This window comes from Oenanthe melanoleuca, chromosome 2 (assembly GCF_029582105.1).
Source record: "Oenanthe melanoleuca isolate GR-GAL-2019-014 chromosome 2, OMel1.0, whole genome shotgun sequence".
In the NCBI taxonomy this organism is placed as follows: Eukaryota; Metazoa; Chordata; class Aves; order Passeriformes; family Muscicapidae; genus Oenanthe; species Oenanthe melanoleuca.
The window spans coordinates 18,126,837-18,370,629 of NC_079335.1; the positions used below are offsets into that span (position 1 = coordinate 18,126,837).

At 36.5% G+C, this 243,793-nt stretch overlaps 1 protein-coding gene across 1 annotated transcript; it reads left to right on the top strand.

Annotated features, from left to right (window-relative positions):
- Positions 1-79,497: 79,497 nt before the first annotated feature.
- ANGPT1 (angiopoietin 1) lies at positions 79,498-227,884 on the top strand. The gene is made up of 9 exons (XM_056485645.1): positions 79,498-80,238; positions 145,561-145,716; positions 146,595-146,716; positions 155,423-155,655; positions 171,656-171,783; positions 177,029-177,130; positions 190,899-191,065; positions 216,832-216,962; positions 225,551-227,884. The coding sequence occupies exons 1-9, from the start codon at positions 79,945-79,947 to the stop codon at positions 225,709-225,711; spliced, it is 1,494 nt and encodes a 497-aa protein (XP_056341620.1). The 5' UTR covers positions 79,498-79,944; the 3' UTR covers positions 225,712-227,884.
- Positions 227,885-243,793: the final 15,909 nt, after the last annotated feature.

Genomic DNA, 243,793 nt, shown 5'->3' on the forward strand with positions numbered 1-243,793 from the left:
TATGCTTCTTGGACCTGGGATTCCTAAAGACTGGTCTTACTAGCAAAGACTGAAGTGAAGAAAGTGTTCAGTACCTTGACCTTTTTTTTCAGCAACACCCACATTTTTCCTAGTCTTCCTTTTGTCACCTACATACTTTTAGAAGCCCTTTTGGCTGCCTTTGACAATCCTAGACAAATTCAATTCTGTTTGGGCTTTGGCTCATCTCATTCCTACATGCCCAGACAGAGTGTCTGCATTCCTCCCAAGTCTTCATTCCTCACAAAACCTGTATTTATGTTGCTAAATAGAAAACAGTGAGACACACAAATAAACTGTCAGCTATCCATATTCCTTGTTGTCATGCTTCTACACACTGTCTAGTCACTAATGGTGACTAATTTTCTTTGAGACACAGTCTTGGCATGATTTGTGGATAAAACATGAGCCCAGGACCATCCCCAACAGGCAGCATTTTCAAGACTGCAGCAGATATTGAACTTTTACCATATTTCCTTGTTTATTCCAAAAGCTTTTTGATCTCAAATGCACTCATATACCATCCCAGCTTACCCCTTGCAATGTAACACACACTTGTGTGTGTATTGTGCTGTGAAAAATACCCCACTGCAGTAGGCTTCAACACTGCATTTTGAATTAAAAAAACACCCAACAAATAAAATACAACATCATTTGCTACTCGGAAATAGCACAGGATTAAGAACAGACATAGGGCCAAGTGCAAGGAGATGTGAATGTGGGAGGTCTGTGCTACTTGGCCTCAAATCTGAAAACAAACCCATAGACTGGAGGTATTTTACTTTGTAAGTGTAGCCTAACACATAAGGTCTCTTCATGACAAAATTTGGTCAGGAAATGTGACAGAATTGTGAGATTCCTTCTATAAAAATGCATAGACTGCCTGACAGATCATTTTCCATTTGGTCTTCACAGCATCTTGCCTCCAGGGTCTGTACAATCTTCAGCTTTTCTTCTGTCAGAATATTTTACAAGATTATCTCTTCTATTTAGCTGATCAGAAAATAATTTTTGCTTTTATTGGGCAGGGTGCAGCATTACTCTGATGAAGACCATATGGAAAGGTAGGTTATTTTTAATTATATTTACTTTGATGTAATCTGGAATTGTGGCAGATATATATATACTATTAATGTTACATAAAAGGTCTCTGTTCTGTTTAACCAACCATTCAAGAGATGACTAATAGAGTTGACATCTTCCAAAAACTGAAATGGAATTATTTTATATATTTGGAGATAATTTGGCATATTTTCCTAAAAAAGAGAGGCTGCCAATATGAGAATTTTATCAGGTAGAGTTTTCATTATATTGATTTGATTTTTTACCATGGCTATCTTATTTGAAGGTTGGAGTTGTAAAATATTGTTGTGACTTTCTCCTTTCCTTTTCTTTCCATGTTTCATGTAAAAGATATTTCTTCTTGCCTAAAGAAAACGTCCCAGCCCTGAAGTGAGAGCACTAGACCAGAGAGTGGATCTCAATTCTACCTATCTCATCTTCCTATTTTAACAGCTGGTAGGTTCAAATCTCCAGTCAATAGAGGGAAGGAAATTATGAGGTTTGGCCAGCTGATGGACTCTGATTTCCTTGCTTTTGGACTGTCAGAATTTCATTTCCCACTGGTCAAGCTGAACCTAGGAAACAGTGAAATGATACTGACCAGAAAAGGAAAAATCTCTGAATACCTGGTCAAAAAATTTGCTTCCACCTTTTATTGAAGAAATACAGCTGACATTCATAAAAATGGTGCAAACTTCTGAGCTCTGTTTGACTCCTCACTGACACTGGATGAGCAATTTCCAAAAATGTATTTTTTGTGTCTCCAGCTGGCTGGTAAAATTAAGTCCCTAATTGACTTCTCTAATGAGAATTTTACAGAAGTAGTCTGCAGTTCTTCCTGACTCCCTTAATGACTAATATAACTGTGTGGTTAGAAACTGAATGTGACTGTCATAAGCAAGTTCCAGCAGACATGAAATACTTTCTACCTTCCTTCTGGCTTCAGTGACTAAAGAAAAAAATAGAACTTTGTACAGAAGTCCATCATGGTAAGTGACTTCTTCTTTGAGTTTAAGGTCTTCTTTCTGATCTTGAAGATCTTTAAGATAATTGCCAAACAGAACAGGATTTAACTTGGCAAATTCTATAACCACACAGAAAATCAAGCTAAAGCTGGGGACAAGAGTTATTTGTCAGAGAAGACAGTGCCAATGAGGGTCTGAAGACTTGATGTCAAGTCTGTCTGTTTTGGTCAACAGCTTTCCTTTTCTAGATACATTCTCCAATATTTGTAACCTCACAAATTAATTTTTTTCCCAGGCTTCTTATAATGGTTTTCTCTTTTCTACTAATTCCCAAGTGAAATCTTATTTTAAGAGGCTTTTTCTTTCTGAAGAAGAAAGCACTGAAGTCTTTTAGAAGTTCACTAATTTCTGCATTACTGTCATTTGTTTTATGGGGAAGGTCAAGAGATGCTGAGATAGAGTAGAAAATATTTGGTAGAAAGACATGCAACTATAGATGACAAGGATTTTGTCAAGTCAGGCAGAAGCTGTAAAAAAAATTCAGAGATTGATAAAGTACTGAAGTAAATGAAGTCAGTGCTATTGTAGTTGGATTTCAATGCTGATAAATATATAACAATACTATAGGGAAAAACTGGAGCACTTTAGAAGAGTCTAAAATGAACAGCACCAGGAATGTTTAGAGAATCTGATGTCACTGCAAATATGTTAGTGAGGACCTTTGTTCAAGACAGACAGGAATCAGATGAAGGATAGATAACCTAAGCCATTAGAGATTGTGAGAACTGGGAAATTTTATAAAAAAGTTATTACCATTATACAATTCATTGCTATGCTTATTATAGCCATTATATAATTCATTTATAGGTTTGTCTGGGATATTTTACGTGAAATTGGCCACCACATCTTAAAAACAAAAAAGATAATAATGCAGAACAAAAAGAGAACCAGAACTGCATGATGAAATTATCAAACATATGGTTATAAAAGCAGTTTATATCAAGAGAAAGTCAAAGAGTTTTTTGCTTATCATAGTAGACAGCCTGTTACAGCAGTAGATAAAAGAATATAAAGAATTAAGCAGAAACTAAGTGTTTGCAGCTTCTGTTCTCCTAGCTCTTAAAAGTGTGAAACATGCAGAGAAAATGAAGTCTAAGGAATCTAAAATTCATGAAAGGTAATACTTTCCTACATAGTGCATTGCACACCTTTTTTGTCATAGAATGTCCTTAGAATCCTCACAGGAAAAGATGAAAGAAGAAAATAGGATATTTGAATATGAAGGATTAATTTGATTTAAAAAATCAGCTTCAGAATAAGTAATATATATTGTGCCTCAGTGGTTATGGTGGTTTCTACTACTAGACTCCTGTTAACTCATATGTTTTCTTTTAATATTAATGTGAAGTATCAGACATAGTCTTGGAAATACATCTGTTATAATTTGGAAATGCCTATCTTGTCTATCATTGATACCAGCACATAATTATTGGTACAGATGGCAAAAAAAATCAGAACTTGCTTTGGCACTGATGATGGATCAAATCTTCTTTAATATAAATCCATCTGTTACATGCATCTTAATGATTGAGATGCAGTTGATAGCTAAAAGAAAGAAGAAAAATTTGACACAATAGTTCAATTTGATTATTTCGTACAATATTCTGAATGTTATCACTTATTTTGTATTTTACACATTAATGACATCTTGCCCTAAATTAGATGGTAGATGCAGTGGGATGTCTTCATACAACACCTAGAACAATAATTGGTCTTGATTGTGAAAATATAAGCATGTATAGTGAATTACTTTAGTTCTACTAAAGTAGAGCTGAGCATATCTGAATAACAATATTGACTTTGTCTCATGTTATTGTGTGTTAAAAGCAAACCTGAACTTTATGTATTACGAATACTAGGATCAGATAAGGAATTTCCCCAGGTCCCTTAGGCATATCAGCAGATCCCATTGAGAGGGCAAGAAGAAAATACCTCTAAACTATTTTCACTGTTTAATAAAACTGTGATCCAAATCTCATGTAGGTTTCCAGGGGATACGAGGCTGCCAAATCTTTTTACTTAAGTAAATGATCTTGAAATGCTGGGTCTGTAAATAATCAAAGAGATGCTATATTCTTGTCAGTCACTCAGTGAAACAAATGGAGCATTTTAATTACTATGCATAACATTTTTGTAACAGCAAATTCCCTCACCTCTGCCTACTCTGAGATTTTTCCAACGAGTTCAAATGAAAAATGAGATTTCCTATGTACTTTATTTTAAAGAAGTAGGGGACATCAATCCAATAAACCGTTTATGCTCCATTCCAGATGTGTAGCATTTAAGGCACAATGGGATTGTGTAATGCAATTAGGGGAATTTGATCAGGAGGCCAAACAAAACATTCAGTGGTAATAACTTGATAATGCTCTTCTCCCCCCAACCCCGTAAGATTATCTCCCTTAAAGAAGCCAGCTAAATAGGATGGTATCCCAGGATAGCTATCCTAGAAATGCAGTGTTGAGAAGCTCCTGACTTTTCTTGGTCAAGGAAAAGAATAAAATCTCATCTAGAATTTTTTGGGAGTAGGTGGTGTTTGCTCCTGTATCAGAAAAAAAAAAAAAAAGGAGAAAAAAAAAAAAAAAAAAAAAGGTAACTAAAAACCACCTATAGTCATGAAATATTCTTCTGAAGATACCTAAGAGGCATGACTTGGTGTTCACATGTAAGAAGTTGTTTCAATATTCTTCCTGTTACTGCAGGAAAAGAGCCTGGATACTAGAATACACCAGATGATTGTAGTATACACAACAGAGTTTCCTGAGATTCTGCTGTAATTTGGTTGTAAGTGAACTGGCAAAATTTAATATTTACACAAAACCATATTTCTACCTAATGGTTATAAAAATGACCAGTGTGCCATCGGGGCCAAATTCCATTTGAATTGCTCTGGCCATTAAGTTTTTTGAAGTCATTTGAACTAGCAATGTAGGTAAGGTAGCTGGGATTTGTTGTCTTTATAACCTCAACAACGTCATCAATTATTACTTTGAAGAAGAAAGAGACCATAGCTGTTTTAAACTCCCATGGGCAGAAATAAAAGGCATTATTTATTGTAGGAGACACTAATGGCTTTTCATAGGACAATCAATCTTTTTTATGGAAGGATAACACTAAAGTCAAACTACTGGCAAGACCTAAACATAATGTAATTACTGAAAGCCATTCAAAATGGTTCTTAAGAGCTGAAGAGACAGTAAACAAAGTAAAACACACTAAAATGTGTTAAGTGTTTGTAAAGCAAAAGCACAATACATAACAAGTTATTCTTATGGCAGAAAATGGCCTATTGAAATGGACGACAAACTAAACAGAAAATAAGATTAGGAGGCTACAAAGAGAACTGAATCAATCTCATTCCAGATGAGGGCTATATCTTTAACCAGAGAGTAAATAGCAAGTTGTTTTTATTCAGGAAATGTACAGGTTCATCTGGATGGCTGTGCCCAGCTGCTTGCCACACTACAAGGAAAATACAGATCAACATGGAGGAATTGAGAGGGAAAAAACAGGCATGAAAAGAAGTTTTGAAACAATTAACTGATAGAAAAGGTCAAAAGAGTTGATTGATTTTTTTTTTTTTTAATTCAGGAAACTAAGCATCTAGGGAGGAACATAAGCAACTTCCAGTAGACAAAAGTCTATAAAAGTTCAGTGATCAATTTATTCTCCTTGATCACAGGAACTGGACAAATAGAAATAGATATTTGATTCTAGTAAAGGAAATTTCAAATGAAATACTGTGGAATATTGTATTGGAGGTTTTTCAGGATCAGCTCATGCAAACATCTACTGAGAATGTTATTTTGAGAATTTTTCCAAGCAACAGGATGAACAGATATTTTTTAACATCTTCTCTTTCTACTTTTTAGTTTACAGTGGTACTATGCAATAAAAAGTCCTACTGACACTGTTATATGTAAGAACATGCTTAGAAGCATGAAATCAAAATTTTAAAAACTCAAGCACCTGTACATTTCTGCAGATAAGAATCTCTTTGATTCAGGAAAATGTCTGGGGTCTTGTTAATGTCCATCTTAATTACAATTTCAGTGGAAAAAATTAACTGCTTTCTTACTGATTTGTGTTATTCCAATGAAACTGAATTTTTCTTTCAACTGGTGTTTCAAATAGGTATGGTCTTTTTGAGCTCATATTTTTCATAATTTCTTCAACTGTATCTTTGATTATTTGGTTCTCAACCTTATTTAGAGGAATTAACACTATATTATGTGCTAAATTTGTCCAAAACTCTTTAAAAGACTAATTTTCACAGTTCTATATTAAGGGCAAGCCTACAATATTTTCAGTCTTCTCGAGGAGATATACAACTGTATCTAACACAGAAATCATTTGGAAGTTTTGAAAAAAGCTGTTTGATTGAGTGTATGGTCATAGAATAGTTTGAGTTAGAAGGGATCTTAAAGATCATCTAGTAATCTCCTGACCTCATATTTGTTGAATTCGCTTACTATAAACATTTTATAAATATTTTTCATCATCCATAATTCTTATAGGCTGTTATGTCCCAAACATCCTAAAGATATGTCCAGTTATATGAAGGCAATGACATATTCGACATTAATCTTCTCCTTTTAGAATCTTCTGCATGACATAGTCAATCTTTTTTGTATTTATATTTCTGAATGGAAGTTAAAAGGAGATGTAAGGTTCTGCTGAAAACAAATGTTTACTGCTATATAGGAAGACTTGAAATACTGAGAACTGCCAGCTGTTCTATTACCTTTGGCTGAAATCTCAGTGTTTTTGTGTAAAATTTCTTGTGTAAAATACTAAATTTAGTGTTACAATGTTGTGTTTTAATTAATAATTTTAAAAAGAGATTTTTCATTTCACAGTAACAAATTTATTTTTTTTTTTTACAATTCATTTTTGTTGAGAATATGCATTTGTTTAGTGGGACTAATTTTGATTTGCGATAAAATTCTGAACATATAGGCATTTGTGTTCCAGGATATTTAAGAGATACTAATGAAAGATAATTTTGATTTTGACCCACACTTAAGTTTTCTATACTGTGATAAAACTGATTCTTCATACTTTTAAATCATCAGTCTGTTTATTATTGTGTAGCTGATAGGTGACCTTAGAAAATTTTGCATTTGCTAAAAGCTCATGCATCTTTGCTGTAGGAGAAATGAATTGCTGTCAGAGGAATAATACAGCATTGTCAGAGGAAATTGAGCTTTGCAGCTGAAAGTTCCTCCTATGACTGGGGTGGGAATGTGGAAGAAAACAAGGTCTCATAAATCCCTGTGCTCAGGTGGGGAGCACAGGCACAGTGCAGACATGAGTATGCAGGAGATGGTGTCTCTTCACAGCACAATCTCTGACTCACACCCAGCACTGCAATGAGATTTTAGTGGCTTTATTTTTTCTAAACTAATACTCTTTTTGAAACAAGGATTGAAAATTCACAATTCAGGAAGATGTTTGTAGTCTCCTTGTATAATTCAACCGTAAAGCGTGAGGCGCTATATGAAAGCTGCAGAATATTTGGGCAAGGGAGCAAGGCTGTGTAATGAGCTCCCAAAGGAAAACCACACTCATTCATGCAGCAAGGGCTCAATTAAAGAATATTTGCATTAGGGAAATGTTTTCATACCTATCAGTGACCAGGAAGAGGGGGGAAAATGCTAAAAAATATGAAGCTAAATCTCAGCTCCCAGAACTGATGCTCTTCTACCATGCACAACATCACATTTAATACCAATGAATTTCTTCCTCCATAGCATGAAAAATCTCTTTTAGTTTCTACATTTCATTGTAGTTCTGCACCATAGAAAGCAGAGTACCAATGAAGTTCTGTGTACAGGACCAGAAAGGAGGATCTGTTTTCATTGGTCAGTGCCAGTTTACAGAGTTTTAATTACTTTGTCTTTATTTGTTAATTAATTTTTACTTCATCTTCACCTGCTAATTTTAAGTTAACACAACTGCTCTGAGTCAATTTCAGTATTAAAATCAAGGTTTTTAGGGGAAATTATCTGCTCAACTATGGGCATTTCAGTAGAACTGGAACAGTATTCATATCAGCTCGGGCAATTTGTAATAAAGACAGCAGGGATCTCTGGATAGACCAACACTGAGAAAAACAATAATATATTCTTTAGTTAATACTTCTACTCCATTTGCAGTATGAATTTAAAATTCCATCATGGATTTGAGATGGGGGGAACTTTAAATTGTTAGGGAAAATAATTTAGATTATGTGCCAAATTTTTTCATGTGTGTTGGAAGCTTGTTTGGCCTGCTTCACTTTGAGAAATCACAATGGTAATCTTGCAACTGCAGGTATTCTCCTAGGACTCTTGATTAAATCAGTCTGTTTCTCTGGCTCTTCAGCTTCTTATCCCAAAGAGAAATGAAGGGAGGAGACAGATTGAAAAGCTACACAAGTCTTTTTCAGTTCAGCTGTGTGAAGACACTAGAGTCAGGTCTGTCCTTACTTTGTCTTCATTTGCTGCACATCTGTTTTGACCTTTCTGAGACAAAAAGGATTTATTTTGTGGTAAGATCATGGCCACTGAAGTGGGTAAAAGAAAACTCTTTACAAGGCAATGGACTGTTGCTATTTGAGACAGGTCCCAATCAGATCCCTTTCTCTCTTCCTTCTGACAGTGCTTGCATTGTCTGTCATATCAATAAAGGCTGCCTGAATCAATCTTAGCTGCTGCCAGGGAAGGCTGTTACAAAACAACGTGAAGTCTAAATGAGGACAAACCTAAACAGGCTCTTTCCCAAAGTGGACTAAGCTGAACTGCACAAAGGAGCTCTTGTGGGGAATAAGTTTTTCTGTATTCTTTAATTCCCAGCTATTGCCCTGCAGTCTGCCTGCACGGCTTGTCCCTGCTGTTTTCACTACCAAAGGTCTGAATCATCTCTATCTGGCTGCCCTGCAAAATCTTTGTGGATTTATGAAAAGATATGTTTTGATTCCAGCCAAATACACAAACATTAATGACTTCTGCCCACCATTATTAAGCTGCCCTGAGAGTTTTTAGGTGAATTGCTAAAATAACTCCTTGAGATATCATTCAAATGTACTTGTACATTGAGAAATAGTTAATTAGGTATTGCCTTCCAATGACTATCATTTGTCCATTTGTTCCAAATTATTGTGGTGTAAAGCTGGATTCTCATACACTTGTTCCTTTTAGATTTTCTAAAAGGAAAGACTATATTTTTTTTATGTGACAACAACAAATTTTTTGGCAATTCTGAATTCTTCAGGTGTGAGAGAAAAACAATTTTTAGTAAGTACATTTTTGAGGGCCAGCTGGCTGTAAATCTCTTTGGCAGAAAGGGACCTGAGGGACCTGTGGATGACACACTGAACACTACAGTGAAGGTTAAGGGTATCCTGAGCTGCATGGGGAGAAATGTTTCTAACAGGTTGAGCAAGGTTAACCTTTCCAGTACAGGAGAGAAATGGAGCTGCTGGAGAGAGCCCAGTGAAGTGCCACAAAGATGATAAGGGCCTGAAACTTCTCTGAAGAGAGGCAGAGAAGGCTGGGACTGTAATGTCTGGAGAAGAGAAAGTTCAGGAAAGATCCCATGAATGTGTGCAGACCTGAGGGGAGGGTGTAAAGTGGATGGGACCAGACTCTATTCAGAGGTGCACAGTGACAGGACCAGGGGCACAAACTGAGGCAGAAGAAGTTCCCTATGAAAATCAGAAAACACTTTCCACTGTGAGGGTGACTGAGCTCTGACAAAGATTGCCCAAAGACCAGTAGAATCTCCCTCCTTGGAGATATTAAAAACTGTCTGGAAAGGATCCCAGGCAAGTATATCTAGGTGCACAGGCTTGGCACCAAGGGGTGTTCCACCAGATGACCTCCAGCTTCCTTCCCATCCCCACCACTTTGTTGATCTGCTATATACATTAAAAATGTCACTTGCAAAGGAGTTATGAAGGTTTGCATAGGTCATGGTGAAAAGCTTCATGTAGAGAAGGAGGAGTTATTGTTTTGAGTATCCTGATTATTGCCAATTCAGTTTATATAAATATATATATGAGGCTAGATATCTTGTGAAATTTTACTTGAACCAATAATGTGATGAAAACTTTTTCCTTACTCTGTTACAATTCCTATCTGAGAAGGATGAGCTAGATACCTGAAAAGAGAAAAAAAATATTTTGATAGTAATCCACTTAGCCTTTAAGGATTGATGTGATTCGGGCTCAGCTTAGATTTAGAAGGTTCTGTTTTACTCTGAAGCTCACTCTATGGCCTGTCTATGCTTCACAGCATATGAAAACAATAACTTGCCAGATGGTAGGACTTTATTTTATGACTATTGTTGACCTTTCCTTCAACTCCCAGTGTTTGCTGCAGGACAATCCCACCACTCCTCACCAAGAGAGCAAGTACTGCGAGTTGGACCTGCCTAGTGCAGTGTGGATGTTTCACCTTAGTGTGCATAAACTATTTACAGTGTGTTTATACAGAGATTATGGAAGCTCTGTGATACAGACCATTCACACATTATGAGCAGATTCTGATGCATTTCAACCCCAGCAGTTCCTCTGTAGAAACTCTCACTGAAATTGATGAGGTTCCTCTCGATGTGATTAAGTGTGACTTGACATGAGGAAAGGCATTTGGGGCTGACATTGTGGCTTTTTATGCTGAAGCTAATTATTATCTCTACAGAATTTATTATTTATTTTATTTTATTTTATTTTATTTTATTTTATTTTATTTTATTTTATTTTATTTTATTTTATTTTATTTTATTTTATTTTATTTTTTGGAAATGGTAGTGATCTCAGTGCAACCACAACTGCAGTATATTCAACAAGTATTAAAAATGCCACAAGTACAGCAAAGGTAATTTTCTTTCTGATGCTGCCCTTCTACTACCCCCAGCACAGAGCTGCTTCTCTTTATTCCAGTGGAAAACATTCCACTGCTTTAACAGACACAAAACTCTGTGGGATGAAAATCTTAAGCACATTCACAGACATGTATGTTAAACTTTGATGAAAGTTTTTACAATTAAAAAAATCAATCAACCAAGCAATCACATAATTTCAATTCCCCTCTACATCAGAATCTTATAAAATTATTTTCCTTCCTTTCAAATTAAATTCTGAACAAAGCAGTAAATGCTCTAACTACACCAGAACTATGTAATATCATGTCTTTCCTTCTGAATATTTATTTTTTAATATGATGTCATTTATTTTTTTGCTGGAATGTAATTACTATTGGTACCTACCACCACAGAATGTCTAAGATGTGCTCCCAGGCTTCAGGGGGATTTGAGGAGGCACATGACCTGGAGGGCTTCCCACTTTAAAGTGTGCTCATTTATCATTCTGCTGTCTCACACAGATGGAGATTTTGCAGGTTATCCAATTTAAACATCCATTTAGAAGCAATCTAATTTTTATTCCTTGCTAACATCAGCACAGAGACTGTGATGAACTCCAGTAAGATGGCTGAATCTAACAAGGGGTATTCAACAGGAGAGAGACAAAAATGTAACTGGATATCACTGCAGAAATTATTGTAGCAAATTTGAACAAAAATTTACTGCTTTTTATTGCCATGACACAAAGTTTTATTCTAATGAGTTAAAGATGTCAATATTGCCTTTTAATGCAGTTTTGGCAATTAAAAAAAAAAAAAAAAGAAAAAATAAAAGCAAGGCTATGTACTAGTTTGTAATTTTAATCTGCCAATGGGAACAAAATTTGGCAAAAAAATGCACTATAAAATGAAAAGTAGTCATATTAGAACAAAACTCCACATTGCAATTCTAACCAATGCTGTTTTTCCATAAAATTAAAAAAAATTCTGCCCTTCAATGTCAAACCAACATTTAGTCACTTGGTGTAACCAAGCTTTGATGTCAAAGTAATACATCATTCTCATAGAGGAAAAATGAAATATTGTCATGGTCATACTTAGATTATTGTAAGAATAGAGCTAGAATGACAAATATGTTGTATTTTTCAAACATCTAACACTCCCTTGAAAGGATGAGCTTTATTCTGAAGTCACTTTATGGTAACTACTCTGGAGACATTAAATATAAAAGTGGCTTTTGTATCAGTTTAGGACTTCATGTTCCTCTCAGGATTTTTAGGGGAATGATGGGGTTTGGACTTCAGTGGTTAATTTCTTGCCATTTAATATGCTGAATAAGTTCAGGAAAGTAATTTCAAAAAAGATGAAAGACATTTTTAGGAGTCATTCAGGAATCTTGGCATCCTTCAATAGGTCTAGACAACTAAATTTTAGATTTAATTTCATAAATTGAATTCTCCATGTATCCAAAAGTCAGACTTCATAGAAGTTCTTATAATTATTTTTTTTTAATGCAAAGCTATTTGTAAGAGCTTTTCAATTAATCCTGTTCTTTTTATTAAATTCTATATTTTAAAATTAACACTCCCCATTCCTGCAGTTACTGGAAAAGTGCTTCAGATTTATTTTATTTCCTCACTTTAGTCTGTTTTCAGTTTCTGAAGTTCTCCCTAGAGAAACCTGAAACTTTCAGAAGGTTTCTGTTTCATTGAGACAAGCCTGCAATAACTTACATTCATGTTCAGACACACACAGAGTGAGGCACTGCATTTATTAATCACATGGATTTTGAAGGCACTAATCCTAACACACAAAGCCCAGAACAAGTGCAAGTCTCTGCAGGACTGTGGCCACATAGTGATTTTCTATTCATCAGAGCTCAGTATTTTCCTTTTGACAAATACTCTTGATAACATTTCTGGAGCTGAAGAAGCTGAGCCTTCTAAGAGACACATCTAAAAGAGACTTTTATTTGTTTATGAGAAATTTATACCATGTTGATTATTGAGAAAATGTCAAATGTTATGTGCCATCCCATCTTACACAAGTATTTCTGGTCAAGGGCAAAGAAATGGAAGAGAGAAATAAATGTGTCCACACTACATGGAATGGTGTGATGAATGGGAATTCAAGATATTCATGGAGCAGCTCTGAATTCCTCTTGCTCCTTTCTAAAATAACTGTGGAGGAAACCTGCAGAGTGATCATCTCAGCTCTCAGCTGGAAAGACAGACACAGTGTTTAAATATCAAACAACACACTGCATTGTGAACATTTTTTTTTTTCTTGGTGATTATTGTTGAACAACATGATAGAAATTTGGTACTGAAAATGAAGCAAGTTAGGCCCTTTATGAGGATTTTATGTTCCTAATTTCAGGCAGTCAGATGCAAAAATATCTCAAATGGTTGTCTCCTCTTCTCAGTCTGTGAGTATGCATTGACACAAATGGCTTTACATGAATAATAATCAAAAATTTGTTTCAAACATGAAAATTACTGCTAAGTATGACATAATTGGTAAATCCATTTAGACATTAAAGACATTAAAACAATAAAAATAAATAATAAAAAACATAAAAATATATGTAAGCATATACGGTTTTCTTTTAAAATTTATGTTTTTAAATAACACAATAAGTTAACAAAAATGGAAGAACTTGGCAAATTTTCGTATTTTACAGAACCTGCACTTTATAAAGTTTAGGAGTTTTAACACACTAAAGGTTGGTTTTGTGGGGGGTTTCTGGTTTGTTTGGATTTTTTTAAAATATGCAATCAGGAATGGGAGGAAAAATTGACATACATACAGAGAGCAAGATTAGAGCAGCTTCACCTTAAGGGGATACTAGAGTTTCCACTGTTGTGTGAATTGTATGTGCTAATGACATTTTTTAGACAGGGTTACAGATTAAGTAATAGTGAACTCTAACTTTTTAGAGTTAAGTGGAATTTAATCACACAACCTTTGGATTTTGTGGGAGTTGGACACTTAAATTCTACGAAGCTCTGAAAATTTCGGGTTAAAAGGGTCTGGCAAACATAAAAATAAGGAAATTCATAATGAAGGGTGACCCCAAAAGACTTGGAATTTGGGTAAGCCATGGGCAAGTGTCTAAAAGTTCAGATGTTTATCTGATCCTCTGGAGCTTACAGAGCTGGGCTGCAAAGGCTTGCAGGAGGATGATTTCTTTTAAGATTTCTAGCACCTCTGCTTCTGGTCATAGCTGAGTACAGACCCTAAATAGGCTTTGTTTCTATGGACATTCTTTTTATTTGCTTTGGGAAAAGTAATTTGAAGGGAAATTATTCTGCAGTAGTGGTCATTTTTTCTAATTTAATTAGAATTACTTAGGTGAAACTGTAGAAAAATAGATCTTAAGATATAATTTAAAGTCATTAATAAATCCAAGGAAAGTGAGAAATAATATAGTATTAATAACTTGCATTCTGTCTTGCCAAAAAGCAGATTTCAGGGTATTGTGCTGAACAGGGACTTTAGTTGAGCTCTTGAAGGACTAACTTGAGATTAATAATTTTAAATATTTCATTTATTGACCTGAACACAGTGGGTAGAAGTTTTGTAGTGAAAATTATTCATGTCATAGAACTGGTATTACTGGTAGGATGAAGAATGAAAATAGAAAATTTCACTGTGATGTAAAATGATAGATTGAGAAGGAAGATATATCTACAAATCTAGTGTGTTATTTAACTAAAGGACAAAGCAGGAACAAGTGAAAAGTAAGCATATGGATAAATACAAGAAGGAAATCAGAAAAAGGTCCTTAAACATTAGAACAATAAGATTGTGTAAAACTCTTCAGGAACACTGGAGGCAAGAAAGAAAACTGCTTTCATGATGGGGCCAGAATAAATATTACAGGGAACTATCCACTGTGATTATTTGTGATTGCAAAAGGGAATCAATGATCCAGAAAATGGAGTTACTTGCAATCTTTTAAAAAAAAATTTCCTGTTAATTCATATAACAGGAGCACATGTTTTAATATTTGAAAACTGTTGCTAGTGTTGTAGAGATATAGTGGAGCATTAAAAGTAGACAATTAGACAAATATGTATACACTCTGACCCTGTTTCCCTGATATTTGCCTTAACAAAGAAAGAAAATGTAACTGACATTAGCTATAATATCTCACTGTACTGTAAATTCATTAATAATTAAATAATATAAAAATATAAACTGCCTCAGCTTACATGCCCTCTGCTTTTCTCATTTGATAATTGCTAAAATTCTTCAGATGTCCTGTGGGACTTGTTTTGCCTCCTCAGAGCTCCAGCCCTAGCAAATGCAGAACATTACATAGACATAATCTAGGAGAGCATTTAAATACAATTTTCAAAATATGGATTATTCCCCAGAAACCACACTGAGTCTGGAACAAAGCTTGTGCATTAGGACTGTACATTACCTGTGCTTGTACACTTCCTTGGCATGGGGAAATTCAGGTTGTTATCTTGTTTTGTTTGACTTTTTTTTTCCTCCAGATAGATACATTTTCCAGCACTTATTTCCCAACATGGGATCTGAGGATTGGCATGAAAGGCAGTTCAAAGCATTGTCAGTTTCAGGTAGGATAAATATTCTTTGAATATTTATATTTATTTATTATATATATATATATATATATATATATATATATATATATATATATTTATTATTATTATATTTATTTATTTTATATTTATTTGAATATTTGTTACTTGATGCTAAATTTTCTCACTTTGCTATCTGAATAAGCTCTTTTTAAAGGCATGCTATCAAACATTATGTTATTTGTAGTATTGTTACCTGCTTGAAGAAAAGCATAAGGAGCCAACAGTTACAAAAAGTACCAAAATTCTTCCTGTATTAATTAGCACTATCACCTAAAAAGAAGATGCACAAGATACACTTAAGAAAACACAATTTTTTTCAATTTTTAGTGCTTTGAATCAGCAACATCAACAGAGAAAACAATATGTGATTAAAGGTGGAACAGTATCTTTTTTCCTACATATCTTACTTTTCCCCTTGGATAAAATGCTCTGTCAGCTTCACAACACTCTCTGAATTTGATGTGCTAGGGTTCTTTCAAAGGCAAATATGATTTATATTATCTGTAGATGTTATAACCTTGTGATATCAAATATCACTTTAATTCTTAAGGCAGATCCAGATAATTATACCTATCTTTATTTGTTTATGGTGCAATTTTAAGAAATTCATCACTCCTTATGTTCCTAGATGGGAAGCAGAATGTGGCAGGAGTAAATCATACCTGTCAAGAGATGTCAAGTTCTTGAAGATAACACTTCTTTAAAAGTAGCATCTCTCTCTCATTTATTTTGGACTTTGTATATTGCCTCTAAAATGTATTAAGTAGTCTCAAATGGCAGGGTCTTTTAGATTTTGCCCTTAAGTTCCTGCATTACAGGCAGGCATTACATTACATTACATTACATTACTAGAGACAATTTTGGCTGAGTGAATGGTAGTGTCTTTTAGAGAAGATGAGCAAAAGCCTGAGGTAAGAAAAATTAATCTAGTTGAATGTTACTTATTTATATTTATCATACTGTGCTTCATGCAATTATCTTTCAGTGAACTGCAGAATGGAAAACAAGATGGAAAAAGTGCTGTTGAAGTAGAAATTTTATATTTAAAAAGACAAATTGGAATATTTTGCTGCTTATTTGCAGAATATAAGTTTTTGGACATAGTTCAAACATCTGAACTTTTATGTTAAAGTATAACTGAGAATTATGTGACAGTTACATTCATGACACACATAACATTACTTAGATTTTGACTGCATCCCTCTCCACAACAAGAAGTGGTTAAAGTTCAAAGCTTTAAAAAATTTTATTTTGATGAGAATTATAGGGTAATATTTATTTAACATTTTAATTTATTCATAAAAGTTGTCATTAATGTACAGATGAACACTTAAAATAGTAAATATTCATTAGAGACAAAACAATATGTAACTTCTAATGTGCAATTTCTGATAGAAATCAAATGTCATTTTATCACAAATTATATAATAAATATATAATTTTTTTAAGGTAATGCAACTTAGTTTAGAGCCATTAAGACCAAGAACTGGTATCTTAACTAAGAATTTCATTTATAGGCTAAATGTCTAGAAAAATATTCTGTTTGATTAAATTATTTTTTTTAGATGATCATTTATTATTGCTATTAGTCTAACTGCTGTTAGTCTTTTTATCAGTTTTTAACTCATGTGGAAGAAATACAATTATTTTCCATCTGAGTTGGAATGGGTGAACCACCATGCATATTTCAAGATTTGTTTAAAATTTTAGCTGTTTTTATTTTTTAGCAACAAATAGTACAATCTTAATAAAATATATGTGGGTCTCCTTTTACTCCTTTTCTCTCTGTATATGGCCTTGTCTATATGACTTACATTTGGCAGGAAGATTGAATAGTGTGAGGTTATCTGAAAAGTCTAATACTTGTTAATTCTGATCTTTCCTTCATCAGTGTTTCAAGGGTCACCTTAGGGGTCAGATGAGCCTTACAAATACAAACTCTTTACCTCTGGGACACTTTTTGCATTTCACTTGTGAATAACCTGTACAAGAGACTGTGGAATGTAGTCTTTGGTAGTTGACAGAACCCAAGTGAATAGAGTTCATTTCTGAGGCTGTCAGAAAAATGTCTTCTCCATATGGGCTTTACATTCTGGAGGATGAGAACATAGAATCTCTTGGCAATCTTTTGCTGCATTTGTGCCAAACATACAATATTTACATTAAATTGATGTTTATATGTTTTTGTACAGAAAGATTCCTTCCTTAGTATCCCAGCACTCTCTCTCAGACAACAACCAGGAGAGGTTTAAATACCTGATTAAATTAATCCATTTTTGCCGACTCAGAATGAATTAATGGCATAACTTGCTGGGTTATTGCCTCTTAACCTGGAGTCTTTACAACTTTGTGGCCTTAAGTATTTTATACAGCTTCAGTGGTTCTATTAAAATATTTCAGTTTTACAGGAAAAAAAGGCAACAAACCCAAAATTGAACTTGGAAAACCGAAGAAAAAAGATTTTTTTTGTGTGCTAATGACTAACTTATATATCAGAAAGTTGTATAAAATTAATCTCAAGATGATATAATGTGATATTTTATTCAGGCTATTGCCTTGCAAGCTGAAACAATGGATTGGAAGACAAACATTTTCTGCCCCATGAATGTTTGTATTTTTAATTTTTTCTGCATTAACACCTTAATTAAGAAAATTATTTCAATATTTAGTGAAAAAATATTAATTTACTGAGAATATACGCTCTTTCATCAAATGCACAATTTTTGTTATCTCTTTAATTCTGTTTGAAAAAACAATGTACTCTGGACTTCAGACAAGATTCTATCAAATACTATCCAAAGTGATGCAATTTAACAAAATATTTCAGCTTTGGCAAAACAACATATTTTAGGAGAACACATTTTGTCAAGTTCGCCCACCAACTTTACTGGTGAAAAACATCTGTTTAAAAATTATTTCTGGAAATATCATATCCTTTCAAAGGGCTTGGGATTCTTTTCAGTTTTGTGTGCACTGCCCCTCCATTTGCAGCTAAAAGGATGCAGAAATAAATGGGCTGTGTTACAAAGAAGGCCCTTGTTGTGGTATATCAGTCTTGGGCCAGGAAGTGCTGGAATTATTGTGAGATAGACAATTATCAAGATTTCCAGCTTAATTTGAAAGCCCAAGGGGGAATCTCATTGTTTAGATATGCCATTTAAGGTTTGTCCAAAGCCAGCCTTGGGTCACTTAAGAGTTCAGGAGAAACTTTTGTTACATGAGCAATTATTGTTGTACTGCTGCAATCTTATCTTCCACACAGAGACTTAGCTAGAGTGTGCAGAGATTAAAAATTTAAAAAATCAAATGATAACATTTTTACCATGGCTGTACACAGTCTCTAACCTAAAGTATCCATTCAAAAACCCCTGTGAGCCTACAGGACAGAAAGGGGCTGAGACTTGCTGCCATATGATAGATAAACAAAATCAGTCATTGCAAAAGCCTAGCTGTTAATTGGCTTTCAGAAGTATCTGTGCAACGCCTGATATATCCTCCTCTTTAAGCAGATACTTATTTTTTAATGTTGCATACTTTAGGGCAGTGTGGCTGACCCTTTAAGGCAGAAAGTAGGCATCAGTGAAATACACTATCTTTATCTTTTGGGAAATGTGGAGGGCTGATTAGGAAATACCTCTGGAATGGCTTATATTTTGATCAGGTGCATTTGCAGACACATCTCTTATCCCTCCCCAAAATTACAGAAGGATTTACAAGTCTTACTGTGAAAGTGGTGTCAAAGACATCTCTAAGTCAAGAAAGACATTCTTCAGAGCTTCAATCCATATGTTGAGAGCTTTCTTGGCAGGCAGCTCTCATCACAACAAGGTGCTCAAAGAGAGGGATTTGCTCTGAGCTGGCAAGCTGCAATGACGTTCCACAGGCATCCCATGAATTAAAGTGTGCTGGGATTTAAAGGAATCTGCATTGCCTTTTGAAATACAGCAATATAAATGTCCACAGAGGAGACTTTTGTACACTACAATGAATAAGTTTTTGAATCAACTCAAGCTTACTAAAGAAGAGATTATTTTAACCTATCTGTTTGCTTTATTATTTTATCGTGATGTCATGGTGTTCATAGATAGAACATATATATAACAGATTTTTTTGCTGCTCTTACTGCTACTGGTATGTCATGGAGAAATGTGAGAACAAGAACTGGATTATTCAGAATATATGTTCAACTCTTTCTTGTGGTGTTGGGCATAGGAGGGAAATGTCTGTGAGATTTATACTGGGAATTGTCACAGTGATCCACATCAGCATAGAATGATGCAAAATGCAGGAATCCTGCTGTTGTCTGATCCTGATCAGCTTTGAAAGAGATGGAAAAAACCCAGTTTTATCTAGGTAAAACAGGAGTATTGGGTAAAACATTATAGTTTCAGCAGTTCATTTAATCCTAAACCCTCACAGTCCTCCATCCTACAAGAATATTGAGATGAAAAAGTAAAAGATACTCATGCTAGTCATGCTAGGCAGGAGTCAGGATGAATAATGTTTGACCTCAAGGAGTCAGAATTATCCAGGTTTAATATTACCCCTGGGTTATTGCAACCCAGGACAAATGAGGAGCACATGGCACTGCCATTCCCAGCACAGTGGTTGAGGATATTTGGCAAGGAAATGGGGTTGGCCTGCCAGCAGGAAACAGATACAAATTTGGATGAGGGCTACAAAAACATGTCATTAATTGGAGGTGAAGAGCAGTAACAGATGCCTTGAATTATTGCACTACTCCCCAGACTTTTCAAGACAAATTTGCATAATTCAGGACCACTGTATTTCACCACCCACAGCTATTGCATATGTTCAAAAGATTTTGCTTCAGCTTTTAAGATTAGTCCCTGATGCATCAATTTTTTGTGATACATACATGGAAAATTTTACTGACATATTTCATCCCACTGAATTTGGAGCTGTTTCTCAGTAGTATGCAGGAATAATTTTGTCTTAATTTTGGTAATCTATAGGTATAAGGAAAAAAATGATGTTGGGAGAGTGCCAGCTAACAACAGTTTAATTTTTACATCCATTTTAATCTTGATTTCTTAAGTGAGACATATACACTGAAGTACTGCAGAGATGGGATAGGATTCATAGAAATTTTTTAAATCTTAAAAATTATATCATTTGGAAGATTTTTTAAATTCTTCAGAATTCTGAGGGAATTATTTTCTGGTAGTTTTAGAAATGCTCTTGATATTTTTAACACCTAAAGCTTATTGATTAACTGTAGATTAAAGAAATAGTGTTTCGATAGAAATATTGAAAAGGTTTTATGCAATTATTTTTAATTGTCAGTACAAATCACTTTTTAATAGAGCTTTTCAGTTACACTTACATGTTACATGTTACCATTGAATTTACTTAGACTAACATTTTCTAGGTGGAACAGACCAGAATTTATTCTTTACAGATTAAAATCATGGAGGTAGTCCAATTATTCAAAGGTGCATTTTCATATAATTTACACAGTAAGATTTCTTATCTTACCCTTCTCAAAACAGCCCTTTCCCCTCTGTTGGCATGCCATGACAAAATGTTCATCAAAGCAAAAATGTTTTACAGTAAAATACCATGTCTTGTTCCAATGAATGAAAAAAACAAATCCCTCTACAGAGGTGAAGCAGTGTCTCTCCATTTTAGCTTGACTGTTGATGGAAAAGTCTTGGAAAGGATGAGTTTATCAGGAGATAGTTAGAAAAAGTTTTTTGTTATTTATAAAAGCTCTGCTGTTGAATCCAAAATACATTGAATAATGTATCAGTTTAAAAGAGTTTCAACATGGGTAGTTCTTTAAGTCCAACTTTCTTTTCTGGAAAGATAAAAGTTTAAAAATGCAAATTTATATACTAAGGCACTGTTTGCAAATGTGGCTTACAGGCTTTGTTTTCATACAAATGCAAAGCAAAACCATATTTCACAGCCTTGAAGTTTATCATGACAGGCTTAATATTTTGTCCATCTCTGAAGGAAAACTGACTAAATGGATATCTGAGAATAGATAGAGAACAGTCTCCAAATTCCTTACTTCTTCCTGGAACATACTGGAATTCCTTACCTTTTTAGTAAATATTTTATTAGCAATGTAGAAACAAATCAAAGACTTGTATCTCTCTGTAAAGAATAATTTATCAGATGGGCAAAAATTGACATGAAGAAGAAGAGTGTTATTCAAAACCCACAGCTGCTCTGTTGCTAAAGAGCACTGACACATTTTTTTCTACTTTTCCTCTAAAAAGTGCATGGCCAACATGTATTGATACAGTTCTACAATACATGCTGTAATTATGGGGTGCTAAGATATGCACTGTAATTATAGTGTTATGGTAAATCCCTCTCATATGTATAACATGCAGGGAGGGTTTTCTATAGCTTTTTCAATTTCTGTGCTGATTAACTAATTATGAAATTGTTTTTCTTTTTTTTTTTTTTTTTTGTAAAATGCAGTATATAATTTTTTTTTAAGACTACATGTATTCTGCAGTGACTGGTAAATTCCAGTTAGCAGTTTTTCACATCACTGAGAAAAACTTATGCTGCTTTGCTATTCTGCTACTTTTCCTGTAAAATTCCTTGATGTGTTCCCTTGTAGGTCATTGCCCTTTTCCATAGCTCCCTGCCTTCATTCAACATTCTTTTTTAATAGTTTTAATCTTAGTTTAGGGGTTTTACATTTATTTTCATTCCAAGTAGTCTGTTTATTTAAAGCAAGGGGAGAATTAGAATCCTGTTTTCAGCTTTAAAAACGAACAGAAACCTACAGGTCCAGTGGAGGTCTAAAGTCACACAAACTATTGTACAAAGGACTTTCTCCCAGCTGGGAAATCTGTTTTCTGCATTCTTAGTTTTCACCACACCTGTAAGCTGACTTTTTGGTACTATTACCAGATACAGAATCTGTCTATCAATCACTGCTTGCTTTTGTTAATTAAAAGCAGATGGCAAGTGCTTAAAAAAAAAAAAAAAAAAAAAAAGAAAAAAAAAAGATTATGTGGCTTTTGATGAAGTGGAAAGGAAAAAAAATCCATCTTGAACAAGTTACATCAAATACACACAAATTCATGGACTAGAACTTTTTGGAAAATACTCATTTCTATTTACTAAGAATTAATGAAATTGCTGGGTCCACAGAACATTCAGCTTTGTATAAAAAAGGCCAAAATCATGTTACTTGTGATTGAAAATAGAAAGACTTCATTAAGTCAACTGAAATTTTTTTTTTTTTTTTTTTGCTTTGGGTTAACCCTGAACTGATCTCTGTAAGACAAATCACCCAGGCTGATTTAACAGAGTCTACCTGTACCAGGTCAGGCCCCTTGTCCAAACAAGATCTACCACGTTCTCTGTTTGCTCTGCTGCCTCCAGAGTGCAAGTCTGGGCTTGTGGTGCATTTGGCTGATAATCTCTGATCTTTCAGATATTGGGCAATTTTGTGTAACAAGTTTCAGATGATGCTGGACACAATCACAATAAAATACTCAGATTGCAACCTTCGTCACTGGTGTCCAAACTCTGGATCAGGAGACACAATTCCTTTAAGTGCAGTGGCAGTGCTTCCCCAAGCAAGCATGCAGGTTCCTGATTGCATTGTGAAATGCACATTTTCATGTAAAAAGAACACTCTTCCAGCAGCCAGACCAGGAATCAAATTAGTGTCATCCCTGCTCAAAAATGGACTCAGTATCAACATCCAAATGCAAAATTACTTTGCTCAAACCAGGTTCTTAACCATGCAGCTCAAACATTTTCTGAACTTCCAGATCACATCTCCTTCTTTTCTGCTGGACTTTGAGCTTGAAATGCCTTTGGAAACAACTGGAAATTCTAGTTTTCAGCTGGCATAAGAGCTGTATCATCCACATTTTTAAGTCTAGTCTCAAGAGTTTCTTCAAGCTTTAAAATTAAAAGTATTTCAGGCTGTTTGTATAAAGTTGATAATTACCTAAAACATTTGATTGCTTCTCTTACTTCAGTGCAAGCTCTAAAAACATGGTAATATGCAAATTTTACTGCATTAGCAACATCAGCTTAGTTTTTTAAATTTTTTTTCAAAAGAGGATTTTCAGATTTTTTTGGTACTGTACTTTTTTGTTATCCTGGTTTAAAAATAAAGAAAAAACTAAAAATTCTGTAGGAAGCCAGAAAACTTCTAGGAATGTCATTGTCAAATTACACCTTTTTAAAGTGTAAGTATGTTAATATAAGCTGGAAAAGAAAAGATTGTGAAGATTAAGGAAAAGGATAGAATTTCAGGAATGAGAGGAAGGTAGGAAAAACAGTCTCTTTGCCTCATCTCATTTCATATTATTCCTGAGTGAAATTTGAAAATGTTCTGGTTTCACTTAAACAGCCTTAAAGGGATGAGAAAAAGTCTTAAATTAACATGGTCATGCAGTAGATGAGCTTTATGTTGGGGTCACAAATTACATATGACTGGTGAGCCTGAGACACTGCAACTTTTTTTTTAACTTCTGCCCAATGCAGAAAATAAAAATGAAGATAAACTGAAAAAAAAAATAAAGAAGATGCTCTCCTTTGAAAATAGTATCTCCTACTGGAAGTGTCAGCCTCCTAGAAAAATTCAGGTATTTTATTATTATAAATTGCTGTCCCTAGAGTAGTTCTTGCAGGTCAAAAAAATAAAACAAGAGGGAAAAAAGATCCATCAGTTTATCTTTCTCTATGCAGTTACTTTGAGCACTTAAGAAATGCAAATGATCCTACCTGCTGCTTGATTTACTAATACCAGCTCAAAAGAAGTATCCATTTTGTTTTTCTTGTGCACATTCACACAGGCATAGCACAGATACACACACATGCACTTTATTTGCCTGCTAGTTGTACTTTTTAGTGAAATAAGTTATCCAGATTAAAAAATTTCTCTTCTTCTCTCAGTGTGGGAAAACTCAAACCACCCTTGCAAAACACTTTTGAAATGCTGGCAGCCATGGATATAAGCCAGAATAGTCAGCTGGGCTGTATTTTTCTTTGAAGGGTGCAAAGATGTGTACAAACTGCTGCACTGCCTCTTCTCATGCAGGCACTGAGTCCCACAGAGGGCTCAGCACTGTCTGAATTGTCTTGCTGACCCTTACCCTCAATAGTTCTGTGACTACAGCACTTAGTATTGATTACTTTCCAAAGAGGGAGTGGGAGTACAGCTGGATTGTGAAGCAAACTCTTTTCCTCCAAGATTTTTGTGTAGAGATACCAGTGAACTTTCTGGCATTGGCTCTGACAGCAAGTGCTCAAGACGAGGTTGGAGTTTTCCCCTGTGCAGATTGACCCTGCACCAAACTATCCCAGTTTGGACCCTGTGTCTGAAGCCACCACCCATTCACAGGGAAATGACAAGAACACTGGGATCAGTGGTTTTTGTCTTTCTGCCTGATGCTATTGCAAGATTCTTGGGTTATTCTCAGTGGAAAGCATTTATGAAACCTCAGTGTTCTCTGGGATGAGAAATGTATTTCCTCCCTTATTGCTGGCTGAAAGTCTTCATGTTACATCCTAAAGTACATCTTAAGGAACCCTCTACTTTGAGGCTTGGGTTTGAAGCTATGCTTATGTTGCTTCAGGCAACTGGTACCTCAGGTTTCTTTTCAGTTATTTGGTAATTGTGGGGTGTATGACAATGTAACAAAATGTTAAATGGTAGTTTGAAAAACATTTAGGTATAAACAATAAGTAGAAGGTACTTAAATACAACTCTTTTGATTTATTTCCCATGTAATATATATTTTCTGAGTGAAGATATGATATGAGACAAATGTTCTGTTAGATGTACAAAATTCCAAGCTTGTCTCTGAGTAAAAAAGAAAAAAAGTGTTCTTTAAGCTGTCTTCTATATACAAGGGGAAAAAAAAAAATCTACTTCTCTTCCAAGATGAATCTCATGCTTCAGTGCATGCCCTACAGGAATACTCACTCAACATTTCATATTCAAGTCTTCCAGTTCCAAATTGTGCAGGAGTTCAAAGGTGTCTATAATCACAAAGCTGACTAGATTTTCTATATGTGAAAGGCAATCAGTTAAAAAGCTTCTCTTTTCCAGTTTCTCAAAACCCATGTGTTGAGGTGCTTGTGAATAACACTTTTTCTCCTTATAAAAATCTTGTAAACTTAAGTCACTCAGGGCCATCATGGAAAAACATTTCTGCATATAATGTGATTTCACACCACATTAATCCATGTAGAGCAGATTTTTCCTTAGGAATTGCTCTTCTGTATATACTTGGCTGGTACCAAGGATTGACCAGGAAGAGTCAAGTCTTCTGCAGAGGCACAAAAGGTCAGGAACTTTTGTAATATTAATCTGAGGCTGCCATAAGGCATTATTGCAGGCCTACTGGAAATAAAATCTAAGGTTTAAAAAAAAAAGAAAGTGGTATGGTCTCTTATCTCCAAGTTAAGTTTAAATGCTTTAAGGCTGGGCTTGAAGACTCTGAAACTTATCTCTTATAAGGAAGAAAAACAGAAAGTATTTATATCACTTTTGTGGAAACATGAAAGAGTGGAACTATTCTATTAATAATTCTATTATTTTATTCTAATTATTTTAATTCTATTATTTTATAGGTGACATTCAGTTCTTTTCTACTTTCAGGGAAAAATGACGTGGCTTTTATTGATGGTTTTTCTAGAATTTCACTGTTCAAATATATTGTTTTCAGCAAAACAAGCTTATAAAAACAAATATATATTTCTGGAAGGTTAAGGTGTTATTTTCTTACTGTACTCAACCCAAGCATCCTCTTGTACAGGAAAATTCTGTCTTTTCAGTCATTTTGGGGAAAGGAGAATTTGTGTAACACAGCTTCCTTGCAAAGCAGCACACAACTCTGTAAGACTGACTGAAAAAGATGAACCAAGGTGCCAGCTCCTGATTTCTGGCTAAGGATGAAAGTGGATGTTTTCAGGAATGAATTGTTCATAGCAGAGTTGTGGGAGAATAGCCAGACCCATGCCAGTTACCGAGGGTGGCTCACAGAGCGTGGATCTGTTGTACCTGGGCTCTGAGTGGGTGAGCAAAGCCCCAGGTGTGCAGAGCTGGCTGGGCTGGGCTCAAAGGCCCTCCAGGGTTTCACTGCCCAGTGGGAGCTGCTGTGGGAGGCAGTGGCTGTGGTCCTTGTCAGCAGCACAGAGGTACCTGCCAAATTCACAGCACTGTTCACTTCACTGGGAACCGTGTGGTTTTATCGGGCTAACACACACACCCTGCTGGTGGTGACACAATGTCTTCAGCACTTTGGAAGTTTTGTGTAGTTTGCAATGCACATGGCTTTTCATGAGAGGAGATCTTTGATTATTTTCCATTGCCCATGAACTGAGGCATACCCACACTTCTGACTATAATTATGCCTCTGCTAAGGGCTGTTCACCCCTGGCAAGATCTCCCTCGGCAGGAATAAGCACATTTTGCTGACTGTAGCCTGTGCAGGATTTAATAGCAAAGATGAGTCCACAATATTCCATAACTCACATTATTTTAGCACTTGTCAAATACTTCTAGGTTTACTTTGAAGCCTGTTGTAAGGTATTTCCCATACTTATGGCATTTCAGAGTGATTTATCCATATTGGGGAGAACAGGAGGCTTGGAACTGGACATGGTCAATCTGTAGCATCTGTATTAGCATTGTGCAGGAAAAGCAAATTTCTAACACTAGCCACACACATTTTATCAGAATTTAGGGAAGCCATCTTCAAGGGGCTGATACTGCTGCTTAGGGGTCTGTGGTACCAAAATAACTGCTCTTCATTTAATGTGAACTTCAAGCAGCAGATGAGCTTTTTTTTTTTTCTTTTTTTTTTTTCAGGAAAATGTTATTGAAATAAGCAATTACCACTCAGAGCACTCAGAGGACACAAATAAATATTCAAGGTGGATTAAATCTTGTCAGTGAGTAGGGAAGAGGACCTCCAGAATGTGCAACAGAAAAGCAGAGGCTGCTCAGTCAGGACACAGAACATCTTCTGAAGCCAGGCTGTGCCTCTTCAAGCTCAGCAGGAAGGAGAATAAAATAAGCAGCAGATGAAGTGTGGCTGCAGGACATTTATTTCTCTCCCTTCTTCCCTAAATGTGGTCTTTGACAAGAAATCAAAGAATGCAGCATTATTTTTTATAGGCTGCACATAACTAATTTTTTTTTTCCTTTTAGGTTCTTTGATGCATTGTCTCTGTCATTGATGAGACAAACACAGCTAAATCTGTTTAAAGTCTTTCTCCACTAATCTATCAGTCATTTTAATTGCTTTTTGATCTCATCTTAATTCTGACTCTGACTCTGTGTGTATATGCATGTGCATGCTTGAGCACAGGTGGGAACCCAGAAAACCAGTCCTGACATCCCCTTTACCTGGGGTTAGAGCAAGGGCTGAGAGCATGGCCTGAAAACAGGACTGCTCTAGCCCAGCACAGGCTTTGCAGACTGTACAAGATGTGTGTACAGAGGAGAAACCTGAAGCATCACATTACTGCAGCTCTCAGCACTTAATTCCTCTGCATTATTTTCACTCATCTGTTCCAGTCACCTTTGCCTGAAATTCAACTCTTTCTACTATATATATATATCCCAGGCACTTTATTTCTAACACTTGAAATATGTGTTGTTCAGGATATTAAAAATAAATATTATTTTAGAAAATGGAAAGATTTCCAATATCTTGTTGCAAACCTCAGTCATTTTTGGCAATGCACAGTGTGGATGATTGATTATATTTGCCTACAATAAGTCAGAAATCAACAAATTTTAAGTAAGACTACCTGAAATAGATTCTTTAAAATTATTTTTTAAATCCAAATTAATAACTCAAATATTTAAAAACAAATATTCAGTGCTTTTACATAAGATGCTGAAAGGTAATTTTGGAAGTTGTTGTAAGCATGAACTTTTTCTGAAAAATAGTGGCTGATGTTTGTTGCATAAGGCAGAAATAATGTCATCAGTGATTGATATGAAATTATATGGTAAATGGGATACCAACATCAAGTGATACAAATAAAACCCACCAAACTTTCTTCAGCTTCTAAAACCCTCTTCTAATTTCAGTCCAATAAGGGACATTGGAGAACCTTTGCTGAAATTATGGACTTGCTTATTATTCAGTTGACTTTATTATATGAAAAACATGCAGATGAGTAAACTGATATATTTTACTTATAACTCATAAAAGTAAATCTGACATAAAAGTGGTGAAAAGTGCAACATTAAAATCAATCTAGGGAATGGGAGAATGATGGAGTCTGTGGCTGTGTGTGTTTGGGTCAAGGCAGACTTGGCTACGTGGCACAAACACCAGGAAGGATTTTGTCAGACCCACATTGTGCTGTGGAAGCCACAGCTGTTCAAAGGGTGAGACCACAGGGCAATAACCATATCTTCTGGTGCAGAAATACTGATGTCCTTTCCTTAAGGACAGAGGTGCAGGGAGAGGGGAAGGAAGAAGAAGCTCTAAGTGGGAGGCTGCAGTGAAGTTTCCAGGGCTGGACTGAAGCCCAAGCAGCCTTTAACAGACACAAAAATGTGTAAATGTTGATTTTCAGCTAAATATGCATGTGGAGGCCTGAGTTAAGCATATGGAGGCCTGAGTTAAAGGATGAAGTTGTAGTCTTAGTTGTTTACCCAGTCATGTTTAAAGCCTTCAATTTGGTGTCTTTGACTCCTTTGCAGAATAACATGCCTCCCTGTGAGAAGGTTTTGAGCTGCTTAGAGTAAATCATCCATTTTTCATTTCAACTTTTGACTCCTTAATCAGTTTCTTTTCCACTGTCCATGCCCTTACTTGTCAATTCTATGTGGACTGCTATGAGGCCTCATCCCTATTAGTTCCCTTTCCAAGATAAATACATTTAGACCTAGTATTTTAACTCATGTGTGAGTCAGGTTTATTTTTCTTTTCAGCACCTTTAGTTGCCATAAAGTTCCACATGATTTGCTGCATCTCAGCTGTTTACAGAAGTCCTGTTCCATCTTTGGTACCTCTTTACAGCTACCATACAAAAACTGCTTTTTTTAGCCATTCATTCAGCTTCAGAAACACTGTATAACATTTTGTAGGATCATGTCTTTGTTGCTGTCAAAATACTAATATGCTGCTATAATTTTCCTGGATTTCTTACTTCTCCTATTCAGCATGAAATTAATCATCTTTCCCCTGGGATTTACAGTTCTTCAAAGAAAAAAATTTCTGTTCCTATTCCATCACTTTCCAGCTAGTGCTGATGCCTTTTCCAATTCAGTGCTGTCTCAGAATTTCATCCACTCTTCCTATACTACAACTTCCAGATGGAGACATCCCATAAGGCCAGTTGTCAATCATCTTGTATGCTGTCTCTTCCAATGTGACATCACTTCTATATTATAATCCTTTATTTGCTTCTTTAGCCAGTTATAAATCTACATTTATATCTCTACTAATTCATATTGTTTTGGATAAATATGTCAAGCTAGATTTTTCAACATAGAATATCAAATGTTTTATTAAAATTTAATTCTAAAACACTACATATCATTCTGTGGGTTTTTAATATCTCATAATCAGTTTATGGGGGAAGGGTCCTTTTTCTTCATAGCTGATTATTTCTTATCCATTCTCCTTTATATTTTTTCTTTCTGAAGCATATATTATTTTATTCCTTTTTAATTTATTAGTTGATAAGAACTACTATTCTTTCCTGCTGTAAATCAGTATACTTACCTTCCTCAGTATTTTTGAAACCTACATAAATTGCATCATCTTGAAAATGAAGCTGAAAATGAAGCATTTGAGAATGAAGTTGACAGGTCAGATTGTTTTTTTATTATTTCCCTTTAAAAATAACACAGACAATAAATCAGCAATAAATGATATTAGAAAATTACATGAGAGTTGTATATATATTCATACTCAGCAATGATTTATTAAAAGAGGTCTCTTGCAGATGGAAGGGACAAGGGAAGGATACAGTGGCTCTGCCTGGTGATGCAAAGGAGACAAAATCCATGAGCTTGTATTATCCCATTTTCTCAATTCAGACCGTGCTGGGATTATCTTCAAAACACCATAGCCAAAGTTAATGATGTCTGAGAAATGATGTAGTGACAGATTGAGGTATCTAAATATTTTTTGTCTTTGCAACATGAATGATTAAATGGTGTCAACATGTCCAAAATATGATGGTTTCATTACATTTCTCTGCAAAGATTTAGAATGATTTAAAAAGGCCTGAAGACAAGAAAGCAAGGAAAGAAAAGAACATGTGAAAAGTATAGAATTATTCAGGAGTGTATTTGTTCATCTAATTTAGTTAAATAATTTTATCAATTTCTGGTTTCTACTAGAAAAAAAAATTAAAAATAGCCCTTTAAGTTTTAACAGATTGAGACACACTTGGCAGAACTGCCCATTTTGAAAACACAAGATTTCATGATATTCAGTCATGAAAGTGTTTAATACTTCAATACAAAAAAAAAAAAAATCCTAAAACAACCAATCCTGAAGGATAGGAAGGAAAAGAGAATGGAACATATTGGAAAATCTTCTGCTCTAAGTTTTTTTAAATCAGACCTGGACTAGGAACTGGCTGTGACAGAGCCAGCTGCTGCTGACTGAAGGACAGTGAATGAATCCCTGTGAGCAAACACTGCCAGTGCAGCCATCCCAAATCAGTTCAGCATTTCAGAGACAGCCTGTGTGAAGAGAGAAGATAATGATGGGAAACAAAGGCCATTTAAGGGGCTGCAGCTCCATGTGTACCTTGAAACGTGTGGAGTCCTGCCTGCCATATCTTTGTAGGAGTTAGCTGAAAGTTGCAATGATAGCTGTTTCACATCTTCTTCCAGACTGGAATCAAACTTGGATAATAAAACAATAATAGTTTATACTGGATTAAGGAAGTGGGACATGAATAATAAAAAACAGTAGAGATATATTACATGCAAAGATATCTGGAGGACAAAGACAGTTTTTCAGTGAATTTAAAGGTTTAAAAGTTTGATTCCATTTTGGAAAAAATACTCCAAACCTTTAGAAAATTTTTCAAAATAAAATTATGGAGAAATATGAATTTTTGAGTCAAAACCAGAATTGATTTTATATGAGAGGGTTCTTTTGACTGTATGTATGTGATTCTCTCTCTTGTGATCTGGGATAGATATTTTACTGTCTGAGTTGGAGTAAGAATTTGAAGCTCTTTCTTCGACATCCCAACACCTGAACTAATGCAATGTGAGGATTAATCCTAATATTTCTCCTGTTTGCTGCCTGGAATGGACAAAAGGACTTGGATATTCAAAAGTGTTGAAACAGATACATTTCTGGAAGGCATTTGCTTTAACAAAATTTCACTTCTTGAAAAACATTTGTTCAGCTTTAATCATTGTGCCTTTTTCTCTTCTACTACTGTGGCTGCCATTTACTAGGATATGTAAGGACTTAATTGTTTAAATGCCATTACAATGCTGTAGGAGCTAATTATCTAACTCTTTCAGAGTTTTGAAAATGTCAGATATCCTTTCTTTATCTATGAATGGAGTTTCTAGAGTATCCTCTAACTGACAGTTAATTCATAAAGAATTAATTCATAAAGTATTAATTCATAAAGAATTAACTGATAGAACCTAATTTCTGTGGGCAAAGCTCTTCCAGAGAAAGAAAGGCTTGACTTCAGGCTGCCATGTAATTTCACCAACTCCTGGTGGGTATTGCCATTTAAAAGTGCCTTTTAAACACTGACAGGCTTGGAGCATCAACCACCCCTCTAGGAAGCCTTATGCAGTATTTTGCCACCTTCTTGGTAAAGAAATGCTTCCTAATGTCCAGTCTGAACCTCCTCTGATGCAGTTTTAAACCATTCCCATGCATCCTGTCTCTGAATCCCACGCAGAAGAGATCAGCACCTCCCTCCCTGCCTCCCTAAGTGGTTTATGTTGCATAGGAAGGTTATCTACATCACAGATATGACAGAAAGCTGTATTTTCTGAAACAAGAGAGCTATTGACATCACAGGAGGAAAAGGAGAGTGAAATATAAAAAAGAATAATCCAATGAGCATGCTTCTCCCAAGAGCAATGCATATATTTGGTGCTATTTACCTTGACCCAGGTACTTTCTGAATCAAGGAAAGACAAGAGGAAAGAAAAGTCACTTCTGTGATGTGGGAACATTTGCTGAAAGTCTTTAAAAGTCTGCACTTTATTAGGACAGTCCATAGAAGAGTGAAGAGTAACATTTGAAAACCAGTGGTAAAGAATTTAACTTGGGCTGTTAAATAGGAGGAGCACAGGATGAGACTCTTGTCCCAAGGGTGACAAGTCTAGACTGACTTTGGTCTCTGGTCTGTCTAGTGGCTTTCTTAAGAATAAGAAAGATCTGCATTCACCTCTTTTTGTCCAAAGAGAGGTTTGTCTTGGTTCAGGAATTTCATGAAATGAAATTTGGAAGAAAGCATGTGCTTTAGTCACTTGAAACAGAAATGTCTTAGGTCTTTGTAAAGCTGCTTTGTAGTGTGACACAATCTCTCAAACTGTACCTGTGCTTCTGAAAGCTCCCCAATATGCTGTGCATGATGTACAGTGTGACCTTTGCATAGAAACAGCTTAGAGAGAGCTACCAGAAACATAATGAGTCCTCATGTATGAGAGGTTGTGACCAGTATTTTTTGAAGTCCTAGTGGGAGTTATTTTTCAGCTGGGAGTTGCTGTATGGCTTTCTCCCCACAGAGTGACCAAAAAACCCCTCTTTTCTTCCCTTTATTGATATTAGTGATATCACTAGAGTTGTCAACATTAAGGTTAAAATTTTGTTTCCATTATAAATCTTGTTTGTAGACGTTTTCACATCTGGCTTATTTCAAATTATATCAAGCTTCAAGAAATTTGGTGTCTAAACTGTCAGCATGAGTGTAAAGCAAAAATGTTTAAATCCATTAAAATATTAGAGCTATGGAGTGGGAAAGTATAGCATGTGTTCCCAGGGGATCAATGAGAGTTTTGCCTGTGACTTCAATGGAAACAGGAAGTGGGCTATAATGCATAATCACTCTGAGAATTCCCCAGCCCCATCCCATGCCCCAAACCTTAGCTAATATTTAAAAGAGGATTCTGGTGTGCATAGGTGATGTGTCTTTTCCCTTTGCCAACCTTTTAAGGATATTTTTGTGGTGTTTTACCCTGAGTTCATATCTGGTCACAGAGTCAGTACACCTCTACTGAAAGTACACAGAACAATGACAAACAAGCCACACAGAAATCTCCAGTGCCCTCAATGTGAGAGACTGGTATTTTCTTTCAAGTCCCCTGAAATGTGAAGTCACAGAATGAGAGTAACTAGAGATGAAAAGCTGAGTATTAGGTTGCATGTTACTCTCCCTTGCCAGTCTAAAATTTTTTCCTGCAGCTTGCAATCTAGTTTTAAATGACCTAAGTATTAAGGGGCATCTCCATCTTTTCTCAGGAGTATTTACCAGTTTAACAGGCCTTGCTTCAGGAAACATATCCAGATAGCTACTAGATACTCCCTGAACTCAGTCTAAGGGTAACCTGTCTGACCACACAAAATAATCATTGTTGTCTTTGACTCCTGCCCCTTTCACTTCTTGCAGACAATGAGGTCCATTACTTCCCACCTCCTTCTTTCCTTTATCTAGTTATTCACATAAGGGTCTTTTCATATAGCCTTTTACTATTGCCTTTTTTTTTTTTTAACATGGAAGTATTTTATTTTCAGCTACCATAGATAGTATAGGTATTTCAAAATATGTGTGTGAGTGTGTGTGTGTATGTGTGCTGCAGGTTGCAGTACAGCAGAAGTATCCACAGCCCCTTTCTGAAATTGATAATATGTCACAGCCCACAAGTAGTTGTCTTCTGGTTTCTATTTGCTCTTGCACAAGCACTGGCTGTAAAACTTACTGTCCAAAAATATTCCTGGCAGCTGAAATAACATTCAGCTTTCCCCATATTTGGGAATGTTGCATTATATTTGGGCTGCATCATGCAGTATCTGATACATGCTACCTGAAATAATGCAGCTCAAGCAACAAGAGAACTTTGTGCTGACTTTGTTTTTTAGCATAAAATAGCTCAACTGATTATAAGATTATAAGATAAAATAATTTACCAGAAACATGTGGTCCTGAGTAAGCTTGTTGCTCATGATAGTGTGCTTCTACTCTTAATAATAAATCTTAAAAATAAATGTCCATGATGTACATCCCAGCTCATCCATTCCCAGATTGTGAAACATTCAGCTGTGTATCTGAGAGCCACTGAAGACTGGTAGCAAACAAAATGCAGTTAAGTGAACAATCCAAATTTACATAATCCACGTGGAGCTTGTTGGATATTTCCTGCATTACAGAACAGACTATTTCACTTGGAAGTCACTTACAGTGACTATCTAGTCCAACTGCCTGAACAATTCAGGGCTGTTAAATGTTAAAGCACCTTAGTAAGTACATTGTGCAAATACCTCTTAAATACTGAGAGGCTTGGGGCATCACCTCTCTGTGAAATCTACTCCAGTATTTAAGCACCCTCATGGTAAAGAAATGTGTCCTTGTGTCCAGTCTGAAACCCTCCTTGTGGAGTTTTCAACCATTTCCATGCTTCTTGTCACAGGATTTGAGGGAGAAGAGATCAGCAAGAGATCAGAGTGAGCTGGGTGAAGCCAGGACCCCACCATGATCAATGACATTTCTCCCCTGATGTCAATGAAATTAGGATTTCAATATTTCAGTACAAAATCTGTATTTAGCTGTTACTGTGAAAGATAAAAATGAACCCAAAGTGCCTAAGCTTATCTACAATAAAGTAAACTGCAGAACACAAAATGAGTATAAAGGAACAGTTCCAAAAAATTCCCTCAAGAGCAGTACAGAAAATAGACAATAATTTAGACTAGTTTGGTTAGCTATTCCCATTCATACTGGACTGATTGGCAGCTCAGCTATTACTCTGTGAACATCTTTATTTCCACAGCTCTGGTCCAAACTTATTTGTTCTTCCAGCCCTCAGCATTCCAGGCCTGTCACCAGTAAAGAGAGTAAAGAATATTAAATTCAACTGGGAGCTATGCATTTATCAGCTTTGCCTCTGTCATGAAGAGGCCTGATCTGGCACCTCTGTAAGGCTCCTCTTTTTATGTTGTGAAAGCTGAAGTGGCCCATATAACACACAGCCAAATTCTCAGTCTTTTAGCTACTTTTAAACTAAGTTTTAACAGGACTGTCAGGCACCACATGCAGTATGTCAGTTAACACTGTAGAGTAAAATTGACAAAGAGCACTTTATGTACCTTCAGAGCAAGTATATCTTTACCAACACTTTTGAGCTATTTTAGGTTTGTAAGCTGCAAGTATCTCCTGCCCTCAGATTTGATAACAGGAGAACCAAGACTAGAGATGAGTAGCACCTGGCAATTAATAATCTGGCTAGTCTGCAGTCTTTAATAAGCAGAATGATAAGAGTTTAAATTATCCTGACTGTGGCAATCCCTTCTCCAAATACTAAGAAGTATTTATTTCACAGTCACAGGCAAGCTTGCCCCTCTCCTTATTTATATGTAAAGATCTCTTAGAAGCATATGAAAAATCAGAGAAGAGTTAATCCTGAGATAAAATACATAAAAGTAACAAAATTCTTTGTGTCAGTTGCCAAAAATGAAAATTTTTCCCATAGTTTGGTGGAAGTAAATGACTTTCAAAATGCTTTAATTGTTAATTTCAACATGACTTTCTTTTCATCATGTCCCAGAACAGCTAAACTTCTGCATATGCTGTGGTTAGCTTTTAAGAACTGGTCACTGAAATGAAAGTGAAATGAGAAAAGGGCATTCTAAGAATTTTCTAGCTTGTCTTGTAGTGTTTCCATTTAATAACATCTGCTAGTCACAAATTGTGAAAGAAACCCTACCAGCCTGTAACAAAAATACATGTTCAAAAGCAAAAGTCTTTCCCCTCTTGCAGGTAGGTGAATACTTTCATCCTAAAGCAATAAAAGCAGAATATTTGTCTCTTCCTGCCCAGCTGGCAATGCAGTCTGCCCTCACTGTTCCTGTCCCCAGGGTCTGTCAGGTGGCCCACCCTGACTGTGGCCACCCTGACCAGCAAATCTGCACAAGTCCATGCTCAGCCTGCAGCATCTCCCATACCAAACCCCATCTCTGCTTGCCTTGCTCCAGCTGCAGACAGGCAGCTGCTGCCAGCTCTGTGCCATTGCACTGGGTGCTGGGCTGGGATTTCTCAATTGCTTTCCACAATATGTAAAAAAAAAAAAAAAAAGAAAAAAAAAGTGTTCTTTTTTGAGCAGCACATGGGGAAGTTCTGCCCATCACCTTTTGTCTGTGGCTGAGAAACTTGCCTTGGCACACAGATCTGTTTTTTTCACTCCCCAGCATGGTAATTCCAGCAGACATATAAATATAAATATAAATATAAATATAAATATAAATATAAATATAAATATAAATATAAATATAAATATAAATATAAATATAAATAAATATATATATAAGTGGATTATAGATATAGACAGATATATAGATATAGATATAGATATAGATGATATAGATATAGATATGGATGATATAGATAGTATAGATAGATATAGATATAGATATAGATATAGATATAGATAGATATAGATATAGATATAGATAGATATAGATATAGATATAGATATAGATATAGATATAGATATAGATTAGATATAGATATAGATATATATAGATATATTAAGAATGTGAGAGGTGTGAATTTTAGAGATTGTTATAACCTTACAGAGACTCTAATAATTTATTATATACTACATTCAGATGTAGAAAGGCAAGACTGCCAATCACCTCAAAAACAATCTCAGATTTTGAGGTATCATTAGAAATAAAAATGCATGACACATCATGAAACATGAAAGGGAAGTCATGTCCATGAAAATCAAGTTATGACAAAAAAAGATTAATAAATACAGACAAAGTAGTAACAATGACTTGGCTTTCCATGGTAGCCTCCTGGAAATTTTTCCTAAAATCTTTTTTTAACCAGTGCACTAAGTTTCTCATTAATTTGACTCAGTTTAGATACATAAATTTGGGACGAGCATAATTAGAAATTCAGTGACAAACATAGCAGAAGTAGAGAAACCAGTTGCAGTGTCCTGTACAGGCAGGTTACACAACAGCAGCTCAGGCAGGGCTGGTTTCCAGCTGCCCCTCCATGATTTGCACCCCTGGGCTGCCGTGGGGCTTTCCCCACCTTGGGTGCAGAGCAGCCAGGCTGCAGCATGGGCTGCAGGGCAGCTGGGACTGCAGGGATGGAGTCCTGCAGCCTGGGACTGTCCCACCCCAGCAGAAGCAGGGACTCCCAGGGACACGGGGCCAGCCTCAGCCCTGACAATCAGGCATCTCTCTGGGGTCAGGGGCAAGTGAAAGCTGGGACAGAGCACCAGCCCACATTTACAGCTCAGTATGAAAACCTTGCATTTGTCTGTCTTGAACTTCATGGATTCTCTGTTGGCCTAGTCCTCAAGTTCTCAACAGAGTCTGAGTTGAAGCTATATTGATTGTCATTTTGTTGTGTCACCTTATTTCAATAAAATCCACAACATTGCTGAGGATGTGCCCAAAGATGAAGAGACTGAAGAACATCAGCACAGGCACTTGTGGGACACAGCACTCCTGACCAGCCAGTGGATGTCAAATGCTGTCTTCTGAGCACAATAGCTTCAGCCAGTTCTCAACACCTCCAACAGTGCATCCATCCAGCCCTTAACTATTGAACTTCCATTTGAGAATGCTATGGGAGGTGGTGTCAAAGGCCATATGGAAGTAAGGTTATGATACATGCATGAACATAGCACAAATAGATGCTTTCCATCTCTTTTCACATAGGGTCACTTCATCACAGAAGGTTATCAAGCTGATCAAACATGATTTATCCCTGATGGATTGATACTAACTGGTCCTACACATTCATCTCAAATTCACTCTCTGGTCTATCCTAAGACAGGTGTAACACTACCTTTTTTCCAGTTATTAATAATTTTCCCATGCATCATGAATTTCATCAATGATTCAGAACAGAATAAATATCACACCAACTAACGAATTCAGCATCTGGGTGAATCCTACTAATTTTGGGCTGATTGGATCCAAACCATATGACATTATTATTAAAACCTTTGAGTCTCAGACATTGGTATCAGCCAGGCCAGAGGACTGAAGGTTTTCATTTTGAAGGGAGGTACCTGTCCTCACCATTTGGAGACACGTTTAGGTTTCACTGAGTTTTTTTTAAAGGTCACTGAGGCCACTAATCATTTTTTTTGTTCTTGAACTAAAATTCCATTCTGACAGTTGTTTTGTTTTAGTATTTTCTATAAGATTTTCCTTGTTTTTTATTATTTGTCTATATATTTTCCTTCCTCTGAAATTTCATTTGTTGAAGAAGTCTCTGGAACAGCTGAGATTTTTGTAATATAAAAGATGCCTTTTTAAAAACACCAGTAGCCTTGGAAGAAAAACCTAGATTGGTTTTCAGAAGAGTGTGAAGTTCCCATTGCTAGAATCCACAAATGCTAATTTATTCTAAGACATTAAAATTCCTAAACATGATGATCAAATTTCTGTTTTTATTAGAAATTTGATTGACCAGAGTACACTTTAAAAACTGTAACTTCCCATAAGAGAAATAGTTGTTTTATCAATTATGTACAAAGGGTTTAATTGAAGAGAAGCTGGCTGATATTATTGAGATTCTAGTTTTGGTAAAGTTTTAATCTTTCAAAAGTGTTCCTTAATATTATTCTCCTGGTATTTGAAAAGACATAACTGCTGCTTCTTTCCTTCAACAGTTGCATGAAGCACAAAGGAATGTTTAAAAAGAGTTTATTCAGGAAGAAAAACCAAAAAAATAAAAGGTTACGCTTATTTCTCATACCCCAAATAAATTTAAATCATCTCTTTCACAATCCTATAGCCGAATACTTGTGAAATATTTTGTTGATGGAAAAAAAAATGATTTTATATGTCTTATGCATATTTTTGTCTTGGAGACTGAACTCCATCTACCTACATTCTTGTAATACAATTTCCCTCATTAATCTGCAACTGTTAGGAAACAATACACTGAGATTCTCAATTTTGCAGGAATCCATATAATAATATCTGATATGCTGCCAAGGGACACTGTAATATTACTAATATTGGATGCAGAGATAGGTCCTGAAAAGGTTTTGGAGACAGACTGGATAGACTTGTTATCACTGACCATGGGGCCACAGGCTGCTGGGTACTAGTGACCTTGGAACTTCCTATCCCAGCAGCCAAGACTTTAATAATATAGAATTCCAGAAGTTTTAAAGTTCCTCTCTGTAGAGGCATTCTTTCTGTGTATGCTGCCTGAGAAACTTCTCCATTAGTAAAACAAAAGTGCCCAAAGTCTGGGCTCAGGCAGAGGTCTGGGGCTGCTTATGCTGTTTAGTTGTTGGCAAATAGTTCTGTCTGGACTGACCCTGAAATCGCTCTAAAAAACACCTTGACTTGGACCTCTAAGACCAAACAGAAACTCTCAAAAAACAATCTCTCAAAAAAAAAAAACCACCTTGACTTGGACCTCTAAGACCGGACAGAAACTCTTCTGGGGGAAGTTTGGTTGCAACCACTCTGTTTTTAGGGGTGAGAGAGTTTAGCTCTGACCATATACAATGCTATGCTAGCTGGCCTTGGGGTCTTAGCTGAGTCTTTTTACTAGCATATGATTTTTCACAATGATTTCATCTGAATAGGTTTATTAGGGAAATCTCCACCATGAAGATTCTTTCTAAAGCTGTCATTAATGTCTGTATTGAAGGCCACTGGTACAATGAAATGCCAGCCCCTGACACTGAGAACACACTTGGGTTCAAGGACACTCACTGAGAACCCTCTTGTATCACAAACCAGAGAAATATGACCAGTAAGGTCTTTTCTGCATTCCTTCTAGAGACTACTTGTCTGCAGCCCACTGCAACCAGCATGGCTGTCCAAACTGGGCAGCCCATCAATGAGTAGCAAAGGTTTGGTATTTTTCACATTCAAGAACAACAGATTGACTGAATCATTTTTAATTACTGCCAACTTGATGGAAGTCTGCAAATAGTCTGACATGTCTTATCACATATCACAGCCATTGTAGGATCAAATTGCTGTCCATATGAGGGCAGCTAACTTCCAGATGTGAAAGGAGCAACTCAAACTTTCAGGATCATATTGGGAATTTTTCCAAGTTAAAATGACCCTTTTTGTGTGTACAGATAGCAGTAAATGGTCAGTTGGAGTGAATGTGTGAAGCTCCCTTTAATTTGGTGGACCTGTGCCAAATTATACTAGCAAAGATCATGGCTGCAGGAGAGACAGAATAATTTTAAAGCAATCTCCACAGTTATAATTTGTTTGTTTTAAAAAGCAAAGCATTGCTTCGTATTTGGTAGGGATCATTTGACATTATTACATTTTAACAGCAATGTTTTTTCTCTGTGACAAGCAGAGATAATTGGAACTATCTTAAATATCCAGCTTGAAGTGTCTTCTTGTTTTCCTTTTATGGAAAAAAGGAATATTTTAGAAGAGAAATAGATAAACAGCTCTTCTTCTTTATAGGGGCATAGAATGAAATAACCCTGTAAGTAAACTAGTTAGATAATCTTTTAGAGCTTAATGAGACTATGGGATTGACTATTATTCTTACAAGCCAAGTAATGTAAAACATATGACTTCCCTAATTAAAAACATAGAGCAATAGAGCTATGAGTGAAAAAATTAAAGGTAGAAAACTCAGTAAGATTTTTTTGTGGAACTTTAGATGAAAAAACTCTTTTAAGTCATATAAAAATAGATCTATATATCCTAAAATGTTGTTTACGTAATACAAATGATATAATACTCTTAAAAATGCTTTGATTTATTATTGATGAATGCCATATTATAAAATATAAAATTGTGATTTTTACTTGATTTTATAAATAGAGTTTGCAGTTTCTTAAGCACTGCTGTTTTATCCCATTTCCATCTTCTTTTTGTTTTTGTACATCAAATCAGAAGTTGTGCTTCCGAAACCAGGCATGCCACCAATGTGGTCCTTAATCCTGCAGATAATCTCTTTATTTGAAAAATAGTACCAAAGATAATCTCTTATCTGCTGGTGGCAGAATTGGATATTCACTTCACTAGACCTAAAACCTGCCTAAGAATACAGAATGGCCATGCTGGGTCTCATTAAAGCTCCATGTAGGCCAGTATTCTGCCCAGAAGTGGACATCAGGGAAAAAGAAGATACATACAAGCCTCTTGTATAATATTTCCCTCAAAATTTTTCATCTTCTTCCTACTTCCACTTCAGGAAATTTTTTGGTTTGTCTATTTTGCTTATTTCTATATGGACATATTCACTTCATGGTGGAGCAGTCAGAGTTCCACAGAGCTAAACATATTTTAAAAATATCTCTATTTGATCTTCTGATTAGGAAGTTTTGCATGAGTTTGTCAAGACTGTATCTCTCCTGTTAAATTCCTGTCATGTTGCATCAGGTACAGCAAACCTGTCAAAATCCCTGACTAGTGTGGTCCATAAAAAAATCCACAACAGAAACTCATGTTGTTCTTTGAGCATGGAAGTGGATGATATAACTTGCAACACAGATAAAAGTTATATTATTTCCAATTTTTTTTTGCTTATATGCTTATGTCAATGCACAGTAACATAAACACAGTCTCAATTTTAGCATATCTTCCCTTAGCATATGTGCATTACAGTTGTGGTGAAAAAGGCAGGTTGTTCACAGTCATGATAAGAAACATCATCTCTGAGGGAGAAAAAAATTACAGAATCCCTTGCTGTGTTTTTTGTGATTGTTCTTTTCAGGGCATTTCACAGAATAAAGCTAAATAGGAACATTGATGATCTCAGGGAGGGGGAGAAAATTATGCTGATATTAGAGCAATTGACACATTTCAGAACTAGAAGAAAGTTAGATGATTTAATTTTTATCATCTTCAACTCTCTTAACCTGCTCCTCTAGTTCCTTTACACTTCATTTCCATGAACTGGAGTATTGCTGCACTCCAAGGCAGTGTTCAGGGGTGAAGGTGGAGCATGGATCGTGTGAGTTTGTAGAACTAACAACATGCCTTGAGGGATTAAACATTCACAACATCTGCTTAGGGCACTCAGCCTGCAAAGAACAGCTAGGCAACAGGAAACATGAAACAGTTCCTGCACTCTGTTAAAACCGACTTTCACTTGTGATCCAGAGTCTAGAACCCTGAGCACAAATCCTTGACAGAAGAAGAAGAGAGGAGCTTTTGGGAGGACCTTGGGGAGGGTGGTGACCTGAAGCCAGGCTGTGGCTTGTCCTCACTCACCCTCCTTTGGCCTGGCTGTGCAGATCCAAGCTGTTTGCCTGGGAGCTGGCTTGCCAGGCTCCCCCCTGGCAGAGTCACTACTGCAGAACAGCACCAGGGTGGAGGAGTGCCACTGCTTTAACCCCTGCAGGCTGGATTTGCCCTGTAAGCCACAACTATGGCTGGGGCTGTACCCTACAGGTACAGCTCTAGTTCCTAAATGAAATTAAAAGTGGCAAGGAGTAACAAAATGATGGAATCCATAGACAAAAATTTATTTCAAATTGATTGGACAGCAGTTTGAACTACAGATTTTTTTTATTTACATTAAAGCTGGCTTTAACATTTGCAAACTCTTTTGCTCAGACACTGCACTGTCATTTTCACAAGGGCTTTGTAAGATGATAAATTAGAATTCAGTTCTGCAATAGGGCCATTTGATGAATCCTGGGATATATCAGGCTTAAAAAGCAAATTTCAAAAACTGTTTCTCATCCAACTGCATCTGTCATGAAGCAGACCTCATCTGGGTGTCAACTATTAGGAAATACGAGAGTGAAATACATTACAGATTTATTTTCATCTGCACTAGCTCACTAATGTAAAGGGGAGCTATATGGATATAATAAGATAGGACTAAAAAAAGTTGGTCAAAAAAAGAAGGGATGTTAGATGAGAAAATCAAGACAGCAAAATTTTTCTCTGAATTTTGGGAAAACTGTTACTTATATGAGTTTATTCTTGATTAACAAATATTTTGGCCTAGCCCCTCTGAATTTTCCTGCACAGTCCCTGTATTTCTATGTTTTTGCTGTCAAAACTATTTAGGATGCTAAAAGGAAGAGGAGGCAGGCATTTACCTTCTTTCATTCAATTTCAGACAGAAATATTATTAAGATGGTAAAACTGTGCCTAACAATGAGCTCCAAAACTGCATAGTTTTCTGAAGATAGCAATAATGAAAAATAAGAGAGGCATTCATAACATTGACCAGATATTTTCTCCTTTTTCTTCTTCCTCTCCCATCTTCCACACAGGGTGGTTCCCTGTTTTCCACTGAGATGTTTCCTTATCACATATTAACTGCTCTAAAAGGGAGAGTAAGTCTGATATGACCTGGTTTTCTCAGTAATATGCAGTAAATGCATTTTTAAAAAGATTTTAACTTTCAGTTGATACTAAAAATTTCACCTGGATTCTTGGCACATTTCTGTACAAAAATTATATACAGATCCTTCTTCAACTTGTGTAGGAATATTCCAGATTTACACTCAGCAGATGTGAGATGAGAATCTGGCCGAGTATGTCAACACATCGGGGAAAAGAAACATCTGGACTCAAAGCAGATCTATAAGATCTTTTTCACAATGCCCAAGAAATCAAGGAAACTAGTAGCAGACACTCCCAGCCTGCCAAGATTCTGCAAAAAATGATTGAGTATTTGTTTCTTGGTGAAAAAGATTATGCAGTGGCTGTAGTGCAAAGTACATATTTCATTATCTAAATATGCATTTTCACATCTAAGGGGAAAAAAAAAAGGAGCATGTGAAAACTGGCGTGCTTAATCTTGCAGAGGAACAGATTGCTGTTTTGGCTGACTGCAAATTTAGCATGACAAATCACATTAAAGGCAAATTCATTATCAGTTGATTTGTTTACATAAAAACAAGGGCACCCAAACTTTGCTGCAGGCATTTTTTACAACTTTTAAACTAGAAGCAACCATGGATATGGATGCATACCCTCATTTTCTATGTTGAAATTTAGAAATTGCAACCTTTTTCCTCCTTTAAAACAAAACAGGAGACCTCTTGCAGCTCTCTTTTTCACAAAAGACAGAACAAACAGCAATTTGTCTGAATAAAACATTTAGTAATATGTAAAATCAGAGTTGATTGAATTTTTCCACTCAATAATAGCTAAAAGAACATTGAGTTCTTGAAGATGTTCTTTTTGCATCAAGAGAACTGAATTAGCTGCAATTCAAAGGAGTCAGACTAAAAAAGGAGGCATCTTTGCAGACAAAATGCTGGCAGCAGAATTTTTCCTGAGTCCTGGTGAAATGCTTCATGAAATTACCAACCTTGCTTAACTGGGAGTTTTGTATAATATCAGGATCACATCCTATCTGGACTTTATGTAATGGAATCAGGGATGATCAAATATGTTCTATCAAATTTGGGTTTAGCAGAAAATTGAATTTTACAAGAAGAATTTTCATAATGCAATTGTGTGTTTTCAGTGGAAAACCTGATCTTTTGCCAAAGCTCCCACACCAAAACCTTTGTTAACAACTTGCAATTCTTCTTTTTCTCAGCTGATAGCTGTCTGAATTTTAAGTCTTGACAAAAAGTTGACATTTTCCAGAGATGTATTTTGGTTTTTTTTTTATGAGACTGACTATATTAAAATAACTCCGTTTCATGTTTTTATCATGTCTCCTTTTATCTACCTCTTTTCTAAACACCTCCAAACTATTCAGTCTCCCTTCACAAAAATTTTTCATGGCCCCATTTCTCAGAATAGTGCACTTCTGCAATATATTGATGGTGAGGGTATGAGCAGTACAGCACACCTCATTGGCAAGGTAAACCAGCCAACTTCTGGTCTCTTTAAGATTTTATCATCTCAGCTGTCCACAGAGAGATATCTCCTGAATACCTACATTCATCTCCTGAATTGACATTAATTCAGTAACACGTGCTGCAAGTGATTTTCCTTCAGTGTGCATTGTTGCACCTGTCAGCACTGAATTGTTCTGCATGTCAACATGCCCATTCACAAAACATGATTAAAACCCAAGGGCAGTCAAGATTTTTGCTTGGTCTCAGGTTAATTAACTCCCCCCACAACATTTTAATATGTGGCTGTAAAACTACTTTAGTTTAGATGTTCTTCTCTAAGCTAGGATTTCTTGCCTGTCTTTCCAGACTGTAGTCTCTTTATCTAGGACTATGCCTGTGTAACACTCTCAGTGTAAAAGAAGCAATCATACCAAAAGCCTATTTTAAGAAGTGTGGAAAGAAAAAAGAAGAAAAGGGAAAAAAAGAAAAAAAGAGAAAAAAAAATATTATTTTAACAGTAAGTAATAATTTTTGACAGATTGTGTAGGGAAGGTTTTTCAGGAGTCCTAAATAATCAATAGCCATTACTGGATATGTAATACTTGAGTCATTAATAATTTAATTGCTCTTTATTTATTAATTATTTCTACAACTAAAACCTTCTTCAAGCTACGAATTGTATAGAAAGAAATAAGTGTGATATAGTTTCTGTATTAAAGAATAAATTATAAAAAGAAGATTTTGAGGTTTTTGTGGCAAGAAAAGAGTGTAAAGCTACTGTTAATTCCTCTAATGGACCCAAGAATGTTTGCAGTAGTGTTCCATATCAATCAAATACTTAAAATTACAGAGAATAATTTACAGATAATTTGTAGCATTTTAATTAATACAATAATAAAAAGAAATCTTGTCTTAGTTCCAGAAATCAAAATATAAGGTATTTTGTGATATCTTTGGTGTTTTTTGGATCTTGTTTCATTTATAAGAGTCTTTTTAATAAAATTTGAATTGACATCTATAAGAAAGATATTTATAAGTTCTCCAAACATATGCTATTGAGCCTACCAGACTACTGATCTTCTCTATACCACATCTTTTGGCATTAATTTCTGTTATCAACAGCCATTATTCTTTTTTTAATACTGGGATGCAAAGTTTTACCATTCAGTTGCAGATGTCTGTAAAAAAAACAAAAAACATGCTGAAATGTTGTAATATGAAATTGAAATAAAAATCTTTGTTTCTGTTCTTCCTGTTTCATGGATAATATTTCATCCAACACCCTTCTGATGTTCATGGCACAGAAACTGTGCCAAAGTCTGCTTTTCCCCTTTTGACTTCAGAAAGGGCTCTTTTGGTTCAATTGTTTTAAAGAGGTTTGACCATGGCTGTGACTGTGTCCCAACTGATGGCTGGTATCAGTTAAAACAAGAAAGGGATAAAGCAGAAGGAGATATCAAAAAGCTTGGATTCCAAAAGGTTCTGGATTATTCGATTTAGAGTTAACAACAGTAAGTTTACTGGATTAATTCTAAGATAATACATGTATATTTTCATATTTAAAGGTATAAAATGCAACTTGACTATCAAAGATATTGCCAACATATATTTAAATTCAATGGAAACTCCAGGCTTTTGGGCTAAATTCACAGAACTCTGCTACCTTGTGATCAGGATACAGCTGTAGTGCACATTGCAGTGTGGCTGCCACAAGCAATCCAGCTGCTGAAGAGCTGGGCAAATTAACCTGTATGGGACACCCCACTAATGCAGCTGTCATGTGTCTGACAATCTGTAACACACAGCAGCGTGAGGTGCAATGTTTATGTTCCCTGCTACTGCAGTGTGCAGGTTTTAAGCTCCTGCCACCTCTTGGGACATCTCAAGATGAATTAGATATAGATTGTCAATGGAGCATATGGAAAGAAAGGAGTGCCAGCACTCTGCACAGATAATAAATAACCCAGGCCAGCCAACAGGAAACATTACACAAAATCCTCTGCTAAGATTTAGACATTTTGGCTTTGCAAGGGTGAGAGATTTCACTTCATATATGATTCATGGACATTCCTGCAGTTGAGACCCTTTGCTTAAGGAATGAGTGGAGGATCAAGGTCAGAGGAAGAGTGCAATTGTAGCTGTTTCCATGTAGCCTGTATCATAACATTCACTTACCATCAGGAGACTTAGCTACAGGTTCATATTCTCCCTAAATTGATTTAAACCCACATCATCTGCTTCATGGGAGAGAGTGTTTATCCTACAGCTTGAAGGACCATGGGACAGGTGGGGACTGTTCATGCCTTGCCAGGACTTACAAACACCAGTGATGACACTTGGACCATGTGGTTCAGTAGCTGATAGAAGTTGAAAGCAAATATCTAGATATGAATTATAAAAGTTTTCACCAAAAAGCTCCCAGTTTTCAAAGTTTTTACTACTCAGGACATTTGTGAGCAGCCAAGATATCTACTGAAGCTATTTCTCTTTCTGGGAGTAATTAAGTCCTCATCAGGATGGGGCAGAAAAAATGCACATATCTTCAGGGCTTTCTTAACCCACATTTCCTCTTTCTCAGCAAAGTCAGATTGCAGAGTGTATGAAAGACTAAGCTTCTTGTGTGACTGCTAGTGTGTAAATAAGTCCTTGTTCCCTGGGGGTAAATTAATTTGTTTGCTTATCTGTTGAGTAATGGTTTGTTTGATTGCAGTTTGTCAGATTTGTGGTTTGGCTGCAGTGTTGGGTTTGCAGAGTCTGTTTGGGGCTGTCTGTTGAGGGAAGGAAAAACATCTTGAAGCTTGAGGGGTGAAAAAGCCCTTCTGCTTTTAATCACTGCCAACAGTGTTAATATTTTGTTAGCTGCCAAAGCTCTGTGATAGGGTAAGGTTGACTAAGGTAGATGTTCCAGAAGCCAGAACTAGCAGCAATGAAGGATGACTTGCACTGGAAGAGCATTGTCCTATCTGTATCACAGATGGGGGGAAAGCAAAGAAGACAAGGCTAAAAAGCCAGCACAGAAACAAAAAGTGTAAATAAAGTCTATATTCTTGTAGACAGATTTTGAAAATCAAAAGTGTGTAACTATGTTTTCCTTGTTTAAAAAATTGTCATGGCATGTCAGTTATGTGGGGGTCACATAAGAGAATTTCCTTCCAACAGACTATTGTATTTTCTGAAAGCATGTGGTTTGCATGTACCACAGCATGTTTTGGAACACAGATGTGATCCAGTTGAAGGCACACAATGCACATATCATTTAGGGAGCTCACATGACAGTGATTTTGTATCAAAAAGAGATCAGTGTTTTATGTCTGGGGATCACAACGTGGTGCATCCACTTGCCCATTTTATGAGCTGTGGAAAGTGAATCTCAGTACAATGCAGTACAAAGTACATAGGCAGTTCTCTGAGGTAACTCAGCTTTTCTTTTCAAAATCAGTCACTATTTTTGGGGATGATCTTAGCTGAGAATCTTGCTGAACCAGGCTGCATGTACACTTCTCCTTGCATGATTAAGGAAACATCTGAGTCACCTTCCTAGGCAACTGGTAAAGCAGTTGAAATTTTGGGTGCTGAACACATGCCTCTGTCCTGGTCTTGCAGGCTTAGATCCTTTCAGTGCACTTTCCATGTGATGATCATCCATCCTGTGTACACTGTGCATTCTGGGTGGACTTTTGAGATGAACTGGCTAGGCCCTCTGTGGTTTGAGGAAAAATCCCTTCAGAAACTCATCCCAACAGGCAGTATGTAAGATTGTATATCAGTTTTGCTTCTTTACACACCCCTTCAGCCTTATTGTTGCAAGATATATGTTTTTTTTTTAACGTATCTACATGCTCTTGTGTAGCAGCTCAGTTTCATGACATGGAAACAGCCCCACAGCTGTCTGTCAATAATGAGACAATGATACAACTTAATTTCCACTTTTTTTTCTCTTTTTTGTTTGTCCCTATGGTCCCCTTTTTCCTGCAGATTCTCACTACCTATATTTCTATATAGTTCTCATACTATACATCTCTATAGTTCTCACTACCACCTTTTTAATCACAGATGAATGGGTTTCTCCATCCCAGCCCTGAGAAGGTTCTGGGATGCTGACTATAGAAATAACAGTGCAGTTTGTCAAAGGAAACAGCAGAAAAATTTTAAAACAAATGATTTTGGAAAACGGATGCTAGAAACAACATGTAACAGGAACCGTGCAAAATTTAGAGTATATTTAACTCCAAGGATCACAGAATCAGACCTGATCCCAGTAGGCATTGCTTGCAACCTGCTTTTTTCCTACTAGGTTTTGGTTTCTGGAAGCTATTAGAAGTGGGCTGTTTGCTCAGGTAAGTGTATTAGGCGAGGAGGAACTGTGTTCATGAAGTAGGTGACTGAGTATTCAGTGTGTGACGTGTTTCAGTAAGAGCCAGGTACCAGTCAAGATGTCCCACACAGTGTGCTAGGTCTCATAGATTACCTCTGCTGTCTTCTGTCTTTTGCCCTGTTCAGAGCTAGTATGAAAGTAGATTTGAGTACAGCAGCAGCTGTTACTTGGCTCTGGCCCAGGACAATAACAGAGCAGTACACCTCCTCTGAGCCAAACCATGTTTGCTTGAGTACTCTCTTTACAGCTGCCATACTTTTAATTTCATAGATTACCCATCCACTTGGCCAAAGAACAGGCTCATGTGCCCAGGCAGCTGATTTTGGCTGCAGATACCCAAACTGTTCAAACAGAAAATAGAAATGGTTGTTGTAGATACCCCAGCTAAATGAGCCACCTTTGCCCTAGGCTGTCATGGATCCCAGCTGACATATTCTCTGTCTGCATCAGGCCTGGTAATGATAGGTTCTGTCAGTGTGATCCTGTGTCTGGCTGGTGTCCCAGTGAGAACAGAGAAAAGAAGAGCTAGTAACTGCTGCATGCTCTCTCCAGACTCTTCCATGACTGGGTCCTGTACATGGAGGACAAAAGCTTCACCAGACCCATGGTGAATCGTGGGGACCATCACATGCAGATGTTACCTCTGGCAGGCAATCCTCCCTGCTTCATTATGGTAATCACCCATGTGACTGCAGGGGATGCAAATATTTTTTCAACAGCATGCAACCTTCCTACATAGCACAAAATGCTCCAAAATATGGAAAGCATTGGGCAGAAAAAAACATGGTCCATGAAGTCTATTATCTCAGGAAACATCTGGCTATACTTACTGCCTATCTCAGGCTGAAGTACAGCTCTATAACTGCTGACACATAAGCTGGAAGGAGAATAGTAAGTGATGATGATGATGATGATGTGGATGATGATGATGGGCAGGTGACATCCATCCAATTTCTTTTCCCTTCTCCAGGTACTGTTGATAAGCAGGAAAAATCACCATTCTTGCTTTTCATGTATTATGTATGTATCTACACTTTGAATGCAATATATGTTCCTATGCAAATCCAGTAAAATAAGCCAGTGAGGGATTTTTGTGGAAAGAAACAGGTATGGGGCTGTAATTCATGTTTCCCCAGGGTGAAACTAATATAGACAGTAGTCAAAGCCTGCAAATGTGGCAGACACTAGGTCCTGGAGTAGAAAAGCTTTTTCTGAGATTGGAAGGGTTTAGGTAGCATATGGCCAGTTCCCTGTCACTGACAGAAGAGCAGGGACAGAATTGCCAGCAACACATACTATTGGCAAAATGCCTAGGTGCTGGCTGTATGCTTAGAAAATGATAGGAAAATAGTAAGAGGTCTCAAAGGCCTTCAGAAATGATCCAGAGTTTGTCCTCAGATGCTCCCTTGTTTCCTCAAAGAGGGCAACACACAAGAGGCTTGAAATCTCAAACCTCTTCATCTGAGTACGTTGCAGTTGCCAAGTTTTGATAGTTGCAGAATGTCTTCCTATCATCCATGCAGCCACTATTATCCTCAGTCCATATTAGTCCTTCGTCAGAACCTAGGGCTTAATCAAACACTGCTCATTGTTTAGTGCTATATCAATAAACAAAACAAAACCAGGGCCTCTCTCAGGGCCCAGAACACAGAAGGTTTGGATGGCTAAAGTTTTCTCCTCTCTACAGGAAAAAAAATGGCCTCAGTTGTGGTTCTGGACCAGTCCCTGGCCAGCAGTTTTTCACCAGTGGAAGAAAATCAGCTGGCTCAAGCCAAATCCATATCAAGGAAGTGTGAACTGTTGAACAGCAGAGCAGGACTCAGTGGAACACTATGGTCCTGCAGGAGGCCAAGTAAAGAATACACAACCATAGCACAACACAGTCCCTTTGCATGAGCTGGCAACAGCAGACATGAGAAGAGCCTCTGTCTAGAGCTCTAGCAGCTGTTTTAGATCTACCCACCTTCATTATGGATTGGGATCAACATAATGGTGGGATTTGGGTTAGTGCAAACGAGGCACACATGGCCTTGATCTGGCTTCAATCCTGTCCCTGTCTCTGTGCTGATAACCATGGTGTAGCTAACATGCAGTGATGTGGCAGTGGCAAAGTCTGAGGCAGTGTGCCAGCAGAGGTCTGCAATGCATGGCAGATCCACAGCTAGAGCCATGACCACAGATGGAAACCAAAGACAAAGAGAAACAAAGGGCCCTGTGCCTGCATGTAAAAGATGCAAGGCTGCTTCCAAGGACAATGACTGGGGGCAAGCAGGCAGAAACAAAGCAAGAAGGGGCTGTGAGAAGGCTCACAGCTTATCTGTAGGAGGTTCACTAGCTGTGGGAGATCTGGCATGGTCACACAGTCCTGACTTAGCATAAAGTTTGCTGGCACAAAGTCATCTCATCAACATTTTTGAAGTACTATAAACTTGCTTTGCTGGCTCAAGTGTAAGTTTATCAGCACTCTGCATCATGTAGGGGGAGTGTTCTTATTCCAGGGGAGTCTGGATTTAATCTACAGCCAAACCATAGAAACAGCCAGTGAGAGCTGTAACAGAACAAGAAATGGATATGTATAGAAATGGTAAAAATTGAGGGAAAAAAGTCATTACAACATGGGGGAGCAAACTGGCAAATATAAGTGCTGAGAAGAGAAATGAAAAGTATCCAAAATACCAAGTGATTATAGAAGCATGATGCTATACACAGCATATACAATTCCTATGGATATCAAGTGCAGAGCATGCTGTGACAAATGTTTTGCAAATGGCCCTGAGGAAGTTGAAATATACAACCTTCACAGTAGGAAAGACAAGTGAAAAACACAGTGAACGAGCCTGTGATATGCTCCCTGTGATCCTTAACGTTCATGTATCCCACCAACAATTTCCTGCAGGCCAGAGAAATTTCAGTGTTTCTAATTTTACTGGAATTCTCTCCTGCTTTCTTTCACTGTTGCTTCTTTATTACTACTGGGCCATGCAGCTAAGCAGGGGACCTACTATGGTGCCATCTGAATCTTCTCAAAGGTATTCTGGAGACTAAAGTGCATGAAAAATTGCCCCATTCCCCAGTTTATAGGTTCAGTTCTTCCTGTAGGTAAGAAACATTTTATTGTTATTCAGATGTCATTGACCATGCTGAAATCAAAAAAGGCAAAGCCAAGTAGAGATTGCCAATATTCACAGCATCCCAGACAGACAATGCAGTTGCTAGTGTTTATAAAATTTTATGTGAAAGAAAAGGAAAAAAAACCCTATTACGTTTATTCTTACTATGTTTATGATAGAAATGTGTCTGCCTTATGCAGGTAACTCCTTTCTGAAAAAAATTCTAGCCCTAGATACCTGTTACACATCACTTGGAGAGGCAATTTCAGGAGGTTCCCTACGAAAACATCCATCACTTCACATGATCTTCAGATAAATCACTGACTGCACCATGATTTTTTATATGTGGAGAATGCTAATTCTAGAAGACAAACTCCCTTTAAATTCCCAGAGGGACTGAGACAAGAATTTCAATTTAGTATTTGTTCTGTTCCTTTCTTAATTGTGAGATATTTTGATTGCACCTATTAAATAGGGCATTGATTCATATTTTTGGATGATTAGACTATTGGTAATCTGGAAAATAAAGTGGTTTACACTTTCATCCTGGTACAATTTGTCCTTGCTTGGTGACTCCCTGACAGGTTTCAATGTGAAATGGGCCTTATACTGGATCTTCTATATGAATTTCTGTGTTTAGAAAGAATACATACCATAAACATCCAATTAATGTAAACACATGTTGGAAGGTATTGGCTTGAATGGGAAATTGTACTTATGCAAAAACAGAAGAAAACAAAGTAGTTACAAAGCCTATCATACTACACTTTCTCAGTAAAGAAAGAATTAGAAATTCACAATCTCTACAATCCTTTCATACTGACTGACCTTTTTTCATATCTTAGACAATTCCCCTACAAGCAGCCCAGCTGTCATAAAAATTTCAGATTTGAGAAAAAATTAACATAATAAATTTCTTCAGAAAACATTCTGGACTCAGATTTGTCCTAAGCTATTGTGTCAAACTTGGTCATGCTGCAGATGACACAGTTGTCTGAAGAAGGTTTTTCACCTCCCAAGGATTGAAAGTGCTGACAGCACAAAGTCAATGAGCATTGAGAAGAGTACAATTGAATTGTACAGGAAGAGTAAGGTGATCTCAAGGAGAAAGGTATTGCAATTGTATAAAAAACTATAACACAGTGTTCCAAAATCAATGACAATTTAGCAAAGGAGATGACTAATTTTAATTTTATCCTGAAAAAATCACTTAAGACTCCTCTTAAAAAGGAAGATATGGTTGTACAGAAAATTATGCAGTACTAAATTCAGCTGTGCAGTTGTTAGATTATAACTAATTTTAGTTTTTAGATTGTTTAAATATTTTTTTTGTGCTTTTTAAATTTTTTTTTTTTCACTAGAATATAATGTTATCTGAAATATTACCATTTTGGATATTCTAATGAAGACAGATATTAGTTTTATAGCTGTCATGATTTAAAAAGATAAGTAATGCAAAGTTTGGAGAGAAATGTAATACCAGCTGTCAGATCAACTAGCAGAACTGGAGAAAAAAGTAAATCTTTGGATAGACTGCTTTTCTTCAGCCATAAGAGATGTTTGTTTTTTTTGAAAACCTGTGAATTTTCTATGCTCTTTAAGTTTGTTTAAGGGCATATAGTTGAATGACTGATAAATAAGCCAAAATAGAAAACTAAGCATAGGGTACCAGAGAGATTGCTGAATATATGAGAAGAAAAACAACTGAGAAAAAAATAAGGAATTCTTGTAGAAACACGTATTTTATGGTGCTTTATTTAAGAAGGGGGTTTATAAGTGAAATATAAATCTGTCAACAAGAATTTTAATGTTTTTTTTCATGATATTCCATGCAAATATATCCATACTAAGTCACGTTGTTCCATAATGTGACTTATACAAAATGTTTTAAACAATTATTGAAGAAAAAAGTGTTTCAATTAGGAAAGGGAGTAAGAGTTATTAAGTTCATTAGAGAAATTTGATTCAAAATTCATTATATGAAAGTAAAACACTAAAGGGGTGAAACTAAGCACTGGAAAAACAATATTTACTTTTTCCTGTCATGGAAACAGCTATGAAAATCACCTGCTGTAGCAGGACTCAATGAGGTAATAGATGAACCTTTTCACAATTATTTTCAGTTGTGATGTCAATCCTCAAGAGTACATTGATGTTTTTCCTGATGAAATTGCCTCACAAACAATACTAAATTTAATTGAGTTATTGGCATGTTTATTTACACAAGCATCAGATGACTTTGTCTACATGAATTACTGGCTGGTCCAAGATTCCCAACATGTCTGTTTCCCTGAGTGCAAATCAAACACAATTTATCTCGTGTCTGACCTCCACAGGGCTGGATAAAAGTGACAGGAGCCACAATGATTACAATATGCAGATGGAAACTGTATGACAGCAGAGGTTTGGTTTGCTCCCAGCTCCTCACTAGGAAGGCCATGGACATGGAGGCCAGGACTGCAGCAGGCAGGGCAAGCTTGCTGTACTGCACTGACTTGCAGATGACCAGAGTTAAAACCTGGGAGACAAGCAGTGCCAAATAATTTAAAATCTCGAGTGGGTATACTGGGAGGAAGGGAGGGAAGAGCTGATCACCACTCATGACTGTTGGAGAGGCTGAAATGTCCTACATACACCTGTCCAACATCCCAACTGCTTCCAGACTGATAAACACATATAAAAAACCTTGCCATAATGTAAATAATTAACATTTGTGGCTTGAGCTGCCTGTAGATGTACAGTGAAGTTAAAACTGGATGAAACAGACTTGTGCTGTGTGATGCCTCCAGAAAAAAAATCAACATTCAGGTAAGAGAAAGACTGGGAAAAAACTCCAGCAATGTCCAGGGCTGAATGAGAGCCACCACCTTTTGTGTAACCTACTAAATGCCCTCATCTCTGAATGCCTTATCCTTGTTGCTCAAGTTACACGGGAAAGATCTTGGGAAACATTCCTTAGGACAAAAGCTGGAGGTAGACTTTGCATTCTCTCTGTACTGAGCTGTACAGAACTACGTAGGTGAGCTCCAAATCTACCTATGATGATGCTATTTAAACCCAGTATCATTTACTGATTTGTGAGGAATCTATCTTCTAATGACCCTGTGATTATTATTTGATCCCCAACTTGCTTGGTGTTTATTAATGTGAAAACAACACCCATTAATACACTCTTGAAAGAAAAAGAAAAGTTATTACTAAAACAGAGCATGTTATGAGAGAAAAATTAGGGATGTTATTATTGTTATTGTTATTGTAATTGTTATTGTTATTGTTCATGTTATTATTTTGCATCCTGACTAGCCAATACATTAATTTTAGGCATACACTGACCTCAGTTGAGTTATATCTCTAAACTGAGGTCATACAGGAAAGTAGAAGCCCTTTGTCTTCAGAATTCAGGTAGTATGTACCTGCTAATATTATGGCAGATATATGTATGCACAGTTGTACATTTGTACATTCATAATTCAAATTTGTACACAAACCCACGGTTCATTGCATATAATTTCCCTCTGTAGCTGAATTTACCTGGAATCATAAATATCTTCTCTAGCACAATCCAAACTTGATGTATCCCTTCAGGAGAGATGGGTTGGTGTTATTTTATATATCTATATAGATGTTTATATTATTTTTATTAGATAGATATTATTTTAAAATTTAAAAATATATTTTTTACAGAAATATGGCTAGCTAATGTATTTTCCTGATTTTGCAAAATAATGGAAAAATATGTTCATTCTAAAGACTGCATAATAGCTGCTTTTCCACCAGGAAATTAATTCTTTGTTCCCTTGACTTTCCTATAAGAAATGAAGGCACAAGGCCATAGATAATACACAAATTTCTAAACAGTTTCAATTTCTAAGCTTTAAATTACCATAAAGCCATTTGATCCATCTGTATTTCAAACACTTATAATTATAGAGATTTATATTTACATTTGGCACTATGACAGAGTTGTAACTAGCCTCTTTTGGATCCTATTGCCTAGACCCCTTCACATCTGACTGCACTGGTAATGTAGAGGACTGGAGAATGCCATTAGTGACCCCTACTCCAGAGACAGACAGCTATAAATGGTACTTAGTATCAGAGTTTAGAAAATACTTGTGCTATGTACTTAACAGATTTCCCAGGACTGTGTGGAAACAAAAGCCAACATCTGTTGAAGAAAAAGGTTTTTCATTAGGAAAGGTTTACTCTGTGTATGTAGTTCCTACACTGTGTGTCAGGACAGAGTTTGAACAGGACTGAAATATTTTTGCATTATCACAATGCAAAATATATAAAGTAATAATTATAAATATCCCCACATGGTTTTCTGATTCTATTTGATTTCTAAACTTATAAAATAACACTTTTATTATTATACATAATAGCTGTAGTCTAGAAAGTTAGGAAACAGACCTTCTCAAAACTTGAGGTGCAGCTGTGTGTTTCCTGAACAGGGTTTTGGCAGGGGAAAAGAGGCTGAGGTCAGCCTGTGGCCTTGGTCAGCCTTATCAGGTTCTGAGAGCCCACCCTGCATTAGAAGTGATTTCTCATTCTCCCTTTACTACAGGCAAATAGAAACGGAAAAATTGTTACAGTGACTTTGAGTTCCTGTCTAGAGTTGCCTGTAGGGAACAGCTGTACAGCACTCAAAATTGTACACAGTCATCCTCACATCCTCATAGCTTACAGATGATGGAGAATTATCCATGTGCAGCTGTAAGCATCTGGCTCCTGTTGAATTCAGGTGTAATTAAAAAAAAATTTTTTTTCTTTTTTTTTTCAATAGTTGGCATTTGTTCAGAGGAGCAACCCTTGAAGATTGGCACCTTTTGTGATAGAACACAAGAATGCTGCTGGAAAAACTCCCCAGGATTTCTGGAATAATCTGAAGTCAGACTGCAGTGATTTTTCTGTTTTCTTGAAGTTCTTTTGAAAGACAGCAGGAAGGTCCAAGGGACTGACTCAACCAGTAAAAGAACTGAACTTGAAGAAAGCCTGGGGGGGCGAAGGAAACAACAAAGACTGGTTAATATGACACAAGGTGTTTTATTTTATACTTGAAATCTGTGTGGTAATGGTAATTTAAAATTCTGACATTGACTGGAGTAAGTATTTTTAAGTACTTACTGAACAATAACTGATGCTTATAAAATTATCTAAGAAAAATTAGGTCTTCAGCTTGTACTGAAGATTCTTCCAAATGAAGGGTCCAGAAGTTGTACAAATGCATGACTGGAGAAAACACTGCTTTGTTCTGTGGAGAGCAACATTGCAGGCATGTTAGACACAAAAGGGTTTTCTTTAAAAAATGCTTTGTTCTCATGCACTTGATTGTTTTCAGCTGCTGTAGTCGGAGAAGTGTGGCTATAAAATTGCATTAAAAAATGCTGAAGATGTTGCACCCCACATTAATATTATTATGAAAAAGCAGAAATTTTTAAGGATAAGATGAATGGGCTGTCAGTCTGAAAGCACAGAGAAAGCTAAATTTAAAGTTTGATATAGCTGTGCAAGACAGTATTATGCCAGAAACTGTAATATTAGCACTGAAAGGAGAGCCACAGGCAGCAGAGGGTAAGGTGGTAAACTTCAGCCTTGTGATAGGGAACTTATCCCCTCTAAGGGAGTTTGTGAACTAAATTCATAGGGAAAAAACCAACTGGAAAGGATTCAATTTGTAATTGGACCAGAGGAGATTGTATCCATTATAGGATTAGACAGAGGTCATGCTATGGCATTGCTGTGCTGGTTCTCTCACTCCTCTGCTCCAGGTCTCTCCTATGATAAACTCAGAAGTTGGGGAAGCTGCAGGACAGGGATGGGCAATTGTGCTCTTCTCTCATATAGGATAGTTGTTCTCCTGTTCTTAGGGCTAAATGAAGAAGTAGATAGGATTTGTGTGTGGGTGTGGGTGTGAGGGGGAATGGCAGTTTCCCAAATGTCTTTGGCTGTGTACTCTTGAGAACTAATTCAGGATGATTTATCTCTCAGCATGAGCAACCTCCTGAGAGTGATTGGGAATGAGAACATGAAAGCATGCAGATAAAGAGGTGTAATGTGCACTTTGATACTCATCACAGTTTTTTGTCCTTTTGTGCTACTTATTTAGCAGAAGTAAATATGTAAACAGCAGATACTGTTTATAATTATCTTTCCTGATTTACCAGCAAGAGCACGCTCCTCATCCTAGTAAATCCACACTTGATTTTAGATTGTTTGTGATATCCAGAATGTGAGAAGTCTTGTCTTTATTTGTGCTGATACAGTACTTCTTGAAACATCATTTCTGTCTGCAACTGCTGCACAGAAAATTTTCTCTATTCAGTACAGCCCCCCAAATCCTCCTTTCTGGAGTCCTGGAGCAGCACCTGGTTTGAGAAGGACAGACATTAAAACTCTGTGTTCCTATGCACAAGTTAGAAAATAAACTTCAAAATTTTAATGTCTTTCTTTCAAGACCAAAAGCCTTTAAGCACTTAATGGTGTGGAAAGAGAAACTGCATGTAGCTATTGTGTTCTGCTCAAGTTCTTGCTAAGATTGTGTCTCCCATTAGCTACACAGAAATAGCAAAGTTCATTTCTGAAAGTATATATATTATCTATTCTAAATAGTTCTCCTTGGTTTATTAGAGAGTTTATTTTGTTTTCTTCTAATAAGTAAAACTGAAGAAACATGAAGGAAAAGCCTCCTGATAATTTACTTTCTTGAGGCCCTGGCAGAAAAGGCACAGGGTCCTTATTGCTGCTATAATCATAGAATGGCCAGAAGATCATAATAATGTGTCACAAGTAAATGTTTTCAGTGAGACATTAGACTGAGGTCTGGTATATTTCTAAAGTATATGTCAGGCCTTGAAAGTTTTCAATTAATCGACTTCAGGTTTAGTAAAGCGAAAATCTCCATGGTAAGGGGTTATCACAAATGTACCCAGGCTCTGTAACCCAGAAGAGCAATACTCACACTGAGCACTTACATGTAGACCTCAAAGAGCTTTTAATCACTGAATGCTTAACCAATTTGCAGCAGATATCTTAGCTAACAATTATAGCCTCCCTTAAACTCCAAAGTATTTGAGGGCAGACTGTAACTCTCTAAAACAGTTCAGCCACTCAAAATTTTACAGAAGTATCCCCTAAATGAAGACTTTCAAACTGCTACACATCAGTCTTTAAAAATAATTCACATCAATTTATGCATTTATTTTAAGATATATATAATCTAATATAGCAAGCATTTAGCACTTACTGTGTTATTTAAAATTGTAATGCACATACATGACACTATAAAATTACTGGAAAATCTATTTACTATACATTGTTGTGTTCACTAAAATAATGCATTGTTAGTTGCATAGAAAATTTAATTTTAATGTAATTATTTGAGTTAATGCTATAGGTCTTTGATACTATGTATTAAGATGCCATTGTAACTGCTCCTGTTAACAATGGAAAGCCAGATATGTCTTCATTGACTTTGCATACAATATACCTATAACAATTTAAACAAATTGTTCTTTATGTGAAAAAAATCTTTCTGCCCTCAGTGTATTAAATATTAGTTCTGGAATTCTAACACTAGGAATATCCTTCTTTTACCCAGAGCCTCAATAAAGATAGAAAACAAGAGAAAGCTGAACTGTTGGCTTCTAATGGAACTGCAAACAGGAAAAACAGCATTTGCAGATTGTTCCAAAATGAAGCAATTGCATGCTCTAACCTGGGTGCTAGCTCATTCAGGATGCACAGCCTACAGGTGTTACCGGGCAAACTGAGGGGCTGGGGGGGCACAGGGGTTCTGTAGCTCCACTTGAGATTTGGTCTTTACTGAAAGCTGCTTTTGAAATGCATGTGCAACTGTTCCTGCCTCCCAGAGCTCAGTAAGGAGCTGCAGAAATCACAAGCAAAAGGCTGTGCAAAGCCACAGAGATGCCAACAGAGGTGAAAAGCCAAAGCTATAGATATTTCTATCTATACCTCCATTGTACATAGGTATGTAACTATATATATAAAACACCATTATATATCATACCCTACTTTATTTAGATACATTTGCATATGTATCTATATGTTTTTTAATATATTTATGTTTGCATAAATGACAGATACAGACACACACACACACACATATATATATCTGTAACCAGACTGTGTACTAGTTATTTCTCAGACCAAATGTGTTTGAAAACATGTAATTAGAAAAGACAGCTTGGATATTTGGTTTTGGATCTTTTAAAAAATACATATGGTACTTACCTCTGTTCCCTCAAATAAAGAAATTTCTGTGATGATCCAGATGATCAGTTCTACCTCCCTAATAGAGAAAGCAAGAAATAAAGTAACTATAACATGCAAATAATCAAAGCTTTTTCTTTAGTAATTCAATAATTCATTTTACAAAATATCCCTGACTTTAACACAAGGGTGAAAATGAAAGCAGAATTCTCACTGACTTTTTTTGTTTTGTTCAAGTAGTTTCTTGGGGCTACTTTCTATATCAAGAGTTATTTCACATAACTTTATTTGTCTGTGGTCCTCTGTCAGTGTGCAGGCAGATACTGCAAGTGTTAGAAAAACATGAAAATTGGAAGTTAAAAATTGAAATATTTAAACACTTTATATAATTTTTCCTTCACTTTTTAGAAAACCCAGTTTTATAGAAAACTTAGGTACTCAAAATTCTGGTTTCCTATAAATATTCTTCAGATAGCACTACTAAGGAATCAACTTTTTAAGTTTGCTAGTATGTCAAATGAGTTGTATGCTAGTATGTTAAACAATATATAATGTAGTCTGGCCTTCAGAAAAAGATAAATAGTAAGATTTAATGTGCAGTGAAAGTAGTAAATATTTATATTTGTGATTTTCAAGGCTTGCATTTAATGAGAAGAAGATAATTTTTTAAAACCACTATATAATTTCTTTTGGTTTGACAGCTTTGTCCTACACACACTATGACCATGATGGAATCCATTTTTGCAGTGTCATATACAATAGATCTATTTGACATAACTTAAACATGGTAATGTTGAGGATTCAAGACACCTTATAAAAATTAGGTGGAATTGAATAAAAATCTATAAATAATTCCTTTGCACTTTTTCTTTCTCTATTTCATACTTATGGTTTAGGGCTTCTTAGTAACTTCCATTATTTATTGAACTTCTAAAAAGTAGATTTGTTCATGTTTGTCACATATGGGGGACTGTGCTATTTTAGACTGCAAGAAATAAACACACATTTAAATTATGATTATCTTCTAGTTCTGCTATTTAAGCTGTCTACATGCTGACTGCATTACTAAAGTTGAGTAAATGCCCTGGGGTTGCCTTACCTTGCATCCTGTGTGCAGTTTTGGACCCCACAATATAAGGTAGACATTAAATTATTAGGGAGCATCCAAAAGAAGGCAACAAAGATGACAAAGGGCTGTAAGGGAAAGCTCTGTGAGGAGGAGCTGAGGCCACTTGGTCTGTTCAGCCTAGAAAAGAGGAGACTTGAGGGGAGACCTTATTGCAGATCCAGCTTCCTCATGAGGGGAAGAGGAGGGGCAGGTACCAATCTCTCTACTCTTGAGACCAGTGACAGGACTCGAGGAAATGGCAGGAGGCTCAATATATTCTATAATTCTATGATAAAATCACAGAACCAGGTCAGAAGAGCTGTAGCCTACACTGTAGTAAAGCTTCATTCTTCCTTATGAGCCCTTCATACAAGCAAATTGTTTATCTCCTTTTCTAAATTACTATGAAAGATTTGAAATCACTTATCTTGCAAGTGGACCTTGCATGTTGTTCCCCACACTATTAAGAAACTATTTGGTATTTAGTATTTTGATATTTAGTATGCTTTGCATAGAAAATCATACTGGCATTGACGCCTGGAAAGGCTGTCCTGGAACAGAGACTAGGCAGAGCAAAAGGAATAAAATGGGTATTTATTGAAAGGATACACTTTGGGCAGTGCTAGAGCCTGGCTGGGGATACACCCAAATCTAATCCAAGATGGATCCTGGTCACAAGTTTTTACACTTTTATAAGTTTTAGTTCATCCACACACCGGAGTCAATTATCCAACCACAGTCCCAGATTATGAAGTCTCAGCCCTCTTGGGCTTGTCCCCTTTCCCTCGCTGTTATTTGTACTTTTGGGTACCAGGGAAGGGATTGCTTTGTCTAACTGCCCTGTGAAGAGAACTTGGTAACACCTAATATGAAGCTTCAGAGTCACACACCAAGCAGCAGAGACTCTGAAAAATATAAAAGCTAAAACGCAAGGCATCAGCATAGACTGATTCATACCCACACTCTTCAGACACACACTTCCTCTCTCACTCATATTTATGAAACTTTTGGTGGTGCAAATTTACATTTGCACCCTGCACCATTGCTTTGTCAAGCACTTCAGTATTAAAGCTACCAGGTCATAAATATCTAAATATAATTTATCCTGTTTATGTTTTTGCTCTCCATGACTAATTTTGTTTCATTTTGCACCTGATAGAAAATATAAACGATTGTAGTAAAAAGATTTTTGGATCTTTATGCAAGTTACAAGAATAAAGAAGCCATAGCAGAATCCTGTACAAACGTGCATGAATGCTGCCATTGTACAACTGTAAGGGCATTTAGAGCTCTCTGCTGTTGCTCAACTACTTTCAGCCAGTCTGACTCCGTTCCTGTTCGCAAAGATCCCGCACCCCCTGTGCCTGCACTGGTGACCTGTGTAGGCGTGTGCTGCCCCAGAACTGGAGCTTGAGAGCTTCCTTCTTTAGGAGGGAGGGGACAGCACGTTCCTGTCACACACCACACACAGCAGTATGGGCTCTGACTTTTGAGAGCTCTGAAATGCTAATGTCGCTGCACGGCGTTTAAGATTACGTATAGGTCAGCGCTGTGTGTAAAGGGGAGAGTGACATTTCTCCAAGGACAGATAATATTATTTATAACAGATTTCTTGCACTTTTTCAGTGATGGTATCAATTGTTTACAGATGACTGAAACAAGTAGAATTAGTCTGATAAGGGACTGAGGCTTGGTTCCAAGCCCGGATCCTTTTACCAAGGCTGCAGTAGAGTGTGTTGTAAGATTGTACAGTCAGAGAGTTGCCGAAAAAGTAGCATAAATATTTTTAGGCAAAATCCTAGTTCCATGGAAAAACTTTCATTAACTTTAATAACTTCAAGATTTCCCCCCTGCTGTGAAGACAATTTATCATTTGTACAGGGCATTTTTAACACAAAAGTCTTTGCTAATGCCAGAAATATGACATTGCCTTGACTGAGTGAGAGGCTTGTTGGTTTTTGGTTTTTTTTTTTTCCTCCTTCATTTATGAAGAATATGCCTGTCAAGACAGTCTCTAATAATGAAATCACATTCTGGTATAATGATTAATTTGAACTTTCGAAAATTTTTTGCTTTTAATATTGGAGGGAACAATAGTTGAAATACTTTTGATAATGAAGTATGTAGTAGTGTGAAAATAATTGAAGTGGGAAATTTTACTTTTACAGAATTTCACAAAATCACAGAATGTGTTAAGAAGAAGGGACCTTAAAGATGTTCTGGCTCCAAACTCTCTTCCATGGCAAATAACACCTTCCACTAGACCAGGCTGCTCAAAGCCCCATCCAGCCTGATCTTGAACAATTTCAGGGTTGGAGAATCTACAACTTCTCTGGACATCTTGTTCCAGTGTAACAACTTTAATTAGTAGCATCTCTTAGTTGGCAATTACATGTAGAAAACTTCAATGAGCTGCAAGCCAACATACAGGTTTCAGTGGAAACCTGAATATAAATCTCTATTCCTTTTTTAAACTTTGCTTCAAAAATGAGAGAAAATTAGGGAAAAGAAAGGAGTAATTTTCTATGGACTCTGCAGGTAATTAAAAAGATATATTTTTACTAGTGATCTGCTAGTCATACTTGCAGTTAGTCAGAAATTGGCCTCGTGGACCCTGGGTACACTTGTGTCATTAACTAAAGGAAGGATTAAGCACAGGACAGGAGCTTTGCCTCCATGCCCCGTGCCCGGGTTCTGCCCTGCCCCGGCCGGGAGGGTTTTGCTCTGCCCCAGGCCGGGAGGGTTTTTTCCTGCCCCAGGCCAGGAGGGTTTTGCCCTGCCCCAGGCCGGGAGGGTTTTTTCCTGCCCCAAGCCAGGAGGGTTTTTCCCTGCACCAGGCCGGGAGGGTTTTTTCCTGCCCCAGGCCGGGAGGGTTTTTCCCTGCCCCAGGCCGGGAGGGTTCTGCCCTGCCCCAGGCCAGGAGGGTTTTTCCCTGCCCCAGTCCGGGAGGGTTTTTCCCTGCCCCAGGCCCGGAGGGTTTTTTCCTGCCCCAGGCCGGGAGGGTTTCCCTGCCCCAGGCCAGGAGGGTTTTTCCCGGTTGCCGCTGCCGGGCCCGGCCCGCTGCTCGGGCCGCTCCCCCGCGGTGCAGTTCGGGGCGCGGCCGGCAGGGGGGGCCCGCGCTCCGCTCCGCGCCGGCCGGGACTGCGGGGCCGCGCCCGGGGAGAGCAGCACAGGCGGGGAGAGCATCGCACGGGGGACAGCCCTGGAACAGGTAACCAGCTTTAGAACAGGTAACCAGCTTTAGAACAGGTAACCAGCATCGCACGGGGGACAGCCCTGGAACAGGTAACCAGCTTTAGAACAGGTAACCAGCTTTAGAACAGGTAACCAGCATCGCACGGGTGACAGCCCTGGAACAGGTAACCAGCTTTAGAACAGGTAACCAGCACCGCACGGGTGACTGCCCTGGAACAGGTAACCAGCTTTAGAACAGGTAACCGGCTTTAGAACAGGTAACCAGCATCGCACGGGTGACAGCCCTCGAACAGGTAACCAGCTTTAGAACAGGTAACCGGCTTTAGAACAGGTAACCAGCTTTAGAACAGGTAACCGGCATCAGCACGGGTAACAGCCTTAGTACGGGTAACCAATCTTAGTGCAAGTAACCAACATCAGCACAGGTAACAGCCTCAGCACAGGCAACAGCCTTAGTGCAGGTAACCAACCTTAGTGCAGATAACCAGCTTTTTTAAGGGTAACCAGCTTTAGTACATGTAATCAACCTTAGGACAGGTAACCAGCCTCAGCACAGGTAATCAACCTCAGCACAGTAACCAGCCTTAGCTCAGGTAACCAGCCTAAACAGCAGCTAACCAGCTTCAGCACAGCTAACCAGCCTTAGCACAGCTGACCAGCCTTAGCACAGCTAACTAGCCCCAACAGCAGGTAACCAGTCTCAACCACAGCTAACTAGCCTCAGCACAGCTAACAGCCTCAGCAGCAGCTAACCAGCCTCAGGAACTGCTCACACTGTGGGAGGGAATTGCTTTGCCACTGTCCATCTAACATCTCTAAACAAACCAACCAATACCCACAGCTTCTTGCATCAGGGTATAACAGGAATTTCAAACATCTAGTTCAGGACTCATGGCGAGTGGCTGAGGGAGCTGGAGGTGTTTAGTCTGGAGAAAAGCAGATTCGAAGGGGATCTTATTGCTCTCTACAGCTACCTGAACAGAGGGTGTAGAGAGGTGGGGCTCACTTTCTTCTCCCAGGTAACAAAAAGTAGGATGTGAAGAAATGGTTTCATGCTGCACCAGTGGAAGTTTAGATTGGATGTTAGGTAAACTTTCTTCACTGAAATACTGTCAAGCATTGGGAGAGGCTGCCCCAGAAGTGGCTGAGCCACCATCCCTGGATATGTGCAAAGATGTGTGGACAGGGCACTTCAATGATGTGGTTTAGTGGTGGACATGACAGTGCGGGGATAATTTTATGTTCCTAGAGGGTTTTTTCCAACCTAAACGATTCTATTATTCAAATATACAGCAAAAGCACACCAGTGACAGTGCTGTAGAGACCAAACTAACTTCTGACAATCTAGACTTGCTGCAGTGACTGGTATTTCCTTTGGTTTGAAACATGTTCCAAAAGCCTGTATAGATAAGTGCATGGGAAATGAAATTAATGTTTTTTGAAGTAGCATCTCCTACAAGGATGGATATTTTAGAGGGGATTTAATTTCAAGTTTGTTTTTTTTTTTTCAAGAGTAAAATTATATATATGCCTCCACTGCATCATTTAAATCTTATATGAGCATGAAAGATATTGTATGAGTATCTTGTTCAATTTTGTATCTGCTTAAATGCAGCTTACCTACCTTTCTCTTTTTTCAACTGCTTAATTAATTTTTTTCACTGGTAGTAGAATCTGTGTAAGAGGTCCCATCATGGGTGATCTTTGTCCTTTTCTTTGGTCAGTAGCACAGCAAAATCACTCTTATTAAATCAGAGCAGTGCCTAAATATAGAGCAGTAGCATAAAGCTGAACAGATAAACAATGGACTGCAGCTTTCTGTTATTGGATTTCTCTTTTGTTTGGATTCTATTAAGGATTTTCCCATCATAATCAATTTAGCTCAAAACTTCTATGTTTATTGCTTAGAGAAGAGTTAAGGTAGACTCTTGTATGACAAAGCACATTGGTTTTTTCCTAGGCCTAACTACCCATACATACCATATTCTCACTTCAGTTTTCTTTTGTAATTTTGAAAAAAAAGGGTGGCAGTGATTTAACATCAATGAGAACTACTTTTCTGTAAGATTTATCTGCATATAGAGATGCTGAAATGCACAGGCAACATACTTCCAGAACCCCTCTTCTGTTATAAACTCCCACAGGTAGAAGTCTCCCACTAATGGGAGATTAGACATGAATGTCACCTATCTAGTAGCTTACTGATCTCCAATTTCATCTAACACTTCTACATTTCCTCATCTGAGGAAATATTTATGTATATGAAAATACAATAGTTGATTATAACAGAGCCTATCACAAAGTCACAGCCTAGTTATATTTCCTTTCTCTCAGTTGCTTCTTTCTCCTTTCTTAAGGCACGTTCCACATCATTAGAGTGTTGTTTAGACTGGGGAATAATAATACTTGTCTCCTGCCTTTGTGACATATAAGTAGCTTTAAAGCACAAAACCAAAAAAATGCACCAAACCAACAACAAAAAAATCCACAACCCACTGAAAATAAAACAAAAAACAAACAAAAAAATTTTAAAGGCCATGCATGTGTTTATGTTGTTTAAATGCTTTGTAGAGAAATGTGCCTCCCATCTGGAATTAGAAACTTGTAAGGTACTTTCCATCTAAACACAAGCAACCAGTTCCTTTCCCTGAAAAGATAGTCTCTTTCTTTTGAGCTCACTTACACTTGAAGATGTTTATCACCCATTATCTTCAGTAGATCAATTAGATATTTTGGGCAGTATCTATATTAGATATCTTATTCATAAAACAATTCAGTCAAATGGACCAAGATCTTGAACTTTTTATAAAATTTTGTCAGTGTGAAGAGGAAGATCCAATTATTTGCAGCAGGCTGTTTTGCCAAAGCATTCTAAACCATTTAGTTTAACAGGCAGCTCCAAACTTGCTGCTCAAGCACTTTGCATCACTTTGGTGTGACTGAAAAGTGGCAGAGCAGATCGAAAGCTGTCTGATACCATATGGTTGTCTTTCTGTAAATTATGTGGATCACAGTCTGAACTGAGTCTTTTACATCTTGTTAATAAAGAAGACTGCACTTTGCAGCTGAAATCTTCCCATCAGCACTGATCTGCCTACTGAGTTCAAATATTCTTAGTTTTGTCTAATCTGAGATACAAGAGTGAAGTTACTTCTCATCTTTGAGTGATATTCTCAGCAAAATGTTTCAGTCATATATGAATTGAAAAAAAAAAAAAACATGATAAAAAGTTTTAGAGGAAGAGGTTGTTTTTCTGCTAAGGGTCTATAAGATAATATTCCTGTGCTTCTTCAGGTTTTAGAGTCCCCCTTTCTTCTGAGGTCCTGCACTTTTAGGAATTATATACTTCAGAAGATCTAATTCTGGTAAATGCTGTGGCAGAAAGATACACTGAGAAAGGCTGAAGAAAGGAAATTTAAACTTTGAAAGTGTTGCAGAAAACAGAGAATGGGATAATCTTGTTTCCTTCATGTTTCATTAATTGAAGGATTGCCTTGCTTTAAAGTATTTAATATCAGTTCTGCTCTGAGTTATATTTGTTTGTGTTCCCATTCAAGTCTTCAGGACCTTTCTTATACTGTTCAAAATAGAAAATCTCTCCTGTCACAGGTAAGATGGAAATGGACAGTGCAAAACAACTTTCAAAATATAAATTGTTGATAGTGCCTGCTACAGAAATTTTGGAAGACTGTTAGGGGTTTTCTTTCTCTCATGAACAGTACAGAGTAGAAAAATGGTACCTCTTAATGCTTATGCCTCACACATTGACAGGCCCTAGCAGAACATAAATGGTATGTGTAATTTATTTAAAAAAAACCAAAAAGCAAGAAAAACAGTATGATGGCAACATAATAATGACATTACAACTTCCCCAGCATTCCTCAGTTCCTAAAGATCTTTCTGGACAAAGCCTGACAGCCTCCCAGCCTCCAGAGGGGTGCACAGAGAGTGCCTTAGATGCACAGCCTTGTTTTGCATGTCCAACTGCTTTAAAGTATATTTTAGGGATGGTGAGTTTATGCTTGCTTATTGCCAATGGCAGCATTCAGAGTGATTGCTCCATATCTATAAAAATAAATTATTTAAAAATACCAAATGAGCAATAGAGAACTCACAGAAGCAGATAAATAAGGGTGGAGTAAGCAGATGTCACTGCACTCTGCACTTCGTTCCTTATTAATGGTCCCAGACACTTAATAGTATCAAGTAGGGTAAGGAATGAAGGGAACCTGAGTTCATGGCACTTCAGACTTGGATGTAAATTTGTCCTCATTTAGCCACTTGTTTTAAAATACAGATTTTCTATATAAAAAATATTATTGGCCAGATGGTGCTTTTTATAAAGTACAATAACAGTGTTGTACAAATTACTGAAATGACTGAATACATGACATTGTATAAACACCTGATATTTTTACCTTTTATACAAGGGATGTAAGGTACTTTACCAGCAGTTATACTTGGATACAGACCTCTCTACTCTCCTGCTTACTGTGTTTCTTCTCTGCCTCCTGCTCTCTTGTGCCAGCATTACAGCTCAAATTAATTCAGTGCCACAAACCTGCCTCTTGCTCTGGGACCTACATGGTCATGCATGGCTGATAAATATTCAGTGAGCATCTGCTGAGCACAGACTCCAAGCAGGAGAGGGATGATCATCCTTTTAGAAGGAAAAATGTGAATTTCCTCAAGTTATGTCCCACCCAGTCTTCATAATTTCAGCAAATTATTTTTTTACCTGATCCAAAGGATGGGGTTTAATTATTTCACAAGAATTATGCAGAGAAAGTTTCAGTTAGAAAACTCCACATTCAGAGTAAGAAGATTACATCAAGGATGCTAAAACTAGAATAGTGGTTTTCACACTTTTTTTCCTCTAAGAATTATACAGCGTCTCAATGGCAAACCAGGGGAGAAAACCCAAAACTACCAAGAGTGATCCCCTTCCAGGTCATAAGCCCAACACTCCCTAAGAGCCAAGGTTAATATTTATCTATGCCCTGTGGCAGTAATTTCTAAGGTGTTGATCTTGGGGATTAATTACTGCTTTAAACAGGCAGTTAACAGTTTAAACAACATTTTTATTGGCATACAGTAGTTAAATGTCTAGTAGTGTGCTGATGGGTTTATGATGACCAAAGTGAATTAAGAGCTCATCTTTGAGTTACATCCTATTGGAGGCACTGGGTCATTTGAGTACCCTGGGTTAATGTATATGAGATGTACAGTAAGTGCTCTACACAGAGAAAAAACGTTAATTTTTAAATATTGTGCTTCAAACCATTTCATATTCCATTCATACAATATAAGCTGCATTAAAGTTTTCAGGCTACTGGTGCTCCAGTAACCTGTGCCTAGTACACTGTGTCCAGAGGACACAGTCCAGGCTCTAGTGCTCATTTTTCAGAGCTGGTTTTCCAAGGGATACAGCAGAAGTATTGCTGGAGTGTCACAGATGTGACACTGTGTTCACAGAAGTGGCTGAAGAACTGGCTGCAAATCTCATTATACTTATAAACATGTTTGGATTTAATACAATTGCTACAACATTTATATGACAATTGTCATTAGAGGAAACCAAATATATTTATAATTCCATTAGCTCCATTTTTTTGGTTTTAGTGATTGGGCATTTTGAGATCTTCCATGTCAGGTAGAAGCATGGGACCTATATTCCTGTAGCCAGCTGCTCCAGGTGCCAATCTCAAACAGTGTGGCTCTGCCTGCTTTCTGCAGGGAACCACACTCCTACAGCATCCTGTGGAGTTAGTTTTACACCTAGCTTTGGGCACTTTGCCAGAGCAGGCTGTACAAAAGGGCTAGAGAGAATCTCTGAGGGGAAGGCAGCACTCCTTCCCTGTGACTGCAGTGTGACATGAGGACATCTGCACCACAGGGCTGGTTAGAGATATGCAGTGCAATGCCTGTGCCTCGATACTAGGAATACCCTAGTCCCCAGGACAGGGATTCATGTCTCTGTTTTCCAACTCTGCTCAAAAATACTGTCTCTGACTTCTATTAATGACTTGAGTCTAGCAGGCCAATTAATCAGAGCCAAATTTTGATAAATGTTTCTCCCACATAAAATTATGACAGCTTGCTGTCTAAGTATAGGATGGGTGCACCCTATATTTCATCCAAGACGTGTGACACGTGGATGCAGTGATGCTATTTAGTGCCGTGCAGCTGGCGTGTCCTGCTGCTGCAATTCCTGCTCCCAAACCATAGCCAGCCTCTTGCCTCACTGCTATTTATTTGGGATCTCTGGCCTCTTGTTTCCTAATTAAAAATGACATGTACAGTTGGGAAGAAGCTGATTGGCTTCTTAAAATAATTTTGACCAGTTGAGTGCAGTTTCTAATTAGTTAATGATGGATTTTGGTGTTATGGGGATGCTGCCAGGATGTTGCACAGAAAGCCAAGTCTCTGCCTCATATACACACATGGAATGTGAAACCAGAAGCTGTTTGCAAAAATAAATAATAGGTGTGGGGAGAAAAGTACACTATAAAATATGAGATATATTTTATTTATAAATCACCTTCTTAAATAAGAAATGCTTGCAATTCTTAATTCCAGACTGTCTCTTGGTGCCTCTCCCTTTCCATGGCTGCACTGCTGTTTATTTACCTCTTATACCTCAGATTCCTGGTGGTTTATTCCTGCCTTGTTCTCTGCTATATCTGTCATCCAGTACCTAACTGTTAGCTGCTAGGAATGAGTGAATAAATAGACTGTAAGGAAGCTGCCATGGTTTTAGGGACCTAGATAGATGGAAATCTAACATATCAGCCTTGTTATCAAAGTATTCCATCAAAATTTTACTTACTTCCTGATAATTCATGTAGTAATACACATAGATAATCTACTGGTCCTGTAGGAAAAAGAACTCATCATTCTGGCTCTCAGAGAAAACAGTAAGATTTTTAGAATTTTTTTTTTTTTTTTTCCCCCAAAATCTGAGCTCGTCAGACCCATGGTAGGTTGACATAGTTATGGGGAGCTTATATTTCCTATAGTTTCAACTGAAATGCAACTTTATGTTGTCTTTCACCAGGTTTTAGAAGAATATTGTCAGTGTGTTTGGGTTTTTTCCATTTAGTGCATTTAAAGTGTTTTCTCTCAGCTGGGAATTCTGTAGCTTCCAAGCTAGGTTGCCTATGTTATAAATCTTGCTGTTGTTTGTGTCAAAAGCATCTATATTATTCATGTTCTTCTCTCTGATTCCTTTCATACTATTTATCCTCTCCAGAACAAATACCAGCAAGGTGATCCTGAATTCTGGAAAACTCAGCTGCTTGCACTGGATAATTACTATTGGCCTCTCCTTCTCCTGTTGGAGTCAAACTCTGGCCAAAAAGTGAAGCTAAGTTGGATGACTGCTGAAAGAACACAAGGAGTTGAATTTTGCCATTCATGAAAAATAAAACACGGGTGAGAATCCAAAAAGCTGCAAAATTGAGATTGCTCATTCTTGGGACTCAATTTCTCATTTAAAATGAAATATGTTTTGGAAGCATCATTGCATGTGTCACATTCTTATTTTAAATAGACATCTGAAACAACTGTTTTAAAGTTGAACTCAAACAAGAATAGCAATCCAAGCTCTTAAATCTGTTTTCCCAGTTTACAGCTAAATCAAAAGATAGGTATTTCACCAACATAATTAACTATTAGCTTGTTGAAGGATGAGACTCATCCTTCTTTTGACTGAATGCAGAAGATGTGCTATGATTGTTCTAGGAAAGTGATAATGCCAGACTTTTCACAGAAACTTGTAAAATGAAGACTTGGTGCATTCTCTGCAGCTTTTTTGCCTTTGCCTCTTGGTGTACAGACTACATTTCTTCCAGGCTTTTTTTTCCTAGTCCCTTTGATTTGCAGGCCTTTTTCAAAAGTATGTAGAAGTTAATCAGAGCTTCACAAAATATCAAGAGAAAAAGCTGACGTTCATAACTTCTACCACAGCATTATATCCAATAAAATTCATTTCCTGTGGATTATTTTATCTAAGTCTATTGCAGCAAAAATTTTTAGGAAAATCAGTCTTAATTAGAAAAACCTCTCTATCTTTCAAGTAGTAGGTCTATATTCCTTCTGCATGTATTTTGGCCAAATAGTTAAATTCTTATAGAACATAAATACTGAGAACTGACCTGGATTTATGTTTTTTTTCTCTGTGAAGGAAAATGTTTTAGATTTTAATTTTAAATATGCCATAGAACAGCAGAGACTGACTTTTGCAGTTGGTGGCTCAGGGTCTCATTAAAGTTGATAGGGAGTCTGGCTGATGTGTCTCAACTAGCAGAAGAAATCAGAATATGAACTCATGTTCTGCTATGAATATACAAGCCCAAAAGGACCAGAGTCTGATTCCCACCTCTCTCCATAGCAGGCAGTAGAAGGATTTATATCTGGGGCTCACCTCCACATGCTCAACCATCCTTGTCAGTGGCATCACTTCCCTTTTTGCTGCAGTTGCTGAGTTGAAAGATCTGAGCTATAGAGAGACCTGTGAGGAAAAGGCTTTGTGATAAGACAGAAAGATTGAGCTCACAGGAGCATCCTGCCCAGGAAGGGTGGGTAGATCTCCTATTTCTTCTATGGAAAATGTAAGAGATTTTGCCACCAATATTTTGTCAGACGTCTCTAACAATGATATATCTAGTTCTCCTCTGAAACGAAGCTTCTTAAGCACCTGAATCAGAATATTGATTTCCATTAGGGAAGAAGGCTGTGATCTTAAGAATTTGAGTTAAGACTCCAAAGAAAAGCTGTTAATTTGCTAGTCTAATAATAGAGTCTGAAGAAACCCTAGAATTTTTTTTTGTTGTTGTTGTTATTAAGTGTTCACCTTTTACCAGTATTTGGAACAATCTTTTTCAATTACACTTGACTAGGACACTGCAATTATTCCTTTCATAGGCAAATCACACGATTGTGGTTCCTGCTCTGTGACCTCAAGAACAGATGCACATGTAGCACTGCACTTGAGGCTACATGTTAAATTAATTCAGGAACTGAAGGTAACGCACCAATGGATTGCTGTTTGTCCCCTGTATTCTCCCTGGTGAGCATTAAGACATAGAGATAATTCACAGAATAAGTAAATCATTCAACCAAACAACACTGCTGATAAATAATTTCCACCAAACTGCACTTTCAATTAACTTGCAAAGCAAGGCACATTCACATGATAGGGCTGAAATGCCTGTAGGCATACAAAATATCTGTCTTTTCAAACCAGGCAGTTTTTTGGTTTTGTCCAGCCTTTACAGGGGAAGATAAATGCTGTTTTTTTCATGAGGCATTTTGATTAGGGCATATATTTTTATCCTTTTGAAACAGAAACACCATACCCACTGTGTATCCTCCTCTTTGATAGTGTTGGGGGTTGATCTTAAAACAACTCAGGTATCCAGAAACTTTGAAAATAAAATCCCTACACAGATAACAAGAGGATGATTGTAACATTGCCTCCTTCCCCAAGGAATGAGACTAAATTCTGCAGAAGTAATCTATGTGCTTTGTCTCTACATGCATAAACTCAGATTGCTTATGAATATAAGAACAATTTGATTTTCCCACATCATGATTAAAAGTGTTTATAAGTGAATATAAGTGTAAGAAACATCTACCTCTCTCATGTGCCATCATATTGGAAAGAATCCAATACAGTTTCTGTGTGAAACAAAATTCAGACTGGTTGTACAGCATAAACCATAGCTCAGGTGTTTCTGCAAACCACCGTCTTCTGAAATCTGCTTTTTGCCACTCTGTTAATGCTCACAGCTGTTTGCTTGTTCTCAAGTGTGAAATCAAGTGCTGGGAGAGCTGGGCTGGGCTGCAGTGTGACTGAGCACCCATCACCGTGTTACTTTGAAGGAAGAGTCTGGCAAGCAGCATTATGTGGGATCATGCCTTAAATATGCACATGTCAGTATGCAGACTTGAGTCCTGAGGAGAAATTTATCTGTGATTGCTTCCTTGTTCCCTGGAGAGCAAGGAAAGCAAGCATGCAGGCATTGTATTCTATGAGTAAGTGGGGCCATCTCCACTGAAGTAACTGGAGAAGCACTAGCACAAAACCAGTCAGGGTTGTGAGAATTTAGACCCCATTTTATTTGCTAGAATTTATATATGTAGAATGAGGTTCTTTGGAATGTGCTACCCTGAGAATAAGTATTTTGTGCTCTATGGTGGTTTTCTGAGAGAGGAAATCTTGCTCATTATACCTATACTCAGAAGCTGCTCTGCACTGATTTTCCATATGCACCAAGGAAGCTAAGTTGGAGTAATTCCAGGTACTGTGTGTGACATGATGCAACCTTATTGCAACTCATCTGCAGCAATAACACATACTGCAGCAGAAATGTAAAGAAAGAGAAATAGATTTTGGTTTCTCAGAATTTATAATTGAACTCTGAGTATGCATATGTACTGGTAAAAGCCACTAAATTGCACTAATTCTAGATATGTAGAAATATGTATATGTAACCTTTATCTGGATGTTGAATTCCCATTTATTTTGCCTTGTAGGATTGATTACATTGTGTGCTACAGTGCTTTGCATAGCTGTTAAATAAACGATGGATTTGAGACTTTGCATGCACTGGGAAGGAAGCCTCTGGATCCATCCTTCCCTGTTACACAGAAGGAAAAGTTCAAGGAATATGAAACTAATCATTGTGTTGGAGGAAGTGGTCTTAGGAAAATAAAGAACCTTTTAAACACATCCTTACTTAGTTTCTGGTTGAGCAACTGTGCAATCCTGGGCAAATCATTTAGATTTTATCTGTGGGATATAATATAAGATTCTGCAGAAGTACCCACAGTGACTTTGACTGAACTGTGAGAACTACTTTTTCCTCATCTCACTGAAATTTTCAGTTCTTGCAAAGCTGGGACATGTCACATAGATCACATGGTTCTGGAATAATAAACTGTACATTTATCAAATCAGGTATAAGACATCAAACCACTGAAACTCTTGAGCAAGATATTTTGTTTGGCCGGTTGGTTGGTTTGCATTTGAAAGGAGGAAGAAAACACTTTAATAGGAATAGGGAACTTTAGAAAATAAAAGCTCTTATTTCTGCATTTGCTGTCCTTAGATAAAGTGGAATTCATTGTAAAATTGCAGTGTAGAATTAAATTAAATAATCTGTAGATCTGGAAAAAAAGATTTTTTCAATATTGGTTATTGCACTTCTGCCTGTGTATGCAGGAAACCACGAGTGTGTCAGGGAGGAGTGTAAACTGAACCTGGCCTGGTTGGTTCAGTGTGTTTATCAACATGACTTTGCTGTGTGTTTGGGGAAACAGCAAGCTGACCTTGCTGGTCCCTGTTACAGGACTGGGAATGTCTGTGATTCTAGTTAGGGACCCTGGTGATTAGCTCCAACTCTGGGGTCTGCCAGGGTAGCCCTAAAGCTTGCTGAGTTTCTGTGTAGACAGCAGAGCTGCTGCCATTTCAAGGAGCCCTTGCAAATATTTAAGTGCACCCCCTCACAATTCATGAGTCCCTTTCTGTGCCTCCCAGCAGGATAGAAAGGCTGCAAACTAGGAGAATGGATCCTGGGCTTCCACCAGACTCCTGCCATCCCTCCTTGCCTCTGTGTGAGACCCCAGGTGTCTGGACACACAAGGTGTCTCAGAGGCACTACTACAGCTCAGATGGGGACAGTGCAGGAGTGGGGAGAGCTGATTCTCTTTAGTAAGGGAGCAGTGAGCTGGTAGGACATGCTCTGATGCTCTGGCTGCTGCATGGCTCAGCCACATCTCCCTGCTGTGACACCTGATAGTGGCACATTGCCCCTGACCCATCCATTTGGGGCCAGGGCTGTGGGGTCTGAGAGCCAGGTGTTGTTGGGAACTGAGCTGGAGACAAACAATGTCAAAGATGCCTGGTAACTCTGCATGGTTCTTGAAGGTCTTGATGGCTGTTATCCCTCAGGAACAAGGGGACAGAAGGGGAAGGAGAAGCCACCTCAAGCCAGCAGGAAGGGGCCATGCAACAGCAACAAAGTGAGCCAGCTCTTCTGTGAAATCCTCATCTGAAAAACATCAATTGTAAATCTTCAAATCTCACTTTTCATATTTGCATGTGAATAAATCTGATGCTTAAATGCTCTGCAGAAAATGAAAGAGGCATTTGTGTAAATATGTGTTCATATTTGAAATTGTCAACTAAAAATCTAGGAAGCTTTTATACACCCACCTTTGCTATCCCTCTTTCAGCTGCTCTGAGGCCCTTTCATAAAGTACTCTTTTTTACTAAGAAGAAAAGCGTGTATTGTTGCCATGTTTGTGCTCTGGTATTTTTGCTTTGCCTCAGAGGGAATAGCTGCTTTTTGTCTAACCCTTCAGCTCAGTGTCTGATCCTACACTTTTCTTCCCTTTTCATCTCCGATCTTAGATGAGCAAATATCTTAGAAATACATTTCACAATAATTGCAAAGACTGTAATAAACCACAGCAGCATTAGTTCAGGTGGTGGTGGTGGAGACTTATGGGAAGTCCTGTATGTGAGGAAGAAAATAAACTAAGAAGTTGGTTTTCAGAGGCAGAAAAACAAGTGCTAAGTTGGACTGAACAGTTCAGACGTGGAATGATATTCTGATTTTGCTCAAAACATTGATAGTTTGCTTTTTGCTTTGCATTATTCCCTTTCTCTCTCTCTCTGTATTGGATATATTAAAAATTTAGAGCAACATATGAATTTCTCTTTTTTTTCTATTTTATTGTAGGCAGTATTACTTATTGGTTCAAATGCAGTGGTTTCTTTCCAGATGCAAGATGTTTTGCAGTTTGAGTAGGAATAACTTCCACAGGAACAGAACAGATGCCCAGCTAAATATTGCAGGCAGTTCCTTTAGAATGACATTGTAGTTGTGATACAGGTCACAATTACATAAGCACAGAAGTGATTTGCACTCAATATTTGTGCAAGTAGGTCTCCTTGATTTTTTTTTTGTTTGTTTGTTTGGTTTTTTTTAAGTGGTGCACTATTGCTATTTAGAAGACTACTTACTTTCATGGGAAATTTTGTGCAAAGTGCTCCACATTCATTTTGGCTGATAACAAGCAATAGTGCAGGAACTCAGATCCTAATTCTTCTGAATTTCACTAATATGTTTATAATCATTATAAATGATTTTTATTTGTCTCTAGCAAATACCAAAGGCATTAGTCAAAATAGTAATGTCCTGGGCTGACTTTAGGATGCATGTAACCCCAATAGTCTGTTATGGTGTGCCAGGCCAGTGGATCCACACAGTCCAAAACCCACAGGTTATGGGCAGTTTAAGCAGCCACCACAGTTTTATTCTGAGGAAGTTGCCCCAGAGGAAGTTTCCACATGTAACAAGCAGTGCCTGTACAGCCCATGCAGACTTGCAAATTGGTGTTATGTATGTGATAACTATGCAGTGATACAGAAGATAATGTGGAATAGTTCAGTCACTGTCTTTCACTGGTTTTTAATTAGTTTTAATTAGTTACCTTACCAAACACAGAAAATTATTGTCCTTCTGAACTACCTTTCGTGATTACTATTTGGCTACTCTAATTTCAATATATGATGTGGAACAGCTCTCTGAAAACTGTTAAAGAAACACAACTGTCTTAGAAAATTAGATAAGCCTAGTTAGGGTTAAACAGAACTTTTTTTTTCCCTGTAACTGTCATTTGCCCGACCCAGAATTCTTTAATACATACAGAGCGGAGCAGAACTGAAAGTATTTTTAATTTCAGTGCTTTGTATATTTACAGAGGGATTACAACAAACTTCTACACTTTATCTACACTTTAATAGGTCAGTGCGAGCATATGAAGTGTATTAAGGTGGACTGAGTTCCTCGTGGAAGGTACGTGAGTCCTGCGAAGCCCCAGCGGCTGCGTGCGGCGGGGCCGGGCGGGCGGCGGGGCTGAGGTCATGCACGCAGCCGGTTTGTAAGATGATCCCTCTGCGCTGAGCCATCGCCAGCCCGGCACAGGGGCGCACTCACACACGCATTCCTGTCAAGTCGTCTTGTGAAAGGCTGCTCGCTTCCAGCTTGGCTTGAAAGTGCAACCTTAATAAAACTCACTGAAGCCTGAGAGAAAATAGCAGTTCTGCAGCAGATAGTGTAGGGGAAAGAGACTGGGATATGCACATGCAGCTGACTAAAGCAGGCTACATGCTGGACTGTAACAGAGAGGAAACAATAAATCTTAGCTACTATGCAATAAATATTCCCAATTTTAACTAAGGAAGCTATCCTCACAGTGAAATTAAAAAAAACACAAAACAGTTTATCCAGGCTTGATTGTTAAAGTGTGCTGCTCCGCTCCTTTTTCCAAAGACTTTAAGGGAAATTAAGAACTAATTTAAAGAAAGAGGAGGAAGAAAAACTTTTTTCTTAAAGCAGGAAAGGAAAGCAATAATACCATGTCAGTTTTCTTTTCCTGTGCTTTCCTGGCAGTGGTTCTTGCTCTCGTAGGCTGTAGCCAGCGGCGGGGTGCGGAAGGCAGCGGGAGAAGGTTTAACCGGGTTCAGCACGGGCAGTGCACCTACACCTTCATCCTGCCGGAGCAGGACGGCAGCTGTCGGGAGAGCACGACAGACCAGTACAGCACAAACGCTCTTCAGAGAGATGCTCCTCACGTGGAACAGGATTTCTCTTCCCAGAAGCTGCAACATCTGGAGCATGTGATGGAAAATTACACTCAGTGGCTGCAAAAAGTAAGTGTTTCTTTTTTTTGTTTCTGGCTAAATGATTTTTTGGGGGGATGTTTATGTGGTTCAAAGCTTTCATTAGTTTCTATGAGAACAGAGGTAATAAGGATTGATATAGTTCTTGGCTGTGTAGGAGAGAAATGTTTTAGCCAGAGTGCACCCTTCCTAGTGACATTGCTTTTGGGAGCTGAACTTTCTTCACTTTACTGAAAGATGTGACTACTTAAGGCTTTTTTTCAAGAAACTATGTATGCATGTGAGTCAGAAAACACAAAAATCCTCCAGAGACTCTACTGACAGAACTTACTAAGTTCTTACAAGCTCTACTTATAGTTCACAGATTCAGCTCAGATGTCATGCAGGATACCTGCTACTGTGACAGCTAAAGGGAGCATTAAAAAAATCAGCATTTAAGGGCACTGGGTTAAGAATATCATTGTTCCTCCATAAAGAGATCCTGTAATACCATTCTACCTAGCTGATTGCTGGAAAGAAACAGAAAAATATATAGGCATTCATACTTCTAAAACTTCACAGTAAACATTTTTAACCATGTTGAATACACTGATCTTGAAACAGCCTGTTTCAATTTGTGTTTATATATGTGCATTCTTTCCTAGAAAGGGGAAAATAGGTTTCAAGGTGTTGCAGTAACTTAATAGAAGTAATTACTTTTATGAAGTTTGGGTCTGAAAGGCTTAAATTTGTAAAAAATTTCACTCATATGAGCACTCCCAGCCACCTTATCATGATTACTCATGTGTGTAAAATTACATGCCTTGCACAGATGTTGTCCAAACTTTAATAAAGAAAATACTTTGGGGTAGCTGACCAGTTAAAACAAATAAACAGTCTGTGTATAGCTATTTGTGATATTCCCATTCACATTCTGCCATTTTGATCTGGCAAAACTTAGAAAATTGCACGATTGAGTGATGCAACTGGTCATGTAATCTGGTACAAGAAAACTGCTGTATATACCCATTTGAGAGATACACAATTTAACTCCAACACAAGTTCATACTAAGAATGAACATCTGTGAAACTCTAATGAAGACTCTACTAGCAGGAACTTCATATTAGCATAGTTGCTGCTAACTCATTTATAAGTTTTGTTTCATCCAGACAGTATATAAGACATAAATATGTTAAAAAGCATATACAGCCCTCCCACCCCCCTAACTCTAGCAGAATTTTTAGAGAGGATTTCCTGATTTTTTGTAAATTATTTGTTCTCTTGCATATTTGGTCATAGCAAGAGAGAAAAAAATTCTGTGTGGAAAATATAACCAAGCATTTAATTTTTAGACTACTCCCCTTGTTTTTTAATGTCTTGTTCTGCCTTGGGGAATATAGGGCTGGAAATAAGAGGATGTTTTATATAGAGGAAAATAAATTATTTTACTGTGCCTTGGCAGGCTGAGACAAGCACTAAAAAGAGAAAAGTTTTCTGTTTTTATACACATATGATTTTACTTGAGGAAATTGCCTGCTGAATCATGCTTCTAAGACTCAACTTATTCTGTGTTTGTCCACTAGAGACTGAACTAAGATCACTGTTTCACTGAGCATGAGGAAATATGAGTCTCTGGAGTGTGAATGTCTGAGGGTTAGCCCTCTCACACTTCAGAGGGAAGTGATTAAACTGGTAGGAAGCCCAGTAAAAGGGGTTTATACTAGGACTGCTTTCCTCTGCAATGATTGTAAAACTGGCTGAGGGCAGAACTATTCCCCTCCTCCTTTCCCTCCCAGCCCCCAACACCCTGCTCCCAGGGGCTAGCATAAAACTGGGATTATGCATGTATGCCCATGTGTCAGTTTTCCTTGGAATGAAAGGACCTGTTTCACTGTGTGAAGGACCATGTCTCACTCTGAACAAATGAGGCTGATGCAGCTCCTTTATAGCATCTCTGAATACTGAATTTGCTTTGTTGCTGTTGCCACTACAAAGCAGCCATAACTCATTTCCTTTCAAAACATGCATAATGCTCAAGTATCATGAATATATTACATAAGTATCTCACATCTCACTTTTATACTCTGCATTTATTTTTCCCCTTAAACTTCCTACACTAGACAGCATTTTACAATGCACCTGCTGTGAATGAACTAAAGAATAATTGACAGTTGCAGGTCTTTTACTGGAAGAGAATACTTTTAATCAGAAATAATATTTAAGGATTTTTGAAATAGTCTGTCTTACATAAAGGAGTTATGTTTATTACCTCAGGTAATATATATAACTTTCAATAAAAATTTACATAGCAAATGTTTGGCAAAGTGCACAAATGCTCCCCTCTGATATTTAAAAAATACTGTGAAATTTTGTAAGAATCATGGCTTGCTTAAATTTTAATTTAAAATTGTTATTTAATATCCAAGCTATCAGATTTTTAGAAGCAAAGCAAATACACTTTTCTGTAAAAAAGTAATTTTTTTTCTTAACGCAAAATTGCTTTTTTGATGATCTACAAGCTTGATTGCAGATAAAAATGCCCTTGCTTGGGGAGCCAATTAAAGGCAATTAAGGCCCAGCTTTGTCCATTATAATTTGCATATCTATAATCAGTGTAACTGGCGCTGGTTGACAAACCAGGGACATGGCAAAATGCTCTGCACAGAAACTATGCGGAAGAAGATGACTCGGTAAACATTTTTAGAGATTTTCCTAGAACTGTTTATTTTAATACCGGATAACTTTCCCCATTGTTTAAGCTTGGTTTTCATTTCTGCAATATGTTTATACTGATAGTTCAAAACAAACAGTTCATCACATTTTCTTTCTTGCAGTAACTGACTGGCTCACGTGACACTGTTTGGTATTTAGCTGCAATGTCTAAGTATTGCCAAAGAGGAGTTAGATGAAATGTTATCATCATGTCTTGCTCAGGAAGATGCTGCTGGCTTGCTGAATCACAGTATTGATGGACACAGTGTGCATTCAGGATAACTCTATAGATGAGTGTTTCATATACTTTTCCTCACATCTAAATGGTAGTAATAATCATTATAATGGCAAAAAGTGAATTTTTCATGATCCACTCTTTTTTTTTCTTGTTCATTGTTTAAGCAGAGTACTATAAAAGTTTAAAATTATTCCTTAATGATAATAAACTATTAGAAGCTAACACATACAAGTATTACAAGAAAGTAGATATACTTAAACCCACACAAAAAAAGCAGCTTCATCTCATTTCCTCTTCTTTCAAAATGTCTGTGCTGTTATTTACCAGCTACAGCTGAGGAAGTATGAAATGATGGTCTTTATTCAGTCATTAAAGAAAGAAACTATGAGCAGTTTTTCTGGGATATCTGTAACCATTTGGTAGTCTCAAGTTTATTCTTTGAATAATTGTACTCAATTATTTTTTGTGGTCTTTGTTGACTTCCTTATTTTGTAACAGTAACAACACAAGTGCTCACCCAGGTTTTAAACAGGTAAGGGATCTAGGTTGTGAGGGGGCCAGTCATTATGTAGAAACAAATGACTTTTGGAAAGAGCAGCGTCTGTCACTGTGTGCTGTGGCTCCACTGAAGGTCTGCCCATTTGTGCTGTCTTTACCATCAAGGTTTAACTACTGTTTTCTGCAATGAAATATACTGTGATTATGTGTGTGGAGTTTTGCCTTGGATATTATATGGTTGGCTGAAGATGGGGAAATCCCTTACATGTCACTCTTGCTGTGAAACTGAGTGGAAATATGACACAGCAAGCTGAGTGAAAATGTGACAGAGCCTGCCCTGAGCAGGACAGATCTAAAGAGTTGTAATAATGTCCTATCAGGCAAATTTATATTAATACAAAGATGGAGATGGTCATTGTGTGTGTGAATTTTTTTTTTTCGTATTAAGAAACCAATTTTCACTAATTGAACTACCACAAAACATAGCAAAAATTCCATTTTTTTTCTAATTATGTTTCATTTGGCATTTTGCAATGTAACATGTGACCTAAAAGTTCACATGCTATTTGGATGTTCATTGCAACCAGGAGATTCATGATTAACTCCTGCTAACTCTCACAAACAAAAGGTGGTCAATGGATTTGGAATCTGCTATTCTGCATGTATGAGCATTACTAACAGATCTGTGTAAAGAATGGCTTTCCAGTAAATCTTTCCTTTCTCAAGGTAGACCAGAGCTAAAACAAAACAGTGAGAATGTTTCATCCAATAGCTTCCTATTTGGCATCCAGCTCAAACCTGCATTTATTTTTTAGACACAAAGGCTGCTTAGCAGTCTGCATGCTACTTTCTGCTTTGGAGTCAATGAATTCTCATATCCAAAGCAAAGCCTCATCCTAGTGATGGTTGAAGTGGAGCTCCCATAAACATGTTGTGAAACAAAAGGTGAAATACAAATTAGTGGGATTTCCTACTGTACTATTCAATGAGCAAGTATATATATTTATATATATAAAGTTTATATGTGTATATATATAAGTTTATATATATATAAAAGCAAGTAAATCTATATGTATGCATATATAGCAAATATATACAAAATCCAAATTTAAGGAGTAAAAAATAACTTAATGGGAATAAACTGATTCCAAGAAAATTCATGTTTTAATGTAAATCCAAAATTGCTTATATACCCCCAAAAATGTATTGGCCAAAAACATGCATGCTTTTCAAAGCTTTACTAGTCAAATTGCTCAAATTCTTGGAGTATTCTGGTGTACCCATAAGAAAGAGGCAAGACATTAAATGTGGAAATGGCTAAAAGCTTTAGATTATTGAGGAATAATTTTGTTGGCATTTTTTTTTAAGAAGCAGAAGAATCAGGGAATTAGACTGAGAGATAGTTTCTCACGTTGCCACATTTGATAGCAAATTACTTAAAAAAAATTTCCCATGCTTGGAGGAAAGGCTTTATCATAATGTTCAGTAGGACCTGAATGTGTTTATTTACAGTGATGACAGTCATAATTAGGCAATTTCTGGTAACAATAAAATATTACATTTATTAGTCATCAGAATTGTCCAACTGAGATGCCCAGTGGGAGATCTCATTTGGAGCACTGAGAGCTTTTCTAAAGGAAACTGAAATACAGTAAATGATATGTCATTTTGAGGGTGCTGAGAACTTATTTTTCCCATTCATGTAACTTACTCCACAGTGCTGTGTGCCCTGGAAAAATAAAAAAAAGACTGCCACTAGGGGAAAAGCAATAAGGTTGGTGTGTTAGGCCTGCATCATCCCACCCAAACTTAGAATTACAGGATAACTAAGGCTGGAAAAGACTTCCAAGATCAAGTCCAACTTTCACCCAAACATCACCACATCAACTAAATCATTGCACTAAGTGCTACATCCAGTCATGTCTTGAACACCTTCCTGGACAGTGACTCCACTACCTCCATGGGCAGCCTGTTCCCATGCTTGACCACCCTTCCAGGGAAGAATTTTTTCCTGACATCCAACCTGAACCTCCCCTGGCACAGCTTGAGACCATTTCCTCATGTTCTATCACTTGTTGCTAGGGGGAAGATGCCAACCCCCACCTCACTACAGCCTCCTTTCATGCAGTTGTAGGGAATGATAATGATTTAGTCTCCTTTTCTCCAGGCTAAACAAGCTCAGTTCCTTCAGCTGCTCCTCATACAACTTACCTTTAAACTCTTCACCAGCTTTGTGCCCTTCTCTGGACCTGCTCCAGCCACTGACTTGAACTGAGTGTCCTGAAAAAGGACACAGCACCTGAGGTGTGCCTTCACCAGTGTCACCAGTGCCCAGTACAGGGCAATCACTTTCCTGGTCCTGCTGGCCACACTGTCCCTGATACAGCCCAGGATGCCATTGTCTCTCTTGGCCACCTGGGCATGCACTGGCTCACATTCAGCTGCTGCCAACCAGCACCCCAGGTCCTGTGCTACTTTCCAGCCACTGTTCCCACTGCAGGGAGCTGTTGTGACCCAAGGGCAGGACCCAGCACCTGGCCTCATTTAACCTCATACAGCTGGCCTTGGTTCATAGACCCAGCCTGTCCAGATCCCTCTGCAGAGACTTCCTACCCTCCAGCAGATCAACATTCTCACTCAGCTTAGTGCATTCTGTGAACTTACTGAGGATGTACTAGACCTCCTCATCCAAAAGTTCATTGAAAAGGTCATTAAATAGGGCTGGCCTCAGTATTGAACCTTGGGGACCACATGAGTGACTGGCCACAGCTGGAAGCAGCAGCATTCACCATTCACTATTGCACTCTGGGCCCAGTCTTAGACCAGTTTTTAACCCAGCAAAGAGTGCACCTGTCCAAGCCATTGGCTGCCAGCTTCTCCAGGAGAATGCCAGTTACCCAAATAGTTTTTTCTTTGCTGTGGGGAATCTCTTAGTGCTGTGTCATGGGACAGTAGCAAGCCCAGAGGAAGACTCAGCTGTCTGAACTGTTCTGTGGAAGTCCCTGTTTCTCTTCACTGACCCCAGGAAAATCCTGAGCAGCTCACTTCCTGATTTAAATGCCTCAGTTAAGTGTGATGGATTTAAGGTTTACTTCAGTCCATGCCTGGAGTATGGACTTGTGACTGATAGGAAATTGTAAACTTTAAGTATTCTGGTTTCCCTTTCTAATACAGATATATCACTACTACTCAATTTCATGAGGCTGTTAGGAGGCTTATTATGTTATTCCTTGTGTTGCTTTTGGAGTCTTTCTTGTGGAAGGGATTTTGTGCTCTTAACAGTGTATGTATTATGATAATGTTTCTAAAATTTACAGAAAATTAAAAATCTTAAAATTGTGAGATTAAAAATAATTCCAAAAATCTTTTGGAATGAAATAGCTTTTAATATAAGTAACTAAAATAGTTTATAAAAAATAAGCAGATAAATACAATGAATATACATCTATGAAGCCAAGAATATCTTGAGGGTTGCAGTTGGCTAAGTGGGTTATTTGTGTCCTACTCACAGTCAGAATAATCCTCATTCTTGCAGAGTTTTCAAAACCCATCAAGCAGCTGCTCCAACCTGTATCCATCTGCAAGGGACTGAGTTTCACACAGATTCTCATGAAGACGAGTGAGGAATTCCTTGGCTACCATTAATAAAAATTTTGGAAAAACTTATTGTTATCAAAACTGGGGTCATTTGCATGACTTATTGCAAGCAAACTCTGAAGGGTGAGGATACTGAACCATGTACTTGTATTCATCTCAATTTACAGTTCAGCTTAGTTCAGTCTTACTGTCTGTATTTGCAACAATTGCAGAAGGATGAGGTAGTAAATGAGGACCTTCTAGAACCAGTATCATATAAGTTTGCTGTGAACTCATCTTTAACACCAGCAGCTCAAGTGTCTTGAATAAACAGCCCTGGTGTAAAAGTCCTCCCAGTAGCATAAGAATTTCCTCTCTTATTAAGTGGTTGAAGTTTGATCAGGAAAAGGAAATTGAAATAGTTTCATATTTCATAGAAAAAAACCCCTTTTCTTATGAAACAAGCTGTACTTTAACACAAGGTTATTTTTATGCAACCACACGTGCATATTTTAGACAGTGTTATGAAACACCCCAGTGGTGAATATTCACTTGGAAGGGTAACTTAGAATGCCATAAATTGTTGCACATTTGCACTGAATTCTCATTAATATTTCTGCACAAAGATCAAGATTCACTTTTCATTGCCTTAGTTAGGAATCAGGTTAATCTAAGTGTAAGTCACTACTCAGCTGGGATAAGAATTCTAATCTGCCCTTGCACCAGTTTAATTATTCCTGTTTAAAACTGATGCAAATCAAACTAGGATAACTTTCTTGTCTAAACAAGACCTAACAGTGAGTTACACACAACACTGAACAAGTGTATGGTGCAGACAGTCAAAGCAAGACAGGTACAGCTGGAAAGATTCTCAAGTTACACTATATAAATGGTTTGCTTTCAGATTTAAACCAAACCAAGGCACCAAAAAAATTGTTTAAGATAAGGCTGTAATCAGAGGAAGCCATACAGAAAATCTATATTCAAGGCCACAAAGGTACCTGATTGAAGGAAATTTCTTGTAGTTCCCTGACTAGCTTCTAGGAGGAGAAATTAAAAAAAAAAAAAAAAAAAAAAAGAAAAGAAGTAAGAAAAGGGTAAGAGTAAGAGAACTATGCTAATTTCATGGTGGAATAGGTGTGTCTTTTGGGGAGGTACTTTAAAGGTCTGTGATAGTATGTGATCAATCATATGATCTGCATTATTAATCCTTTTCTTAAAGGAGGGAGACTGGAAATCCGTGCAAAACTTTGCAGTTGGAAAATCTGTGTAGGAGATCTATGTGTAAAAAGTGGCTGATGAAAAACTCTCTAAGAAGTCTGCAGAATTTCTCTCCCCTCAACACCTCACTCTGGTGCATGAGTGTGTGCACATATATTTACATTTTGATCTTTGGAGTGTTTGGTGTTAAAATACCTGGAAATCTTTTTTTACATGTTTTGTCTTAAATCCATTCACATATTTTATACCAATGTACCTGCTGTCAATCTGTTGCTCTCCTCAAATTGACCTGTTGGCTTAAAATAAATTGGTAGCAAGATGAAACCTTGTTTGTTATACATGTATTAATTCTGTGGGGAAAATTCCCCAACTGTATTGCGGAAAAAAACATTTTACAAAAGCGCTTCTGCTTTTGTCCCTTCCACAATGCATATGAAACAGGAATTTTCATATATTCTGGAAAAAGTATTGGACTTCTGTTCTCCCCATCCCAGGCACATTTCTGTCCTTACATGTGCATATGTTGCAAGACAAACCTGATTGTGCTCTGGGTATGCATGGCATCTTTAATAGAAAACAGAGGTGTATAGCTATAACTTTTCATCACTTCTTGGGGATTTTTTTTGGTAAATTCTTGCCATTTGTCATGTTTTCTCTAGGTGTTGCAAATAGCGGTACCAGGCCTTCCTTCTGACATAGGAATGTATGGAAAAAACAAAAATTCACTTCTTCTTGTTAGCCAAATTTTCTTCTGATTCTGTTCTGCCTGAGAATTTGGGTATTCTTTCTCCTCCTCTTGTATCAAGGAGTCTTGAGAGATTACAGTAGAGAGAGGATAAACTCTGAGCATTCCTGCCAGGATGGAATTAAGGCAAGACTAGAGAACTGTGGGAGGAAATTAAGAGCATGAGAAGACAACCTTAGAAGGTAATTTGTTTTTGCAGCATGGATTCTTTCACACTAGAACACAGAAGACCAGATTGCTGTTAATCAATTTTGAAACTAAAAATTATTTCTGCTGCAGTCTGATGTGCCGTTTATAGACTGATCCTGCCTTCTTTCACATCTGAACTTCCCTTCAAGGCTTTCTGTAGACAAGAGATTTTTCTTGAAAGATATTATTTAAGTTACAAAATTTAAGTCTTAGGGATAACACTGTTAGCAGGTCAGACTTTTAATTTCCTGATCTATGATCCACCAGTCTAAAACTCCAGAGGGAACTTGTAAGGTTTCAAAGAGAAGAGTGCTGAGTTTAAGGCAGGTAAGTGCTCCTGACCACCATTTTAAGTGTTGCAGCAAACTTTGAATCATTTCCAAAGGCTATTCATTCTTTAAAGTGAGATTCTTATGTCCTGACTGTAGGTGAAAAAAAAAAAAATCTGATTCTCGATATGCAGATTTAATATTTTGAGATGTTTTTTAATTTTTCACCTTTAATACACTCTAAATCCACAGAACATATTTCAAATACTCACAAAAATCAAAGGAGAAGTCCTAGTACAAACTCTAGAGATGCTTTTACAGTTTTCTTCAGTATTGTTGTGGGCTTGCCTGTCCTCTGGATCATATTATTTATGAATGTTTTAAAGTTGTCAGCCTATGTTTACAAAAGTGTATTTTTCTTTTGGAATGTCTTGCCTGCAAACATGGCTGTGCACAGTGGAGATTTAGGAAAAAATAATTTAGTAATTGTTAAATGATAATTTTCTTTGTTTTCTTTTTCTAGGCAATCTATTGAAAGAATGTTTGAATCTGTATTAAACCACTCATTGTTCTATTTAAAAGTGCTGATTTTCACTTTCATACATTCAGCTTTGAGTAGCTTTAGAGGTATTTATTTTCTGGGAATTTTTGTTCTTATGCAGAAGTCTTTTGAAGGAAAGAAAACTGTATTAAATAAATCTTTTCTTTAAAACTCTGCTGTCAGTTCAGTGTGTGGGTAATAGTGAAGGTGAATTATAGGGTCAATTACATGTCTTTCTTGTCTCACTTGTGAGTCATGCATTTGTGCCTCAAAAAGGCAAGGATTTTCAAATAATTATATCACTATCACAGCACTATTCCTAAAAAAAAGTTGTTTTTTTTAAAAACTGAAAATCCTGTGTAGAAATAACTAGATATTTCTGAAATCTCAGAGAAATGCTTCATATAAAATCTGTTTCCCTGAAGTCTCCTCCAACACCAAAGGACTCAAGGAAGACTGCTGCAGTTTTTCAAAAATTGGGCATTCATATGAAGATAGAAGTAACAGAAATAAGGATTTAGGATAACTTCCTTTATCCTTTAAGCATATTTATTTGTGTCATAGTTAAATATTTACCCTTCCCAGTCTTAATTCATCAGGAAATTCCTGTAGCCTTCTAGGCCACATCAGCAAGTCAACACAGCAATGGGAAGCCCCCAAACCACGATGCTTTTGGTGCTGTGCCTGGAATTTAGAGGATCTGCTTAGAAGGAAAATTGCTCAAAGAGATGATCTAATCTCTTCCTGAATGAACTGTTCCCCTTTGTTCCTTGGCTAAAACTTCATACTTCACTCTGTGTGTGACTTACCACCGTAGAGATAAATGGTCAAGGGCCACCTATCTTTCCTGTGTCACTTCTATCCTGTCAATGGGAAAGGCCATCCATGCTCTGCTAGAAGGTTTTTCTGTGTTGCTATTTTTGCATGGAGGAGATATGGACTGCAAAATTCTTTATCACTTTAGCCTGTGAAATACAGAGGCGATGATTAAGGTCGTTTCTCTTCACATTTTTCTTGAGTGATCCAGTTTGATCTCTTGGCTTTTCTAAGAATTCTAGCAGATGCAATAAATATTCTTGTGTATATTCCTCTGACATCATTGACCTCCATGACATCCCTCAGCTCAACCACTAGAGCCTCTGCCTTCAAAAGAACTATTTGTACCTGTTACAATACCAAAGTTTTATACAGGGAAGCACGACAACTGTATTTGCAGAGGCAAACAAGGGAAGAGGAGTTTGCCACGTACCACAAGGTTATTGTTAAAGCTAAATGATGATTACAGCAGAATTAATTCAATAATAATTGGGAAAACAAAACCAAAAAAAGTCTTGATCAGCTTGATGACCCAATTTGTAACTATGGACTATCAGTCTAGGAGGGTCAGCTCAGGAAAAGGGTAAGGAACCTAGAAAGATATTGAAAAAACTGAGTATAGGTGGGAAATGAGGTGGTGCTTCAGAGCAAGAAGTCTGTTGATTTGTGGTTGATAGAAGATTTGATTAAAAATTCCTAGGAAGTATAAATTATACAATCACAAATTTACACACCTTGTCCTGATGTGACAGAAAAGATTGAGAAATTACTTTGATATACAGCACTATGTTCAGCAAAATGTCCTGATACAATGCAGATGTAAACTGTTTACTGGTGTGTGGCCCTACAAATGTCATAATACTGCATATTTCAGCAGTAGTACAGCCTGCTGGAGAGGAATTTAACATAGTTAAAATCAGATCTTCCTTTTTTCAAAAAGAATGGGAAAATTATTTTTCTAAATTTAAGGATACAAGAGTGAGTAAGAGAAGATGCTCAGCAGCATATTTTAATAAGGAAACTAGAAATTCTCCAAATTTTGCTGGTTATCAAGGTATATCTAAAATGAAGATGATTCCAGGCTGAAATGCTGAATGGAACCCAAATGCCTTGTGGGGCATTACAGGTTGTAATTAATGTGCCACTTTGTCACCAGGAAAGACCTTCCAGCTATCATTGACAACCTCATAAGTAATGTTTGTGTTTGCTGCCTATGACCATTAAGTGAAGAAACAATTTGCTAGCATTAAGAAAGCACCTTGGACAGTTTGTGATGATGAGCTGGAGGTCAGGAATACTGGAAAGGCATTTGCCCAAATTTGCCAACTTTAAATTTTGCAAGATGTAAGAACTCGACCCCAAGTGCACCAAGGGTCCTATTTTGAGTTGATGTACCCAAATGTTTCATGAGGCAAACTTTAACCCAGAAAAATAAATTGTTTAAATTTCATCATTGGAGTGTTAGCACAAGAACAGCTACTTTCCACAAACTTCAACAGGAGGTAGAACTGAGTTGGAATTCCTCTGTTACACTGAACAAGCACATGTATATTTTGTTCTTCTGGATAAGTGGGTGAGAATGAGAAGTCCAGAGACTTTTTACAGAGAGCATTGACACAAAAGTAAAAAAAAAAAAAAATAAAAAAAAAATTATTATTCCTTGCAGTTTACCAAAAGAATAATTTGTCATTAATTGCCTTTCTTTTCCCAATGGATGATAACCATTATAGCACACACTGTACAAGCCACTATACAGAACAGGAATAAATTTAGTGTTTAATTCTTTATTCAACATATTTATGTCTTGACTTTTATAGTGAAATGGATGTAACAACATTAAAAAATAATTATAAAATTAAACACAGACTGAAATAAAAGAACTTGTCAAGAATTCAGTTTTTAAAGCTAGGATTAGTGATTATATTTCTTTAGTGCTAAACTAGTAAGACAAACAAAGCATTTGTTCTACCTTAATGCCTCCCACAAAAAAACCTGCCTTACAAACCCTAGAAATAGAGGGGAAAATGAAAAAGAAAAAAGCTTCCTTGACCCAGGATTTAGTACTCCTACACATCTTGGAAACATCTAGTAATTTGGCCACTCACCCCCTGGGGTATTTCCTAGAAGCAGAATTGAGCAAGACTAAAAATATTTTTGTTGCACTGTTATGGGCATGAAAATAAGACATGAATTCTTTATCCATAAAATATGTACCAAGTGCGGCATCTTTTTTCATGTGTATTTTTAAAGACTACTTCAACATTTTTATTCATTATTTTCCTACCAAAAATCATACAAAGTTCCTGAAATCATGATCAAAACTCTGGTTGTTCATCACTAGAATTAGTCCTGTTTGGTTTTGCCTTTGTTTTTGTTTATTTTTTCTCTGGGCTATAACTCACCATGATAGGACACCAAAAATGTGTTTTAGGGTAAATTTCCCATTTTCATTATTCTTAAGCTTCAAGATGACACCTCAGTGTTAGCTCTACCAGTATGGTTTTGAATGCTGTCGTGTTTTCACTTCCATAGTAAAATCTTTCTGAAAGGCTATAAGAAAGCTGAAGCAAGACAACTTTTAGAATACTACTCATAATGCAATACAAGCTTTATATTTTGAGACATCCTAAGTTAGAGTTGCTCAGTGTTTTTTCCATCATAACAAATATTAATTTTGGTTTTGCTTCTCTTAGGCTTAGCCTGGCATTGCTATTATATTTTCCAGGTGTTATCATGAGATCTTACCAAAAAGTCAACTAGAAAAACTACTAATTTTCTATGGGAACATAAACTCAATGAAGTTTTCAACACAGTCCACAAACCCAAAATATTATCATTAAAGATTCTTGAGAGGGTTAGAAACTGAAAAAAAACTTTTGACTCTCACTTGGAATGTGATGTTAGTGAATTCATACAGAGCTTGGTCTGATGCTACTCACAGTGAATCAGCAGGAAAAAACTAAGCTCCGTTTCTATTTAGAAAAGGGGTTTTCCCAACCTCAGGCCCACCCAGCTTAAGCTGATTCCTTCCTTCCTTCTCCTGTCACTTTCAAAAGTGGCAGAATTTCCAGGTTACCTTTTGATAGCAGCTGTCTGTGTTCACCTACATCAAAATGTTTCTGCCCTAACAAAAGGGGATTTCTAAGTAAGTAAGAAACAGACAGACCTCAGCATATACAGGCAAACCTATTTTGCAGAACAGGAAATTCCCACATGGTCAGGAGGAATTTTAAAGGGTTGGAGTGGTATGTTGCAAAACACTAGCCTGGCACCCATGGAGACTGAAGTATGTTATTTATAGAAAATAAGAGGCAAAAAAATGGATGATATGCTTCCTCACAACATGCTCTACAATCATTGCATTGTGTCAAGATGAATTTGTGGGGTACCACATCAAGATATGAAATGATAGCATGGTCTCTATCCCCAGCCAGTTCTTTCCTCCACATGCCTAGAAAGATACCAAGTAAGTCTGTGAGCAGTTTTCTAATAATGGAAGGCAAAAAAAAAAAAAAAAAAAAAAAAAAAGAGGATAGGATCCACTGTACAGCTTTTATTATGGATACAGCCTATTCCAAGCACTCTCTAGGCCTGAAAGGGGGATCATGAGTTACATCTCATGAAAATAATTTTATAAAGATATTTTCAGTATTTCCTTTTTATTTCATGCCAAAAAGAACATAAAAGAAACTTTTTTTTCACCATTTGTCTTTTTAGTCCTTTAAAACACCAAAGAGGAACTGAGGTACTTGTTGAAACAGAAGCACTCAAAATAATCAGGCAGATTATCTTAATTTAAACCTAGTCTTGGATTCTATCTGGCATCTAGTTTGCAGTGAACATTTGAGTCTTTTTTTGTGTTTCTATTGCTGAAGCCCATCAGGAAATGAATTAGGGAATTTTATTTTTAATACTTTAAAATAGAAAACTTCAAACTCCTGAAATAGAGACTCTCCAATCTGAGGTCTTGAGACTACAGGTAACAAACAGCCACATGGCACAGAGCAACCAAAATGCTGTCATTTACAGCCAAGAGGTTAGAATTCTTAAATAATATCATCCTTCTCTTTTTTAATTAATTTATTTATAAATTAATCTTAATTTTCTTTTAGAAATTTGAGTTTTTTTCAAGAACTGAAAGAAATGTAATTGGAAAACATTTTCCTGCTGATAAGATCAGCAGATTGATTTTTTTTTCCTTTCACATGAGCTAAATTAGCCAGCTAAAAGTTATTTTTCTTAATTAAACCAAAACCCAGGGCATTGGAAGAAAAGTTACAAATAGTTCTCTTTGAACTCATATGCCTCTAGTTCAGTGGGGACAGTTTGCATGAACTTTTCTACATCAACAGCATTCCACATGCATATTCTTTCTATCTTCTTCAAGAAAAAAAAAAGGAACTGCAGAAGCAACTGTTTCCAGATAAACGGGAGGACACCAAAACAGTGCATCCCTTTTCTTGCTAGAAAATATATCCATGTACTGGGACTGTACACAAAAATTACATTTAGGCTTCTCCTTCATACACCAAGATATCAGAACCTGATCCTACTCTCACCCAAAGTAGCTCTAAGGCAGCACTTTGTAGAACTCTCCTGGTTTTATCAATTGAACACATATTAACATTCCAGTTTTTGTTTAGTGAAATGCATATGTGAATATTAGAATCATGGAATTTTTGGTGTTGGAAAGGGCCTTAAAGACCATCTAGTTCCAACCCCACAGTCAGTGTCAGGTATGTCTTCCACTAGACCAGTTTGTACAAAGCCACATCCAACCTGGCCTTCAACACTCCCAGGGATGGGGCAGCCACAGCTTCTCCAGGCAGAGATGCTCTGAAAACCAGGGGCACTTTTCTTCCTGAGCTTGCTGCAGCCAGTGTGTCTTGTTTGGTCAGGTTATATGTCATCCCTCTTGGCTTCTTATGACAAAAATGTCTTTTCATTCCATGTGCCAGTCACCAAGCCCACATACACTTCAGTTTTCTGCTTCTACACTGCAGCACACCAAGAAAAAAAATCTTTCTGGTCACCAGAAAAAAATTTGCAAAAAATTGTAAGGGCTGCTTGAGCATCCCTCCCCATAAATGACTTCTCTGCTTGAATTTTTAACCTGCTCATATTTTTCAGCTTCTACTATGTTTGGTAACAACTGAGGAAATTAATTTCTGTGATTCTTTTGTGTAATGCTTTTTGAAAAATTGTTTATTAACTAAAGATGTGGTTTCCAAACAAAATATGACTGTTATTGCCATTGTTTGGGATACCTTTTGTGCATGGAATAAAATAGCTTGCCCAGCTCTTAAATCCAGAAATTTTTCTACAGTATTACTACATGGAAGCAAGTCATGCAGTTTTTCAGCATTTCTTTTAATTACAGAATGTAGATAAAAATCATTGTCCATAATTTATGACAGCTGAATAATATGCATTAAATGCAATATAGTGGAGCACGAACACCTCCTTTTTTCTTAGCACAAATGAAATTCCATTTTAGTAAACATTCACAGGATTTTTAGCTTAGAACAAAGTGTACAAAATTATGGAGAAACTTGAGAAGAAAATATTGTAATGATTATATTTCAAATTACTGGAAATGGTTTACTTAAATTTTCTGATATAAAGAGTCTAGCTATAGAAATACCAGCTGTAGTGAAGTCAAAGGTCAAACTCAAGAAATTTCAGTGCCATCAAGACTGCATATCTAACTCTGCTGGTTAATTTCTGGCCCTATGAAACAAGCAGTGTAACTTCTGTAAGTTCCATGCATATGTCTATTATAGCTCTCTTCAATATTGACAGAGACTCCATGGTTGCTTTACAGTCCTGCATTAGTTTTTTAAAGAATGGCAACAATTGATCATACTTCTACAACCTTTTGTGTTCAGGATCCCAACACATTTTAGAAATGTGAGTGTATAAAGCTTCATAACACCCAGAAAGCTTAGAGATGGCAGTAATTTTCTTATTATTACCCACTGGAAAACCCAAGGTACACAGCCCACAAACTGATGTACCTTTAGGCACTTCAGAATCCTAAGCACAGCCAATAATAAACCAAGACCTGAGGTAGCTCCAATTTTTATATCATAGCTATCAAAATACTCCCCCCTAGTACAAGACAGGTAAATATCCAACTTCTCTCAGGTTTCTCCTCCCACTACTGTCAAAAAATTTGGGCTTTGTGGGGTAATTTAATAGCTGATGTAAATCTAACACTGCTCAATTGATGTTAGTGGAATGGTGCTGATTTAAATCAGGTAGGCTTCTGTATGCTCATGCTTGCACTAAAACCTCATTTTCAATGCATCTTTATGGCTTCTTGGTGAATTTGACTTTCTTGGAATGAAAACTAAGCTGGTCAAAGCTCCTGCACACATCCATGCTGTTTCCTTTTCTCATTCAGTTTCTAAAATGGCTGTTTTTTTTATTTCTGAAGAGATCAGCCCTGGTCACACAACCTGATGTGCAAAGGAGCAGGGCTGTGGTGCAGCAACAAATCCTCAGCAGCACCCATGCATGGAAATATCCAACCATTTGACATATGTTTCTGTTTGTCAAATGACACATGCAGAAAGATGAGCCAGTGGGTAAAGCAGGCAAGGCTGAACAGAGAGAATTGACTGGAGCTAAGGAAGGAGAGATTCTGACCTGTGGAAGAAGGGCCAGTCCACTCAGGAGCACTACAATGATATCATGAGATTCTGTAGGGAGAAAACTAGAAGGGCCCAAGCACAACTAGAACTTAGTCTGGCTACTGCTGTAAAAGACAATAAAAATATCACTGGAATATCACTTTAGTAGTTAGATCAGTTGGTTTTGGGAAATGATTGAGTCACCATCCCTGGAGGTATTTAAAAAGTGTAGTTGTGGTGCTTAGGGACATGGTTTAGTGGTGGACTTGGCATTGGACTTTTCCAGCCTAATGATTATATGATCCTATCACTATGAATAAAAGAGATGAGTTTGTTGCAAAATTATTACACAATATGAACATCTTTAAAGGGATTAGTCTCTACACAAAGTTTTGGATCAAATTTTTCAACACTCTCCTACTGTTTTATGATATATATTTTTTTTCACAGTGCCATTCATTGGAGAACAAATAACTATGGAAGTATGGATATTTAATTGATTTTTTAAATGAGTGACTCCATGTTGCCACTTATTTGCCTAAGCCTATACAGTGTAAATTTTCAGACACACCAAGCAAAGCAGTGTGTTTTTATATATTGTGTGCATATTTCCAAATTTACAATTCTGTGTACTATTTTATCTGATTCTTCATATATGTTCACATATGTTCACATATTCTACTGAAGGTCTTAGAAAAGTTGTGTTCATGTAAATATTTAGGTTAGAAGTTTTAGCTGTTAGGCCAAGCCACTGTCATAACATGTTCCATAGCATGTAAGGGAACAATTCATTAAAGTACATGAAATTACATAAGAACAAGCAGGTTTGACAAAAATGTAAACAATGTCAGCAGTGAAGGCATTACTGAACTATTCAGTAGTAAACACACCAAATTTTTGGTTGGAAGAAAGAATGATGAGAAAATTTCAAGAAACAATGTTATTATATCTGAAAAATTGTGGACTACATTTCAACTAAAGAAAAGGAACAGGTCTACTATCAATACTTCAAATATTCCTTGCAACAGAAAAAGCAGCTTTTATTGGACTTTGGGGATTATCTATATTTTTATAACATTCTTTATGTTAGCAGGGCTATGGAATATTAGTTTGATTTTTATTAATTTCACTCTTTCTAGTTCTGCTTACTGGAATATTCACTGCTATTGTTCTGTTTCTGCTTACCATAAATTAGTACAGCATCACTGAGTTCAACAAAATGTAACTAGAAGCAGAACAGGCATTGTTTTCTTTTGCATATGTACACATAATTTTGAACATATGGTTCCAAGCATATTTTCGAATTAAGTTGTCACTAACTTCAATGAATGCTTGTTATAATTTTTTTTTCTGCTTTTATGTTTTGCATTTGTTGCCCAAGAGATTCATAGCCATCTGCAAGACTCCTTCTTTGGGCAACACCCTAAAGGAAATAAAAGAAAGCAGCTAGAAATGAGGGCATCCAAACATAATTAAGTTCCTTGGTACAAAGGGTTATGCTGAGAAGCAAACCTGAGAAGAGGTAAATACAATTCAAATTAGCTACTGCTATTAGCAAAGGAGATTTTGAGAGTTACTAAAGATCAGATTTCATGTGGAGGTAGTCTAACTTCTGGTGATACCATTTTCTTTCAGATACTCACCATACATGGGAGAGGCTGAAAAATTTACATTTACTCTTATTTCAACACATGATTCAAAGAAAGTTTGGCATTATTAAGTACCCCTTTGGCACAAGATAATCCTTTAAATGTATATAATATTTTAATCTTCCAGTTATGATCAAGAAATATCTAAATTGTATTAGTTGAGCACATTGTCTTAAGAAATATGATGCAAAAAGTATTATGTCCCATCTAGGAATTGACATGTTCTGTAGAAGGATATTGAATGAAACTGAAAACATATGCAACTTTGACAGACTTAAAATATATTTTGGAAGAAACATTTTACCATATTTTGTTTATTATTTATTGTCACTGAATCTCCTTGTACTGACTTCAGAAAGAACATTAGCTAACTGCATTACAAATGTGAAAAGACATCTGTCTAAAAGTCTGGCTTGGTTGAAAGTGGGTATGATGTTAAAGTAATGAGAAATAATATGTCAGAGTGAGCTGTTCAACTATCCTGTTAGAAAAAGTATCTGTATTTTTACCTAGTGATAATGAAAATTGAGATATAACAATAATTCTGATGAAAGCAGGAACAATTTACATGTATTCATCTTACTAATATTAACCTCTTTTTCTTTGAGGGCAAAGTATACCTCTCAGTAACAAAACTTTAATTTAACAGGATTTTCTTTTGTCATTAAATACTATTCTCAATCTATCAGCTTTGGTGGAATTAATAGAGTGATTTAAATCTTGAATTTCCTAATTTACATCTCAAAAGGTTATATAGCAGTAAGAAATGAAAACACCTCAGTTGAATATCCTGAAAATTGGTGGATGAAGAGGAAACTAGATTTTAAAGATAGGAAGGGAAGTAATTTATTATTGAAAAATCTTGTCTTGATTTTTTTTTGCCTATTTCTAATTTCAAAGTAAAATAAGCTTGTCACTTTTAGTTTGTTACAGAGACCTCTTTCTAATCTTTTATTTTTTTTAAACTTCAACTAATAAATATGACATTTTATGACAGGAACTTCCATTTCTAGATGCTAAATAGCCATCTGCCTCCACAATCTTCAAAAAAGATATTAATGAAAAACTGCAAAAAATATTTACTCAATTTTCGTGCCATATTTGGATTACCTTTGATTTTGAACATTTACCAACTCATTGTCTTGTTTCTTTCTTTTTTGTACTCTTTACTTATTATAAATTGATATTCTATGATCTATCTATTCAAGTGCCTCTGTCAGTTATGGCATAATTTTATTTTGTCACTAATATGTTTTTTCTTTGGCCATTCTTTATAGGTAATTTTTCCAGCTATTGCTCAATTATTCTGGTAGTTTCAGGAATGTTCCTAGATTTTCAAATCATATTTCAGTTTTATCAGGATCTATTATTTCTAGCTATCTGTGAAAGGAAATGCAATCCTGGCTCAGAAACAGCCAGTCTGATGAGCTGGCTTTGTGCTGCAGGTCTTGGATTCCCTGAGATCCCAGGGTGTGGAGGGACTGGAGTGCCTAGGAATCAAAGCTGACCCAGAAACCTTGGCATCTGGATGTTATGGCTCCCATGAGCTTTGAAACTCCTGGCTTTATGGCTGTCCAGGATGAAATTCAGCCAAGAGCTTTCTAACCTTGGAGGACCTGGGAATCTGGCCCTTTGCAGCTGGCAATTCCAGAACTTTCTGTGTCACAGCCTCCTGCAAATCAATTCAGTGGCTTTTTGCAGAGATGGGAGCTTGGAAATCTCTTTTTGTTGGGCCACAGGAGCCTGGCAGTCAAAGTGACAAATCCTGCCTAAAAAGCAGGTTCAATTTTTGCATTTGAACTCCATTCATGGAATATTTTTACAACAATAATCTAGAATTCTTTAAAGGGGAAACAGTTTTGCAGCAGTGTTAAACACATTAGCTTGAAGAGCCTCTGTTTCTTAATGTTTTGCTCTTGGAAACACTGATATGTGGATTAAGAGCATCTGAGGTATCTTGCAATGGCTTCAGAATTGATTTCAAGTCTTGCTCCAGATTTGCCATAGATAGGAAGACATGTCCTATGTTATTGATGACCTCAAGGTTATTTCACATAAGGGTATATGCATTTCACATAAGGGTGTGCATGGTTTATGTCAGTGTTTATGTTGGAATTCCACAATGATCATAATTCTACTTGCCCTAAAATCATCTGAAGTTTGGCAGCGAATATCAGTAAAAACAAATTAGATGTTCATTCTGAAATTAACAGACTCTTTTGGTATGTTGAGTTTGTGTCTTCTCATAATGGTTGTGAGGCTTGTTGCTTTTAAAAATTGGAATGGGGTTTGTGTAATTTATGGACGGAAACCGAATCAAAAAAGAATTCCACAGAAAGTGACAAGGTTGTTCGGGTTCCAGTAATGTGGATACTTGCTGGTTTTAGTTAATTATCTTTTTTTCTAAAGGATGTACATTTCCCAAAGGAAATACATCTTTAGTTTCAGGCCAGAGATGCAGAACATTACACATCCCAGTACTTTGGATTACCAGAACAGTTTGTGAGTCAAAGCAACTTTTAGTTATAAGATCAGAATTCAAGATCACTTAGGATGAACCTCCAAACATTCAGATACTTATTGTATAGTAACATTTCACTGCCTATGGACTAAGAAATGTATCAAGTTCTTCATGTTAAAAAACCTGAGCTAAGAATTCCATAGGAAAATATTATGTTTTTAAGATTTCCAATACTTTTTGCAAAGGAGCCACAAACTTTGTGAAACAGTCTTTATCTTAGACTTTGGTTTTTTTTCAGGCTCTGAGGCTGGATATTGTCCTGCTTAGTCCAGTCTGTTAGGACTCTTTTTCTGATTAGCAGCTGCTGTTTGCCTAAAACCCCATATCTTTACTTTGAATGGCTGTCCTATCACACAGAGGTCTCTCAGAAAGTTTTGGCTTTGCCACCCATTACCTAGGAAGAACTCACTCATCATCCCATCTTCTGTTTGCTCTCCCGGTCCTGAACTGGGAGAAAAGCTACAGCCTTGGTCCCTCAAACCATCTTCTGTGGAGTAGGAAAAGCTCTTGGAGAGGAAGTTTGTGTGACCAGAGGGTCCTGCCCTTCAAAAGCATCAATTCCTGCAGTTGGACTGGGCTCTGCTTTGTTTGACTTTGTCAGTTAACTCTTGTTAACCAAACTAATGCTTCTGGACAGGACAGTGCAGTGGAAAACAGCCTCTGAAACAAAGGTTTAGAATTGCAGTATTTATTTTCAGGCATATGTTTTTGTTTAGGAATGGTATTCTCCAATTTAGTACTCCCAATAAAACTGTTTGCTTCTCCTTCCCCTGTGGCAGGATGGAGGGGGGAATTGGAGGCAGGAAAGGCAAAGATCACAGGTTGAGATAAGAACAATTTACTGGTAACACCAATGAGATAAGGAATTGAAAAGTAACAACAACAATAATAATGACAGAGGGTACAAGGAAAGGAAGGAGTCACACAGAACCCTGCTCCTCACCCCCCTCTCCCCAACAACAGGTAACACTGACGGCTCCCTCCAGACTGGAACCCTTTTTCTTAGAAAAGATTCCCTTCCCATTCCCCTGGCAATGACTTGAGTTGGTACAGAATAACCTCCAGGTCCCAGCCATGTTCCCTCCCAGGTACTGCAAAAGGTAAACCTGTCCTGGCTGGAACCAGGACAGTATATTATTAAAACTCAATGAGCAGAGAAGGAGTTAAAAATGGTGTAAACCACAGAAACCTATTCAAAGACACTAACTGATGCTTTAATACGAAGGTAGAAGAATACCTTGAGTTTCCATTGCAAACGTTTTTAGCTGTCAAAACAACCCATATAGTCCATGTTTGGTATACCAAGGATAGAGGTATATTTACTGCTTAATATTGATCTTCAGAACTCAAAGTCGCAGTGTGCAATTGCTAAGATGAATACAAGATGAAAACATCAAAATAATATTTTTGGATAAGAGAGGGTATTATAAATAGTCAAATGAAGTGTCTCAGAAAAAGCAGAAACTATTACATTTATTACATTTTTCCTTAGTCAAGATTCTGTTTAATGCTAAAAATATGAGACTTGAGACATTGTGGTTATGTCTTAAACAAAAGTGCCTATGGAAGTTAGTTATTAGCTTTAAAATCTCTTGTGATTATAGGATGTCTTAAACTACAGATTAGCATTTAGGGCTTGTTACATGGAACCAGCAACTGTGCCTACAGTGATTGTAGTGGATTCAGGATTGCATACAAGAGTAAAAGGAAGGACCAGTGATGGTAGGAAGATCCTCTTCCTTTTAAACTTATTCTTGGTGTTCTGACTGTGTTTCTCTTTAATAGGGATATACATTCTTCTAATTAACAAAAAAAAAATACTCCTTAACAAGGGTAACATCTCATATTTCAGGATTTACTGATCACTACTTTGCAATCTTCCTAATGATTTAAAAAGATATATTCAAGATCTTTGCTCAGTCTGACACTATGCTGATAAGGTGAAAGGGAGAATATGCAGGACCAAATGCTCTCCTGCTGAGAAGGTACTCCCAGTATGTCTGAGAGTTGTATTCATTAGGCTAATTTCTACAGATCAGAAAGGTGCCAACAAGGCCTTAGCATGTAACAGAACATATAGAGCCAAATCACAACTTTTTAAGAATGTTTCTGTATGTCTTTGTGAAAATAATGTATTTGGTCTCCTAACAACAAGAATATAAAGGTGTATCTTTTCAACTGATGATTCAGACTATGTAAACACCCCAAAGCAGTGAAACACTGGGTTGTACTATTTCCTGATAAACAATAAATACCATGTCTCAAGGGCTAGAACACAGCCTCAGACTCTGAGTTTAAACATTATTCACAAGGTTATATCTTTATTCCTTCACTCCTTAGGATGCAGATGCCTAAGTGTCTTCTTAGATGTGAATCTAAATTAACCGCATGCTTCATGTTTATGTATTAATTGGGAAGTTAGAGAAGAAAGAAACAAATAATGAGTGGAAAACAAAACAAGGAAATGATAGTGTCAGGTAATGACTGGAAAAAATAATTAATGGTACCACTTTTAAAACATTTTTTAAAAACCTGTTCATTCGTTCTCTCTGATAAAAATGTTATTTTATTCCATTTGGATCTCACTTCTGCCTGCTTTATAGAACATATAATCAGCAGAAGTTATACAAACAAAATAACAATTCAAATATTCCTAAAAGTTTACTTTGTGCTGAATGCCTGCATTAATAGATGTCAAGCAATTCAATTATCACTAAATGGATTTTAGAAAAGTTTACAATTTTAGAGGATCTGGCTCATGTTGTTCGCATTATTGATGAAGTTTGTATTCTGCTTTCTGTCAGTTGAAATAAACAGGTAGAAAATGTGGTTCTCTGCAGCCATTTTCTGTTTTATGTTAAAGAAGATTAAAGAGTGATCATTAATTTGAGGGGATTCCTTCATGAACTTTGGTCAGTAAGTCACTGAAGTCAGAAGTTAATTTGAATTTTTATTCTTATTATATTTGTAATAAAGAATTATCTGAGAAGTTTAATTTTTGTATCATGTTGATACAAATGGGAAGTGAGATTATTTGATGTAATAACACAGAAGCAACTAAGTCAAATAAGGACATGAGCAACTGTGAACAGATATGATTGCTAAGGAAAATAAATTGGGTAAAGTTGTTTGTAGGATTGTATATAAATAAACAACAATAACAAACATCTACTTTTTGGAATGACTTAGATAAAAAAAAATTTCCCTTTCTACCAGTGGGAAATATTGCATTACAAAGAACTAGACCCCAGCTGAATCTTTCTTAGAAGCTAATAGATGTCCATGTTTTTATTAAATGGGCTATTTTTAAACATAAAAGGACATGTTCTTATAAAAAAACTTTTAAAATTTATTTTGTATCACTCTTGACGGATTTGAACACAGAAGTCACATGTTAAATGTTATAGTGGAAGAATATACCACTTTAGGTCACACAGATTGGCTTACATTAATTTACAGGGCACTAGTCATGACCTGTCATTTAAGGAGTCAAATATTTTCCAATATAAACCTCCTTTGAAGTTCCTCTTTTATTCTTTTTTTTTTTTTTTTTTTTTTAGTAACTCACAAGCAAATTCACATGTATCACAGATGTTTATGCATTTTTACGCACATTTTAAAAATCTGAGTTTTAATTTAGATGACACTCAGTTCCCAGTGGGGAGCATGTTTGGCACAGGGTGGAGGATGCTATCCCTGGGCAGGGCAATCTGTGCTCAGAGATTGGTGCTGCTTTTGTGTCTTCTGGCTCCTCATTTGTTACTGCTGTGATAGAGCAAAAGTGACAGTCACAAATCACAGACAATGAGCTAGTCCAAGAAATAAAATGGTTCCAACAACTGACTTGCTCTGTCAGACTAATTGAGCTAAAATTCTAAAAAATTCTTTTTTCAGAAGACTTAAAGTCAATATACCATTAGAGTGGCCCTGGAGGGATTGACTTTGTTTTCTTGTTTCTGCCAAATTAGGAAAATAAATGTAAAGAATATTATAATGCAGTTACAAACTATTATGCTTATTTGTTGACCATGAACTCACCTTACATTGATAATGTAAAGATTTATAGAAGATGTTGAGTTTTGGAGATATTTGTTCAACACTGACTCGGAGAAAATAATGGAAGAGGGTAGTTTTGCCCTGACAACAAAGACTTAAAAGTCAGTATTCCTTGCTTTATAACTAACAGTGGCATAGGCATTCAAGTGACACATTCCCAGAAAATAAAGGAAAAAAGTGAAATGAAATTAATTAATCCCTATAAAATTATAGATCTAAGTCTCAAAAACATCAAGGAAGTATGAAATACTAATTCCTTTCATGTCATATTATTGTATACACCAGTTGAGTTGGGTCAGAGCACACTTCCTCTTTGTGTAGCCAGGAAAAAAATGTAGTCAGTTTAGGCCAAAAAGTGGAAAATTCTAGTTATAAAATAACAAAACCATGAAAACTTGTGAGACTAATATTTCAGCTATGAAATTTTAAAACATGCACTGGACTGATTTTCCTTCTCACCTAAGGGGTACCCCAAGCTTTAACAAAAGCTTTGAATAACATAGAAATAATAAAAAATTCTTCTCATTGCTACCTAAAATTCAAATTCATATGTATTTAATGAAACCTGGAAGTAATGATTCATTCTGTACCATTTATGCTACCTGCTTAGAATAGGGATTCAGCATTTATCAGCTAAATAGAAAAAGCTGTTTATATCTTAACATGTAACCAAGGTCTGAATCACTTATCTCCTGTTGTATTAAATATTATATCAAATCCTTAATTTTGGCCAATAACACAAAATTGATTCCCCTTGAAAATATCAAGGGCACACCCACTTGCAATCTTCCACAGGATGTCATCCATAAGATGTCATATTCAACTGTGCATTTCATTTTTTGAAAAGTAGAAGTATGAATCAGTACTAAAATAATTTCAGTTGAAACCATGTAAAAATAAAATATAAAAAATAAATAAAGGAGTGCTAAACTATAAAAAACTCATATACTGTTGAAGATCTAAATATAAGCAAGAAATACTACTCATAGTATGAATTTAATTAATGATCCACAGTGAAGACATGGCTTTTTAAAGAATAATAAAAATCCATTATATATAAGAAATATCTTTTTATATGAGAAAGCTGCAATCAAATTCTAATGTCTTTGAATTCTGAACAGAAATAAATACAAAGTTAATTACTATTCTTTATTTTCACAGATCAAGATATCAAAAATATTATTTCCACAATCTCTGTCACAAGGATAAAAAAATTAGTAAGATTTGATAACAAAGATCTCCAGATTTGCAATCAGACTTGCTAGAATAGAAAACAGTAACTTTGCCTATTTAAAGAGTTTTACAAGAATTTAGGAGTCTTTAACAGCAGAGGGCATTCTAATTTTCTGGGATAGCAGTAAAAGTACATTTTAATTTATATAAGTATTATGAAAGTATATATATAGCACATAAGAATATAAAAAACAATAAGAAAAATATAAATACAAGGAAAAGTCTCACAGTGAAATACTAAAACCTGCATACATTTTAAGAAGACTGTCTTGACTCTGTTATGTATTTTGGAATTAAAGGATACCAGCCAAAATTTCATTTTTTAGGGTCCAAATATTTGTTCATATGGAATCTGGTTTGGATACATATATGAATATATGTAGGCATTCATGTATGTGTTTATTCATTTTATGTGTTTATAAACACAATTTATGCCATAAACACATTTCTTTTATGTTTCAATCCATTGTACACATAAAACTTTGAAGCACTTTTTATGATAAATACAAATCTATTCATGTGATGTTGAAAGAAAATATAGATATATATATACACAGTTAATATAAATACATTTCCTTCCAACTTCACAGTTATGAGATGCACAAGTAGCTACACCATTTTGAACTACCTCCCTAAATGACTTGTTAAATGTCTAAACTTTTTCTTCTATGGAGAGAGATGCCATCCTCTTTCAGGCAATGTTCCCACTGAAATGAGGAGTTTAATCTGAGCAAGTGTTTTAGGTTTAAGCTCTTTACACAGAAATAGCTGCCAATAAACCCAATTTCAAAGAACATCTGTGCTCTGACAGAACTGTATTCTGACAATTTTTTTTTTAACTTACATTTAAAAAACATTTACGAGCACATGATTTAGAATTAACATCTGGAAGCTCAGAACAGATGCAGTTTGAGAATAAGGTAGCTGCAGAAATGCTTCCCATCTACTGGTGCTCAGGGCTATGTGGAATTTGCTTCCTGGAGCAGGAATGTGAGGCAGTGCAATGGCTTTCATATGTTTACAAATGGTGCATGACAAGCACCACCGTTCAGCATTGTTTGGGTAAGTTAGACCCACAGGTTGTATCCTCAGCATGGATTTTTCCTGTCACAAGAGAGGATAAGCTCATCAGGTCCATTAGGTCAGAGGTTGAATAGGAAAGGCAAGAGACCATGCAAGAGTTCCCACCACTATGCCCGACTTGTAAATAAATAGAAGACTTCAGGCTCCACCACTATCAAGTCTTCTCTTTTCACAACACTTAATTCAGCAGCACAAATAGACTTTTTCTCCTTTTTTTTTCCCCCTTAAGAGATAAAAAGACACCTACAGATCTTATTCTGTTTGCCTGGTCCTGTCTGCCTTTCTTAACCATTTGTGTTGATTGATTGCTTCTGTGTTTCATCAATTAAAAATGTTTTAGAGTACAAAGTCTTCAGCATGTTTAATAGAGTCTGGTTAAGTAAACATCCTCCACCAAAGCAGTACAAGTAGAGCTTAAAATAAATATTGCTACTGTGCCAAGTTCATAATTGCTTGCACATTTAGCACTTTACCATATCCTAATCATAGCCATAAAAAAAAGTTTTGTGTACTTACTGAAGTTGTCATGAAACTGTAGCCGTTTAAATACTGTGGGGTACTTACATTTTTGAAATATTTGCTTTTCCAGATTATTGTATATACAGAACTTGTTTCAAAGATAGAAGATGAGAGGTGGTCAGGTTTAGCCAACTTTAGCCATATAAGTGCCTTGGTACTTATTTCTTTCTGTCAACAGGATAAATTTTCGAGGATACAACATGAAAGGATCCTATGCCTCTGTTACTCCTACTGTTAATCACTTTATTGGAAAGGCAAACTTTCATTTGTTATTTTTACTGTAAGAGAGATAAAACCTATTAAAATTGGGTGACAGATACCTGTTGCAACCAAGAAAACTGACCTTAACTACAGTATTATGCAGAATAATTTATGCATTAAAATAAATGTAAATTTTAAAAAATCACATCAAACCAAAATATTTATGCTAGAAAAATGTGTAAACTGTTAACGTTATGTAAATATAATTTCTTCCAAATTTAAGAAGTTTTAAACTGCTCAGATGATACATAAAATCTTTATGACGTGTTTGCACAAAGACATACATATAGGAAATATAATTTCTGTAAAACAAGTTAATAATAAGCCTTGAAAAATAATAAGGGAACAGGATATAAATCTGATTTGTTGCAATTAATAGTGTTAGAAAAAAATAACATTGTGTAAAATATTAAAAATTACAAGTTTTCTAATAACTGCTAACTCTAAGAGGAAATGCTGGTCAGGATTTTGAAAAGCCATTAATGTTTTGTTTGTATCTACTGCTGATAACAATTAATTCAGGCGTGTTGAGGAGAGTAGGTTTTCAGAGCAGAGATACTCAAGTTTTCCAGATAATCAAGCCTTAACAGGAAAGATGTGCTCAGACAGACTCTGCATGAGCCTCTACAGGAATCCAAGGTAAACTTGCTGCTGAAGTGAATCTTACAAATGTAGTCTTAAAATGTGGTCTCTAGATCTTATCCTCAACAACTTTTCTAGGGGTGGTGTTTGACAAGCTGGATTCTATTTTATGCCTCCATGGTATGTAGTCGAGTTGCATTAGGTCCAAAAATTTCAGGTTTGTCTATTTCTAAACCTCCAGGAAATTTGAGGTTGGAAACAGGCATATAGAAATGAAATAGCTGTGTTTGCATGTTTCTGGAATATCTGCCAGGATAGAGCAACATGTATCTTTCACCTGTCACTAACTTATTTTTCCTTAAAATTTTTCACATACCATCTTCTCTATCACTTCTGAAAACCTCATTTTCAATCTCATTGTCTAGAGTGAAGATGTATTTTTTATACAATTGCTGACAAATTTGGTAAAGAAAGTAAGAATTTCTGAAGAAAAAAGTTGAAGTGCATCCCTTCTAAACTTAGCTTGAGCTTAAATTCCAGTTTTTCTGTTCTATCTTCCATATTCCTTTCATTTTCTCTTCAGCACTCCTCTTGGCCCATTAATTTTGACCATATTAATTTATTTTATAAGCTTTACACTGGAATTCAAAGCACAAGAAAGCTCTACATGTATGATTGAGAAATAAACTATTTAAAATACAAATTATCTTTAGAATTTCTACTGATTATATTCATGCCATGTTTGACCAAATCACTGGCAATCAGTGCTCTTATTTAAATTCCGAACAAAAAGTTTGCTATGTTGGAAGATGTTCCTCAATATACTTAAAATACTAAATTTTAGATTTGTTCAAGCATGCAATAACCATTCATTAAACTTAAAACTAGGTCAGGAAAAGTTTTTATATTCCATGAGGCTTTATGCATTTGGTTGAAATAGTGACTCAACATTTCCAGGGAATTCTTGCAATTTGTATTGCGTAAGTTAAGGGAAGTTTGTATTGCTAAGGAAAAACTGATCTTTTAATTGACTGTTTCAATTAAGAAAACACATTAGATGTTGCAATTTCATAGCTGTGCACTGATACAGTGCATTTGCTTGAGGACACCACAGCATGACAACTACTCCAAAAATGAGACACACTGTGCTACTCTTCCAACAGGAGAAACTGAAGCATTACTGTGAAAGAAAACTGACACACAGGTTTGCATCACTTAACAGTCCAATTAATCAACTTACTTTGATAGGAGACTGAAAAGTATATTGAATTACATGCCATTTACAGTTCAGGAACATGAGAATAAAACTGATCAAGAAAGGGAGATTTTTGAAGAAAATGTTATCCTTCAATGAGAGGATTGATTGAAAAGCATTTTGTTTTATTTTTAAGAAGGACTCTGGAAAATAAAAATATACCTATCCAAGTTAAGAAAGCAATCTCTTAATGGATTTTTTCTCTGTGTTTTTTGTTGCTTCGTTTAGTATTCCTTTTATTTCCCATTTCCTTTCCAAACCACGTATGAATATATGTTGTAGAATCATTATTAGGCACCTAAAGATGTTTTGAAAATCATACCATAATGTATGGATCCAAAATGGAGTATGTGGCTAAACTGTAGAGACAGGAAAAATTTAGATTACAACATTGAAGATATCTTGAATTCAAAAGTATATTATTATAAGAATTTCAATTACATTGTGTAGATGCCCAGGCTTTTTTCTGCCACCATGGGTCTTCTGGAAGGTAACTGCTCTGGTCTGCCTGTGGCTTTCTTGTATTAGGGAATCTAAATTGGAAACTCACTCACCAACTAACTGCTCCAGTTTGGGGTCATCTGTGTATTTGCTAATTGAAATGTTTGGATGTTATCTGTTACACACTTTACCAATATTCAACTTTAGGAAATAGTGGGCTGCACACCAACCATCTACAACATACACTGATATAATCTTGCTTCATTCAAATATTTCCTTGGAGTTTGATAAAGTTCCTCCAAATTTTAGGTCACTTCAGTCTCTAATTCTGAAAATCCAACAGCTCTTCTTGATACTTAATCCAAACTCAGTTTTGCTGTATTTCTTTGTCTGAAGACTTGATGCGTTAAAATCAGGGGACTGAGTAGAAATTAGAACTTTTTAAAAGTTATTTAAGTGAAACTCCCTCTCTGGGGAGACAGGAATGTAACTTTCAAAGGGTGTCAGGCCAGAACTTGTGTGTCCTGCCATCTGAGATCTTTCTCAGTGCCATGATGCTTTTTAGGTACAAAACATGACAGATTATGATGAAGCAGTGAGGCAAAGCTGCCTTAAAAACCACTTTCACAACTAAAGTAATGGATTTAATGGCTGAAGGGTACTTACAGATTTGTTTTAACTTTCCACAGATAATTGCACACACAGAGTTGCAACTATTTCTATTAGGGATTTATTCTGTTTTGAAGTAAATATTCAGGACTTTTAATGTTAACATTAAAAATATAATTAATAAATAACATTAAAAATAACATAAAAAACTGACATGAAAATAAATCCACATAAAAATGTATTCTAGAATAATGCCCTCCATGAGGAGGCAAAGTGGTCCTTTCTGTCCTTTACAGATGACTTTATGTTACAATGAATGACACACTGAGTTTAAAAGGTTCCATTTTTCTTCCTCTCCAAATCCACAGTGCCACACATTCTCCTCTGAGAGGGAGCAGAATTGTCCCTCAATGCCCTTGCTCAGGAAGAGCAGCATCGTTTTCTCTGCGGTATTGAGGGAACAGTAGATTAAGTCATTTTCTCAAGGACACAGGAAATCTGTGGTAAAGCAGAAAAAGGAATCTCAGTATCATGAAACTCTAGACAGCAGTGTTAATCACCAGACCACCAAAGCTCAGGCCTGAAGCACACTCTGCTCAGGGGAAAAAAAAATTCAAACTAAACGTTTCAAATTGAAATGGGTAGTACTTCCAATCCCTTCCTTTACTTTCAACAGAGCTGGATGAGATCTTGTGAATATCAGCACAGTCCTGTGTCAGTGAGGGAGCATGTAAAAAAAAAAACAACAAAACAACCAGCTGCAAACCCCTCTAGTAGGGCTTGCCCTTCACAATGGCAGACCACATCAGGGGAAACAAAGACCAAAAAATGAACCTGAAAGTCTGAGATAGCTTTATTTACTATTCTGTGTGGTGTGTGGTTGTGGAGCAGGTGGCAGAGGAGACACCTGGACTCTTGTGCAGTTTCCAGCAGTGACAAGAGAGGCAGCCATGGAGTCACCCAAGTACAGCAACCAGGGGCTCAGCCTGCACCTCCCACCCTCCCATCACACCTGGATGCCTGGGGAGGATGGAGAAAGCCCCAGTTATCTTGGATAGTACCCTGAACTCAGGATAAGGTAGAGACAAACATGTAGTGTCTGTTCAGACCCATTAAGTTGACACAGGGCAAGCTTCCTTGGTTGGGCAAGATTAGTCCATTTTTAATCAGTTATGTATTGAATGTGGATTTTGGGAAAAGTCATAATAGGAAATGGGAAAGTATGTCCTTGTCAATGCTCCAGTTTCTTCTTTCCTGGAAGACTTGTCCCCTATATATGCAGCATCATGCTGGAATTAATTTCTTTAACTGATATTTCAATGCAATGGACCCTGATCAGGATTTCACAATCCCTTGTACCAAATACAAACACACAAAACTCCAGCTCTGCCCCCATTCTGTTTTCTATGAAAACAAACTTCTAAAGTTGAGACTCTGATTCAGCAGGACAATCAGTGGTTAAATTGGACATACTCTTTGGAAAGAGAGGATTATACCCATGGGTGGTCAAGCTGGTATATTTTAGGGTGAAATTCAACAGTCCTATTGGAAATATAGATAAAAGGATAAGACAACACTGAAACACTTAAATTTCATTTTGATAGTGTTTTTACTTCCTTACAAGAAAATGAATAAGAGACTAATCCAAATACCAACGAGATAAACAATACTATCCCTTTCTCACCAAAAATTTGTGACGACACCACAGTGAGAGATATGGTAAAAAAGTTTACTGGAATTCATGTCACTCCTGTAACACTGTCACCTGGAAAATTAAACAGATTTTGTGAAGCACAACTGCTAAAAGGTAATAGAATAAAATACCAAAATTACTCATTTCAATTTCAGTCACAAGACACAATATGAAGTAATAGATTTACCTGTGCTTCAGTGTTAAGCTGTGGTAGGCAAAAGGCAAGGGACAAAAAAATGTTTTGGTCTCAACATGGACAAATACCTTGAAGAAAGAGTTTTACATCTGATTCCAAATCAAATTTCGTAGTGAGTCCTTTCCTGTGGCCCTTTTGCTCATAAATGTACGGATAAAAGATCTCAAACTCCATGGATTTATTTGAATTTTTAAGCTTGGCATGGTTTCTGACAGTCACCAGCACCAGATGTTCCTGAGGACAGTCTTATTTATTTTAAACTCTGCTGATAGGAGCCATCTGCTTCCCAAATATCTCATCTAGAGAATGACTGTAAAGTATATTTAATAATTAACTGGTAATGAGCTGATCTGAGCAATGTTATAATGGAGTAAGCATTTATAAATCCTTTCTTTTCTTTTGCTCACCTAACAGGATTTTAAACTTTTTGGGTTTGCAAACCACAGTTTTCTGGTGTGATATGAGGGTCTTTTAGATATGAAGTAAACTTACTTTTCTTTGACATGTCTCACTAGTCCTTAGAGAAAGGTTATGAACCAAAAAATCAGTTGAACATACCTTAAAATACTGCCATAAGTATATTCTGAACCAAAAGTATACTCACTACAGACAAAATGGCAGCTAAATCTTGTAAGAGATAAAAATGAAGCAGAGAAAAAGAGAATCAAGCTATACTTTGGTAAATTTGCTTTCTAAGTTTTCCACTCATTCATACATTTTTGAGTTTCACTTATTTTATTAATGATAAAATAAACAACTCCTAATGACAAATGTTCCTGTTTGAAAGAATAGTGTAAGTTTGTGAAATTTCTCATACAACCCTCAAGCAGGCCTCCTGATCCAAATTTTCCCTCTATTGATTATGAAGATTCTTTTGCCTTTTGACACCTTTGATTCTTAGGGATTTTGGCCAGTACATCTCACTGTTAAGAAAAACTGATGATCTGTGATTTATAGTTGTGTGTCAGAACCAACTTTGAAAACATGAATGCTCTTTTCTTCAGAATTACTCTGAAAATCCCTTGAGAAGAGAAGAACTGTCTGGCCCTTCCATTTCCAGTCTGAGCAGGAAGTTCAGGGGAACAAGAAAGCTAGAATAATACCAGAATATTTTTGCAAAGTTGAGAGAACCTGGGGTGAAATCAATTGTACGCTGTCTTCTTTTTCTTTGTTTAATTAGGCGTGTAATGCTCGTGAGCAGATGATTTTATCCCTGTGCCTTGGTCACATCTTAAGGTTTCCACTAAGACCTCCTCTGTGATGAGAACATGGCTCTAAATCTTTTCTGTCTTTATGGTCTGCACAGCACAGAAATATCATGTGGATTTATTGTACCTTGTGAAGACCACCGAGAAGCTGAGTTTGGGAGAACAGCCACAGCCTGAGCTCCCAAGAGTGCTGGGTCAGCCACCCAAGCCACAGCACACCCTGACCCATGCCAGCTTCTCCTCCCGTGCCCATCCTGGTCTCTTGTCCCCAGTCCTGCTGCTTTTAGCCATGGGGAGAGTGTGGATTTTTCTAGCTTGGAAATACAGAGGCAGAAAGAGAGACATTTTGTATGTCTCAATTATTTTTAAACACCCTACTGCCCCACATTTAGCTACATATACCATAAGATAGCTAAAGAAAAACACAAGTGAAACTGCTAAGGTGCATGGCATCCCTCTTTTGTCTCTAGAGTAGTCAATGTCTAAGAGCACTGGTTTTTATTATTGTTACTCTGAAAGACCTTCCCATTACCTTTTGGCTGACCTCAGATTTAGTTTTCTAACTAAATATTTTGTGTTTTGTAACTTCAGTCTTAAGCAAGGAAAAAACCAATCAAACTCCACTGTTATCTTTGAATTATGTAGGTTGACATATTTTTAAGGCTGTTTTCCTGCCTCAGTGTGAAGAAAAACAGGGAGGGTGAGTGAGATGAAAAATGGTTAAATTGAATTTTGGCAGGCGGGCAGGCCACAACCTACCAGCTTACTTGATGTAGCTCATTACAAGATTACAGTCCAGAAACAGAGCAAGATACACACTGAATAAAGACCTCTACAGACATGGGGTTTCAGGTTGCTTTGTTATAATCTGATGGTTCAGAGTTAAAAACCATCCTGTGAGCTTCAATAGCACAATGGAGGCCTCAGGACTGTCTACAGATGGATCAACTCTGCACACTCATCAAAATCGTCACAGTCCAAACATTCACTCCTTCTCCACCCTGTTGCCTCAGTATGGCTAAACATGCATATTTCTCTCTACTTTTTTTACATGGAAGGGCATGTGAGGCCAATTGGGCACGACATTATTTGCAACTTTTTTGTAAAGAAACAGGGAAGATTTTTTAACTCATACCTTGACAGTAGAACAGTAAAATTTCCAAAAGCTAACAGATTTTAAGATCTGAGAGGAACAGCTCGCCAGAATTCTGTCTTAACATAAATAATCATCTACAAAATCATAGTCTGCACTTGATCTGGACCATATTTCCTAGAACGTAATAAAAGGTGAAATCTTGATTTTGCCTTCTCATAGATATAAACAGCTAGCAGGGAGGGAGAACTGAGTTCCATAATTTTTTAGTTTGATTTTGTTTAATTCAGTGCAACATACATCCTTAATTATAGTTTATGAACATGAATGTGCACAATAAAATGCTCTACAACACTCTTTGTTAAAAAAATAGCATTTCGTTACTCTTAACATAAAACAGAAAAAGAAAGTCCAGTGCTGTCCTCCCTTCTGCTGTCCTGCTGTCCTCCTTTCTGAGCAGCAATCCCCCTTCCTTAGCTTCATCTGGATTTTATCTGAGTAAAGAGCAGCACTATCTGCTCCTGTGGACTGTGGATGAAGTAAATTCAACAGGATAACTCATTAACAAAACAAGTCAAAAGGGATTTTTCTGTCTGTAGTGTGAGAGATGTTGACAGCAGCTAACCTTACAGGCAAGCTTGTTGCTTCTATGTAAACCTGTTCTCTTTCAGTTTTTTGGGACACGTTGCCAAAGAATTTTGGCAAAGTCTTCATTTGCCACTGCTGATCCCTTTTAATGAGGTTTGTGGGTCATTTGAAAGCTGCAAAGCAAAGTGAGACTTTGCTTTTTGTGTTTTGCCAATTTCATTATGCTTTGGCTGGTAGTTAAGGGTCATTTCCAAAAGCCCAATAGACATTTTTATTAGGTTTCTACAGGGGTACAGCTAATATTGTTTTCCTGGCAGATTTCCATATTCTCTATTGTTTTTTGACAAGAGTAAAAATAGACAATTTTTTATTCTCCAAGGAGAGAAGCTGTCAGCTACCAGAAGAATAAAGACTTCCAGTGTTTACCTTTCCACTCAGCCCAATGACTACATAGAGGCAACACAGACTTCTAATTGCTAGAATGAAAGAATATGCAAAATGCCATGCATGGACTGAAAAGTAAACAATTTGCATATTTATTCTTGCCAGTAGACCTTTTCTTCAGTGGCATTTCATCATGGAAATAACTAAAGATCACTTTATTAACATATTAGCCAAACAGTCATCTTTTGGCTACTACTTGAAAGGTTGCTATGTCATCTGGATGCACCTAAAGTGAATGCCAAAGGGATTCAGAAAGCCTTGAGTGCCTGGCTATTTATTGCTTTTAGGACTGACCTTATCTGTGTATGTAGATAGAATTGCCAGTGGAACCAAAAGGGCCTTTTGGATGAGTACAGAATGAGGGTTGGTGTTGCTTGGAGCCAGTCATCTGCTCAGTGACTGGTCTCAGGAACTGGCTTGAGTGTCAGATGTGTTTGAGTGGGAAACCCCAGCTCCCTGATCCCAAGATAGCCCTGCCATGAGAATACTTTGTCCTTTCCGCAGAAAGGGAGAGGGGGGATGTTCAGGATATTGGGATACTTATATACACTTAAGTGTTTTTTTGCCTGGAACTCTCTCAGGAGAGGTGCAGAGAGGAAGAATTTCCTATCTCCATGCATCTCACACCCATCCTCAGACTGTCCCTCACTTTGGCAACAGCACATGCAATGATCTACTCTGCAGGGCAGGATACTCAGACTCACCACTCAGCTGGACTGGCTGGGACATCCATTTGGCTTTTCTTGAAATGAATTCTGTTTTTGCTATGTCTGTCTTTAGGGAACCAGATGCATTATTCATGAGATGAAGCAGAGCAGGGAGAGTGTGATAAATATTCTTTATTTATATTCCAGTGAGAGTAGAATTGTTATAAGGATTTGACCCTAGCAATTGCTGAATATGCATGGAAAATTGAGGGTCAGAAGGCATTCCCCATTGTTTCTGTACAACAGTAGCACAAATTCAGAATTTATGGTCCCTTCAAGCATCCATAATGTGGCCCAACCATTTTGTTCTCATTTGGATGGACTGTTGCTTGAAAGGATGGTGTGGCACATGCCAAGTTGTGCTGTTACAGACTTTCTCTGCATGCTCTGCAGCTCCTGTGGGTTGGTGGCTCCTGTTCCTTCTGCCAGACTCTGCAGTGATCTCCATCACTCAAAGGTCAGTTCCACAGGAGGCAGAACTTTTCAGCAGAACTTTTCAGCAGTTATTTACATCTTCAGGGAGGTTTTTCTCAGTTTTTCTCAACAATTCTCAAAGATGTTCTACTATCCTTCAACTGGAAGGAGGAGAACACTCCTTGTGCTCTTTACAGTCTGAACACCTTTCTGAGCTACATGACCACTGTGAGCAGCCACACAACAGACTTGGGGAGGTTTTGGTGTAAATTTAGAGGAGCAGGAATGATGGAGTTGCCTCAAAACAAAGAACTTTTGATGTAAAAATAGCAAACATAGAAACCACATCATACAAAGGCAACCTCCAAAGACCCTGAAACCCAGAAAGCACATATATGTGTATAGATGAGATAGAGGATACAGGATCCAATCAATTATGAGGATAAGGAACAGAATCATATTTGTAGCTGGCCATTAGCCAACCATATATTGAAACTAAGAACTCCTTATTTGTAACAAACTGGTTAACATGTTAGTTCCCATGAGACAAGTCTTCTTTCTATTCTCTCACCACAATGTCAAGGATGTCCTTCCTCCTAGCTGGGTGTCTCCCAGGGTTTGAAGCTGAAGCTCTCTGCATCTGCAGGTGAATCCAGCTCTCTGTCCACCCCAATTTCCAGAGATATTGCTCCAACATGGATGGTTGATTGTATCAACTTTGTACATTGTCCTTCTCTTGGTCTTGATGATTTTAAATGGATTCTTCTCCTCCCAGCCCCAGGACACCATCTCTGTTCCTTAGGAGCACACTGGTAGCAAGGGGAGGGATCTTCGTCCTGCTCTGAGCAGAGACAGGAGTGCAGTCTCCATTGTGAATCAGCCAAGCCTGTCAGCTCAGGGTTGGATGCTAAATGAATATCCATGTCCAAGGCTTAGGGCAGGACTGCTGCTTTTCATCTGTCAGTGAGCAGTGCTATGCAGTCTCTGCTCAGATTCCTGGACAGCACACTGCCTGTTGAACTCTTCACCAGATTTCTATTTACCATTTGCCTTCAGACACAGCCCTGTGGGCACAAGCAGAGAAGTCTGAGCAAGCTCTGACAGGTCCAGCCTGCCATGCATGAGTGCTGCTGCCAGAACTGCTGCCCTGCACCACTGCCTACAGCACTGAGCCCCCATGGCTCACAGGAGAGAGAGCTCTGCCTTCCTCAGGCTCTGAAAGAGTAATGTTGGACCACATTCAAAGTTTCCAGGGGTCCAAATACAGATTTGCTGGTGGTTCTTCTAAGTATTAACATTCCTATACATATTCTCATATATGCTTCACATTTGCTGAGCTTCAGAAATGTAATAATTTAATAATAAAACCTTGTTATTCCACCTTTTACTTAAATGCCTTTAGAATATGTCTTGATTTTTCAGTTAATAATGGTTTTTTTGTCAGTGTCAGAAGCTAATATGTGCATTTTTAAATGCTCAATTAGCCAGTTTTTAAGAGATAAATATTATTGAAAGTATTATTTTAGCTCAATAGATCATATAAAATAGGTCTGTAAAATAATTTATCCAGTACTAGTGTGTAAATTATGAAACTAGTATTGCATTAAAATGAAAGCTATTTTTTGTCTCATTGTCTTAATGTTGATATTGTTACAACATCTAATATGTTACGAAAACTTGGTTAAAATTTTCTTAAAAAGTTTGACTTGGTAAGTTTAGGAGCGCTCTGTGTTTATCTCAACTGTAAAAGAAACAAAAGAAATTTTAAATTAATTAAACTACCAAAATTAAAAATCAGTTTTCTGCACCATTACCTGTGGAAGTGACTTTTTAAATGTACTACTGTAATATTGCTCTGGTAGTGAGTTTCTGCTAATGAGAGTGAAAACCACATCCAGCCCAAACTTTTTGTAGCATACAAGTCAGAGAAATAAAGAGTTCTCAGGATCCTCATCAGATCTGATGACTTACTAGTGCCTGTGGTTTAAGTGATTACATTATTAACAGTGTTTACATGCAGGCCCTGTCTCTGGACTGTGCTGTGCTCAGTACACTGCAGCACTGTGTCTTTTTGCTTTTCTGAGTAGGAGAAATTTTACTGTGTTTCAGGCACTATCAGAGTTACAGCACTGGACTGTCAGCTCACAAGGTCTGTTATTTAGATATGAGATTACTCCCCTCTGAGAAAGGAAATAAAAAGAATTTTCTGGTACAAAAAGCAGAGATGTGTCTACTTCAAGAACCCCTGCTCCTTTCATGGCTGTAACACCTAAGTGTCTCTTGACCACTGGCACAATTTCTGATTGATTTTTTGCTAATTTTTTCTCTTAATGGACTAAATCTAAATGTTTTAGAAAATACAGAAAAAAAAGGCACTGAAAGATCTGAAATAAAAATTGGGTTAAAGTTGATCTTGCCAGCCTTCACTAGTTAGAAAAATGTTATTGCTTTAAGTTGAAACACACCCCATTGGTTTTAAAACATTTTTATGAATGACCACAACTGTAGTTAGAGCTTTTTATGAGAACTGGTGACTCATTTATAAGCCTTTTTTTGTTTTCTAGATCTATTGAGTTTTTGAGAGCTTGTTCTGTAACAATGATTATTTTTAGAGACTTGGTCTACTAGATGCTTGCTTCATTGTCCTTGGTTGTTAGAAATGTTTTAATAAGAGAGTTGAATTAAAAAAAAAAACAAAAAAAAACAAAAAAAAACAAAAAAAACCCCAAGAAACCTACCTATTGGAAACACTCAGAGCTCAGGATTTATTTTCTTCACAAGTAAATGTGAGATAATCCCTTTTTTTGCAAAGAAAACTAAAACATGGGGATGACAAATGAAGATAGTGGCACAGTAAGATCTAGACCACAGGAGTTTCTAATTTGTACTGTGTCTATTCAGCTTGGCACTATAAAATGAACTGTTCCATTATGCCTGTTTATCTCAGAAAATCACATGCTATTTTTCAGTTTCCTTTCAAGGATCAGAGTGTCATGCAGAGATTGCTATTGACATGGGCAGCCCCATGTCAAAGTTAACACCACAGGATTTTATTTTCTAACAGCTTCAATTGGAAGCTAGTTAAAATCACATCTATTTAAAATGAGAAAGAGGCTAGAAAAGCAAGACAAAAATAAGCTGCAACTACCTCAGCTCTGTTATTATTTGATGGGACATAGAGGGTAGGAAAGGGAACCATACTATGTTTACTGCTCAGCTCCTGGCACTTGAGCTGCTTGGGTATATGAGGAGTATGGAAAATTTACATAAGCAGTGAAGAAAGGAGGGATCTGTGAAGAGTAAAGCAGATCAGCAGTACTGTGAGTCAGCCTTTACAGACACCAGTTGTGCTGCCTCAGGCAGGTAATCTGAATAATACCAAGATTTGTGCTCTCTGAGCCTGTCACATATGCCTTTTGGCCTTAATGTTCACACATATTTATCAATATCCTACTGCATGCTAGTAACTTGAAACTGGAGCTGAGATGCCATCTATTATTCTTCAAATACATTAGAAGAAATACTGCAGAGATAGGGAAGTTAAAAGGTGTCCCACTTCCTACATTTATCCATTTTTCCATACCACCTAAAGAGATTTCTGTTATCCGGTTGCCTTAAAATAATACTTAATTTAAGTCAGCTTAAGGTGACAGCTCAATAAAGTCATTGTGTTCAAAATAGATAACACATTTGTAGGAGCTTGTTGAATAAGTGAATTGAAAAAAAGGACAGTAAATTGTGTTTTGTGAGGCTGTGCTGGCTGGTGCTTCTTCCCTGTGCCTCCAGGAAGGTGCTAATCATGACACAAGGTTTTAAGCAGGACACATAATCTGGAGCAGTGTCAGCTGGAGGGCTCTGTTGGAAAACCCTGAGAATTCTCATTAGAGGAGTCTTTCAGGAGTATGTCCTTTGAATATGGACAGTGCACAGGTGATGGGAGTTAAATGCAGCATTGGCCCCTTGAAGTCTTCTTTGAAGCACAAGTTTTGAAACCTCATCTTCAAACTAATCTCTTGCCTTTCTAACTAAAAAAATTACCCTCAGTATTCTCCCAGCTGAAATAAGGATATCTTCACTTTGCTGAGGGTGTCTTTTTTTGTTTGATTAGCTGCTATCAATTGTTCTAGGCCAAGTAATAAATATCTCTTCACTTGTGTGAGGAATAAACTTTCTTATTTTTTCTTTTCACATCAGCATATTGGTATTTTTTGGCATATTTTAATTCGAAAGTTTTGTCTTTTATTGGACATTGTATTTGCTTAGCAAAACTAGTGAATTACCTTTTTGAACTGAGACAAAAATTTTCTCTTCACTTTCATGTATCATACTGAATTCAGTAAGCATTATCACCAAACAAGTTTTGGTATCTATCTATGCATAGATACATAGCATAGTAATAGCCTATTTAAAGACCATATAGAATGATAGAATAAGGAGTAAAAAAAAAATCAGTTAAGTAGCTTTTATCATTCCCTACTTTCTTGGGGTATAATATATTGAAATTTGGTGTACTTCAGTTTCTTCCATGTATTTCTCTGGATTCCTTTCTTCTGTGAAGTACTCTGATTTGACAAGCAATTTATGTGAAATGTTGCTGACATTATCATATTCTAGTTCATAAAACATTAATAAGCAAAGACAGATACACTACCAACTCTAGGTAAACTCTATAATAATAGTTACTCTATTCTCCCTTTTCCACCACTAACTATTTTGTTCAGGGAATGCTGGTAATACTTGATTTTAAGGTAAAGTAAGACACTGGAATCCAAAGGTGCTATGAACTACTTGAAATACTAGAAAATAAAAGAACGACAAAGTGCAACTGGCTAATGCATACTCCTAAACACCAAATATCTTCAGCTGTACTTATTTACAACTATTTCATGCTTTCCAGGTGCTCAGTTTCCTAAAATTACTCGAAGTAGTAGACATTCATTGGAAACTTCCTTGCTCAATCAATTAATTGCAGCACCCATATCTATTATTTACTAGAAGCTTGACAAGCATCCAAAAGCTGCAAAGCCAGTATTATTCACCTCATACCACATATTGTAGTACTCCTTCCCAAGCCCAAAAAAAGCCTCAAGAATCTTGGCCCCCAGACCCACTAAGTAATTTAGCAAACACCATTTAAAGAAAAATGATGCCTATGGATTATAGTTTTATTTGAAAAGTGCTTCCACTGCCATCAGTCCTTAGTTGTGAAGTCCTCAACTGTGAAGCCATGCTTTCTGTCTAAAAACACTGAATACTTTCCAGTTAAGCAATAACAATTTTCAAACTCTATAGTTAGCAGTTTTAGTCATTTGTGCATTGAAAAAGTAAGTACAATACATTTTCTTTGCATTTGATAAACAGAAGAAATGGAATAAGCTGAGAAGTGTTGGGTTTTTGCTTCCTGCCTCTAGAAAGGGATGGTGCAAGGGTGTCAGGCTGTAGCTCTCTGTTAAGTAAGTCACACTCTCCAAAGTGGAAATTCACTACCAGCAGACTTACATACATGTTTACCATCTAAACGTGGATATTTTCAGCTCATTACCAGACCACTTCCAAAAGGACAAACCGCAGCACATGAGCACATGCAGCTCACCACGCCACAGGCTGTGCTCTGGGCTCCCTCACATCCATGCAATTTCCTGTTCTTGGATGTCTATAGCAGCCTGGGGCTGTTCAGTGGAGTGCACAGGAGATAAACCCTTATTTTCAGTCACATTTCTCACTGGATAAACATCTGGTATTGGTTTGTGGCACAGAGACATCCAGGACTCAAAAGAGCATTGACAAAATGAGAAACTCTAATGCCACATTACAAGCAATGACTTCTCTGCTTTCTCCTACTGCAAAATTTCAGCTGAGTCTTTGGATTGTGCTGTGACTACCCCTTACTCTCCTGCCTGCACCTTCTTGTGCAGCTCGGCAAATATCTGCAAGCATTACTGGTTACTGGGTAAATAAAGCCCCTTTTCATTTGTCCCAAGGGACAAACAAACAAATGGAAGAGTACTTTTTCTCATGATGCATAATAAAAGTATGGAACTCTGCCACAGGATGTTGTGGAGACCAAAATTAGAATTTTAAAAAAAATTATATTAGATAAATGCATGCGGATAGAGTCCAGCAGTGACCATAAAGTACAATTCTCTACATAAGAATTTACCTCACCAAGTTCCTAAGGTGAAGATTTTGGAGAATATACTGCCCTGGGCTTCTAATATTGATTGTTGTCAGAAACAGGATTCTGAACAAGATAAACCTTTGGCATAAATCTTTATAGCCTTTTTATGTCTTTCTGCTTTTGTCATTTTTAATTTCTTAAGAAAATAACTAGTAGCAGTGTTAAAGTACGTACAGTCTCTCAGTATCTTTCTTATTTATTTTCTCCTTTAACCCACAAACTCATTTCCCAAGGTAATGAAGCAATAGAAAATGTTACTAAAATGTCAACTTGTTTCATAAAATTATTCTCAGATTACCACAGTAGATTTTTTTTCTCTAACAGAAGATGGAAGCCATTTTGCTGAAGCAGAGCAGTTTCACAGGTTGTGTAATGAGCACAGCTTGCAACACATTTTAACCAAAATAAATACTCCATTGCTCTTTAGGAAAAATCATTGCTTTTTAAAAATTGCTAAATACTCAACTGGTTTATCCTTACACCACTGCATTCCATCAGGAGTCTACAGGAACTGCTCTGGGGCCTGCTTGCACAGGCTGCCCAGAGGAGGTTGTCCATCGTGGAATTGGCTGAAGACTTATGAGCATGAACTGCTGTTAAAGATGTAAATCCTTATTCAGCACTAATCAACTTCACTATTTCTAGCTGAGTCAGACAGTAGAAGATGAGATCTGACAGAAACATTGAAGTTCTCTATTTTAAAAGTTTCTTCATCAGTTGCTTGCTTTCAAAGGTTATATTTTTCCCTCTTAAATAAACTACTGCTCTTGATCTTGGAAATTCTTAGTAACTTAACTGCTAGTGAAGTAAGCTGGAGTGAAGTCAGACAAATCCAAATGAGTTGAATAAAAGCAGAATCAGGCCTGCAGCTTCATGTTGTCTCATGTTGTATCTGAATATTTCATTTCTTCCCACTCTCTCTCTAAGCACCATGCACTTGCCTTTTTCCATACAAATATAGCGTTCCCTCTAACATCAGTAGAAACTGTGCATGTGACCTATGGATGTTAACTATGTAATTTCAGCTGGCAGTAATGGTATTTGCACAGTAGACCTGTATTCACAGATGGGAAAATAGTTCTTTTGTTAAGTACTTAATTCAGCTAGAAAACACCTAATCCAAATCACCCTCAGGAGGCACTTACAGTAAAGACTATATACTCTGTGACTATGCATTTCAATAAAAGCTTCTCAACCTACAGTCATTCTTTGATTAAATACAATCTGTCTCAATTTCACAGCATTAAAGTAAACTGGTTTTGAAGGAAATAAATTAGGGTTTTTGCTAAGACAGGGCTAAGATATTTCTAAAAAGATAATGATGTGCTGAAAGATTGTGCTGAATGCTTTTGCTTAAACATGTAGACATAAGATACATAGTCAGATTGCCACAGAGAAAATGAAAGCTGTAAACAAAGTGTGAGAAGGAAAGAAATTTCTGTGATGTAAATAAGGGAATGCAAACTAAGCAGGATTAGTTTCTTCAGAGAGATTGCAAAATAGAACTGGAATCAATGAGGGTTGGTGTATTTTTCAGGCAAGTCTCCATAATCCTGTAAATTGACATCATCACTTGTTAACAAAATGTATTGGCAGCTAACAGCAGAGGAGAAACAATCTCCATTTTATCCATGTGTACCATCTCTTTCAAATAAACAGTTGTTGAAGATATCTTGAATGTCTTGAGTTGAACCACACTACCTCAAGCCAAAGTTTGCCAATGTTGCATTCAATAAAGTGTTTGAGCTCTCTAATTCCTCCTGCAGGTAAAACCAGGAAGGTATTTTTGCAGTTACAGTCTAGGGCAGGGTTGTAAATGCTCCTAAATCTCCTAAGAAGCTAAATACCAGCTAAGTACCAGCTAAAAGGCTAAGTACCATCACTGTACATCACTGTACATCCCATATCCTTTAAACTTCTGGAAAACCTAATATTTTGGTAAGTGAAGTCAGAAATTTACTGTATTTGGGATCATGCCTTCATATAAGACATAAAAGGAATGAATAAGCTCATAAGTTGAATGCTATAAATTCCACAATAAAAACCAGATAATTAAGCCAGTAGATAAAACTTTTTTGTTAAATATGAAGACTGTAAAGACAAGGGGAATGAATGACACTTTTCAATTTCTGAGCTATTCTTGCAAGAATTCAGTTGTTGTCAACTTAAGGCATCTGATATGATCATGGCAGCCCTAAATTTTCAATACATTTTTCTCTAGCCTAATAAATATTGTGCCAGTGGCTTTTGGTTTTTCAAATTGTGCTTGCACTAAAGAAAGAGACCAATCAATGTTTACATATGCTCTGATAGCCAGAAGTTGATATTCCTGGGAGTTCCTTTTCACCTGGCATGAAAGACAGAAGAAATGTCTAGCCCTGCCTTATATTGTGAGGGGAAGGATAAAGCCAGAAGAGGAGTGGAAGGTTAAGGGAGAAAATTAAAGGGAGTGGAAAGGGGAATAAAAATTTCTACAGTTGTTTTTATGACAGGTGATTATCTGACATTTATAAATTACCTCATCTCTGAAAACTATGTGTGGTTTAGAAGGAGGTGATTTTATATTTATGGGTTCTTTGGAAACCTGGAGATCCTCAACTTTTTAATAATGCCCCTGATTTTTGACACCAAATTCACAGAGCTTTGTGGTGCTGTATAACACTTGAGGATGTGGTCCTCTATCACCAAATCCTAACAGCCATGCTTTAAAGCCTAGATGAGCATATTCAATGGTAATCAAGCTGTCACTACTGAAGTAATTAATTGCATTCTTGAAATGCAATAGTTTGATATTCCTCTGTCCCTTGTTTCTTATCTGAATCACAGGAAACAAAAATCCTGTTACACAATGAACAGGATCACTAGAAAGGACTAAATGGATTCTCTGGGAAAAAAAAAGTTCCATGTGAAATGTAGACTCTGGTAAGTTTTGCTTCCACACTCACAACCCATGTAGGGAGTCCCAAACTGATAATAGTACTTTCAAGTGGACATAATATCAGAAACCACATTATTTGGGAAAAAAGAAAGCCAGAAGCTCTATTTCATTTAAGTGATGACTGATAAAAAGCAGTTCATTTGAAACCTGTTTTTATTGGCTGTGTCATGCTATTTCTTTCAATGCCACTTTTGTCTGAAAAAATATTTTCTTAAAAATAGCAGCTGGCTGTCTTGTAAGTATTAAACATGTCCACAGCACAAAGTTGAATGGTTTTGATGAACATTTTAGGCTTGTTGTGTGTAGACATCCACATGTAAACAAAGAAATCTTACGGGGTCCAAGTCCCATTAAATCCTTGATTTTTGTAAGGATAACTAATTCTGTCTCTAAAAACCACCACAGGCTGGATGTCAGTGTGTGTATAGAGCTGTCAATCCTGATTTCTTTGGAAGAGTCCTGACAGAGTTGAATGCAGTGCAACTGTTGTGCATGTGGGGTGTGACAACTCCTGGAATCAGAACATTTCAAACCAAAGGTTTGTTTACACAGAAAGTTTGTAGAGCAGTTGTCTGAATATCTTTCTGCTTTTCAAATAAGAAGTCAGTGGGAATCAGATACAGAAATACAGTATGGGCCTGAGCTTCCAATTAAAAAAAATCTGGTGCCTACAGCAAAATTTTTATGATATGGAGGCACATAAATTTAAGCATTTTACTAATTAACAATGGATTTGGCTGGGATCACCCAACATGAGAACCCTCATGTTTTCACAAGTGTATTCAAACACTGTCTTCAGAAACTGCATACCTATTGAAATCTTAAACTCACCATGAAGTACAATGCCATCCTTTCTATAATTTAACAGCTTAATTATTAAGAGAAGTCAAATTGTATATTTATTTTAATAATCCCAGCAAAATTAATAAACAACATTCAGCAAAGAGACAAGTTCTTAGACCTGACACATGTATTGATGGGCTGTCAGGGCACAGTCATACTTGAGCCCTTCCTCTTTAATATTATGAACCTGTGCTCTTTGTGGCATATGGTCCTGCTTTAGCCACTGTGGAGAACAGAGGAATAGAAAACACATTTTACCCATCCTAGCCAATATTTCTGTGGACTAAGCTCTTACTTTGAAGAGGATTTGTAGGCCTGTAATCCTGCAGACTTAGAAAGGAATAGAAGCCCTGTTTTCTAGTCTCTCATGTGATGGTGTTTCAAAGAAAATTAAACACAGGTAAATCAGTCTGCTGTAACTGTGTAAGTGACAGCTAATTCATGAGGAAAGATCTAACAGAGTGAGACACACCTGAACTGCTTACTGCATTTGTGCCCACAAATCATGTTCCTTAGCATTTAATCTTTTGTTGTGTGAGAAATTCAGATATTTATCTTTGTTCCAAACCTCTCTTTATAGGTATAAACTTTGGCATTTTTGAGATTCCTGTAAAGAAAGACTATTCTTAAAAATGTTCCTATACTTCTTCATATATATAAGAGATACAATTTTGAGACTATATACTATAGAGGAGTATCTTGTAGGAATAAGACAGTGAACTTTTTGTAGCTTGACAAATACAATCTATATATATAGGAAGGCCAGGTGAATGTTCTGTAGTCAATGCTATATATACAGTTTAGTTTGGCACTATTAGTTCTCTGTGAAATTGGCAATATTTGGATGAAAAGTACATTTTTTTTTGGTTTTCAGTAGTTAGGTTTTCAACCATCATCTCTAAAATCATTAATCATATAACAGCTCCTGCCATGGCCTGTTGGGAAGTATTAGTGAAATGACAGAATTAATGCCATTAATGCAGAATTGTTCTTGTGCCCAGGGTAAAGGAAATAGTAAACCACATTAGTAAAGCTGTACCCTCAACTTCTAAACCTGAAGGAATATCCTTGTAAAAGAGGTGAACTGAGAGGGCTAATTCTGGCAAATTTATTTGAGTGACTCACAGTTTCCTTGTAAAGAAAAGTAAAGAAAAGCAAAGAAATAGGGGAAAAAAATCTACCTTTTATAAATGCATTAAAACATAGTTTAGAGCTGCTTCTCCCTCTCTCCCATGGCACTAAGGTATACAATGAACCATCTATGAGATCTCTTAAAAGCAGAAATTCCTTCAAGTTAGCAATATTTTTTCTGTTTTCCCAGCATATAAAAGTGAAGAGCTGAATTATGCCAAATAACACAGAATGTCATTATTTTTAGCTCTGATTCAACAGAAGATTTACAGACAGATTAGTGGTCACCAAAGAAGTATTTGCATCTGTTGTTTATGTTATGACATCTGAGATCAAAGTTAGGCTTTAAATTTTAACTTTCTGTTTTGCAAGTGGATAATGAAACTGGAAAAAAAAGCTGAAGATGTGAGGAGGGGAAAGTGATGGAGTATTAAAAACATGAAGACAGCTTTGAAATGAAGGGGATGTGTGATGGAGCCCAGAGTTTGGATCCACCAGCCTCCTGAACACTGCTCCTCACTGCCCAGATTAAGTGCACATCGTGTGTGTGCCTGTGAATCATCCCAGCCACTGTGGAAACACTCCATGTTTAAACTGAGGCCTGGGCTGGCCTCAGGCTTTATTGAATGTCCAGTGTGCTTAATTCTGTGTAGCCATGGCGATAAAACATTTCTGTGACCCAACCTAACAAAGTTTCTACTGAGTTGCAGTAGCAGAAACAAGTCCAGTGAAAACCCAACAGTGGAAACTAAGCCAAAATAAGGATTCTTTCTGAGGAGATGCTAGGGTTTTTTAAGTAAATATAAACCTTTGAAAAGCTGATTTTAAGTAAGTTGAAAGTCTCTTTGAAGAAATAATTGATGTGCATTCCTACAGTCAAAGAAAGAACTACTACTTACCTTGTAAAAGAGTGGATCACCAACAGGCAGAAAATCACCACAAAACCCCTTCTTGAGCCACTGTCTTTAATGAGATCATGATTAGGCTAAGAATGAAAAAGGAGAAAGGCTCCTATAGTTTAACTGCACAACTCAGAAAATTATTAATGCTCAGGACATCCTGTCACAATCTGCTCACTTGTAAAACACCTCAGAGGTCAGTGCAGTCAAAGGCATTTCCATTTTTCAGATTTCAGGGGGTTTGATGAAATAATTTACTGTCTTCTCTTCAGTTCATAGGGCCTGATCCTGTACTGAGATGCCTGTGAGAGCAGACCATGCAATAACAAATGTTCCAATATGCACACTTGATAATACTGGTCTATACACATGAGCAAAGGCTGGAGCTGAGAAGTCCTTCAGTCCTTCCTCTTTTTCAAAGAACAGAAGTGATAAATTATATCAATTTGTCTCTGTCTGAAGTTGCCTGGCTATGGTAAGTGCTGGGCTTATGTGTAGACTGACATTGTCATCATGACATTATTTATGACCCTTCTTGGGCACAGTTAAGTGAGTAGAAATTGAACAGAGACAAAATGTCATTAACTATGAAACCCAAACAAACTTACCAGAAATTCTTTCTCTCAGCACTCATTTACATATTACTGCTGGTATTACTTGGAAAGAGTGTAAATAAGGTGAAAAAGGTCTAAAGAGAAGGACTTTAAGTTGGCATTGTCTTATAAAAATATTTCTAGTCACTGTGTAGACTTAGATTATTACGGAATGTTCTGTTCTCTTAACTGAACATCACGTTAGATTTGTCTGGATAAAAATATTTGGTTTATTTATTTATGTTGGAAAAACTGTATGAATTTAAATTTAATTTAATGAGCTAACTAACTTGTCCTTTAATGGGATTAAAGTATCATTAAATCTGAGAAACAAATGCACTTTTAAACAAAATTAGGAGGACAGTTGAAATATCGAATTTAATGTAATTTTTCAAGTTAGCATAAATAAAGTATAACTGTCATGTTGTGCCATCAGTTCTGATGTTCTGTTACAGGTTTCTTCTTTTTAAGTAAAATGGCCTGTTTCTAGCAGAAAGGCTGGCCTGTACTTTGAAATTCAATGTATTTATCTCACACAATTTTCTGAGTAGAAACCATACTGTCTTATTTTTAAATAACCCATAATTTCAAAATAATCTAAAATCAAGAGACAATAAAACATCTTTTTGTGCTTATATCTTATTTTGCATAAAACTATTCTGGAAGGATATTTATAGCAATTTAAATTTACTCATTTTTTTATTAAATGATCATAGTTAAATAATAAATCTTTCTTGTACTGAAGGTGGTCTACAAGGAAACTGGAGAGGGCTCTTCATCAGGAGCTGTAGTGATAGGATGAGGAATGGCTTTAAATTGGAAAAGGGGATGGATTAGATTGGATATCAGGAAGAAATTCTTTATTGTGAGGGTGGTGAAGCACTGGAACAGGCTGCCCAGAGGAGCTGTGGATGCCCCATCTCTCTAAGTGTTCAAGGCCAAGGATGGATGGAGCTCTGAGCAGCCTGGTCTAGAGTGAGGTGTCCCTGCCCATGGCAGCAGAGGTGGAACTAGATGGTCTTTAAGGTCCCTTCAAACACAAAACATTCTATGTTTCTGTGATTAATCATTAAGCAATCATTTTGCTGTGTTACCAAAGGGCAACTATTCACAACATCACAGGAATTATAAATTGAATAGAACTATTCGGTCACCTATTTCCTTCCTTGAAAGCTCAGGATTATTTCCTAAAGTATATGCCTCCAACTACTAAATCTACCATAGCTAATTATATACTGTATATTCCATTTTTAGCATTCAGATCACTCTTCTCAATAAAAGCTTTGCAGCTCAGGCACAAGTAGAATAGGCTTTAAGCATAAAAGAAATAAAATTAAATACCAATCTGATTAACTTTGCAGGTCTCAGAAAGCCAGTTTATATTAAAAATCCTTCTTTCCACACTGGATTTGTGAACCATGTGCTAAAAGATGGGGATTATGGAGATCCATTGCAGCAAAGTATTTGAACATTCATCTGGTTTGGCTGATGTGCAGTGCAGTCTGTGCCAACACTCTCTGCTGTTTGTAAATATGTCACTGAAACACATCCACCACTGAGCTCCTCTTCGTTTTTGTGACTGGTCATTTCAGTCTTTCACATGTCACTAATAATTTTTCTGAAGCATCTTGACAATAAAAGTGCAAATGGGGCTGGAATTATGTTCTAATCAGGCATGGAAGAGTTCCATTCAAATTTATGACAATATTTGTTTATTAACCAATAAAAAATAGCACTGAAGTAAAAAACAACTGGTAGAAAACTATTTTTCTATCAGCAGTTATGTGACATATAACTTCAGCTGTCTGATTTTGATAGTTCACCCAGTGCTACCTTCTGAAATATGGTGTCAATATATTATTTTTAGAAAGATATTAGAGCTGTCTTATGAAGAAAAATTACTGGGACAGCCCATGTTTTAGTTTATTATTTCACAGGTGTATCAGAGACTCCTTGTGAGACAACTTAGCAGCCTTGTGGAAAGCCCACAGAAGCCAGGAAGCTGTAAATTCAAACATCACTTGTTTTTTAGCCACTCCTTGTATTTCAATGTTCTTTATAGTTAGTTACCAAACAGGGACTCACACTCTTAATTTTAGCAGTGGATGAGTTATCAGTGTGAGCCTCCTTTTTACCTGATAAATTCATGGACCCATCTGTTGAACACAATCTTTTCTGGCAGGATGGAAACAGAAGCTACTTTTCAGATATTACGGTCAACTGTCACATACATGAGAACACTGTCACCACCAGGAAAGTGGGGAATGGATTAAACCCTTGTTTCAACCTGTCTCAGGAATAATCAGCTCCAACCACTAGTAATCCAGAGTCTACATCTCTTCTGCATAACATAATTAGAAGCAGGATTTTGAGTACACCACATTCACATATAACTAGGTGAATCCCTGATCTGCACTGAGTATGTGGGAGGTGATACAAGATTAAAAAGCCAGACTATTTTTATCTTACATTTTTGTAATATTGAAAAATAAATATTTTGGGAATTTTGGTAGTCTAGTTAGAGATATTTTGTTATACTTCCTGCAAAAATCTGCTTGCACTCTCTAAGTGAAAAGCCAGTACAACCATCTTGGGTAAAGGGGGACCTTGAAGTAACAGAGACTAACACAGATGCTAACAGGAGTGTGAAGGAGAGGAAATAGAATCACGTTTTCTAAACACTCAGCTGCATGTTTGGATAAGGGATTTTCATCTAGAGGAGAGTTTTGTAGTACATTTGAGATTTTTTAATCTATTTTTCTTTTGGAAAGTAGAAGTCCTACCTAGAAAAATCATTCAGATCAGTCAAGCTATTGCAGTGTTCCAGCTGAGCCTCTACTCACACATGCCACAGATTTGGGGATGAGAATGAGGAAGATGCTTTTATGCCATGACCTTCTCTCATGTGGCAGCAGTGGACTGCAGGTTTGCTTGGAATGTCCCCTTTTTTGGGATGCCATGAAAGCAGAGATCTTGCTTCTGCCCAGCTGTGAAAGATCTGCTCTTGAATGGCAAAGAGGCAAAAAGATAAGCTTCAAACAAACTCCCAACACCTGACCTTTCAGGAAGTTCAGTTCTCAACTGGAACTCTTATTTTACATAATCCTTTCTGTATTCTTCCTTTAAAGGAAAACATCTTTGTGGTGGCCTTAAAGTCCACTTGCAAAGAAAGGAGTGAACTCCTGTTTTTCTACTCTTTGTCTTTACACTGACAAAAAGAACATTGACACGATTTCTGCTGTTATCACACAGAAATCCATTAAACATTCTACACATTCAGAAGACATTTACACCTCCCCTCCCCTTTTCCTGCTGGGAATTTGTGGTAGCATGGTAATTTATTTCAAGTGGAACAGAAGCATTTCTGTTTTAGTTTTCTTTTCATGTCTAGAAGTTAGAAGTTTAGTCCAAATATAATAATGGTTAATAATCCCTATGTCCACACCTGCACTAATGTCAGCAGCATACTTTTCACAAGAAAATAATCTTGAATAGCATGTTAATAGGTTTACAGTGAGGAAAAGCCCCAGTGTTTGGTTTTAGAGCAGATTAGAATTGTAGCCAGCTAATAAAACTTCAAAAATAAAAGCATTCACATTGGCTTTGGGAAGACAATTTTACCTGTTCTGGAGCTGAAAGGAAAAAAGGAAAAGGAAAGCTTTAGGAATGAAATCCTGGACAGATTGTGAGCACCTGCAAAACCTCCCTTGACTTTAATACGTCAGAATTCCAGACTTCCTGTGCCATCCCCTCTCCCCCCAAAAATGTGTGTCCTAAGCTCATATTATTTGAGCAAATGGAAATTGAAAACACAGCATTACCTGAATGCAATGAATTGGATCCAAATGAGACAGGGATGCACTGGGCAATCAGGAATTTCCTGACCTGCTGCCCACAGGTCTCTTGTATGGCTCAGTTGGCTTTGGCACTCTTGGCCCCCCTATTAGATCAAAATGCCTTCAGGCATGGAACAGAGTTAACCTGTTTCTATCAGCATCAATACCAGGCATGGGAAACCTTTGTCCTGAAAAAGAGAATACCATTTTCAGAACATTTATTTTTCAGTGTTTTTATGGCTTATATTTAGATTTTTTGTGCTTTGGGCACAGGAGTTTGCAGGTGACATTGGAGTTCAAATGTACCCTTCAGTAACCAGCAGAGTCTCTGTGGCTCCTCCAGGAGCAGAAGATATTACTTTGCCAGAGTCATAGTTACAGCATTTCTTTAGTACCTGACAGGATTTTTTATGTCTTTCCAGTACTGAAGGATTTGCTGTGCTGTAAAGTTTTGAATACAGGGCACAAACATTATTGCCAGCTATTGGGCAGGATGTATAATTATTACCATGATTGCAATCTGCAGCTCAGTGAAACAGCTGCCAAACTTGCCTTGGGATTCATGAACACTTTGTTCTCTACTATTATAGTACAAAGTGTGATAGATATGAGCATTATTGATGTCAATTCTTCTTTCAATCAAATAGCTGTAGTCATGTGAAATGTTATCCTAATTCCTGTATGTTCTGCACATGTGGTTAAAATAATGACTTGAAAGTCTGCACTTATATACAGCAACTACAAAGTCAATAGAACAGATATTTTTCCTTGCCCATGAGGGAGAAGAACAGTACCACATGGCTATCATTATGAAAATGAGATTGAAGTAAAATCCTACTTGGAATACTTGAAAGTTTAAGAATATCTATATTTGATTTTGAGCCCTGGACATTTCTGTTTCTGAAGAGTTACAGCATATTTGAAAGGCCTAGGATATTTTCCTTTTATTTAATAGTCCTGTTATTCTGATATGTTGGTTTATTCAATGTATTTTTATTACATTGTAAATGCTTCTGAGTTATTACTAAACCACCCTTCTGAGTGTGGTTTTACTTGGCAAGAAAACATTAGTCTTATTGTTATGCATGACCTACTTGGGATTTATTGTAAAATTAAAATTGTATTGTAGAAGGAAGAACAAGAAAGCAAAACCAGTGATAAATGCTAAGAATTCATGTAATATCTGAGTGAAGTACAGACTTGTAATAACTGGTGTGTCTGGTCTTTGACTCATGTCTCTGTGTTTTCACTCCATTAATCATGCCAGGAGCATTGTCACTTCCTACTTGTGAACTGTGAAGGTCTGTCAGGGCAAGGGCCTGTACATGTTCCTGGATTACAAATGGGAAATGACTGTGATCGTTATCACTCTGGACACAGGGACACTGCGGAGAAATTTGCAAACAAAAGTAGCAACTTAATCAGTGACAGAGTGAGCCTGACACTGCCACTTCACTGGGAATGCAGGAGCAGCATGGGTGCCAGGATCCTGGATCACCAGAAATATATTCATAGTCAGATTATCTGAAGGACATATCAAAGACATGCGAACAGTTTCCTGCTACTGAAAAAAAAAAAAATTAAAGCCATTCCTCTTCACTACTAGTATATGTCTAATTGTGGCCATTAAGTGTAACTTTTGCAAATATATGCTTGGTGGCTTCTGTTTTCCCTGGTAAAGCCAGATATATTTTCAAATTTCTGCATCCAAACTGCCCATCTCTTTGTCTGGCAATCCATTTCTAATACTTGTTGATGTTCCTCTATCATTTTTTATGTCTATATTGCATGAGTGCTCAGGACAGACTTAGTAGCTCATCTATGAATTTATTTTTCCTATCTTTGTTAAGAACAACAGTAGAAACTACATCAGCCATAGAAAGAGAAACTACTGACAATGAGTTAGCAGACATGTAATTGAAGGCTGAAAGCCTCTCCCCTTCAGCCCATGATTCCATGACTTACAAAAGAATGCATCACAATAACATTGTCTTCCAGGAAGGGCTGTGATTAAGATAAACTGAAGTAGGAGGGAATGTTCTTGCCAGGTCCTAGAAAAAAACATGGGGGAAAAATGCCTCTCCTAAAGTAGGGTTTTAGGACAGAGACTCTTCCATCATTCCTGTTCATTTGTTTCCTCTTTACAGTGACTGAAGTGCAGGAATATCTCCAAAAGTTTCTTATTTTCAGATTTTCCCTAAATTCAAACATTTGAAATGGCTTTTATTCTTCAGAGTTACATTAAAATAGAGATTTTCAATCCAGTTTTCTTGTTATTACTGCTGAGTTTGTGCTCAGTGCTAAGGACAGAGCTGCCCAATTCTGCTCCTCATTATTGCAATTCCAGTATGGTTATTCCTTTAGCAGTTAATGGAAATAGAAATGCTTATTCCCACTATATGAGCTCTCTCAAGAAACCCACAGTTTTTCATTGAGAGATTGTGGCATTCAAGAAGTAAACTCAGGGCAAGGATTTGATCCCTGTAATCATACCCTGAATCTCACTCCAACAACTGGGGGTGAAGGAGATTGTATTAGCACACGTTTACTGAAAGGAAAAGTATTGCTCTCTTTCAAAATCTCAAAAGGAATGTAATGAAAAAAGGGACTAGAACTGTCTTTGGCTGCTCTCACATTTCCTATTAAAAAAGGTCTTATCTTTCTATACAATTATTAAAGCCATAAAAGGATATATATCTCGAACTATGTAATTTCAGATAAATCAAGGCACTTTTATCTTATCAAGTTTCCTAGTCTTTTCTACAGGCTAATTTAAATACATGATATTTCATTGTATTATTTAGTGAATTTCAGTAATTTCCAATGCTATTTGTAAAACACTTTTTATAATCTATTTGGTGGAATTAACTCATCCTTATTTTATGTATACATACATGTATGTGCATATATAAATATATACATGTGTACTGAATTTGAGACGGTTTCACTCTGAGATTTTTGTGTATTTTTCTGATTTTAATTGGAAGGAAATATTTGGCAAGACTTATATTTATGTATTTTAAGACACTGTTTTATATGTATGAAGGCAATCAGATCCATCAGCATGGGAAGAAACCAGATTTTTGAGGGCTGCACATATTTTGGCTGGTCCATCTCCCTGGTATGCATTTACACATCCATTATAATGCTGAGAATTATAAGTATGTCTGGAGGCACTTAGAGATTAATGGGTGTATATAGAATTTCAAGAATGGGATGAAAAGGTGTTAGAGTTTGTACTAGCAGTTAACTTTTTTATAGTGCTGTGGGAAATTGAAGCTCTTAGTTTACTACTACAGATATTTCTGGAAATTTCATTTATTTGCATTTCTTATATGTATTTCTTAAAATTATAAAGTGATTCCAGCAGAGATGTATCAATTTTTTAATGCCTGTATTAAAACTAAGGTAAACATTGCCATATATGCAGAACATCTATCATTAAAGTACTTGTACCCAGATTACTGTAATAAAAGTTGAGAACCATAAATACAGCAAAATTTATAGGAAATAAATGAACATTGCTGCCTACATAGATTAAACCCCATAATTTAAGAGATATTATGTATACACTCATGTAAATCTGTGTACATAAATACTGTGTGTGAGAATATGTAAACTCTTGTCTAGATATTAATTCCTTATTGACTGAGGAAGTTCAGCAGATTTCAGGTTTTGGCCTCCCTGGACTCTGCAGGAGAATGGATTTTACAGCACATATAGGTTTTGCTCTTTGCTATATTAAGTATCAGTGGACAAGATCATCTTTCTTCTGTATTAATTAGAATCATGGTGTTGAAGCCAAATGCTGAATGCAAGACATAAAGCATAACAAAATAATGCTTGCCATCATTAGGCAAGGGAGGGGAGAAGAGAAGGACTGGGTTCTTGATTAAAATATTCGCATTCTTTGTAGTCTCTATAGGATTTTTATAGACATTTTTTGCTAAATAAGATATATTGAGGAGAGGAGTCTCATTTTCTCACAAATACCTTGTCCACTCAGCTGCTCTAGCTTGTCAGAGGTTTCATTGAGTCAGAAGCTGGTGGTGGAATTCTCTGCTCTTCAGCAGACCATGACCCAGTTTGTCCATGCAAATTTTTTCTGTTTCTATTTTTCCATGTGTTTCAAGGTAAAATTAGCTGCATAAATACTAGTTGTGGACACACAGTGTTCCTGCACTTTATCAGATTTTTTTAACAAAGCAAAACTCTACCAGGTGCCTATGAGACATCATAGGACAGGAAGTGCACAGTGAGATTTACATTTCCCATAATGATCAAACTTGAGAAAGCTTTCATTACTCCCTATCACCTAGGAAAAGATCTGACAGAGGTTTCAGTTCTCCTCAGCAGCAGGTGATTTATGATAGAAGCACACACAAAGGATGTGAACGCGTCGTGTGCAGTTCATGAGTTCTGGTTAGTGTTAGAAGATTGATGAGATGCCTTGAGTGGATGTTTTGTCAATCTTTCTGGGATGAAGGTAAAAATAAGTGAGGAAGTCGTTTTATGGACCAGGAGATGCCCTTGAATTCCTGCAGGCCCAAGTGTACTGAAATTGCAGTGGATTCAGTGCAATGCATTCAGTGCATTTAAACTTATGACTTATGCCATCGAAATTTCCAGTTTAAGCTTTCAAAAAGGATTAAAAATGGAGACTGTTGATGGTTGATATAGTGAACTGGGTCTTTAGCTGACTTTGGGACTTCATATCAGGTTAATAAAAGACAGAATGGTAATCTTCAACCTGCACAGGAAAGAGAGAAAAATGATAATAAAAAAGAATTTGTGATCTTTTCATCAGGAATGTCCTGAGACAGAACTGAAGAGCTGAAGCAGAGTACATGGCAATGAATAAATTCAGCTTCTGTGAGATATATATATATATAATATGAATAAAGACACTTGCTGAAAGACTAAAGCACAAAATACCATTGAGTCTTAATTTCACAATCTTTCTCAGAAAAGTGTGCCCATATGTCATAGTGATGAGTGTCAGAAACTAAGCAGAATTAAAAATAGATTAAGTAGTACAATGTTAAATCATTATACTATCTCCCATAACACATATAGATTCCAAACTATATTCCAACTTCTCAGGATCACTGAAAGTTTAGATATAAGCTGGCAGAGCAATAAAGCAACCAGAACTCTTTATGCAGTTTAAGATTACATTTTTCAAGAACCATATGCAATGCAGTAAGGAGATATTTCAGTGGAACTAATTTAGATTATGTCACATGCACATAAACTAGGAATGAGCCAAAAGGTGTTTAAATATTCTTCTGCACAGAAATTGTTCCAAAATTAGTATTTCTGAAAAGTAGACCTCATCAAAAGTATCTTTTCTAAAGAAAACTAATTAGTTCCACACTTTAATATAAAATTATTTTTTTAAAATCCCCACAGATATTAATGTGTTTAGGTTGATATGACAGATGTTGCATTTTTCATAACTATGTCTTTCCTTTCATAACTGTGTCTTCCCACTGTATATTGAGGATGTTTCATATTTTCAGTCAACTGTAAAACCAAACAAATTTAGTTTATAGAATTATATGGTTTAGAAAATGATCAAGAAAGAAAAATAACATTCACACAGTAACAAAATTTATAAATGTTAACATTCAACAAGATAATTCTTTGAACCAGAAATATTACTAATCAGTAGAAAATGAGAACATATTGTTGTGATTAAATATTATCAGAAGTTTCCTTGTGGGACCCATTTAATCATGTTTGATGTGATTCTCAGTTATGCTGCTTGTTGGCTTTATTAAGGCTTAAGGTTAAAAAATAAGTTATGAATTAATATTCATACAAAAATAATTGAAATTTATTCCTAAATGTTTTGTATACTTTTGTAGAAGAGGCAATTAGTGGCATTTCAAGTTTCATTCATATAGGTTTTTGGGTTTTAAGTCTAGAAATGGCTAAGTTTTTAGAATGACATAAAACTTCAAAAACAAATTGGAAATATTTCTTGTCATATATTTAATAAGGAACTAAAATTCATATTTGAATATTATGCTATTGGGTAAACCTAACTGGGGATGTCTTTAAATATCTTGAAGCAAAGAACCATATATTGCCCATATCTTGTATTTCTATCCATAATAAAATACAGTACTTAATAAAAATAAATACTTCCCCTTCCAGTTTCCTAAGATTTTAGTGGGATGCCACACATCATATTCTTTTACCATTATTATCTGTTACCACCTTTTACATTTTATATATTTTACTGAATAACATAAAATGGTACAAAAATGCCAAGACATCACTGACACAAGCTTGGATCCACAAATTGCTTGATTTCTTAGGGATTGCAGTTTTGACAGTAGCCTAATAAAAGTAACTTTTAAAAAATTTCTGCCAGTTTATAACTGCAGAGCTGGGTCATGAAATAATTTCTCAGATGGTTCTGGAGGCTGCCATCCTATGAAGGAAGGTTCATACATTCAGAAATTTCCTCAATGTCCTAATTTGATCTATTTGTTCTATTCAGAACATTCAGTTTATTGATATCATTATGTGTGGCTTGCTTTTCTTTTTTTTTTGGTGGTGTTTTTTTGGTGGTGTTTTTTTGGTTTTTTTTGTTTTTTTTTTTTTTTGGTTGGTTGGTTAGGTTTTTTTTCCTTTAATTTTTGTGGTTTTAATTCAGGACATTCCTCTGTTTTCTTGACTTCCTTCAAAAAGTCTCATTAGGAGATGAGTCTCCTCTTCTCAGGTCAAGGGAGATTTTACTATAGAGTTTGATTCCAAATATTGAGCCTTAGAGCTTAGGTCTGAAGCATAACCTATGAATAATGAAATCAATATAAGTAGAAAGAACTATAAAATGACATAATTTGTCTGATCTTTACCTGAAGTGCTCTCCACAGCAATGGGCTTTTCACAGTTTGCTCACAGAAAATCCCTACCAATATTTTATTGTCTGTACTGTTAGAAAACTTTTCACCTAATGTGTAAAAACAAAACTTCTGATACTGAAGCTTCATAATGTGGGAAACAGGTTATTCACTCTCCCTTTGCATTTTTGTGTTAGTCCAGTAAGTGATATACTTGTTAGCTTTCCTAACAAGGAATTCTAGATAAGAATTTCCAAGTCTTTCAATTTTTTATATTTCTGACAAGTCTTCATCTTCTGTACACTTTTTCAAATAATGTACATCTTTCTTGAATTGCAACACACAGAACTGAAAACAAAACTGCTGCAGACACTATACTGATGTGAATGCAGCAGAAAGATTACTTCATGTGTTTTGGAATAATTTCATACATGTATTATCCCTGACTTCCTCTGACAAAATGTTGTCTGGTCGTTATCTGAAGAGAAAAACCTGTTTGATTTGGGGTTTTGGTTTGTTTGTTTTTTAGCTAGCTGAAAGAGTCCTCTACAGTTATAGCACACTTTTATTTCACTGAAGGTTTCTATAAACCCAAGCTCAGCCTCCATGAGGACCAGTGTCATTAGTGTATTGGAAATCAACCTAAAAGAAATCTCAGTATCACTCAGCTGGGGCTGAATCAAGCAGTGTTCAGTCATTGTGTGAGGAGAATGCAGCTGTGGTTTCACTGGTCACAGTGGAATTGCATCCATTGAATTATGACTTATAGCCAGACTGTAAACATATGATATGCCAAAGATTCAGACATTCAAGGAATCAAGGATTTAAGGAAAAGTATCATTTATGTGTTTGGAACATTTGGTTTGGAAAAAAGCAGTCCAATGTTTCAGTTCAGAAATGAACATACATTCCCTGCAAGTCATTGTTTGTGTCTCCATCAGGAACAGAATCTGGAAAACCACATTATTGTGATTGGGTGTTGAGATATAAAAATATCTAAGCAAGTCAAAATGATGAGTTGCAATATTACAGAAACATGAAAATGCAAAACCACATATAGAATAATTGTGCCAGTACCATGCTAATATTTACTTTTAGTAATGTGCAACTGAAAAGCTAACAGGCTTATTTTCTAGTTGCCTTAAGGCTAGAAATCTGGGTACATTGAATTAAAAATAAAAAAAGGAATACAGTTTTTACACCCAGCTTTCCTCATAAGTTTTTTTTGACTACATATGGAGTTGGTGGATTTGTTTTCTGGTTCCTCTTAGAATTGAAACCCAAAAATAAATTTCATAACCAATGAATTTCATAACCAGTATATTTCATAACCAGTGGTTTTTTGAAAGCCCCATATACCACATATCCCAACGTGCCTTTCTATGAGTCCAATTTGTGTACCAGTCACTTAAAGTTTTCACTTCAGCTTGTTTTCATAAATTTACTGAAGTTATGATCCTGTATCATCATAATGTAGGTAATCTGGTAAGGTTGTTTCAAAAGTGGTACAGATTAGAGTTTTAACATTTATACATTATTCATTGCCTTTATGTGCCATCCATGTTCATTGTCCTTGATTCCCAGTAATCATATACCAACAGAAATTGTGCAAGCACTGTTGTTTTCTACTTATTGGAATTGTAATACATGAAGGTTGTATCATTGTAAATTTGCCATTTTATCAATTTTTCCTTATTGATAAATAGTTAATAGAATATATTTTTAAATAAATGCAATATTGGCTCTTTCAATACATGAATATAATAGCTTTCCTCAGTGATAAAGTCTTTCCTAACCCCTTTCTGCTTCTTCAAAGCTCAAAGAAATTCTAAGGTACTCTATATATTTCTACTTCCTACTTATTCCCACTAAGGCTGTTTTTATATTTATAAAACACAAATCACATCAAATGTCATTTTTTTATCTCACTCCCTGAGGCAGTTAGTCACTGTGGGGAGGTATGACCTTCCCTCAAACAGAAAAATAATGAAAAAACAATTGAACTTTCATTGGTTGGGTTGTGGTATAGCATTACTAGTACTTATTCATGTTTGCAAGGCATGACAACACAAAACTACTCTTACAAAATAACACTGGTCATTGTCTTTCTATATTTCCAAATGATGTGCAGTCTGTGGTTGGAGGAGAACAGTCTATTGTTACTTTAGCTTGTAGTCTTGTTGTAAGGACTATATGAAAACATCTTCTGGATATCATATCAATTCTTAACATATAGTTGTTACTCGGGACCAACATTATTTCATCAAAGAAAAAACTCTAATTTTATTTTTAAGCTGTCTGCCACAAACACTTATCATTACATAGACCCTAAATTACAGCTTCCATTTTAATAGCTCTTTTAGTGTTTGGGTGGTTTCTATGGGGGTTGTTCAATAGACATTTTCCAGAAAAGGCTAGATACTTTTTATATATAATCCTCTGGAATGTTTAAATGTTTATTAACCAATAACACTGAACCTTCTGACAGTTTTATTTCTGAGAATGTTACAGCGTTCTTATGCATCCCACTGGTAATTCAGTGTTACCCACAACTCCTCTGCAATGTAATGAGTCTTACTGAAAGCAGATGCAGCCAAATTAATAACAAGGACATCAATTTACTGTGGAAACCCATATAGTTGGAGGGGTGAGATGAGAGGAAAAGAATGCAGAATATAATTCTGTTTCACTTTTGCAAAGAAAGTAGCTGAAATAAGTAGATATAGTAATTTAAGGACTTGTTAATTCAGAGTCTCGAGAGGAATTGAACCTAACTTGATTATAGGATGAAGGAATTCTAGAAAATTACTTAAACCCCTAAATGTTCTTTAATTTGTTTCTGTGAATAGGTTTCCATGTGTCAAATCTTCTGTGAGGCCACCCTGCAAGGACCCTTTTATCACCTAGTAAATAGATGCTATTTCTCTTAACTAACCACAAAGAAAGCTCAGTTCATATGCTTAATACAAGGCCTCCAGAGAAGGGAAGACTTCAGATGAAATTCCATGCTTGGTCATAATGAACCTGGTAAATTGTTGGCTTCCTGCAATAAAAATAATAGGTGAAATCTTGGCCTATTGAAGCCAATGGGAATTTTGGCATTGATTTTAGCAGGGCCAGTATTGCAACCAATAAATCTACAGAGCAAACTAAAAGAAGTAGGTGAAAGGAGGAAGGAAAGGGAATTAATGTAACAAAGCCCCTATATTATTTCAGACCTTGTTCAACCCTCCTTTGCCTGAGTGAACAGCTCTTGATACTCCAGAGATGTGCTCACAGAAACTATTGTGGTGGTATTCTGAACACCAAATATTTACAAAAGCATTTAATGAGTAATTCTGAAACAGGAAAGTCAGCTTTGTTGTTATAATGAGTCAGTCTCTCATTCAATCTGAGTCTGTCTTAGGGGTGAGTAACCAAGGGCAATTGCCAAAGACTGGATACCATGGGGACAGTGTTAGACAGGAATAATTAAAAGTTTGAGTTATACAATATACATCAATCTATGGTTGTGTTCTTGCTAGTCAAAACTTTTGTAGCTCCACACAGATGCAATCACAATCACAATGCCCTCTGTAATGTAATTAAAGTAACAGGCAAAGAAAATGACTTTAAAATATTAATTTCTTTTTGTATTTATATACCTATCTGTGGGTATTTTATTTATATGTGAAAACATCTAGTTTCTGATTTCTGATATGTAATAAATGCATATATAAATTATGATGTCCACATAAAAGTTATGATGTCCAAAATAGGGTTTGATGGTTTCCTCTGGTGTGCTTTGCTCTTTTAGGGTTCATTTTGAAGGTGCTGTGATATCTCCATGACAAATGTTCACTGCAACCTTGACACAGATAAAGGCAGGGCCTGCTCCAGCTCATGCCAGCAGACCATGATACTTGGAAAAATCTTGGGACTCTGACTGAAAGGGGAAGATAGTCAGATCCCTACCCCAGTGGTCATATGGTCAACTGAGACTTGGGATGCCCATGAAAACATTAAAATTTCTGCTTTTGACAAGAATGGCAGCAATGCACCCTTCATGACACCAAAATGCCTGAACAGGTTAAAACACTACAGAGCTACAACCTTTTCTCTTTTACAGCTTGAGAACTACATTGTGGAAAACATGAAATCAGAGATGGTGCAGCTGCAGCAGAATGCTGTGCAGAACCACACTGCCACCATGCTGGAGATAGGGACCAGCCTCCTCAGCCAGACAGCAGAGCAGACGAGAAAACTCACGGATGTTGAAACCCAGGTATGCTCCCAGCATGGTTTACAAAAAGCTGTTCATTGCAGAGAACATTTCCCAAACTCTTTCCTTTCTAATGCATTACCACACAAAACATTTCAACACAGGGGTCCAGGAAACACACTTTGTTTCTTGGTAATAATGGCATTGATGATTGACCCTTGTTATGTTATTTCTTTGGTTTCATTTGGTTAGTATATTCAGCTCTGTGTGTGTAACAAAGGTAGGACTGCCCAGGAAACTAGATCAGCATTTGACTTTCAATAAACAGCTACCTATTGTCAATGATGCAAGTGTCAGGCTAAATAATGAGTAACAGGCTAAACCATAGCTTTTGATCTTCATTGTTGCTGTATATCAATCATTTCCCAATTTTTTAAGCTCTGTAAGACAACAAAAAAGGACAGTTCAGATTGCTCTGCAAATGTCAACAATTTCAAATGAAAATAAGCCACTGAACTGCCAACATCACAAAAGAGAGAATGCAGGGGAAAGCTAAAGTAGGAGCTCTATTTACAAAATAGCAGATGCAACACATTGACTTCATTCCAAGTACTCTTGCACTTTCTGGTTTAAGCATGCTTTGTAGGAATGCATGTTTGAGGCATGTCTCTTGTTCTTTCCATTGAAATGAAGCTTATTTGGCAGTCACCTTGCCTTTTTCTGCTGATCTACTACTATTCTACAGTAAACACAGTGCCAGAATATCAGCTGGTACATATCAGTGTAGCTTGATTGAGTTCATCTGCACCAGCTGAGGTTAAAGAAGGATTTAGAAACAATTTTTGACAAATCATCAAATCAGAATGAAATGGTTATGTTATGCTGCTAAAACAAAATATTCAGGACAATATAAACATTAATGCTTTAAATTTATCCTTAAGGTGCTAAATCAAACATCCAGACTTGAAATTCAGCTACTGGAAAATTCCCTGTCAACGTACAAACTAGAAAAACAGCTGCTACAACAGACACATGAAATTCTAAAAATTCATGAGAAGAACAGGTAAGAATGAGCAGTTGGTCTCTTTCTCTGTTCATTACAAAGTGGTCTGTGTACACTTTGTTTTAAGCCATTGATGAAAGGAGCAAATATGGTAAGTGGACAGCATAGGTAATATTTGTGTAGTCTCTAAAATACCTGGGGTGTGAACTTACACCATATTATGTCCTGTATGATAAATGTAAACTGATTTTTACCACTTTTTTCATGTTCACTGTAAATTTACATCTTACTCTGTGTCATGACAACTTAGTCATATGACCACAGTTCCTGCAACCTAGAAGCATAGGGACGACATTTAAGAGTGTTTTGAAGAAAAAAAAATATTAATATTAAATTATGAGATCTTCAATTACCTTAAAGTGTATCATAAACAGAAAATCTTCATTATTTCATCTTTCTAATTTTAATGAATTCAAAGATAAGGCATAGAAGGATCTCCCTCTCCTTTTGTGTTCAATTATATTAGCAAATATCTATTAGCATACTTGTAGCTATGCTCCATTTTAAGAAGTCAATGGTAAACATTTGGGTTTTATGTTAAAGCTGATGAAAAAAACATTTAGCAACAGAACTTTTTAAGCAGTATATTGAGAGCTAGGAAGCAGTTCCAGTGTTCCCTTTCTGTGACAGAAGGACTTGGCATCTGAAGTCACTGGGCTTGGAAATTTAGTGTCAGAGAGCATGTGTGGTGAGCTGACCTTGTCTGGGATGCCAGACGCCCACCCAGACACTCTCTCACTCCCCCTCATCATCAAAACAGGGAGAAAATATGATTAAAAACTCGTGGTTGAGATAAAGACATGGAGATCACTCACCAGTTACTGTCATGGGCAAAACAGCCTTATTTACTGCCAATTAATAACAGTGTAGGATGGTGAGAAACAGAAACAAACCCAAAAAGACCTTTCACCTCTACCTCCCCTTCTTCCCAGGGTTAACTTCACTCCTGATTCTTCTATGTGCCCTCTGAGCAGTACAAGGGGATGAGGAATTGGGGCTGTTGACAGTGCACAACACTTTGCCTTGCCCTCTTCCTCATGTTTTTTTCCATTCTCCAGCTTGGTTCTTTCCCACAGGCTTGAGTACTTCAGGGTAAGAATGCTCCACATGGGCTCCCCACAGGTGTCACCTTCCTTCCAGACATATCTGCCCCAGTATAGGGTCCTCATGGGAAACATCTGCTGCACCATGGTCTGTGCCACAGGCTGCAGGGCTGTGTCTGCTCCAGTGCCTCCTTCCCCTTCTCTGACCTCGCTGTCTGCAGCACTGATTCTCTCCCTTTTTCCCTCTCTCCTCACACTGGACAGCTGGAGCCAGCTGTGCCCAGCTCTGGCCTTTCCTCACACAGCTCCACCCAGGGCAGTGGGGAAAGCTGCTCCCCTTCCATTCCCTTTGCACCATCCAGTGCCTCTGCAATGCACAGGTGTGAGCAGCAGGCAGGGAGTGCTCTGACTCCTCAGCCTCACTCCCTTCTAGAAGGAACAGCAGTCAGGCCAGTCTAGGACTAAGCTTTCTATTTCCTCTGTCTACATTTGAGATTGAAATGAGACAAAGAGCTTTTGGGACAAGGCAGACACTGAAATATGTGATACAAGCTGCAGAGGACTGTTTTAACTGAGATCAGCCAGTCTTCCAAAGAGAGCAGTGTGACCCCATGCTGCTGGACAGGAATCAGCAGCTGAGCAGAAAAACCTTGCCCAGGGTTATGCATAAGGCAGACTAGCACCATGGAGGGCAAGAGGCTGCAGGGTGAAGAAGGCAAAATACAAGTAATTATAAAATAGGAAATATTGCTACGAAGAAATGTGATTGTTAAATGTGTCTAGTTGCAAAGCTGGTTGAATAATAGGTCATTATTGCAACTGATTATAATAAAAAACAATTTAATGTGTTTAATCTAAAAACTGTTTGTAACCAGTAATTCCAGCAAATGTTATTCTGAAGAAATTGTATTACATTGAAAACTCTTGAACTCCACAGATGTCACTTAATCAAATAGTAATGTGAATAAATTAGTATGGGATTAATTTTGTCTTCAGCAATCTCATAAATAGGTAATTCACCTAAACTGCTTGTGTGGGCTCTCCCTGTAATCCACAGACAGATAAGGATGGGCAGGGGGCAGTTCATTCTACATATTTTACAAATTTATTTCAAAATGGACTTAGTTCAAGCATTAGTTAAGTACCAATACAAGTACTATATAATATAAAAGTACTTGTACTTTTACCTGCTGCAATATGGTTCGCAAAAAATTTTGTTGGCTGCTTAAGAGACTGCATTTTATATACTTAATCATTTGGATTTGTTTATTTATTTACCTTAGGAATGAATCAGAGTAAAAAGTCTTCGTGTCAGTAAACAAATAAGCCCTACTTGAATTGACCTTTGACTTGGCTGACATTATGATAAAATGGTTTTTGAAGAGACAGAAGAGAAGGAGGGTGTTTTAAAAGCACATTTTTTATTGTTTGTCTCTGAGGTATAGGTGTTTGTGGATAGATGGCAAAGCATGCAAACTTTCATCTTGTAGCAAAGCAAGGACCTGGCATGGATTGTGTGAGTTCTTTTAAAGTCTCCTCAGGTCTGAGATTATTAGGGAGAAGACAGTGTTAGAATTACACTAAAATATGGATCATCCACTCTGGTGTCATCATCTACTCCTCACAAAGAAATGTGTAGTTTTGGCCTTGCAGGTTCTAAACTTGAAATCAGTCATGTCAGGTTGAGTGTGGGACAAATCTTGGTGACCTCAGCAGACACTGGGTTTGTGGACATGCCAACGACTTTAGCTTGCTTAAATTTAAACAATATTTGCAGATGACTCATCAGGCTGTGTTTAGTTGCTATTTGCAGTTAGGTACTCATAATCCCTCTCCATATCACTTTCACACCAATAAATAGAGAAAATTCCTTTTATTCACATTATGTATGTGGACTCTAAGCTTTTTTGGAAAGTTTGTTTCTTTTGCAGTAGGTTTACAGCACAGTGGGAACTAGTGTAGGAGCTATTGTCTTTGCAAAAACAATCAAAGGAGATGGTGTACTGTGGGCTGATAAATTCTTCCTCTGTGCTAAAATTTCCTATATATAAAATAAAAATTAAGATATTAATCACATTCATAGAACTGAATTTTGGAAGAAAGTAATCCAAAATCTTATAGTAACAATAACTGATCGTTGATATACTACAGTAACTTGCATTTTATCCTTAAATAAAACTAACACTGCATATTAACCAGGGAGCAGTACATGTTCTTTAGACTACAAATATGTCTATCCTTGGCCTTTCTCTTTACTGCCTGTCTCTGCTCAGAAGAGGGGCCAATTTTTTTTCTTTTTATTCTACTGAAATGGAAGATATTCCATGGTGTAAGTAGAGTCACATTTGCCTTAGAATCATGTGTCTATTGAGTGTTCTCATGCCATAAATAATTTGGTTTTGTGGGTTCCCACCCACTATAATGTAAATGGTGGTTTGTTCCATTGCCATTTTTTTTCCCACAAGAGCTTTCTAAATGCTATTTTGATTTATTCTTGAAAGATTTCCCTTCATAAGTGCCTTATGAACCCCTTTCTGTTTTTTTTTTTTTTTTTTCCCCAGAGTGTACCAGCTGCATTTAATTTATAGCATGCCATTTGTTTCAATATGCAAGCATAAAAAAAACTTTCTATTTGCTAAAATGAAACAAATGAGGTAAAATATCATGGAATTCTGGATCTTCCATCGACAAATAGAGGAAGTCAAATTTAAATGTAAAATCTTGCTTGAATTTGCAGAAAATAATACTGGATTAACACGTTCAGTACAAGAATTGTTGTATGCTATAAAAAGCAAGGACTCAGGAATGGCTCTTGGATGTCTGACTGTGAAGGATGAGGAAACACAATGTGTCTGGCAGGTTTTATTTGAAGGTTATAGATATACTAACAAGATAAATCCCAATTTTACACTTCACTTATGTGATTTCAATGGAATTATCTTGTCACTGGTATAAAAAGTAGGCTTAGTGCTGCTAAGTGACTTGTTACTTTACTGGCCCTGAGAAATATGGGGACATATTTTCATATTTCCATAAACTGATCAGACAGTATCAGACTCCCAAGGTAATATCAGTGGTCAGCACCTAAAAACACTCACCTAAAAAGAAGTATAAAGAAGCTGTGTCATGCTTTCTTTGGTAAAATAATGTTCTTGCACTCAAAAGTAAGCATTGAAATTCTCTACCCATTTGTCTTCCATACATATATAATAAAAGAAACCTATATATGGCTAAATAACTTTTTTCTAGTGTGACTTTACTTGTCTTTAATTATTGAATGGCTCAACAAAGTATATGTTTTATCTGTATATTTAATAAATCATAATTTTTAAAATATTATTTTAATGCAAAAAATGTCCATCTCCAAGGTCTAGTCTATATCCTGTTCTCACACATCTAAATGGAAGATTCTGAAAACAAAGATTAAAAAAATCTCATAAACTTCTGTGGTCTGGAGTGGATTAGTGATTAAACTACCTTACAAGGCAATTTGTCTAAACCAGACTTTCCTTCCCCCTTGGACAGCAACCAGAGTGTTTCCTACATGTTTTACTTCATCACCTTTGAAAATGACAACAGCTTTCACTAGAAGTCATTCTTTGACATCTATATGGGTGTTCTACCCTCTCCAGCATTAGTAAGGTTTTTTTCTGAATCAGTTGCACCAAGTCATTCCACAGGCTTGGATCCTGACAAAATCAAGGCATCATTTGCACCATTGAAAGTGGTTCCTACCCCATCAAAACTACATTAGAGACTGACACATAGCTAACCTTTAGAAAAATTATCTTTGTCTGGGTTTGGGATCTGCATGTGTGTGTGTGTGTTTGGTTTTAAATTAATATTTGCCTAGATAATGACTCCAAAGTGTATATTACCAATGGGTAATATTGGTATTTATTCATGTTAACAGCACTTTTTTATTCAAAAATTTATTCTGTTCCCCAAATGCCTCATTTATTTCCTCAAAATAAAGGCTCCAATTATAAAAAACACACACACACACACACACATATATACATATGTGTGTGTGTGTGTGCGTGTTTATGTGTGCATATTTATAAATATATAGATGGATATTTATATGATGCTTCTGGTGAATGGTGATTTATTTTTATTGTGTTGTATTTCCCATGAATGTTTTATATGTTTAGATTAGTAGTATTTTTGAAAATTAGAAATTTCAAACATATAGGAATTGTGTAGGAAATTAATACAGGAAACTTACTTCAAAAAAAGAGCTATAAGATTTTACTGGGAAGTGTTATAAAAGAATGTTTCAGTCAGCCTTTTGAGGATGTTGGACTGATTCATGTAGAGAGAGCTTTCTTTCTCTTTTTATAAATATTTTGTGTCAGCAGTAGCCATTAATGAAAACTACTTAAAATATTTTAATTTTAACTCTGTCTTCACAATGCTTCTTTAAAAATTTGAGGAAATATCTTTACCAAGCACTCAGCCAAATTATTTCTTAATGGTATTTGTCTGATAGAAGTTGTCTGATGTTACAAAAAAGAGGCAACAGAGTGATCTTGCCACAGTTAAAGAAACCCTCAATATCTTTTTAATCGCTTTCAATCTGTTTCAAGATTATTGTGAGCTTCTCAGCACTTCTTTTACTTTTTTATTTAAGTGATATATAACACATATTAATATAACAATACAAATGAATAATTCTGGCCATATTGGAGTCAAAAGCCATAATAGCAGTTTTTCTCACGCTGTTGAAGGATTTCTTCCTTTTGGAACAGATCAGTTCAGAAATCCCCAATCTGTGTGACTTTGCTTTTGTCCATTTGGAGATTTGAACAAAGTTTTCTCATTGTTTCACAGTAAAACAAAAATGAATGTTTTGGACTTCTCCCAGGAACACAGGGAGTTGTCCTATCCTCAGGACTTACATTTATCTGATACAGATTTATGGATATAGAAAGCTAATTGCATAAATATATATTCATTCCTGAAAATAGCACATTTTTACAGTTTATAATTACAGAACTTTTAATCTATAAAGGAAGCAAGCACTATGACACTTCCATCTTTCCACCACATGTTGACACACCACTCAGAAATATTAGGATGTATTATTATTAAAGCCATAAAACATCTGCTTCCTCTCTGTCTCTGTAGATTCCAAACTGTGGAGCTCTAAACATTGTCAGCTTCTCTTTTCTTGCTCGACATGGCTGCCACAAATAAGATTGTCAACCCCCTAGATTCATTTACTATAGCCTTAGGAAGGCCACAGTGGGAAACAAATAATGCAATGCATAAATTGTGGCTGTCAAAGGCTCTTTCTTTGACATGAAATCATTCAGATATGGAAATTATTTAGTTGTGGACATACAGAAAGGATACATGGAATTATGGAAATACATTGTACTGCACTATATGGATAAAGGGAACTTTTTTGTCTTTAGTTACAACATAACTATAAAGCTATATTCTATCTTCCTGAATTACATCTTCTTTTGCATTGAAAATACACAATATTTTGGGGGCTGTAAGATGTCAGACTGGGATTTGGCCCCACCTAGCACCCATTCTATTACAGACTGTGACCAGCCCACCTTTTTCCTATCCCAAATGCATTGATGTAACTAGTCTATCAGAAAAGTTAAAATCTAGAGCCACAACCAGGATTTCAATAATTTCCGTGAAAAATTAGCAGTGAATAGAATTATTCTGTAGATAGAACTGATAAATTTCAAAAGGAAGTGGATTTGTTTGGCAATATTTCATGACTAGAACTAAATCTATCTGAAGATTTTTCAAATACTGCTGCCAACCTAAACTACATCTGACTTTCTGCATAAGAAAGTTCAAAAGCTACCACATAAATATTCTCAAAAAAATCCGTGTGAATCTAGACCATAATGTTTAATATTAGTGTTCAAGTGATGAAAAATCACCCATAGGTCTGATAAGGTGCTAAAATAATTTATAGTCTTTGGCTTCAAAACCCTATATTTTTTTCAGGATGTAACCTTCTACCATCTTATTCCAGTCCACTAAATCTTGTTATTTTGTTTCTAATTAATGACCTTTTAAAATGAGATATATTCTCCTTTGTGTTTGGGAACCCAGGGAAATGTATTTTCCATCACATCTTTACTTCTTTACTTCCTTTACCCAGATGCTTCTGGTTTTCACAGAACTAGACATATTGATATTACAAAGTGTGTTTTCTTCAGGATCTTTGTACATTCCACATTTATAATATTTCAGAGAAAAAAATTGCTTCTTAAAAAATAATTGATCTCACTCTAGTTTGCACAGCAAATTTTGGTGCCTGAATTTAATCCTTTCATTGTTATCATCTCTAACAGCTCATATTAAGGCTCCATGATATAGAATAGGAGCAACTCCATATGGATTTTATTACATTCCTCTGTTAGGTTAAATGACCTAAAATTATGCAGGCATTTTGCCACTGATCTAATATCCAGAAGTAAAAACAAAGGTAGAGGGAGAGTGCAAATAAATAAAACCTAAGACTGACTTGAACAGGAAGCAGTTTTTTGGCAAGTTTTTAACCATCACTTGGTTTGTGGGCATGAGAAACACAACTTTTGGTGTATACAACAGAAACCCCAAAGAGAAAGTAGCAGCAAGAATGAATTAATTTCTTTATCTAACACTAACACATTCTTTCTGCTAAATTCCCACCACAGCATCAAAGCACTGTCCTGGAAAAGCTTCTTGACAGATATTAGCTGTCCTTTAAGTCTACAACACCACTATTTTTCTAGATGTAACCTAATATGACTTTCATCTTGCTAAATGGAACACTTCCAGCACAGGACAGAAAGAGTACTAGAAAAAGAATATTAATCCAGAGAAAGTGTTCCTATACAAGTGCAAAATTCTTTATAAAAATTGATGTAAGCAGGTCACATAGCATGGTGCCCAACAGTTTTCTGCCAGTGGAGCCTTTTGTGGAACAACATGGCTGGGGAGTATTAGGGGATATGAAAATAGACTCAAGGAAAACAAGGGAATCCTACATTAAAATGCAAGTTGTGATTTACCTTTTGGGAAAACAGTATTAGTCTTAATGTGAAAGCAGGTGTTGCTCATCTGATGTGAGATTCTTATCCCAGCTTCACAGACCACATCAAAAAGTACATTTATTGTACTATTTGTACATTTTATTTGTACTTTTACTTGATGCACCTCCATACTTGTAATGCTCATCTTTCACTCAGTGACAAGGCCCTTCACAAGTTCTTCTGCAGTTTGTCCTGATTTTTGTCTCATCATATTGACCCATTTCTATTACCAACCAAGTCATCTTCAGTGCCCTGCTCTCCTCCCTTCTCTGCCTACCTCAGGCTTTTCTGCCTGAGCTTTTACACTCAAATGTTTTACTGGTCCTGTGCTCATCCATGGGGATGTTTGTAGATCACAGTGATACCTACATAGGCAGTTTCATGCCCTTTAAGCATTAAAACATGCAAACATCACAAAATGCAGTCTTAGAGATCAGTTATGGTTTACTACTTGACAGAGAGACTCAGTGGGCTGAATTAATAGATGTGACATATTTTAGAATTATTGATTTAGGTAGTGAATTATACACTGAAAAAAATTGTTCTGGTTCCTGTATTATAAACTGTGTTGTCATTAAATAATATCTACTAATTGTTTTATCTCATTTTAGTTTACTTGAGCACAGAATTCTAGAAATGGAAGAAAGGCACAAAGAGGAGCTGGCCACTTTGAAGGAGGAGAAAGAGAATCTACAAAACTTAGTTACACGACAAAGCTACATAATCCAGGAACTAGAGAAGCAGCTAAACAAGGCAACAAGCAACAACAGTGTCCTGCAGAAACAGCAGCTTGAATTGATGGATACAGTTCACACCCTGATCACCCTCTGCTCCAAGGAAGGAGGTAAGAAATTGGAATTATAAAACATTAGAAATACTAGGAAATTTTTTGTGAATTAAGGCCTGAATTTTTGGAAAAGCAAAACTTAATGGTCTTATTCCAAGAAAGAAAAATTATAATTGAGGAGAAAAGAGCTGATGAGAACCCACAAATTAAGTAAAGTTCAGACAGTGCTGTGGTTGACCCTTGTACCAACAGCCACATTTGATTCTTTTAATTTAATATCTTTGAGGTTTTATATTTTGACCGTATCAGATATAGGCTAAAATTTCATTGCCTTTGCACTAGAAATATTTATTTATTCCTTTGAGTGTCTGTCTCCTTCTGCTGGAAGTAAGTTGACCAACCATGGATTTTTACAGATGTCTGTACCCCATCTACTCTTGACTTCCTTTTCAGTCAATGGAGAGAACAGGCTACTAACCAAAGGAAAGTAGTTCAGAGTTTTTTACATGTTTATGGGTTATAATATTGATGATTTTGGATATAGACCCTTATGGTGCTATAGGTAGACATACAAAAGATTAATCTCTTCTCTTGATTTAAATTTTATTTGTAATAAAAGATCATTTTCTTCTTTTCTCTTGCTGTGTTTTGTTTGTTTCTGGATGCTCCAAACAAAAAAGGTAGAAGTACTATGCTTTGAAAGAAGGGCTCGGCAAAGGCTCTATAGGGCAATTTTCTTCAAGTATGTCTTTCGTAGTAAACAGTTTTCTTACTGAAACAGAGACTGAAATTCAGATAAAGTTCAATTTTCAAATGCCACAGACACTGAAGAATGTCCTAAGAAAGAAATTCCTTTCACCAGAACTGGTCGAGGGAGATGGGAGGAGACTTCTGTGAAAAATGTAAAAGGTACACTTGGAAGAAGATATTAGTAACTATGAAAAACAAGGCAAAATCATACAGAAATGAAAACATAAAACTCCTTCTGAGAAAGGTACAGGATAAAAACAGAGAGAAATTGTCAATGTATGAGTTGTGATAGTCCTTTAGCAATTGAGGAATCATGGATCAGAGTTCTTTGAGAGGTAGCAGAAGTCTGAAGAGCCCAGCATAATAGATTATTGTCATTCTAAGTCTTTAAGTGCCATAAACTAAAAAAATAAGAAGCAAAATACCAAAATGAAACCACACAACTTCCCCATCCCCCTGACTGAAGATTTGTCCCCTGCATCACTATTCAGTGCTCTCTCTAAGAGGCAGAAGACTTCTAGATCAGTCAAACTGTTCAGCTCAAGGCAATGTGGGTTTTCTCTCTGCTATATATTCCCATGCAACTTGTGTGGCTTAAATATAACTGGTCCAGTCATGAGGATTGCATCTCTAACTTTGGAAGTGTTGCATGCTTGGGCCAGTGTTGATACACTATTTTTTAAAAAAAGAAAACCTTTTCCTGTTCTCATGTTCATTCTAAATGTTCCCTTCTGCTCATTCTGTTATATAGTTCCCTAGCATTTTGAATTAAATAACATGTTTCATAGTAGGCTGTTCTCATATCAATAGAGAAACATTGTGATGCAATGCAAATCCTTTATTATGTTTTATGGCCTTTTGGCAAAGAAACCTGGCAAGGCTGTGTCCAGAGTGTTCTAATAAAGCTCAGGAGTATTTTAAAATCAATATCAAAATGAAAGATATATTATTCTCATACAGAGATATATAGCGAGTTCTTTTAAGCTTAAAAAGATTTTCTAACAGTCTTGAATATGATTCAAAGAAAAAAAAACAACAAACAAACCAACATTTTCCCTAAACTTAGTTTCCTCAGCTGCTTCTTATAAAAACTTTGAATGAGGGATACAGAAGTGAGTGTTTCAAATTGGGCTCCTGGGTAAATTCAGGTGCCTGAAAACCTGAGTTTTCAACAGTCTTTTTAACTTCTGAGGAACTGTGGAAGTAAATGATGCTTACCACAGTTAAATGACTAAATATAACTTTAATAGCTTACCTAAGTCCTCGATTTTGGACTCTATTACCTTTTGTGTATTATCATGTTCAGAATTTTCCTTGGATACATTTGTTCTTTGAGGAGAATAACTTAAAAAGAAGTGTTAAAGGGAAGAAATGTTTCTTTCTTATTGTCTGATTAAGTCTAACTGACCAATATTTTTGATAGGTACATTCACAGCTAAAGAAGTAGCCAGATAGTTTAAGTTAAAAAAATATTTTTCTTGAGCACAAGACCACTCTAATGAAAACTAAGTACTAAAGGCTGTGCCAAAAATTAATGCCAAGTTCAGCCTGTGCAAATATATGTTGAAGGTGGAAATGTATGCATGTTGGGAAGTACCACTGGAGATACTCTAAATTCACACCAAAATATGAAGTTTGGGTAGTCTTACACAAACCTTGATGTGTGCATTAATGATCAGGACAAAAAATGCTCTATGAGAACTGGTTTTTCTTGGGAAACGGACAATAAAAAAAGTAAATACATAAATCAGTGGCACCTCTTCTGTCTTATACTTCAGTAAATCTCAGTCATCTAATTTCATAAGGGATATAGCAGAAATGGAAATGGTCCAGAAAAGAATAGGGCAATGGAAAAATTAAAATCCTGGAACAATTTTCATATGAGGAGAAAGAGCTGTAACATACAGAACTATTAGGTGGGAGAGAAGATACATGGAATGCTATTATGGAAATGCACAAAATAATTTATGACAGGGAGAAAAGGAATAGCCAGTGATACTGAGAAATGTTTTCCATTTATAAAAGAGAGGATTTGAGTAATTTAGTTAAATGTTACTAGATATCATTGAGGTTGATAAATATTTTTTAATTATTAGAAAGCTGTAGAGATAGAAAAGGATGGGTCCTCTTAAGAACTTTGGGTCTTTAATAGGGACACCCATCTTTGACAGAAAGCACAACCTAAGGGAGGCATCAAGTCCAGAAAGCCAGATGGTCAAAGATGAGTAACATAAGCATGAACAACAGAGTTGAGAGGAATTGCAAATTATGTCTAAATCCTGTGGTATTTTGAGAATGGCTTTAAGTGCCTTTGTCAGATTTTCCTTATTAAAAATTTAAGTCACTATAAATTATATTATATTTACTCCGTGGTATTTTAAAAATTGTCTGTCTGTCCATCCATCCATCCATCCATCCATCCATCCATCCTTGTGTAAATTCTCTCCCAGGATAAGTCACAGAAAGGAAAATTATTTTCTTTCTCTTGCAAGTCATAGTATTGAAGAGTTTCTCATTTGTGAAAGTGAAAAATATAATGTAGCTAAACCAATTAATTTGAAACCAATTTGGTGATAATCAATGTGTTTTTTTATTACAGAACATAAGATACATTTATTCCAGTAATTACATTATCATATCAGAAGACTTATTTTTAAATTAAGTAAATTGGGACACTATCTGAAGCTTTCCTGCTAGCAGCCTATGAATAATGTAGCTGGGTCGTGTAGAGATACAGGTCTGAACAGAAACTGGTTTTGTTCAGTTAAACAGTCTAAGGAGTTAATAAAGTCCCTAGAACTGGTTGAAAACTCTAATAAATCTGCTTTAGTGCTTCCACTGTGCCTAGGCATATATTAGGAGAATTTCTGAAGAATATAAAGGCAAATGAGAAAGAGAAAAAATAAACCAAACCAGCCAGACCAAACCAACCAAACAAAAAACCAAAAACCTCAAAAAAAACCCTGAAAAAGTAAAAGCAACACAAATGAAAAAAAAATAAAAATAAGTGTACCTAAATAGAAAATCCAGTTCCCATTTCCAGTGTCAGTTTTGGTACAGACCAGTTTTGGGATGAGGGCCACCTGTAAAACTTGGAATTGTTTGTGAGTTCAGTTTCCAAAATACCACCCACCTCTCTCCCAGTGTGAGCAATTCTAGAGTTTCAGTTGCATGTAATCCTTCAAATACACACTCTAATAGGTCACAAAACCTACAGAGAGTCAAATAAATGCAGGGTACCATGGAGACTCACACTTCTCTATTTATGTGTCTGGGACTAAACACACTTGTCACATTGTCTCTGTATATTTCTATATTTTAGGCAGGGCTAAAAGCATCTGCCAGTAAATTACTACAGAAGAATTTCTAAAATAGATGCACCTTCAGACACAAGCCTTCCAAAGAAAATGGTTGTTCATTATATAAAAATAACTATTTAAAAATGAAGTAATCTCCAAATTAAAATGTAGATAAATGCAAACTTTTACCTTGCCCCAAAGAGAAAAAACAAAACAAACAAACAAACAAACAAACAAAAAAAAACAAACCAACAAACAACAACAACAACAACAACAAACTTTCTAAGTACTTGCCACATCAGAAAAATTATTTATGGAGAAGAAATGTAGTGCTAAAGTTGACAGTCACGTGAATATTACTCAAGGAAACTCCTCAACCCCAAAAGAAGTCATATGCTACCAATTATTTTAAGCAATAGATAATACAATCAAAGATGTGCATGCAAATTCAAACCACTTAGTTCAGAAAGTATACTGGTCCACTGGGAAATTATGTTTCAAGCCAAAAGTCAGAAAAGGTGCCCAGTCAAAAATAGAAGACACAGTATAAGAAAATGTATTAAATTTCTATTGTGTTAAAATTAATTTGCATGACTTGTGAAAACTGCCTAGGTAGTCCTACCCACAGGATAAAGGAAGGTAAAATTCAGTGGGAAAGCATATTTAACCATAAATTTATTTTTGTTTTCCAATTAGATTTTTCTTTGACTGTCTTCCAGACTGCATAATAATGTACCTTGCTAAAACATTTGACCAAAACTTATTTACCTCAGAAAACTGATGGAACAGAAGAGAAAGTTTTGTCATGAACCATGTCTGGTTTTGTGACCTCTTAGTAAAAGAGAAATGAAGAATTATCTTCCTCTTGAATGCTGACAAAATGCTAAGTCTAATTCTCAAAATAATACATGTGTATGCTAAGAATGTACATCCTCAGAAGTGGCTATTGACTTTATAAAGTAAATAACATGGTTAGTGGGTCTGCATTTCAGAAAAGGTACAAGTATCCTAGTTTATGGGTAGGAAAAGTAAATACATCCAAAAGTTTATTTGAAAGGAATTCATGTTTTTTTAAAGGCATAGAAAGTAATTTATTTTTTTAAAAAATTGAATAGTAATCTATTCTACTTCTTAGTCCAAAGTTGATGTGATGTAAAAATTTATTCTGAAGTGAAAAGAGTGAGAATAGACTGAGAACTTCAAAGAAATGACCTGAAGGTTACAGACTCAGGGAAAGCTCCATTGACAGAAGCAGAATTGTCTCAGCAGTGATGCTGGCCTTCTTCATTAGACAGACTTCAAAGACACCTTTTATAATATGGGCTAGTATTTAAAAAAAAAAAAAAAAAAATCCAAAATTTTAAAAAACCACAAAACAAAAAACAAAATCTAAAATCCTAGTGGGGACACAGGGCAGAAAAAGAGAACAGTAGCTTTAACTATTAGTATTCTGACAATTTTCTATAACATATATATATTATATTGATTCATCCATACATGGAATACAATAATGAGGATATTTATATCCACTAGATGTTAGCAGTGTAGAAGAGCAAGGTTTTATGATACAGGTCTTAAGCATTTTTCTTCTGTTCATGGAGAGAATAATATCAGTACTCATCTGAGATATATTTTGAGGTGATATATTTTGAACTTTTCTGATACCTCTTGCCTATAAATATTTCATTCCTTAAACCCTTGCCTCCTCTTGGTACCTCATCTTTGACATTATTAAGGTTTTTTTCAACATGATGAGACATAACTGGTGAGGCAGAAACTTAGACTGTGTCACATCAATCACTTCATTATTTTTCTTTCAAAACATAGAAGAATCTTTTGTGCTGGGTGCACAGAAGATTTTGACCAGCTTTTTGGCTGAAAGCTGTAGGTTTGAGGTGGATCAGAATTGTACTTCAAACATCATTTAAAAAATGAGCTCATGAATGAAGTGACAGACACTTTTTTCTTATACTAGAAATTGAATTTTAATTATCAATGTGTTCTAATATACTGCAATATATGTAATAGCAAAGCATGATGCTTTCAATATATTAATTAAGTTTTAAAATTTTTTTGGTTAAGAATAAGTTGAAAACCTCAGACTTGAAAAAGTTAGAATGCCTGCACTAAAGCTTTAAACAAAATCCAGTTTAATGCACTGGCCTTCCACAATTTTTAATTTTCCCAAAGATGTCAAAGCAGATAACTTAGTCTAAGGTTGACATTATGTGTTCAAGATTATGGAAAACATCCATTTTCCCAATTTCTCTCTACTTCTTCATCTTTAGAGATTTTATGAGTATGTGCTTTTCATTTTTATTAAGATATCTTAATGCATAACAGAAATTCTTTTAGTTTAAAAAGAGATCAGAAGATCCCTATCAGAAAATATTCACTGGCAATTCACAAATCTCACTATTCAAAAGATACATTCCATTATGTGATCTGCTCTTATTTATATCCTGACAGCTGGAGGAAAACTGAATCCTTCTTTTGCTCTCAGTGTCAGGGAAGAGGGGTCCCCTTGCTCTGTGGCTGGATCCCATCGAGCAAATGACTGGAAAGTGCTGCAGGGCTGCAGTCAGAGGCTGCTCTGACTTTGTGCAGTCCTGTGGATGGTCAGTTAAACCCACACATCAGCACCAGCTTTTGTGTTTCTTGTTTTTTCTGTTTTTCTGTTCAGGTGCTACACAATTCCTGTTTTCTTTATTGATGTGCAGTTTTCAGAGGTGCTCAGAAAACTCTATTGGAGAGTTTTTTGGGGTCAGTCTTATCTGACACACCTAACATTTTTAGAGTTTGGGTCTGGACTTCTTTTAGATCAGCAAAGTCACCTCTGTCCAAGTGAGTTGTTTTATGATGAGGTGATTTACAACTACAAGTACTCTTTTTCCCATGTTATGTGTTAAAAGGTAATGATGTTAGTGCTGATACTTATATGATCACTACCTGAGTTGTTTTTTTATAAAACTAAAAAAAAAAATCAATTCCAAATCATCATATTTTAAAAATAAAAATACTTTCATACCTGCTTTGGCAGGAATACCTTAATTTCAAAATTATGCCTTGTTCTAAAAGTACAAGAAATTATATTAGGTAGTAGCAACTTAAGCTGTAGTTTAATAGATTCAGTTCTGAAATTAGTAAATTTGAATGTGCAGCATTTGAAATTTGTTAGTGGAAAAATATTTAAATTCTTCAAAACTAAATTGTGGATTCAGATATTTTATCCTTACTAACTTGATGATCACAGCAGAAGGTCAATATTTATTTGTACTGAAAACTTAATAATGGAAGTGTATATAAATTCTTGATTGCTGACATTAAAATAAATTACTCACCCTCATTCCTCCAGCATAGGTCCATGCCAAACCCCTCTTCACTCAGTTTGGTGAAACTGGCATTATTCACTCACACCAAAGATATTACAGAGAATATCAGCATGTATAAACCAAGCACTGTTGGTGTCAAGCCAAATGGCTTGTTAGTAAAAAATTTCTTTGTATGCATACCATTGTTCAGATGGAAACATCAAATGCACATTAGGGTGTCTGTGTGGAAAAATATAAATCAATTAAAGAAATATGGGCACTAGGAATATAAAACAATGCCAGCAACTTAATCTCCTTGTACAGTTAGTGAAAGGCTTCTTTAGTTCTCCTCTCAGTGAATAGCTAGTTACTCACAAAACTGCTGTCTCAGGCAGAAACTCTTAAGGAATTATATTGCAGCTGGATAATTAAGTGTCTTTATCTCTTTGTAAATGGACCATAAGGCATTCTATTGCAGCTCACTAATGAGGACCATTTTATGGTATTCTTAAGTGATTTCTTTCAAATGCACAGTGATTTGGAGTATTATTGTTCTTGCCAGTCACTAAGGCTGGATTTATTGGGAAACAAACTTGATAACTGTAGATAATTTATTAGGTATTAAATAATTATGCCCTGGAGAGGGTGAAAGCTCTCTATGTTAATTTCATTTTCCAAGACCAAGTTAATTCCTGCAGCCCTACAGGAGGGAAATTCTGCTTTAAATGATTTATTTAATAAGTAGTTGGATAGCTTGAGTGCTCTTGCTCTGCAATTGTTTGCCTTTCTTAGTTCAGATTCTTAGGCTGTGTGGGAGGGCAAAGTAGTGTTCTGTTAGCTGCTAAAACATTTCTGTAAATGTTAACCTAAGACCTCTAATTGACTACACCTTTTCTCTTTCCTCCCCATGTTAAAAGTATTGATCTCAAATTCTTGTATGTAATGAACCTTAGTGCTGCTAACAAATCTGGTGCTTGGACTGATGCCTAGGCTGGTAGAATCACTGTAGCCCTGTTAATTGCATGTCAGCATGGCCTGCTGGTTACTCTGGACTGTGCTTAGGGAGGTTCACACACCTTTTGGGCCTCCCACATGCAGTCAGGGCATGTGGCCATTAAGGGCTAGAGGGTGAGAGCAGAGGGACTATTTTTGCTTTTGTCATTTTTCCTTGGAAACAAAATCCTTCCACTTCTCCATCCAGTCCAGGGACTGTAGGGTCACAGGGTGAATTAAGATCATTGAGCTGCTCCAGCAGAACAAACTCGTATAACCAACAAAGAAACAACACAAACAATCAAGCAAACAAACAAAATCCCTAACCTAGCCTTCCCCTTTTGCCCCTACAACAAATCCAAACAGTTTTTGCAAGATCTCCTACCAGCTGATTCATTCTGTGGCTATGGAACCAGCCCACAGCTGACAGGTACAGCCAGAGCAGCCCTGCTCCTGTAAGTGACATTCTGTGACTGCACCACATTTGGGGTTAGGACTAAGTGCTCCCTTAGACATTCAAAATGTGCATGTCTATTAGACACATGCTTATACTGTCACAGAGTCTGAACATTTTAATGAAGGCCAGCATTTTCTCTTGTCATCATTCAGCAAATGAATGTGCCTAAGGAAGAAATTCTAGAGTTTTATTTTCTCTCACCTTTTAGAACAGCCATATGAATTCAGGGAAAGCTCCCAGAGTGATCTTGAATGAAAGATGCAGGAAGTTCTACTTGTCAGTTAATGGTCCAAATTAAAGTATTATTTTTAAAATTGTTATGAAGGAATAGACAGGAAATCAGAAAAAAAAAATCTACCGCATAACCCATGGTGTGTTCAAATACTTTATAAAGTATTGGAACTCACATTGGACAAAAAAAAAGAGAAATATACAAAGACAAAAGACTGAGTACATGAAATATAATTAATTAAATCTATGACAGATCCTTCAGGATGTGCAAAAGATAATAGAAGCAGATTGCAGCAAAATTGTGAGTGGCTTGTAGAGAATGGGTGCAGACTTACTGATACTTTCAGCTAAGAATGCAGAGTCACCAGCTGGAACACTCTTGTAAAAAGCTGACAATGAGAAATTGTTTTTCACATGGTATAGTTATGGAGTTCCTTGGTATGGGGCACTGAATGATGAAAATTAACATGCTTCAAGAATGTTAACTGGAGAAATTAATGGAAGAGAATTCTTTCAAAACTTATTAAAGATGCAGATATTACAACTTGAGGACGAAGAACTTATACTGTAAATTCCTGGATGTGCTTTCCTGCACTTATGCTGCTCTCCAATTGTCTGCTTTGAACATGTGTTGATATTAAAGACTTTTTCCAGGCCAGGTGTTAGCCAAGCTCTTGCAAAATCTTGGGGCCCTCCTGAGTAGAAAAGTCCTAAAGGAAAGGAAAATAAATAGAAAATAAGCAATTATGAAAGTAAAAGAAGGAAAAGCCAGAAGATGATGGTTGAAAGATGAAGCCTAATGAAGAAGCCCCATGGCTTCTGGGGCCCTGATGCTGGAGATGGGACACTGGAGAGGCTGGAGCAGGATTGTAACCTGGGATATCTTGTCTTGTAACTTCTTTGGGAATAATGGGGGCCTTGACAACACAGCTTTATACACCAGAATCTGCAAATTTATAATCTATAAACTTGAATATGAAGAAATAGTTCCCAGAACAGAAATATTTTATTCCAGTATGTCAAAATAAGCTTTCCAGGTTGCCAATGGCCTGCTCTTTTTGTCAGATTCAGAGCAATGTCACAAAGAAATATTAGCTTGAAAAGCATTTTGGCAAATGCATATTTTGTTGAAAGGAAAATGCATGTCCAAACTCCAGTCCTAAACTTCCTTTCACCTCCCTAGAAAACAAACATGAATATACAAGCATGCACCATCCGAGAAGACTGCTGGACTCCAAGAGATACAGAAGTAGCTTTCATACTAATATCCCCATTTTGTTTTGTTTTTATAAGAATTTTAGACTTTATGAAGATGAAAATGAAACATAGAATTAATAAAGCAGGAAACAAACTTGACATTGGATTAAGTTTTGAATCAGGTGGTGATAGTTTGTCTTTATAACAAATAGAATCGGGTAATAACTATTTATAAATTCACATTTAAAACTTTTAGTTGACTAGCTAGATATACAAAAAGTTCCTGATATTTCATCAAGAATAAGTAACTGTAATATTTTTTTTTAATTTCATACTTCTCAATGGATTGTAATTTTCTAATTATTTTTTACAGTGGCTATATTGAGTGACAGTGGTGGCTTTAATAATCCAGAAACATGTTTTGTGGAAGAAAAACAGATAGTGTGTAATATGTACTTGAATGAAAATATGCTTTCAAGTCCATTTTTAAAGGGACCCAAGTGTGCTTTTGCACAGCTGTCATTTCAGTTTGTAGTAGTTATTTGGAGAGCATAACTGAAGAGAAATCAGCCTGCAGGTTTGTGCTTTTCCCTTTGGTTTGTGTATCATCTTCAACACAATGGTGCTGTCACAGGGTTGCCTTATTGCAGGCAGTATTGGGTGTCACAGTCAGCTCTTAGGTTGCAGTTTAATGTTTGTTCTCAAGTGGAGGTTGGTACATGTGAGACAAGGACACTGAAATAGCAGAATATACCTCTGGCTCTAAGTCAGCAAAAACTGTAAGTCTTTGCATATTTTTCCTCCTCAAAACAAAAAAAAAAATCTTCTTTAAAAAAAACCCTTATTCTGTCAGATCTGTTTGAGGTTGCTGCTGCTGAGTCAGGGAACATATATATATATGTATATACAGATATATATATATGTATATGTGTGGGCAGTTCCAGCCTCCTCACTGGGAAACAGTTTGAGTAACATCCTTTGGATAACATTAACAAACTGTTCTGGAATTGATTCTTCCCAAGCCAGGCACTGTTTGCCATCGAAACTGGAGTTTTGTTGATGCACAGCAGCTGCACCCAAATGGCTGGGAAAGAGGTCAGAGACACAGGGTCCCTACAGAAATGCAGGATTCCCCACAGTATGTCTGGAACAATGACAAGATCAAGGCAAAATTTATTTGCAGTCAGGATCTAGACAGAAACCATCATTTGGCAGTCCTTGTATGACCCTGTCCTTGAATGTAGCAGCTTTAGGTAAAAACCTTCAATTTACAACCTTCTCCTTTTGGAATTTTTAGGAGCTGCTCAACAGGGGACATAAATTTTCACCTCAGATGCTTTTGATAGCACAGATAAAATTTAGGTCAATTATATATGCCAGTAAGATATGGAGAAAGACTTTTCAGTTCTGACTTCAAAAGCATGAATGATTTTTTTTTTAAGTGCCTCTTTGGTACTTCTATAACAAAATTAGATTTATGTAAATGGAACACTGAAACAATGAAAATATAATAATTCACTCAGACACTAAAGAAATCTCTGCATATCTGTCCAAATAAGTCACTATCATGCAGAAAAACAAACAGCTGTTTTTCATTTGCTGTTTGTATCACTAAAGGACATAAGAGTCTAGTGATTAACTCAGTCTCAACTGATTTCATAAACATAGCTGTTCAGATCTCAAATAATTTAGGAAGTATGATTGTGATTTATTGATTCAGTCAAAATAATGAACTGAAATTTAACATACTTTATTGCTTATAGACAAGCTGTGCTATTCACCAGATAGCTGATGGAGACCTGAAAAGCAATAAGACAACTTAATTTTCTCATCAACAACCAGAAATTTCAATTGAAAAATATCAAATAGATTTAAATTTCTTTTTCCTAGTTGAGATGAAATTAGATATTTTTCATACACCTAGGAAAGACAGCTATTGCATGCTTTCAATTTCATATTCCTAGAGGAGAATATTAGATTAGTAAATATTTCAGAAACTACTTATTCTTAGAAGCTAGTTGATGTTTCTTTAAATGTGGGCAGAAAAGCAAACATCCTTCATTTGTGATAGCTATTAGGAAATTAACTATTTATTTAATTTTACAACTGATACAGGAAAATGGTCTGGCTCTATACAGGGCACATATAACAATCAGTCAGTTAAATTTCCCTGACTATAGATTTGGCTCAGCCCTGATGCTGCACAGCCTATGGGTAACCATTGATTTTGGTCCCTGTCCATCCACAGGACCTGGACAGTTCTGGGTGGCATCTCCTGTGCTGTCTGTACTCCAGTCATCATCCAGGGCACTGAGGAAAAGGACCAGCTGAAGGACTGATAACTGAAAGAAATAATTCCCACCAAGTAGGGAAAAACAGATAGCATAGCCCAAGGAGAAAATTATTGGGCTAAAAATAACCCAGAAGGCTTTTGGAAGTGCAGTGAAAAAAATATTACTGGTTCTCCTTCTGTTCAGAAAAAAACAGGACTTTCCACACAGGCATCACTGCTTTAAAGGAGCATGACTTCATTACCAGATTGTTCATCCAGAGAAAGAAATCAGGAAACCCTCCAGGGTTCCAAATCATGGCTAAGCATTCAGGTTTAAAGAATGATAATATTATTTTGCTTGATATACACTCACCTTTCTTCAGGTACATAAAAATCTGTCATAAGCACTGTATTTGAAAACAGCTAAACTAATATTAGAAGTTTGTGTAATGTCCATAACTTGAAGCTGACAAAGGAATTTAATGGTTACATATTTGGTTTTAGAAGTAATTTATTTGAACTTTCTTATTTTTAAAAAAATTACTTGCACATCTACCATATGTGAGCCAATATATCATTCAGAGACTTTGCTTAATGTATAAAGGATTCAAGGTCTATGTAATGTTGTAGAAAAAAACAGTCTAGAGCTATATTACATAGAAGTAGTTTGGAAACTGTATGGAATATTAAGTTAGAAAAACAACAGCAAACCTTAGAGAAAACATATTTTATGCTGAAAGCACATTACCAGTAACATTCCTGAGTATTAATTTTCTGTCAAGTTTGGGCTGTTCTTGCAAATTACAGTGTGATGTATTAAGAAAACCTAAACTTTCGCTAGTCATGCTTAATATACTGTGCTGCAGTCTGTAATAGTGCAGGTCCTTGTGAAGGTTTTCCCTCCAGTGGGAGCAGCAGCTCCTGAGAGAGGGGTGAGAGGCACCCAAGGAAAGCCCTCTTCTCCTGGCTGCAGTGGAATAAAACCCCTGGTGCAAAAACTCCAAACGGGTGTTGGATTGCTCAGTTTTTAGGAAATTATACATGTGCCCTCTGTGTGATCTCAGCTACTTCAGCTGTCTGGTTCTAAGAGGAAAGATGGTTATATCTATGACACTTATCTGTCTTTCTCAACTTCATCTCTCACACATACATCCCTTTTATTTTGTTTCTTTCAGTTTTTAGGCACAGAAAGATAATTTATTTCTAAGGATGATTTCTAGAGATCCATCTCATTAGAAAATCACCAAAGCTATTTGCTCTGATATTAAAATCTTACCTTGTTTAAAATTTTAATGATATAAACTTTAGAATATTCTCATGATTTCTTTTGACTAGGTTTCAGTTACAAAGGAACCAAATTCAAATTTCCTTTATTGATTCTTAGTTATTTTCAAGTGGTTTTCAATGTATGTATAACATGTGAGAGGTAAGATAATCTCACTGCACACAGCTAATAAAATATAAGTGTTTTGAGACTGAAGGAAATGTGCCTTTGCACCACTAAATATGATTTTTAGACAAGAGAGACTGATGTCTACAGTTGAAACAACAGCACTAGAGAAATACAGGCCAGAAAGAATGGATCTATTCTAAAGCCCTCTGAAATCAATGAGAGGCTTTTCTTTAACTCCTCTAGGCTTTGGCTCCAACCCCAAGTTATTATTCAGGTTGGACTTGGGCCACAGATACTAACACCATCTGCTTACAGAAAGTACCATGAAGTCTTTGATTAACAAAACATCACTAGGGCCTCAGTTCTATGTCTTATCTAAAAAGTGTAATTTTTGAGAGAGTGCACAATTGATGTGCACCTTGCTAAGGACCTCACCCCCTGCTATCTCACAGGGAAGTGTGTAATCTACAACATTCCCAGCACTAACTTTTCCAAATATGGCTAAGTTTCTAAGCAATTGATTTCCTAATCGAATTTCATATGCAAATATATAAATTAGATTTTATTTTTGTTGATGGTCTTGAATAAATCTAATAAATATTAAGCAAATACATGGAAGGGGAGAAGTAAGGGGGTTTTGTTTCTTAAAATAAAATTTTAAAATAATAGTGTAAATCACATAAAAGGGAAAGAATAATATCCTTTTTGTACAAAATGCCTACCTAGAGAGCAGCATAGTCTTACAGTTAGAATTTGATTTCTCACTATTTTTCTATTTTTGCCTTTTCGCAGAATGACAGGTAAAATGTTGAACCCTTTTTTACTTCAATTTCCCCATCTGTGAAATGGTATTAATTACAAGTGCTCTGGCAGGAATTTGCCATCCTAAAATATTGATCTGAGGTTCTCAAAGGGAAGATGGCATTTCCAGCTGCCCACCCTTGGCACTGTTCTCACCACCTATGCCTGTGCAGTCCCACATGCTGTGCAAGGACATTGCCTTGTTGCACATCAGCATCAGTTTTGCAGCAGAGGCCAGTTCACTCTTAGTGAATAAGACATAGTCTCTTTTGTGTCTATTACTCACACTTTCAAGCCAAAAATGAAAAAGAAGTATCTGTCACCAGAGGATGAGTGTGTCTGGAAGATTTAAATATTGTATCCTTATTGTAGGGATTAATGAAGTGCTGGCCTGAACCCTGCACATCACTTAAGGACATGTTTAAGAATCTGAGTGGATGGATGGATTTCCATGGGAATACTGATGTGCTTAAAATATGTGTTGTTGGAATGAAATCATATCCTTCACTGTTGTGTGGGGTCATGCTACTTTTGTTTGTGAAAGTGAAGAACACTCTCAGTTGTTACTCCTCCTACAGGGAATTTCCTGGTTGTTCAAGACTGAGATTCTCAACATTTTGCACTCCTGATTTCTCAGCCCAGACTCATGTATATATATGGTCTGTCTGTAATATACAGGATCAAGATCTGCCCTGGTGTTATAACATTAACTGTTTCCCTGTGCTGAGCCAAAATGAATTCTATAAATATTGCCTCTAGACACCTGACTTCAGTAGCACTGTTTTTTCTTTTATTGTACTTAACAACCTTTATGAATGTAGAAATGAAAATAATTAAATTATTCTCTTCCATAAAGTAAATTTAAGCAAGCAGCTGCCTTGCCCCAAGCTCTATGTTGCTCAAAGTCTTTACTTCATGAACAGCACAAACTCTCTCCTTCCAGCATTGCTGTCTTAGGTGAGCATCTGTGTCAGATCACAACACTGAACACTTTTTCCACCTTCATGTGCCATCTCTGGGGCATTCTTAGGCAGCCTCCCAGGTAGGGCTTTAGCTGGAAGCCACAGCTGCAGTGGCACAGACCTTTGCACTCAGAACCTGCTGTGTTACTCTCAGGGCACAGGATGCTCTGTTAAACTATTTTTATCATGATTTCTTCTGGTGCCTACTCTGCCATCTGTCTGAAAGCTTTGTACTAGTTCTTTACTAGAATTTGCCAAATGCATGAAAGGTGTAAGAAACACAGAACAATTATTACTGTGTATTTTTGAAAGGGAGTGCAAAAGTGTACTCCTAGATACAGAAATGTTTAAGACTGTTGTAACTTATATTATCATGTTTTTTGTTTTTCAGTTTTACTAAAGAATGCAAAAAAGGAGGAAGAAAAGCCATTCAGAGACTGTGCAGATGTATACCAATCTGGTTTTAACAAGAGTGGGGTCTACACTATTTATATTAACAATGTGTCAGATCCTAAAAAGGTAAAGACTGGGTTTGTTTTCTTGTTTGATAATATGATATTGCTCTGAACTGAAAGGAGTGTTTTGAGCCTTTATTGAAGTTATCATTCCACAAAGTATTGTACTGGTATAAAAAACTTGTCATATATTTAGTCTTTAATAAGCATAATAGACTGAGAAGATGATTAACTGTATTATTCCAGACATTCTTCTTTCCTGCTGACAGAAAATCCTTCCTAAGTTCCTGTGTACACTCAATAGTTGACTCACTTCCTCCCACTTGGCAAGCTCAGTTGAATCAGACCATGGCTGCAAATAAATCTGCAATAAAATTTAGAAGTGAATTTGTAAAGTGTGATAATGAGGAAGCTGATCTAGGGGATTATCTGGTAGCACAAGGAAAGAAATGGCAGAATGAGTAGTTTTTAAAGATAAGGATTTTTTTAAAAATTTTGCTTCTCTTGTAGGGGACAGGGAAAAGTGTTTTGGGCTGCAAAGAACACAACATGCTGAGTGCTAGCACTGCTTGAAATTATGAAGCATGTATAATCCCATCCTTCCAAAAAAAGAGCCTTGGGAGGGTTTCTTTTTTTATGCAAATGAAACATTAGTCTGTATAAGTATTTTTTGCAAGGCTTTTGTTGCTAAGGTATCTGAGTCAGCTGAGCCTAGGAACATGAGAGGATAACCCAAACCCCATTTATCCTTGTAGGAATGGTGGCTGTCCCTCTGACAGGGCTCTGCTGGGAGCAGCCACCAAGAGTAAGGGCAGATTACCTGGGAAACACAGTGGTGGCCAAAAGGGTGCCAGACAGGAGGGGGGGAACCACTTCTGTCTGGTGAATTTATTCTTACTGCAGTAAAATGGTGACCCTGCAAACAGAAAAAGATATTACCAAAAAATATTATCAATATTATTGTTTATAATAATATTATGATCTTGTTAAGATATGCCAACTTTATTCCTTAGTGGAGTTTGGTATTACAAAAGGCCTTTGGAAGCCTGTAAACATCAAGATGTTATAATTTAGCAAGGAATTCAAGTTCATTAAGCCATGAGTAGAATTGGGGTGGGACAGCTTTATGGGCCAAGACCAACATAATTCTGGTGAATGTGAATGGGAAAACAATTGACATGACATAAAAGGCAGACATCACTGAAAACATTTCTGAGCAGGACAAGAATTATAAAAGAAATTCTGTAGCTGCTGTTCCACTCAAAAAGAGATGTAACATCCATGTCCAAATCACATGTACCAATTGCCAGTAGTTTTCTTAACCTTACTGAAGTTCATAAACCTTGACCAGAAGATGGACTGAAACAAAAAACAATGGTTACCTGAAAACACTGTGACACTGGTGCTTCTGGTATATTTACCTCAAGCCCACTGCACTGCCAGTGTAAGGACAGTGACACAGTGGAAGCCAGGGATAAGTTTCCACTATATCCCTGATTACAGATGCAGCTTCCAATCAACACAGGTATCACAACCCAGCTGATATCATTGCATTATGTTTTCCTGGAGGGTTCCTGTTTTAGCAAGAAAAGGCAGCAGTGTGTGGTTTTGAGTGTTGAGGGCATTTCTGATGCACCCATCTCTGTCCTGCCCTAGCAATCACACAGCAAGAGCTGATCCCAGACGTGTTCATGTCAGTCAAGTGAGGAGTGTGACTGCTTTAACAGGTGTTTTTTTAAACATTAAGGTCATTTAAACAAGCTGTAAGGCAGTGCTGTGCAGATAGCTGAACTAACTCCAGCTGAGAGAGCTTCAAAATCCCATCCTGCAGAACTGTGCCAGGCCAGCACTAATTAGCCCAGAGGTAGCACCATGCAGGCACAGTCAGATTGTTCTAATATTCTGATAGGAGACAGACCTGCTTGTTTAAAGCCAGCTTAGTTATCTGGACTACCACAATGCAATGCACAATTAGCAGCCCTAATATATTATTATCTTCTGTATTACTCACAGTCACAGGCAACTATCTCATTCATAACAATTTGATACATCAGGTTACAAAATGTACCTTAATTTCAATTTATACTTTCTAAGGGTTACTTACTAGAATCCTGATATTCAGTGGAAAATACCTTTGTATATACACAAATGTTGTTCTCAATTTTAGTGTTTTGTTGGTTTCACATTCATATATTCATTAAAAAATTACCCTTCATGCTTACAGCTCCATACCATTTACATGCCTCATTTTTATATGCTCACATATGCTTTAGGCTGCAATTTTTGTTTCTTGTTCCTAGCTTCAACAGTTCATTAATATAGTTCATCAGTTTTCAAGCCCTTCATCAAAAACTGGTGTTTAATATCTGTTTAAAAGGATCTTAATAATATTCCATATTTTTATACAGATAGAGAAAAATATAGAATTAACCTATTGAGCTCTAATTGGCTTACTTTGATGTGTGCACGTACAGTGCCTGATAATGTGGACAAATGATTATTCCAAGCTAAAGAAAAGGCAGGAAGAATCAGCTCAGTCCCCAGGAGAGCCAGGGTGAGCTACAGGGAAGCAAGGCAGCAGGGAAAGTGAGGTTGTCCCCATTTTGGGGTTGAAAGAGCCAAGTGACTTTGGGAGCCAAGGCAGGCTAGGTGTGACTGGTCTGGCTGCAAACAGCAGCTCTGCCCTTGGATCAGTGACTCACCACTGTCTCCTCCAATGCCTCACAAACCTGAATGTTACCAGCTCTGGGTGCACTGAAAATGTGATGCTATCCACCACTGCTGGGCTCTGTGTGTGTGCCTGCATGGTGCTGCAAAACCAATTGCTATGGCTGTGGTCTTCACTCCTCCCCCTTTAATTCCTTCTGGTGGGCTTCCCACTAAATTGGTGCTGAGGACAATACCTGGAGGAATTTTAACCCATTAAATGTAGGCTATCCCTCTGTACTGTGCAGACTGTCCTCCAACATGGTAGTCTATCAGGTTTTTTTGTTTCTGCTCAGCAGAGACACATTCTCTGGATCTCAGCTTGTTGCCCCATGCCAACGAGGTAGACTTGTGGGGTCTTAGTGTGCATGCACTTAAAACGCAATTTGTGAAAATTTCACATGTTCTATTCACTTTAAAATTGAGTTTATCTCTGAATTCTATCTTTTTTTTTTAATAATTTAGTCCATAAAGCTAAAATAAGTAGAAATAATCCCATATTTGCCTTTTAGTAGTTTGACAATTTTTACCCATGCATTTAAGCAAGATATTTTGGATAGTCTTTTATTCTAAGTCAGGTTATTTCATTAATTATAAAATCAGAATCTATAATGCATACAAAATCAGTCACTTTTTTTCATCCTTTTCTAATAGAGGGTTAAGTATCAGAACACATTAAGTGGTGTTAAATGATCTTTTCTGAGACAGACAAGGCTGGAGCTATGCACAGTAACATCTACAACCACCTTGGAACTCCTGCTAACATGGGCAGGTGTTTGTGTCTACCACTGTGGAAAGTGCCAGACCACACAATGATGGCAAGTGAAAAATGTTCTGCTGGCAAATCTTTTCTTCACCCTTCATGTCTCTCTTTCAATTTAATATATTGTTCAGAAAACTTCAATCTTTTTATAGGTATTTCATTTGTAGTATGAAAATCCCAAAATTTGTGTGCATCTATAAAATGAATAGTCTTAATACAGTCAAGGATTTAATGCTTTAAAAATTGGCAGTGGATTCATGGGAGCTTATAAGGAAAGTAAATCCATCTTTTAGAAATTCTCACCGTAAATCAGACTAAAGACATTAAATCCTGTAGATAAATGTTTTGACTCACAGTGGCTTCCCTAAAGAAGGAATAGGGCCAAAATATTTGTCTAGAAAATTGTGGGTTTTCTTGTGGTTACCCTGAATCAAGTTCATGTTTGTCCTGATATTCTATTTCCTTCCTGTACTTTCACAGGGACTTCACTTGGCATGCCTGGTGCAAATTAAAACAAAAGCACTTGCATATTGTTACTATGACAGTTCTTATTAACAGAATGGCTTTTCCTGAGGGTAGAATATGGTACCCTAGTCAACTGCAGGACAAATTTTTATTTAACTGTGTTGGATAGTAACCTCCAATTTGTCAAAGCAACATAAAGCTTTAAATTGCCAACCAGTGTTTAATGGATTGTCTCTTGCTGATGTGAGTGCCTAAAGCTAAACCTCTTCAACACCTTTACATACTGACTTAAAGAGCAGAATTCAGCTTTTTAAAGCACAGACAAATGGAATTTAGGATAGTTGCAGATATGGCATTGATGAGTACAGGGGAATGAAATCAGGAAAATTTCCTTGAAAGAGTAGCCCTAAGAAACTTAGATCTTAAAATCAAGTGTCCTACAAAAACAGGAACAAAAATTATTACCTCTTGTCACATACCAAGAAAAGCAAATGTATGAGCAGTATTTTAATCTTTTCATAGTTTATCTTCTATATTTTTGGAAGGATAATGAAAAAGAGTGAAGTGAATAAAAGTTAATATCCATTTTTATTATTATATCGATTATTAAAGACTGGTAACAGATTTCAGTTTACAAATATTCTAATATCAAGGGTCAACAAAATTGTCAAATTGTTTCATTATCCTTTATACACAGGTTATAATTTTCTTCATGCAGTGGTGACAGAGTATGATCTTACATATTCAGTGTAGATCTGAACTTGTTTCATTGAGCCTGTTTCTATCTATGTTCTCTGTCAGTATCAGGCAGCTTGCTCTGAGGTCACCTGTCCCATTTTGGGACACTGCATGGAACACGGTAGGTAATACTACTACTTCAAAGGAAAACAGAATAACCTCATTTTTCCTACATTTCAGACTCCTAGAATGAGTGTTTTCTGTAAGAATTCTCAAGATTCTCTCTGAGACCAAATGACACTGCTACAAGATATATGAAGCACTTTTTATCACTGTAAGAATTACTCTGGTTAGGAGGAAGGGAGTGGTTTCAGGGACACTGCAGAGAAAATAGAGAAAAGAGCATGGAGGGAATGTGGAGGGGAAAGCTGAAGAAGCTGAGGGGGATGATGTTCTTGGTGATGTTCAGAAAGGAGACATTGCTGGGAGGATTACACTAAACATGATGAGAGAACTGGTTGTCATCAAATGTCTGAGGATGTCATTGAGGGAACAGGGCATGAGTGCACAGAAAACACACTTCCATAAAACTGTTATTCACAAATGCTTCCCTCCCCCAAGATGCCAGAATTCCAATGCAAACTTGCTTTATTTTTTGTTTGGTTTTTAAAATTTTTCTTTTTTATTTGCTATGTAGGTCTTTTGCAATATGGAAATTGCTGGAGGAGGATGGACAGTTATACAACACAGAGAAGATGGAAGTCTGGATTTTCAGAAAAGCTGGAAAGAATACAAAATGGTAAGGTGAAAAATGTGCAATAGCTGTACAATTAAAATAAGTGCCAAATTTCAAATACTACTTCCTACTGACCTAAATATATAATTCTTCCTTTAGTGATGTGGTATGGTTCTCCAGTCTTTTATGAACTACCTTTCACCATGTCTGTTACTTTTGAAATTAGTTTTTCCACAGTTAGTTGAGCATTATTTCCCCTTATTTAAGGTTTCTTTCAGATCAGTTACTGAAATTAAAATGAGATGAGGCCAAAATGCTGCTGTCTGTCTCTCTGAAGTTTTGACTTGATGTGATGTTAAGAGGTAAAAGGTATGTGATGATGTTTCTAAGGCAGGGATGTTTTCAGCTGAGAGGAACTCATTCAGAATTTGGAGCACCTCAGATAGGAATAAAAATTTTTATGCTGGGGTTTATCCCAAGTCATACAGCACCTCTGCCAGTCAAGTTAATGTTGATATTTCAAATAGGATTACAAGAAAATAAATAACTTAACAAATTAAAGATGACATTACATCAAGCAGGCTATTTTCCCTTTGCCAACTCAAAAAAATTTTACTCCAATCTAAATAATTTTTTTTTTTTTTTCTTTCTCTGCCTGATCAAACTTTCTGATGGAGTTCCTTTCTCTGAGTCCCAGAGGACTGGCTTGGATTTCAATGACATTCCTAGGGAAGTTTCCAGCACTGTGTTATCAGCCTGACAGAGGAAAGGATTTTTTGCAGTTTTTGAAAAACCCTAATGAAAAGAGAATTTTAAATGTTTAAAAATAAAAGCAAGTTCAGTTCAGTAAAAATTTCTATGGGAAAAAGTTCTGTTGTAGAACTTACAATTTCAGAAATAAACATAATATCATATTATTGAACAAAAATCTAATTTTGGTTCTATTGATGCTTTATTTCCAATAATTTTATATTGCTTGAAAATATAAATAATCATTTGGGTCAGACTCCTGCTCCTGTGGATAACTACTTCCTAATATATATTAACTAAAGGGATATTAAAATGACAAAAAAGTTTTTAATAGATTTACAAAATCAGAAATTTCTTTTAGAGTTCATATTGATTTAATTTAGCAGTAAACTTGGAAACAGTTATACTCGATTTCTTTTCAGAATCAAATAAAATATAAAGCACCAAATTATTTTGAGGGACCAAAATTTGAAGATTCTTCCAGTATTACTAGTGAGGAAATTAGAATTTGTATGTGCAACTTACATATGGACTTTTTAAAATTTATACATATCACATAAATTATTTTCTCAGTTTTTCAGTCATGAAACAAGATGTGATTCAGGCTTGATCTGTTTCTGTGAACCATTTCACCCCAGTAACAATCTTAGGCTCCCTTCTGTGGTCATCATATAACACCAAGTGTTGAATGTAGAATGGTAGAGGCTGGTGAGCTCTGTGTGTGTTACTGGAATGTCTGAAACATCTGAGCTTCAAGCCAATAGCACCCCTCACTAAATTCTTGGGTTGTTCATGGAGGGTGTGTGGTGTCTGTTGAACCTCACCCCCTCTCCTTCTGCCTGTTTCTTCCAGTAGAAGCTGGGTGGTGTGGTGGGGGAACAAGGTGGCACTTAGGTTTACTTGGATAGCTCATAGTTCAGATAGAGATTTCCACTTTTGTTAAGATATTCTTCTTGTGCTTGTATTTCATTGGGGTCCTAAAGCTAGCAGAAATAATATCATAATATCATAACAGCAACCATGGGTCTCTGGGGCTTCATTTATTTTCAGTGCATTTAGTTCTTATTGGAAAGAAATTTGGAAAACTCTTGAAGTTTTCCAAACTTGCACTATTAGCAAGTACTGATTGCCAGCTTCTGAGCTGGACAGGAATTCAGGCCACCAGCCTGCACTGCTGCTAAAGCCCTCACATGTAAATGGCTGTTACAGTGTTAGGAGGCCACTGCACACTTCAAACAGACCCTTAAAGCATTTCAGTTCTGTTCTAGACACCAATATAGTAAACAGGTTAAGTGAGAGATAGGGTAGCCATAAATCTTTCGAGTAGGAAATATACAACTCCATTCATACATAAATTTTCCCACAGTCAGTGACAGTGGTACCAACTTTTGCTCCTGGTATTTTTTCCTCCCTTTCACTTATATTCAGCCTCCACTCTGTAAAATAAAGTAACACTTTCTTTGGTATCTAAAACAACAGCTAATGAGTGCAAAAACTTTTCTGCAGATTCACTGTTATGCAAGATTTATTATGCATCTTCTTTCTTAGGGGAATATGTCCCCAGTATCTTTCCATTTTCTTGTTAGTCTTATGGTGTGCAGCTTAATTTTTACCTTTATTCTAAGAGCTCATTTCTGACTAAGGAATCTCTTGGGCCATTTGTGTTATGTGCATTCAATAGTAATTGGAATAAATCCATAGAAAACCCCACAAGCTCGTCCATCCATCCTTTCCTTGACAGCATCTACTACATCTATTCTTTCACATGTTGCAACGAATTTTCTGTTATACTTTTTGTTGCTTATCAGAAAAAAAATTGAATTGGAATAACAAATAATTTTTTTAACAACAGGTGAGATCACCCTGAAGCAAGTTTCAAGCATTTTTAATATTTTCTTGCCTGAGTAAATGTAAAACACTATTAAGAATTTTGATCTCTAGGGAAGACTATCACTTAAACCTATTGCTTGCCATCTGCAAACCAAGACCCTTTAGAAAGGGTTTTCTGCAAGCTTACTGTCCAAGACAGAGTTTCTGGCATTTATTAGGCAGTTATTAGCAATAATCAAATCTGAGTAAATGATTAGCTCATGTGCTAACTTGGCTGTGGAGATTTCTTGATCATTTTCCAGTTTTCAGTTCTTGGATGAATGCACCTTTCCCAGTAACTGTCTCCATTTTTGCCAAATTAGGTGATGGAGTATTGGATTCCCTATTCTCTAGCCTTTTTACATGTCTAGTTTAATAATTCCCGTGAAATTCTCTGAATTTATTCCACACTTGATAGCCCAACATTCACTATGAGCTTCCTAGGGACCTTCTTTGGGTTCAAGCCTATTGGGAGGTTCCTCAGACATTTAAAATAATTTTTCTTACTTTGTCTCATTTGAGGAAAACTCTCAATAGGTATTTGAATTGCATGCCTTAGCCAGCTCACAGCAATCTTTTCCCTAGCCAGCTTTTTTCCTGCATGTCAGTATTTAATTGTACTCTATGCCTTAATTGCCACTTTCCACTCTCTGATGAAAAAGACCCCTATCATTTCTTTTAATCACTCAAAATGTCATGAGCTAGATTAGGATCACTTGTACATAGTATACTCAAAGATGAATTTCTAAGCTTTATGGCAACCACTTCCTACCTTCCTGACCAGCAGCTGTTTTTCCTTTTGGCTTCTTTGAGGCAAGAATGACGTTCAGCGCTAAATTCCACATTCCTTTAATTTCATGTTCCTGATTAATATCTAAGAGTCCAACAACAGTTCAGTTCTTAAAACAAGTCTGCTGCCAATTGTTTCAGAAGTCATCAGTAGCATTTGTGTGGGCCTGAAGAGCACATCTACAAAACCACTTCCATTTCTGTTGCAGTTTCTTCTTTCTCTTTTCTCCTTAAAGCTGTTGGGTCAAATTGATGGTATCTCCATAGTGCTGATATGGTATGACACCTGAGCAGGATAATTTGTGTTCTTCTGTGGCTTAAATTCTTCACACACTGAGAGCCAGACCACAGAGGTAGTCACCAGAACTTTCTCAGGGAGTATTTTGGATGCAATTCTAGTGGGAATTTGTGTTATCTAGAATGGCCTGACTTTCCTATGAGCCTCCGAAAATTCAAGCTTTTATAACAAATCTGGAGATCTGCTTACTTAAAAGACAGCTGAACACATCTTTGGACTCTAAGTCTCTGATTTCCTCCTAGACACGATGGTTTTTACACATCTTTATACTTCCTACAGTTCACCTCTGTGAGCTAGCTCTAGTTTGGACAGAGGTCCTGCCTATTTCCTGGAAGACCTTCTCTGTGACAGTAGGGCTGCTGCTCACCTTATGTTTTCATCTCACTAGTCTTTGCAAGTCCAACAAACCTGAATTATACATAAGAGCTACCATTCCAATAAAGACTTAATTTTTCAGTGCCTTTGTTCAGTTCATTCTGAAAACTTCCAGATGTTACTTGCATTCAATTTTTTATTTGCAAACTGTTCAGCTCCTGTTTTAGAATATGGCCTCCTAATTCCTTTTATGGTCTCTACCTGTTGTAAGCCTTTAAGCCTGAAAATTTTAATTTCTTTTGTGCAAGTTTCTGTTCACATTTCAAGTTCTGTTATAATTCTCCCTGCCACCTTTCTTGTCTTTAAACTCTGACATTTCTTTTTTTTCCGTATTGTTTCAGTAGCAATGTTAACTTGCATATTTTTCTCATTCAAAATAATGAATGAGAAACCATTTATATTGTATTTGTCTTGAACAAAGAGACAAAAACTCAAGCTGATGTAGTTTCCTCTTGGAGCCTTCAGTAATGGATAATTCTCTGTTGTAGTTGTATCCATTTACAAATAGTGTTCAGGTTATATTTTATCCCCAAATACTTTAAGAGTCAAACAACTACAGACAGAACTCCAACCCCTTTCAATAATTAGAACATTATGTTCATTACTTTCTTTTTCAAGTGATACAATGACTGCATAAAAATGCATAAAGCACCTTTTAGAATTGCTTGTGTAAGCTTATTGATTCTGCTTCCACTATCTTAGTGCAAAATAGCTTCAGATGTGGGTGGGATTTTAAACAATACATAAACCATATGACTTGGCTGAAGAGAATGCTCTTGACAGAAAAAAATTTGCTCATAATTTCAAAGACCATACTGTGGGAACAGTATGTTTCACAATTCTCAGTTTTTCAAAGCTAGATATTATGAATGAATTTTCATTCCTTTTTCAGAATAACTATTTAAGGTATAATATGCATTGTTATGGTCATGAAATCTTCATACTTCTTGCATTGATAGATCTATCCCTGTGTCCTTTAAATGAGGACTCAAATATGTCATATGTCAAAAGATCCTCATCCCTAAATTTTAGAGTAGTAGTAGTTTTGATCTGACTCAAGTAACATGCAGGGATAATTCCCAAGCAGTGACAGGTTATGGGCTGTTCTCCAATGACTACTTTGATATTTGATCCCAGACAGTTTCACTGTTAGCACAGAAAATCTTCAGGGCACTTTTCACAGATTCTTCTTCCCCCTGTGTCTTAGTGAAACACTTGTGAGGGAAAGAATTACTAGTTCAAAGAACCTGGGCAAGCATTTTGTAGATAACCTTGGAATAGGAAACAAAGACAAAAAAAATTCTGGAAGGAAAAGAGCCTTCATAAAGCTGTCTGTACAACATCTATCCATCTAGTTACTAGCTGGAGATGAATCCCATAATTTTTTCAGCAGAGATGGCTATGTATTTTTAACCTGTCAGTAGCGTGATGCAGTTTATAAAGTGCCTTGTAATACCAACGTGGTCCCTTCTGCAAAATGAAGGATTTGAGAACAGGATGGACCTGTGAGAAAAGCAAAAGCTAGAGAATGTATGACCTTGGAAAAGACAGAAGTTAGGTTTCTGTAGTGTAAACTAATCAGACAGGTTGGGAGTAGTGGTGGTCTTGAAATAATATGTTGAATTAATGACTTATAGGAGTGAGTTATGATTACAGGGGGATTAAAAAAGGCACACCCAAGATGTGAATAATTGTGTAACATATAGTGAGTATGCTTCAAAGCCATAAGTTTCTTACATCTGAAAACAAACAATTTTCGTCAAGGGACTGGGATAGATGACATGGAAGTAATTTGTTTCTTTCACACATTTACCAAGTAAGTTGGATATAAGGAAATGATTTTTGGTGACTGGAGTGTGTATTGAGATATTGTGTGAGTAACGCCTTTCAGAGACCCACCCTTCTGTGATAAAGAATGGCATGTCATGCTGGTTTAATAAAAAGTCCCTTCTGACTGCAACACTTACTCAGATATTGTTATTTTCATCAGTGCTGTGAAAAGAGGCAGCATTTTCTCTTCTTCTCCCGAGATCTAAATCCAGTATGTCCAGTAGAGATAGACATGATATTGAAGTGGTGAGAGACCATGTTTCATTCTATGAAAACACGTTCATGAAACTCTTCTGGTCCTGACCAAGGCTTAATCTATAGTCTAAGCTTCAATGGAGTTATGTAAGGGAGCAAGAATGAAACAATATTTGTCTCAGAGAGAGTTGGATCACTATATTGGGCACCAGAGATGTTACTACAAAAGGAAGCATCCTCTTTATTCTGGAGAATATTTTTGGATGTGAAATTAAACACAATTTTATGTTGGAGCACAGTTGTGTTTTAAATGTCCTATACTCAGCACAGCCTTTCCTAAGCAAACATTACTGGATAACATCAGTTTCAAGAGCTGTGTTGACACATGGATATGTACTTGTGCCTCCTTTGCCACCAGTGCTTCAATTTAACAGTGTTTCAATTAATTTATACTGATAAGGCTCATGTGGCATTCCAAAGACTGTTACTTAATAAATTTTATATAATGATATCAAGATTTAGCTTAATTATGCTAACAGCCTCTACTAGAGCATCATGAGAAATATTAAAGTCATTTAAAACTGTTCTAATCACAAGATGAATATGCTGTATTAGAAGAGCCAGGTGAGATTCTTTGAAGCTCCTTTTAAAATCTCTGACTTGAGAATATACTAGAATTGTAGCAGAGGTCTTCCCAAACAGCAGTTGTGTGCTGTCATGGTGGACCAGCATTTCCCTTCAGGGAGGAGCATTTTCTGTGTGATCTGCACCATTGGAACTTACAGGAACAGCTCTTCACTTTGGGGCTTGTGTCAAATTAGAAGTATAACTTTCTGACTCTGATGTCAGTCAACTTCTATTCTTGTTCAACTGTTTAGACTACCAGCTAAGCCCAAGCATGAGATTCAAAAACAATCCATAAATTTGATGCTTGCTCTATTTAGACAGATTATGGGGCTGAAACTCAAATCCCTTCTCAAACTTACAAACTTTTGGTCTTTGCTGTAGCAACTATGCTGCTAGTCATGCTCATTTTTGTTACTTGGAATTCATCAGTGTACTTGGAGAAGTCCTACATCCCAAAAGTTTTTGGGTTTACCTGAAATGATCAAAAATACCTTTTTCTAGATTTTTTCTTACATTTTGCATGTTTAGCACTAAAACTTACCATTTATTTCTTTGCAAATAATGAATCAGAAAGTCATTAAAAAGTTATCAGAAAGGTCAACATCCATTTTTCTTAGAGCACAAAAAAAGAGTTTTCTTTTCTATAATACATACCTGTGTCCCTGGGATGCTCTTGCTAGGATCCACACTAAATGTCTGAGCATTCCTAGGACCGACTTGTCCTGGACTGAAAAACATGGTTTGGGATAGAGGCTCTCAAGACAATTTGTCTCAATAAGAAATATTCTCAATTTTTTGGTTACATGGTAAGGAAGTTAAATTGAAATCCAGGCCTGAGGAAGATGTAGTGGTTGTTTTATTTGTAGGAAATGTGTGTAGGCAACTGAGCTATTTTGGGCCCCTTGCCCAGCCAGACGTAACCTTTGTGTAAGGTTTGCTCTTCATTCTCTCACTGTAATTTTTATTCATTGGGAATTTTGTAGCTACTGATACTGTGTGTGTTTGAGAAGGAAAAAGTAAAAAGTAAACCTAATTTCTGTATGCCTGCTAATATATTTAGTCTAGAATGAAGTGCAACAGAGTTGCTGCAAATTATGAACAAGATTTTCAGGCAGATTATACAGATATTTAGTTCTTTATTTAATCTGACAATAGCTTCGTTTTCTTTTTAGTCTTTTGAGAAGGTATCTCTGGCTTCAATATAAATATACTTTTAAAATTTGCCAAAAAATATATGTTAGTATTCCCTAGGAAAAAAAATATCTGAATATTTAGAATTTTTTTCCAATCTTATTCTAAGCTAACATTAAGTAACACATTGTCTGAGGAAATTGAAGTAATTTCTATAAACCAAATCCACATTTACAGCTAAGGGAAAAGGAGATGAATATTCTTTATGGCTTCTGGGAAGTCACTGCTGCTGTAAAATACTGAATTGTTATCTGCTTTATTCACTGAATTTTCTGACAGAAGATGAACCCTTAGGAAATATTGGCTGTGTCTGGTTTCAATTTGTTTTGTCTATAAAACGTCAAAGCTTCCTGTGAGCATTATCAGACAAAATAAATAAAGTAAGAGAGATAATTGTTTAATGAACTTGGAGCAACATGATTCAGGCAGAATACCCTCACAGATTTTGCCAAAGCTAATAAAATTCTTTTGCACCCTACTTATTATTTTTGAATAAGTATCAACTTTATAAATTCTTAAGGGCATTTTTGAAACCAGTACTGAATTCTATTTCTTTGTACTTATGACTGCTTTAGTAGTTTGGACTCTGTTAATAACCAAATTGAAATTGAAAATGAGCTGATGTAGAACCCAGATGTCATCTAGAATAAATATTATACAATCAAAAGCTTTTCTCTTTGATTCTTAGTTCTAAGTACTTTAATCCATAAAAAACAAAAATAATTTTTTTTTTTGCATAGCAGTTGGACATTATGTCAGAATATACAGAATTTATGACAAAGTTATACAGAAACAGAAAACATCTTTGCTTCCTCCGACTAGAAAAATGGATTAGCAATTGTCAGTAAAGTTCTGTATTGTGTTATTTTTTTCTCTGAAAACAAATTCTGTGATGTTGACAAGAACAATCTGCTCTGATGTAGTATAAAACATTACTTTATTATTCCTCAATGACAAGATCTGGATAAAAAAATTTACTCATTGTTTGGGATTTTTATGTCTTATTTCAGATCAACCTTTGCCAAAATATGATCTTAATACAATTTTCAGCAGCTAAAATACAATTTTATTCTGTTTGTGAAGAATAAAATAACACATTATAATTATCTAGTCTGGGTCAGTGCAAATATTTGTGTATCCTTTTTGTGACTAATAGTGGAAAGATAAGAAAGCATATTATGAAAATATAAGCATATTTCCCAGCTATATTTTCCCAGCTTCCATAGAGTGCTAGTGGGGAAAATGAAGGAAAACTCTGAGAACCTTTGAAAATTAGTGACCCTTTTTCCTATTACATTAAGCACTATTTTGGCAGCTTAAAGCCTCTGATTCTCCAGCCATCTCAAAATGTTATGCAAATTTCTAGGGAAAAGCAAATTTGAGTATTTTTGGAATAAAATGTAGAGTTTAAAGTATTAATCTCTTTATTTGGAAACATATAATGAAAAAAAAATAGAAAGATAATGACAAAATAGTGTCTGTTAGTAACTTTAAATGCAATTTTGGAACAGTGTTTAAGACCCACTGGGTTTCAGAGAGTCTTAAAATGTAGTTAACTGCAAACACATTCATGAAATGCAGATGTTCCTTTTCCTAGTGGATTGATAGCTGAGGATGACTTGGATCACCTCATGTAATTCCTTGGGTTTAGACACAAAACTTTAACACAAATAATTCTGGAAGCTTTTGCTATAATTATTTGAATGTAAAACCTGAAATGTTTGTTGACAGTGAGTATATGTACTGGGAAACAAATATATTTAATAACAACTATTGGGCTGAAATCGATCACTCCTAACATTAACTTTTAACACTGCCCTAAGGCATTCTCAACCCCAAATTTCTTGTCCTAAATCTTAGGCATTGGTCCATAAATGGCAAGCATGGTCTTAGGCAAGGCTTTAGGCATCTTATCACTTGGGGCCCCACAGATTTGAGCAGTATAAAACCAAATGGTCTGCTAACTAAAATGCTTACTTCTCATTACTGAATTTTAATTGCTGAACAATTACTGAATTCTCTCATAAACATCAAAATTAATGAGGTCTTCTTTTCTGTGGACTTTGTCCTATATCCCACATAGAAGTCCTATTCTTACAACTGATAATCTTCTGAAACCCAATTATTTTCTAGGATTCTCTGTGGTAAAAGCTTGAGTTCCCCTTTTATGTCCCTCAATCTCTCCCAGATGTCTAAGAACCTCTGAGGCAATATTTGCTCAGCATCTGCACTTGGCTGGCTGCTCTGTTTCTGCTTGTAGCAATTGGAATAGGCAACTGCTGAGCTTCTGCTTCAGCATTTCTCCCAGCAGCAGCTCATCACAGAGACATCAGTTCTCTGAAACTTTGTTGAACTTAAATTTGTGTGGTTTTCAACCAAACCTCAAAAGTGTTCAAAAAGTGTTTCACAAATATAAAGGAGAGGTGGGCATAACAATTACATAAGTTTGTTTTCCTAAGTTTTCTGAGACAATAAAAAAAAAAAATAGTACTTGAAGGTATAATTCTGAAATGTTCTTTGAAAGCTAAGGATTCTGAAGGTAAATCAAAAGAACCAGGCACAACCATTTTCTTTACCAGCCTCAGGGCTGGGAATGGAAACACAAAATTAAATCATGCTTTTCAGGGTTCTTTTGGCTAATATTATGTCATTTTCTTCTGCACACGAAAGTTTACATATCCCATCAAAGTAGTAGTGTTCTTGTAGTAGAGACAGTCTAAATAAGATATAAACAAGGAGAGCTGTGTAGTTATTAAGTCAGCCAAAGCATCTGGGAAAAACAGTATGCATGCAAGTCTTCAGCTCTGAAATACAGGCAGTAAACTGCAGACTAAATACAGGTTGGAAACAGTTGAGTTTGGCATAATAAAATTATGGTTGAAGACATTGCTGCCAACTCTGTGTTTAACAGAAATGTACTGCTCTTCTCTGGTTTACATCTATGAAAACTTTGAGTGCCTGTTTGTTTGTTTATATCTTCCTAGCCATATTAGGTGTTTAATAAAGTACACTGCTTCTCCTTTGGAACATTCCTTGCTTCAGAGAGATGGTTTATATCCCAATTGCTTCCTTGGTTTTCTTTTCATAAAAGCAAGTAGCTTAAAAAGAAGTTACTTCTGTCAAGGAAAAAAAGTATTTTTCTAGGCATTTCTGATCTGAGTTTCAGTATTGTAGAAAAAGGATTCCCTTTTTCATAACCAATGTGATAGATTTCTTCATAATTTATAATATTTCTTTTTATATTGCTTTTTTTCCCTGTTGCTGCAGCGTCATTTCCTCTGGTCAAGAGAGCAAAGCACTTTAGTGATAGATTTTCATCTTAGTGCAATAACACATGTGAAAAGGGAGAAGAAGGTGAAAATTTGAAGAATAAAAATCATTACTTCAGAATAATTATATATGGGGTCTGGAGTTTCTATAGAATACCTAAGAGATTATATAATGTTAAAACACTACATATATTACATCCTGAATAGGCTGTAATCTAAATGAGATAAGATATATCTATAATTCAACAGATGACAGTTCAAAGGGGAGTCCGCTCAACTTTCCTCCACTGGGAAAAAGGGAGCAAGAATTTACTGAATTTACTGATAGTCTATTTAAAAATTGTAATAACCTCTCTTATATATTATTATCATTATTATTATTATTATTATTATTATTATTATTATTATTATTATTATTATTATTATTAAATTAATAATAATAATAATAATAATAATAATAATAATAATAATAATAGTAATAATGTTGTGAATAAGAAACCATGTAAGCTCCAAGAAAATCTAATTTGATTGATGTCTGAACAACTATCCTCTACTACTTTCTGGATTTTAGGAAGAGAAAATTCCTGGTAGGTAGTATATGCAGAGCATATTTTGCCTTCCTCTGAGATGAGTGGCAGTGACCAGTGATGAAAGATGTCAGAGACAAACCACTAACTGCTCTGGTATGACACTGCCAAAGCTACTAGAACAGGAGACACCAGATGGGTCAGTCAAGGGTAGGAAGAAAAGGCAGAAGAGAATCAAAGGCACACACAGAAAAGAGTGATAACTACAGAAAGGTGTGCCAGCTCTAGAGAGGGTTTATAAAGGTGAGGAACAAGTATTTTTGTGGTTTAGAAGCAACGTATGAAGCCAAATATGAATGTGAATGCCATGAAAGCAGCAAGTGAGAAATAACATAATGGAAAACTTCAAAGCAGGGTATCACCAGTATTACCTACAACCAGTATTTACAGAGACTTCTATAAGAAATAGTCTACTGGAGAAAGGATTTAATGAAATAACATGCAGGAAAGGCAAAGCCAACTAACAGTATGCTCCCACATTTCAGTCTGAGACTTAGAGACTTGCCACAGTCTACTGAATTTCAGTTACTGCAGATGAAGCACTTTGTCCATGGGTATCTCTTGATGGTCTCTGAGCCAAAAGGCAGATGCTTATTCAGAATATAAATTAATGTACTCAGTTCTGCATACCCAAACGTGGCATGTCTTCTCAGCCTCTACATCAGTGAGTCACCAAATATATGCTCAGGTAGGGTTGTGTGAACAAAAATGCATCCTGAGTAAAGTACTTTCTCCTGTAATTCTCTCTGGGAACAACAAAAATATTTCCTTCATTTTTATTTTTTGGACCAGTCAAACTTTTAAGCTCCTAAATTTTTAAAATTAATTTTCTTTAGAAGTTTGTAGCTGATATACCTATGCATTGCCTGAGTAAATATTACCTGGGGAGGCAGGATTTCGGATTTCATCTCCAGAGATTCAACTAATCAGGGCTGGAGCCACAGCAATACAATAAAGAAAAGAAAAAAAAAAAAAAAAAAAAAAAAAAAAAAAAAAAAAAAAAGAGAAAAAGAGTTCTACTTTCAATGTTTTCATCTCATGTTAGGAGTGACTGAAACATTATATAGAGAAGGTCGATATCTTGCCAGTGTGTCTCACAGACACATTTCTCCTTATCTAACCTTTAGTCCCAAGGAAGTCTCTTGATTTAAACCCCTTTAAAAAATATGTGCTTTCTGGAAATGATCCAATCTTTCATTTAATTTGACTAGGAAATTTTCACAGGATCTTCTGAAACATCCTTAGTAAACCAATGTAAGTAAATCAGGAGATTTCTGGTTCCCATTTTTCCTGTCTTAAGAATTATGAATAAGCACAGTCATGTTGGAGTAGTTCTTCACAAGTAAATTTTATAGCTGAAAATAATTGCTACAGTTTAAAGAGGAAAAAAAGAAAACTGTAAAACTGACTGTAGCATTCTCAAGTATGAACAAGTTTAAATAGAATAATTATTCTAATATATAGTAAATAAGTTAATGTCATTAAATACAACCTTACATTTAATGTAGTAAAATATTCACTATGTTTTTTTTTCCCCAAACCTGGAAATTTATAAAAACATATGTCTAGGAATTGGTTTTGAAAATTAATTATTCTTTTTCTTTCATTATTTTTTTTCTATGTTTGAAAATGATATTGTTTGCTTAACTGGAAATAAGATCATCTGAAGATATGAAATGTGAGGAGAGCAAGGTGACTGGGAGAAGACCTAGATAACAATGTTTAACACCATATTAAATGCTTTATAGAGTATTAATGTGTCAAGTATTCCCACTGAACAATGTACAAATACAACATCATGCTGTTAATATCATGGACCTGCAAAATGATTTCCAGCTGATAACCTCAGCTGCCCTTTCAAACACCAGCTGAACTGCATGACATTCCTACATCATATGTATTCATAGAATCATTTTAGAGACAGTCAAGCTGAAGCAAAGAAAGCTATGACCAGTAATTAAAATGTACAAGTAAAATATAATGATTTTTATTGTATAAAGGCTCTGCAAAATATAATAACTACATTTAGTTATTTTGCCAATTTTTTCTAGGGTTTTGGTAGCCCATCAGGTGAACATTGGCTGGGAAATGAATTTATCTTTGCAATAACAAGTCAGAGGCAATATTCTCTAAGAATTGAATTAATGGACTGGGAAGGAAACCGGGCGTATTCACAATATGACAGATTTCACATAGGAAATGAAAAACAGAATTACAGGTAAGAATCTATTGAAATTCTTATGACTCTGATGAGTGATAAATATTGTTCATTGTTCAAATATGAGAAATGGCAATAATATGATGCTGATTTTAATCAAAAGTGGATAAAGATTGTAAAAATAAACAGAAAGAATTCTCAGTGATGGAAGGATAAAGCAAACATAACATATTTGAGAACAAGGTGTCTATTAATCATGCTGTCTGGTAGAACTGCTAACTGTATAACTTTTATATTCAGAACCCAAAATTGATTGAATAGAAAAAATATTTAAATTTTTCATTAAAACCTAAAGGATATCTACCTCAGAAGCAGAAGACTGAAACAATGGATATGGGAATAAAAGACCAAAAATGCTGTTAAACCACCTGATATTTCCAAACTAAAATTTTAGTGTACATGAAGAGGAAAAGCAGAATGCCAAATCTTATTTTGAAGAAATTAAACACAAAAAAATTTCTTAATAATATTTTTCTCCTATACTTTAAGATAAAAGCTTATTAAAAATAAATGGAGAAATGACATGAAGACACAAGAAATTTGGATAATCTAAGCAGTCATTTATACTAATTTTTTATCATTGCTTCATCTGAGCAGACAGTACAATGTTAGAAAAAGAAACTAAAACCCATAAAAATATCTAATTATTTATTATAGCACACCTAATTAGGATAAGACTCGGTAGAGAAACAGATATATTGTGAACTCAAACATTCAAGGCTGGTATTCAGCTCTTTAAATCCAAGTAACATGATTCTCAAAAATGCCCACTGCCTCCCTCTGCCAGGTCCCCAGCGCAAAGGAGGTGAGAGCAGTTTGCTCTTTGTGCTGACAGGGCTGTGCCCAGGTGGGACACAGAGCAGTGCCCCTGCCCTCTGGGGCTTGTGGGGCAGCAGTGAATGGTGCACAAGTGCAGAGGATGCCTTCAGAAGCAATCAGAACGAGTTTGGCTCCTGTATAAATCAAGGGCTGTCCCTCTGCACTCAGAGGATGGCTCTATCCCCCACTGCCTCCAGCAGTGCTGTGCCTGGCACTGCCCATGGAAATCCATTTCCCCAAATCAGGAAAGGTGGGACACCTATTCCAAGGTAGTTTTAGGCAAAGAATAAATATAAGTAAAGGAAATTTCTCAAAAGAGAGGCTGGAATGATTTATACAAAAGATAAAAACGGCAGCATAAAAGTGGGGCCTTAGTAGAAGATATTAAAAAGGAAAAGATGAGAGAAATTCTCGTCAAATGAAGAAAAATGTTGAAGGGCCATAACACATAGCCCAAAAATTTATGATGAATCAGAGGAAACATATATTACTCAGGGGAAGAATTAATATGACTGAATTTGCTAACAAAAACGGGGTCTTTTTTGCTCATCTTTATTCTGAACTAAGGACAATACATATTGTTGAGGAATTGCAAGGCTGTTGTAAATGTAACATGTTAAAGCTTATGTTTGGAGAGAATTTCTTTTTCAGGACTCCTCTGTATTCATTCATGGCAAAATAGCAAGAGAATGTCTTGTTATGTTTCAAAATAAGGGAAGGGAAGTTTCAGGGAAGGGAAGTTTCAGGGAAGTTTAAGGGAAGGGAAGTTTCAGGGAAGGGAAGTTTCAGGGAAGGGAAGGGAAGTTTCAGGGAAGGGAAGTTTCAGGGAAGGGAAGTTTCAGGGAAGGGAAGGGAAGTTCAGGGAAGGGAAGGGAAGTTCAGGGAAGTTCCGGGAAGTTTCAGGGAAGGGAAGTTTCAGGGAAGGGAAGTTTCAGGGAAGTTTCAGGGAAGTTTCAGGGAAGTTTCAGGGAAGTTTCAGGGAAGGGAAGTTTCAGGGAAGTTTCAGGGAAGGGAAGTTTCAGGGAAGTTTCAGGGAAGTTTCAGGGAAGTTTCAGGGAAGTTTCAGGGAAGTTTCAGGGAAGTTTCAGGGAAGTTTCAGGGAAGGGAAGGGAAGTTTCAGGGAAGTTTCAGGGAAGTTTCAGGGAAGTTTCAGGGAAGTTTCAGGGAAGTTTCAGGGAAGTTTCAGGGAAGTTTCAGGGAAGTTTCAGGGAAGTTTCAGGGAAGGGAAGGGAAGGGAAGGGAAGGGAAGGGAAGGGAAGGGAAGGGAAGGGAAGGGAAGGGAAGGGAAGGGAAGGGAAGGGAAGGGAAGGGAAGGGAAGGGAAGGGAAGGGAAGGGAAGGGAAGGGAAGGGAAGGGAAGGGAAGGGAAGGGAAGGGAAGGGAATCACTTTCATTATGAAAAAGGCAGATATTTTGCAATATAAATAATATTTTCTGAACATGGGAAAAAATTTAAAATTGTAAATTCTTCTGGCTGATCAAGAAAACCAAAAGAGATAGAATTCAAACCTGTAGAAATTAAATCAGAGGGGTCATATTGGCCTCAAACAGTGTAATGTTGAGTAATAGGCATAAATTCTGCTAACTGAGTCCAAGTCCCCTTTTCACAAAATCAAAGGGAATTCAACTGGAGGCTATTGACTGCACTTTTGGTTCCTGTCCTACTCCATAGTATAAATGAAGGCCAGAATGAGATCTGCTCACACTCTGTGGTCTCCCTATGGTGCAACTGAAGTTCTTCTGTTGAGGAAATGGGGAATAAGTCTCATTCATACTTACCTGGAATAAGCAAAGGTGAAAACATAAAGAAGTAAAAATGTCCATCTCTGTTAGCCCTTTGGGTTTCAGATTAATTCCTCTATTATTTTTACTCAAGGCATATTTGAATATTTAAATAAAATAGCTGATTAACATGGTGACAGTTCTGGGAAATAATTATGTATAAGTCACATGCAAGTCTAATCTGTTTTGCACACTAGACAAATGTAATGGTGTCTAGTCCAGACAAAATATATGCCCAACAGATATTTTGTAAACCAAAATTATGTTGTGCTATTTTATAAATTTTTACAGGAATACATCCTATGACATAAAACCTCTTTATTTTGCCTGCCAACATCACTATCTGTGATAGCAGCAATTCCAGAAGGCTGGCTGAATAAAAACCTAATTATTGAGTACTAAACAGCTGGCCACTCTTCAGAGAATGCTGTTTTCCCTTTATCTGAGGAGCTGCCATTAAGGATTTAAATTATTCCTCTGAAGCTGAAACCACAATTCCCAAACTTCTGCTCTCAGTGCCTTTCCTCACAACTTTCGGGCATTTGCCATGTTTGCTTTCAATACCTCAAACACAGAACAGCACACCTTTTCAAAACTTTTGTTACTGTTATTTGAAATAATTTTGCCAAACAAAACAGATGCTGTCATATTTTGGAAGCTTGATTCTTATAATGACCCACATTAAATGCTGTTTCTGTTAGCAGAAATATGTAATTGTACACTACAACTAGATTCACATTAGTGTCAAATACCATAAGTTCACTCTGTAATAGTAACAGTAAAGAGACAAGCTTCTAAGCTGCTCTGGGAAGTGGATCAAAAAAATCTGAAATAGAAAAATGGCATTGAAATGAAATTAAAAGCTCAAGAAGTCGACTATTTTAAATTTTCCTATGGCAGTGCCTTGTATATTTGGAATACATGAAAAAAAAAAGTTCCAGGTCTTATGTTCAAATATAAATGTCCTCTCCTCTCCTCTCCTCTCCTCTCCTCTCCTCTCCTCTCCTCTCCTCTCCTCTCCTCTCCTCTCCTCTCCTCTCCTCTCCTCTCCTCTCCTCTCCTCTCCTCTCCTCTCCTCTCCTCTCCTCTCCTCTCCTCTCCTCTCCTCTCCTCTCCTCTCCTCTCCTCTCTTCTTTTTTCTTTTATTTTTTAACTGTATTTGAACATAAGACCTGGAACTTCTTTTTTTCTCAACATTACACAAAGTTCAATTCAGTCTGGATAACTCCCAGTTGGTGATTTCAGAAGGGTCTGGTTTTTCTCTGGGCTTTCTGTATTCTCTTTACTACTTTTTATTAGTCTAAAGAATCTATTATTAAAAGGGTAATGCTGAACACATGTAAGTTCAAATATACTTGTTTCTGTTTCAAAATGAGACAGCTCCAAGAAGTTTTCTGGGAAATCAGAACAAAATCTATTTATCCCAGATGATGGGAAGAAGGTTGAGACGAGAATGTGGTTACTGAAACAGTAAACGTATAATGATAAATGATAAATGAAACAGAAAATCCAATGTTGCATCACATGTGAAATTTTTAATAATAGTATCTAAGTGATTTACTTCTTTTAGAACATCCTTAGGTTTCTTATCTACACAAGATGATTACACAGAGACTGTAAATATGATGAAAATATCTCTGTCAGACTCTTTGTGACTGACACTGTGGCAAGTAAAATCTCCATGCAGTAAGAGCCATATCTTGCAAATCTCCCATTTAGTGCACTGTTTCTTAATGTAATTAGGAATTATTTATAGAACTATAAAACATGAGAAAGAGAATCCTAAAAGACACACAACCTCTCCTCTTTCTCTGTGACTCTGCCAGCCCACTTGACATTGTTTGATGTTCTTAGGAGCTGTACAGCTATGATACACTGCTGCTCTGAGCTGTGTCCTCAGATCCTCCAAAACTGAACAGGAAAAGTAACCATGTTTGGGATTTCAGGCACCACAATTCATAATCCTACATATTAGTTTATGAAAACAGATATATTGATGCTGAATTTTAAACAGTAGTAATTTCAGACTCAGATACATCTGTTTGTTCTACTCATGATACAGGAGAAGCTCTTCCAAGCAAAGCAAGGGGTGAAGTAAGGGGGAATTATACTTTTTAATTGGCTGAGCTATTTTTACTTTAGAACTGTTAGAGAGGTTTAATAGACACTCATCTCCCTATGATTCTGATATTTAATCATTCTTTTAGTTAGAAAAATTTGTTATTGCTGCAATAAATCACTAACTTTGGTCCTATCTATGGAGAAACATGATTAAATTATCAGACAGGGATGCTCAGGTGAGCAAGGATTTGGTGTAGGCATAGGTGAAACCTGATGGTGGCCACAGAACATCCTAATTCCCCTGAGTAATTTTAGACATTTAGAGGTAGTGGCTGACCTTTGGTAGTTAAAATGAAGAAAAGACTTTACAGTGGAATGAGCATGAGAAAGTGATTACAAACGAAATCTCATGGGGAAGTGAAAGAGAGCAGAGATCCATTAGGAACACAGCAGACCCATTGACAGGGCAGTAATAGTCAGGGAAGAGCAGGTGTGGGGATCCTCAGAGGCAACAAGTTGATGAAACTTGTTAAAAACAGGAGAGGTAGTCATTAAAATTTTCAAATCACTTCATACTGCTGACATGATCTTCCAAGCTTCTCAAATCTAGGTGGCAGTTCCAAGCTCTCCAATATCCTGTGTCTCTCCAGGCTTTGCTTTAGGAAACAAGATCAGTTGTTGAAAGTAAACCAAGAATTGGTAAACTTTTTGGGACCAGGTAGCAGAGAGTTTTCAATTCACTGAGTAGAATATTGGACTTTTAATTCTTGTTTGATTAAAAGTTTGTATATTTAATTTTAGCAATAGTATTATTTCTCTCTGTTTTCTTAGACAAATCAGGTAGGTAGTCTGCTGCCAGAAGCCTTGATATAATGTTCATCTTAGATTTTTTTTAAGGTTGAGGCTATTTATATTTCACCATTGTTGAACTAATGATGGAATATCTTGCAAAAAGACTCACTTATCTTTCTGTAAAATAGAGGAAAATATATTTATCTGTAGAGTCTTTTAAATTTTACTGCTAAAAATTCTGTAATAGATAGTAAAGTAAGTATTATTTGAGAGTAAAAATTTTATGTATCTTTAATTAAAAATCTTTAATTAAAAAACATATTCCACGTAGCATTGCTGCTTCAGAAACAGGACACAGATAGGCCATTGCCACTTCCTTGGTGTACAAAATCTCATTTTTAAATATTGGTGTGGTTCTTGTTATTACCCAGACTTTTCAGTGATGTATTTGTATAAGTAACATTTTCTTCTTGTGTCACTTGAGTTTTTTAGGTAAAATAGGGGATCAGTCTGACTTGTAGGTTTTTCAAGCCATCTGCTTATCTTCTTCTGCTTTATTTATATCATAGTAAACCTTCAAAGGATCTATTCAGTCTTTTGTAAAGAAAAGTATAGTGGAAGATATATAGGAAATCTGTAGCAAAGTGAAAAAATAAACACAGATCCTCTTGGGAACCAGTTCTGTGCTCAGACCCCAGTACTTTTCTTGCCAAATATGAAAAATACAGAATAACTTTTAAAAATTGTCATGGTGCATAAATGCAAAAAAGGCTGTAGGTATTCACTTTTCTTTGGAAGCTGAAATTCAATTTGCAAGTCTACTTCAGAGGAAATATCCATGTAAAATCCTATTAACAGACAGAATGTTATCTATGGTATGCATCATTTCCATGATTTGAAAATATTTTCATTCAATAGTGGTTTAAAATCAATAACATGGATAAAAATATTTAACATCTTTACGTATATATAAACACCTGGCTTAAATAATTTTGTTTTATTTAACAATACTGTCACTCCAATTATATTCCATGAAGCCTAAATACTGGAAGTGCAAGGATTCAATCCAATGCCCATTAACCAGAGGTCTTTCTGGAAACATGCCAGTGTTGCTATATCATATCAGTGACTAAAACTCACTGGCAGTTCATGCAGTATCTCCAAATGTAAGCAGAAATTAAATATAACAATTTCTCTGACTACAAGTCAATGTAAATATACTCATGGAATTTTTAAAAATTAACTTAATCCACATGAATCCCAGTATACACTATCCATCCACAGCTAATCATTTCCCACTTCTAACTTAGTTAAAGTCATTTATAGTTCAATATATAATAGCTGTGACTACCATGGAGCAGAGGTTTCCTTCTTCTGTGTTATGGAATCTAATGAGAATGCATCAAGACATGCTGGCTATACTGCAGTGCAGTTGAAATATTCAGAAGATGAGCCAGGGGCCCCTGAGGTAACAGAAGCCAAGAGAGAAACACCACAGAAATATCTCAAAAGAATCAAGGGTCATTCCTCCAGGAAGGGGGCACAGCTGACAGCCCAGTGCACACATGGCATGGGCATAGGCAGCAGACAGGAGCTGGAAGCCACTGTGCCACTGGAAAACCGAGACTTACTTGCCATTACTGAAACTAGAGTGTGGCTGTCAGTGGGTGCAGGCTGTGCAGAAAGAACAGGCAAGGAAGGAGGGGTGGAGGATTGCCCTCTACATCAATAAATGGATACACTGCAAAGAGCTGTTTCTGAAGAACAGCCACAAACAGGTTGAAAGCTTACAGCTAAGAACTGGAGACTGAGACATCAAAGGGAGCCTGGTTGTTGGTGTCTGCTCCAGGCCACTTGGTCAAAGAGCGTCTATTGGCAAAGGCTTCTTGCTCTAGCTATGGGAAGCATTGCACTTACAGGCTCTTGTCCTGCTGGAGGACTTCAGTCACACCAACATCTGCTAAGAAATTATCATAGCAAGCTGTAGACTATCCAGGAAACTCCTGGAGTGCATGGAGGATAACTTCTTAAACCAGTGTCCTGGTTGGAAGGACAGGTATCTGCCAACAAAGGCAGAAGCTTCTCTTTGAAATGGAGAATGTAAACCTACTCCCTTCAAATTATTATAATTTTGAAATTAAGGGGTTCTCAGGCAAGGATATGGGAATTAGGAATAACAGTTATTTACTAGGAAAATTAAAATAGAAATACAGTATTACAAAGAACAATCCCATAAACACTGAGAGTCAGAATACAACCTGGCACCCTGTCAGTCACTCAGGGTGTTGGTAGCAGTGCCATTAAATGGTGGCTGCATCCTCCTGCAGTGGCAGATGTGGTTCAGCTGAAGCAGTGCTCCTGTAGAAGGAGCAGTTTTCCTCTGAAGGTCCAGGGATGATGTGGAAAGGTCTGGTTTTCCTCTGGAATCCAGTGGAAAAAAGGTATCTTGGTGTCCAAAATCTCAGTTTTTATCTAGGTAAGAAAGGCTTGGCTGCTCCCCCTGGCTGGAGCATCTCCCAGTGGGATGATGTAATTTTACCAGTCACACAGTGGGACTGAATGGGCCAGCAGCAGATGATATCTTCCTGGAGGGAGGACAGGTTGTGGAAAAGATAAAGATGATTGCCCCATCTTGTCTTAAAGATGGCCCATTAGCAGATAATTTGTGCCACAGAGATAAGGAACCACTACCCCACCTGGTTTTAACAGATGGTGATAGAATACACATTTCTGGCTACATCAACCCAACACAGCCAGGTAACAAGCAGCCCTACCAGAGAGGATAGAATACTGAATCTGATGGTCACCAAAAAAGTGAGCTAGCTAATCACTGATGTCAAGATCAAAATATCAAAAGCAACCTGCACTTCAGTACTCACAGAATCATAGAATCATAGAATCATAGAATCATGGAATCATGGAATCATAGAATCATAGAATCATAGAATGGTTTGGGTTGAAAGAAACCTTAAAGATCATCTAGTTCCAACTCCCTGTCAAAGACAGGGACCCTTCCCACTAGACCAGGTTGCTCATGCATTGGTGGAGCTTGCAGTCCTGAGGGATGTGGGTCAGACAAACAGTAAAGTTGGGAGCCTGAATTTTAGGAAAACAAACCTCCAGTCAAGGAATGAATTAATAGGACCCCCTGGGAGTGTGTCCTCAGGGATAAGGAAGCAGAACAGACTGATAGATCTTTCAGGATGCTTCCCATAAAATTCAAGGTCTAGCAATCCACGGTGCAAGAAACCAGTAAAGAAAGGCAAGACAGCACAATGGCTGATTTGAGACCTGCTGGTCAAACTAAAGGGCAAGAAGGAAGTGCACAGCAGTGGAAGCACAGCCAGGTATCCTGGAAAAAGTGTAGGTACACTGCCTGGTTATGTAGGGATGAAATCAAGAAAGCTTTTCAGCCACTTAACTGAAGAGAAGCTTGTTTTCCAGTATGTTTCACCACAGCTATCACTATGGAACATAGTGGGCACGATATTATCTCCTCCTCCAGACTCCTAAACTTGTTTTTTAAGAAATGGAAAATATGCGAGTAAGAACAAAAATATCTTATTTTCCCATAAAGCTTATCTACAATAAAATGAACATCTATTCAAACTTGAGGCAATGAATAAAAAGAATACTTTGTAAAAATTTTTTAGGCTTAGGCATCATCCTAAATTTAATGAATTTAAGTGATTATTCACATTTTTCTACAGGTAAATGAGATAAAGATTTTTCAGTGCTAACATTAAAGCTGTTGGGCCCTAGGAAGAGTCTGCAGGACCCTATCTGAGACACTGGATTCTCTGTGCATGCCTGGGGAGAGATAAGCTCCTCAGACAGAAGCCAAATCAGGCAACATGCAGAGCAGAAAGCTGCCTAGAGTTAACCATTAGGAAATTCTGAAAATAGCAAGGCATCCATTTATATCCCCTGACAGCTCACAGCCCACAGCCTGAAGGTAGGAAGACAATATCTTGTCTTACAAAAGAAATGAAAGGCCTTGGGTTAATGCATTCATTTGCCAGAGTGTATCCAGACCTCAGCTACTGCTTCCCAAGAGAAAGCAGCAATCCCTGCTGCCAGGGAGCAGGATCATCAATGAATCTGTGACACTGTGCAGGGGTGAATTCACTGCTCAGTGAATGAAGAGGTACCAGCTCACTTGTCAATGAAGTAGGAGAGGGATTTCTAAGACTATGCTCCCTGCTCCATGTCTTACTTTGAATCAAATAGGTTTTTATTGAATTATGTAATTATGAAGCAGTGGATCGTATTCTGCTACACACATTTGTACTCCCTTTGAGGCTCAGTGAATGTTAAACAATTTATTTGCAGCAGCACACATGTTGCTGGTTATGGCATGCTGAGGGAAGGTTTGTGGTTTTAAACCTTTCTCTTGCTGAGTCCATAAAAACCTTAACTCCAGTGTGGTTGGTAGTAATCATTCAGGTCAGTTAATTGTTACATGAAAAGTTGAGAATAACAGCCACTGGTAGCTCAACCACTTCAACCTAGTGAAGAAAAAGTAAATTTATGTGAGAATAATGTAATTCTAGACAGAACAGAGTTATCAAATCCTTGCTGAGGGCGACTACAGAGGTACACAAGTCTGAGATCTGAGAGAAATCATTAAAAAATGTAAGTATTGGCAGAAAAGTTATCAATGGAAACTTGGTAGTGATCTGACTTGTTACATGTTGTAGTTCAGTGGAGATTTCACAAGGTCTGTCCCAGCTAAGGGGCAGACTGAGCATGTTGTGGCACCTAAAAGAAAGCTGCACAGACTTTAATATATATTTATTGGCTTTTTTGCTTTTCCAATTTAAAATGAACACTTCCATTTTGTTTTTATTATCTTCACTATCTACATTGTCAGTCTTGCACACTTTTAAGCCTTTCTTGCTTTATGCCACCTCTACATTTACATTATGAAAGAATTTCAAACAAGTATTTTAACAAAATTTAGCAAATTCTATGCTGAATGGGCTTCACTGTCCCCAAAGTAAGAGCTCCCACTTCTACCAGTAATAACACCAAAAAGAGCTACATTTCTATAAAATGCTTCCATCAAAGCATCTACAAAGAGTTAAAAAGTAATGGTTTTATTAGTGTAGATTTTGATATAGAAGTCAGTAACATTATTTCTTCATCTCCCCTGGGCTTTAACATGAAACAGCTCTTGAATAAAAGGATTTTGTGTAGCTGAGACACTTCTGGATATTTGCCACCCATAAGGAATTTTTTAATGCCAAAACTCCACTTTGTAGAATATTTAGACATCTCCAAGGTCATGTGGTTTTTAAATTCAGTCTATTCATCACAGGCACATAAATGATGTGATATTTGCTTCAATTTCTATAAAAAATTAATAATATAAGAATTGATTTTTATTGTTACAATAACTTTCTTAATTTGAACTTGTGTGCTCTTGTACATTTTTCAGTGTTTTAATTCTTATGCTTATATAATGTGTTAAAACTCTCTGCAACTTATAATAATTTTCAGAATGTAGATCAGCATAGTGAAAATTCATGTACAAAGTATAATGGACATATCTAAGGACATGTCAAATGTTACAGATAGATACAGCACCACAGTGCAAAAATTTAGAGTTTCATTTATGTTTGCTGATCACTGATATGCAGAAAATTTATTATTGCAGCATAAGGCATCTATCTTGAGTGTGCAAGCAGAAAAATTAATGCAAAAGTAAAATGCAGAATGAGAAAAAAAATCTCACAGTAAAATTTACAATTAGAAAACATTTCTGTATTGGAAAAGTTTCTTTAATGAAGATTCCCTGATTGCATCATTCTCTTCATTATTATCTGTGCAAGTGTAAAGTGCAGTACATTTTCAGGGTCAAATTCAGGTCCAGCTCCAGCTCAAAATATTTAACCTGGACATTATACTTCCCATTGCTCAAATCTGAAAAAAATGACACTTCCAAATGCCAGTCCTGAAAAGGTAGAAAATCTGAGTATAAAAAATGGAATGTGTCTCTGATTTCAATGAGGAAAATTATATTCATCCTATGGATGACCAAGACTTCCACCAAAGTGAAGTTGATCACTAAGTGTTTATAATATTATAATGAATTTATTTAGTATTAGTGGCAATATCTCAAGATTTAAAAAAAGTTCTGCTTGCAAAGTTTTCTGAAATGTCCACAGTTTTCACCATGAGCCAATCATGCAAATGTAGATCTCTGTAATGCAGAAACAAAGAGGAATGGGAGCTGGAAACCCCCTGAGAGAGCCTGGGCTATGTGTGCCCCCACAGCTGCTGACTCTCTGCCCACTCTCTGCCCTCTCTCTGGGCTAAGCAGAAGCTTGGTGGACCTGTCAATGTGGCATTGAGCCCAAGCTGAAATATCCTGCCTCTGAGTAGGCTCAGTGTCAGCCAGGATAGAGTGTGGGCAGAATGAGCTCATGTCTGCCCAGAGAACTGACAGAGCAAGCTTTCATCTGCTTGAAAAACACAAGCAGAAAGTCTTAGAGTGACCCCTCTTTAATCTAGAATGTACATGGTTAAAGTCTCTGAAATTTGTTACCAGCTTCCCAGCCAACCAATGCCAGTGGTTTTTCCTTTTATCATTAACAGCTCCACTGGCAAGGTTTCTAGAGCCTGATCCTGAGAACACTTTCTGCACTGATTCACTATTTTTAGCAAATACCAACAAAGTGGTGTGGTATTTTTTGTGGGTTTCCTTCTTTCTTGAGTCAAAGATTAAAGTGTACCTGTAGGGCCTGAAAAGAATCTGGCAAAGGGATCATTTCCAGATTTCTCATAGTTGTTTATTGCAGCAATCTTTAAGAGTTTCTTGTTCTCTTGGGTTTGTGTTTTGGGACTTTTATCCTATCAAGTGGGCACTTGATTTAGCTGTCTCTATCCCTAAGATAATGGTAATAAAAAGTGATATTATTCATTATTTAGTCCCCAGCAGCAATGCAGCAGCTGAGTTAGATCACAAAGCAGAGGTATACATCATGTCTAAAGAGCTGCTAATTTACATAAACCATCAAACAGATAACAACTTTGAATGCCAGAGCACAAACTTATTGTGATATCTAATACAGTGAAGTCTTTTATTGTTTGGTTGGTCTGCAAAGATCTGCAAGGAGGATGTACTCAATAACAATGAAAGCCTAATCAGGAAAAGAAAGAAAAGTGCTTGGTACCATACAGAGTTTTGTCTCCAGTCTTCTGTTTCAACAATCCTAGAGGCTGAAGTGTTTTCAATTTTTAATCAGTGCTGGAACAGCTCAACACACTTGAGCCAAGTGCATGTGCACTGTTCATGTTTTGTTTTCTTTTATTTAGAATTATAATTCAGTTGCACTGAAGTAAAACCTCTTTGCACCTACCTCAAAGCCATTTAAACCAAAGGAGCCATTATTGTGCATAACATCTCTTATTAGGTCATGACCTGGGTTTTTAGGGGGAAAAAGGCATGTAAAACATGCTGCTCTCTGTTAGCCTGGTCAGTGTGGCACCAGGAAAGGACTTGGATCATAAATGGGTGACAGTCAGTTAACCTTTCACTCACAGATGACTGTTTGTTGGCCACAAATGACGCCAAGGGAGTTGAAATATGTTTTAATAGTCTGTTTATATTTTTCTACCAAGGTCTTAGTGCCACATAACTCATTTTGGCATTTTTTAAACTTAATTTTGCATTAAGAAAATGAAGGAAACAGTGAAGCCAATATTTATTTTTCAAATAGCTATAAACATTTAACAGAAACTCTCTATGCATCAGTCACTTAAAAAATTTGTTACCTTTTCCTAGATACTTGCCCTTATAATGAAAGTTTAACCTTAGTGTGATAATGGAGATAAAAGTCAGAGGATAAGTGTAGCATATTGTACAATACAATCACTAATGAATGAAGGGATCAAGCCAGGCCTGTTGCACACTATTTAGACTGAAGGTGGGATGTGCTTGTATATATAAGTACTTTTTATTCTGCATTCTCTTTCCAACATAATAAATCTTTAATCAAAAAATTAACAATGCTTACATGAATTATGCTATATGAATAAGACAGGCCCTGGCTTTCTCTTCCCCTTTCTTCTTCTCCTCCCCCTCCTTCATTTTAATTTTTTTTTTTCACAGGCTTAGACCCTCATTCTGCAATGTACCCAAGTAATTTTTTTTCATTTAAGCACATAGTAAGTACTTGTTGAGGCAAGACCACCAGAGCTCTCACTGAAAGTCAAGTTGCTCTTGTTTCACTGTGATTGCATCCTCTTTAAGATGACATAAAACAAAAAAAAAAGTTTTAAAATACAAGGGTCAGAAAGAGATCATGACAATTATGTTGTCATTTATACTACCTTATGTTGTTTCCGTATTTGGAAATTTTTGCTTTTCCTGTCACTTCCACAAAGTGATTCTTCAATATCTCTTGCTGTTTACTGATGTCATGAATCTGAGTACACAGCCAAGATAAAGCCCTTTAATCTGATTAGAGGAAATTCATAAACTGTGAACTGGCTTATCCATCAGGATTGAACAAGTTTAAACACAGGTAAGGGAAAGAAAATTCTGATTAACATTTTGCTTTGAAAATAATATCCCTCAAAACATCCTTGTATTTTCCTCTGGGATTCATGCAGTGGGAAGCACACATTTCTTGACATGAATCCCAGCATAAATCTTGAAAATCTCATGCAGAACTCAAAATATTTATTTTAATGTGTTATTCATTAAGTTATTTCTTTACATTGTAGCCTGTTGGCAGCTGCAAATTCATCCCATTCCATCCACATTAAAATAATGCTGTAGTAAGATTTGATAGGGTTATTAGATCATCAGCAACTGGAAAAATTTCTAAAGTAGAATCTGCAAATGCCCAAAGGGGTAGAACTGTAAAAGAAGATTGCAATGCTAGAACAGAATAAAGAATAAATAATCCAAACAAATTGATTAAAAATTAATTGCAGACTATTTCTGCCTCTATCAATAATGATTTACTTCCTTACATCCAAGCTCTTCACAAGGAGAAAAAAATAACAACAAACCCTTCAGAGATTTCCAAAGCATGTCCTGACAAAGGGAGCAGAGCTGGGGAAGTGTCTGGAGCACAAGACTTGTGGGGAGTAGCTGAGAGAGCTGGGGGGGTTTAGTCTGGAGAAAATGAGGCTCAGGAGGGAGCCCTATCACTGTACAACTCTCTGAGAACAGCTTGTCTCCAGGTGGGGATCAGCCTCTTCTCCAGGTAACAAGAGACAAGAGGAAACAGCCTCAAGCTGCATGAAGGGACTTTTAGATTGGAAATTAGGAAAAAAAATCTCAGAAAGAGCTGTCAAGCATTGGAACAGGCTGCCCAGAGAGGTGTTTGGGTCAGCATCCCTGGAGGTGTCACTTGTGAGATGCAGTGCTTAGCAACATGGCTTAGTGTGGACTTGGCAGTGCTGGATTAATGATTGAACTCAATGATCCTAAAGGTCTTTTCCAACATAAAATTTTTCTGTCATTCTATGATATTGAAAGATACCTTTCACAGTTTCAATTAACTGTTGTGCCAGTGGAAACATGAGGAAAAATGTTATTTAACCTAGGTATTTTGTCCAATTCTGTATTTAAATAATTCAACATCCAATTTGATTTAAAAAAAAGTAAGTTCAATAGTCATATTTTAGGAATTCTGTTAGCTAGTGTGCCTCTCATTGCTGTCTTAGCCAACAGCTGGTATTCTACACACAGCTTCAGCAATACAAACCTGTGTGAAGGGGGCATGATTCTTTAACAGGATGACAGCATCCTACTTTGACCACATAGAAGGATAAATATTTCCCTAAAGTGAAATCACAACAACTGACACTACAGGAGATTCTTGAACCTCTGACATTTTTGGAACAGGGTTTTTCAAGGACATTGCCTCATTTTAGTTTATGCAAAATGTTTGTAATCTAAAGACATCATCTAAGTGCCAGTCCTTAGGTTTGCTCTTATTTTTCTGCTCCTCACTTACCTGATTCTTCCCACTCTCTCTCATAGAAAACTCAGTATTTTGTGGCACTAGAAGCAGATCTTGTTCTGTTTCTCCTGCAGGACAGGAGTACTTAAGGCTCAATTTCCTCAGTGCTTGTTTTTTGACCTGAGATATTATCATGACCATGGAATTCCAGGAAAATAATCTAATGTTCAGGATGGGCTAATATCAATTAAACTACCACTTCAATTTCTTCCCTGAAATGTTCTCTGATTCCCTGGGATTGTGGCTTGTTTCAGGTAGACTGCAGTTCTCTGCTGAGCTGTATAAACATGTAATTGAACCTCCACTATAAAGAAAGGAGTGAGGATCCAATATCCAGGTAAAATAAAAAACCGTGACCATCCAGAAAGTTACTAATATTTATTTAAAATAATATAAAAGAAATGTAAAACCCATGGAACATCAAGAACTAGGCATGTACATATGTGCACATTTTTTTGTGTGTCTGTAAATAGAGATGACATACTTGAATGCCATCTTCATATATTTCTTCTTCTAATTGCAAACAACAACATAGCAAGGTTTTAATTAACATAATTGATCAGTAAAGATGGGCTTAGGATACTTAACATTCTTAGACCACAACTATAGATAATTTCAAGCATAATTCCAGCACAAAGAAAAAAAAAAAAAAACCAAAACTACCAAGAAACCCAAATCAAAACACTAGCACCCCTCCCCCAACCTACATTGACTATTTACTTTTTAGACACATTAATTTCCAAATACCAGCTTATCTCAGTAAGATTAATATAAAATTTTAACTTAAGTCTATCTATGATATTAGTAACTTTTGTAGTTACTTATGATTAATGACTTTCAATTAAGTGAACTGTATAATAAATATTTTACTGTGGCCTGTAAATGATATTTCTCAATGACACTGCATGGTAAGAAAAACCCAGTATCTCTACAGTAGCCATCAGGGTAAAAGTAAGCATGAACATGCTGATACATTAAGTTTTCTATTTCTATTTTATCTAAACCAGTTAATTAGGATAATGTATAACCTATGTGGATGACAGTGTGTAATTAATGTCACCCTCAGTACAACTAAAGCATAGATTTATGAAATCCACTATTAAAATATATCTGCATGGATTTCAACAAACTATATTTATGAGATTTCTGCAGCTTCCAAGCATATTTTGGAAGAAGTATTAAGTTTAAATTTTACTGTAGTTGTGTGTGTCTCTTTTTACTGGATTTTCAAACATGATTAATCAATTTAAATATAAATCAAATTTCCAACAAATGTTCACTGAACTTTTCCACTAACTTCAATGTCTGTAAAACAGATCCTTAAATAAAGATATCCAAACACCACAAGCTTCAGCAATTCAGAAAAGATAATCATCAGAAAATCTGATTATTTATATAAACTTTAAAAACTTTTAAAATATTACTTTCTCTGTAGACTCCCTGTATTTCTGTTCTGAAAAAAATCCCATAAGAATCAGTTTTGGCATTTCTGGTCTTGGCTTCAGCCAAACCCAGGAAATATGCTGTTTGAGCAGGGAGAAAAATATTTTTTTTTATTTTAAGCTACATTTTGAATTAAGCGAATTTCTCTAACCTTAGCTTTGTCCATGTCCTGGGAAAAAGTTCAGATAACTTCTACTTTTTTATTTTTTAAGAAGTTCATCAATTATATAAAAATAATTTGCATTATCATTTAGCTTAGTTCAGTGTTTATATGTCCATTTAAAACATTGATCATCTCTAGTCATTTCAAGCTTGAAATTAATTCAGCTTCTACATTTTATAAATTAACATTAATTTTTATAGAGCCATGAATCAGGACAAAAGTGGTAGCTTCTGAAGCAACAGGAAATCTTAGCCTCTATATAGCTGATGGGAGAGTGAATTTTTTTCTGTAGCAAGAATTTAACTTTCATTTGATAAAAAATGTAATAAATCTAATAAGTGACGAGTTTTATTTCAGACTTCCACAAGAAAAAACGTTGGAGGGTGATTTTGTTTTAATAAGTATTGTGTTGAAAAATAGTTTTAACAGAAAATGGTAGTAGCAGGTTAATGTATCTGTTCTGTGCTGTGTTTGGTGAGAGATTGGAGTAGAGGGAATTATTTCTGTTCAACACATCATTGTGATAGTGGCTTTAAATATGTTTCTGTTTCTGTGTCTGTTAGCAGTAAAACCCAGAGTTACTGTGTGTTCCCTCTCCATCACCACTGTGCTTCTGACATCAGCTGCAAACCTAGCAGCTCTCGCTGCCACAGTGGCTTTCTGTGGCTTCTGTAGCATGTATTTCAACTAATAGAAACATATGTTTGCCTGTTCAGTGTCCAGAATAAACATATTTTTAAGCAGTTGTTGCAGACAGTGACAAAGCACATTTATGACAGGACATGTGCTGAATGCTAGGAAAGATTTCTCTGACAGTGAATCCTGATGTCTTTTAATTATCCCTACCCAGTATACTTTTGCTCAATATGTACAGTACTTTACTCAATTATTAATCAAATTTAATATAGGAAAATCAAATTTGTTGCATTATATGTAAAAACTCACAATCAGTACAACATCCAGGCTAACTAGACTATTTTATATTTTGTTGAAAAGTGTAGATGTGTTTTTTATTCATGGCTGTGTTGTTTGCTTGTTCTCTGTCCAGAATAAACATATTTTTCTCTTTTGACTTGTCAGCTGTGGAGTTCAAATGCAAGCTAAAATTACCACGGGCTCTTAGAGAGAAAACAAGTTTTTCTGTTAAGTGTCCAAGCCCAGGGAAGGAACCCTCTACTGTAAAGCATTTGCTGTCCCTTAGACAGGTTGAACTGAAACAATTCCAAAGGAAAGCTGATCATATTCATTTACAGCTGTATTTTGTATTAATATTTTATCTTTAAAATTGGCAGATATAGGTTCTTACTCTGGATATATTGAATTAATATTTTGTTGGCTGGCACATTTCAGTTGTCTCAACAGGAGAATGGGCAAGGAGCTGCAGTGATGTCAGAAAATAATTACAGCAGTGAGTCATTTCTGCAGAGCAACCGAGGAGAAATACAGAGGTTATTTTGTCTTACACTTTTCTAAAGGAAATGTAGAAGGAAATTATTTTCATGTGCTGGCAGCAAGAATATTAAGAGCCAAATTAAAAATCTGTTCAAGTTGCCAGAGGTACTTACTGCTTTATTCAGGTTCCCAACACTTTGCAGAGCCATCATGCCTACTGTTTCCAGTTACAAACTCTATTAGGAATATAATAAAGTTCAATAAAAAGTCCATGAATTGACCAAGTACACTGTTTCTCAAGTTTGTACTTAAGATAGGAGTGGGGAAAAATTTGTATTCTAAGGTTTTATTGTTGATATTTCTGATTTTCTCCAATCAGACACCAACTGTGATATTCCCTTTCTGCTTCTCTTTGGTATTTTTATATCAGTTATTCATTCAAAAACAGGCAGCAATCAAGGTGAACTATTCTTGAAACTTGACTGAATGAGTTAGCAAGAGTTCAATATTTTGCAAGTAGTGGTGAGCAAGTTTTTGTCATCTTTCATCCTATCTTGTTTCTTCAATTTCTCCAAAGTATTTTCCTTTCTTTTAGAGTAGCTTTTAGTTTCCTTCTAATACTTATTTACCTCATCTGGTGTTACATCCTTTCTATCTAGCTAATCTTGATTAATGATAAAAAAAATTGTGGGTCGATTGAATTTAGTTTGTTTTCATAAGGAGAGTATGCACTGTCCTAATGAAATCTAAATATTTTCTCCTTTCCCTTTCAAATAAATAAATAAATTTAAAAAAAAAGAAAAGAAGTTATGTTTAAGAAAAAGTCTTATTTGCTATGAAAGAAAAAGGATAAAAATGAGTGCCCAGGCAATCTATCTGTAATCTGACAGGCACTGACTAAGATGCCTTTGACTCTGCAGTCTGAGTTCAAACTCAAGGGTTCTCCCTGGTCACCACAGATGGCTCATGCTCTCTCTCTAGTGAGGAGATCATCTTTCCACCGATTTTAAAACCTAGCAGGCACAAGGGATGTTTCCCTTTATCCTTCAGTGAGAGTGCTAAATGATGAAACAATTAGGGTATATAGGTAAAATACCAAGGTTGGGATTCCCAGAGAGTTATATTTTGTTCCATGTTTAGCCAGCTTTTGGCAGACATTTTAGTTTCAACCTCAGTGACAGCAGTATTTCTCTAGAGGGATTATTTAGATGTTTTTTCTCTTGTTCACAACATTATCTATCACTGAATATTTGTGAGATGTCTTTATTATTGAGGTGATTTAACTATTCATGGACAGCTGTTGCCTTAGGGAGACTTGGTGAGATTTTGCAGTATGTTCAGGAAAAGATGCATTGCCAAGAATTCTAAGAAATTAACAATATTCAATGTAGACATGGTGTCTTATTAATTGACAAAAAAAGGGATTTTATTCCCAAATAATTAGTCAAAGCATTTTTAAGGGAAAACAACCCCCAAACCTTAACTTAAAATGAAGTTGTTCTCTGGTTTTGTTTTCTTTTATTTATGTAATGACTTAAGAGAACCTAAGTATAATCTCATACTGGGTCCACCTAAGTGGTTGCAGCCCAGTGGGCTTTGGTTCACAAGGGGACTTAATCCCCTAAATTGCACTATGAATAGAATTCTTTCACTAAAGCAGCATTTCATGAAACTCTACCAACATCAGCATCTTTACAACTGGGTTTTGTTTCAGAAACTGAAGCCATCTAAAATTTAGATGCAGCTGTGACCCAGATGGAAGATGCAAGTTAAATCCTTCCTCAACCTCAAACATTTCTAAACTACAGGGCAAAGTAAAGCAAGTCACATTTTAAAAACTAAGATGTCTTTCACATGCAGGACATTCCTAAGTGGTGGCCAGTAGGTTAGAAGGACTGAGATGTAGGTGCCCTCTGTTCCTGTCAAGTTAGGAAAAAATAAAAACCCAGTGAGGAGAGAGCTCAGAAAAGGAAACTCTGGGTACAGGATTCTGACCCCCATGCAACTATTTTTTTACCCCCCCATGATCATATCCTTCAAAATTAACAACCCTTCCTTTGAGAAGGGTCAGAATCTGGGATTCCCTCCTGCCATGTGGAATGAGCAGGCTTGAGACAGGACATTTTAGGCTGCAGAGACAAAGCTGAGGTGGGAATTTGGAGAAGTCCCTTTAAAATACTTCCCAAAGGCAAGATTTGATGTGTTCATCTCCATTCATCATGCTGATTCTTCAAAATCCTATTTCAAGACTTCTTGTTCTCTCTATTTAGTTGTTAAGAATATTAAACTCATGTTTATGAATTCCAGTCATGGAGGTCTCTGCTCAAATTTTTGGTACTATGGCAATAGTGAAATTTGCTCTTAACTCAGGATATTCAAGAGATGCACACTGAGATAGTTGAGATGGTTCTTCACATCTCTTAATGATGGTTGTTCATGTTTGCAGTAAGCTATTATCTTCTTTGCTTGTTTACAGACACTCACCAACAAAGCTGGATATCACTTCTCAGTTGTTTCATTGAGAAACTGCTGTAAATAAAGGACTGAGTGATCTCTAGCAACTCTAACAGGAAAAAAAAACTTAGAGGAAAAACTAGCTAATATTAAATTCTGGGAGTTCTACTGAACTCTCACTCATTCTACTAAAAATAAATAAATAATTAAATACAAAGTCTAAAGTTATATGCTTGATATGTAAAGCACTGCATCAGAAATTATTTCCTACACTTTTAGTGATATATAGCAGGCAACTTTTTCATGTGGATTTATGATTGCATTTATTTTTAAGAATTTTCTATTTTGAATTTGCAATTTTCACAGCTGTATGTTGCAGAACTATACCATTTTAATATTTTTTGTTATTTATTTAGACTTATCCCAAGTTTATCTATTAAACTTTTTAAACATAGTATGAAGAAAGTTAAGCTGCATATATTTGAAAGAATTTGAGGTCATCTAATCACTGCAAAAGCAAAAATTTCTGATGTAAATTTAAAATGCTTTTTCAAGCTGCCCTGAAATTAATATAATATGTAATGTTTTTAAATCTACTCTTTGCACACAGTATACCTTACTTTTGTTTCAAGGGACTGCAGATAGTCAAGTTGTGTCACACAGTAAGAATTCTGAAAAGCAAAACATACATAAGAGTTCTCCCTCACATCTGAGAAGTGAGATCCCAAGCTGCCATTGCTGTAAAATCACCAGTAAAAAATGCTGAATGTTTCTAGCATCCATCCTAAATTAGACCTAACAACTGAAATATTTTTAAAACTCTGTTGTTTCTTCTTCAGTACATCATGAAAGTTGCTAGTTTCTAAATGAGTGCTGCTCTGTTCCTCATAGTGACTTTAGGGTTTCGTGAAAAATTCTTCAGAAGTCCTCGAAATTCAATATATATACAAATGCAGTATTTCTCTTACTCTTATTTACTCACTGTTTAATGGCTATTGCTTATTTGTTGTTTTGTCAATTTCACTGTATGCAGATATTATGTCCATGAATTTATTTTCCTGCCCACTGTGTAAATCAGAGCAGAGTTTCCCCTTCTTTCCTTGATCAGAATTTCCTGACTGTGAGCAAGTGGAAAGACTGGAGATGTGCTCCTAAAACTGTTCTCTGAATTTTGATCAATAATGAGTTGCTTTTTGTTCTTAACTTCCTTTCCTTTGTCTCCAAGAACAACCAAGAGGAACTGTACCCTGAACTGCCATTTTTTCTAAGGGAGAGAAATTGTGTCCTAGCAGTTATTTGAAGTGTGTTTCAAAGGTTCAATCCTACCAATCTAAATCTGAGAATACTGAATAAATGATTAAGCTGAGTAGTAAGATGTCTGTTGCTCCTGGGAACTAACCAGCCCATCAGCTGGCCTTCTGCTGGGCAGACTTGCTGTCTCAAGCCAGACTAGTTTGGACTCTTATGGCTTGAACTGAAGTTCCTGATTGCTTCAGGATCACTTCTGGTTTTTGACTGAGATCTAAATTTTGGTATAGAGTAGTGCCAACCTCACAGTGTTATTTTTTCCTAACTTGGGCAATGCCAGTTCAGGGAGAAAAGCCCAAAGACACAGAATTAATGTTTCACCCTGTGGTTCATCTGCCCATGGCTGCAGTACAGATAAGTACACTAGAGCTCAGAGCCAAGTTAAGCTTTATTCATCTAAAGTCACTGGAGACCTACTAGACAAATTGTGTTGAGGGATAGTCAAACATAACTGGCAAGATCTAAATCTGTGATGAGTGGAATGCTTGTAAAATATATGGGAAAGTAAAGAGCTTGTAAATAATCCTAATGCCCTCACCCTTTGGGGAAAACACTGAACACCAAGAAATATTTATTTCTTTATGTTTTATATTTTCTTAGATTACACCTTTTTTTTTTTTTATTGGACTAAGTGTGTTTTATAGTGTTGATTGCTAATAAAAAGGTCTGGCTAACCTTGTCTTTCTTATTTAAGTAAACAGCATGTGCTTTTTATACTGACTTTATGAGACTTCTGTGAGCTTTGGTGTGGCTGATACAATGAGAATGTACATCCATTTAAACTCAGATCACAGATATCATGTGACAAAATAATTTTTCTATCAACACAACCTCAGGGAAGTTTATTTTGTTCTGCAAAATATTAAGAACAGCCTGAAAAACAAGGCAGAAGTCCAATGAATGAAGATGGGATCAATTCCAGCTTTTCATTTGTATGAAACAAAGAAATGGACATGTGCAAAGACAGATCTTAGATTAATCTTGTCTAAAACAAACATCCTTTGATAGATTAACAAGGTCATTACAGGCTAATTTCCACCATGATTGGGCAAAAGCATAATGCAATGACCTTCCTGAATTCCTGTTCCTAGGCTGTTTCTTGTTAAATTATAAAGGATTTTCACAGTCTTTTAGTGAGGCTTACACTTGGCCTTATCTATTTTTGTTCTATCAGAAGGTATTTGACTATGCATGATATTTGTATTGAATCCAAAAGGTTTTGTGTGTTTATGTGTGTGTAGTTATCTATCTATATATACAAAATTTGCTCTAAGGATTGAGTCCAAAGGCATTCAATCATCAGTCTCAGCCATGTAACATTCAAAATTAAAATCAAATTAAGGTAGGCAGTGTAACTACTTTAAAAGGATTAACCTGACAATTCCTTCTAATTTTTTTTAAATATTCATTCTCAGCATATACTGTCTCAATTTTTAGAGTTAAACAAAGGACACATAGGAAGAAAGTTACTGAAAATTAGGTGAAGTTCACATCAGTCTGCAAGTGTGAAACTCTGTAGGTTGCTAAGTTGTGGTTCTATGCCTTCAGATTTTGAGTAACCTCATCAGATATCCTGACAAGGCTTTTCTGTAATGACTCTGTGACAAGTTTAATCCAATTGGCTTTACTTGGACCTAATATGCACCAACAGATGCATGCAAAACAAAAAAAAACAAAAAAATAAACCAAAACCCAAAACTAAACCAACAAAAAACATCAGCCATGTACTTGATTAAAGAAAGCTGTCATGTGGTGCCCTTGCTCTCATAAGCAGAATTCAGCTCCAAAGTTCTGTGGGAGAACTGGATTATATTTAAATCTCAGTCTTGGGACAGATTCTCCTCATCTCAGAAAAATGACAATGGCTTAACTGCTACTACTGTAGGCTAGGAAGGTTAGGGATGTTCTCTACTCCTGCTGTTGATACTGTGAACACCACAGCAAATATGTCTTACATCTAAACAAATGGATGAATGATACTCTGTAAAGGCATTTATTCTTTTATTCATGCAAAGTAACTACATAAAAATACAACAACAGAGAGGCAGTGACAGTCAGTGACTCTCATCTGCTCTCCTTGTTCACTCTGTGGGAGAAGTTGGGAAAACATTTTCTAGAATAGCACTCACAGGTAAATCACAGAGAGAAAAAGACATCTCTCCTACTTATGTCCTGCCTCCGTTCTTGTGGGTCCTTATGCATTTTATATTTGATATTTAAAAGACATATTTGCCCTTCTTCAATAACTCAGAAAGAAACAGAAAAGTTGGCTCTCACTTCAGTGGAGAAGTCTATCCCACTATCTACCAAATCATACTCTTGGTTAGCCCTGTGGCTGGTTTATTCCTAGCCTATAGATTCAATGAGACAGGGGAGGGATGTGTCCTCCCCTCTTATTTGCTCCAGTGGCTAGGGCTTGCCCCTCAGTGTAAGGATTGTGGCTTCAAACTTCTCCAGTGACACTGACATCCCTTCTTGCATATGAAGCTATTATGACAAAGGATACCTTCCTCTCCTCTCCTCTCCTCTCCTCTCCTCTCCTCTCCTCTCCTCTCCTCTCCTCTCCTCTCCTCTCCTCTCCTCTCCTCTCCTCTCCTCTCCTCTCCTCTCCTCTCCTCTCCTCTCCTCTCCTCTCCTCTCCTCTCCTCTCCTCTCCTCTCCTCTCCTCTCCTCTCCTCTCCTCTCCTCTCCTCTCCTCTCCTCTCCTCTCCTCTCCTCTCCTCTCCTCTCCTCTCCTCTCCTCTCCTCTCCTCTCCTCTCCTCTCCTCTCCTCTCCTCTCCTCTCCTCTCCTCTCCCTCTCCTCATTTTCTAGTTCATGTCAGAGCAATTGTGAACTCATGTTCATGCCCAGGTACTCAGCATTTCCTTGCTGGTTCAGAGGTTCCATTTAACCTTCCTGCAGCTGGCACATTTGGCTGCTGGCAGATGAAGTCCAGCTCCTAGCTCATGATTGTGCTTTCAACTAGTTGAAAGACTCCTTAAAAAAAGAGATGCTTTGCATTGCAAATTATGAAGGCTTTTGTGGCTTGAACTCTAAGTTATTCTCCATTTGTCACTCAGAGATAGATTTGGCAGAACAGGGTTGTTGGCTTGTGCTGTAAATGGTGGAATTTAAAATTCTAAGGCTGCTAAAATCCTCTTCCAAGCCCAGGCATTAATTACATGACTCCTGTTAACTGGGGTTGCTGTTTCTGTGCCACAGTAAAGAAACAGTAAAGAAACCAGCTACTTGAGTCATCAGTAATTCTGTCAATGAATTCCAGATATCTGAGCATCTCTTCTCACTCCTCCTCTCACTCTCCCTCTACTTTGTTGTATTTCCAGTTCCAATTCCTTGAGCTCAGTTCTACTCTGGAGGAAGGATTATGTTCTACTACATATACACTGAAAAACCCTAAATGTCCCCTTTTCACACCTGAAACAACAGAGAGATTGAGCCAAAGCATAAAAGATTCACAAATTTTCTGGATGCACTTCATACAATGCCAACCTGATGTAGAAAAAATCTGAATCTCTTATCTTTTTTTTCTGTTTGGTGACCCTGACTTTTTTCTTTTGTTGTTTTTCAGGCTTTATTTAAAAGGTCATAGTGGAACTGCTGGAAAACAGAGTAGCCTGATCTTGCATGGTGCTGAATTCAGTACAAAAGATGCTGACAATGACAACTGCATGTGTAAATGTGCTCTCATGTTGACTGGAGGTGAGTACAACTGACTCAGAAAATATTAATTACATTAATAGGAATCTACTGTGTTTTCCTAAAGCACCCATGGATGAAGTTTCATCATGGTTGCATAAGTCCTGAATGAAAACATCTTTTATTATTATTACTGCTACTTTTTTCTATACATATATTGTCATGATGTCAATACTTAGATTCCTATCAGCAGAGAAAGAATTATTCAGAGATGCAGTCAGTATAATTCTGCACTGAAGCTGTTGCAACCCTGTCAAAGAGGAAAGCATAAGTTAGTGTAATTTTTTAGGCAGGAAAGGCAAAATAGGAAAGAAAAATATAAAAGATTAAAAAGGTGAAAAGAAGTTTATGAGAAGCTGGACAATCAACCAGCAAAAGAAAACAGCTTAGAAACAATCAAAGTCTAGACTTATAATACATGATCTATTTAGCTTAGGGATGTGATTCTGTTATTAAGATATTTATAATGGTTTAACTTTCTCTGTTAGGTGAGCATAATGCATAAAGATACCAAATGACTAATTCACTCACCTGTGAAAGACTAGATCTGCAACCACCTGTTTAAATCTGGAAGGTTTAAGCTAATATCCTTTGTGAGCTGAGTCAAAGTGCAGAAGGAAAGAAGAAGTGTTGGGTGGAGAAGAGCACAGACAAGTTACACTGGGACAGTTTAAAGTCCCAAGTCAATCGGACTGCCAGCCAGTATAGTGCATATGATTGATTTTTGTAGTCTCCAGCACAGAGAATGAATATTTGAGATTATCTCTCCTTTCAGACTCCTAATGCTCTTAAGAGTGGGAGTTTTCTCTGGCAAATGGTAGTTATTCCCAGTCCCTCTATGGGCAAGCTCATTTTCATCTCCAGAATTCCAAATTACAGCAGAAAGCTTAAACTGGGATTCTTTGGTTTGCTGACTGCATGACCAAGAAAGGCCCTTTCTTATCTTCACGTGTGATCTTGTTTGGAGACTCTCTCTCAGTGATTTCTAACTTTCCTGGAAAATAGTCTATAGCATGTAAATTTTTCAGTGTTTTGGATCAAACTGTTAAACCTGTATTATTTGTGGTTACTGGCACTCTGGTTGAATTCAGCTCAGGCCACATCCAGGAACCTATGAGCCTCTAAAGCAATCATCTGCTAACAAAAGAAGGTTTCCCATCACTGAGAATTTATATCAGATGCACAACCCAACTCCTCATTCTCTTTTGCCAGTTGGAAGGGACCCAGTTGGGAAAGTCTTCAAGGAGCCAATTTTTTGAGCTCCCCTAACTTCCTCTAGGGATATCATATTAGAAATTATCATGGGAAACTTCTTCCAGTGGACAGGTTATCAGATACCTTTCCATTTCTATAAAATAGAGAAGCTAACCAGATAGATCTGGAGACAGACAGTGAATAAGAAGTCAGTAGTTTATTTTAGTTAAAGCTGTTGACCTTTCTCTTTAGAGACCATGCTAAAGTAAAGTGTGTTACTTCCAGGGCAGGCCAGAGTGTAGTGAGAAGCTCCTGAGTGTGAGTTGTGTCTGTGCTGGAGTGCAGACTCATTCATGTGTCTGAGCTGCCTGGGAGCACCTCTGCTGCCTGCCAGCTCTTTCTGGGAGCTGGGGGCGTTGTTTATTTTCCTGCTCTGTGACAGGTCAATGCCCTGCTAAGGTCAGGCTGCTCTTGAGCAGCCACTCCACCAGGTTCACATCTATTGCTCCAGCATTCCATTAAATCAACAGCATAACCACATTTTGGAATTCACTGGTACCAATTGAAATGAATAGGGAGGAGAGGGGAGAATTACCAAAGGCTGAGGAAACCACAAGTTTAGCAAATCACCACACAGTAAAAGGAGGTGCAATTAGCCTTTGGAGATAGATGAGTTTACTCTCATGGACTAAACTCTGAGTAATATTCCTTTGGAGGCAGGTTGTACAGCACTGCAATTTGTAATTCCTCAAGAAAGACTTTAGTCATGCTAGAGTTTTCCTCAAACACTCTGCTATGCTTTTCTCCTTGGAAAAACTTTCTTATTCCTTGAGAAATATCAGAATTTAATTAAATACTAAAACATCTTTTTAGGGAGCAAATTTCAGTTTTGTACCAGACAAACAAAAGAAAAGTAGCAATGATAATAGTTTTTGGAAAACCTCTTTTTTTTTTTTCCCTCAAAAAGATATTAGACTGTTAGTTTTGGCAACATCACAGAGAGCTCTTTAATGATGAATGGTATGAAATCTGGAGGCAAGTTTCTAGCTATCTTGACAGTTTGGGTGAGTCTGTTATCTCTATGAGGTGAACTGAATATATTTATGTCAGGAATAAAGGCTGAGATAAGCCAAAGCTCAAGACTGTGATATGGTTATAATCAAGGCTGAAAATAAAAATGTAAGGAAAACACACATTTCTCTCTGTGATCTTGCTAGTTGTCAGTTTTATTTGGTCTATATCATAACTATTATTCTCTCTCCTCCTATATCTCATCCCTCTTTCCTAGAATGAGAAATTAAATACTGGGAGAATAATACAGAAACACCAACAGTGTATTGCATGTGTGTCTTTCTTTTCTTTTCAAGAGCCATGCCATGGTACTTGGCTCTATCTCTACATGGATTTTAGGAAATGCCTTCAAAATTTTGTGCCTGAGGTGGATTCTTAAGCCCTCTAAACTGTCATCATATTTAAATGTTTTAGCTCCTTTTTTGTGACTTGGAAAATTTAAACTAAGCATGCTTGTTTTACCTTAAATCATATTCATTTAAATAATTTCTTCAGAGTTTCAATATCTCAGGCCAGTAAACTAAAAAAAAAAAAAAAAAAGGTGCTTATATATATATAAAATATATATATATCCACATATTATTTCAAGTTTTAGTCAGAAGAATGCCCCAGTTAGTTATGTACTCAGCTTTTTGCAAGAAACAGCACTAAAAATGCAACAAACTGTCACCAGAATGAGCCTATGAGTAGAAGTTAAAAATGCTTGGACTTCCAATACAGCCCTTAGCTATTAATATCTCTGGATCAAATTCCTGGGCCAAATTCCCATCTGTTCTGCCAGATACCACCTGTCAGCTGAGCCTCAAATTGTTTGTGAAATTTTTTTTCAGTCTCTGGAAAGTGAGTTATGGTATCTTGGCTCACCAACAAAGTTTTAAGGTGATTTCCTTTGTCTGGCATTGGCTGCAGTCTGAGGTGCTCCCAAAGGCATTTACCTTGCTTCAAGTGAGAAGTGAGAATATTGTTAAACATGTGATCCCCAAAATAATTTGAGAAAGACAGGAGACTTTCTAGATGTCTTGCCACGTTTGAAGCAGCTTAGATGACTGAAATAAATTGTTTGTTTGTTTTATTTTACTGGAAGCAGAGGTCTATCCAGCTGGAGTCTCCTCCTGCTGTCTCTACAGCAGTCAATATAGGCAAATAAATTATACATCCCTTGAGTATTTTCTCAGTATCTTTTGTATCTCAGGGGCTACCTCAGTCAGAGAAATATGTATTTATTAAACACATATTTATTGAGCCTTAATAGATTTGTCACCTATCAAGTCAAAGACTGCTCAATGATTCCCAAACACTGTTGCATTCATTGCCTGTTGTTTCACTGCTTTTTTCTCCTAGTGGTGAATTTTATGCATCTCTGGTATGGAGGATTCATGTCATGACTTGGAGGGAAGCTCTTGGCTGAATATAGAAATCTGCCCATATACTCCAACCAGAAAAGCCACAGTTTTTGTTATATTTTCCTTGAAACAAAATATTTGAAAGAGACAACAGCAACACATTTAAAAGTATCCCATCTGAACCTCTGAATATACACCTTTTACATAAAAAGCCCCAGTTTTAAAGTTTTATTTATTTATTAAAAAATTGCTCAGAAAATACCATTAATGAAGTACCATTTATATTGCCAAATATTTTTATGAAGAAAATATATTCACCACGCAAATAAGAAGTGGTTAGAACATCATTTATTTTTTTGCTAGAAATATTCAAAATATTTAGACATATGACTATGCAGCACTTTTAGCAAAAGAATTACTGAATTGGTGTGTTTAAGGGCAAGCAACTGTAACAGAGTCTTAGGAGACCTTCAGGAAGTGACTAACTTTTGATATATTAGAACATTTTCACCAGTCTGCAAGTTTCATGTTATTTTTACCTCATAAAAAGGTCCCTATGAAAGGGACTGCATTATCTAGCTGATATGAAAAGCTAATGCCTTTTCATCTTATATTCTGGCAGCTAAATTCTAATGTAATCTTCAGATTGTCAAATGGTAGTCTGGTCAATCCAGTACTCTAAGGAATAAATTAGAATAGAAATCACTTCCAGAGGTCATTTAGTCCCTTTCCAAGACAGATTCTTCTCTATCTATTCATTTCTGTCTTTCTATTCATCTTCAAGATTTCTATTTATGCTCATTTTCATGTTAAAATCTTCTTACTGAGTTTGTCTACACTTAATATAAGAAAGTTCTGCATGTTGACTAACTAATTATCTGATAATTTAAATGCATTCCATCCTGTCATATCCTCCACCATAGGAAAGAATGGACACCATTCCTTTCCATTCTTTTGAGAGTTTGTTGTTTTCTTGTTGTTGTTGTTTTTTTTTAATTTGAAATTGTTGGAAATTTGTATTTCAGATTCTGACTAAACAATCCTAAATTCTTCCTGTTACATTCACTCTTTTGGATTCAGTCCCATGGCTCCACTGATAGTTTGAGGTGTCATCCAAAACTTCACCCACAGAAATTACCAATGCAAAATCAAGCAGATCCTCAGTATTGACATCTAACTTCTTTAAAGTACAGAATATCTGAAACATTTAAATCTTTCTTAAAGTAAATTTTATTTATTTTGAACATTGAGGTCTATTTCAATATTTTCTTTATTTTCTTATTGGCTTTGTTGCCAAATGCACTAAATTTTGTGGATAAACCCAGAGGGCTAGAAATAAATATTGGCTTTCCATAGGATCCATTTATTCTGTAAATCCATACAAATGTACCATTCAGACATACTTTAGATCATATTCAATGGCCTGCACTGATCCTGCTGCATTTGGAGACTTCAGTGTCCTCAGGAGGTAGAGTCTGCCATCAAATATTCAGTGTTTAGACACCTATTATTTTAGAGTGTAAAAGTCAGCTAGTGAACCTCCCATCAAACCTGAGCTGTCATTACCATTCCCCATGTAGCCTTACAGTGCATTCATGAATTGATGAACATTAGGTCACTCAAAAAGAATTTTACATGCATACATGTTTAATTGCAATTTATACAAGCCAAAAAAGCAAATCTGTTAGCTTTGGCATACAAAGGAACTTTTTAAATATTGCTTTTGACAGAGAAGATTCTATCATGCAAAAATTATACTTGTCACTTCAGAAAACCATTATAAAGTATGCTTGTGGGTTTTTTCCTTTTACTATTGTTACTCATTTGGGCAATGCCTCTTTATTAGGTTTTTTGCAAGAATTTGTGGAAATTATTTCAATATGCATTTATATTCAGTCAAATATAAAGTACAGTATAGACATAGAATACTCTGGAGCTCAAGTGTCTGAGATAGGTAGCTTAAGCATAAAAAAAAAATATTAATGAAAAGAGCTGGCATGAAATGTAACAACTTCCCATTGGTCATAGCAACACAAATTAAAGACCAAAGCATACACAATGCATGAACCTACTTTAACTGTTCCAGAAGAACAGCCATCTACATTGAGAATTCGTTTCTATTTGTGTACCTGAACTTTCAAACAACTTATCTCTGCATAATTTAATTTATATTTTGTCTGGAAAATATATTTTATGACAGAGATGGTAATGCTGCTTGTATTATACAAAATATTAGAGGTGGGGCAACTTAAAAAATTGAATTGGTCTTCAGTTCAAATGTGTAGTTAATGACTTTGTGATCACAACCCCTTGAAACTACCTCTCTAAATAAAAACTCACTTGAACTTCTCAAGAAAGCCTTCTTTTCACCACTTCATTTTAAAATATTACTTCTATTATTATTTCTTACAATGCCCATTATTCATCATTCTCTTTCCTGATTCAAATATCCCAATGAAATTGTTGCCAAAACTTATCTCCAAAGTTAAAATCTTACTGTGGTTCAAAGATGACATATTTGGGAAAGCCATTACCTTGCAGAGAGAAATAAACAAGATTATTCATAAGAAAATCCTGGGAACTCCAGGTAAAAATCCAACATCCTGCTACTGAGTGTCTTTCCTTGGGTCAGGCTGTCCCACAGCTCTGGAGCTGCTTCATTTGGTGTTTTCTGCAATGGCATGCTGCAGGTATATCTTCCAGAAACCCTTGGTTCCTTATAGCTACCAAGAAAGTCACTGCTTGCATTCTTCTTTTCCTCAACAGAAAAAGCATTTGTAAAAAATACTTTCTTTGCATCCATTCAAAGTTGTGAGAAGAAAACAAACAAACAAAAAAAAAAAGCCAAAAAAAAGAAAACAACCCACCAAACTTAAAAAAAAAAAAAAAAAAAAAAAAAAAAAAAAAAAAAAAAAAAAGACAGTGAGAAATTAAACCTAAAGTTTTAATGCAATATTAGGAAACATCTTAAGAACATTCATTCATTCATTCTCACTAACAAGAACAGTACAATATGAAAGAAGTTAAGATCATTAAAACACATAAGCATTTATTTAGGAGAAATCTATGATGAGAGGTTGGAGCAAGTCCTCACAAATGTTTCATAAAATTATGTGCTTCTTTGGTTTATTCCATGTTTCCTTCATCCCAAAAAAGACCTTCTATGGATCTATTCCTGTTCCTTTAAGATGAAATGGTAACTAAGTCAGTTTGCCATGTCTTCATCCCAACACCATAAACAGAACCCAGCTGCATCTGAGTTCCAGCTTTGAAAAATGAGGATTAGGATTTCTCTGTTAACTTCATCTTAAATTTCTACAAGATTATGCTCTGGTTATAGTAAAACATCAGCTGCACAGCTTTCCCTTTCTTTGGTTATTGCCCCCTTAGGCATAACATTGAAATCAAAGGAAGGTCAGCTGTACCAAAATAGAAGATTGTCAGAATTTATCTGGCATGAATTCATCCCTCAAGATTTCATTATGAAGTGTTACTTCTTAAAAAAAAAAAAAAAAAAAAAGCCAAAAACAACTAAGTACTTTCCAAAATCTTAGGAATTACAAGACTAGAAGCATAAATTATGTGGATCTGAATACAAAGAACAGAGTAATGGTTCTGAGGGCTAAACACAACCTATATCAGATTGGTGGTAGTAGTAAACTGTAGATTAAAATACTTTCATATAATACATTCATTACAGATAGATAAAAGTCTAACCATTAAATATGGTGGAATTGAAGTATTCCCTGGGCCAGAGAACATTGTCTAAAAGGAGTTTGTCACAGTTTAATTTCTTTTCCAGAAGTCAAACACATTGAAAATTTTAAATTCTGCATTCTAGTCCACAGTGACACCTGCAGAATTCAGTATGCACTCACTGGATGATCAGTTTGCCACTACCAGTACTGTTAGAAAATGCTTTACAGAGGTCCTGGGAAGATTGCAGTGCTGTGATGAGCAGGCTGAAATTCATTTGCCTCATGACACAAATGTTCAATACAACCATATTCCATGGAAAAATGCATAAAAACTGTACTTAAGATTTATAAAAAAGCCCCAACAGAAATCTTTCTGTTAAATAGAACTCCTAGCCACACAAGTTAATACATTTTTGACTTTAGGGATATTTGCTTTTTGCAGTCTGGGAATTCATTCTGCCTTTCTCAGTCTGAAATAAGCATCTTTCTGTTACTCTTACATAGATACTCTGTAAGGTGTTGGAGAGAAAATTCTATTCCCATCAAGGTATCCAGCAAAACTCCCACTACTTTCAGTAAAGTCAGCATGTCACCTAGTTTATCTTTGTCAGTTTGTGTTCTGTAGTCTTGGTGTTGCCAAGTTTCATGTTATTTGGATTTTTTCTTAAAACTCTAGCTCCCATGGCAATCTAAAATTCACCTTAACAAGAAAAGATCTTGGAGAGATAAACAGGAGTTCACTGATTAATTTCATCTTAAAGCAACAACTTAAAATAGGGCAATGCAGCACCACAATTCTCATAATGTAGTTGCTAGAAACATCTATTCTGAGAGCAAAAGTAACTGAGCAGTTGAATTGTCACAGTTAAAGCAGCAGGAAAGGGCTGGTAAATCAAATCAAATCAAGCTTTTACTTAAAATAGCAAGTGAAATTATGCAAAGTACTTTTAAATTATAGTTTTTTCTAAGGTTTAAATGAAAAATGCAATACTGTCTAAATATGAAAACCAGCTCATTTGTCTTTCATCTTCTTGCTTTTACTTCACATACTGCATATAAAACTAGAATGGGTTGGGACATAATTACTTTTGCAATTCTGTAAATACATATGTGTGTTGTCCAGCACTGCTGACTACAGAATAGCACAAAAAAGGAAAACATGAAAATACCAAACCAGCACTGCTCATGAGCCATGTACCAGAATTTCCTCATCAGCTAAACCTAATACAACAATATAAAATACTTAGTGCACTTGCAGTTTCAGATTTTGTCTTAATGGTTTCAGGGTGGTGGTTTGACGCCTGTGGCCCCTCCAACCTCAACGGGATGTTCTACACAGCTGGGCAGAACCACGGGAAGCTCAACGGCATCAAATGGCATTACTTCAAAGGCCCCAGCTACTCCCTGCGCTCCACCACCATGATGATCCGGCCCTGGGACTTCTAGAGTTCTGCACTGGATCCCAGGAGAAGCCAGGCTGGCCCTGCCCTCAGCAGCAGCACTGAAGGAAAAGGCAAAGGGCTCCTTGAGAGTGGCACGTAGGGATGGCGCGGTCGCTTCGCTCTCACCCCATAACCTGCAAACACTTCCCAACTGCAGCCCCATATTTGATTACTCCAGGAAGCTTGGTTTAGAAGAAGGTGGCTGAAATTATTTCCCAAAGAACTGGATTTGTCTATTCTGCCCAAACTTGGTGCTTGCCCGTGGATATCTTTTATTTTATTTTTTATTCAGCAACAGGAGAAGAATTTGAAGAACTGAAACACATCAACCATGGTCTATTGAGTAGAATGCTATTCAGCAGTGAAATGCCAGCATTATACCCATGAAAAAGGATTACAGAGACACTTTTATTAAAACTTGTCTTAAAGCATCCAAGGTGACCACTCCAAATATTGTTTTTCTTAAATGAACTGAATTTGAATAATGGATGGATTTATGTTAATCCCGGAGTCAAATTATTTGTGAAAATATTATTTTTCATTAAATACTTTAAGGACAGGTTTCTAATAAATAAACTGAGTCAAACATATGAAAAATGATAAGGATAATAAGCATAAATTCCTCAGTTGCTCTGTAGAGGTAAATCAGGTAATTGGCATAATCCCTGAGCTAGGATTTATAGTGTGATAACAAAAGTAGCTGTGTTTTTAGGTTTTTCCTTTCTTTCATTAAAGGCAGTCTGAATGTCATGTACAATAATTAATGGAAGGTTTAAAGAATGTGAAATGTTATCCAAGAGAAAATACAGGAATTTGCATGGAATCTTTTAATCAAAAAAACACAGGAAGGCAAACTTAGGATACAAAAGAATTACATAAATGCATAGCTTAAGGCAGGATTAATTTTACAGTATCCTTGCATGTGCGCGATTTATCCTTAATTATTTAACTTTTTTATTACATTTCTGTGAATATCAGAAGCATGCCAGTTCTACACAGTGCTTAGGCTACAACTATTAAAAATACTCATCAGAACTGTATAAAAAGAATTGTGAACTTGTAAATATCATGTTTATATGTCCTGCAACAGTCATTTCGTTTGTACAGGCAACCCTGAACCCACGCAAAGGGTGAAAAGCCTCGAAAGGTTATAAATATTAAAGAACTATAGATGACTGCTTGCAGGTTATTAACAAGTAATTTTGTTCTATTAAAATGCTGCAGAGGTGTGGGACTATTGGAAAAGATAGAAGTCTTCTAATAACAAGCAATAAAGTGATGAGTGGCCTATGAGGGTATAGAGACAACTGTTTCCTTTTGATTAAGTTATATGAATAGAGTCCATTTGGAAAGTAATTTGCAGTCATTCTGCTAGAAATTAAATGAAAAAATTTACCCTGCTCCCACTGAAATCACAAGTAATACTCTCATCAATTAAATTGGGACCAACATGGCATACAGAATCTGCACGTGCTGAGGTGTTTGCTCATCTCTTTCTTGCTTTGTTCCACTTATTAAACTGTTCCTGAGATGAGCACAATGATAATCTGATTTTTTTAAAGGGTAATGATAACCTTTTCCCCCTTATTTTTTCACCTTTTTCTTTTTTTTTTTTTTTAATTTATCAATTTATTTCTATGGAATAGAGGAAAAAATACTTGGATATTTGAAGACACCTCTTCCTAAAGATCACAAGGCTATAGTACCACTGAGGGCTATTGCAGCCTCTAAGGGTTCTCTGATTTTGTTACAATTTTATGTTTGTTTCATTATAAGCGGGAAGTTGGTTTTTTTTTTTATTTGTGTTTTTTTTTTTTTTTTGTGTAGTTGTATATATTTATATATATATTTGAACCAATCTTGACTAAGGGTTAATTTGAAGTTTTCTGCTGAATAAGTTACCATAATACTCTTTACACAGCACTTTCTTCACAGACATGTTTTGTCCCATTTTCCAGCACATTTTTATCAATGGTCTTCATTAATGTGGAAAATACACAGTCTGTCTTCCACCATATTCTCAAAAGATAGAATTTTGCAGGTCTCCAAGCTAAGAATGCCATTTTTGCAGATCCTATTGCAAAAGGCAAAACACATTTAATATTAAAAGCATGATATTTACTGTTTATTTATCTGGGTTTGAAAAAATTGTGGATTTGGTTTCCTATCATTTATAATAAAATGTTTTTAAAAAATTTGGAGTCTGTGATTTGCATTGCTCTAAGTATAACTTTCTGTGACAAGCTGATATAATTTCAAAATGTTATCTCTTTATGTATGAAATAATAATAAGCTTAGATACTCCTTAGAGTCTAGAAAGGAAGGAACTCTAATTAAGTTTATCCAGTAATTATTATTTCTAACCTGCCATATCCATACTTCAGAGTTTTTTATTGAATTTCCTTGATTAAAATCATGGGACTATATCTCTTATCTTTGGTTCAAATCATACAACTCTCTATCAACCTTTAAAATACAAGATTTCTTTAATTCTAGAACAAAAAAAAAAAGCAACAAACTGAAGTGTGATATTTTCCTTGACTTATGATGGGTTCTTCTATCATCCATTCAATCATGTTGTGTGGCAGTGACAAATCTCTGCTGATCTCTTACCCAGAAATTCCTTCTGCTCCATTCATTCATATGCCTTTTAACACTTCAGTGATCAGTTTTAACATCTCTTTGTAGTCAATTTATCCTCATTTTCCAAGGAATTTTTTCTTAATTGACTTGTTTTTTATGTTCCTTTGGGGACACACAGCTTTCAAATCAACACTAAAGATGCAAGGAATTATATACATAAAAACACATTTTGCTGCTAAAGGTGGATGAATATGTACTGCATAAATTGAAGAATAGCAATTCCTGAAAATGCTGGGATTGGAGTTGATTTATATTAAAATCCTACTTGCCTTGATAGATAATAAAAAAATAGTCATTGGTCAGTGGTAATAGTAACTTTACTATTTACCCTTCACAGATAACTCTTTCTTGGTTTATAAAAAAAGAATACACAAAATTTTGAAAAACTAATAGATGTGTTCTCCAAAGCATATTGATCCTTAATTTGTTAATATCTTTTGAGGCTGGAGTTGTTATTTAAACCCCCATTTTCCAAAGTGCCCTATCATCCAGTTCTGACCTATTAAGTAGGTAAATCATCCACATTTATAGTCATTTGTACAACTGAGTCCCAAGACAAAGTTCCTTAAAAAATCCTTCCAGCTATAAAAACAACTTTTTTCTCTGCTCAAACCACAGCTCTGACCATGCCTCAAATAATCTTGTTTGGGATTGGCACAGTTTCCCCTTCTCCTCTGGGAAGAACAAAACTGAAATAGCAATCACAACAAGAGCTTAATTCTCTAGGTAGGATCAAGAGTAATTTACAAGCAGACTGTGGTGCAGTTGTGCCAAAGAGCATTCCTACCTACCAGCTTTTACATGAGTGGACAGCTTGAGGGGAGAGGCACTAACCCTGAATACAGCTGCTGCTGCTGTCTGACTCTCAGCTCTGGTGTCAACACAGACACACAGGCACAGGAAAATCCATATGTCCAGAGAAAACTTGACACAGCCAATCAAAATTATCTTGCCTAAATTTTAACTAAAGGAGCTGTAATCTCAGGTAAAAAAAAAAAAAAAAAATTAATTGAAAGAGCCAATGTCAAGCAGCAAGAGCAGGAAGGAGGAAGAGAGGGATGTGGGACTGTAATGAAGAGAGGGAAAAAACAGACAGATAGAAAAGGGTTGAAAGGAAGGGATTACCTGTGAGACACAACAGCTTCATATTTACCATGCCATGACTATCACACATTGTGGGAACTCCCCTGTCCTCTAGGACTGTCCAAAGCTCCTCTGCCTGGCTCTTGCTCATATGAGAAGAAATCTATAGATATTATTTCTTTTTATATGCTCTGAGTGGTTTGTTTGTCTGTATGTTTTTTAAATCTTTGCACAGGGACCAATTTAGTATGGAGTTTTTAAGAAGACATGCCAAGTTATGGCTATCTCCAGTTAGCTGTGTAGCAAGTCCTGTAAAAATTAAAAAGCTCCTTTAGAAAATATTGAATTCTGCCATGTGACTTTTAAGTATTGATGATGAAATAGAACCTGTGCTCATCCAAAATCTTGTGAAATTAGAGACTTTGTTCTTCCACTAGATAAAATTTCTAATGCCCAGTGCAGTTTTCTGAGCCAGTGAGTACAACTGAAGAACATTAAAGAATGGATATATACTGTAAATATGATCCCCAAATGATATATTAAAATGCATCAAGGCCTAAACACCAGTCCTGTGTTTTGATAGAAAGAATTTTGAGCCCTGAGGTCTTGACATAAATTTTCTTTCTCTTCTTACACTTCTCACCTTCCTCCCACTTTAATAGTGCCCCTATGACTCCTTGCCTCCTCTTAAACTGCTGGCAGTGTTTGCCTTTTGCTGCCTGGCAGTAGCCACAGGAGGCAAGAACACACAGCAGAAGATCTGCAGATGCACGTGCTCACAACACAACACCACCTGTGGGGAAAGAAAAGTCTCTCCCCACCAAACCACGGGTAAGGAACATTCCTTGGCACTTGTTTGCTCTGCAAGGTTGTGAAGGGGAAAATGAGGCACACAGAGGTTCTTCTTTCACCTTAAACAGGACGTGGATGCTTTGCCAGGTCAGCCCTGAAAGGGACTCCAGAAGAGTAACTCACAGGCAGCTTCTCTGCCACAGCAGGAAATGGGTGGGGGAAAAAACCTCCAACACAGTAAAAGAAAAATGGATAATCTTGACACACTAAAGTGGGTAAGAAAGAGTTGAGTGAGAAAAATGTTTATTATATGATAAGAAGACTAAGAATGCAAAGGAATCTGATTAGAAAGCTGAAGGCAAGGTCAGCAAAATAAGGCTGTCAGTCTGACAAAAAGGATATGGAGAAATGGCAGAGATGAAAGCACTGGATAAGAAACAAATTAAGAAGAATCCAGCAGAAGAATACATTAAAATTTTTATTAGAACATAATTAGTATCCAATTAACTTTCCAAAGCCTAAGAGGAATAGTATCACTCTCTTACTTTCTGCCTTTATTATTTGCAATGCAGTGGAGGTTACACTAATGAAATCTAAAGCAATACTTAGAAAGCAGTTTCTTCTTAGAGAAATTTTTGCTGACATGCTACCTGAGAAATAGTTTATGCTTTTAGCATGAAACACAAACACACCAGTAGAACAATCAGCTTTGGATAATATTTACTGTTCCACTAAAATATGTGTATCTCCATCCTTTTGTAACCCACTAATGATTTTATTTAGAATCATTGTACACTCTAAAGGAAACTACACATCTCTGACCTGACCTCATTCAGCTGCATTGTCAAAACACTGCCTTTTTTATTTTTATTTTTATTTTTATTTTTATTTTTATTTTTATTTTTATTTTTATTTTTATTTTTATTTTTATTTTTATTTTTATTTTTATTTTTATTTTTATTTTTATTTTTTAGTAATGGAGCAGAAGTCCTGCATATGTTTTACTCCTTTTTGAAGGATTTTTTTTCTTTCCTTTTTTCCATTTTTTTCCCCCTAATTTAAACACTTCTAGTTTGGAGTTCACATTTCATTCACCAGAAATGCTTATTTAACCTCTTTGATAGCTTCACTTAGTGCTGTTTCTTCTGTAAAACGCCCCAGGCAAAGTTCTCCTGAATTAATGCTGTGGGTCTTGTAGCCATCTTCTGCCCTGCCTTCAGGTGGAGCATCACACAGCCAGGAACCAGCACTGTCCTTTTTGAGGGGGTTCATTCAGTTTCAAAAACTTTGGCATGAGTTTGGAGTTTTCAAGGCTTTGGGGAAAACCAATAATAAATACACTGGATTTCACCTGGCAAAAATAAGTTTATAAGCAAGAACAGTGAAATGCAGAGACAGAAAATTTACATCTCTGAATGTAAATATGGGTTTATGAATGGAGATTCAGGCAGGGACCAACAGATCTCTCACAGCTTCTTTTTGATTGAGTGACTTGTGCAAATTCACTTGACACCAGCATCGCCTGAATCTCCTTTCCACGCTGTGTGAGCTACCCCATAGCCCAGAAAAAAGATCAGAAAAAGGGCCTCAGTTTGATATAATCTAAAATAGACTAAGTGCAAGTATATATAAAATGTTGGAAATTGAAAATTTATAGGATGGCTAACCTGTTCACATTAAGATTTATTCATGTAGGAACTCAGAGTGAAAAATCAAAAATGCTTATATTTTCAGTACTCTTAGATATAATATAAATATACAAAACATGTCGTTTAAGTAGCCACTGGATGTGGGGAGAAAATGATAAAGAACACTCATTGTGGAACAAGGCAAGCTATCCTGTCATCTCAGCTCGCTCAGAGATGCAGGAAAACCCTTATTCCTAAAGCTTCTGCTGTCTGCTGCCACCTGTGGTTGGAAAAGAAGCGTTTCCAAAGATTAATTCATCACCTATGTCACTAAACATGCAATGAGAGAGCCAAGCAAAGGAAACTGAAGGGACAAATAAAAATGGTCAGGATGTCCAGCATAGATGTCAAAAGTCTATATTTAGGTACATATTTTCAGTTTTAAAAGTACTGAATTCCCACTGATTTCAGTCTATTCCAAGTGCATTAAAAATGCATTGGTTTTATAGCAGCGTAGACTCTCCCTAAAGAAAATAACCATATGTACAGAGTTCGAAAAACCACAGGTGATGAAGAAAGGGGAATAACATAAAACCATTGTAAAAATTCATGTTGCAGTTACTACATTTTCACTAGACCAGAGTTATGTGTACAGAACACACCCATCAAGAGGCCTAAGGAAGAAGCAAAAAACAAAAAGCCATAGTTCAAGATGGGAATTGAACTATATTTGAAAAAAAACACATTAAAATAGTCTTCAAGACAGATTATCAGCAGTTGTAAAGGCAAAAATCCCATTTCTTCTTTGCATCTAGATTTAACTAATTTATGCACAATGAGCTAGCCTGAATGTTTTAATTGCTCTCTCACAGGTTTTTTATCATGCTTCAAGAATCACATTTCAATTGGGATTTTGATTAATGAAGACTAATTAATTGGGAAATGAAAATAAATACTTATAATTTTATATTTTTAACTTCCCAACTAATCAGCTCATTTTAGTGTTTTTATTTACTCTGGAGCCATATTCAGCGATTCAAAAGTTACTTTGTCTATTCAAGAGTTCAAAAATTCCTTTTTTCCCCTTAAGTTCACCTGAGTGATATTTGCCATTGGATGGTCCAAATTAGTATCTTCAGAGCAGCCCAAACTGTTAATCCTGTTGCCATACATGAGCTATCTCATTTCACTGACCTTTCACTTTCTGGTGTTCAAGCCAGAGTCGCACTGAGGTTAGGATACACAGGTCACAAGGCCACAGATAACCTCAGATATTAGCAGGATTTCATGTCATTTCTTACAGAAACCAGAAGTAAATCAATATTTAGAAAGCTGGAGAAATCCATTTGTTTATGCGCTGTTGTCCACTTTGAGTTTCAAAGGCAGCCAGCTTAGCATCTCTGAACAAATAAAAATGAATGTAGATGAAAGAAAACCAGAAGCAATTTGGTTACCCACTGGACACAAGCACCATGGACAAGCAACCATTCCATGGCTGCCCCAGAGGTGCTCCAGCTCCACAGGCAAGTTGATGGTGCCTGAGCAGCATGGAGGAGCTGGCACTGTGTTACCCAAGCAGAGAAATTTCAACCTCAGAGCCTTGGTTGTTAAGAAACATAGGATTACAGAATAGGTATCCTTAGAAAAGCAGCATTGTAAATGGTGGTTTAATGGCTGAAAGACCATTTTTCATGGCAGCTGGGCCCTGGCCTGTGGTTCAGCTCTCATCTGCTCTGCAGATGACCTGGAAGCTTGGAGCCCATGGAAAATGCAACCAATATCCTTTCTGACATCTTTTTGGGGTCAGACTAAGCTCTGGCCATGAAGAAGCTCAGATATCACAAAAAAAACCAAAACCCTTTTCAGGGTTATCACTATTACACAGTCTAAAGGAGCCCAAATCAGCATCATTAATTCACAGGTTTCTAGACAGACACTTCCACTGACGAGTTAGACACTGAAATGTTTTACAGATGTGGTTCTAACAGATCAGTTTGTTGACTCATAGCAAACCTCACTCTACCCAGTTGTGGGGAACCCATATTTGTACATAATGCTACATGTTTCTTAAATGAGATATTTTCCAGACTACCCTATGAGGGGGACATCCAGGAAACAGCATTATCAGAGCATGTCACACCTAGGGAATGAGAGAAAATGAATGTCCTCATGACATGTCCTACTCCTATAAAAAGAAAGGCAAGCTAGAACATGAAGTCATTGTGCATTACATGGACAGCCAAACTTCAATGGGGACAGAACTGCCTCCTGGTCCTATCTTTTCTTCAGATTTTAGCACTGTATCTCTTGATGTTTTTAGCTCCTAGAACTTTGGGACGGGTTCAGGACCTATTAAATGGTTCCTGTGGCCTTTAATCTGGAACATAATGTAAATAAAACCAAACCAAATGACAATCAAACATCCTTCTTTCTTCACAAAAATGAAGTCAGGGAATGCTAGTTGGCATTATTTCTTTCTGTATTCAATATTTACAAACAACACTCAACAAGGATTTACACAAAATAGCAAGGCAGAGAATACAGAGATTTTGCAGTGCGTGAGATTTCTCTCTTGTCAGTGGGAACATGGAGAAATTCCATTTATCCATGCACCTGTCTGAGCCTCCTGCTGGCATCACAAATCACCATATTAAACTGCTATCCAGGAAAGAACATGAATAGCAACATACCAAGCATGTCAAAACACAGAATGGATTATCAAACAGACCTAATTTGTAAGAGAAAACTTTATTGCCCAGTGAGTGAATTATGTGATTAGTGTCATGGAAGGGATAAGCTTGGTATTCCACCAGGAAATACCAGGTTACTCTGTGTATCCCAAAGTATTTGTCTCCAGACAGTGCTCTGCACATTGTTATCAGAAACAATGATTGCTCAATAAGCAGCTCTAATAAGCAGCCAGCAGGACCCTGCCAAAATGAAATGCCCTCTTTGGTACTGTAAAATGAGCTTCACTGACAAGGGTAAGATCTCACCTTCCTTCTTCCATAAAGGCCAAATCCCTGAGGGAGTCTTTTCTACTCTTGTCATCTTTCCTTGTTTACACTGCTCAACTTTAAACTGAAGTTTCTCTAGATCATCCTTCTTTTTTCTTTTTTTTTATCTTCCTTCTATAAAGTGCAGATGAAATGCTTTTAAATGTTAATATAGACATATTTCTAAAATGGCTCCATTAATACAGAATCTTTCAACAGCCTTGTTGCAATTAATAATTTTGAAACCTTTTTACTGTTCCTTCATATGACACCATGAAGAGGAACCAGAAATTTACCTATATATGTGTAAACTGCAGCTGCACCAGTGGGACAGTTAAGTAGGTGCCACTGGAAGGCTTGTCAAGGACCAAGTTGTCCTTTTCAGGCTTCATGCCTATACATCATGCAGCTAAAAGAAAACAACATAAAGCTTCTTCTTTCTTTTTTTTTTTTTCAGTTTGCTGTGAGTGGCTGGACTCTAGGAATCCCCAAGGTGCACTGGCAAGATGGTACAGGGTGACAAGGCAGATTGAAAAGCCTCTTCTGGGGAAAATAAAAAAATTAAGCATTCTCTCTCTAAAAGCCATGTAGCTGTTTGTCAGTGACTTGGAAAGACTGGAGGACACTTGAGCATCCAGGGGCATCTGGGTGGTTTGAAGATGGCTGAGGAGTGAGAGTCGCCTGACAGTCTGGTCAGGATTCTTCCTTAGCTTCAAGAGAAGTCTTGTGCTGTCAGCCAGTTTTTGCTTTGCTCAAGTTGGCCTATTGCCATAATTCCAAATCAGGCCTTGTGGGGTGATGTCCTGTCACCAGCAGCATTGCTGGTGATTAAGGCTGTGAGAGCTGTCTTTGCACAACTATCAGTGCCTGGGCTATTCTCAGCCAGGACCTTGCTTATTCCTTACTGGCTGCAGTCCATGACCTATCCAAAACACTGATGGGCAATTTCTCAAAAACAGTATAGATCCAAAGACCTTCTCATATTTCACAGCCTATGAACTTTGGAACAGCATACACTATTTTCTAGTGGAAGTTTTCTGCTGAGTTGTGCTCCATCTTAGTTTTATTTTAGACGTCTTTATTTTGTATATCCAGGTGAGACACAAAAGCTGAAAAAACGAGAATCTGTCACTTCTTGACTGTATTTCATGTTGGACAAAGGAGAAAAGCAGCAGGCTGAGGAAATATTGGGAGATTCCCACTGAGATATTCTTAGTAACTTGGATAAAGAGTTGAGGAAGTGGAGAAAAAGAAGCAATTAAAAAGGTGTAAATGTAGGTCTGAGAGGCCTCTCAGATCATCACAGATCTTCCATCACACAACCTGCTAGAAATAGTGGGATAAGACGGAGCAGGATCACCCCAGAGACAAAGTTAAAAATAGTGGTATGGCATTGGTGATGCTGAGTGAAATAAAAGATTTAAAAAATAACAAACATGTTGTTTGTCATTATTTTGGGGTGACTGTCTCACTGTGACAATGTGAGAAAGTAAATGAAGAATGGGCCATGATGAAGTCCTGGTCAGTTTTGTGGACAGTTTTTTGGACAATTGCTTCATCTGCTGGTGATGGAGCTGTCCAGTTTGTGTTCACTGGCCTCCCTGCTCCCTTTAAAGCTCCCTCACAAACACAGAGACTTGAAAGGAGAAGCAGTAATTCAGGAAGTCTCTTAACACAGCAGGGTTACATTTGCAATATGGAAGGGTTAAGATTGAAAACCAAAGTAGTTTAATTCTATTTTCAAAAATCAGTACCTAACGCAGGATTATCTTTAATGACAGACATGGAGGTGTCAAAGGACTGTGTCAGGTTTCAGACCTTTCCATAGTTTAAATTCCTGTGTTTAATCAAAGGTTAACTGAATCATTGCTGGTAGAAGAGTTACTTCAGTGCAGTGCTGTTGTGGGTGGCCTACAATAAGTAATCCTATATTCAGGCTGCAGTCTCCTGCATGCAAAACTATTTCACATGCATGTCTCTGTAGAGAAAATACATGTGACAGAATATACAGACTCTCTCTCAGGGCAATGCAAAATATTTCCAACTTAAATTATTTCTTAACTGCTTCATTCCTTAGCTGAGTAACTTTATTTTTTTGGTTGTAACTCCTCTAAAATTATTTCCTATCAAACTGCATAAAATGAAGTAATAGCACTTAGCTTTCTTTAATTCTTGAGTGTCAGAACTCATATAAGCAGAATTTAACAATTTTGTAAGTATTTTCTTGGTTTTTCCTGAACAGCATATTACAGAAAAATACAGGAATTAAACTTCTATGAACTGATAGTTTATTGGTTTGGCAATGCTCAGCATATATACATAAACTGGGATATAAAATAGAGATTGATTTATATCTGCAGTTGAAACTTCTATATTATTTTTTTTTCATCACTAGTAAATAGCAGAGCAAATAATTTCTGTGAAAAGAATAATATGGCTGCAGAATCCATGGGTATTCTTTGTGTTAATGTGGAGGTTTGTTTAGAAAGTTTAGAAAAATATTCCTTCATCTGCTTTATTCCTTGCCATGGTAGCTTTATTGTTGTTTAGTTTGGTTGATGTTAACACCTGGAATGTTAATGACTTATATTGATAAGCTTTTTCTAAAATACTTCTTTTGATGAAATTTATATTTTCATACTTCACAGATCTTGGTTAATTACATATAAAATTTCTATACAATGAAGCATATTAACCTATAAAGGCTTGATGTATCTGACACTTATTCTAGATTTTTTGGGTAAGATTTCCAAGTCTAAAAAGTTGAATGATGTCATTAACTGAGCTCTTTTAAGAAATTTAAGAAAAATTAAATCCAAAGAAAATTTAAGAAAATTTAAGCACAAAGACTTTTCTACTACAACCAAATTTCAAAAATATGCTGATCTATTTCTACAAAATGTGTTTTTTCACAAAACGCTTGGTAATAAAAAGAAATATTCAGGGAAGGGGAACTTATCCTTGGAAATATTTGTGGCCCCACTGAAAACCTCAGAATGAAGTGTGTGGGTTTCCAATGAATGATCCACATATTTTGGTATTATGGTGGAAAAATTCTCCTTTTTTTATGGACTCCTCCTTTTCCACCCCCAAATTTCACTAAGGAAATCAGCAATTAAATTCAAATAAGGAATGATAATTATTGGTTTTCTGGAAAGGAAATTGTGGGAAAATTTGAAATTCATGTCCCTTACCTCTCTATTTTAGGTAGTATAAAAGCATGATTAAATATCTGAAAGCATTTTCTTAATTACTTCCTCTGTAATACAAGCACAATTATTCCAGCTCTTCTAGAAACAAAATTTTATGAGGAAAGAAGTTGAAAGTTGAAAATAGTAAGTATTCCTTATTTCAAGTGTGACCAAGTGTCTTGTACAGAACCTCATGTAAAATGGAGTATTTTTGTATTTTGTATGTTTTTCAGTAACATCCAAAGGAAAAATACTGTTTGTCTCAAGCACCTCCAAAGATAACACAGGACTTGAAAACCATCCAAATTTATGTAAGCCATAAACTGGCAGTCAACTTCCTACTCATTATCCTCAAACTCTCAAAATGACATGGCAAACTATAAGAAGTAGCAGGAATTCTTTTCCAGTTCTGGGTGGTGCAAGAAATCCTTCAGTTCATATGTCATATGTCTCTTTTGTTTGGTTGGTTGTTTTTTTCCCTCTGGCTTGATTCCAATCTCACCTTAAATCAAGCAGCCCACATGGAAATGAAAGATCTCATAGGAAAGCACAAGTTTCACAAGAGCCTGACAAAAACCTGCCCCTTCATTCAATGAAAAAAGGAGATCCATTCCACAAAACAGATTTGCAGCACTCTGTGTGGTCTGGATCTTCAGTTCACTGAATTTCTTACCAGTTTTGGTCAAACATAAGCTCAGCCCGTGGATGGGTGAATGGAGAGCAGTGAAATCTGCTGGGCATCCAGAGTTTTGTATGGGCTGCACAGCAAAGGCAGCCTCTCCCCATGCTGGATTCACAAGGACATTAAGAGAAGGGGAAACCTGCATCTGCTCTGTGTTTATGGACAGGCATAAAATGATTATTGCAAGGCTTGTAGATAATATGATCCAATGTGGATACAAACCTCTAGAGAATCCAAGGAATTCATTTTAGTTTTGAGAAGGCTTTGATCTGTCAACATTGACATTTTCTGCCCTGAATAACAATTAAGCCATTAGAGCAGTATGACTGAAGCCAAGTTGTCTATAGATTCCCACCCCACAGCAATAAATGTCAGATTGTAACACAGGAAAATTCATATAACAAAAGAAATAATCCAAATTTTGCTCATCAAAAAAACCTCTAATATAAAATCTAATCCAAAAATGACATCTGCAGTTTTAAGCAAAGTGCTGTTACTTGGGTGATTAGGTATCATGTTTGACCATAAAGTTCTCATGGCCTGCCTTTATTCCAAAAGTTATTGAAACTGTGAATTTGTATTAGTGATTTGTCCAATATTTTAGACTGCAGTAAAAGTAATTAAATGTGTCAATAATTTGTTACTTTAGACTCCTTGCTGCAGAAATCTGGTTTCAATTCAATCTGGACTAACATCTACTTCTAACAAGCTTAGATATTTCAACAGATCCAAAGCCAAAAAAACAAGTCTAGTGCTAAATCAAAAATCTGGAGAACATTTCAGTGACTCAATTGGAAATAAGAATGATTAGCAGTCACAATGTCAATGCTAAAATATAAAAAACAGCTATAGAACATAGGAATGCACCCCTTGATTTTGTGTCTTCTGCAGTGAGATTTCACAATGACAAGGCTGGTGCTGAGTAGGACAAAGCCCACAGGAGCTGCAGGGTTCACCTGAAACCCCAGCAAAGCCTTGGGGATGCTGCTGCTCCCATTCTGCCCTGCTGGCACACAGCAAACCCAGTCTGCACCATCAGGGAGCAAAAATGCCCCTTGTTCCTCACTTGTTTCTTTGTAAGGCTTGTACTCATTTGACAGAGATATGTGGGAGACACTTTATTCAAAGAAGCCCAAAAGCCTGTGAGAAAGAGCTAGGATTAATTTTCATGGTGATGTCTTGACAGCAGTTAGAGGAGGAGAAAAAAAAAATTTCTTCCTTTTAGATCTTCCTTTTTATTTTATAACACAAATTTCAAAATTCATTTTTTTATATAAAGGCAAAGGAGATTTTGTGATGTGTTGCCCCATTTTCTTTAGGTGAGAACACCAGGCTAAATTTTCTCTTATGAGTAGAGATTTCATTGAAGAAATTTAAAAATACTGAAGATGCAACCACTATTTGTAGATGTCCTTTTGTATTTTTCTTTTCCATTTCAAACCTGAAATTGTTAAAGTGTGCACATTAAAGTTGTCCCATTACATTTATTGGTTGCTCCTACAGTAATACAGTCCCTGGTATTTTCAATACCTACAGGGCTCTTGAACTTTATTGAATAACTTGGGATATATTTATTTTGAGAATTTAGCTATTACTTTGACTTACTGTAATCCCATGTCACTCAAAAGAATTTACCCTTGATCTGATTTGATTGTTAAAGCTCTTTCCTTAAGATCTGTTGGAAAGCTTTCATTTGACATCTGTTCATTTTGTTAACTGACTCTTCTGTCTAATCCATGCAATCTGGGAATTTTATGGAGATCATGAAATCTCCACAGTCATCCAAGCTGCAAAGTTTACAGTTCCTAAAGTAATTCATCTTGGAACAGTAACTTCAGTATTCCCTGAAGATGGCTTCTCTCTGTGTGCTCATCTAATAATCTTTCCTGAATATGTATTACACCACTGGCTGTCAAAAAGAAATCAGTTGATCCTGGTAGATCTGCTGTAATTTGGTGTACTAAACCAAAAACTAAACCATTAATATTAAAGTGATTCTAACTTTAAACATACTTGCACAAGAGCTTTGCTAAGCCTGCATTAAGCATTATCCATGTCTATAACTAACCAAACCAAAGTTCCATTTCTGTAGTGGACTAGAGACACACAGTGCTCTTCTGTGTCTCCCAGGTGACAAAATACAGTCTAGAGAAACCCTAAAATGTTTCCAACTTCCTTTTCCTTCCTGTTTCTTTTGCATTTCTCTAAGTCTTAATACTGCAGAAATGGGACTATTCAGGAGTATTTTTTGTTGTGTACAATCCTGCAATATCTGAGGCATTCTAAATGCAAAGTTTAAGTCTGACATTGGTTTCAAAACCATCAATCCAAAGGAATGTAAGAAACTTGAATTTCATGAATCAGTTTCACTTGTCCTTGAATCAGAGAACATTAATCCTCACCAGTTTTAAATTCTAAGATGTTTACATGATCAAAATACCTGAACAACCACAGTGCAAATTCTGTGTTTTTTGTTTGCTACTTTAGCAAATCAACCCACACCTCTCTAGTAATAATATCCACCAGGAATTCCAACCAGCTGAAGCTTGATCTCCACTTCCTGAGAACATGTGGCTGTTCTCAGGCTGTCGATTTTTCCAAGGGTATCTTTATTTGATCTCATGAAGCACTTCTGTCCCATATGAGGCTAAATGCATTGATATACATTTTCTAAGTAAATCCCTAGAACACGTTTTTAAGAATAGGGTTATGCAAAACATGGCCCAGTCCTTGGAGAGCTTGTTTGTACTAAGCAAAATTTTAAAACTATCTGCTTAAGCTTCTCCAATTTCTAACCCTCTTGCCTTATCAGCTTTGGACAAATATTTTTTGGCTTCATGCCTTGTCAACAATATCATCCCCTGACTCCTTAATAATCTTTCCTAGTGTGGTTAATACAGTCTTTAACTTTTTGTTTGATTTCCAGAAAACCTGCATTGCAATTTTAGTCTTCTCAGACTTTGCAGTTGAAGCAGCATTTACAGCACAATCTTTCTACACCTTTTCTATTCCCTATGGTTTACTTTTAAACTTCAGCCTGTCCACACCACCAGAGACAGCCATGCAACTGTAGTTTGCAAAAGAAACTTGATAAATGGAGAATTCTCAAAGAAAATTCATTCCAGAAGTGAGTTCACATAAACTACAGCAGTTCAAAGTGACATATGTTGCAATGAAACAAATTTTGGTTTGATGAAAAAGATATATTTTTTTAGCTTGATGGCTATTCCCCTAGAGAATGAGTTTGTGATTGGAAATATCTGTACAAGCTTAGCAATTTATTTTCCCACTGAACCATTTACTGAAGATATCACTGTCACTAAATGCATTTTATGTCTAAGCAGGTTTCTTCTTTACTTTCTCCCACTTTTAAAGCTGTTTGGAACCTGCTGATTTTCTGAGTCCAACACTGTCTGACACTTCTCAAGTCTTAAGTGCTTGCTTTCTTTTTACTGTGACTTCCCACTGCTGAGGTGACCCCAGTGAGGACAAAAATAAGTGTACTTAGGAAAGATCAAAAACCTGTCCATAGATTACTATTGTGTAGCTTTCACACAATGGAAGAACCTAAATACTAATTAGAGCAGGAAGCCCTACCCACACAGTTCTTTTTGTGCATGAAAGATATACACAAAGCAGCATGTGTCCTAATAATTTACAACCTGCCAGAGGAGAACAGATGGATGAAACAAACATATTGAGTTGTAAATATGTCATCTGTTCCCAAGAAATCTCAAAGCTCTAATTGGAGTCAAAAGGCTAAATTTGTACTGAGTTTATAACAAATGAAGAGATGAGAAAAATTCACTAACCACTGTTTTTTAATCAAAATTGAGAGAAAAATATTTCTTAGTAGATATCACATGGACACAAGAACTGTTACACTGGGATATGAAAGCACTGATTGGAAATGTAAGTAATAATCTGAAAACAAATGCTAGTTGTTGATTGTCTCAAAAATCATGCTTTAATTTTTCTCATGGTACTTTGAATCTCTATAGTTGGAAAAACTGAATGACTGTTTTTGCAAATGTATCTCAACTAATGCTTCTCAAAGTTATTTGCTGAGGTGTGTGGGCAACCAGATATTAGAAGGGGCCAGACCTGACAGGTTGGCATCCATTCTGCTTCAGGTATATACATTGCTCACACACATTGCCCCAAATGATCCACAAAACTAATCACACAGTCCTGCTGGAGCTGAAGCAACCTCCAGACCTCTGAAAATCATCCCAGCAAGAAACAGACACTGGGAAAACCCAAGGCTATTTAAATTCCACATGGATTTCCACCCAAGTGGTGGCAGCAGTCCTGCTCAGGGCACTGAGGGCTCAATCAGAGACCTACAATCCACGAGGTTTGCTAAAATGCATTTATTAGCTGTGGGTGGTACCTTGCTTGTGGCTCATGTGCTCTCAGCACAGAAGGCATCCAGCCACACTGACCAAAACATTGAGCAGACAGTCTTTAAAACAAGTAATCTTTCCTGAAATCAGCAAGCACTGCAAATTTGGGACACAGCATTATTGCTTCATGAATTATGAGTTAAACATGCAATAATCCCACATGTACTGTTTAGTCCTGTTGCAGAGACTGAAAAATGAGGAGTAACACGATAACATTTTATCCTTTAAAATACTAGTTTTTAAATAAAGATTTGTATGTCTGTCTTATCAAGCCTTCTGTGCTATTTTATTCTTGTCTTTCTTTTGTGCTTTTAACTTCTCATTTTAAACTGAACTGACACTGCAGTGGTGGTCTAGCACTTTGTCATTTCTCCACAGCCTTTCTCCCTCCTCTGGACAACTGGTATTTACAAACTACAGCTTCAACTGGATGGCAGATTCCAAATTAGAACATAGGAAATCTTGTTCAGGCAAAATCAAACTTTTTCCTGTATTCTGCTTTTCTACAGAAGAATCCCTATGCAACAGTTAGGTCAGACAAAAGGCATAAAAGCAGGTTCAGAATGTAGGGATGATTTTCCATTAATATTGATCAGTAACTTCTTTGTTCAGAGGTAATGTTATTACCTAAGAGACGTAGATTTTTCCCAATAGTTTTTTTTCAG

What these genes read in the sequence shown, in the direction of transcription:
- ANGPT1 (XM_056485645.1), top strand. Translation starts at nt 79,945, where the DNA reads ATGTCAGTTTTCTTTTCCTGTGCTTTCCTGGCAGTGGTTCTTGCTCTC. An exon ending in TCACGGATGTTGAAACCCAG is followed by an intron (nt 145,717 to 146,594) that starts GTATGCTCCCAG and finishes TTTATCCTTAAG; the next exon opens with GTGCTAAATCAAACATCCAG. An exon ending in ATGTGTCAGATCCTAAAAAG is followed by an intron (nt 171,784 to 177,028) that starts GTAAAGACTGGG and finishes TTTGCTATGTAG; the next exon opens with GTCTTTTGCAATATGGAAAT.